This window comes from Zootoca vivipara, chromosome 17 (genome assembly GCF_963506605.1).
Source record: "Zootoca vivipara chromosome 17, rZooViv1.1, whole genome shotgun sequence".
Taxonomy (NCBI): domain Eukaryota; kingdom Metazoa; phylum Chordata; class Lepidosauria; order Squamata; family Lacertidae; genus Zootoca; species Zootoca vivipara.
Genome location: NC_083292.1, coordinates 38905514 through 39188323, shown reverse-complemented (window position 1 = coordinate 39188323; position 282810 = coordinate 38905514). Strand labels below are relative to the sequence as shown.

Genomic DNA, 282810 nt, shown 5'->3' with positions numbered 1-282810 from the left:
AAACAGATGGGAAGAGGGGTCCTAGCACTACAGGGTTCTGTCAACCCACCACACCAAAGGACCCCCATGCATTGCCTAGAATTCTGTGGGCATGCAGCCCCCACCTGAGGCTCTCTGAGAACTGGGGCCACAGGTGGGGGAAGTGATGGGTAGCCACTCCAGGGAAATTCACCCATGACCTACTTCACAGAGAAGGTCGATCCTGGCATCTCCAGGTAGAGCAGCTCCCTGTGTTGCTGTTTAAAACCTGCCCTTTATTCAGAACCATGAGGACTAGAAACCTAGGTCAGCAACAAGCATTCTGCATGCTGAAGGCAACTTGTTCAGTTCCCAGCATCTCCAGGTAGGACAGTCTGGGAGAGTCTCCTGCCTGGAAACCTGGAGTAGTGTTGCTGGTCCGTGTTGAGAATGCTCAGCTAGTGAGGCTGATTCATGGCTGATTCTCTTTGGAACTCCTCGCCTCTTGATACCAAGCAGGTGCCTTCACTGAACTCTTTTCGGCACCTGTTAAAACCTTGTTTCTTTAGGCAAGCCTAACTACATCTGCAGGATGAGGGCACATGTTTTAATCTGAGTTTTTTTAAGCTTATCTTTTATTTTAACTCATTTTGGAATGTATTAAATGGTTGCTTTTAACTGGCCTTTAAAAAACACCAAACCCTGACAATCCCATCGTTTTATTCTTTTCGTAGACCATTTGAGGTTGGGTTGGTTTACTTTGTTTGTTCATTTTCAACAAAGTGGTATTTAAATTATCTGAAATAAATAAAAATTAAACCCAGGGCAGGTAAAAGGAACAGCCTTGTTCCTGAAATGTAATTCATTTGTGGAACTCCCAGCCACAGGATGCCAGCTCAAATTGCTTTCAAAAAGGGAATTAGGCGGTTATTCACCATGGAGGCCATTGGGCTATATGGAACTTCCATGCTCAGGGCAGTCTATCTGAATACGGCAGCACTAATGGAGAGGAATATTGCTGGCCACTGTGAAAACAGGATGCTGGGTTATGATGGGGTTTGGACTGATCCAGCCACAGAGCTCTTCTTACAACATCACTCCAACCAGTTAGGTCTGTCACCTGGATAAAAGGCTATAGGTGTGCTCTTGACAGGTAGATGAACATTTGGGTGCTTGGTTCTTAACCAATGAACCACACAAGCCAGGTTTTTATCAATAAGGAGCAAACCACTCTCCATTTTGAGGGACACGATGCCATGGTGCATGTTGCCTTGCCTTGCCATTTTATGGCAAACTCCCCCTTCCCCTGAAATAAGAATGCTTTTGGAATTTGAAAGCTAGCTAATGTCCGGCTAACCAAAATAGCAAGTCCAACAGGAGCCAGCGCTAGGTTAAAAGAAATGCAAAGCCCAATAGCAGTCTAGACCTACCCAGAGTCAATAAAAGCGACACACAGGCAGAGTTGCTGTTGGTAGCCATTGGACAGGCTGAAATCCAACAGGTACACTCCCTTTTCCTAGGAGCTCCACATCTTGCACAGCTCCTGTTTGTATCAATGGGGCTGCGGTGCAGATCTGTCATTCGGGGTGGCTTCTACCCTCAGCGCTAAGGATTTCACCTGTGGTTCCTTTGTTGCATGGGGTGCGACTAGATGACCCTTGGGGTCACTCCCAACTCTACAATTCTGTTGAGGCCACGATTTGAATCTGGGGCCACTCTGAATCTTAGTGCATGCTCTGCCACTAAGCTGAGGCCTTTCCCCACACATTGACGTTGCCTGACACTGGCACACTTCTTAGCAAAATGCAGGCGATCACCTGCGTATGCAAGTTGTGCCTACCTGCCTACCTGTATTTGTGATTCCTAGAAGCACCTGCATGACCACATCCCCAGACTAACAGGAAACAAAGCTCACCTTTCTCCTCGCAAAATACCTCCAGGCAGAGGAGAAGGAGAAGGGCGAGATGAATGAATCTCTCGGCGTTTCCACTCTGGAAATGCTCATATCTGGTTTAGGGAATAATTAAATTGGATTGTCAAATGAACCCATCAAGAGTATTTGTTTTCATTAGCTGGTCGCAATGGAGTGAGTGGAGGGTGAGGGGGGCTTTGAGGCTGGGGGGGAGGAGAGAAAGAGAGGGGAAATGACAGACAGCAAGCATCATATCTTCTAGCTTTCCTGATGGAAACTATTAATTAGGACAGCTTCTCATTAACATGCTGATGAGCCAGAAATGATGGGAAGGGAAGGTTGTGTGTGTGTGTGTGTGTGTGTGTGTGTGTGTGTGTGTTTGTTTGTGTAGAAAGCAGGGAGCTTCACAGACTGTGGGGTTTGCTGGTGATCTGGATCTATCAAGACAGGTGGGGGTTCATTTCCCCCCACTGCTAACTGCAGTGCTATTGTTTTAAAAATGCATTCCGCTCCAGGGGTGTATAGTAACCATGGAGCTGGGCAGAAGCCACACAGGTTCATCATCTGCCTCCCCAGCCCAAGGCAGGGATTGGTCGACCTGCAGCTCTTCGTATGTTGTTGGACTCCCAGCAGGCAGCATGGGCCAATGGTCAGGGACGATGATAGCGCAGCATATCGTTAAACAGTGGAACTCCCTCCCACAGGAGGCTGGGATGGCCAGTAATTTAGATGGATTTGAAGGAGCATTGGACAAATTCATGGAAGAGGAGAGCGCTATCAGTGGCTACCAGCCACAATGGCTATTCTCTGAGTCCACAGTCAGAGGCAGCCGTGCTTCTGAATATCAGTTGCTGGAAACTGCAGGACCTTGTGCTCGGGTCCTGCTTGTGGTTTTCTCTTTGGGGCATCTGCTTGGCCACTGTGAGAATGGGATGCTGGACTAAATGGCCCATTTGCCTGATCCAGCAGGCTTTTCTTATGCTCTTATCTGGAGGCCTGCACACATCCCCTGTTCCCTGCTTTAAAGCATTAGACCACAAATGAAACACAGTTAAAACATCTACTGAATTCAACATCAGTGGAGCTTAATAGTGGAAGGGTCTCCGAGCATGTGAAAAGCTCCTTTCACTCATCACTGAGTCATTCCACTCAGATTTGCTCCCTTGGCACCCAAATCCACTTTCTGGATTTGTTTCTAGGGTTGATTATAAACCTGCTTCCATTCCTCTTCCCCAGTCTCTCTTTCACAATGGGTCAAGAAGACCATCACCCTATAATATGGCTGGAGGCTGGTTGCATTTTTCCAGCAAGAAAACAATCCCCATTGGCATAGCCACAATTCAAGGGACTTTGCGTACAATATCTGACTGCTTCTCACAACAGCTCTGCAAGGCAGGCCATTCTTTACCTCCCCACTGGACAGGTGTCAGGGCTGACTGGCTCATCGTGGCTGAGCTGAGATTGGAGAACCCTGCAGGTGCTTAAAGAGGGGGTAGTGTCAGTGCTGCAGGACAGGTGCCAACCATGTATCTCACCAAACGAAAAGCAGAGACCTGAATGGGAGGAAATTCCTTCTTCCACACTCCTGGTTGTGTCTGTCTTTTTTCTGGGGCTTTGCAAACCTCTCACACACTGAAGAAAATCCTGGGATTTTCGCAGGATTGGGAAGTGTCCAAAAATCTAATTCGGCACTCATAAATGTTGTGTTTTTTTGGTCCTATTGATTTCCCTTGATGATCCATTTCGACACGATTGTGTGTGTGTTTGATGAAATTTCCCCAGCCAATCAGGGTTCAGATTACACGGTGCCAGTCATAGTGCATTCAAATACAATTAAATTAATTTCCAGGCAGGGTTTTCTTTTTCTTTTCTTTTTGCATTAATAAATCTTCAGAGAGGGAGATCATTGATAGACAAACAGATTGACTTGCAAGAGCAAGGAAAAATCTCTCTGCTATTGAGAACTGAAGCATTGGAGAAAAATTGTCATATTTTATATTCAGCCGTCGATACATTGGGGCTGACCTAATCTGGTTTGAGAGCAGAGTGAAGAATTGAGCATCTCTCCCATCCTTCTGCAACACCAATAAACTCCTTTAAAAATGGTCAATGTGTCTTACAATACAGAACACAGATTGGGCTGGGTCCCCAAGCTGATTGTTCCAGAACTGTATACAAATGAATTCTACCCATAGCAGACCCATGGAAAATGAGTTGTATTCATGAGTCTACTTTGAGTAGGGATCCAACTCTTAAGATAGCATCCCTTTGTTTCATTATCTTATAGGTCTCCTTTAGAGAAAGCGGACAAAGAGAGGGAGATACAATCTCAGTCTTTCGCTCTCACAAACACTTTTCTCCCAGCTCATACCTAATCAACAAGGTGATCTCTTCCAAGGAACCCTACCTGTTTCAAAGCTCATTCTGTTGCTTCTGGCCCCCCCCCATCCCACCCAAACTGGTTTTCTAAAACAAAGCCATATTTTATTAGTATAATGTGCCTCCTCCCTTTCTGCAGAATCTGTGAATTAGCTCATGGAGAATCACTAGTGTTAGGGAACGTTGTGATTTGGCATTTATAATGAGTGTGCAAATGGATGGATGAATAGACAGCCAGGCAGGCTCACCTAATGGCATTTTATGGGTGGAGACAAGGCTAGTAAGCGTTTTACAGTGCTGTGGCTGAATAATACCTTCTGATTGATCTGTAAATAAACAAAGCTGGCATTTTTAAAACATTGGTTTAAAAATGGGGCTTCAGAAATGTGAGGTTTGCGGTTTTTTAATCTGTGCATAACACAGGTCCATATATACACTCCTTTCAAGTGACTCTTGATTTAGAAAGGGAGAATTGTCTCTCTCTCTCAAACACAAACACACACACACACTTACATTGAAAGGAAAAGTGGTGTGTTTGTGGGTGAGAGTTATACAAACTCCCTTTAAATTGCTCCTGATATTGAAAAGGGGGAGGTGTTCATTTCTCTCTGGCATGCAGAAACTTGTGGAAAGGAAAATACTTGGTGTATGTGAGTCAGAAATTATAGACATCATACACACACCCTTCTAAAATTACTTCTGAGGTTGAAGACCCCTTTGCTACTACTCTGGAAATATATCCCAGAGCCTTGTCCAATATGTAACTTCAGCTGCCTTATCAGAAACCTCCTTTCTGTCTTCTAATTGAGAAGATCTCAAACGCTTTTAATCAAATTATCTTTCCCCCCCTCTGCCCTGTGTGTGTGTGTGTGTGTGTGTGTGTGTGTGTTATGCACACACTGCAATCAATAAGAAACGAAGGAGATACATGCAGGAAAACAAAAAGGTACTGAACAGGTTTCTGACCTGCCAATTTGGGGTGAAAAAAGAAAGGTGGATATGGAACTAAGGAACCTGCCCAGGTCCTCTTTTTTCCCCTTAACACCCATATTAAAAGCACACCTGTTTCAATTATTCAGAGCTTTAGATAGAGAATGAGGTGTGATGCTGTGGTTCAGAATTCTGTGCTTTAGGTTGCAACATGACAGGTGCAATCCAATATAGTCTACTCAGAAGTAAGGCTCGCTGATTTTTATGGAGCTTGCTCCCAGGTAAGAAAAGGGGCGATTCTTACAAAAAAAAAACACCTGCAACCGGAATTTTAAATCATAGCAAAGCAGCACAACCTATTGCAGATTTACTCAGAAGAAAACCCTGAGAAAATTCAATTAGAAGCCCAGGAGAAATTCCTCCCCGCTTCCAGTTACAGGCTGCAAGCCTAGCTCTCCTTCCCAAACATAGTCATCTTTTTTTAAAAAAAAGTCCACAGACAAAATTAGAAGCATAAAGTCCTTTAGATGTGAAGGTTTGTGCTTTAATATGTGTTTGTGTGTGAGAGAGAAACACCAGAGAAGCCCATCTTGTGAATTAACCCCTTCCCCTTATACTTAAAGCGACAAAAAACTGATGGGGACGCTCCTTTTTTAAAAGTCAACTTTTAAACTCCCATAAGAATCGTGAATCTCGTGTGGTTTTTGTGTGTGTGGGTGTTGGGGTGTGGAAATACACCAGCAAAAAGAAGGGGAGGGAGAGGAGAGAGCTAGCCTACGGGACTGCCCTGTGGAGTCCCTTGCACTCCTCTTCCTTGTTCATTTCTCCTTCGCTCTTTGCTAAAGGGAGATTGCTAATTTCACCGCTTACTCAGCACCTTGGAGAGCGCCTACGGCGGCTGCGGAGGGACCAAGCAGACTCTCTTCAAAACTCCGTCCCCCTTTGCAAAAGGCGCTCGCGGTTTTTAAATGCAAAATGATTCACAGCCGCTTCTCTCTCTCTCCTTTCCGCCTGTCAGGCGTTGGCAAACCCAGGGATTTTAATTCAATCTCCCTTTCTTCCGTTTCCTTTTCTCTGCGAGGGAAACTTCATTGAGGAGATACTTATGGGAATAGGTTGAATAATGTTGATTAGGTTTAATCAGATTTAGATATTATTATTATTATTTTCTCCCTCCTTAGAAACGCGCGCGCACACACACACACACACCAGCCACATCCGTGGTTCTCCGAAGGTTTGGGAGCTGTGAAATTTTTTCTCCCGGGCTTGGGCATAATTTATTCCCCTATTTGATTAAGGCTTCTTAAAAAGGAAAGTGGGCGTTGCTATTTCCGGACTTCGTAATTCTAGATGGTAAATCACAGCGCCAGGCTGCGATCCTAAGCACGCTAAGTAAGGGAGGAGGGCTCCAAGGCATACAATAGCAACCTGCAAGCAAGTATAGATAGGATCGTGGTGCTGCGCTACGTGGCGATCCTATGCATGCAAACTCAGAATCCCCACCAAATTCTCTCATCCTATTTTTGTACTGTACTGGGAAGCACCTCTTCTGGCATAACTGCCACGATGCCCCACAAATTCCCCATAGATTTAAAGGAGATGGGCGAATTATTCTAGTTATGAGGGGTGTTGGGGAATTTGATCAGTAGCATTAAGATACTTCTATACAATATGAAATTAAATTAAAAATATTTACCAAAAAAGGTAATATTATGATAAATGACAAGCTCAGATCAAGGACCCGAGGCCAGGCTCTGTTTCAGCGTCTTGCTCTGCAATGGAAACGAGTTGTTGTTGTTGTTGTTGTTGTTGTTGTTGATAAAGGGTCTACCCTGCAAGGCTTATGTTTTTACCGTATCTACGGCGTGCTTGGAACCTGAGATGAACAAGGCTAAGATAAAACAGGCTCATCAATTCTTTCGGAGTACATGCAGTGTTTTAAAAACAACCAGCTAGTTGGAATCAGCGCCAAGCAAAGACAGACCAGGTCCAAACGAATCCGGGAGCCTCTCTCCGCGGATGCGCGTTGTTGGCAGGGAAGAGTAAGCAAGCTTCCGGGACGCACAAAGCTTTTTCTCAGGTGGGATTCAGTTCCTAAATTAAGTAACGCAGGCCTATAAAAGCCAGCCAGCCAGTCACCACCCCTACCCACCACCCGAATTGTTTAGGAGTGGGTGTCTCCCCGCCCCCACTCTTTGGTTCAGAAATCTCTCTCTTTCTCAAGGTTTTGGTGATATCAAAAACTCTTTGGGGGACGGGGGAAACGGCCATGTTACTAAATGCCATCTTTTCCTGAGTTATTATTTCATTCTGACCGCGCGGTTTACACAAAAACCTCAGCCATCCCTCTCTCTCTCTCTCTCTCTCTCTCTCTCTCTCTCTCTCTCTCTCTCTCTCTTTTTCTCAAATCAAGTTAACGCTCCATGCGTCCAAGGAAGCCCTGGAAACGTAATAGCCTCATAAAATGCGCCAGCCTTAAGGTTAACACAAGGCTCTTCGTTGCTTCTGCCGCAACCAACGCAGCAACCCCCTCTACCAAGACCTACAATGTAAGTGCACTGGCTTAGGCTGATCGCCTCCCCTCCCCTCCCCATAGTTCTCCCCATAGCTGTCAAGTTCTCCCTTTTTTAAAGGGAAATTCCCTTACTGTATGTTGAATAGGCTTCCTCGCGAGAAAAGGGAAAACATGACAGCTATGGTTCTCCCCCTGCTGTTTCAAACGACTGTAGGCGTTGCGGGGCGAGGACCTTTGCTGAACCATTCACGTAGCTCTGTAAACCGGCGCTGCGTTTGTCAATCAATATATTGAGTTGTAGCCAAGCGAGTTCTTCCCAAGAGAGGACCCTTTGAAATGGCTGGGCCTAAGCGGGTCGTGTCCATTCGTTGCAACGGGTCTCCTCTGAGGAGTGGGGAAGTCACTGGATTTATCTATTTATTGCATTCCTATCCCATTGTTTGCATTCCTCCCCGCTCCTCCTCTGATCTCCACAACAGCCCTGTGAGGTAGGTTAGGCGAAGAGGGAAAGCGACTGAGTCAAGGCTTCACGGCTGGCGCTGCTTTCTTCCAGGTCCAAGCCTGACACCTGCACTACCTATTAATAAAAATATACATGTATTGTGCTTTATCGAATTTGATATTTGCAAAAGGAACCCTAATGGGTTAGTGTAAGAGATTACATTATAGCACAATGTGTCTTAAATATATGTCTCCCGCCCTGCTTTTAAAGCAAACCCAAGAGCAAATTGCCTTATTAATGTGTAAGGCAGCGGGGCGGAGACCGAGGCTTCCATTTTAGGCTGCCTTTCTTGGGAGTAACCCCCACGGATCTCACTTCTGAGTAGATCGACCTTCCTCGGATGGCGCTGAACAGAGTTTCCTGCTGCTCAACTCAAACCCTTGCGCGCTTAAATATGCCCCACGATCCTTGCATTTATTTACTCGGGAGTAAATCCGAATCCGTTTCCGTGGGTCTCCCATAAGCGTGCATAGGGGGGCCCTGGCAGCCCGCGCCGAAGTCCTGAGCACCCTTACTCGGGAGTAAGCCCTTGGACCGTCGTCCAGGGCTTACTCCCGAGTAGACCCCGTTGGACAGGCTTGCCCCTGTGGGGAGAAAGAAAGCCTTTCCTTCGAAAGTTGGCCGTGGTGGATCTGCTACCGGTAAGGGAAAGATGTTGCTACATCGAGGTGGCTGTTTGAAACCCACCTGGCTGGATTTATTTCCAAGTGAAAACATACACGGGTGGATCGGGGGCCTCTCTCCGTAATAAAACCGAGGCGTTATCGATCCCTGGTTTTATTGACTAGTCAGGATTGGAGGGTGTTCAAGTAACTGATGTGTTTAAACTGCCGTATATAATGCAGAGATAACCAAATCTCGATCACGCGTCTTGTAAATAAAGCAGACCCCCCTGGACTCCCCCGGGAGGTACGTTAAGATTGTAAGCGGCTAGAGGCAGAAACCTACTTCGGGTTGTATCTAATACATAGAATGGACTTTGAAATGAATGGACTCGAGCTGGTCACGTCCGCTCATTTTAATGTTTTGGGGTTTGTTTGTTTTTTGTCAACCACGTTCCAGAGTAGTGCTTCCGAAATCAGCCAGTTTACTTAAATCCATTTATTACAGTGGGTTTACGCTGAGTAGGACTAACATACCGTGAAAGTGAACGGGGAGCTATAGTCATGAATGAACCAGAAGAGTTATATCTGTGTCCCTAAAATCGGGACCTCGAAATAAAGTTAAAATATCTTTTAAAAAAACAACCCAAGAACTAGATAGGCTCAAAAGCAGCACGCTTATGAACAAAGTCAATTAACTCTCTTTAAAGGGTGGGGGACTTCTAAAAATTAAAATAAATAGATTTTGGACTCTACAGCTGGGGTCAAAAATAGCCCCGAAAATCTGATTTAGAATGACTGCGTTGTGTCCACTCTGTGCGTCTCACAGCTTGTAACAGGCATAAATTCAACAGGTGAGCATCCCCGCCCCAAAGGGGAATGAGGGCAGCTGCAACCTGTTGGATTTCTGCCTGCTAGGCAGATGGGAAAGGCACAGGAATCCGCTGCCATATAATAAAATAAAATAATAATAATACCTCTAATAGCAAGATGGTGATCTTATTTCCCGTTGCCTCGTGAGTAGGAGCTACCGTCCAGGCGATGGGAATGCGCTTACAAAATAGGGTTCTCCCCTGAATATTACGCCTGGACTGCCTTCAAGGTTGCCAACTGACCAGGGCAAAACGCCCTGGCATGCTCTTGTGTAGCTTTATAACTTGCAGCTCGGTCTGTAGCAAGGAAGCCTCTCCACAGGGAGGAAAGTCCGACACGAACTGCTGCAGATCGAAGCCCTGCGAAAAGGGCATGGGAGCGGAGAGGCTTGTGAGAAGGGAAAAATGGCAACCACGGCTCCAACGCCGTTTCAGGGCCCTCCAGCTGCGAGCCTAAAGCAGGGTTACTCTGAAGTAAACTCCACCGACTCCCCCCCCCGCCCAATGTCTTATGAATCTGTGACTGTTTAGGGACTTATCCAGCAAGGACATTGGGGGGGGGAATTTTCATTCCCATTTAATTTCTAAAATAGGGCATAGTTCCTCGTAAAGTACTGTCATTGGCAGGGGAGAGTCGTGGGTTCAAATCCTCCTTTCGTGGCCTTGATCAACTCTGAAATACAACAACAACAACAACGTGTAAGAATGGTTGTATATGCAGGCATACAAACACTTTAAGCCTGTAGACCTACGCATTCTTACTTCGGAGTAAACACCCATTAAGCCCCTCTGAATAACTGTGTCTGGCTTCTTCCCAGTCTTGGTCGCTTCTATTAATGTAAGAATAGTAATAAGAATAAGAATCATGACACCCAGTTCTGGCCGTGCTCAGAGTAATTAACAGACATGGCTAACCTATGACCATTCACTTCCATGAATAAACTCCCTCGGATACAATCCCATTAGAACAAAGCTATGGCTTTAAATTCAATATCCACCCCCACCCCCCATCTAGGTGTGACAGAATTCTCTGCATGGCACCCTGATTACTCAGAAGTAACCCTACTGAATTCAGTGGAGGAGAGGCAAAGGGGCCTGAGATCTCAGCCCTAAGAGTGCAATCCTCTAGCTCGCCTACTCAGGAGTAAAAGATCCATTGCGGTCCAAAGGGAGGCTTACTCCCAAGGTAAGAGCGTAAATCAGGTCCGCAGCAGCCTTTTTAAAAAGCAGGCTCCTGATCCTGGGCGTGGAGCCACCGAAAGGCGGGGCTTGCTCTCGAGTAAGCCAGTATTGACCGGCTGTTTTTGTGTAAGCTGATGGATCCTATTTGTGCTGAATTTGGAGGGAAGGCATGTTAGTGAAGAGTTGCTTTTTAATCGACCTGGTGCTTATAAACTTGTATCTCTATACCTGGAAAATGTAAACTGTTTCTTTCTTTCTTTCTTTCTTTCTTTTCTTTTTTTGGAGTGGGGGGGTGAGGACGATCTCCATTAAATAGATTTTGCATACATTTAGAGAGCGAGCGAGAGAGACCGCAGTTCTCCTATAAAAAGAGCACTTAGGGATGAAAATTGCCAGCGTGGGCATCTTTTTCTTGGAAGGAAATATCACCGAGGTCCTCCTCTGATGCCTCCTGCATTAATCATCTTTTCTTCTTCTTTTCATCCAAAAGTTCAAACACAGATATAGATATAGATTCGGAGAGACCTGTATTTCTTGATTTGAAAAGGAAAAAGAAAAAGAAAAACCACCAAGATTTTTTTTTTAAAAAAACTCCACCCCAGCTCATTCTGCCCAGATTATTTACAGTGTTTTGTGATTGGAGACCAAATAATTGGTGCAAAAGAATTTCGTGGCAATTTCAAACTATTGTAGAATTAAAAAATAAGTGCATCAGTCTGACACGCACACATTTCTAATGATCTCTTCATTTCTTACAAAAACATTCTGTTAAACAATAGATCCTCCGAAGACGTTTGGGACATCGATATGGTGTGTGTGTTTATATATGAGATATTTTTAATATTGCAATTCGGCCATTAGTCGAAGGCGGGTATATTTTATTTACTTTGAAACCTCTCTCCTCTTTCGATTAGTTTGGGGGGGGAGGGGAGAGAAATCTGGTCTCTGTCTGGAGTCCGAGGGAAAGAGAAATATTAAATAGCAGGAGGTTTTATTGTCCTTAAAAACAATCAGGGTTGCCCCCCCCCCCAAAAAAAAATCTGGTCCAGTGAAATTTAGGGTGGAGAAATAATTCTCCCCCTTTATAAATCACTTGATTTGCACGTCAGGTGGTGGTGTTTTTTCTTTTAAAGCCTCTCAGTAAATTTGACTTGCATTTCATTAAAAACGGGCAAGTGATTTGTCTGAAGCCCTGCTAAGGATGAGAAGGGAGAAAAGACTAAATTGATATAATGCAATTTTCCTGCTGTTAAAAGGGTCTCCTATTGCATTATAGGCGTCTTCATTTCCGCAGAGTGAAAAATGGGGCTGTATATATTTCTTGCTCAGTTTTTCTTGAAACGAGAGGCGGGGATCAAACAGTATATATGCGTGTGTGTGTATATATGTGTATGTATGTGTGTATATATATATATATATATATATATATATATATATATATATATATATATATATATATATATATATGAATCAAGAGTATTTGGTGTCTCCTAATGACTGGGAAATGTATTGAAATCTATGCAGCGAACAGTGTCCCTCTGCCAAATAGCAGATTGATCAATAAAAGACAATTAATCAACCAAATGGTGTTTTAAACTCTATCCAAGGGAGTTTAAAAAAAAATTCAAATTGATGTGACAACTCCATTTAAAGAGTTATGTAGGAGCCGCCTCGGGTTCCCTGGGAGGGCTTTCAGAGTTGCAAAGCGTCTGCTGTTGTTTCATAATTAGGTTAAATTGGAATATGAACTATATGCCCACATTTTCTTCTGTCCTCTTATCCATTGATTGCTGAATTTGCATCCACTTATAATAGGAGAACTGCGTTGCCTTCTCTTAAAACACACACACACAGATCTCTGGAGAGGCTTAGGCATCTAAAATCAAATCTTTAAAATCTATGCCTTTTTAAAGCCATATTTATAACAATAGTTTTCTTTTAGATGCGGGGGGGGGGAGGGAGGGCATGTCAATTTCTTATCATGCGCTCCAGGAAACGCAGTTCTCTCTCTCTCTCTCTCTCTCTCTCTCTCTCTCTCTCTCTCACACACACACACACACACCCACACCCACACACAGAGTCAGGGAAAGAAAAAGAGGCCACTGATATTTTCCTCAATTTTGACCTCTGTTTTACAGTTGGATGCCAAATTATAAGATTTAGGGGGAAAGCATGGAAGTGTATCCGGCAATTTTGTTGTTTGGGGACATTTAAAAACAAAACAAAACAATCGTCCATCCGCCCCCTCACTGAATTCCAGAAGAGGAGATTTTGGTATAAGCTGGGATGGAGCCATCCCCGTGCCTTTTGGTCCTAGCTGAAGTCTTTCTCAATCTTGCTGGAAAAGTATTGTTGCGTGCTATGAAACTGTAACCGCAGTGTATTATTCTGGAATGTGCTGTTACTTACAAGAAAATCTCCTATCCAAACACAATTCGAGTAGAATAAAGGTCTGGGAAGACAGGTAGCTAAAGTTAAAAGAACAAACAAACCACTTATAATAATATTTTGAAGAGAGAGATTCTCACTCAGTATCTCTGCTACGACGATTTCTAAGGACTTTATTACCCGAGCAAATCCGGTTCCTTTCAGCACCGAATGAGTTGGACAGCTCCTTAGAAATGCCTCTTCCTTCCTCCACAAAAAGACACGTAAAACGCTCAAATATCGCACGTATTATGGGAATACCTTTTGTTAGGCAAACCAACACATCCTAGCCTTGCATGCAAGCTTGTGAGTTCCGCAGAACACTTCATCAAGTCAGGTGGTAAACAACACAGGTAGTGCTTGAACTGCATCTGCGTACAAAAGGTCCTGCCATAATAGTTTTCCTTTCACGGTGAGTCCGCAATACTTATGATTGAATTGGCCCTTCCCTAACCCCCTACTTCCATAGGTTTGATTAAAATAAAAATAAATGGTGGGGATCCTACTACTGACACCAGTCACTGCTTGGTGGAGATTGTTATAGATCTCTGCATCCATAGAACTTACAGTTTAAATGTTAGGATATAACACTGGGGCTAGGAGAGGGCATGGGACCCTGGGGGTCATGTCACCAAAATCTGTTTATAAACTGTTAGCAGTGCATAACATTTAGACTTCCAGATTAATAGAATCACAGAACTCTAGAGCTGGAAGGGACCCAAAGGCTTGTCTAGTCCAGCCCCCAGCAATGCACTGACGTGCTGTGTTTTTAACACAAGTGTGCACGGCAACATACTCCATCAGCTGCTAAAGTGCTTAGCTTGAAATAAAAGTAGAGAGTTCAGAGCATCAAGGTCACGGGCATGATCTACTAAGCCCCTCTGAAATCACTGGAAGGGTAGGGTATATATAATAGAGTTGGAAGGGACCCCCGAAGGTCCTCTAGTCCAACTCCTGCAATGCAGAAATCTCAACTAAAGCATCCATGACATAGGCCACCCATCTGTCTTAAAAAGTAAATAACCTGTACAACATACTCATTTGTTAATAAATAAACCACAGGCGCAATGCACACCTACCCATAAAGCAGGTGTAGCGATTTGGGATGAACAATCGTGGCTTGAATAAGTCTACCTGGCTGGTCTGAGGCTAAGGCAGGATTCAAACCACAATTGTTTATTTGGTGCTTGCAGCCTGAGTCATTGATTTACAGTGGGTTGCAACCACGTTTTAAAATGAGGAAAGATGTCACAAGGTTTGGGTACCAATGAGCACGGACGCTCAAGCAAGCAAGACAGTTGTCATTTTATACTGTGCTGCACCTGCTCATGCTGCTAGTCCTCAATTTACTCACCTAGATTATAGGCACCATGATCTCAAGAAAGCTGGAATGAAGAATCAGCATACGTGTTGCATCCATCCATCCATCCAACTATCTATCTTTTATTTTATTTATTCCATAAAGTTATTTCATATTTCATTATTTCATACACCTATGATTGTAGAAAAAAACCCCACCCCTCAGAGCAGTTTACAAAAATATAAAGCAATAGAATTGAGGAAACAAAAATCACAGTTATACTTTGAAACATGCAGAAGTTAAAATACTAAAACAGATTAAAATTACCTCAACTTTCTAAGCATCTGGGTAAGCTTGTCTAAACAGGAATGTTTTTTAGCAGGCACCTGTATGCAGGAGGGAGGAAATCAGATAAATGTCGAGCAGGGGGTGGATATTTCCCCCCAGGATCAAGTTAGCAGAATTTAGTAGGGAAAGTTCCCCCTCCCAACCCAAATAATCAACCCTCTTCATAAAAGTTAGAGAGGGGTTGTTCCTGTTGTGTTTGAAACCTGATGCGATTATTTCTGAAAGCACCTATGTCGACATCATCCCTTAAAAAGAAATCTCATTATTGTTTTGGTGTAATTTGTTTCAGTCTGTTATTGTATTAAGCTGCCATGAGAATATTTATCCTAAAGGGGGCATTGCTTTAATAAAATAAAGGATCTTAGGACAGCTCATTGGTTGAACTCACATGGGCTGCAGCCCTGAAGATACTTACAATTGTGTGTGTAAAGAAATCTCAACTAGATCATACATGGCAGATGTTCCTCCAACCTCTGCTTAAAAACCTCCAAGGAAGGAGAGTCCAACCCCCGCCCCCCCCCCCCCACAATGCTGCTAATATACACTAGGTTTTTTTAGTAATAAATATAGCTAAGAAATCTGAAAACTGGTGGGTTGTATACAATGTCAGGGTACTCGGGCCTGTTGAAATCAGTCAACACAACTAACTTAGACCCAGTCATTTCAGTGGGCTGAAACTGAGTTTGCTACTTGCCTGGCATTGGTGGTCTCCTCACTCGGCAGAGGCGAGGCATCAGCAAAACATTCTGTAAGTGATCAAACTTGCATGTCCTAAACAAGTTGTGTATTTCCCAATTCCCGGAGTAGTCAGAGGGGGCACTGTGAGGATGTCCAACCTGACCCTGATGCAGAGCTAGGCAATCCACATGCCAACCCCTTACAGTTGGAAGCCATGCACCCCCACACTATGGGGTGCCCCATAGCAGAGAGGAAGGGCTCGTGGAGGGGATGTATCACCCTCAGCTATCACAGAGGATAGATCTCCTGTATGCAGGAACAGTCAACCTCCAAGTAGCTACTGCGAAAGAGCTTGCGGCCGTTTCAGAACCAGGTGGACCTTTGGTCTGGTCCAGCAAAGGCGTTCTCAAATCTAGGCCATGACATAGGTGAAATAGTTTGGGAGCCACAACCCTCCTGGGGCTTTAATTTTTTTTTAGTATGCCATTGATCCTGGAAAACAAATGAGCCATACAAAAATTGCAAGACGTTTTGAGCGATGTTAAGACGTTGTTTGTGCAAACTCCTTTTGAATGAAGAGTGATTTCCGCAGTGGGCACTCCCCTCTAACCCACATATTTCAACCCAGAGATTACAAAAGCCTCATGAGCAGACGCTTCTGATCATACCAATCTAGAGTCCTGTGTCATCAGAAAGCTCGCATACTGCATCCTCCCATGAAAAGGTAGTGGTTTTTTTTAAATGGAGGTTTTTTTAATTACTATTCTAATAAAGCTGGTCTCAAATTTTAGCTGTTTTAGCAGATGACATCTTTTGCTTTAAGCAGGAGGTTACCACTAGAGCATGGCTCTAGTGGATCTGTTCATAGAATTGTAGAATTGGAAGGGACCTCAAGGGTCATCTAGTCCAACCCCCTTCAGTGTAGGAATCTCAGCTCAAGCATCCCTGACAGATGGCCATCCAACCTCTGTTTAAAGACCTCCATGGAAGGAGAGTCCACCACCTCTTGCGGGAGTCTTTTCCACTGCTGAACAGCTCTTACTGCCTGAAAGTTCTTCCTAATGTTTAGTCGGAATCTCCTTTCTTGTACCGTAATTTGAATCCATTGGTTCAGGATTCAGCTTGTCGGAATTGCCTCTTGAAAGTGTTGCTGCTCCTCTGGAGTGTGTGTCTTCTAAATCACCCTGAGAACGTTTTTTGGAGGACAGAGGCTTTGAGATCTATGTATTTATACAGGCGGGTGTGTACATTTAAAAGACACCAAGATGAGCCACAGCTTTGCATGTTTCTAAGAGTGCAATGGGCACATCTTCCTGTTTAGTAATTCACCCAACCCATGCTTCCAAAGTGTGGGGATGTGGTCTTCTTCACTGCTACTTTATCATTATATATAGCCTAGGTTTTTAATCTCCTTTTTTAATATATATAAAAAAATCACAATTGCAGAATGAACAGAAGTTTAACTCCCTAAGCCCACCTGCTTTGTGGAGAAGGTAGCACGGATGTTTCAAAAATAGTACCATTTTTAAAAAGGTTTCCTCCCCACTGCCCACACCCAGCCTAGTGTTCTGACTTCCTAGCACTGGATAAAGGCCTGCAGGCTTTAAGCCGGTGGTTGTTGAGGAAACAGCAGGGGTTTTTTTTGTAAACAGATGCAGGCCCACCTATGATTCGGCTTGGTCTAGTGACTCATCTAGGAGGAGCAGAATCCTGCCCTAGGAGAATAGTCCCGTGTGTCTATTGCAGAACTGTTTATTTCTTTAAACGACACCTTAATATGTGTGAACCCGCAATTAAATCTGCATAAAGAAACAGGAAGGTGGAAAAAATATTGAGTAACTCCTAGGATGCTTTGAATATTGCACCGACTGCGTCAATATTACCATTCCTCCTTTAAATATAGGATGCACGGATTAATTGAGCTATTGTTCTCTTTGATGACAGATTTGGATGGAAAGTAAGTTGCATATATGCAATACATCCATTCATTTTAAAAAATGTAAATCACACGTGTACCCAGTTTTAAAATATGGCTATTAACAAAATGAAAGTGAGCGGATTCCATTTGCACTCAGGAACCATGCCTATAAAAGTCATCTGTAAATTTGGGATTAGCTGTAGCCTTTAACTGACATGAGATGTTATCCACAGCCAGGATTTCCCAGACCTTAGGCGGAGGATTTTAATCCCCTGTGCCCCACATTTTGTTACAGTTTGAGCCCTTTATGAAAAGAAGAGTCAACCAGCCCTTTCTAATTAGTAATATTCCTTCCTTGTGCATTAAAACCACCAAGACCATCATGGAATTTAAGACCAATAAATACTCTGCCTCCCACTTAGTCCTACACAGAGTAGACCCACCAGAATTAATTGATGTAAATTAGTTGTGCACATGAATTTCAATGAGTCTGCTCTGGGGACCGCTGCCATTTGGTCATAACCTACTGTAAGTTTCTTAATACAAGCAAACCTCTCCCCCGAATTTCTCTGTATCTTTGGAGAATATCACTAAGCATGAATATCAACATATGATCTTGTTTGGACACATTACTCTGCTTTTTCTTTCTTCAATCCTGAGGTATTTAAAGTCTTTTATCCTATTAGAAATCACACTGATTACACACACATACACACACACACACACACACACACACACACACACACACACTGACTTAACAAAAAAAAGCCTGCCCCTATAAATAGCTACCATCTATAAGCTATCTACAGTATATACGTTATTGGGTGGGCTGTATGAATACAGTCAATAAATTATATAATTGCTCCCAGAATACCCAGCCAATTTAAAACAGCATCTTAAAACACATACACACAATGCCCGGTGTTCGGAATGCCTTCTGCATTTTGTGTTTCTGTCATTTGACTACAGAAAGTCACTTGGTTTGGACATGCTTACATCCAGCCGCTCACTCTTTCTTCATGTCCGATATCCGAATAAACAGATAGGAAGATGGCCTGCGTTTTGTCTGTTTCATGGGTGGAAAAGGGCTATGGAAAGATTTTGCCACACGGAGGGGGGAAAATTGAATTCTTCTGTGCGCTTGTGAAAGGGGAGATCAAGAACACTCAGCCAATGCTGATTTATATTAATAGTGATCTGAATTCCTACATAGCTTGGTATAGCTGAGAAAGTGAAGCTCTATATAATATTCAGAGGAGGGATATATTTAAGGAAAACCTCATTTTTATTTTGTTTACTGATTGTTCCCAAAGATGCCCCAAACACAACATAAAGGAGGTGTTAAAGAGAGGTATTTTCTTTGCTCTCGCAGAAATTGGCAAGCAGTCAATTTCAGGACAGACAGAAAGACAGACAGGGAAATAGATCTATCAACAAATCCACAACTGCTGTGTAGAGTTGCTGCAATATGAGACCATGGTTACAGGGTTAAATAGGGGGATGAACACAAATGCACGGAAGTGGAACATCCAGGCTCAGAGGCAGTCTACCTCCAACGACGAGATCCCAGAAGCAAGCAGACAATGGGGTGGCGGTTTGTTTCCTGGTGGCCTTACCAATAATTATCTGGCTGTCCACCATTGGCAACAGGAAACCAGGCCCTTGCTTCAATCTGGGCAGGCCTCTTCCTGGGTTTCTGGGGGCTGGTTTTATATGGAGGACCCTGGTTGCCAGTTTTAAAAGTCAACAGACCAGGGGAGGGAGCCGAGTCCCTGGAGATGGGCCCTTCCCAAAGTTCACCTCAGTGAAATGGACAGGCGCCAAACTCAGACAAAGATAGGTGTCTGATATCTCTCTCCGCACATCATGCAAATCTATCGGGATGCAATGTTTTTCCTTTTAAATGGCAGAGAATCTTGACCCTAAGCCATCCACAAAACAGCAGTGTCAACACTGGCACTGATGAGCACCAGCAAACATCTACAGTATTTCCTCCCCTTTTGCCTTCCACAGCAGCCTCAGTTTTCAATCTCTCTCTTTTTCTCTCTTTCTCTTTCTCTTTCTTTCTCTCTCTCTTTCTGGGTCCAGGGCTGACTGGGTTAAATCAGGTTGGCTCCTGATTGCGATCTGTCAGTTTTTTAGGTTGGTGACGTGGGGAGAGCAGGCAAGCAGAGGGTTTGGGTTGTGGAATCGATACCAGTGGCTTTGGGCTGAAAAGCAGCAAGCAGGGGCAGAGCTCTCTGGAGGAAGACGGAGGAATCAGAGAGAGAGAGAGAGAGAACAAGACAAAGGAAGAGGTTAGTTGAAGCTGGACCGATTCTAAAACAAACTGAAAATTAAATGGACATCAGCCTTAAAAACAACAACAAACAAACAAAACCAGATTTCCATGCATCTGATGAGCGATTTTCCTGGACATCCTCAGTAATTCCTGCAGCCAGTCAGTTGGACAGATCTGAAGAGAGTGGGACTTTAAAAAAAGGAAAAGGGAGGAAAAAACTAAGAAATGCAGATGGGTTTTTAATTTCTGACCAAAAGAGGGAGTTCGAATCTCTTTGCTCTTTGCATTCAGGAAGTGCCTCCCCCCCTCTTTTTTATTTTTATTTTTTTAAGCACCAGCAAAAGGTGGAGAAGCAGAGGGAGGGGGGAGGCAATCAGCTCTGGGGAGGAGGAAATGCCTTTGAAGAAGCAGAATTGGTCAATATGCTTTTTCTTTCTTTGAAAAATGCTCAGGTTTGAAAATAATTTCTCTTCTTCTTCTTCTTCTTCTCTTTCACTCTTGCTCTGCTTCCCCCCCCCCCGACCTTCTTACAGCCCTGCGTGCTTCCATAATGCTCAGAAAATACAACGCTCGACACTAGGTAAGGCACATAAATTATGACCCCTGTTATTAATTAATTGTTATTATTAATTATAATAATAATTAGGAGGGGAGGGCCTCTTGCACAGGGATGGAGAAGATGGGTGTGTGATTTCTTTGCTATGATTCATAATCTGCCTCTTGATCTCAAAATCTACCTTGAACAGGACGGGGCAGAGTGGGTGGGTGTCCCTCGCTTTGCGTGCAGGAAGGGGGGAATCCCAAAACCAATTTACTTGTGGGGCAAGAAGCTTCTGGGGTCCTCTACATTTGGAAGCCGTGAGCATCACTGAACAGTCCCTCCCTCCCCCATTTCTGATGAGGAGCTACCTGTTTCAAGAGTGCAAAAAGAAGGGACAAATGAGCTTTGAAGTTTGACCAGTGCATCCTTAATTTGGCATCCTTGATGCATGCATTTTCTTTTTAAAAAATCGGCTGCATTTTCCTATGCCTGTGTCCCCCCTCAGCCACTTCCCAGCACATAGCGAAATTGTGGAATTTGTGCCCACAAAATGTAGTGGGGACGGCCACTGGCTTGCATGGCTTTCCAGGAGGACTAGGCAAATTTGTAGAGGAAGAGGCAGCTATACGTGGCTACCATTCGCCCCATGGCTGCATCTTCCCCCTCCCCTGTTGGCGGAAGGATTTCTCTGAATGCCAATTGTTGGGGGTTGCAGGTGGGGGGAGATGCTGTGGCCCTCCTGCAAGTGGACTTCCCATTGGGGAACCTGGTTGACCAAGGTGAGGACGGGATGAGGGACACGGTGGGGAAGACTGCCCTGGGATGAATCAGACCAGCAGTTCACCTGTCTCAGGCTTGCCTCTCAATGCCAGTTGCTTCCTTGGGTCTTGCTTGTGGGCTTCCCATGGGGGCCTCTGCTCAGCCCCAGTGAGACCGAGATGCTGGAGTAGATGATCCAGCCACAGGACTCTACCAATATCCCAATGGAACCCCTAGATCTAAAAGCAGTCTATCCATGTTCCTAGGTTCTTTGGGGGCACTGAGAGGCTGGGCTAGATGGGCTTTGCTTTGGCCCGATTCAGCAGCCAGACTCTTCCAATGTTCTTATGGAACCTCCAGGTCCAGAGGCAGTTTAGCTAGATTCTTTGGGGCTTTTGGCCACTGAAATAACCAGGAGCTGGACCTTGCAGCTTCATTCAACAGGGCTTTTCTTATGCTCTTATGGAACCTCCAGGTCCTTTGGCAGTCTATCTAGATTCCTCAAAGGCCCACCTAGTCTAGACACTGAGCTAGGTGAGCCTTTGAGCCTGATCCAGGAGCCAGGCTCTTTTGTATGTTTTGATGCTTTTCTGTCCCACTGAAGGTTCTCGAGGACGCTAAGAAACACCACCTTGGTCTTCTCCAACCAACCAACCAACCCACCCACCCACCCACCCACCCACCTTCTCCAGAGCCCGCAGCTCCCATCCTCCCGGAGCCCCCGTGAGCTGGAGATTTCAGACCCGATTCGCCCAACGGATGGGAAGATGATGGCCTAGGGCCAGGGGTCTTGCACCATGAACGTCCAGCTGAGCTTGGAGAACGGCGGAGACATGTCCATCCAGGAGCAGGAGCTGATGCACAGCGACAGCCGGGCCCTGCACTCGGCCCTGCAGAGGCCATCCCTGGTGGCCTCCGTCCTGGAGGGCAGTGAGTACCACCGGGCAGAGCACGCCCTGGCCACCAGCTTGCACCCGGGGCTGGGCTTCGGCGGGGAGTCGCCCTCCGCCGGGGCGGGGAACAGCTACACCACCCTGACCCCCTTGCAGCCGCTGCATGAGAAGTTCCACCACCACCATCACCACCACCAGTGCCTCCCCATGGGGAACGTCATTGGCAGCTTCACCCTCATGCGGGAGGACCGGGGCCTGGGCGCCGGGGGGAACTTCTACAGCCCCTACCCCAAGGACATCGGCATGGGGCAGAGCCTGTCCTCCCTGCCCAGCCCGCAGCTGGGACCCATGCACAACTATGCAGGCCACTCCTCCGGCCCCCTGGGCAATGAGAAGATGGTGTTGGGCAACGGCTTCGAGGCACACTCGGCCGCCATGTTTGGCAGGATGGAGCAGCACTTCCCCCGGGAGATGTCCCCCTCCCAGAACTCCACCATGGCCTCGCCCAGCGCCATGGGCCAAACCCCCTACGGACACCCCCGGGCGGAGATGAACGCCCGGCCCAACCCGCCCATTGCCACCCAGACCACCGTCCTCTCCAGCCAGCTGGAGGAGATCAACACCAAGGAGGTGGCTCAGAGGATCATCGCCGAGCTGAAGCGCTACAGCATCCCCCAAGCCATCTTCGCCGAGAGGGTCCTGTGCCGGTCGCAGGGGACCCTCTCCGACCTCCTGAGGAACCCCAAGCCCTGGAGCAAGCTCAAGTCCGGGAGAGAGACCTTCAAGAGGATGTGGAGGTGGCTGCAGGAGCCCGAGTTCCAGAGGATGGCAGCTTTAAGGTTAGAAGGTAAGATAATTTTTGACCCCCCACCCCCAGCTGCAAGCAAGGGAAGTAAGCCAGGCTGGAACAATACAAGGAAGTGAGGAGGGGCTGTTTCCGCCTCCCTCAAGGACCTCGACAGACGTGGCAACCCTATATATCAGGGGTCCACAACCTTTTCGGGGCCACTGCCCCCTCGGTTCCACAAACTCAACCCCTGTGTCTTCTACCCCAATAAAAGCATTATTCAGAACAGCGGTTTGCATGACCCACAAAGGAAGGTGATAGCACAATAAAATCCATTGACTCACAGAATTGTAGAGTTGGGAGCATAGGAGCCAATTCCTAGGGGGCCAAAGTCCCTTCCGCCCCCCGCCCCCAATAAAATATTTGAGGGGGCCAGCCCCCCCTCCAAGTTAATGCACTTTGCCATTCAAATGGCGTGTCATTCATAATCTTGTGATCGACTATGTGGGGTGGGGCTTACCTGCCCCCCCCAAATTTTTAAAATTCAAGTTGGCACCCCTGAGGCACCCCCGAGGGTGATCCAGTCCAACCCCTGCAATGCAAGAATCTCAGCGAAAGCATCCATGATGGAGAGCCATCCAGCCTCTGCTTAAAAACCTCCAAGGAAGGAGAGTCCACCACCTCCCAAGAGAGTTCAAAAGAGGAACCATTAATTGCACATTTATTCGAAACCCAACCAAAACTATTTGGTTTAATTAACTGAGCAGAACGAATGAACTGCATCCAGTGCTATCGGCTTTCCAAAGTCTGTTGGTCGTCGGCATCTCCTGCACCCGCTACCTCCCCCTTGCGCCTTAGCTCCCCACTAGGGAATCCCACCCCCCGCCCCCCGGTGGCACCACCCACTTTGGGAACCGCTCCTATCAGAGCCAGACTGCCCATTAGGTGGGGTGAAGCAGCCGCCTCAGGCTGAGGAAGTGCAAGAGGCAGTACATCGTCCGCTTCTGCCGGCGGCAGAAACCACTCCCTCACTGAGTTTCACCCCTAAGGTGGAGAAGACAAGGGGCATAGCCTTGCTCACTGCTCTCCCTCGCTGAATTTGACGACGGGGTTGCGTTCCTGCGTGCGGTGGAAACCGTGGGGTTCAGTGGTGGCAGTCAGGGGGAAGGCAGGAGACGGCATATTCCCATTTTGCCTCAGGTGACGAAATGGGATGGGCTGCCCCCGACTGCTCTATTGGGAGTCAAGCCTCGCTGAACTGAGGCAGCGGACCTGCCAAGGGTCACGTCAAAGGAGGAACACCTTGTCCAGTCCAGGGCTTGGGGACGAAAGGAAGGACTTCTTCCTCACACAGCACACAGTTATACTGTGGAACTCACCCCCACAGGAGGCAGCTATGGCCACCCACCTTTGAAAGAGGATTAGACAAATTCAGGAAGGAGGATTGGGCAGCTGTGTGCTCCCTCCAACAATGGAGGCAGATTTCAGGGAGCGTGACTGGTTCGTCTTCACTGGGTGCTGAGCCGAGAGGGCACCGCGACAATGACCTTTGAATGGAAGTCGAGAGGTGGGGACGCGCACCGAATTTTGGTGTTGCACAGGGCACCGCTGAAATTTGGATAAGGCCTGTTGCTGCGAATCGCAAGCACTCAGGTCGTGCTTTGGGGCTTCCAGTTGGAACATCAGGATCTTGGGCTAGACGGGACCCCTTTGGCCTCATCCAGCAGCCAGGCTCTCCTGGTGTCTTTATGGAACCTCCAGGCCCAGAGGCAGTCTAGCTAGATTCGTATGTTATCAGTGCCATTGAGGGAAGAAGATTCTGGACCAAAGGGGCCCTCTTGGGCCAGATCCAGCAGCCAGGCTCTCCTGATATTCTTACACTCAGAGAGACAGGACTGGAAGGCTTGGAAGGAGAGCTCCCAGCCTGGGTTACTGGGGGCATTTGGGAATCTTGCATCCAGTCTTCCAGGCCACAAGCTGGGATGGGTTGCCGAGGTGAAAAGATGTAGTCAAAGTCTTTTGGCGCCAGCCTGAATCTTCAAGGCACCAGGTTCATCAGGCCCCTGGGATATCACCAAGCTCCAGACCGGGGGCGACGAAGACCTCTGGCCTTCCAGATGTTGCTGAACTTCAACTCCCATCTGCCCCAGCAAATATGGCCAATGGCTAGGGAGGACAGTGGGACTCTGAGCCCCACTGAGCGCCATTCCCCAGCCACAGGCAAGGATCCGCACACTGCCATGGGCAAACCCAACGGAAGTCCACAACAGTGGCGAGGAGATCGAACCCTGCGCTCCCTCCTCAGCCGGGTCTTTCGAGGCTGACCACAACACCGGGCTTTGTTGGGGCCTGCAAAATGCCTCTGTGTGGGTGTTTGGGTGCTGGTGGGCTGCAGCTCAGCGCTATTTCCACCATCCCTTGCAAACCGTCATTCACTCGCATGATCACAGAGAGGTGGATGGAGATGGAGAGAGCTGGATGTGGAAGTAAACCCTCACAGTTAATTTCAATATATAAAAAAACGAAGAGAGGGGCGTGAGAGAGGAAAGAGCCGAAAGGTCGCCATTATGGCGACTTCTTGAAAACTGTTAAGTCCTGAATATCGGAGCGCTGAATGAATAATCACCCTCTCGGATCCATTATTGTTGGGTAATATGAATCTTGGCTATTGATTAGGCTTTTTGCAAGAGTTGTATCCAATATCTATAGGAGTGGTTTGCTGGGGTTGGGGCGGGTTGGGGTAAGATTGCCAAATAAATAAGGGAATCTGTCCACAGATTCTTTGTGGTTATATTTCTGCCTTCCTTGTATTGTTCCGAGCCTCCCGCGAATATTTCCCCATGGCCTCTTCTGGATGCTACTGCAAGCGTCAAATCGCCCCCTCCAAAAAATTTCCTTGCCACTAAACACATGCTGCTCTGTTCATCCTTCGTGCCTCTAGCTCTCGTGATTCAAGGGCAAACTGGGATGGATAATCTATTTAGAAGAATATCACCCCCTTCCGGCATATCTAAATTATGGGTGTTGTTGGGTTTTGTAGGATGTGTGTGTGTGTGTGTGTGTGTGTGTGTGTGTGTGTGTGTGTATAACAAAGAAAGAAAATTATTAGAGAAAGGTGTTAAAAGGAGATTTCATTTTACAATTCAGTTACAGGGCTTGGGTAGCGATCCTAACCCTGCTTACCTGGGAGTAAGCCCCATTGAATTCAATAGGGCTCACTTCTTAGAAGGTTAAGGTTTTGCAATATTGCTGTGATCCTGCTCACACTTCTTGGCTGGGAATAAGGCCTGTGTAGCATAAGCGGCAGTGGAAGGGGGAGGGGGGCTTACCTCTGAGTAGACTTGCCCAGGGTTGAAAGTAAAGCATTAAAAACTACCCAGGGTGTGTGGGGTGGCGTAATTTCTGCTGAGTAAACACAGCTGGGTGCACATGGTGTTAAATATGATAAAACTGTAGGGGTGGAAGGGGGTTCCCCAACGGCCATCTAGCTGAACCTCTTGCAATGCTGATTGTGTTGATTGTGGAGTCCCCCGCAAGCTGCACTTTCCCAATTTAAAATTTGAAAATTAATGTTGACATGCTGAAACGTCACCAGATACACAAGCATATGCATTTGCACACCCATTGCTTTTGCACTGCAAAATTCAGAAAAGTGTGAATTTTGAAGGGCGGCTGTGTTTCAATTCGCATCTGGATTTGGAAAATTTTAATTAGGTATGATTGCCTACAGTGCAGACTGAATCAGGTTTCTCTCCCCTGTCCCTGTCCCTTATAGGGGAAAGCTAAAGTGGGTGGGTGGGGGCTTTTAAGTTGAGACAAAAAACGATGATGAAGTGCAGGCGGGATAGAAATTTTAAAACTGTATTGTAGTGTAGAAAAGGTAGAAGGCAAGGCAGAGAATTCTAGAGCTCTGGGTCAACCCATGAAACTGATGGTTGGTAGGATTCGGGACAGACAAAAAGATAGCATCCTTCTTCATGCAACTAACAGTGAGGTTGAGGGATTTGGCGCCAGAAAACAGGATGACGGCCACAGGTTTTGCTGCCTTTAATTGGGATTTAAAAAATAAATTAATCATGACAAGATGTGTCAGGTCTGTCCACATCTCAGTTGAACTGCCATGTGCAGGGGCAGTCTACCCTCAAATAACCTCTACCCTCCCACCCCCCAATGGAGGAGGGGTTGTTGCCTTCATGGCCCACTGGTAAGCTTACTGCAAGCATCTGATTGGCCTGTGCTGGGAAGAAAAATGATGGACTTGATGGGCCTCCTGTCTCATTCAGGAGGGTTCTTGCAAGGTTCTTGAGACAGGCTTGGGTCCTCCTTTGTGGTTCAAAAAGCAAGGCAAAACATTTTTACAAGTACAGGCTACTCCCCATTTACGTGGGGGTTACATTCCAAGGCACCGCACATTTGAGTGAAATCATGTATATTGGGAGCACCATTGAAAAAGCCTACAGACATCCTCTAAACCCCTGGAAACTCTGGGAAAAACCTTTAAAAAAAACCAGCAGCACTTACCAGACTCCCTCCAAACCTCCTTTCTCAAACTCCAACTCTCCATAGGCCTCAAAGGTCAGTGCAAAGGCTCATGGGATTGCTAGACACTTTTCACGGCATTTTTGCGTTGGGGTGTGTGTGTGTTTCTGCTTCTTTAAGTGCCACTTCCAGGTTTGCAGCGATGTGCATGTGCCCAGTTGCACGTGACTCAAATGCACGCGAATGGGGAGTTTCCTGTACCTGTAGAAATGTAGCAGGCAAGGGTGCCCATTGGGACTGGTAGGGCAGAAAGCAGGGAGCTGGGCAGTAGGGGGCGCCAGAGCTAATGGCTAGGTGGAATTAGCTTGCCATCCTCCTCCTACCTGCTGAGTTCTCCAAGGGGCAACACAGAGACAAAGGGGGGGGGAGGTGACAAACTGTGGACTGGTTATGAGCAGGAAGATAGCCAGGTGGGGCAGCACCCCACTTGCCCAAATGGACCCCCTCTAATGGTAGCAGGGGTTGCTGTTGTTTAGTCGTTTAGTCGTGTCCGACTCTTCGTGACCCCATAGACCAGAGCACGCTAGGCACTCCTGTCTTCCACTGCCTCCCGCAGTTTGGTCAAACTCATGTTCGTAGCTTCGAGAACACTGTTCAACCATCTCGTCCTCTGTCATCCCCTTCTCCTTGTGCCCTCCATCTTTCCCAACATCAGGGTCTTTTCCAGGGAGTCTTCTCTTCTCGTGGGGTGGCCAAAGTATTGAGGCCTCAGCTTCAGGATCTGTCCTTCCAGGGAGCACTCAGGGCTGATTTCCTTCAGAATGGATAGGTTTGATCTTCTCGCAGTCCATGGGACTCTCAAGAGTCTCCTCCAGCACCATTAATTCAAAAGCATCCATTCTTCGGCGATCAGCCTTCTTTATGGTCCAGCTTTCACTTCCATACATCACTACTGGGAAAACCATAGCTTTAACTATACAGACCTTTGTCAGCAAGGTGACGTCTCTGCTTTTTAAGATGCTGTCTAGGTTTGTCATTTCTTTTCTCCCAATAAGTAGGCATCTTTTAATTTTGTGACTGCTGTCACCATCTGCAGTGATCATGGAACCCAAGAAAGTAAAATCTCTCACTGCCTCCATTTCTTCCCCTTCTATTTGCCAAGAGGTGATGGGACCAGTGGCCATGATTTTAGTTTTTCTGATGTTGAGCTTTATACCATATTTTGCACTCTCCTCTTTCACCCTCATTAAAAGGTTCTTTAATTCCTCCTCACTTTCTGCCATCAAGGTTGTGTCATCAGCATATCTGAGGTTGTTGATATTTCTTCTGGCAATCTTAATTCCGGCTTGGGATTCATCCAGTCCAGCCTTTCGCCGGATGAATTCTGCATATAAGTTAAATAAGCAGGGGTTAATGAATGCCAAAGAGACATTTGCTGACCTGTAACAATGCAGACCACCAATGGATGGGGACTTGAACCTGATATTTCTCAGTTCCCTTCTTGCTTGGTTCCTTATAGCACTGCCTGCCCACTCCTGCCTTCCGCCACACCCCTCGCTGTTTTATCCTCACACGATGACCCTGCGAGGTAGGCTAGGCCGGGAGATAGTGGCTGCCCCCAAGGTCACATGCAGTGAGAGCCGAGTGGGGATTTGAACTCGGGTCTCCCAGGCCCTGGCGCAACACGCAGGCACTCTTGTGCTACCACCGAAAAGACACACATCAGAGCTGTTTCCCCAGACACATTCCTTGTAATAGAATGCTAGGGTGAGAAGGGACCCTCAAGGCTCATCTAGTCCAGCCCCCCACAATGCTAAATCACAGCTAAAGAATCCCTGGCGGATGGCCAACAAACCTCTGCTTGAAAACCTCCGGCGAAGGAGCGTCCACCACCTTCCAAGAGAGTCGGTTCCACAGCCAAAGAGCTCTTACCATCAGAGAGTATAGTCAGAATCTCATTTCTTGTAATTTAAATTCAGGTCCTCACCTCTTTATGGGAATGTTAGGGATGTGGATTAGGATATATTATTAGATAGATCCTATCCAAGCTTGTGTTAGCAAGCTTTCAATATCAGCAGAGTGACATTCCCCTTTTGTGCGCAGCAAAGCATGTGCGTTAGATTCGCTAGAATCTCTATAACAATATTACACTTTATAGTTCAATATTACACTTCCTGGCAAAGGTCCCCTTTGTCCCTCTTAAAAGAAATACACAACACAGTGTTTATAAAATAAGATAGAGTTTACTTACAGTTTCATCCTGAGTTACAGCATAATCTCAGAAAGGCAGGCTTGCTTAGAAAAGTTACAAGTATATATATATCTAGAGACTACTTAGTAAAGTAAGACTCCATTTGGTCTCACTCTTGGCTGCAGGCCTAGAGTGAGAACCATGCTAACTAGAGATTCTCTGGAGATGTGTCCTCATCGAAGGAGGAAGTAGCTAAGAGAGCAAGTGATTGCAGGCTAGGGCTTTTGTCCCACCTAATCTCTTCAGCATATCTGGAGGAACAGGAACTGACCTGTAGTCAGGTGTCCCTCCAGGTGAGTTCCTGTTAGTGGACACTCTAGGAACTGTTGTGACTTGTCTGCCCCAGTGTTCCATCCCACACTCTTGAGCAGGAGAAAACAAGTTTCCTCCATCTTCCATGGGACAGCTCTTTAGATATTTGGAGATGGCTCTCATATCACCTCTCAGGCTCCCCTTTCCCAGGCTAAACAAACCCAGCTCCTTCATTCATTCCTCATCAGGCCTTGGTTTCCAGGCTCTTAGTTCTCTTGGTCTCCCTCCTCTGCACACATTCCAGGCCGTCCTTTTTAAAAAACTGTGGTGCTCAGAACGGGACACAGTATTCCAGGTGGGGTCTGACCTTGGCTATTTGGTGCTCTTTTCCTGCAAATCCAGAACCAGAGCTGGGTCTGCCCAGTGTGCCAGGTGAGCCCAAGGAGAGGGAGGAGAGACATCCCCACCCCACCCCCCCGTGTAAAGGATAGACCAAAGGAATCAATGTCTCTATACTTAGATATGCTGAGGCACTGCTATTCTAATAATATTTCCCGTGTGGCGGCATGCCCTGTCAAAAGATGACCATAAACCCAGGCTTCACTCTGCTGACCATCACAAATGATATATAATGGCCAAGCATTGCCTTGATGGGAAATTAAAAGGCGTCCTTTCCAAGATCACTTAGCTCGCCTTTAACCAATCCTGAATGTTGGCAGATCGAGAACAGATAAGAGGAAAGGCTTCTTTGCACATCACATAGTTGAACTGTGGAACTCTCCCCCACAGGAGGCAGCGATGGCCCCCAACTTGGACGGCTTTAAAAGAGGACTGGACAAATTCACAGAGGAGAATAGGGCTAGGGGCGGCTACTGGCCACAATGGCTGTGCTCTGTTGCCGCAGCCGTGCTTCTGAACTGTTGGGAATTGGGGGAGGCTAGAATGTCCCGCTTACCCACAAAATTCAGAGAAGGGCAAGTGTCGAAGGACAGTCGTGTTGGCGAATTGTTTCGTAAAGTGTGGGTTCGGTAGGTTTTCATCCCTCTGCCAAGGCAGGAAACTCCATGAAGGAGAGCCCACACTGTCCATGTCAAACAGCTTGTAGCATCTATAAGTTCTTCTCATGTATGTTGAAATCATTCTTCCAGGAAGCGGACCCCTTTGGGTCCAGCCCTCTGGGCCCCAAATTCTACCCTTCTTAATGCCGAGCTGAAATCTTTCTCCGCTGGGTCTCACCTTCTGAAACAGCAGTGGGCAGTTTTGTTCCATCATCTCCTTACTTATTTATAAGGCTATTTATAAACCACCAACTCATAAAAAAGGCAAGCATGGCAGTGTACAATAAAACCATTACAGAAACACCGTAAAATGAAGAAAATCATAAACACAAAGAAAACCACTGAATGATTTTAAAAAAATCTCTAGAAACCCCATTAGAATGAGAGATGCTGATGGACCTGTGCTGAGTGTGAGATTAGAATCTGCATTTTCCCAGTTCTAGTCTGGTACTCTAACCATTACACTGCACTGCCGTAAAGATAAGCTAGAGACTTGGGGGCAGTTCTTGTGTGAAATTTCAGGAGCCAGAGCAAAGAGAGTCTGCGGCAAGTGCCAGACTGAGAACTTTATAAAAATTGTTCTTATTAGAAAGATAGTTTTTTAATAGTTTTTAACGGCTTCCTGTTTATTATGACATAAGCTTTTCTGAGGTGCATGAAGTATGTACACACACACACACACACACACACACACACACACATGCATACCATAAAATAAAACCAGTTTAATCTGGGGAAAGCTTTCGTATCTACAGTGACCAGATATTCCAGCAGACGTTGGTGACAGAACAGAATTTTCCTATTTATGTATCTGTGGTTGTTGATTTTTAAATGATTATCCTGCGTTATCTTGCCAAAACAACAACCCTGGGCAGCTAAAAATGCAAAACAAATAAATAATATTGTAAAGCAAAAATTCAAAACAACTAAATGCATCAGGGAAAAAACACATGCGATGAAACTCAGCAAGAATTCCAAACAATAACTAATAGAACTCCAAAAGGTTGCCCAACAGCACCAAGAAGACCACCGGCTACTCTCAAATAAACCCTAGTTTCAAGTCAGGTTGTGCTCCACTAAATCCGCTTCTGTCCTTGGGGTCCCTTCCAGCTCTACAATTCTACGATTCTATAAATCAAAAACATTTTCAGTGGGTGACAAAATGGTCAGCCCCGCAGGTACCTGTCTAATTTAAGTGGGAAGGGTATTCCCAACTACTGGTGCCATTTTGTTAAGAGCTCACCTGGTCTATGCAACAGCCTGACAAATATTTGGCTGTCATGAAACTTTGCTCGGCTAGACATATTGAATTCCCTCCAATACGGATGCTGAAAATAATCAGACAAGGTTCCTATATTATCCTGTTACAGATAGCAATGTGTTATTCCCGGGCACAGACTGCGGTTTCTGGTTCAACCAAGGTATGAAGAGTGTTTGGCTCACACCACATGCCCTTAACCACCAGCCTCTTGTAAACTCCAACTGCTCATTTGAAAGCATGTTAGAAAATCGAACGGCTGATGTTTATCCATTGCTTAATCCTGAATCTCAAAGGCTGGTTAGCACTTCAAAAAAGCCAGGTTTCTAATGGCCATGCAGTGCCCATAGTCCTGGAGACTCCCATATGTGATTTAGACAGGAGATGGCTGTTCAGAGCATGTGCAAAGTGCAGGTCCCTACCACTGGTGCCCAAGCACGGCACAGCCTCCAACTTTGCATAGATTTGGAAAAAAATAAGATGGAGAAGGATAACCCTCCTCACTGTGGATCACTGCTTAAAGTCTCTCTCTCCTCTTCCCAGCACAGATTAGGAATTAACTTTGCACATTTGATGTCCAATGCCTAATGTGGGCAGATTTCAAAGCTGGAAGAGTGTTTGTGCTTTTGATATTACACACAGCGAGAGGCCCAAAAATCTGTTAAAATTGACAGCACAAAAACATACCTTTCCTGCCGCTGGGTGTGCACACAATTTCTGTGTGGCACCCTAGTGCTCATTTGCATCATGCACCCCCCTAACCAAGAAAACAAGCTTCAAAGGACCCAGAAGTGAGGCTGAAACCTGATTGACAAGTCTCGTTGTTCATTAAAGAAAAGACAATAATAAAATCCTCAGAATCCTCAGAAGAGGAGGAGTTTGGATTTGATATCCCACTTTATCACTACCCGAAGGAGTCTCAAAGCGGCTAACATTCTCCTTTCCCTTCCTTCCCCCACAATAAACACTCTGTGAGGTGAGTGGGGCTGAGAGACTTCAGAGAAGTGTGACTAGCCCAAGGTCACCCAGCAGCTGCATGTGGAGGAGCAGAGACACGAACTCGGTTCCCCAGATGACGAGGCTACAGCTCTTAACCACTGCACCACACTGGCTCTCAAAATGAAAGGCAAAATGAGGGCAGCAAATGTCCATGGTAAATCAGAACACATGGTCCAGCTTTATTCCTCACCAACACCCAATTGATCCGGCATATTTTTGGCATTTCTGTCCTCGGGGTAAACATTTATCCTCGTGACAACCCTGCAAGGTTAGACTGAGGCAAAGTGCCTACTAGAAAGGACTCCTGGACTATGGAACTCACTACCACAGGATGGCCAATGACCTAGATGGCTTTTAAAAAAGGATTAGATTAATTTATAAAGGCTATCACTGGCTACCAGCCATGATGGCTGTGCTCTGACCCCACAGTCAGAGGCAGCGATACTTCTGAAGACCAGTTGCTGAAAGCCACAGAAGGGGAGAGTTGCTCTTGTGCTCAAATCCTGCTTGTGGGCACCTGGTTGGCCACTGTGAAAACAGGATGCTGACCTAGATGGGCCACTGGTCTGATCCAGCAAGCTGGGCTCTTCTTCTGCTCATATGAGAGTGACCGACTCAAGGTCACCTAAGGCCAAATGAAAATTTGAACCCTGGTCTCCCCAGACCCAAGCTGACCCTCTAACCCATGGGTAGACAAACTAAGGCCCGGGGGCTGAATCTTCTAAATCCGGCCCACGGACGGTCCAGAAATCAGCGTGTTTTTACATGAGTAGAATGTGTCCTTTTATTTAAAATGCATTTCTGGGTTATTTGTGGGGCATAGGAATTTGTTCAGCTTTCCCCCCCAAAATAGAGTCCGGCCCCCCACAAGGTCTGAGGGGCAGTGGACCGGCCCCCTGCTGAAAATTTTTTGCTGACCCCTGCTAACCGCTACAACCATGGTTCCAGCCAGCCTGTCTCTTTCCAAACACTGGGTGCATTTATACTTTTGAAAGACAACAAACACAGCAGCTTTTCATTCCTACTCGATGCTAGCACATCTCCTTTCAGCAACCAGATTTTTAAACACCAGGCCGCCGTTTCCTCCCCCCCTCTCAATGGCGTCCCTCGGTGACCCTCCCTGGCACTCTGGGTGTCTCCACGCTCCGTTCCCCCTGCGCGAGTGCCATTTCCCTGGCAGAGCACAGGGCCTCATCACCTGTGCCGGCAGAGAGCGACTGCTGGCTTGTTAGGAGCTAATGAAGCTGTCACAGGGTGATGGATCCATCAGAAGGACGGTCACGCGCTGGGATGTCCAAGGGGGCCTTGTGACAGGCGAGCCAGCGAAGGAGGACGCGTTGTGTCTCTTCCCCGAAGCAGCAGGAAGTTCCAAGGCAGCGTTTTGAAATGGGCTTTCCTTGGAGGGAGGGAGAATCAGCAGCGAAGCTGCATGAGGAACGATTCCCTCCCAGTGCCTTCTGTTGATTTGGGGAGGAGATCATTTACCCCTCCTTTAAAAACCAGCACTGACTCTATGCTGTGCAAGGTGCAACTTACAAACGAGTCCCACCACTAGGTCTTACTCTCAAGCAGGGGTGGTGGGGAGAGAGAAATTGCCTTCGCTTCCTGAAACAACACACGAACCAAAACACATCAATTCTTTGAAATTTGCACTTTTCCGAATTTTGCAAGGCAGTTCTCTTACCCCAAAATAGAGCCGTGTGTGTGTGTGTGTGTGTGTGTGTGTGCGTGCCATAAAATGCCATATATTAGTGGCAGGGGGACATAGAAAATTATTTGCTTGCAAAAAGGGAGGGGAAATTGGGAGAAATCTGCACTAAAGCGCTTGACAAAAAAATTAGCAGGATTTCCACACACCCCTAATTTGTTTATTGCAAACTGATGTAGAAATGCTGGAAACTGAAACGAGTTAAGTAAGATTTTTTTTTTTAATTACCCATTTGTCCATTCCCACCCCAGGCAAGGACTGTTTTTTAGGACTGCCTGGATGAAAATGCCAGTGGTATAAAGAGGTAAAAGAACATGCTTTTTAATTTTACAAATGGGAGTTTGTAATGGAAGCACAAGTGTCAAAGGAAGCATTGAGAACATTTGTGTAGAAAAGTGATTTTAAGCATGCACACACACATACTGCAAGCAAAACGCACACTTTTAAATATTTTTGTTTTCGAATGGTCAACGAATTTACTTAAATTTTAGTCCATTGATTGCCCTCCTTTTAACCACAAGACTGACTCAGTTTTTTAAAAAAGTTTAAAACCTGTGCATTTCCCCCAAAAAAACCTCAGGATTGGTCACTTACTTTTTTCTATTTTATTTTTAATCACAGATCTCCCCATGGCTCTCTAAAAGCTAAACACACACAGCTTAATACTTTGGTTGTTAAAAGCAGAGAGTTTGAGCTAAGGAGGCATCTTAAAAGTACAATTTGCTTTTTAAAAAAAAATAAAAAAGAAGAAGAAGCCACCCATTGCTTTTTTTAGAAGAGAAAGGCTCCCTTTAATGATTTTTAAGACGTCCCCCTTTGTAGCGACACCACCGGCCTCAAAATCATTGCCACGATGAAATTAAAAGCAAGTGTGCTCTTAACACTTGGCCCAGCTTTTCACAAAAACCAGCCGAGAACGGTTCTGGGCACGCTTCCTTAGAATTAAACGCCAACAAACTCAGTTGGGGCTTACTCCTGAGTAAACAGACACAAGCACAGCTCTCTTTAAGCTTTAATCAATCCATTTAACCACACCAAGTTCTCAGGATTTCGTCGATAGATTATTAGAGGGGGCAGCGGGGATGTATTTTAAATGGAGTGGCAGCCAGAGTTGGATCAGGCCCCATCCTAATAAGCAATGGTGGGGGGGATAGGACCATTTGGATTCTGCACATCTGGTTCAATTGGGCCAGGCCTGCTGTGACATGATGGAGCTCTTGAACATATTAGCGCAGGCTAGTGTGAATGTCAAGATTCGGGGAGGCTGTCCTGATGGGTCGGCCATGTTGTCGAGACCCCAACTGCACAGCGATTGGCTATTAATATCATGGTGGCCGTTTCCCATTGTCCAGGGTGTGTGCATTTCCCATTGTCCAGGGTGTGTGCAAAAAGCTCGGTTAAAAAGTCTGGGCAATCGCCTGTCCCCCCCCCTCCACACAGAATTGAGCAGCTGTTTGGGGTGAGGCGGTAGGGGAAGGCAAACCATTATATTCTGCCCCCCCCCCTGCCCTCGACCTACTGAGGGACTTCATATAAGGGGAAGTCATTGATTTTATTTTCTGCAGCAGACACAGTCACAAGCTAGCAAGCGGTGTGGTCCCCCAGAATCCCCTCTGCTCTGTTCCCCAGGGTGTTTTGTTCTGCAAAGCAAAACATTGATTCTCTCCCCCCCCCCCCGTTTTGATTGGCCCAAAATTGCCCCTTCTTGGTTTTAACCCTGTGCCCAAAATGTGCGTGTTTTTGTTTGGGGGAAGGGGGGGAGGGAAGAGGGAGAGAGATTAAATTTCTGGATTTTCCCAACTTCAGTTTGACCCAATTGTTGTTGGGATGGCTCTCCTGAAGTTGTTGGACTCTAATTTCCACCCAGGGCAAATGAGTGTTAGGGTTAATGGATGCGGGAGAAATTTGGTTCAGATTTTAAAGCAAATCTCCCTAAATCACACTGACGTGTGTATTGAAACATAGCGGTTCTTTGATGGTCGCACCCCTCTGAATTTTGTGAGGTGGTTCTGCAACCAAATAATGCGTAGGAAAATGCATACGGTGGGGGGGGGAGCGTGTTTCAAAATGCATATATATTTGTGAAAAGAGCATGCAAAAACTGCATCAGCTAGGGGGAAATCGCTTGCAGAAGCATCCGTATTTGGCAAAAATGGCATACAAAAACGGGCTCGTTAGGAGAAATGAAAACACTGGTGAATTTTTGTAAGGACCTTTTTAAATAAATCTGCAAAAAGTTGCAGAAATGGAGAACTGAACTTTAAAAGGGACAAATGACAAATGAATAGAAGCTGAAATGAACAGACCTGGGCTTCGCTGGTTGTAGTCCAACAACAGGGGAGGGGGCAGAGAGTTTTCCATCTCTGTTGTAAATCTCTTGCAAGAATATTTTATAACCCCTGCCGCTGCCAAAAAAAAGTGCATGGTTCTGACATTTAGAGGACTGGACACACTGTTCCATCTGCTTGGAGAAAGTTTAAGTAAGTGATACAAATCAGATTCAATGGGGAAAGTATAAAAATAAAATAAAAAATAGGAAGAATCATCTACCAGAATCAGCATGATGGGGATGGGGAGAGAAATTCAACTCAGTTTTCATTAAAAGCCGATTCTATCAAAGCTGTACTTTTGCAAACAATGTGCAGACCAGAACACAGCCACCTGCCAAAATTCACACTTTTCCAAATTCTCCAGTGCTGCTCTCCAAGCAAAAGAGCATCTATTAGGGCAAAATGGGCATACAAATGAGGGTATTAGTGAAAACAACATGGATATATTCATTATATTGGGGGAAGATGGAAAAATGCGTACGTTAGTCAAAACTTCACGTGAAGATGTGTTCGTTAGAAGAAATTCGCACACAAATGCTGGTGAATTCTCACGAGGATTAAAAATAAAGAAATCCGCAAATTGCTGCAAAATGTGGAGAGCTGAATTTAATATTGGGGGGGGGGGATGAGAAAGTGGGAAAACCGAAACCGACAATCTTCATGTGGCGTCACACAAATTGTCACATGAGCAGATGGGGTCCAAGTGTGTGGCTGCCTTGCTGCAAAATTCAGGCCCCATCTTCACGATCCGTTTAGAGCCACTTTAGCAGTTATGGCTTCCCTCCCTCAAAGAATCCTGGGAGCTGTAGTTTAAGGGTGCCAAGAGTTGTGAGACCACCCTGTCCTCCTCACAGAGCTATAATTCCCAAAGTGGTTTTAAGATCAACCCGTCTTCCCAGAGAACTGTGGGAATTGTCTCTCTGTGTGAGGGGAAATGGGTCTCCGAACAGCTCTCCACACCCTGAGCAAACTACAGTTCCCAGGATTCTTTGGGGGGGAAGCCGTGACTGTTTTAAGTGGGATGCTGCTGCTTTAAGTGCACATTGGTGCAGCTTTTAGATGCGGTGCCAAATGGAGTCTCTCCAACCAGACACAGGCATCACCTCCAAAAAGGCAGAGACCAAATAATCAGAGATCCAAGTCTCCAGTGTGCCTGACCTGTCAGTTTCCGGACAACCCTGCTTGTCCGTTTCCCACCCCGACATCGGGCGCAAGGCCTGCGCTCCAGATTCACCTGGCGCAAGCTTATGTGGAGTTGCCATTGAGAGGTTCCTCCTGCTTCCCCCTAACCCGTGTGCTTGCTTCTGCAACCCTGGATATTTTCCGTCTAGCCCATCTATCGGCAGATGGTTTTAAAAAGGCAAACATTTCACTACTACCCAGGGGAGAAGTTTCCCTCCCTCTCTCGTAACTCTGGGAACCGGGGACAGCCAGGACAGAGGAAAGAAATAACTTGTTCGTGCAATGTGTTAGTTGAACTGTGGAAATCACTTAAAAGAGGATCAGGCACATTCACGGGTGAGTAACGTGGATTATAACTAGCCATGATGGCTCGGCTCTGCCTCCATAGTTGCTTCTGAATGCCAGTTGCTGGAAACCACAGAAGGGGAGAATAGCTCTTGTGCTCGGGGCCCCTTTGGGGCATCTGCTTGGCCACCGTGAGAACAGGATGCTGGACTCGATGGGGCACTGGCTTGATCTATTATGTTCCGTATAAGCCTTTTGTCCCTCAGTGGCTTTGCTAGCTCCCCCCTAAAATAATAGGCACCCACCCCGACTCTGTGTTTCCCAAGGGGTGAGGGGATAGGGTCCCTGTCTCCCTTTTCTGTGCCGCCGTTCCCTCCCAGCAAGGGTTAATGCAAAACTGGCTGGTCTTTGCAGCTGGCGTAGCTTGGATCTGATCAATATTTTCTATCAGTGTGCAGGCAGTGCAGAGGCAGGGGGCGGAGGTGGGGGGGGAGCTGAGCCCACTCAGGGAAGATCTGGAGAGGGAAGGAGGAAGACGGGAGAGTGAAGGCAGCTTGTCACGTTTCACGGCCGCAAGGCTGATATGCCATACAGATTAGGGCTTCTTAAAAAAATGAAATGAAATGAAAAGCCAAAAGACATACTATTATTAATTATTATTATTATTATTATTATATCTAATTTCATTTTTCCCTCCTCTCTGTCTCTCTTTCTGGTACCTCTGATCTGGGACTGTCCCATCTCTGGTGTTTTGGTTTTTTTTAATTGATCTGATTTGAAATATTTGCCTGCTGACTGTAAGGAGAGGGTCTTGTGGGACAGCATACGATTCGGATATAATACAGAGGTGTAAACTTGTGACTGGGTCGTAGCCAATACTCGTTCTCTGCAGAGGAGATCCACTGAAATTCATCAATGTTAACTTAGTTTCATAAATTTCGGTGGGTCTCCTCTAAGCAGAACTTAATTTGATATCTATTAATCATCATTTTATAATCCACCTTTTCCTAATTTCGTCCATCTACCTCCGCCCTGGGACCTGCCACAGCTGCAATTTGATTTGCATTTGTCCCATTTAAAATATTTTTAGGGCACTTTTAAGGAGGTGGGTGATGCAGTGAGGGGGATCCCAGTTGCGTTGTACAGTTAACATACAATAGAATATTTAGAAAGCAGGAAAAAGTAAACCTCGAACATCCCCCACCCCAAAAAAAACCCAGCGCAAGAACACAACAAAGGCCATCAGGCAGACAAGCAAAGCTGTAAATTAATTAAGATTTTTTTTTTTTTAAAAAAAGTTAATTGTATGGTGTGTGTTTTGCTCCCGTTGCTAGTGAGTTTTCTTTTTTAAAAAAAATTGGTTCATTATTTGGAGCACAATTAAAAAATTAAAAATTAAAGACCCAAAGCAGCTTTTTAAAAAAATAAAATGAGAGGAAAAATGTAACATGGTATAAAAAAAATAGACATAATTAAGGACGAAAGCAAAGGAAGATAAAGAGCTGCTATATGCCAGGTCAGATCCTTGGTCCATCTAGCTCAGTATTGTCAACACTGGCAGGCAGCACAAAGTGGCTGCTAGACTGAGCAACAACCCTCTCTTGAAAAGCAAAGCAAGATTCTAGTCCTCAAGTGTTGTCTCAAACAGGAACATAGAAAGCTAGCTGCTTTATGCCTCGTTAGACCCCTGGTCCATCTAGCTCAGTACTGTTGACATAGATGGGCTCTCTGGGGTTTCAGGCGGCCCCTGACACCAAGGAGCAGGTTTTCGTCTATGTTTGGGTACAATTGGATGCCATTTTGAATCAAGATGGCAGACAGAAACTTTCCAAGCTGCCCCGATTCTTACCACCGACTGCAAAACTGCCCTGGTTTTGTTGGTTTCTTGAGATACCCAAGCAATGCCAGGCACTTCCCTTAGTAAAGACATACAGGATACAATTGGATATAGAAAAACAGATTAAAGGTGTGCTAGACACTGTACAAAAATCTAACTTCCGGCCTTTGGGCGAGCCACCAAGTGAAATGGTTTTGCTTTCCTCGCACGGCCCTTTTAGATGTAAACACTGACACTGGGATAAAGTTGGGACAGAAATCTGTACTATCAGACACACACATTTCTACCCACCCAAAAGCCCTCCTGCCGAAACCATCTCCCTCAAGCCATTCTGAAAAGTTCTCCTGCAGATTGTTAATTAAAATAAAAGACTCATTTAGAAATAAGAAAACCTGCAAGGTTTTAATGCAGGGCCATAAAATCTTAGCCCATTAAATGTTAATGGAGACCCTTTGCCAGGTTGCTTAATAATGTCTTAGCTTTGCAAAATTACATCTTGTTTTAATATTATGATGGACCTGGGTGGCTGCTAGCACTGCCGTTTCGTTCTCTTACCTATCCCCTTTTCCTTTTCGTGTGTGTTCATCACCTCCATTTTACGTCCATTTCTGCCAGCTGTCAAGAGATGCCACAGGGGGATGCAGGCAAGGGATTGTCAACTGATCAGGAAAATAAGGATCTGGACGCTCTTGTGCTTTTCACGGAATTTGGCAGGCCAAAACTTTTCACGGCAGCGAGATAAGTTGGCAGTGCTCGGTTGGCAAGGAACCAGGAGGCAGCTTGCCCCCCCTTTACCCCCCCAACAGCTTTTTTTTTTACATAGTTGCATTGCTGGAGAGTATAGTCTGCCACAATCAGGTTAAAGGACTGTTAAAGCAGGACTGGCGGGTGGCGCTGTGTGTTAAACCACTGAGCCTAGGGCTTGCCGATCTGAAGGTCGGTGGTTCAAATCCCTGCGACGAGGTGAGCTCCTGTTGCTCTGTCCCAGCTCCTGCCAACCTAGCAGTTCGAAAGCACATCAAAGTGCAAGTAGATAAATAGGTACCGCTCTGGCGGGAAGGTAAACGCCGTTTCCGTGCACTGCTCTGGTTCACCAGAAGCGGCTTTGTCATGTTGGTCACATGACCCGGAAGCCGTACGCCGGCTCCCTTGGCCAATAATGAGAGATGAGCGCCGCAACCCCAGAGTCGGTCACGACTGGACCTAATGGTCAGGGGTCCCTTTACCTTTACCTTTACAGGTTAAAGGAGGGCCTCATCCCATGGAATCAAGCACAACAAGGGACAGCTTTTTCTTACAAGAAGAACACCATACATCCACCTCTGTTCTTCAACATTGGGACCCCACTCCCGATGTCATTGGACTACAACATCCATGGCCAACATGATGGGTTTTGTAGTCCAACAACGTCTGGGGACCCAAGATTGAAAAACACTGCCAGTGAGGGGTGAGGGGAGATGCTTAGCCTTCCTTCACAAGCTCAAGGGATGGAGCTTAAACCCCTCCTCCATGTACCAACCAGACCCTGCCATTAGGGGGCGTCACTGCTCTTTTGCCCCTCAATGTCCCGCAATTCCCCCTTTCCCCCTCCAAGCTTCCCAGGTTGGCCCCCTTCCTACCTCAGGGTAGAAATGGTGGAGAAATTCAATTCAGGTCACAGCGAAAGGCAGCTCTGCCTCATTCTCGCTCTGCGAAACGGTACCAAAAATCCAAACACAGCCATCCTCCAAAATTATTTCCCAATGATATTGTGCCCTCCTCCAGCTACTGTAAGTGATAGGTTCAGGAATGCACATGCTAGGGTATGTGTGCCCCCCCCCCGAAAGATATTAGGGAAAATGACATCCACAAATGCATTGTGTTGGACAAAATTGCTTCCACAGGTATGTCCATCAGGCAAATTTGCATACAAATATGTGTCTATCAAGAGAAATTTGCACTGATGGAATGAATTTTCATGAGGACTTAACTTTTTTCTTCTTCGCAAACTCATAACTCATATGGAAATGTGGAGATCTGCACTTAAATTGAGAAGCTGAAAAAATTCGCACATCCTTCCAGGGCCTTCAAAAGAGGCTTCAATGATGGCTTTAAAAGAGGGTTCAGGGAGGGAGGAAGATCTTCTAGCCAGGATGAATACCAGAACCATAGGATAAGAGAGAGCTCTTGTGCTTGGATCCTGCTTGCTGGCTTCCCTTTGGGGTATTTGGTTGACAAGTGTGAGAACAGGATGCTGAACTAAACACCCCCCCCCTTTGGCCTGATCCAGCAGCTGGGCTTTTCTGACGTTCTTATGGAACGTCCAGCTCCAGAGGGAGTCTACCCAGATTTCTAGGTTCTTTGGGGCATTTATGGTCACTGTGAGAACAGGATGCTGGACTGGATGGGCCATGGGCCTGATCCAGCTGGGCTCTTCTAATGTTCTTCAGCAATTGCATGGTTGCCCGTTAAGGGTGCCCCGTCAAAACGTCGCCTGCCATACTGGCAGAGACTCGCCACCTGCGAACATCACCTCGCTTTGCACTCAGAATAAACCACCCCAACTGCATAAATGTGTGCACCCTTTGGGTGATTTCTTTTGGGGTGAGGGGCGGGGGTGAAGAGGACGTTTCCCCACCACACTCGACCACTCCAGAAGCTTTTGGCGCAGAAGAAACCCAGGAAGTCCTACATTACCGGGAGGCACACTCAGGACAGAAACTGAGCAAGGTTTTCTTAGGGGGGGGGGAAGCTATACGGAAGGGAGCCGAGGTTTTTTTTAGTGAGGGATGGAGACGGAAGACTTCAGTCACCAGAGCTATTGATTTGGCATTAAATTCCCTCCTCTCTCTCTCTCCCTCCAATCCATGCAATTAAACAGAGGCATTAAAAACAACGGGAGCCACGTTCTTTTGAGGTCATCATCCCCTTTAAAAGCAAAACTTTAACAGCGTTTGCCCCTTTGCTTCAAAGGGGGGGAAAGGCTGGTTTAAAGAGGGACGTAGTAATAAGGTGCCATACAGAGAACCAAATCCATCTAGCTCAGTTTTTAAGGGAACAGCCCGAAAAAGCATCTTTCGGCAGGGTTTGGATACACTTCTGTTTGAAACCCCCGAGAGCCACAGCCAGGCCATGTAAACAAATACAGATCTAAATGACTCAAAGGTCTGACTCAGTATAAGACAGCTTCCTATATCACTATTTCTCAGCATTTTCTTCAGAACCATGAGTACTAGAAACTTGGTTTATTTTTAAGGGGATGGCTGTAGCTCAGGAACAGAGCACCTGCTTTGCATGCAGAAGAGTTTAATCCCTGAAAAGGCATGTCCAGGAAGGGAGTTTGGTGAGACTCCCTGTCTACAATGCTGCCGGTCAGTGTAGACAGTATTGAGCCAGATCAGGGAGGTCCAACTTTTCATACCAATTGGGTGGCAAAAGTACTTTGACCTGGAACCCGCGGGCTGCACACTGCCTAGCTGCACAGGGCAGGAGGGAGGGAGCAAGGCCAAAATTTGACACCCACCCACCCCAGTCCTTGTGCTGCCTTTGGGAATAAGCAAAGAAAGAAGCATGAGGCCAGGGCTGGATTAACCATTAAGCAAAAGAAGTACGTTCTTGGGGCACCACAGAAATTTTCCGTTGCCGAATTTTTAACATTCATGGTCACAAATTGCTCAGCTGAGTGTTCATTTTTTCAGCAGAAGTATATAAAAAACCCCAACAGAAGAGCCACGCAGTAAGTCAGGCCGGATGCCTTTTCTCTGCTAAATATAGACGCAGGTGTGCTACGTAAGATTACAGTAGTTTCGAGGATCTAAGGCTTTGCAATTCGAAAAAGTAGGAGAAACTTTTTTTCAGATGAAAATAAAGTGGAAGTATACAAAACATTATTTTCCATCTCACTGTAGGTTTTGTTTTGTTTCAAAAAATAAAATTTTAGCTTACGGTTCATTATTGTTTCTGTTTTGAATTAGATATATATCGAGCCACCAAAAACTTTTATTTATTTATTTTTGAAATGATTTTTATTTGGTTTTACACATTCATTCACACTCAAAATCACAAATAATAGAGATCACATGAGATTCTTCCGAATCTCTAAACTTCCTTCTGTGGGATCATTGGCTAACCTTTTCAGCTGCATACTATAAATCAGGCACAGGCAAACTCGGCCCTCCAGATGTTTTGGGATTGCAATTCCCATCATCCCTAGCTAACAGGACCAGTGGTCAGGGATTATGGGAGTTGTAGTCCCAAAACATCTGGAGGGCCGAGTTTGCCTATGCCTGCTATAAATCCTCCTAATTTTTCAGTCCTCCATTGTATCCAAAGTTTATGTAACATTACAAGAGTTATTTAAGACCTGCCAAAGAGTTCAAATGTTTACAGTGGTCTGTCAAATATAATATAAATTCCTCCCGCTCTTTGTTGAAGTTTTGATCCTCCTGGTTTCTGATTTCCCAAGTCATTCTTGCCATATCTGCATAATCCAATAGTTTAATCTCTGCTAGGGACCTTGTCGTCTTTACAACACTGGGCAAGCAATATCCTTGCAGCTGTTGTGGCATACATAAACAGTCTTTTCTGTTCCTTTGGTATCTCTGCACCTACAATTCCTAACAAAAAGGCTTATTTTAAACATTTCCCCCCACTTCATTATACTGTATATCATTTCCCAGAATTCCTTTATTCCTTTACAATTCCACCACATGGTAAAAGGTGCCACCAAAAATCTTTTAAGTGCTTAGGGCCTCTGTAGGTCTTGATCTGGCCCTGCACGAGGCTCTAGCAGGGTCCTCGAGCCCCTCCACCTCCTTCCCAAAGCTGGGAAAGCGCTAACTGGGCTTTGGGAAGGAGTTGGGAGGACTCTAGGACCTTGCCAGAGCCATCAGACCATCTTTCCCAAGCCCAGCAGCTCACTTACCTGGTTTTGGGAAGGTCTGTAGGGGTGGGGGAGGCCAAAAAAGGCCTCAAGGGCCACGTTGAGCTAGAGGACCGAATGATCTGGCCCAGCATAAGGCGGCTTCCTCTACCTGTGGTGCATCACAAACGCATTCTCATTTTCTCTTTTCTTCTCTGTTTTGCTGCCTCCCACCAGCCTGCAAAAGGAAAGAGCAAGATCAAGGCAAAGCCGACCGAAACCACGTCCCTAAGCGCCACCGGCTGGTCTTCACGGACATCCAGCGCCGCACGCTCCACGCCATCTTTCATGAGAACCAGCGCCCTTCCAAAGACCTTCAGATCACCATCGCGCAGCAGCTGGGCCTGGAGCTGTCCACCGTCAGCAACTTCTTCATGAACGCCCGGAGGCGCAGTCTGGACAAGTGGATGGAGGAGGGCCGCTCCCCATCCTCAGGGGGCCATGCCACCAACCCCTCCTCGGCCGTCACCTGCACCAAAGCGTAACGGGCCTCGCGCCAGTCCCTTTTGCACCTTCCAGCCCCCGCGTACCCGACCCTCCGTTACACCAAAGATGGAAGGATGGCACTTGGCCAAGAGACAAAACGGCGGAAGGGCGCTTGGCCAATGCGCTAAAGGGGGAAAAAACCAGGATGGGGGTGGTGGTGGGGATATGACTTAGCGGTTTCATTCCTCTCTGGATCTGACCTCGCTGCAAAAACTAGCCGGATCCTAAACGAGAGCAAACCTTTTTGCGACCTAAAAAGAGGGTTAAGGCAAAAACCAGGACGGCGGAGAGCGAGGAAGGTGTCTCCCGGGCAAAGGACGGCATCTATGGTCAAGGCTATTCCAAAGACTTTCTGCGTATGTTCCCCCCCCCCAAGACCTTGTTCTGTGTTGTTCCTATTGAGGAGGCAGCGCCATCTGGTGGCGAGAGGGAAAAGAGAAGTGTGGGGGGGAGGGAAGAGACTTGGTTATTTTCCATCTTTCTCTTTCAGTGGGAAAGCGGCAACGCTTAAAAAGATGGGAGCATCCTTAGTTGCCACCACCGTGGGAAGGCAGGCCAGGAAACTGAACTAATATGTTACACATCTTGGGGGGGGGGGATACCACGTACCAAATCCCAGGCTAACCAAGAGGGGTTGAATTAAAAGCCTCCCTCTCAATACAAGGGGAGAGAACCATGTTTTCGGTCGAGGGCCACATTGCCCCTGGGGTGATCTCTTGGGGGCCGCGTGCTTGCGGTGGGCACAGTTGCTGCCAGGAGTGGGCGGAGCCAGCACCCAAAATGGGCAGGGCACTTCAAGGCACAGAAAATGAGGTGCCCCCCCCCCCAGTTTTGTCAGGCTGGTGATAAAGGCCATCCATTGACCAGGAAAAACCTAGGGTTGCCATATGTCCAGAATTTCCTGGACGTAGCCGGGATGGAATGTCCCGAAGGAAATTGCTGTAATGTCCTCTATTTTGAGATTTTGCAAATCTCAAAAAACAATGTCTGGATTTTCACTTTTTGAAATATGGCAACCCTGCCCTGCCCATACCTGTGCCTTTGAAGAGCAGCTTGATCTGCCAGCAAAATACGTCAAGGTGTGGCAATTAGCATAGCTGCTACTAATGTGGGCAAACTGGGGCAGGAGGGGGTGATAAGAACCGAGAGCCTTACCAATGATCCACTTTGATAGGGCCCCCGCTGAAGCATTTCTGATTCAAAGCATGTTCAAAGTGTTCGTTCCCAGATGGCGTGTTGAGAGAGAAGAACAGCCTTGTAGGCGCCTGACACCCGTAGCATCCCTGGGCGAGTTAGGGGTCTGGCTTTTGCCTCTTTGGACCAGCAGGGGGCAAGCCAATACAGTACCAGCAGTTTGTACAGTGGTTCCTCGGTTTAAGTACACAAATGGTTCCGGAAGTCTGTACCTAACCCGAAGCGTACTTAACCTGAAGCGAACTTTCCCATTGAAAGTAATGGAAAGTGGATTAATCCATTTCAGACGGGTCCGCGGAGTACTGTACTTAAACTGAAAGTACTCAAACTGAAGCGTACTTAAACCGAGGAATGACTGTAACTTACACAGAAAGGGTGTCCCCCCTTCTTCAGGTGATTTCGAAAGTAAATTCTTGGGCCGGCAAGCTGAGGACTGCCAGCGATTCTTCAGCTGCGATTCCTGCATTGCAACTTAGTTGGAATGGATTATTTGTGTTTGTACCATCAGACCCACCTCCCCCCCCCCCCGCAAACCAGAATGTCTGGTTCTTCTCAGTTTTGACTTGGGCCTTGTTTACAACCTGGGGGGCGGGGCGGGGGGGCCTTCCGTCACTAGTCAGGTGGCCAGACCTCCAGGATCCAGGACTGAGCTGAAGTTTCCAGGTGTGCCTGCCCCACTACAGACGAGGGAACTTTTGTTTCATTATTTTATGCACAACAAGAGCTGTTCTCTCTCACAACACGCCTTGGCACAGTTTGAGAGCAGTTTCCCCAGGTTTTTCCAGAAGCTGACACCCAAGACCCACCTGCCTTTATCTGTAAGGTGGGGTGGGAAACCTCAGGCCTGGGTGGGGCAGGTGGGGCCCTCCAGGCCTTTCTGTGTGGCCCTCAGAGGCCTCTCCTGGCCACCTCTGCTCTCTCCAGTACAGAGGGCTGGGAGAGGGTGTGCAGAAACTCGCCAGCTGTACAAAGTCATTTACATCCGTTGTTCCACCCACTTTTGCTTCTGGACACTATTGGCATGCGGCCCCCGGAAGGTCGGCAAGAGTAGAATGCGGCCCCTCAGGTGGAAAAAGGCCTGCCGTCCGTCTTAAGGATTCCTCAAGTAATGTAGGGGATGCATTTTCAACCCTTTTTGTGGGCCACACCAAATGAAACTATTTTAGCTTTGGAAGCCCTCCTAGGTGAAATTGCCATAAGCGGCTTTTGCTTTTCTCCGATTGGCTGCTGATATGACAACATATTCCTGGGGAATAGCTCCTCCCCTTCCTGCCAGAACAGGTCACTGCCTCCTCCTCCTCCCTGTTTCCCTATTGGGTGTTCCCACTGTCCGAAATTTGACAAAATTGCTGGCGAGGGTGGGGGGGCGGGGGGAACAAAAAGAAACTTCTACCTCACTTTGTCTCTTGCACCGAAAATGATACCAAAGATGATTTTTGTTTGTTTGTTTCGTTTTGCAAAGGAAGTCTTTTGTGCGTCCGCGTGGGTGAGCATGTGTTTTGAGGGTGCGTGGGTAAGGTGGGCGCGTGTGTCGTGACATAGATATATTTCTATCTATTTTTTGCATGGCTTCTCAAAAAAAAAAAAAAAGAGGAAAAAAGTTACTCTGTTTTGTGTCAGATACTCTCAGCTTGCGCCGGGCAGAGAGGGAGACAGCCTTCCTGCTGCGAGGGAACGACCACATCCCTGAATTTGCCACGACACAACCCGAACCCCCTTTCCCCGCTACCACGATCCGTGCAGGTGCTGTCGAGAAGAAATAAATGCACTTTAAGTATTTATGCCACAGGGTTAGGAGCTGGAAGGTCCTTCTGAACAGATGCTGAGCCACAAAAGTTTTTCTCTTAAAAAAAAGCAAGCCACAGCGATGTTTTGTCCACCTGTCCCTGTTCCAAAATTTAGCAGCTCTGTGATTTAGGAAGAAACAAAACAGAGCGCAGCCCAGGTCATCCCATCGAAAGATGTTTATGCAATCTGCACACTTTCCACTTTGTGTCAATTTTGGGGTTTTATTGTGTGTGTAAAAATTTACTGGTTTTCCCGGTCCTATCATGGAGCAGAGGTCTCAGTTGGCAATTGCAGTGGGGAAAGAAGCAGCAAGGCAACGGGGGACAGAGTTGTGTGTATCCTCAGGTGCGATGGAGGAGGCCTGAGTCCAGGTGGCTCCTGCACATAGCATAGAGGGAGGGCACCCTCTTGGCCCATCGCCTCAGGCACCAAAAAGGAAGAGTCTTGGGCTGGTCCTGCCTCCAGCTCCCAAGCCAGCTGCTCTGACAAAATCTACCAATTCAAGCAAGGCCACAGTCACACCACATGTTGAAAGCAGTATTGCGGCACTTGAAACAGCCGCTGCTGCGCCCAAAGGATCCTGGGAGCTGTAGTTTTAAGCATACTGGTAGTTGCTAGGGAAACCTCCCCTCCCCTCCCCATCCACCTCAGAGAGCTACAATTCCCTGAGTTCCCTGTGAAGAGGGATTGATCATTCAACCACTCTGAGAATTGCAGCTCTGTGATTTCTCCTAACTGCTCTCCCGCACTCTTAAACGACAGTTCCCAAGATTCTTTGGGGAAGCCATGACACTTTAAAACGGTATCAAGAGTGCTTTAAATGCATGCGAATATAGCCTTTGCTAACAAAGCATTACAGTGGATACACAAATACCATATTGGTTTTAGGTTGTGGGTGAGCCAGTGGAATTTGACGGGCAGACCTGCATGACAGGTGACTGCAATAAAAACTACCTTTACGATGCGGCAGATAAGGGAGCGGATACAGGCAGGAGATTTTCTTTGACGTCTCACTGATGTTGCAAAGCTGCCCCCTTTCCCTCCTACCACACGCCAGCATTATCTTCAAAACACAAAGCACACTGGGTGGCCAGATGGATTCTGGAGACAGGGTGATGCCTGTGGCATTTTAGTAAACTTACAATTGCGCTTCATGCACAACACCTTGAGTGCAGGAGACAGGGGTGTGACGCTGGCCTAGTCAGAGAAACCAAACATTGTCACATCAAGGCAAGAGGTTGGGCCGCCATCCAGCAGGGATTCTTTAGCTGTGATTCCTGCACTTCAGGGGGTTGGGCTAGATGACCCTTGGGACCCCTTCCCAACTCCACAATTCTGATTCCCGTGATTCTAAGAGACACAGCTCTGAGAATCAAGACTTTGAAATGGCAAAAGGACACTTTCTCGGAATCAGTTTGTTCCATTGTTTGACTGCTCCACTAGTTAATCCTCCTCTACATCAAAGTTTCCTATAGCCTGACCCTGGTTCGGAGCTCTGGGACCTCAGAGGGTGCCTTCTGGTTTTGATAATCTCTTTCGATGTTTAAAAGCTCCCTGCTTCCAAAAAGCAGACAGCTGCAAACTAGGAAACCTTAATTACATATATTAAAAAATCCAGACCCTGCACAATAATGTCTTCATTTTAAAGAAGAAGAAAAAGACCCCCAACTTGGCAAAAAGGAAAAGGGAAAAAAAGGAAGCTTTGTTTAAAAAATGGCAACCCTGCAAATAATTTTGCCATCTTTTCAAATTTGGCGATTGCTCCTGTGCAGACAAAGCACCAGAGCAGCTTTTCCAGACAAAGAGAAATTTCACCTGCCTCAATTTCTGAGTTCCAGGCTTTCTTTCAGAAAGGCACAGGAGAAGTTAAGTTTTGTCTGAAGGAAGGAAAAAGATGGCAACCTAACAAACGCCAATACATTTCCCATAAGCCCTTTCTTCTCCCCTCCCCTCCCCGCTCCCTGGCCGGTGTAAGCTGAGTGACGTGGTCATGTTTTTAATCAAAGCAGTGCATTACTATATATTAATAAATTGAATGTTTCTTCTTTGTTTGTCGACCGAGCTAACTTAAAAAGAGAGAAAACCAAAGTCGCTTTTTTAGCCTGTAAACAAGAAAATGAAAAGGAAAAAGAAAGAAAGAAGCTGTACATTTTATACCAAAGGTTTTTCTTTTCTTTTCCTTCTTCTTGGATACCTCATCCTGTACCTGTTTGTGGTGAAATGTTAATTCACAAAAAGTAAACGTCCTGAATTGAAATACAATGCAGTGCTTTACATTTAATGGGGAGAGGGGGAAAGTGTGTATATGTGTGTGTGTGTGTGTGTGTTTTTTTTTTTCTCAATAGAAGCACCTGCATTTTTAAAAATGCATCCTTATAAAATCTCAAAAAGGGAGGAAATTCCTTTCGCAAGGCAGTCAAACTGCTAGGTGGAATTCCCAACAGAAAATTTCCACCGAAAAACTCACCTACCGGTAACTTGCAATCCCCTAGCCTGAGGGGAGATAAAGGCCTACAGTATCTGGGGGTGACACAAGTTCTCAAGTCCCACTGAAAGACAACGACCCAAAGCACAGCCATTTATTTTTTATATATATATAGCCTGTCATTCACCCTGCTGCCCCAAGGTACACTACAATTGCATCATGTCTCACCTTCCATCGTTTCAAAGGAGCAGAAAGGTGAAAATCGTGACCCAACGTCAAAAAGTACAAGAAACGATGGGGCCAGAGGGAAGGGCATTCCACAATCTGGAAAGTCACCACCAGAAAGACCCTCTCATGCCCTGTCACCCCACAAACTTCACAAAATAGTGGAGGCCCTGCTGGCAACTTAACACCTGGGCAGGTGGACCTAGGAGGAGGTGCTCCTTCAGGTATTTGGGGGCCACGTCATTCAGAGCTCTCCACAGCGCCAACCAGTGCTGGTCCTTAAGAACTGGCATAATACATGCCCAGCAAGCAATGCCATTGCACAGAGCAGGGGTAGCCAATGAGGTACCTCCAGGTGATGCTAAACTACAACTCCCATCATCCCAGGTCATTGGGCTAATGGGAATTGGAGTCCAAACCATCCAGATGTAACCACAATGGCTAATCCTGGCATGGAGTGTCCACTGCACCTGTCACAATATACCCAACCAAAACAGCAGCCTAGGCTTGGAACATTAATGGGTTATTTTGGCAACTCACTGGTAATTTCAACTAAAGCTTGCAGCAGCCTTCTTTCTGTGAGGGTTGGCCCTCTCTCTGCACCAGCAGGGTGTGGGTAAGCACAGCTCCATAGCAGAGCACATGCTTGGATTGCAGAAGGCTCCTAGGCATGGCCTATTAAATAGGATCTCTGTTAGCTGGACCAGGAAATAGCTCCTCTGTTCAAGAGCCACATCCCAGGCCATGGAAGATAGAACAATGGTTGGATCGGATTCTCTCTTCAGGCAGCTGCTTTTGGTTCATCCTAAGGAGAGCCTGCAAGATGAGGCCTGTGGCCCACCTAGGCCAGCATCCTGTTCTCACAGCGGGCAGCCAGATGCCCGTGGAGAACCTGCAAGCACAACACCTGAGTGCAAGAGCACACCCTCCTCCTGCGGTTTCCAGCAACTGTGATTCACAAGCATTGTTACCTCCAGCTGTGGAGGAAACTTTCCCCAACTTTGGGGAACAGGTCACAGCTCATTGGGCGCAGGACACACATTGCAGATGAAAGGATCTTGGGAAGGATGCGCCCAAGACCCCGGAGACCTGTGGCAATTCAGAAAGGACTCTGGGAACGGCAGACCAACAGCTTCACCCTGCCTGGAGCAGCTTCGCACACTTTATTCCAACAAGTGGTTCAAGGCTCCTAAACCTGCACTTGTGAGTACAGAACTCTCCCCAGGGAGCTGCTTAACAAGAGGCACACTCACACATCACATCCAAAGATCCTGCATTGCAGGGAGCTGGACTAAAGGACCCTTGGGATCCCTTCCCAACTCTACAGTTCTCTGATTCTCTAAAAGCACTATAGGGTCAGAACAAAGGCCCGTTTAGTCCAATACAATTCTTACAGTACTTGGCCAACATGAGATGCAATATCAGCAACACTGCACGTACCATGCTGTGTTGCCAAATCAGTATGCTCATTTGGCTGGAATGTCTGGTTTCATTTAAAAAACAAAACCAAGCTTCTAGATCTTATAGCCATGAAAACATGATCTATAGCGTATGGGCAACACCTAAAAGTCTCAGAAGCCAGGAAGACAACTGAAGATTTTAAGAGCATAGGTCATGGTTTACCAGCGTGGTGCCGCTCTAGGTGTTTTGAACTACAACTCCCACCAAGCAAAGGCAGCAGAGCCAGGGATTGCGGGAGATCAAAATATCTGAAGGGGGCCTGGCTTTGGGAAGGCTGGTTAAGGGAAGGGGCTCCATTATGCAACAATCAAAAACAGAATAAAATTATATAAAGAAATCATGCAAATCTGCTCAGTTAAAATTTCATTGATTTCAATGCTGCAACTAAGTCTTGATCCAACACTTGGCTTTTCATTAGCCCAGAACACACAGAACATCACCAGTTTATGGGCATCCTCTGCCTACTTTACAAACAAATTGCCACTGAGAAGGAAGTGGAACCCTGAGAATCAAAAGCATGGGGAAAAAATAACACACAAGAGATTGCATAGAGATTTGTGCTGTAATGTTGTTTTTTCCAGCAGAATACAAGGAATAAACAGCACAAGGGAAAAACTGGGTCGAAAAAACGAGACAGGGCAAAACATGGGATTATAAGATTTAACACACAGAGGAAAAAAATGGAACAAAACAAAAATCCCAAATGCACATCGTAATTTGTTCCCTAAAACAGCAGGGGGGGGGGGAGGGAGACAAAAAAGTTTGAAATAAACGAGAGAGGGGGCTCACTCCACTTCTAGCAGACACAGACCTTCATTTTAAACTGGGGGGAGGGGAGAATGGAACGGGTGGGGTGTTTCCAGGGGGAAGGAGAAAACGGCCCACAAACTTCTTTGCTTGTTCTTGCAACCTAACAAGTCCCCGAATCCGAGGAAGAGGAGGTGGTGGTGAAGATATAGGCGTTCCTGTAACAGAATGTCGCCTGCCATGCCCAACATCTGTGGTGGCGGCTATGGGCGCAGCAAGTCACCAATGCCCACCGCTAAGGAGCATGGGAAGATTCCACAGAACGGAAAAGGTTCAGTCCTAAAGAGGAAACTAGGGTCAAACCCACTCAGAACAGCCTTGCCCAACTCGGGAGCCTTTTAGGACTTGTTGAAGGCTGCCAGCACAGCCCAGATCATCTCTGAGCCCCCCGCCTTGGCCGCTTCCGCCTCAGGGTCTCTGTCCATGAGGTCCTTGGACCGGTTCATGGCCACATCGTATTTCTCGTCGACCAGGCTGGTGAAGACGTTCTCCAGCACATCAGAGGCGTGCGCCAGGACCAGCAGGGCTAAGGTCCGCCTGTCCATACGGTGGGGATCATTGACCCACCGGTCCAGGACGCTCTCTTGCAGCTTCTTCACCAAGCGCTGCTTTTCCGTGGTGTTGGTGACCGGGTGGGTGGTCATGTCGAAGAGGAGGAAGTTCTGCTTCTCAGTCGTCAGGATCCCCTTCTCCACAAGGTTCTTGGCGATCCGCTCCCGGACGTTGCGGAGCTGGTACTGCAGCTTGAAGGGGTTCCAGGTCTCACCTGTGGGAGGCGAGGAAGAGTGTCAGCAACAAGGTCAGAACCTTGAGGGCCCATCTAGCTCGCCGTGGTCTACTCTGGCTGGCAGTGGCCTGCTAGGTTCTGAGAGGAAGTGTCTCCCAGCTGCACCAAGAGAAGCCAGAGATTGAGCTGGGCCCTTCTGTGTTCAAAGCAGATGCTCAGTTACTGTGCTACATATTTTACCTTAAAAATAAAACAAAAATTCTAGTCCTCACTGTTTTAGTTCACTCTAGCTACAGATTGTTGTTTTTTAAAACAAACAAATTCATTTATTTAATTTTAGGGATTTACATAGGTATGGGAATGTCTTTCAACCTATGATTTGCTCAGGTTCATATTACAATAATCTACAAAATATGACCTATAATACAAACTTGGTCGAGAGGTGGTTGTACTTTAGCTACAGAATTTTGCACTAACACCTTATGCCCATCAAGTTTTGGCAGCGGGGGTGGTGGTGGTGGAACATGTCTGGGGGCTAACTGTGGCCCCTGAGGCTTCTCTATTCCAGCCCTTGGGACTATCCCCAGACCAAACCAGTCACTGCCCTTGCTTCGCATCCTCCTCAAGTGCTTTTGCTTGGGATGTGTCCTTGAACCGTGACAGGGTCTCTTGCTCACCTGGAGGAAGAGACTAGAATGTAGCCTACAGTGCCATCCACTTTTGCATTTCACTATTTGCACCTGGACCCTGGAAGACAGCCTACAGGGAATGTGGCTCTCAGCCTGCAAAAAAAGGTTACGTCCATGTCCACGTTATTGGAGGGAGGGGGAGAAGGCGATAGGTTGTGAAGCTGGCTTGTTTCAAAAGGCAATACTTAGGGGATTAACCACAGTTTAGGGTTTGAACACAGGTCACTCTGCTATTTTCTTCAGAGCACTGTAGCAGCCCACAGGCATAATTTCAGTGTTCCTAATATTTTGCTTAATGTTTTACTGGATTCCTATTTACCTGAGTATCATGTACTGTACTGACTTTGTTTGTGATTTTACTAATATATACAGTGTCAACAACTTAGAGATTCTGTTATAAGAGGCATGTAAGTTCTTAAAATGAGAAGGAATCTATAGAAGCCCCAAAGGCTTAGTAGTCCTACAGTGCTCAGAAACATTTCCGCCCTCACCCGTCAGCAACTCAATCCACGTCTGCACTGTCTCAGCAGGTTCGGTGGCTTTGAGGTGCCGCAGCGTCTCGTCTAGGAGGACGTCTCCTGTCGGGGCATCTGACTTTAGGAGGACCTAGAAGGCAGAAAGAAAGCGAAAGACAAAGACTTCTGCCAAGCTCCCAAAGGCGCATTAAAACAGGCCCCAACGAACAGCCTTAGGGAGGCCAGGGAACAGGAAAAACCCTTCACCTTCCGGTCCAGCAGTCGTTTTTTCCTCATAGTCTGTGGCTCCAGCTGTATCCTTCCCCTCATTGCCAGCTCAATGAGGATGCCGCCCCGGAGGCCGGAGGAGATGCAGTCGTTCCAGAAGGATGTGTAGCCCTGAGGAGGACATCAGAAATGGACATCAGCAAAGACCCAGGAAGAGGCATGCAAAAAACTGCAAGGTCAGGCCATAAAGAGCTGGTGGTTTGGTGCAAGTCACAGACTTTAGAGGTGACCAAAGACAGGATTATTAGTCAAGGCTGTCATTAATGAATTTGAGTGGAGTTTTTTTTGGAAGGGTGATGTCAGGGGACCTTCCTACAGGGAACCTCCCCCCCTCCTGCTGACCAGCACTTCGCCCAGTGAGAGCAGCAGCTGCGGGGTCAGGTGAGGGGAATCAGGAAGTTAGTGGGATGGAGGTGTCAGGGCTCAGTGATGTTGGAGAGCCTTTGCAACGCCCTGACCAACAGGTGGAGGGGAACACGCAGCCATTTCCGGCGCCCGAATTAAGGCATGCCACCAAACATAAGGTCGGGATGAGGCGTTTCAGGGTGCCCAAGCTTTTATGCTGGTCCCACAGCGGGGAACGTCCACTCCCAGATTCTGTGAGTGACTGAGAGGTCCTGTTTTCTGCTATCTCTGCACTATAAATACCATGCACAATAAAACTCTTAAAGACAGAGCGGACTCGGGCATCTTTACTCAAGAGTAGCCGCAACAGCACCACTACAGGTGGGGATGGTGATGCTTGTTTTATGCTGCTGTTTTGTCTCTTTCACAAAACAGATGGGATAAAAGTTTTGGGCTGTATCCAAAGTTTAACAACTCAGAGCAATGTTTAAAAAGCATCAGATATAGCTAACTTAGGTCTATTTCAAAGAGTATTCCAAGAGCATAAGACGAGTGTGCTGGATCTGGCCAAGGGCCCATCTAGTCCAGCCTCCTGTTCTCACAGTGGCCAACCAGATGCCCCAAAGGGAAACCAGCAAGCAGGACCCGTGTGCAAGAGCACTGTCTCCCCTCCTACGGCTTCCAGCAACTGGTTTTTAGAAGCATCACTGCCTCCAGCAGTGGAGGGAGAGTACAGTCACTGTGGACAGTAGCCACTGATAGCCTTGTTCTCCTCCAGGAATTTATCTAATCCTTTTCTAAACCCATCTAGGTTGGTGGTTGTCACAGCTTCCTGTATAAGTGAGTTCCATAGTTTAACTATGTACTGTGTGAAGAAGTCCTTCTGTTAATCTGCCCTGAATCCTCCAACATATAGCTTCATTGGATGTCCTTTGCTTCTTAGTGTTACAAGAGGGGGTGGGGATTCCACGCATAATTTTATACACTTCTATCATGTCACCTGATCACCCAAGTGTAGACGGGGGGGGGGGGATTTCCAGTGACAGCCAGAGACACCGCCCCCCCCCCCCCCACTGCTCCGATCCAAACTTCTACCAGTTAGGGATTAACTTTTGATGAAGCTGTTCCAAGTTGAAGAACAACTCAGTCTTCCTTTATAGAAAAAGGAGAGGAAGTGCTGAGCCCAAAAGGAGCTGCAGCCTGCCAGATGGAAGGCAGTGCTTCCTATGCAAACACCCAGCCCATTATTTCAACAGCTACATTGCTTGTTTCAGCCTAGGCAAAAAGAAAAAAAGAAAAAAGTGTGGCATTTTAAAAGCCTATTAACAGCTAGAATCAGGCCTTTATTTACCTTTAAAAAAACAACCCTCCACTTCCTCATAGCAGAACATGCCGGATAAGAGTGTAATTGGAAAGACCAAAGAAAGTCTCTTTTCCACCCATGACCTTTCTTGACGTTTCACAAGGATACAGAGAGCAGCCTTAAGTTCAGGAGTTTTATTTCTTATGCAAACAAATTCTGTGACATCAGTGGCTGCGGATTAGGCTCAATTTCAACAGTTCAAGGTATCACAGAGAAACTTCTTGGGAGTGTCTTCTCAAAGAAGGAGGCTGTGTATGTTCAATGTCAGTGCAGAATTTCTGACTGTGACAGGCTCAGCTTCCATTCTGGGGTCAGAGCAAGTTTCTAGTCCTCATTGAAAGGAGTCACACTGGATGTGGTTTTTATGGAACTTGGTGCCTCAATTGAAAAGCTAAAATTCAGATTTCTAGTAACAAAACTAGGAAAATGTCACCCATACATGTCTCTGTACAAATTCAGCTGTCCCCTCAAGACCTATTTACTTTTGCAGCTGTTGGGGGGCATAGTAAAAGTAGCACTATGGATATCATTGTCTCACCCATGTATTTTAGATTATGACTTTTCTTTTTTCAATTTTGCATTTTTAGATGCTGCTGGCTGTCCTACACTCTTTATAAGGGTGGGCTATAAGGAATGATGATGGGCTGCATCCAACTATTCAGAAAAGACCCAGTGAAATCAATGAAGCAATGTCCATTAATTTCCATTAATCATGTCCATTAATTTCAACAGTTCTACTCTGTGGTTGTGCAACACCACAAAAAACTCAATATCATGTTACTTAAGACCTGAAAGGTATGCCTCAATTAAAGATTTATTGTGGAAATCAAAAACCTAAAAAAAAGCTTTGGAATTTGAGATATTAATTCTGACACTGGCATTCTAAATTTCAAGAATGATAGTTCAAATTACAACTTTACAACCTGCATTCTTGCAACAGACCAGTTCAGAATAGGCCTGAAAAGCACAGAAATCAAATTGCACTCCACCCAAATCTATTTCACTTTGGCCATAAAACTTGTTCATTTTATTGGAGTGTACCTACAAGTATGCATGCTAAGGACCCACAGACTCTGACAGCAAACAAAGTGGACCAAGGATAATTCCAAAGTCTTTTTTTTTTAAAAAAAATGGCCCCCAGCCACACTGATACAGGTGCTTCAACTCTTAGATGTAAAGTCAGTAAGTTAAACTCCCGGAATGATGCCTCGCCCCAGCAGAGGAAATAAAGTTGAAGAACCAGTCTGAGTCAAACCACTGAACGGGAAAAACAAACACGGATCAAGAGTTCCGGCAAGACCAGGGCTTTAAATCAAATGCAGAAGTGCCACTCTTCCAAATCACTCCAGCTCTTCTGGGGGTGCCTGAGCCCCACTTCTCTCTCCAGCTGCAGCTGCAAAGTGAATCACATTTAGGCTGTGTAGCCCCCATATGGATCTGCCCCCCCCCAAAAAAGAATTGGGGGAATGGTAGTTTACCCCTGACTGAGCTACAATTCACATCATCATTAACAAACCACAGTTTCCAGGTTTCTTTGGGGGAAGTCATGCACTTTAAATGAATGTGTGTCTGCAGCCCAGTCAAAATGGATCAATGATTGATTAACACGGGGGTAGCCAACAAGGGACCCTCTAGGTGATGCTGGACTACAACTCCCATCATCCCTGGCTGATGCAGCTGAAGGGGGATGTGGCTCAGCAACAACATTGGCAGACCCTGGCATAACACATTTCAATTGTCCCACAGCTCATGCAGGTGCAGTGAATAAGCACATCTTGCCTTAATCGTCAGGCTAAGTCACTATCTTGGTGCCTAGTCTACCTCAAAGGTTTGTTGCAAGTATAAGAAAGGGGTTAAACACTGCTCTGTGACCCTAGAAGGACAATAAAACTTCTACTATGATGTCAACCACACTCAGGGTTCACCTAGCATACAACTTAGTTTATTTATTTATTTCAGATATTTATATACGACTTAAAATTAAGAACCTCTAAGCAGTGTAGATAATAAAAAAGAGAATAAGAACAATTAAAATTCATCCTAAAAGCTACAAAACTTCCTTAAGATGCCTGCTCAAATAAGGAAATTTTTGTTCATGCCTGAAGTTCAGCAAGGAGGGTGCCTGTCAAATCTAGGGAGGCAGCTTTGGAAATCACCCAAAGCCCTTTTGGCTGCAGCCACAAAGCTATCTGTGTTCCTCCTTGAACCTGTTTGAGAGGACAATAAAGAAGTTTACACTCCCTCAAGCATTTGGGATTTAGCTGGGAACATGATTTCAGTTGCTTTGCTTCCTGGTGGCACGGCAGTAACAGGGGTGGGTACAAATTTCTCCTATGCACCCTTGCTAAGCCACAGTTTAGGCCCAGTGCTTTGTGAAAAATGAGACCATTAACACTTAAAACCATGGTTTGTTTCACTAACCATGGTGAAATGTTGTGTCAATATACCTACACTGAGAATTAAGGACTGGCCACAAACCAGCTGGTGAAATGGGCTGGAGCAAACTTGCAAACCAGGTTAGGAATTAATTTGTACTAAACAAGCCACGGTTGTGTCAGCTTCCCTGGCTCCATGTCAGGGAGCTTAACCAAGATTTAAAAACATCCAACTGTGGCTAATGTTAACTATGCTTAAGTGTGATGGGTGCCCTGGGCTACTGTCCCTGCACCATTGCAAAAAAAAAAAGTGGGGGTTTGATGCTGTTAAATGTGCTGTTGTAAGACAACCTGGGCCAGCTCCTAGGAACGGAGGAAGCTGCCTTATTCTGAGTCAGATAGTTGGGTCCATCCAGCTAAATATTTCTATGCTGAGTAGAACAGCCCTCCAGGATTTCTGGCAGGAGTCCCTCCCAGCCCTACCTGGAAATGCCGCCGGGGATTGAACCTGGGACCTTCTGTTTGCAAGGCAGATCCTCTACCATTAAACTATGGCCCTTCCCAACAGCGGAAGTCAACCACCTACAATATACTCATGCAGCATAAGCATGCAAATCAGTTCCTACAGTTCATGCCCTGGGGGAAAGAGAGTCACAAGACAGGTGCAGCTGGAGTCCTGATGCCATGACTCAATTTAAAAGGGTTCCCCAAAGGACAAGGAGTCACTTACAGAACACATCAGGATAATATTGTAATCTAGGCTAGTGATGTCTGTCTGGACTAGCAAGCAAATGCAGCTTTCCCTGACAGAGCTTATTCCCTCCCCCTTCTCCTTGCACTGCTTATACAGGTATTGTACCCTATGTCTGCACGCCAAGACAGGGACTCCAAAGACAGGGGTGCAGCTTTAAAAAACAATCAGAACTTGCCATCCTTCTAAACGGGACAAGGGAAGGGAAGTCAATTCGTGTGCAGCCAAGGCACGAACCAGCAAGGTCCACATGGTGTCACAAGTAGCAGTGATGGTCACCAACTTGGAAAAGAGGATTAAAGAGGGGGAGAAGACAATCAGCAGGCTACTGGCCACGTCGGCTTTTCTCTGCGCTAGGGTTGGAGGCAGCAGGCTTCTGAATACCAGTTGCTGGGAAATAATAATAATAATTTATTATTTCTACCCTGCCCATCTGGCTGGGTTTCCCATCTGGGCGGCTTCCAACAAAAGATTAAAAATAAATTAAATACATTAAAACATCAGTCATTAAAAACCTCCCTAAACAGGGCTGCCTTCAGATGTCTTCTAAATGTCATATAGTTGTTTATTTCTTTGACATCTGATGGGAGGGTGTTCCACAGGGAAACAAGTGAAGAGAGTTGCTGTTGCACTCAGGTCCCGCTTGCTGGATTCTCTATAGTTATTCGGTTGGCTACTGTGAGAACAGGATACTGGACTAGATGGGGGATTGACCAGATTCAGCAGGTCTCTTTCAGTGTGCTTATGGGACCTCCAGGTCCAAGGGCAGTCTATCTAGATTCTTAGGTTCTTTGCTGTATTGGCCGCTGTGAGATTAGGAAGCAGGACTAGATGGGCCCCCTCTGGCCTCATCCAGCTGCAGGGCTCTTCTTAGATTCTGGCAGGCTCTAAAAACCTAACATGTACTCGTTTTTCACCAAACTGGCTTCTATTTATTGTGAACTCAGTCAAGACAAAGGTTCTCTCTCGCTCACTACAAATATCTCAGTACAATATAACATTAGTTTGGCAACTGCATGACAAGAGCTCCAATGGTCTAGCAGTTCTGAAAACTAGTCCTGGGCAGCAGTGATCCTATGATATGCCTCCTAACTTCCACCCTCTTTTGATGTGGGAAGTGTATGTTACTAGACTTGATCAGTGGCAAAAGCTTCGACAAGTGTCTATAGAAAAGCTGTGCAAATGAGCAATTCCAAACTGGTTTACCTCCATAATTACTAACCAAGGACTGCCCAGGTGCAGGACTGACACACCTTTGGACAGAGGATTTTCTGCAAAAAAGGAAGAGCACTGAAAGCAATGTATAAATGGTAAAGATACCAGTTGGGTCAGTCCAGAACTGGTTTTAAAATGCAGTCCTCCTACTCCATCTTGGACACTGCCCACGGACACTAATAAATTTCTTCTAAAGGAAAGAAGGAAAAGAGTCCTGGCAAAGTCAGTTAGAACCTTTGCGAAAAATCACAGTATCATAGAATGGTAGAGCTGGAAGGGATCCCAAGGGTCATTTATTCCAATCCCTTGTAATGCACAAATCACAGCTATGTTGTCAGAACTAGAATCTGCCCACAAGCTTGATTCGATCCGTTTATGGACACTGTCAAAACCAAGCCTCTCTGACTTGGAACGGGTTTTAATTGAGCGTAGCTGGTTGTCTCCTTGGTGTTGTTTGGCAACCTTCTGGAGTTTTATTAGTTACTGTTTTGAATTTCTGCTTTACAATATTATTTATTTCATTGGAATTTTGACAGCTGCCCAGGGTTGTTGTTTTGGCAAGATAACACAGGATATTTATTTTAAAATCAACAACCACAAATACATAAATATGAAGAGAATCTGTTCTATCACCAATAACTACTGGAATCGATGGTCACTGTCCTTACCCTGCAGACATGAAAACTTTTCAGATTGAACGGATCACATTTTATGGCCTTTTCACACACACTGCACATATATTTTGCTAATTTCATGCACCTCACAAAATCTTATGCCATAATAAATGGGGAGCCATCAAGAAACTTTTTTTCTGGTGGGATATAATGGAGGAGGGGACTAAAGGATATCCAACATTCTGGGCCAGAACAAGGGGAGAAAATCTGGCAAAATGTTTGCCAATGTGCATACAGACCCTTCTTATGCCCAGCCTTTTCTGCTCACAATAAGAAACAGGTTCAAATCAACTGAATCCCACCACCGGTAAACCCTGGCAATCTGGCTCTCGCCACACACCTCCACTGTCTTCGCTCTGGCTCCTCAAATTTCATACAAGAACTGCCCACATGTCTCTGGCTTATCTTAACCACTACGGCAGTGCAGTGTAGTGGTCAGAGTATCAGACTAGAACTGGGAAGATGCAGATTCTAACACCACACTCAGCACAGGGCCCATCAGCATCTCTCATCCTAGCCGACCTCATAGGGTGCAGGTGTGGGTAAAAACAGGAGGGAGCTAACTGAAGGAAAAGTTGGATATAAATGTAATAAATAAGAAACTGCCTTATACCAAGTCAGGACGCTGGTCTGTTTAGCCAGGATTGGACCTGGATCCTTCTGTAAGCGAAGCAGATGCTTTGCCATCAAAGCTGATCCTCTACCACTGCCCTGAACTGTAAGGTTCTGGTCTTCATGGTTCTGAAGAAAGGGGCTAATTTTAAAAAGGAAGCTGCCTTATCCAGGGTCAGGCTATTGGTTTGCCTACCTTAGCATTGTCTACACTGACTGGCAGCAGTTCTCCAAGGTTTCGAAAAGTCTCTCCCAGCCCTACCTGAAGATGCCAGGGATGGAAGCAGGGACCTTCTACATGCAAGCAGAAGCTGTACCACTAAACTACAACCCTTCCCCCATAAATAATCTCATGCAGAAGAGAAAGCGGTGCATACTGAAGACACAACTCTCCACCTTGACCTTTGACAGACAAGCTGTCTTGCTTAATTTCTACTGTCCTGTTTTGGATAGTGTGGTTTTATTTGTCTTTATAATTGCATATCATATTGCTGTAAACCACTCTGGGACCTTATGGTGAATGGGTGGGCAAGAAATCCTACAAATAAGATAAAATAGTAATAAAAACCTTCTCAGGACATACATGCTGGCTTGTTTTCCCCAGGGAATCTCAGATTTCTTCTCCTCTAGATCTGCAGCTGACTGTGCAGTTAAGGAAGTCACTGAGGTACCTTCTGCCAGTCAATAGCAGTTAAGTGTGCTTGACTAGGACCTGGGAGATCAGGGTTCCAATTCTGACTCAGCCAGAAGGCTCACTGGGCGACCCTGGGCTGCTTACTGTCTTGTGACCTAGCCTTCCTTGCAGGGTGGTTGCGAGGGTAAAACGGGGTGCACCTGGCATCTTCACGATGCAGCTTTCGACAAATGCTGAAGATGCAGCTCTTAACCCTGGCCTTTGACACCTGAGATGTGCCTGGCCTGTTCCTGCAAATGCAATCTGCTCTGTTTTTAATTCTGAATTTTAAATTGTTGTAACCCTCCTTGGGAGCTCCTGCTGAAGGGCCGTTAATCAATGCAACAACAAGGCTTTTGTACCTCTTTATCCTTCAAGCCGAGGAGCAGCACCTCCTCCATGAGGGTGAGGCGGATGTCTTTGGAGTCTCCGAAGTCTTCCTCGCCCAAAGTCTTGTCTGGTATGGAGTCCTCCTCACCCTCCAGCCGCTTGTCAACGTTTCGCCCGACATCTGCCCGCCGCCCCCGGTGAATTAACGTCGTCATGGTCTCTCTGTCGTGCCTAGGAACAGAGAGAGAAGAGTGGGGAAAGATATAATATATGTATCTCCTGCAAATAGTTCTTTGTGATGCTCCTGGTTTCTAGGGGAAGGGCCACAGTTCAGGGTCAGAGGAACTGCTCTGCAAACAGAAAACCCCAGGTTCAGTCTCCAACATCTCCAGGTAGGGCTGGAAAACACTCTCTCTCTGAAACCCCACGCTGCCAGTCAGTGCAGACAATAATGAGCTGGATGGACTGATTGTCTGACTCGGTATAAGAAAGATTCTTATGTATTTAGGTATTCAGAACAAGGAGGGCTGGGATCTCACTGCATGGTTAGGGGAATGGCTGCAGCTCAAAGCCAGAAGATTTGACTTGTGTGTGGAAGGTCCCAGGCTCAACCAGTGGAAAAGTACAGCTGACAGTGTCCAAAACCTTGGAGAGTTGTGGCCAGTCTGTGCTAAAATGAGCTAAATTTAAAATTCAATATCAAAAGCTACTGAAAGCAAATAACAGACACAGGAATAAACCACCGTCTTGCAAAACATCCTCAGGCAAACCCCTCGTTTTTCAGCATTCCTAACTGTCTGCAGCAAAGATAACATAAGGATATGCAATTATTAAGTCTTTGAGACAGGCAATATAAATAATAATAATCTAAAGCAGCAATTTTACAAACACCGAAGCTGCACTCCTAACCCAGCCAGTGTGGTGCAGTGGTTAGAGTCTTGGACTAGGGCCTGGGAGAGACCAGGGTTCAAATCTCCACTCGGCCATGAAGCTGCGTGTGACCTTGGGGGACAGGTACTGTTTCTCAGCCTAACCTGCCTCAAAGGGTTGTTATGGGGATTCGTGGGGGTGGGGGAGAAGCCTTGAGCTCCTTGGAGGAATATGGTGGGATATAAATGCAATAAATAAATAAAATAAATGAACAACCGTGCCTATTCAGAACATTTATTGAATTGAAGGGGGCTTACTCTCAGGTAAGTTGGGTTAGTGCTGCAAACTTTCTGGGATAAGTATATACTGACGTCTACTGCTGAGTAAACAGAGATAGCATAAGGTTGCACACATGCCCGTTTTTTCTTTCCATTTCACCATAAAACCACTGCTTCTCCTTGGCACAAACTAGAAAGAGGTGGGTAGGTAACACCACATCCTGTGCCTCCCACAGCTAAAGAAATGTAGCCTTTCCTGACCCACAAATTAAACTGAGTGGTGCATGTGTAACTTCACACTTATAACATGTAATTTAGTGCAACAATTTGCATACCACTTAATCACAAAATCAAAATCCAATCAAAAACCCAGCTGGAATAAAAATGCTTTAAAAATTCTTCAGTTTTACTGCATTGAGATGTCACCTTTCCCTTCATGATGCTCAAGCTGGCCTATGCAGCTCTCCCCAGTCTTTGTATTATTGTGGCAACAACCCTGCGAAGTAGGCCACGCTGAGAGGTGGCGACTTTGTCCAAGATTGCCCAGGAAGTTTCATGGCTGAGTGCTGGGGGCCTCCCCTAGGCCCTAGCCTAGGACTCAAACCTCTACTGTTTCAAACTGCAGTTAAACAGGTACAGATTATGTTTAGCTGTCTGATTATATTTCGGTATGCATTTATGAGAACCAATACAATTACTTAACTAAATAAAAATATAAAAGGAACAGAGGCGTGGGGCAGAAGAAGCAAGGAAGGGATTGGAACCATAAGCAGACACCTCTCTCTTGAACACGTTGCAAACAGATCATTCTAAGAAGAAACAGCTATGAGATTACATTTTATACCACCTTTAAAACAGGGTGTTAAGTTAAACTCAATGCGGTTTGTAGCCTAAACAACGAAGGAAACAAGCAGCATAATCAAGATTTATCAGGTGCACCACCACAATCAGGATTACGGTTCCCCCTCTTAATTCCTAGATGTGGGGCAGAAACCCACTGCCTTCCCCCACCTCTGAAAATGTACACATTAAAACGAAGGGGGAGGGTTCCTTTATGCACCCAAGGGTGCCAAGGCTTTGATCGCGCCTAGAAAGTCCTTTCCCAGACTCACCTGTAATAATGCCCTGTTCTCCCCTCCTCCTCCACCTATTACTCAAGTTGCTCGCTTGCTTCTTAATGGGAAAACTGGGGAATCCTAAGCTGAGCAAACTTTACTTCCTGGTTCATCGGCAAAAAGGAAGGGGGAGGAGGAGAAAGGGAAAGGAGGATAAAAAATACACCCCCAGCACATCAGCTTCCTGGTTTCCCTGGGAAACCTACCCTGGTGTGTATGCAAAGGGCAAATGAAAAGACCTGCTGCAAAGGAATTCACCAATAGGCTCCTTGGAAAGGCGGGTTTTACGCCTCTCTTTGTTTCAACAGACAAACTTGCAAAAAAAGAGGGGGGCACGATTAATTAAGTAAAAAAAGGATGGGAGGTGCTTACGGGATCGACAGCAGAGGAAACCAATGGAGAGGGAGAGAGCGCGGCTGGCTTTTCCAAGGCCAAGGAACCAATGGTCTTTTTGCACACACATACACAACATTGGTGTGCACCACGGGAAAAAAGGAGGTGTGCCCAAGCAAAGGTGTTAAGGCGCTTGCGCAGATGTTTGCATGCCGGGTTAAGGATTGCTAGTTTTTGTTTTGTTCTTGCATCTTGGTCCTGCGCAAGATTACTCGGGAGTAAATCCCCCCCCCCTCTCCGAATGCAAGGAGTGACGGCTTCTCCCTCCTTCCCTCTTTTTTCCTCTTCACCAAGTTTGCATGGGATGGAAGGTTTTGCAGGCCGCGTTCGGTGCATGTTGTGTCCACCTTTCTTCTACCCATCCCGTCCCTGTTTTCCTTGTGTATCGTGTCAGACCATTGGCCCGTCTAGCTCCGTATTGTCTACACCAGGCATCCCCAAACTTCGGCCCTCCAGATGTTTTGGACTACAATTCCCATCTTCCCCAACCACTGGTCCTGTTAGCTAGGGATCATGGGAGTTGTAGGCCAAAACATCTGGAGGGCCGCAGTTTGGGGATGCCTGGTCTACACTGACTGGCAGCGGATTTCCAGGGTTTAAGGAAGCGGTTTTCTCCTAGCCCTACACGGAGAAGTGATTGGACCCAGGACCTTCTGACTTTTGGCCCTTCCCTTAAAAAAATAAAGTAAAATTTCACTTCTGATGAAGGGCTGGTTTCGGTGTTTCAAATGTGGGGACATCCCCAGCTCACCTGGGGATGCCAGCGAATCAGCTACTGCTTATACTTCCCTTATAAACCTTCCCTGTTTATATTGACATATATTGAAAACAAAACCCCTAAAGCTGTTAAGGCGGGAGAGGGCAGACTTTCAGACTCAACAGATCTCCTTTTGCTTCCACCTGAACCTCAAGATCCAGCAGCTAAAGCCACCCGTCAGGGATTCTTTTAGCCGGGATTCCTGCATTGCAGGGGGTTGGACTGGATGGCCCTTGGGGTGCCCTTCCAACTTCTAGGATGCAAAATGGGAGAATGGATCTCGCAATCCCAGTTTAACCGCTTCTCTGCTTTATTTAAAGCCACCTCACTGGGGCGAACGTGGGTGTCTCTTATTTTCTTTTTTATTCTATTGATAATAAAATTTATATCCTGCCTCTCGCCGCCACTCACGGTGCCACATGGGGCGGAACAATTTTAAACCCGTTTTAAAAAAGCTTTTGTTGAACCCCTTGGGGGTCACCCAGCGACCCTTGCAGATTGACTTGCGGGCGGCCCTGAGATCTCGCAGTAGATCCTGATCTGCTTTCTGCCGCAGGGATACATTTCCCCAAGATAATCTGCTTGTTCTGGAAAGACTGCTGGGCTGACAGCTGTGTCCCTAGGAAAACATCTTCTCCAGTGCCCACTTTAAAGACTGCAAACAAGGAAAACGCAATTATTTGAGACTTTTAGCCAAGACCCCATCAGGGCATATGTTAAATTTAGATTTCCTGATATATTTGCCTCCTCGTTTGCTATTCTCATGCCCATTCACCCGTCTTGGAGAACCCGGTGGCTCTCTGCCGCTTCAGGGAACCCCCTTTCCCCAGTAATAAAATGGGAGGTCAAGCTCCACCAGTGGATTTCTTAGCTGCAGTGGAGATTTGAACTCGGGTCTCTTTTCTTTTTCTAACGGATTTTGGTATTTTTATATTGCCTGTCAGGCCCAAAGTAGTTCAGAAAGGAAAGTGTAAAAACGTGTTGAAGCATAAAACAGTAGCCATCTAACAAGGCATGGATGAAACAGTGGCATTTAAAATGACAAATTAGCAAGCCTTGTACATACTTGGTTTTTTCTTGCACATACAGGTGTGTGTGTGTCATATTTTTCCGTGTATAAGGCTAGGTTTAAAATTGGGGCTCATCTTATACACGGGTAGTTCTGAGGGGTGGGTTTTTTTATTTGGAGTCCTCAAAAATAGGAGGCGTGTTATACATGGGGGCGTCTTATACAGTACTGTACATGCAAAAAGATGGCCTGTGTGTGTGTACACACACACACACACAAGGCCATAATTTGCTCTTCCATTTCCCTCTCCATTAGAGCCTTTTGAATTTTAAAGCCTTCTGATGAGGCTCTTTCGTTTATACCGACATGAGCTTCTTTGAGAGAATAATCCCATTTTATTATTTCTACGCAGTACTGTATAAAAATTTTTTGTTATAAATTTAAGTCACTTTGAGGTCACCCATAACAGAAAACACTCAATAAGTGGATACAGAAATGTGGCCGAATTTTTCTCCTCAGGAACTTCTGCTGGGCCTGAGAGACTGTGGATTTATATTTTCGTGTCTGAGGAGGAGCAGACATGACAGTCCCTCTGAAACTGCTTTTTGATATGCCAACAGGGCAACTTTTCTTCTCTTTTGACTAGGGCCTGGGAGACCTGGGTTCAAAACCCCCCTTGGCCATGAAGATAGCTGGCTGACCTTGGGATCCAGTCACTGTATCTCAGCCTGTCCTACCTCACAGGGTTGTTGTGGAGGATAAAGAGGGGAGAGAGACAAAATGCATGCCACTTTGAGCTCCTTGGAGGAAAGGCAGGATATAAATATAATAAATATGATATTGTGTGGTGTCTAATGATCCAGAGATCCCCCCCCCCCCCGCTTTATGCTTTGTTCCTCAAACAGTTCATGAACGGCTGAGATTTTGACAAGGACTAGAATCCCCAGGCACTTTTAATACGATTTGATGTTCTTTTATCACTTAATACTGCAGAACCATCATTTTCAAGACAACCATTGTCACAAGCCTGGCAAATCTGGAACTAGACTTGGCAGCCAAATAGTGCAAACCGTCTTTCTTTCTTTCTTTATGCGGAGACCATTATTTTCCTTTCCTTTCACGACCTGGACTTTGTTACTTAATCCATACGTGACTGCACTTCTTCTACATGCCTGTTCTATGGGTTTGGTTTGGTTTACATCTGTTATGATAAATGTTCTCTCCAATTTATATACGTTATAAAATGAAATGAAAAAATCTTTACAGAAGAAGAAGATATCTATTCCTGAAAGGAATGGCCCCTAGTTTCAGGAGCTGCTTGCTCGGGCCAAGAAACAGGGAGCCATTGTCCCTTCTCCATTTTGTTTCTGTGCTTCAGACGCCAGCGCCTCAGCGCAGCCCTTTAGCTTTTACAGTTTTATGGCTTATTAATTTATATACCGCTTAAAACCAAAATAGGCTTCTTGCCACATTATGGGCCAATAAAAGAGAAAGAGGGGAACTGGCCACCTTCCTTCAGCCTGCCTGGGCTGTCACTGTGAGGGGAGGGAACGACTGGTAAGCCTGCTAAGGTTTATTTTTTAAAAGGCGGGAAAAGAGGAAAGGCCTCATTGACAACCCCTTCCTTCACTGTCTTATTGGTTGCTGCTGGAAGCCATCTTTACCAAGGCCTTTGGCACATTTGAGAGGCATGTTTTTCAGGACCCACCCTGTTCCTGTGACCTTAATTTGGCTGAACTGTTTTTAATTTCATAATTTTTAATTGTTGCAACCTGCCCTGGGACTTGCTGGGGAAGGGCGGGTAACAATTATAACAATTTTGTGGCCGCTGAGGAGATGACAGAGATGGCGCTGGCCCTCCAAATTGACCACAACTGTGCCGTACATATAAAGCGCTATTATACAGAAGAAGAAGAAGAAGAAGAAGAAGAAGAAGAAGAAGAAGAAGAAGAAGAAGAAGAAGAAGAAGAAGAATTTATACCCCGCCCATCTGGGCGGCTTCCAACAGAAGATTAAAAATACATTAAAACATCAGTCATAAAAAACTTCCCTAAACAGGGCTGCCTTCAGATGTCTTCTAAACGTCAGATAGTTGCTTATTTCTTTGACATCTGATGGGAGGGTGTTCCTCAGGGCGGACGCCAATATCTTTAAAAGTCATGGCTTTCACCAGCCAAATAATCCTGGGAACTGTAGTTTATTAAGGGTGCTGAGAGTTGTTAGGACCCCCCCCCCCCATTTCCCTCACAGAACTACAATTTACAGAGTGGTTTAACAACCAATCCCTCTTCCCAGGGAACTCTGGAAATTGTAGCTCTGTCAGGGAACGAGGGAGTCTGAGGAAAGGCTGAAGGAACTTTCACCCCAGAGAAGACGCAGAGTCCATGGATAGGTTTGCAATAGGATGCTTCAGATTAACAGACAGAATGTCACAAAGATGAGGACCAAATCTTGTTTTCCGCTGCACAGGTGCACATTCAGGTTGAGGAAAAGCTTTCAAGCTTATGCATGAGGTGTGGGAATAGTGTGTGGCTTGGGGTGAGTCCCGAGGGCCAGATAGAGATACCTTAAGGGCCACCATCACTGGCCTAAAGAAACAATGTGTGGGATAACCAGCCTCATATGTAACCAACATACTTAAGTCGAATTAATGCAAGGAGGGGGAAGACCATAAAGTAAGCTGTCCTGGCAGGCTTAGCTCACCTTGGGAGGGACTAGGTCACGGCAGTCCAGCCTCTCAGACCAAGTGGGCTGCAACTCACTTTGGTTGCAATTAAATCCCCATATCGTAAATTAAAGTGTTCTCAATATAGTTAATCTTCTTTAATATACACACTTAATTGATTATATATATATATATAGCCAAATATAATACACAAACAGATGTATGCACTTTCACTCTCAGTGCAGACTTTGAGGTGCAACAAGAGACACTATTGGGATATGATATTCTGCAGCACATCATAGAGTCCAGGTATAAAGATGTGTAAAATAAGCCATATTTCTTAAAGACCCTAGCCTCCGCTGTGCCTCGATTTTCCCAACAGAAATGCAACAATGGCTGAGTGCCTAGAACCCCCTGAAATTTTGCTACAACTTGCAGAGATTGGACTTTCCCTTGCTGGAGGGAACAGAGGCTGGACAGCTATCTGGATTTTGTGCGTTGAGCAGGAGACTAGCTGCCTAGAAGTCTCCCTTCAGCTTTGATTCATTGACTAAACAATTTGAATCTATCTATTCCAATTTCTCATTTTTCACAATCCTAAATTTAGTTATCCGTATTTCTCCTTCAGCTTGTGTGTGTGTGTGTGTGTGTGTGTGTGTGTGTGTGTGTGTGTGTTTTAAAGGAACCCCTTAAGATATGCCAACATTTTAGTCTGCATTTTCCCCAATTGTTTTGTATGCAGTTTTCCAAAATACCCTTCTTTGGAAGCAATTTTTCCAACTGCACATTTTTGTAGGTTATTTTCACCAATATACACATTTTTGTGCACAGATGCCGAACTACATTGCAAAATTAGGAGGAGTGAGAATTTCAAAAGGTAAGTGAGCCAAAAAGGCAAGTGAGTCAAAAAGCAGCTATTATTTTTTAAAGTGTTAGGTATGTTCGCAGTAAAATGTGAACCAAACTGAATTTCTACCCCATTCCTACTCTACTGTGGCATTCAAAATGGCAGACCATACAAGGCCAGAAGTCTTCTGCCTGCTTACCAGGTAGAGCGAGTCCTGGAAGCTGAAGGGAAGCCTCTCCTCCCCACTTATTTAAGCAAATTCATATCCTGCATTTCCATCCATGTTGGCTAACAATATAAAATCCAAGAAACAATTTCAAAACCCAATAAAAACCAACCAACCAGGACTCCTGGTGTTATTTTTGAGGATGCTGTCTACCATGGTGCCCCCACCCCAATAACCAACGAATCATTTTGTCTGAGGCTTGTGGCATCCAGAGAATAAATTATTGAAAGATGACTGTGGCACTAGATGTCACTGCTTACTACAATCATCTTTGGATGCCATTCATTTTGCTTCCTGTGGATTAAGGTTCCAAAGAGTTATTGCACAAATATCAGTTATTTCTTTACAGTACTATATTCTGAAAAATGGCAATCACAGAAAGATTAGGAGCACCCAGCGATGAGGCAGGAATCAACATTTAAAACAAACATTCTGAAAAGAGGCAGCTTGTTCAAGTTGTAAATATTTTATTGTGGCTATAAAATTGGAAGGTCTAAAACAAAGCACATGCACTGCAGACCTCTATAAACATTTAATCAGAAATCAATATGTTCTCGAGTCATACTTCCATTATGTTTCAAGAATTATATAGCATAATTTTTTTAACATTTTCTCTACATTTTATAACACTTCTAGTAACAGAAAACAAAGTAACAAATGCTTTAAGTTAATTGCTAGCTCCAGAGATAGTAAGATGTGCCTAAGAACTGTTGGAATCCATGGGGCTTAAGTCAATTATGTGACATCTCATTCCACAGGACTTAGATGTGATTAACTTTTTCTGTGGATGAGGCTACTGGTTACAACATCCTTCCCAAAGCTGGTGCCCCCCCCCCATTTTTTGGACTACAACTCCCATCAGCCCTGGGACTGATGGGAGTTACAGTCCCAAAATCTAGGAGGCTGAGTTACAAACCTTTAGCTTTTTCCTTCTTTTAATTCACATGGCAGTAATAATATTGCCTGAAATTTTTCCATTTGGAATCAATTTATCATAGTTTGTTCTTAAGGACATTCCCCTCTGGCCCAATTTAAACTGCTGTTGGGTCTCATTTTCCCTGTGCATGCAACATTAAGCACACTTGAGATTCATTGCCCGGGCACACTGTACAGGTAACAGCTCAGAGCCCCAAATTTAATGTGAGCCTGGCTACATGAAATGCCACATGGGTATATTTTCTTGCATGCCCAATATTACATTTAAATCAGGCCTCAGATAAAGCAGCAGCTCTGTATCCATGCTGACAAGTGAAATTTTACAAGACTAGATTTTACATGTACCTGAATTAAAAGCCTGTACTCTTAACTGCAAATAAAAGCACTGAAAAATGTTGGATGGCTTTAACAGGTTAAAATATACCCCCTCTAAAACATCAAAATACTGGGTATAATGAGAAAAACATTCTAGGGAGGGGAGAAATGGGAAATAATAAACATTTGGAAGCCAATATCTAAATCCGCTCTTTTGGTTCACTAATTTTTCTCCGTTTGGGAACTGAGTCTTCACCAGAAGAGAATTCAAGATGATAAACCTTTTTTAAAAAAGACAATGAAGTATTATTTAGTCAAACTCAGAGTAGAACCATTAAAATCAACATACTGACTTACTCTAATGCACCTAAATATTGTCAGATAGAGCCTAATAATGCTGAGTTACAGAGAACAAATAACTTTGTGTCCTCTCTGCTGGTTTTTCAGTGAAGAGTTTGCTACAATTGCCCTATAAACCATTCATCTGTGATATGTCATTGATCAAATGGGAATTTCAATTCTATCTGATCAAATAGGAACTATGCACTTTAAATGAGCAGAGCTGTAAATCAGCCTTCCCCCCTCCCCATTGCCTGACACCAGCACCAGGCTGTCATGATGACCCTGGTGTCAGATTCCTCATCTGCAGGGGATGAGGACAAGGACTCTGAAGCAGAAGGGGAAAGGGCATGCAGGGCCAGCCCCAGAAGCACTCTCAGATGAACCTGATAGACCAGTGTGCCCCTACCCCAGTCTGAGGATGTGGCACTGCCATTCTGTCTCAGAGGACTCCCCTGCAGAAAACTCAGAAAGGCCTATAGCTCCCCTGCTCATCACAGTAGACCAGTGCCGAAGGCTGGGTCCTTTAAGTAGAGCAGCATCTTGCAGCACAGATGGCTATATCAATTAGACTGTCCCTGCCGCTGCCACTGCTGCTACGGTAATACTACTACTACTATATGACGTCTCCGTTTTAGCTTGTTCCTTGCAAGTGAAACCTCAGAGCTCCATGTTCCCCAGAGCACAGGATGAACCCTGCCTTGCATACACCCAGCCTGAATTTTTCCCCTCTTCTGGATTTTGCAGTGCTGTTCTCCAGCCAAGTATTGTGTACAAAAATGTGTACACTGCGACATAGTGCAAATATTATGCACAGATATTCTCCAGTATACACAAAAATGCGTATACTGGGACAAAGTGCATAAAAGTGCACAAATTAGTGAAAAGAACATACAAAAGAGCATTATGTTAGGAAAAATCGCTTTGCAAAAATGTGTATATTCTGCAAATGTGTATAAAAAGGTAAAGGACCCCTGGCCTGACAGTTAAGTCCAGTCGTGAATGACTCTGGGGTTGTGGTGCTCATCTTGCTTTACTGGCCAAGGGAGCCAAGGTTTGTCCACAGACAGTTTTTCCAGGTCATGTGGCCAGCATGACTAAGCCGCTTCTGGCGAAACCAGAGCAGCACATGGAAACGACGTTTACCTTCCTGCCGGAGCGGTACTTATTTATCTACTTGCACTTTGACGTGCTTTTAAACTGCTAGGGTGGCAGAAGCTGAGACTGAGCAACGGGAGCTCACCCCATCGGGAGCTCACCCCATCGTAGGGATTCAAACCACCGACCTTCCAGTCAGAAAGCCCTAGGCTCAGTGGTTTAGACCACAGCACTACCCAAATGTGTATATTAGAAGAAACTGGCACTGAAATGCAGATAAATTTTCATGAGGACTTTAAAAAAGATTTTCACAATTACCACTCACTCTTCCAAGCAGTGGGCAGGGTTTGCGACTTGGCGTGGGCTTCCTGTGCCAGGGTGACACCCTTTTTGGTTGCTGGCTGTTGCTCCACCCCTTCCCCGGCTATCCAATCGGCTGCCGGCTGGGGGGCAAAGCAAAGACCAGGTAGTGCAGGCTCCAGCCGACCATCTCTCCATTCAGTTTTTGGAGACGTGGAAATGTGGAGAAATCAACTGAAGGCTGGAAAAATTGGGGGGAATTGGGGGAAACTAAAACTGTCAGACTTGCCCATCCCTAACAGCAGGTAATACTCACCATTGACCTAGATCTCAGGGCAAACAGGTTATGAAAAAGCAGGCCATAGAACTCACTACCTGCCAGGTATACCTTGCTCCAACCAAGCTTTAACTAGCAGAGCCAAAAACAGCAAGTCCAGAAAAAGCAAAAACTTGTGTGTAGGAAAAGGATGTCACCATACTGGTTTCTGGAGCTGTCTTGCAACGTAAGTGGTTGAGAGTCCTCATTGCACAAGTTGTATTGAAGAGACATATATTTTAAACTGTCTATCTCTCGGCAATTGTTTGAGCATCCCTGGGTTATTTGCCCCTCTCTCATTTTGGGAACTGCTGTTTCTGCTCTGGTTAGCCTCTCTGCCTGTGAAACAGACGCTTTGAAGATGCAGACTGGGTGACAGCCAGCACTGTCTGCACCTTCAGAGGCTCCAGCTGGCAGGGAGAATCCAGAAGAAAGAAACACATCCCACCTCCACAAACCACATTTTGTTCTGTGCAGCCTCATTTGTTCACTATAATGGCTGCAATTGAAGGCATCATTTTGTCCACTTAAGGCCACAGTCCTAGGCACCATTTGAACCCCAATGAAGCACAGTGGGACTTCACCAAGTAAACATGCCAAGGGCAAGGTTGCACATCAGGTCTCACTCAAATCAACAGGACTGACATGAGTGAAAACACAGTGGATGATGGCCCTAAAAAATCACCTAATTTTCCAATATTGTAATTGCCCCTTAACAAACAGTAGTGACAAACCAAGGCTTCTGGTTTTGCATAGAAACGCTGGATTCATAAAGACTGGAGATGGGGGCACCCACAGTAAGAACTTGTTACTTTCCTCATAATGCATGGAAATAACTTACTGGCTTGCCCGATTCTGAGTTTCTTCTTTTCTGGGTTTCTCTGGGACACTTTGCTGCTAAATGATTTTTGTTGCTGCATCCCTCATCACCCTTGACAGAGACAGAAGAACCGTTAGCTCCAGGAGAGAGGTCTGCAGATGGCTATTAAGAAGCATGCTGTGCATCCGTAGGCTGTTACTCTTCCTCAACGTGTGTTAAAAAATTAATGAAGGACTCTTTAAGAGTGGCGACAGTAAGGGCAAGTCTTAGCTTGGTCATGACAACATTATGATTTACTTTCACCGCTGTATATCTGAAGGGCATTTCCTAAGATGCTGATTCTGGTGGAATCTTCCCCCACAATGTCTATAAGGTGAAAATGTCAGTAAAGCAACTGGCAGGTGCCTACGAAGGTATGTTTCTGTACCGAACAGAGTGAAACTAGAAGAGGAGTGAGGGTAGAAACAACCTTACTCTGATGCACAGAGAGTGGGGATGGTCCCTCATAGTGTCTGTAAAAGAGATGAGCTGAATTCTTTACAAAACTTTTTCAGCTCAAAAGCAGGAGCTTCTGGGTTGTATGGTTTCATGCAACTTTCTTCCTAGGTTTCAGAGTCCAAGGCCTCTTCAGAAGCACAAACTCTCAAAAACTTGTAGTAATCTAGTCCTGCAGCTTGTACAAAACTCAGCTTCTTACACTTTTAACATTACCTCCCTCAAAATATTGCTATGGATAACAATAGCTTTGTCTATCTTTCACAAAGCCTAAGCTCTGGTATTTTATTGTTGAAAATAAACTAATGAATATGCTGCCCCACTGGTGCTACTACTATTTATAATAAATGTTTAGGTTACCTCCAGACTGTTATTATTTTGTGGGGCGGATTCAATGGCATATCAGGAATATAGCTTTGTGCAATTAAAGTTGATTTAAAGCACTCTGGAGCAACAAATCCACTTAAAAAAGACAGCAGACCCTTTGTGGTAAGGAAAGTGAAGGGAAATGCACTAAAAAAGTGTGGGATGAATGATCAATTGATGGGAAGCAGTATATAACCTCCCTGTAAACAAATCAGGATAAATGCTCAATTAATAGGGCATCTGAAGGAGCCCTTGAAGGTAAAGGGACCCCTGACTGTTAGGTCCAGTCGCAGACGACTCTGGGGTTGTGGTGCTCATCTTGCTTTATTGGCCAAGGGAGCCGACGTACAGCTTCCGGGTCATGTGGCCAGCATGACTAAGCCGCTTCTGGCGAACCAGAGCAGCGCACGGAAACGCTGTTTACCTTCCCGCCTGAGTGGTACCTATTTATCTACTTGCACTTTGACATGCTTTTGAACTGCTAGGTTGGCAGGAGCTGGGACTGAACAACAGGAGCTCACCCCATTGTGGGGATTCGAACCTCCAACCTTCCGATCGGCAACCCCAGGCTCAGTGGTTTAGACCACACGCCACCCACGTCCCTTTGAATGAGCCCTTAGTTAGTGCCCAAACATGTTGGACATGAACACGACAATGGCATGGCATTGGTACTGGAGTCTAAATCAAATATTTTCCAAGAGCTCAGTATGAAGCTGTGAGAAGAAATCTGGGCTGTGATGCTGATCACCCAGGTTCAGCTATGCAGCTTATCATGTGGCCTTACAAAAATCACAACCTTGCTGGGCGGATAACTAAGGCAATGCATTTGGAGTACTATCAGGGGGGGGGTGCTATGGAAATAAATGAATACATTTAAAAATAATAGAATTAATAATCATCCTGACTCCAACTTGTGCAACAGTAGCAAAATTGAGGTGACCTGAAAACTGAGCTAAGCCTTAAAGAACAGGGTTTGTATTGTAAAAATCTAAGTTATGCATCCCTTAAATTTTTTTTATCTCATTCAGATCATGCAACAGAATACTTATTTTAAAAATGACATTAACTGTGTTGCCTTTAAACTTCCTTCCACTTCGGGTCTTTCCCTCAGCTACTACAAGTTCTGATGTCTTATTAATTAGATGTTCCACCTAAAAAGAAAGAAAGAAAGAAAGAAAGAAAGAAAGAAAGAAAGAAAGAAAGAGTTTTTGTTTTTTAAAAAAGAACAGCTTTGCTTGGGCTCTTGGAATGAGGACAAACATACCTACACAGTTTTGTATGTGATTTTGCCATATATACACCCATACAAACAATATCTACATACATTTTGCAGGAACTCTTCCACTAATTATCAGATTGTGTTGCACTTGTTAAATCTAGTAAACATTTATCCAGCCACAAAAAAGTAAATCCAGAAAACTAAATGAGAACAAAACATTGGTATAGAATGAAAAGACAGCTTTATACCTGAGAACTATTGATGGAGAGAGTTTGGCTATCTTCTATCCTCATGTCTTCATCTTCTTCACACACTAAATTAAGTTCTGGGAATGGCATTGGAAGAAAATTGTACAAATCCTCAGAACACTGAATAAACAAAACAGTTTATATTTCTGTACATAAGTTCTTAAAAGGGGATTGACAGATACATTGACAAGGCTCTAGTCTTCTCTGAGTGAGAGGCAGGCCTCCTCCAGAAGGTACAGGCAGTTGCTAAGGAGACAAAAACTGCTGAAGATATTAACTGTGAGGGATGTGATCCTTTCTCCCCTGCTGTCATTGCAAGTTCAGGATGTGAAAATAGTCTAAACATGTGGGAAGGTTCATTCATGGGGGAAAGGACATTGCTAAGTGGTAGAGCACACATATTGCATGCAGAAGGTCCCAGGTTCAATCTTTGGCACCTCCAGTTAAGCATGGGAACAACTTCTACCTGAAATCCTGTGGAGCCACTTCCCATTGGTGTGTAGACAGTACTAAGCTAGATGAACCAATTAATGTGACTTAGTCTAAGGCAGCTTCCTAATTTTCTAAAAGCAAGGGTTGTAGCTCAGTGGTAGAGCATCTGATGTCCAGGTTCAATCTCTGGCATCTCCAAGAGCTGGGAATGACCTCTTGCCTGAAACCCTGAAAAGTCATTGGCAGTCAGTGTAGGCAATACTGGGCTAGATGGACCAATGGTCTGACTTGGTATTTAGCAGCTTCCTGTGTTCCTATCTTCTAATCCAAGTCCTGAGCAGAGTGTCATGCACAGTTTCATAAAATTAAAGAGGCGTGCCGAAAAGGTGTTGCCATGGAGAACACATCGCCGTGTACCAATATGAAAGCAAAACACTCCTACAATAGATAACATGCTCTGTGTACCTTTAGTATGTGGAGCCCTGTGTGTGTTTTTCTGCTCCCTCATTCTGTTTTCTGCAATAAAATCTTCCTGTGTAAAGAACACAAAAAAGAACATCTTCAACAAAGCTAAAATGTACCTGTAAAAGCATTTTGTTAAGGATAGGCATTGCAAATGCTGTCAAAATTTCAAATAATAAGAACTCCATACATCATTACAAAACTATAAAAATAATTTTTAAACCCTTACATCCATTTTATCAAGATGCTGTGGCTTTGTGGAAGTCAGTGCCTTCCCTTGCCTGAATAAGTCTGCATCGATGCACTCCATTCGATCTTTTTCTGTCGTCACTTTAACTTTCAATATATGAAAAGGGGTTGGAACCTCACCAACACTTAGGTACATTGGCTCCCCCTCGAATGCCACTGCTTCACAATGACCCTCTTTGAATCCTGGAGGGTGGTAATCAGGAGGTGTAACTAAAAAGGAAAGTTGGTGATATTCCATAATGGGAAACATTTGTTTCATCAGCAATTATTCTGACATATTGATGTTGAACAGAATTAAAATTTGAAATGGTACCTTCATCATAATAGAACAGCTTCATCGTCAGACAGAGATCATCAGGCAGAGGGCCCAGGTTCTGCATCAGGACATAAATCTTTCGTATCATCACGATACTATCTTTCTTAGTACTTGTACACGTGCTGTTGGAATTACTTCCATTGTTTTTACTAGAAAAAAACAAAACCATCCATTATTTGAAAGTAAGGGCAGCTAGCAATATTGGAAATGGAAACAGGAGCCTTCTTACATTCCTAGCCCTACTGTCTCGTTTTAAAAGAAAATTAAATTTAAAAATATCTTTATATGTTATTAAACATAAAATCAACATAAATCAACATACCACCAAATACACCAAAAAAAATCCAAATTATACAAAATTAAACAAACTTATAATACAAAAAGAAAGGAAAAGGAAAAGAAAAAAAATCTAAGAAAACAGGAAAAAACAATGAAAAGAACATAAAACACAGTAAACTTCCCAGCACTTCCATATCAGTTCCCTATTTACAAATAAACTAGAGTGGCTTTACTCTCCTTCTTCCCATTCTCCACTCTCCTGATCTGTCTAAGCAACATGCCCCAGCTCACCATGGTTTAAAGCAGTCAGGACTCTGAGCCTGATCTATCTCTGAGCCTGATCTAAACTAGATAACAATGGCATCATTACACGACTCCCCACATACAAACACATGGTAAAGTATTTAAGAAATTTAAAAATGCATGTTTGGGTTAAAGGTAGGTCATGGGCTGAAAATGCTGAAGACAATTGTTTAAAGTATCTATATTCTGGAAGTCAAATCCATTAGGTACAGGAGAAATTGGGAACTGATAAAATTGCATATTTGCTATTTGACAATATTTCCTGAGCCTTTCTAATAAATGTGACTAGAAACCAATTGAGGGCTGATTGTTATTAAACATTTGTTCTGCAGTAATTAAATGCCTTCTCTTTGGTGAACAAGGGGACGTATTAACATCCAGTTTCTAGAATCAAAGAATACATTTTGGCTTTTCTCAGCTTGCTAGAACAGCCTGGCAGTGAAATGTCTTGTATAAGTGCCTGATGAAAACAGTGGGGTGGGAGAGGAGAGAATACCTTGTGAAATCCATAGATGGTCCTTGATCGCTGTATTTGATCTTAAATTGGTAGCACTCTGTAACAGTCTAAACACAAAACATAGTAGTTACGTATCAAGTGCCTAAAATTGGAAACAGCGAGCAGAATGCAGCACCAAGTCTAACAAATCCTCCGACTTTGAATGTCCTCCAGTAAGCTCAGGGTGGAGGACATGGGTTCTCTTTCCCCTGTTTTATTGTCATAACAACACAGTGAGGTAGGTTAGGCAGAACACGAGTGACAGGTCCTGAAGTGAGTTTCATGGCTGAGTGGGGAGTTGAATCCATGTCTCCACAATCTGAATCTACTACTTTGGCTCTCAGTAGTAATGTATACTGATAGTTAATACTTTTAAACTCATTGTATCTAAACTCATTGTATCTAAAGTGAACAAGCAATATGGATACTTAACTGCAATACTGAAAGTAATGGGTTGTATCTGGTGTTGGTCCGCGGCTAGACCCACTGAAATTAATCAACATGACTAACTTATGTACATCAAATTCAACAGGTTTACTCTAAGTAGAAACTAGCTGGATACCACTCATTGGACTGAAATCTCTTTTAGAGCCTTTGATGATAGAAAGCCTGGGTTTGACTCTTTTAAAGAGACTTCTTCCAGAGTGGATGTTAATGATGGCTTCCAGGCCACCCAAACTGTCAATTCACAAGCCAAACCAGCAATTTGTTTCAAGGCTTCTCTACACCATTCACTTTCATGGAAGAAAGATCCACTTGCTTTAAACAACATCGGTATAAAAAAGGGAATGTCCTTCATCATGGAGTTTTATTTGATGCTGGCCTAAGTACTGCAATCCAGTTTGAATCCCTTTTTCATTACTAGCTTTCCTTTGTGATCATTTGGATATTCTTTTTTAACAAACAATGCACTTTTCTAATGGAATTAGGGTCAGCAGAAGCAAATAATAAGAGAAAAGATTGCCATAAAGTTTGGGCTGCAATATTTCAATATTTCTTCTGCTGCTCCAGAGAAGCGGACACGGAGCAATGGATTCAAACTACGTACAAGAAAGAAGATTCCACCTAAACATTAGAAAGAACTTCCTGACAGTAAGAGCTGTTCGACAGTGGAATTTGCTATCATCAAGGAGTGTGGTGGAGTCTCCTTGTTTGGAGGTATTTAAGCAGAGGCTTGGCAGGCATATGTCAAGAATGCTTTGATGGTGTTTCCTGCTTGGCAGGGGGTTGGACTGGATTGCCCTTGTGGTCTCTTCCAACTCTATGATTCTATGATTTAATACGTAGAATAAATCTTTTTAAATATTATTCTAATTATCACATCAAATAGAGGAAGAGTGACACCTAGTGGCTGGATTTGTTTATCCTTATCTGTGGCAAGGAATATGCCTGGGGAAGAGAACTTGCGGTTCTCCAGATGCTGTTGGACTCCCAACTCCCATCAGCCTCAGCCAGCCTGGAAAATCATCTGTTATGATGGGAGTTGTAGTCCAGCAACACCTGGACTGCCACAGGTTTCCCACCTCAGCAATATACACTTAATACACTCTTCCCTTGTTCCCAAAGAAAGGAAGAGTCAAACTAGACAATTAGTGATTGGCTCTCCTGAAGTTTCCTCCCCACCTAATCCTTTAACCAAGGGGATGAATTAGATGAGGACAGCAGCCGCTGGTTTCCCCCCAAACAATATATTCCCAATCTGAATCCACCACTTTTATAAAACTGGTTGCAGTAGTGTTTGAAAAAGGAAGCGGTGTTGGAATGTAGAGATGATGAGAAAATAGTCCAATTACAGTAAATTTCAGAAACCATTCCCTTCAAATGGCTGTTTAATGATTTCTATTAGAGGTGTCCTTTGATCTTTCATAGTGGTCACTGTCAGATACACTGAATGATCTTACAATCCACATTTGTCGACATGTGTCTCTTTCAGCATGTCTCTTCATCAAAAGTATGTATTGATCCAGGACAAAACATCTGCAATATAAAATGTGCATTTATGAATGCAATATCATAAACTTACCTGAGGATCTTCCTGGTTGGTGTAGACCTGTATTTAAAAGATAAACAACATAATCAGGACTATACCAAATACAATACAGCATATGAAGTATTAATTAATTTTGAAATGTGGACGTGTATAAATATATATGAAACTTACCGCTAAAACGATTGATCTGAGCTATTTACCCAAAACAATAAAGAAAATAAATTAGAAGCATTATAGTGTGTTTACTATAATGAAAATTGCTAAGATGAATCTGTGAATGCACAGTTGCTCATTAAAGATAAAACCATATATAACTTACATATTTTTTCTGCATTGCATCATAGCATCCCAGCATCCTGTAAAAATCATAAAATGCTACTGCTTCACACAAGTATATGCATTTTGGGTTTTTTAATCCCACTCATCTGTATCTATTGTGCAATTTTTCAATCCTGCTTTTATTCATTAAATGCTTACCATTATTTTATGGGCCTGACAAAGACAGCAATTGTGATTCCTATTTACACTGGGTGAAATCCTCAACCACACACACACACACACACACACACAAAAAAAAACCCCTTTAATCTCTAGCCAGCACCCTGAAGCCAAAATCTGCTTTGGCCACATCACTGTCCCTTAAATCTCTGAAATGCCTTCCTCTCCACTTCTGAATCCTGTGTTGTTGTTGTTTAGTCGTTTAGTCGTGTCCGACTCTTCGTGACCCCATGGACCATAGCACACCAGGCACTCCTGTCTTGCACTGCCTCCCGTAGTTTGGTCAAACTCATGTTCGTAGCTTCGAGAACACTGTCCAACCATCTTGTCCTCTGTCGTCCCCTTCTCCTAGTGCCCTCAATCTTTCCCAACATCAGGGTCTTTTCCAAGGATTCTTCTCTTCTCATGAGGTGGCCAAAGTATTGGAGGCTCAGCTTCACGATCTGTCCTTCCAGGGAGCACTCAGGGCTGATTTCCTTAAGAATTGATAGGTTTGATCTTCTAGCAGTCCATGGGACTCTCAAGAGTCTCCTCCAGCACCATAATTCAAAAGCATCAATTCTTTGGCGATCAGCCTTCTTTATGGTCCAGCTCTCACTTCCATACATCACTACTGGGAAAACCATAGCTTTAACTATACGGACCTTTGTCGGCAAGGTGATGTCTCTGCTTTTTAAGATGCTGTCTAGGTTTGACATTGCTTTTCTCCCAAGAAGCAGGCGTCTTTTAATTTCGTGACTGCTGTCACCATCTGCAGTGATCAAGGAGCCCAAGAAAGTAAAATCTCTCACTGCCTCCATTTCTTCCCCTTCTATTTGCCAGGAGGTGATGGGACCAGTGGCCATGATCTTGGTTTTTTTGATGTTCAGCTTCAGACCATATTTTGCGCTCTCCTCTGTCACCCTCATTAAAAGGTTCTTTAATTCCTCCTCACTTTCTGCCATCAAGGTTGTGTCATCTGCATATCTGAGGTTGTTGATATTTCTTCCGGCAATCTTAATTCCTGCTTGGGAATCATCTAGTCCAGCCTTTCGCATGATGAATTCTGCATATAAGTTAAATAAGCAGGGAGACAATATACAACCTTGTCGTACTCCTTTCCCAATTTTGAACCAATCAGTTGTTCCATATCCAGTTCTAACTGTAGCTTCTTGTCCCACATAGAGATTTCTCAGGAGACAGATGAGGTGATCAGGCACTCCCATTTCTTTAAGAACTTGCCATAGTTTGCTGTGGTCGACACAGTCAAAGGCTTTTGCATAGTCAATGAAGCAGAAGTAGACGTTTTTCTGGAACTCTCTAGCTTTCTCCATAATCCAGCGCATGTTTGCTATTTGGTCTCTGGTTCCTCTGCCCTTTCGAAATCCAGCTTGCACTTCTGGGAGTTCTCGGTCCACATACTGCCTAAGCCTGCCTTGTAGAATTTTAAGCATAACCTTGCTAGCGTGTGAAATGAGCGCAATTGTGCGGTAGTTGGAGCATTCTTTGGCACTGCCCTTCTTTGGAATTGGGATGTAGACTGATCTTCTCCAATCCTCTGGCCATTGCTGAGTTTTCCAAACTTGCTGGCATATTGGGTGTAGCACCTTAACAGCATCATCTTTTAAAATTTTAAATAGTTCAGCTGGAATATCATCACTTCCACTGGCTTTGTTATTAGCAGTGCTTTCTAAGGCCCATTTGACTTCACTCTCCAAGATGTCTGGCTCAAGGTCAGCAACCACACTACCTGGGGTGTACGAGACCTCCATATCTTTCTGGTATAATTCCTCCTGTACTAGCCCCTTTATCATTCCACTCTTCTCCCCAGAAAAATCCCCACCTACAGTATGTCCATTTATCCTCCAGCTCTATCACTCTGAAATGTCTGAAGTTCTTCTGCTCTCTTAAATGACATTTTTGTTCTTCTCTTAGTCCTTCTGAAGCCTGGAACTGTTTCCCAGAATGCCACCATCATGCCACCTCTCTTACTTCCTTTAAATCTTAGCCTTCCCATTCCCTCATCTGTACTATACATTTAAAGCAGTATCATACCATTCTGATGAAACAGTCATTGATTCTTTCAAAGAGTCCAGTGAAATGTTCGCCTCTCAGAGCTACAATTTAAGAAGTTCCACTCTGGAACTTCTTAATCTCTGTGAGGGGTATGGTGGGAACTTCTTAATCTCTGTGAGGGGTATGGTAGGACGGGGAGTCTCCTAACAATTCTCAGCACCCTTAGAATCATAGAATCATAGAGTTGGAAGAGGCCACAAGGGCCATCCAGTCCAACCCCCTGCCAAGCAGGAAACACCATCAAAGCATTCTTGACATATGGCTGTCAAGCCTCTGCTTAAAGACCTCCAAAGAAGGAGACTCCACCACACTCCTTGGTAGCAAATTCCACTGTCGAACAGCTCTTACTGTCAGGAAGTTCTTCCTAATGTTTAGGTGGAATCTTCTTTCTTGAAGTTTGAATCCATTGCTCCGTGTCCGCTTCTCTGGAGCAGCAGAAAACAATCTTTCTCCCTCCTCCATGACATCCTTTCATATATTTGAACATGGCTATCATATCACCCCTTAACCTTCTCTTCTCCAGGCTAAACATACCCAGCTCCCTAAGCCGTTCCTCATAAGGCATCGTTTCCAGGCCTTTGACCATTTTGGTTGCCCTCAGTGCTAAGGATATTTTGGGTGAAGCTATGACTGTCTAAAGTGGTATGATACAGTACTGTTTTAAATGTATAGTGCAGTGTTAGAAAGCTAGGAGCTATATGGTACTGTAATAAGCAAAATCGCCGAAGAATTGATGCTTTTGAATTATGGTGCTGGAGGAGACTCTTGAGAGTCCCATGGACTGCAAGAAGATCAAACCTATCAATTCTTAAGGAAATCAGCCCTGAGTGCTCCCTGGAAGGACAGATCGTGAAGCTGAGGCTCCAATACTTTGGCCACCTCATGAGAAGAGAAGAATCCTTGGAAAAGACCCTGATGTTGGGAAAGATTGAGGGCACTAGGAGAAGGGGACGTCAGAGGACAAGATGGTTGGACAGTGTTCTCGAAGCTACGAACATGAGTTTGACCAAACTGCGGGAGGCAGTGCAAGACAGGAGTGCCTGGCGTGCTATGGTCCATGGGGTCACGAAGAGTCGGATACGACTAAACGACTAAACAACAATAAGCAAAAATCTTATCACAGTACCTTAAATCTAGGTTATGGGTGCAACAACTGAAAGTCTAGGTGTGCTTTTTTTTAATAACAATAATACAAAGCTAGAAATTAACTGCAGCTAAAATATTATGTTCATTTTTCATATGGTCTAGTCCTTCCCCTGCCCATACCCCTAATAATCTTAAGAGGGTCTCCTCTCCAGTCTTCAGAGAGTGGCTGGAAGTGGGGAGGAAAAGGTCCTCCTTTCCTTCCACTCTGCCGTTTTAATCTGAAATCTTAGGCGCAGTACTGCACCCAGAGCTCAGAAACTGCTCACGTTAATGAAATTCCCTGTCGCAAAATGCGCCTTTAACAACGGGAGTTTTGAACCCTGGTATTTTACTCTTTCTTGGAAGCCGCCCAGAGTGACTGGGGAAACCCAGCCGGAATGGGCGGGGTACAAATAAATAAATAAATAAATAATAATAATAATTATGCAGATGGGGCAGCACATAGCACCAAACCTAAGTACATATATGTCACCTATTGTTCCTTGTTCAAACCTGCCTCCATTTCCCTTCATCTGTTTTCTCATGTTGAATTACAGACTGTAAGCTCCCTGCAATAAGGACCTATTCTCTAATTATTTGCAAAGTGGAAACCACAAACAACCTACCATTTCACCAGCTGACTGGAGCCAGGGCAGTTTTTATCTTCCCGCAGTATTTTCACACGGAGGTCTTAAAATACAATCAAAATACATTTGATAAATCTTAACTACAACATTGTTAATGCAATTATTGACAACTTTTTTCTGTTCTTTACACAAGCACAGAATGGAAAGGGAGAATCACTCAAGAGCTCAGTTGGCAACAATAACCCTGCACTTTCAAATAATTATTTGATTACGTTTTTGTATATTTTAAGGATGGTCCTATATTGATTGCATGGTTTTATTGTTTTGGGGGATTGCACCCTGCTATGGGATCATATTCTGCTGGAAAGCAGGTCACAAATGTTTATAAGTAAATACATAATAATAGAAAAATTCCTTCCAGTAGCACCTAATTTATTTTCTTTCGACTACGGCAGACCAACACAGCTACCTACCTGTACATAATAATAGCTTAATGCTCAGGTACCGTACTTTTTCTGGGGTATCACTATGTAGCAACTTCTGAAGATCACACGTCTGGTGTGTTTATCAGCTACACTACAGAGAAAGTTTGTTCTTTGTGGAAAAGCCATTACCATCAATATATCTTGTTCCATATGCACTTTCTGGAAATATCCCTCTTAGGTAGGTAATGCAGGATACAGCTATTGCCAACATTCTTTTCACTAATACTAGAGATTGCTGCTCAGTTGATATTTTGTTGGGAAATATTATTTCACTCTAAAATGTAAAGAAGAAAGAATTAAGAAGAGCATGGATTCAGATTACAGTAGTTCTACACATTCTTATGTCAATAAATATGCAACCTCACTGCTACCTTCTGTGCATCAGTTGACCTAAACAAAATGGTTACCATAAACATATAATTACTGTAATAAAAAAAACTTATTAAAGGAAATTAAATTTTTAAAATTGAACTATACCAGAGAGGTTCTTTGCTTCTGGGCAGTTGCCATATTTCCTGTTCTTTCTGAACTATTCTCTCAAGTCACCTGTCGATGAAAAATGTTGTGTTAGTATATACAGTGTTTTGGTGAGAAATTCCAGTTTCTGAATTTAACATATGACTGATCGTGTAAAAACATTTGTTGCTCCTGGGAGTAGACTCTTTTTGTAAAATGCCCCACTTGGTTTAAAATGAACACTTTATTTATTTAATATGTATTTATTTATTATTAAAATGCTTTACGTTCCCTCTAATATCACAGATGAAGTTTTAATAATTTTAGACTATATTTTATTGATTGTAATTTTTTTCTGCTGGGACCATACCTCTTCTCCCCTGCCCTACGCGCTCCTTGAGGGTAGAAACCAGCTCTCTACTCAGAGTAGAGTCATTTGAAATTAATGACCATGACTAGCTTCAATGTATTCATTTCAGTCTACTCTGAGTAGAACTGAGTTGGATACAACCCAGAGTGTTCTTGGCCTGGCTGAAATGTGTTTTTGACCTGTGACTGTGCGCATGCCTATATATATATATATATATATATATATATATATATATGGAATAAATAAATAGAGAAGCATGGAAGGGACCCCGAGGGTCATCTGGTCCAACCCCCAGCAATGCAGGAATCTCAGCTAAAGCCTCCATGACAGACGGCCACCCAACCTCTGCTTAAAAATGTGTGGGTCTGCGCAGGAGAAATGTGTGGGTGTGCGCAGGAACACTATTGTCTTCACCCGGGTCTAAAGACCCAGGTGAACACTCTTGTCTTGCGCAGGAACACTCTTGTCTTCACCCAGGTCAAAGACCCAGTTTGGCAATGGCACACACAACCCACACATTTACATACACATGCACACAGGCTGCGGGCCTCATTGGTGCCCTTCTGGAAACTTCACCCAGGACAATTTTTTAAAAAAACCAGCTAAACCCCCCCCCCGCCGCCCCCCCCCCCCCGTGGCTAGCTGGAGGAACATGGCTCCTCTTTTCCGTGTGGGCATTCTTATTATCTCTTACACCAGGGGCATAGCCAAGATTTATGTTGGGTGGGGAGAGAACAACGCTATCTGTGCTGCAATTGTTCAGTTAGTTAAGGTGTGGGAAGCAGCTGCCCCCTCCCCCACGCTCCCGGCCCCAGATGTTGATGAACTACAACTCCCATCATCCCTAGCAAGCGTGGCCAAACGAGGGGTGATGGGAGTTGGAGTCCAGCAAATATCGAGCGATCCAAAGTTTTCCCACGCCTAACTTTCAGTTTTCCCGATCGAAATTGTTCCCTCACCACCACCACCCCCAAAAGCTATTTACTCCACTGAGGGAGGAAAAACAACACTGAAGCTTGAGGAACGAGGGGAGCAAAGTATAGGCTCGCCTCCCCCCGCATATTATCTACCAACCTCTGGGCATTAAGAGCCCAGCTGCAAATGTCAACTGGAAAGTTGACATTTGCAGCCCTTAGGTTTACGATAGAGATGGAGAGTAATATATAATAGAATGGGGGAAAGTTCAGGTGGAGAAGCACTCCCGAGAGACCACGTCTGACTTGAGGCGATTAAAAACAGCCAGGCCATGTAGCGCACGATGGGGCTTTTTTTTTTTTTTGCCGTGGGGGTGGGGGCGCTATTTAGGACGGCCGTGCTTCTTGTAAGCAGACAACCACTCATTACATTAAATCAAAATCATTCAGGGATATTATTTAAAACAGACGCCCTTACATCATATATACAGAGTGTAGGGTGTGTTTTTTTAAACTATTTCATGGAGATTCCCACACGCTTTTCAAAAACCCCTTTTCTCTCAGCAAAAAGGAGGTTTTTAAGGCTCCTCGCGCCCCCCTCTCCCCGCTTTCCCGCCTTTTTTCGCTCCTCCGACGTCGGCGGTTTAACGGACGGTCGCCCTTCACGCTCCTCCGCCTGAACTTTCCCGCCTTTTTTTTACACCTCAGGCGACCCAACTCAGTCGCTCAGTGCGAATCCTATTCAGACTGAATTGTTCAACAACAATTATTTCCTTCCCTAGTTGACATTTTATTCACCCTCCCCAGAGTTACTTAATAAAGCCACACTTTTGTTTTTTCCACCAAGAGGTCCCCATCTTACGGTAACTTTTAACGCTATCAGAAGCAAATTGCCACCAATCACTATTGTAATCTGGTGGTTTTTTACCTTAATAGACCTTACTTGCTTCCATGAATTTCAATGGCTCTACTCGAGTAGAACTTTAGCTGGCTACAACCCATTATTGTTTTAAAATAGTTTAAATAGCTAAAATAGTTAATAAGTGGGGTGTAAGTATAAAATGGCATTGTTCTTTGAAACCATGTCCCACTTAAAAGAAGTATCACCTTTTTCTCCCCACTCCCAGCTCTGTACCTTTCTATAATTGTCTGACAGGCAGAAATTCCTCTGGGTGAAGCTTCCCCCAACCAGTTAACATCTTCATGACAGGAAAAGCGGAGCCTGTTTTAATTTCACGCCAGGCATGGTTTTAAAAGCACACAGAATATTTATTTCGGTGGAGAGGTGCTGCAGCCCCCTCTTATACAAGGAAAAATACACTTTTAAGGACATATATATGTACACTTTTACTATTGATTTCAATGAAGGAATGTATCTCAGAGGGGCTGCCCTCAACCTCCTTCATGGCTAATAAGTTTGCAAACTGGCCAGAAAAAAATAATACATAGCAGCACCTCCACCTTTAACAGAAATCAGAATGTGACATTTTTCATGGCACGGAATTCAAATGATTTTCACCCTAGCTAGAGATCAGATTGCTGTTCAAGACAACCCTATAGAAAGCAATTATTTCTAAAGTCAACTGTAGTTGAATAGGAGATGGGCTGTGCTGGTTGAGTACCCTATAAGGCAGGGGTCAGCAAACTTTTTCAGCAGGGGGCCGGTCCACTGTCCCTCAGACTATATTTTGGGGGGGGAAATGAACGAATTCCTATGCCCCACAAATAATCCAGAGATACATTTTAAATAAAAGGACACATTCTACTCATGTAAAAACACCAGGCAGGCCCCACAAATAATCTAGAGATGCATTTTAAATAAAATGACACATTCTACTCATGTAAAAACATGCTGATTCCCGGACCATCAGTGGGCCGGATTTAGAAGGCAATTGGGCCGCATCCGGCCCCCGGGCCTTAGTTTGGGGACCCTGCTATAAGGCCTTCCTTGTATCTGTGTGTCCAAGTTGGCCAGTTTCCCACTGGTGAATGGAAAAAGCACTCTGCACATCCTCAGAGAACATTTCCTCAATTGCCTTCTTTCCTCCTCTGCTAAACTGACATTGAAAACAGGGCAAAGTCAAGTACGGCTCTTTCATGCCATGCCCTCCACAAAGAATGTCTTTTCACACGTATTTTTGAAGGAACAGGGTTAATGTCTAAACCAGGGGAGTATAAAAGGGAGTTAGGGTATTTTTGTGTGTAGAGAGATATATGGCAAATGTGAGGAGGAAATTTTTTTCCAATAACTGTTCCTCAGAGATACTGAATGAAGAGGAGAGTTTACGGTGAGGCACGAGAGGTCAAAGTTGTTTAAAACTTAGTTTAACCTGGAATTCCATATATCTAGAGTGGTTGTGATTATTCAGTGGTGTTCAAATGTACTTTATTATTCCTTAACACTGTGCAATGGCCAACTCTGGGAATTTAACATATGTCCTGGCAAATGTGTCGTATGTTCAGAATGAAGTGAAGGCATTAGCTGGCACTAGCTATATACATCCTTGGGAAACATAGCTTGACCTTTGCAATGCACACACATTCCTTAAAAATTCCAGGCAGTAACAGCCCATGATATTTTGCAGCCTGACGTGGAATGGCCAGTGGCACCTTCCATACCAAGTCAAGGTGCATGATACCAAAGGTCGGCCAAGATATTCTGGCACCTGAGGCAGAAAATCCCACAAGAATAATAGAGTTGTAGAGTTGGGAGGGACCACAAGGGTCATCTAGTCCAATCCCCTGCAATGCAGGATAATAAACAACAATTTGTTGTGCTTTCATAACACTTTGAGTCACTTTACCCAATGGTAGAGCCGTCCCTGATTCCAGGTTGCAAAAATTTTCTTTCATGAACTTTTGCTAGGGGTGTGGCCCTTCCAGTCTCTTTATCTGGCCCTCAAAACTTTCCCCAGGCCACATAAACTCACTGTTTTTGCACCTTGGGTGTTTTTGCTTCTGGAAATATGTCTTTGAACAGCAATAATGCCTCTTCCTCACCAGGATGGAGGATAGATAGGTGTTAGGTAAAGGTACCCCTGACCATTAGGTCCAGTCATGGACGACTCTGGGGTTGTGGCGCTCATCTTGCTCTATAGGCCGAGGGAGTCGGCATACAGCTTCCAGGTCATGTGTCCAGCATGACAAAGCCGCTTCTGGTGAACCAGAGCAGTGCATGGAAACGCAGTTTACCTTCCTGCTGGAGCGGTACCTATTTATCTGTCAGACATGACTAAACGACTAAACAACAACACCACCACTTTGATGTGCTTTTGAACTGCTACCGTAGGTGGGCAGGAGCTGGGACAGAACAGGAGTTCACCCCATCGCGGGGATTCGAACCACCGACCTTCTGATCAGCAAGCACTAGGCTCTGTGGCTTAGACCACAGCACCACCATCCCTAGGTGTTAAGTGTAGTCTATTGTGCAAAAGTAATATTGACATGTGTTGTCCCACCCACCTTTGCCTCTGGTCATGTTCACTACTTGGAGTTCCAGATGCTCAGACTCCCTTCCTCTGCCTAATCTTCCCTGTCTTTTTTCTCCACTCACTGTAAATTCCAACCAGGTTGAAAGGTTGTTTGCATGCAACTAAAATCATCATCATCGCCGCCGCCACCCTTTCCTGCTGAGCTGACATTTTATTCACCCACTCCAGAATTATGTAATAAATCCACATTTCTGCCTTTTCCACCAAGATGGTTCCAACTAAAGTGGCTTTAACCCACATCAAAAACAAATAATCACCAATTATTAGTTTTATTGTATTGTATTCCATAACCCTTTCTCTGGGCCTCAGAACTTTCCTCAGGCCACACTCAAGCACTGGCCCTGTTTTTGCACCTCAGGTGTTTTTGCCTTGCCGCAAATGTGTCTTTGAACAGCAATAATGCCTCTTGATTATCTGGATGGAGGATCATGGAGAAATGTAAGTGTAGAAACTGTAGCCTACTGTGCAAAGGTAACATTTGCATGTGTTGCCCTGCCCACTTTTGCCTCTTGCCAATGCTCACTACTGGTATGCGGCCTTTAATGGTTATGCAGAAGGAAATGTGACCCTCGGGCTGACAAAGGATTCCCCATCCATCATTGTAAAGTGGCTTGCTTGCCATTTCTGGAGTCACAGAAGGTTTTTGTTTGTTTCTGTATTTACCTGACACAGCTTTTATTCCAACATACCTTGAGGTTGTAACAGTGATAGGTACTACCCGGCAATTACATAAAGCTTGGGTTGTTCAGAACAGGACTACAGACATTACATTATTAACTGATTAAGCCCCACAGCGCCCAGGGAGTGCTTAGCAAATACCAAGATAAACCAGGATTGCTTAGCAAATACCAAGATAAACCAGGATAAATCATCATTTTGGCTCCTTGTCTCAGATCTACCCGGTGGAGCTGACAGGAAGACCTTGCCTTTGGAGACCAATCACTCTTCTTAAAACAGAGCAGTTTGATTTTTTAAAAAACTCTAAAGATTAGTTGCCTAATGGGCTGTTCTTTCAGTGATGAACAATCCATTGTGAGCTGGAAATCCTCTCTAGATTAGTGGATAGGAGCACTGGCTGGCAATGCCACAGCGATTCCCATGATTCCTTGCAATTTTAATGAATCCTTCATCGCCAAAACTTGGACCCCAACTGTTGAAATAACAGAGAATGAGACATTAGGAGAATAATTAACACTTTCATTGTGAACAAGGGGCTTTTCAAGGGTCTTACGATGCTCAGTAAGGAACTAAAAATAATTATCATGAAGCCTTTTTTTAAAAAAAAGTGTTTTGCACTGTTAATTCTGCATCTTTTATTTACATCTCACAAATTACCGTACTTCCAGCCATTTTGAACTGAAATTGAACAAGAATTGTTAAAGTTACAGCCAAAAATGAGGCCAGATATGAGATATATATATGGCATGATTTTATTTCTTATCTGAATTTTTTAAAAACTATTTTATTAGTTGAATATAAGAACAACATATACCATGTAGCCTTAATATTTCATGTTACGGATGCTTCCAGTGCTGTGTCGGGACACCAGTCACACCACCCTCGTTACACTACTGGGCGATTCCACATAAAAACACAAGAGTCTCCTGGATCAGACCAGTGGCCCATCTAGTCCAGCATCCTATTCTCGCAATGGCCACCCAAGTGCTTCTGGGAAACCCACAAGCAGGACCTGAGTACGAGCCCTCTCCCCTCCTGTGGTTTCCAGGAGGCAAACGGCATTCAGAATCATTCTGCCTCCAACTGTGGCCGCGGTGCATATCCATTGTGGTGAGAAACCACTGATCGCCTTATCCTCCATGAATTTATCTAATCCTCTTTTATTTTTTTATTTATTTCATAAAATTTACATACCTCCTAACTGTTAAAAAAAAGCCTCCAAACCCACATAATGGTTTACAAAATAGAATAAAACAATAACATTTTCTCAGAACACAACCCCCTTTCATTTCCCAATTACAGTAGATGCTTTAGAATAGTGTTCTTCAAACTTGGACCCCAAAATGTTGCTGGACTAAAACTCCCATTAGCTAAACACAGAGTCCCGACAATAACTGAGCACCCAAGGTTGAAGAACAATACTTAGACGAAAATGTCTCAAAATGGATGGGCAGTGGACTCATTGATATTACAATGCTGGCTTAGCAGCTGCTTCCTTAAAGGGTATCCTTACCTATTCTTCACAAGCCAATATTCTTTGCCTTCTTCTGTTCCATATCCAATTACGACAACTCCATGATTTATATGCTGAGAACACTTTGGATCATCATATACACCTACATAAAAAGGATATAGAATCACTTTCAGGTGTGTATGAGCATATGGTACATTTTTAAAACTGAAGCAAATGAAAGTTGCTCTTGAAAAATAGTCCTCCTAGTTTAGGGTCAACAAAATGTGCTATAGTCCACCAAGAGGATACAGGAAGCTGCCTTCAGGGCTGCCAAATGAGAAGGAAGAGATGGCACCCATTGATCCCATGTACAGAATCTGATCAGGTTGGTAGTTGAATCTTACTTCAGCAGTGGTTATCTGTTAACATATTCCACTATAGTGCCAGGCTAGCTTTGTGGGCACAGAGCAGGCTTAAGTTAGGAAACCTAGGGGAAATAGTTGGGGTTGCTGTTGCCCTTGGCCTTTGCTGCCTCATAACAATTCAGACCATTGTTCCATCCAGCTTATTATTATCTAGACTGACTGGCAGCAGCTCTCCAGGCCTTCAAGCAGGGGTTTGTCCCAGTCCTACCTGCAGATGCCAGAGATTGCACCTGGAACCTTTTGCATACAGCCCTTCTGCAAACAACATTGGGGGAAGCCGGTATCAAAGATGCAAAGGTAAAATCATAATGTGATATTAATTGGAGGAGGGGAGGAAGTAATAACACTAGAGTAGTAACCTAACTTCATACCAAGTTTGGCATTGGTGTTTTGGTAAGGGAGAGTTTTGAGAAAAAGTTAGCTGTCCTGGGAAGTTATGTAGCCTGTTGGTATTCAGTTGGTGGGGTTCAGGACCAACTAAATGTAGGTCACATCAGCACTGGAGAGAAAAGGAGATTGGTACACAAAAGCAAGAGAGGGAAGAATAGTTACATGGCATAATTTATTTGTTCTTAGTGGGTCCTGCATTGCTGTTTGGGATTAAAAAATGGGTCAAGGTTGTGGAAAGCTTGAAAAGTGTCTATGAAAAGAACAGCAAGGAATTGCCAAGGATCACACCCAATTGAATAATTTCTTGAAGGAAAGGTAAAATTGCGGCTTTCAGAAGACCATTACTCTGTGTGCATGCATGCAGACACATACAACCAGCCCTGTCTGAACAACTTGCCTGCACAAAATGGCTGACCTCACTGGGGTAGCAAAAGAGTCTCTGCTTCTTTGCATGCCAAATAAACTTAGAGGGTTGCATCCAACTAAGTCATACTCAGAGTAGACCCATTGAAATTAGTGGACTTAAGCTAGTTTTGATGGGCACAAAAGAGAGCACTGATTTTGGTGCCCACCCATTTTCATCTTACACAGTGCTGTTTCAGTTCCACTGCAGTTCATCTTCCAACAAAAGCGACTTTACTTGTAAATGTGAAGACCATTCATTTCAATGCAAACAAAATATAATGAAAATGGGGATGGGGGGAGAAGAGAGAATAATCAGTTACTGTATACTGTATATCATTCACAAACTGAAAACAACAACAGCTAATACTGTTTGTATTTACTGGATGGATTTCCGCTCCAGACATGAAAGGAATAAGTTGGCAGGGGGTTGGACTGGATGGCCCTTGTGGTCTCTTCCAACTCTATGATTCTATGAACAGCTGGCTATTTCAGCTCCTATTCCATCAGAATTCTCTGTGTCCCTTGATTTCCAATGAGTCTATTCAGAGTATATTTGCAGGGAAGCACGGTAGAACTCACCTCGCTTAAACAGGAAGAATGACATTAGACTTGCATTTATACCAACTGATACAGGGCCAACATTGGCTACGGCATCCTTCAGGGCAGCTTCATCTCCAGATGGGAGAGTAACGTATTTAGAGCAGGTAGCAGCTCGTGCAGAAGGGTCATAGTGACACATTCCATTCTGAAAGAAAAAGAAGATAAAAGTTGCTTCTTTGGCCTCCATGAGTTTCTCTAACAGTATAAGATCTTAAGAAGAGCTCTGAAGCTGGATCAGATCAAAGGGGCCCACCTTGTGGGTAGCAAGTTTTTAAAAGGTGTGCAGAGGTGACGAATGCTGACACCAGGGCTGGATCTACGCTGACCTGTTTAATGTTGTTAGAACGATACAGTAATAGATATATTTAATCTACGTATATCTTAGTTAAATAAGTCAAATAATTTTAGCTGATTTGACAACTAAGCCACTGATTTTAATTTACACAAATATTCAGGTGAATGCAACCATGTTCCTGAAGAAGAAAAAAGAACAACTTTGTTTCAGATGATACACGCATACAATAAGCAAAGGTCATCTTAGAAGAGGTACATCTTTGTAAGTAAGTACAATAAATGTAATTTATTTGCAACAGTCTCTAATGCATTGCTAGCAATCATGACAGGATATATTCTGAAATAAATCTGCAGATGCACTCTGTAGTGTTTTATGTTTACATCTAAATTAAATAATACAAACCTTGGCTTCATATGGGTAGGAAGCTTCCGAATCAATGCCTTTGTTGTCTATGATATACTGGAAGGCAGCGTCCATGTAGCCTCCATTGCACCCATGGTTTCCATACTTGCTGGAACAGTCAACAAGGTTTTGTGCACTGAGAGACACCAGTTTCCCTGTTTTGAGTTTTAGCTGGCCTTCCAGGGCCCCAACAGCGCTAAAGGCCCAGCATGCACCACATGCACCCTAAAATGGAGAGGAAGCTATCAGAATCAGTTGCAAAGGAAGAAATTGCTAAATTCCAGACGACCCGTTCATTGAGCCTTCGTTCTCATTTGTTTGTGGCGAGATTAGACAACATTGTAGCAGGCATTTCCCCGAACTTTCCAGTGCACTTGCAAATCATTTTCCTTATCGCAAAAAGTCTGATCTTTTTTGGAAGCAGGTTGTTTGCAAGTCCTCCCAATCACCTTTGATTGCACAATTTGAATTTGCTGAGGTGTGATTCAATCCCACCCAAAGACAGTGATGGTCTGGAAATGCCGAAAGTCGCTCTCTTACCTGGTTCTTAACATCTGTGACACACCCTTTCTCCCTCCAGTCTACAGTGTCGGGGAGGACTCCCAGACTTGACACATAATATGTTGAATTGTGCATGCGCGAGTCAGGAACTTTCAACCCAGTCAACATAGCAGTCACCTCCTCACTGGTCTACATGAAGGAACATATTCCAGAGATGTTGCTGTGTTAGGTGATAGCTTCATACAGCAAAAGCAACCAAGAGTCTTGTGCAAACTTAAAGACTACCAATTTTATTACGGCATAGAAACTTTCATGGATTTCAATAAGATGCATAAAGGGACATAGATGCACTTAATAAAAAAGCAAGAATCGGGCACATTTTTTCTGTCAAGGGCTTCATTCCCTCAGGTGCGTAAGGGCTAGGGGTGGAAGGACGTGTCAATTTTGGTTCTCTCAGTTTCTCATTTTTCCAATATTAAATTCAGTTCACATTTTGCAAGCAATTTGTGATTTTAAAAAAAAAATCCTCATAAAAATTCATTAGCATTTTAGATCGAATTCCTCCTAATAAACACATTTTTATATGCATTGTTTACTACAGTACTGTACATATTTTTGCAAACAATTTCTTTGGTGTTATTTTCATTCACATCTTCCTTTCTCAGTACATTTTACCCCTGACATATGCATTTTTGTAAACGTTGTTTGGTTGGAGAATTATATGACAACATTCGGATAAGTGCAGATTTCGGAGGATACCTGTTTTGGTTAGCATATTGTTTCAGAAGGTGTGAATTTCATAGATTCGCCTTTAAATGCATACTGAATTGCATTTCTCCTCCATCCCTAGTAATATGCAGAATTTTGCTGTCATACTATATTTTACAGTTGGGAGGGATTTTGAAGGTCATTAAATCTAACTACTACTCGGTGCCAGCTCTGTAACACAGCTAAAGCACCCTCATTCAGTAAGATGAAAATGTTAATACTGAAATCTATGTATGAATTGGATTCCCCTCCCCTATTTTCACATTAAAAATGTTTAGGAATGAAATGAAATTAAATTTTTCCACCTGTCTCAAAATTTTATTGCTGTAGTTTTCCTCAATCCCAGCAGGAAGTTGATTCAACCAGTTCCAGTTATTTGGTTTCAATCAGTGGCATATTTGTTCTAATATGACAGAATTACCAACATGCCCATCAATCATGTTAAACATTTGTTTACTAACCATATCCCCCAGATGATTCATGCCAAGTTCATAGGAATGTAACCCCAGCGAATGTTCGAGGTTATGCAACATGATAAACTGCAGATTCCTTTCCCAAGTCATACGTCGACCTCCTTCCTCTTTCTTAAAAAAGAAAAGAAAAGTGCAGAAGCTCACATTGTTTATGAAGGGAAATTTATCTATTATTATTACCATTGCTATTTTATAAATGTACTGTATATGCAACTTTTTCATATAGATGTGCTGGAAGTGGCTCACATGACAGAAAAACAAAAATGCTGATGGATACATCATTCCAATAAGAACCAAATGCTACATCATTTCAAAACATAACATAGCAATCACACAAATCACTTAGTTTGATTATGTGAAGATGATAACATTTTAAGGTTGTCATAAGGCAAACTATCAATAATTAAAACATACCAAAATGTATTTATTATTTAAACTAACAGGACTGTTTTCACCCTACAATTTGATGTTTGGGTCAATATTGCCATATGATTCAGCATTAAAGATGAGGTTTTCCTGGGGAAAGCAGTGGCGGGTGAGGGAAAATGCTCAGACACAGACTAGGAAAGTGTGGACCTGTGCCTCAAAAGCACAGGGCAAAAGGTGAGTATGGATGAGCCTTAAGTATCCCGCTACATCAGAGTTGTTGATTACTATCTGTACAAACAGAACCAGTCCTTTGGGCCTTTTGGTTTCTGCCCACAGCCAGCCCATAGTGGATGATGTTGCAGAAGTTTATACAGTACTTATTATTGTGATATGTGCCCGTTTATTGTACTCTGCTTCAGTTTTCTAACTGATCAAACAACTGTTATATCTACTTAATGTCTGCTCGTATTCTCTAGGACAGGAATGGGGAACTCAAGTGCCTCCCCCCTCCCCAGATCTTAGCAGCTGGGGCTGGTGAGAACTGGGGTGTAGCAACATCTCAAGGGCCCCAAGTCTGCCTCCCCTACTCCATTATCAGACCGGGCCGCCTTTGCATTAGGACTATCTCGGCTCTCACGCCAGCTGCCTTGACTACTTGGCCTTGCTGCAGACCTGGCCTGATACTCCTGGAATCACAGGGTGTTCTTTTCCCCTTGAACCTCTACATTTGCCCTTTCATCACTCTTCTACTCACCTGGCACTCTTTGCAACCATTTCCACATTTTACTCTGTCTCAAGGCTTTCAAAGCCTTCTGTGTGGGCTCAGTCATATGACCCAGACTTGGTTATGCTAAGCACATTTTCCTGTCTATGGGGACAGACAGACAGACAAGATGGTGCCCTCACTACATCCCATGTACAGAGGCCACCTGGACTTGCATAGTCTTTATCACACTGACAGCAGCAGTCTATCTTAGGTGGGTTGTGTGGCACACACAGCTACAGGTATGTCCTCCCACCACCTTGCAGGAGCTTCTCACCATCACCACCTCTATGTCTGCTACTGGGGGTAACTGCCTCACTCTACCCAACTGTGGGGCCACAACTGCTGAAGCATCTTCCTCAGACTCAGTCCTCAAAAGGCTCTGGATAGCAGTTCTAAATTAGCCCTTGATGGCGTCCATCTCTGTGTTGTATCCAGTGCTAGTCCTACTCAGACTCATTACCGTTAATGGACATGAGAAACTTAGGTTAATTGCTTTCGGTGGGTCTGCCCTGAGTAGAACTGGCATTGGAGACAACCCTCTGGCACCTCTTTATTTCCTGCTGCTTGCTTGCTCCTAGAACTGGTGGGGCTTACAACTACAGTGGTACCTCAGAAGTCAAACAGAGTCCATTCCAGAAGTCTGTTAGACTTACAAAACGTTCGAGAACCAAGGCGCATCTTCCGATTGGCTGCAGGAAGGTCCTGCAGTCAATTGGAAGCCGTGATGGACGTTCGGGTTCCAAAGAATTTTCACAAACAGGAACAATCACTTCCAGGTTTGCAACGTTCAGGAGCCAAAACGTTCAACTGGCAAGGCGTTAGACTTCCAAGGTATGACAGTACTGGAATTTCTACACCCCAAGCTCCAATGCCAACAGCTTGTGCCCATACCTCATTTTTGTATGTTTTGTCATACTTTTTCTTCCAAAGCTCCCAGTGCCTGTTGAGTGTGGGATCCTTCTCCCAGTATGCAGACGAAGCAGCAGCAGCAAATGCCAGGAAAACACAGGCCCACAGTTCCATCCTGCTGAGGCAGAAAACAGAAAGCTGGTAAGAACAGGGTTGATGGTGTCATGGCAATAAGACAGGTGGCTTCCAGGGTGAGGTGAACCTGGGGTAAGCACCTGGAACCCCTGGAATCTCTCACCTCTTGGAGATTGGGATGTCGTTCTTATGTTCTTAATCTGGTATTTCAGCACCTGGGAGAAACATAGCCTGCAGTCTTCATTGTAAGCTCAGTCTATATCCAGCCTTTGTGGCTATGTGTATATTTTCAGACCCACTCTATTCCTCAAATATTAATTTGCTATAAATTGTTGTATTTTAAATTGCTGTGAGCAACCCTAGGACCTTAGGGTGAAGGGCAGGTACTAAATAAAATTAACAACAACCTCTAACCTCCTTTTCCAACTTTCCTTTTGTTGCCTACCTCACCTGACTAGTCCTCCCCTTTCCATAACATGTTGCCCAATAAAGAGTTCTGCAGTGCCTAAAAGCTGGCCACAGTTTAGTGCATGGAGGTGTTTTTGTTGTTGTTGTTTTTCCTAATAAAAGTTACTCCTATTTTACTTCTTTAAAAGCATTTCTAAACCACTTCTTAAATATCAGCCTTTTGGAGGGCCCCCTCCCCTCTTATGGACCTACACCCTTTTCTAAAAGAAAAAATAAAGTTACTTCCTCAATTGCTCTGAAAGAGATCGGTAAGGGGGAGGAAAAAAATCTCTTTCCAAGTCTCTCCTTATAAATACCTACCTGAATGTCTTTCAGCAGGCTGAGGCTGGGTGTTCTCTCTTGACCTCGTCTTCAGGGTGTAAGAAACCTTCCCGTTCCAGGAGCCCCTTTCTTATGTTGGTTCTCTGTCTGAACCTTTCAACAACACTGCTCCTCTTCACCCGCATGCTGGTGATAAAAAGGCTACTTTCGATTTCTTATGCTCAATGTCACATGAGCCTCCCCACCCCAATAAAGGAAATGCCTTGCTTTCATTACAATGGTGAGCAATCTGAGCATGCAAGATGACTGTGAATTGATTTGTTACATCTTCAGGCTTGCTAGGAGATTATGAAACAAGGAAAGTTTAGCTTGGTTCCCCACTTCACAGGATGCCCTGCGTTTCTTTTCTGCACCTGCATCTCTCTCTTCACAGATTGTGCTCACACAACCAGTAACTGGGCTGCTTTTCCCTGCTGGATGTATGTCTATATTATTAAGATTTAAACCTGTTGCGAAACACATTGAAGGATATATGATCTGGATCAAGGCAGATTAGAAATGGATGAATCTGTCAATTTTAGTTCCTCTCAGTGTCTCTCCTTTTTCCTGTATTGAATTTAATTTACAATTATTTGTGCACCAATTACAATGCAAGTTTTTAAAGTCCTCACTAATATCTGTCAGCATTTTTCTTAATACATACATTTTTAAAATACAATTTTCCATAATACAATGCATTGTTAGTAATTTCCCAATAATATTTGAATTTGTAGGCAGATACGTTTCCCTAATACACACAGTTTTGATTGGAGAACTGCACAGCAAAATTTGGAGATGGGCAGATTTTGAAGGACAGGTGCATCTCAGTTTGTGTATTAAGTTTGGGAAGTGTGACCTGGGGAGTTCACCGAAAAATGTGACCCAATCCAAATTCTTCCCCCTTCCCTAATCTGAGTAAAGCAAGTAAAGTTACTAGTACTGTATAAGTAACCAGTAACAGATCTGAAGAAGTGTGCATGCACACGAAAGCTCATACTAAAATATAAACTTAGTTGGTCTTTAAGGTGCTACTGAAGGAATTTTTTTATTTTGCAGTAACAGATCTGTCTTCCCTGAGTCAAACTGTTAGGAGCAGAGGAAGCTGCCTTATACTGAATAAGACCCTTGGCACATCTAGCTCAGTGCTGTCAACACTGACTGGCAGCAGCTCCCCAGGGTTTCAGATGAGGCGTTTTCCCAGCCCTTTCTGGAGGCATCAAGGATTGAACCCAAAATCTTTGCTTGCAAACCATGTGCTCTTCCACTGAGCCATGACTCTTCCTTGGCCTTCCTTCTTCCAGTTTGATATGATGTAAACAGATGGCACAAATTTAGGATGCAGACATCTCTCGGAAGCTGTGAGTCATGATGGCTATGTGAAGCCTCCAGGTCCAGAGGCAGCCTACCACTGAATGTCAGTTGTTGGGGAGAGACAGTGAGAGAAGGTTATTGGCATTCAGCCACACTGGTAAGGTTTCTGGGGGCATCTGACTGGCCTCTGTGAGAAGCAGGATTCTGAGTAACCTATACCCACTTTGACCTGATTCAGCCAGGCTTCCCAAGCCTATAATCACAGAATGGTAGAGTTGGAAGGTACCCCTAATGGTCATCTAGTCCAATCCCCTGCAGTGCAGGAATCACAGCTAAAGAAACCAACCAGGAGGTCAGGCAAAGAGTCAATTGGCTTTCCTGGAATGTGGAGAAGCCTTTCTAAAAGATCTCTAGCCCCCCTCAAAACCTGAAGCAGGAAGGAGTCCCTCAAATTGGGTGGGCCATGAAAATATAAACTGGTTTAATTTTAGTGTGGCTTGGAGAGAGCTGGCTCACGTCGAACCCAGAGACTGTACGAATTTGGCTTTGCTGTACATACCAGAAGCAGCTGGGCTGAGGGAACAAGTGGTTTTTGGTACTTGCCACAGCGAACGGTCCTCTTTCGCCCACATGTATGCACTGGGGCCTGACTCTTGAGTTGAGAGCGGCCTAAGTCACTGCACTCAACAAAATTCAGCTGATGCCCTTCCTGTAATCACCAGAAAGGAGAACCAAAACTGGCCCCAGCTGCTGCCAGTTTTCTCTTCCTGGGCTCACTGATGCTTTCTGCACCCATGCAGAAGGTTCAAAGACCTTGTTTTAACTTGCAAAGGCCTGAACAATTCAGGTCCAGGAAACCTCAGGGACCACCCGAATCCTTATATATCCCAGCTCAATCACTGAGATCATCTGCAGGAGTGTTGTTGGTCATTTCCCAAGTTGGCAAGGCTCATTTGACAAAAAGAAACCAAGATGTCTTCTGTGCCAACTTTTAAACACCTGCTGAAAACTTTTCTATTCTGCCAGGCCTATGCAGGAAATTAAGAATATGCCATTGCACAATGGTTAATAGATGCCTCTTTTTTAAAACAAAACAAAACAAAATTATTTTATGGTTTTATGTTTCATTGCTGTGAACCACTTTGGTTTCTTTTTAAATGACATAGTGATATAGTTTTTATTTTATTTTTTAAAATAAATAAATAAATAATAAACATTGCAAAAAGCCAGGCCAAGTTGGACCGAGTCTAGAAGTTTTACTCCCTGCAGTGAAGGACAGGATGGCATGCTTGTTTCCCACTCATGTTCAGGACTGGTACTTGAATCTCACTTAGGAGTGCAGCCCTAAGGATTTGAATATGGAACCTTCAGCATGAAAAGCTGGTGTTCTACCACTGAGCTACAGCCCTTCCTTTAAAAACAACAAGATTCTGGTCCTCATGGTTTTGAAGAAACGGCCAGTTTGAAGAGGAACTGAGAAAGTTGCCTTATGCTTGAGTCAGGCGGTTTGTCCAACAAGCTCAGCATTGTCTTCAGTGACTGGCAGTAGCTTTCTGGGGTTTCAGGTGGGACATTTCCCCAGCCCCACCTAGAGATGCCAGGGATTGAACGTTGGACCTTTTGCATGCAAAGCAGAAGCTCTGCTTCTGAGCTAATTGCTAGTAAATTCAGAACAAAAGAAAGCTCTTTGACACACGGCAAGGCATTGCTAGTTTTGGGAAACTAGCCCCACCCCACCCTGGTTGGTGGCCACTGGTTCACATGGCTCTTTTCAAAAATCCAAAATGTTGAGCAAATTCATGGAAATCCATGGCCGATTGCCAAGACTGAAATCAAACCTCCAAGTCCAGATGCACTATACCCTTGAATACCAGGCAGATGGCAGGTGACAGCTGGTGCCTTTGTGCCCTGCTTTGGGGGCTTCCCAGGGGCATCTGGCTGACTTGAGTTGGAAATAGGATGCTAGATGGACCGGACCCCAATTCCTCTTTGTCATCATGATCCCAACTTGTAGCTGTAGCAGTGATCCAGATATAGTATGTACATAGAAAGCCAGTGGCAGTGACTGAGTCAACCTGAGACCACGCCCCCCTCCCTGCCCCAGAGACTGCTGCCCCCAAACAAGATTTCATTGAAGGACCTCCTCTTCACCTCCAGGCCTCACACTCCCCTAGCCCTGCTGGCCAAAGCAGATAATGCACACAAAAAGGACTCTGTTGAGACTTGCTTGGAGCAAGTTGCCTGCTCCTAGGGCTTTCTCTGGGTCCCATAAAGTTCTGTCCTTGACCACCTTTGTTTACTTGATTGCTGGACCTTGCTGGGCTGCTTCGTACCCAAAATATGACCTAGCACACCTGCTGGATCTTGCATCCTCCTGACTGTGGGATCCACCTCACCATTCATGGAGGATGTTGCCTTTCTCACTTGCTTGAGCGATCTACTCTGTGTGTTTCTTCCTGCTTTCTCTGCTTGAGGATGTTCTGAGGCCCTGATTTGCATACACCAGACATGTGGAACCTCAGGCTCCGATGCAGTGAGCAAACACAGCCCTTCAGCCCTCTCTATCTGGCCCTCGGGACCAAGTCACACGCCCCTCATCAGCCCCTGCTTTGCATCCTCCCCTTGTAGGTTGTTGCCCTGCTGGGATGTGTCCTTACACACTGAAAATGCTTCTCACTTGCCTGGATAAGAGGAATACCCAAGTGTGGAGACCCTGGCTCTTTCGTGTTGGGAAATTTTTCATTCTGGGAGCCAAGAATCAGCTCAATAAAAAGATCGGCATTAATCTATGCTGGATTTTGTATTGGCATTGAAGTTGAGGGAGAGAGAGAATGTGTTCCTAATATTAGCAAGCTTCCCATTTTTATTGCAGAGGAAAAACCAAGAGACATTTTGTGTAAAAGAAAAAGGAAAAAAAAGCCATTTAATATGCTGTCACAGACAACTGCCTACATCATTGCAGCAAAACAGCTTTCACAGAAGTCCCTTGTTATTGCTCTGTAATGTCAGCTCAGGAAGCCAGCCATTTGCTGACATGAGGGCCACTTCTGGTGTGGCAGTGCATGTGTGGACTGGTCACATCTTTGGGAAGCTGGCTAGGTTGGCAATCCCGCAGGCGTTGTCCATATTCCGGGCCATCAGGATGTAGCCCTTGTTGCCCCAGTCTTCCCCCCAGCTATGGGGATGAGAGAGAGAGAGAAAGAAAAAGAGTAAGAACATGTATGAACATTCTCTGTCAGCCAACACATTAGAAAATTCAGCTAACCAGGCAGGTGAGATGTCACTTCTGTTTTGTTTCATCTGCTCTGGGTATCTGTTCATTTCCTGCCAGTGGTGGTGATTGCTTTCAAAAGCCAAAGTCGCCTGGAACTAGGAATGTCAGGAGTGTAGAGATGCAATTTTGATGTGCAGGAGTTGCCCATAAGTACGAAAGAGCCGGCTGCTGGATCAGGCATATCAGGGGCCCATCTAGTCCAGCAAGCTGTGCTCACAGTGACTGAAGGCCCCCAAGAACCTTGGAATCTAGACTGACTGCCTCTGGACCTGGCAAGCTGGAACATATTCAGAGGAGGGCTGATCAATGGTCTGGAAACCAAGTCTTATGAGGAACGGCTGAGGGAGTTGGTTATGTTTAGCCTGGTTGAGAGGTGACTGAAAGGAGACGTGATAGCCACCTTTAGATTTCTAAAGGGCTTCCACATGGAGCGCGGACTAAACATCAGGAATAACTTTCTGACAGTTAAGAGCTGTTTGACAGTGGAACAGACTCCCATGAAAGGTGGTGGTGGTTTTTAAAAAGAGGTTGGAAGATCATCTGTCATGTATGATCTAGCTGTGATTCCTGTACTGCAGGGGGTTGGACTAAATGACTCTTGGGGTACCCCAACTCCATTTTTTAAAATTCTATGACATGGTCTAGCATCCTGTTCTCACAGCAGCCATCCAGATCCCTGTTGGAAATCCACAAGCAGGACCTGAGTACAAAAGCCCTCCTGTGATTTGCAGCAATTGGTATTCAGAAGCATCCCTGCCTCTGACTGTGGAAGAAACATAGGAATCTGCCTTATACTGAGGCTCTGTACACGCTGTATCTTTAAAGCACATTTGAAGCACATTCTTTCTCTCAAAGGATTCTGGGTACTGTATTTTACCCCCCTCAGAGTTACAATTCCCAGCAAGTCCTTAACAAACCACAAGTCTAAATATAGAAAGGGCAAGGGGATATTCAGGCTACTGGCTGATAAATGGTGGATGTTCGTCCTCCTTCCAGCCTCACAGTTAAAGTCTCTTAGCCACCCATTAGAGCTGCTCAGACCCACCATTCTTGGACATACTTTTAGAAAACTCCAGATACATACCTGTTTTTTACAATCCAGTGCTTAGTACCTTTCTGAGTCCCGTAGCCCACGGCCAGGACAGCATGGTTGATGTTGCCAGCATCGCATTGCTCATCATAATACACACCTAAGGAAACCAGAAGGGGCAGGGTGTGACTCAGTTTAGCCTATCGCAAACTCTTCTCAAAATGGGATGGACAAATTAGTCAGTTTTAGTGCCTCCTTTTTCCAATCTTAAATTCAGCTACTGCAGATCTTTCCTGCATAGTGTGTATGTGTTTTAAAATAAAAAGTCCACCTTGCAAAAAAATTGCCGAAATTGTACTGTGCATTTCTCCAGTGCAGTGTAGTGGTTGAACTGTTGGACTAGGACCTGGAAGAGACCAGGGTTCAAATCCTTCCACTTGGCCACATGGTGCTCCTTGGGTGTGACCTTGGGCCTCTCAGCCTAACCTACCTCACAGGGTTGTTGTGAAGCTTTGAGTGTCATACTACTAGGACATGGAATTCCAGGGTTAAGCATCCCCCTCAGCAACAGAGTTGTTGTGGGGGTTAAATGAGGAGAGGAAGAAGCATGTAGATGCCGCCTTGAGCTCCTTATAAATGCAGTTAATTATTTAAAACAATTGTGTAATATTTTGCCTTATACAGTTTGGTATGCCATTTCCCCAAATATGCCTTTCTCCATGTTATTGCCATGAATCTATCAACGTTTCTGCTGACTTTTCCCCAATCTATGCATTTTTGTTTGCCATCTTGCTGCAGAAGTCCATTCCTCTCTTACCTCGGCTGTAGAACTGGAAGGAGGCCAGGCTGGCATCAATGCCCACAGCGATGGGGCCTATCCGGGCAACAGCTCTTTTCAGGGCCTTCTCGTTCCCCTCGGGGATCTCCCTGTAACCACGGCACTTGGCAGCTTTACCAGTTGGGTTATACATACAGGTTTCATCCTGCAAGGTGGATGAACAGGAGAGGTTGAATACATAGCACGGCAGATTGTGCAGAGGAGCAGCAGAGTTTTGGTTTGGAGCTCAGGTTTCCCATTACCTGGCCGATGTACGGGTAGGAATCGTCCGAATCAATGCCTCGGTTCTCCTTCACGTACTCGAAGGCGTGGGTCATGTAGCCGCCCCCGCAGCCGTCATTGTCGGTGACGCAGTCCACCAGGTTCTGCGGGCTGAGGTTCTGCAGCTTGCCAGTCTTCCTCTTGAGCTGCCCCTCCAAGGCCCCCACAGAGCTGAAAGCCCAGCAGGACCCACACTGGCCCTGCCAAGAAAGAAGGGGGAATAAAATCAAAACGAGAAGCAGTCTTGATCAAAACAGCCTTTCCCCAAAACGGTGTGCTATTTGGGCTTGCTTGTGCTCCAGGGTGAATAAGCCTTCTGCATCTCTGATTGGATTAGTCCATGGCTCCCAAAAACAGAATTAGCATCTATTATCATTACCACAGCTCTCAAAACAAATTCTTCTTTATTATCATTAGTATTGCTCCCCAAACAGAATTACTCTTTGTTGTCATTACCATGGCTCCCGAAAAACAATTCTTCTTAGCTTTATCATTTGGGAGTCATTATCATGGCTCCCCAAACAGAATAACAACTATTATTATTTGTGCTTATTATTTGTGTCTTTCCTCCCAAAGGAGCCAGGCATGGTTCTGAAAGAGCATAATAAAGACACAACCACCCACACACAACAGCTAAAAAAATCCTCTGTGAGTTTCTCTAATCCTCCTTTTAAAGCCATCCAAGTTGGTGCTATCACTACCTCTTGTGTGAACAAATTCCAGAGTTTGACTATGCTGTGCAGTATGTGTGTGTGTGTTTTGTGTGAAGAAGGCCCTCCTTTTTTCTAAAGTGAGATCCTTGGACCAAAGGGAAGAAGCAGACAGCATCACAAGCCATGCAGGTATGACTTAAGGCCCACCCAGCAAGGAGCTGTAAACAAAAAAAAGGAGATGATGATTTTCACCTGATTCTTGACGGGAGTAACATAGCCTTTCTTTCTGTAGTCCATTTCATCAGGAACCCTCTTTTCCCAGTCTGGGATGTAAAGGGTGTCGTTGGTGGGCTTGCGTGAGGGTGGGACTTTGAGCCCCGTCATCTTCTGAACAACTTCTTCACTGGTCTGGAGAAGGAAAAACAGTGAGCGAGCGAAAGGTGGATGGATGCATTTGTATTCTGTGAGTTTCATTCTTCATTTTTTACAACTATTCATATTCTGCTTAACTCTGTAGACTTTAAGCAGTACGCAACAGGATTACCCCCAAATGCTGTTGTTGCCCAGACAGGCTAATAGCGCAACAAAGGGTATGGGAACAAAATAACCAGAACATTAGTGGTATGAAAAGTTACAGGATTTCAGCAAGAAGTTACAGGGATACACACTGATTGGAAATGAAGCAGTGTGACCACCTCAAACGTTTGCAGGTACAAATAGTATTGAAATTAGGATCACATGTCACAGCCTGGATATTCATCATAAGCATGAATCGTCATACCTGTGCTGTAAAAAGAACTTCTAGAGGTGTCCCAGGTTACTAGGCTTTCCCAAATCAAGGCCAGGGAGACATTTATAAGGCGGTGGTGGAAGGGTAACAGAAGTGAAGCTGGATTAGCAGTGGAGGCAGGTGGATGTAAAAATAAGTCAGCCTTTTGCATGGGGGCTGGTCAGCTAAAATATTGGCAGTTACCACTATCCCCCACCCAAGTTAAAAGGTGACCAATCTTCACTTTTGGATTATTTCACTGCAGAGATGTCCCCAGCAAATTTCCACCACTACGGTAGCACAACCTACCATATCTCCCAGGTGGTTCATAGCCAATTCAAAAGTGTGCCTTCCCAGAGAAAATTCCAGATTATGGGTGTTGATGTATTTAAGGTTCTTCTCCCATACAAGCCTCCGGGAGACCTCATCCATCTGTAGGTTACAAAAAGACAAAAGGTTAGTCCAATATCTTAATGTACAGGACAACCCCTGGTGGCCCTTGGTCCAGAAGCGGCCCCCAGCCAGGTTTCACCTGGACCCCTCCTGACCACCTGCTGTTCTGCAGGGAGCAGAAAGGGTTTCTATTGTGTGCAAAGGGCACAATTTCAGGTATTCCATCTCTGTGAACAAATTGTTGCTAGCAGATCCAAGCAGTGGGGTAATGTCTCAGCAGAGAGGTAGATCTTTGTTCCTTGCAATGCTGCCAAAAAAAAAAAAAGAGCAGCCCATCTTGCAACCACTAGAGTTGTTCCGCAAAGATTTGAGGAGACTTTCCAGGATTTCAAATCAGGAATCTCTTCCAGCTCTACGTGGGGATGCCAGGGACTGAACTAGGGAGCTTCTGCATGCAAAGCAGGTGTTCTGCCACTGAGCTGGCGCCCTTCCTCAAGACAGGCCAGCAGCTCTTGCCTTGGAAGAGAACCAGCTAGGGCCAGCGCCCCTTCCCGCCTTGCTGCCCAGTCCCCCTACCTTGCCATTATATTCCTTCCTGTGGGTTTTCTTCCAGAGTTCCCACTGAGAGTCCAGCATTCCGTCAGGAGAGCCATCAGTAGCCTTGGCTATTGGCAACAGGGCAGCTAATATGAAGGTGGTCCACAACATCCTGGAGCAGGAGAAAGGAGAGCAAGGACGAGGAAGAGGGGAAATTATCGGTTCACATACACACCATCTATTTAACGCACATGCCTTCCCCCAAATAATCCTGGGGACTGTAGCATAGCCCTCACAGAGCTGCAATCCCCAGCACCTGGAACAAACACCTGTTCCCAGGATCCTTTGCAGGAAGCCACACACTTTTAATGGATGCTGGATCTGATTTGGGAGTAAGGATGTGGATGCACAGGATCAAACCCAGACAGCCACCCAGGAAGCTTAAAATGGGACCTCTGGCTAGTCCTCATCTGCCAGTCTGACCTCACTGGGTCGTTGTAAGGTATAACACGGGGAGGGGTGTTGACTGGGTAAAACTACGTTTGCTTGTCCTGAGCTCCATGGAGGAAAGGCCGGCTCTTTAGATTGGTAAAGTTTGCTGAGTTCAAAAAGAAGTGAGCTGGTCTTGGTAAGTTTGGTGTCCCCCCTCATTCTGCCGGGTGGGGCCCTGGACTGCTGCCTCCCAAAACCTACCTGGATGGCACTTCTGCTGAAAACAAGTTATTTTTCTGTCTTCCACAGCCCCTTCCCCTCTCTCTCTCCCCAAAACCCGTCTTTTGAAAGGACTAGGAAGATAAAAGAGTCACGTGCAGCGCCACAGCTGGTTCCCATTAATACTCTAAAAAGCGCCATACGTCATCGCTTTCAGCCAAACCAAGATCTGGTTACCTTTGTTCAACTCCGTAGGATGTAAAAAAAATAAACCGAAAAACTGGGGCAAGCTAAATCTCAGTGGAACCCTGTAGGTTCAGGGCTTCAGACAGGAGCCTTTCACAGCCCTTCCTAGAGACAAGATGGGGCCTCTAAAGGGGATTTTTCAGAGAATTTTTATTTCTCCCACCCCCCAAAATAAAGTAAGATTCTGGTCCTCGTGGTTCTGTAGAAAGGGTTGATTTAAAGAGGAACATAAGAAGCAGCTGCCTTATCCTGAGTCGGGCCACTTGGTCTATCTAGCTCAGTGCTGTTGACTCTTGACTGGCAGCAGATCTCCAGGTTGCCAGAGAGGGAGTCTCTCAGCAACATCTGCAGAGGACCAAAGCTCCCCCCATTATATGCCTGATTTAGATGACTGACAAACCACCGCAAGGCTGTAGCAGTGATGGCCAATGTGCTGCCCTCCAGATGATGTGAGTCTAGATTACCATCGCTGACCATCGGCCACAAATGGTTAGGGTGGATGGGAGCTGTCATCTGGAAGCATCTGGAGGACCCCACATAGGCTACCCCTGCCCTATAGGAAGGTTTGAGCCTTAATAAGGGATGAAGGGATCATAGATCATAGAATCATAGAGTTTTTCCCACCCACTTCCCAGCCTAGAAGGGGTATCTAGTTGATGGAGGAGACATCTTTGATTTGACCCATGTTTCAAAGCAAACCCACATCAGTGGTGCTTCTCTCAAAACAACACGCAAACTGAAACACAGCCATCCTTCAAAATTCACTGATCTCCACATTTTGCAATGCAGTTTTCTGATGCCGGATAGCTCAGTCGGTTAGAGCATGGTGTGGATAATGCCCAGTTTGCAGGTTCAGTCTCCGAAAGGGACAGCTGCATATTCCTTCACTGCAGCAGGTTGGACTAGATAATCCTCACAGTCCTTTACAATTCTGTGATATGCAACCCCAGTCTCAAAAATGAGTATAAGAATGCATATGAATAAAAATGCAGCTTAGTGAAAACGGCAACTAAATGTATTATGTCAAATTCCCTGCAAACAATGTGCATATTAGGCAAAATTTGCATGCAAAAAGATGTTTATCAGTTGAAATGATAAATGCTAAAATGCAACACACACACACACACACACACACACACACACACACACACACACACACACACACACACACATATATATATATATATATATATATATATATATATATATATATATATATATATGAAATGATGCAGAAGACTGAAAAAGGCAGAAAAGGCAGAAACCAAAATTGGTAGACCGGTCACCCCCTCCCTTCTACAGCTGTCCTTACCTGAGTTTAAATTCAGCCACTGAAGTTCTCTTGCAAGGGCAGGTCTGCAGGGCAGAAGCTGCTTTTTAAAATACCCAAAGATTGCAACTGAGTGGACGAATGCCCGCAGGCTGCTTGGCTTTATGCTGAGCTGGTTTTGAGGAAGTCTAGCCAGGCGGTGGAAAATCTGGGCTGTTTGTCTCAGGAAAAGTTTACTCAGGTTTGCAGACTGACCCGTGGTAAGAGGATGAGGGGGGCTGGGAGTGGGGAGGCCTGGTTGCGGGAAGAGGATCAACTTCCTCACATGATCCTTTGGCAAAGATCACATCACTTTTCCAGCTGGCTCTGGCTGAACTTCAGCTCTGACGGGAAGTGGGTGGGAAAAACAGTTTTAAACAGGAGAGGTTATGTGGCCTGGTGACAGTTTTTGAAGGCTAGAAGCGGACTCTGTCCAATCCAGTGCTACTCCTGCTCAGAGTAGATGGATATGGATCTACTCTGAGTAGAGCTTAGCTGTAACCTAATAAAGAATAAGTATCAAATTTGCTAGTTACTTTCAAAATATTAAACTAGCTTTGCAAATAACACAAACCATATTTTGCAAAAGGAACAGTAGGAAGTCCTTCATGCAGGACATACCGGTAGTTAAACTGAAACTTAGGAGGCAATGATGGCCACCAACCTAGATTGCTTTTAAAGAAGATTAGACAAATAAATTATTATTATATATTTATTATTGTTGTTTAATTAATTTGTATGCCACCCTTCATCTGAAGATCACAGGGCAGTTCACAAAAAAACAAAACAAAATGAGAATACAAAATACATAATAAAACAAAAACAGACTTATAACCCCCCCTCCCAGAAATACATTTAAAAAGCTATAGAATGTTTAATCAGCCAAGTGCCTGGTTGAAGTGAAATGGTGCCTAAAGATATGTAATGAGGGTGCCAGGTGAGCCTCCTTGGGAAGAGCATTTCATAAAAGGGGACCCACTGTAGAAAAGGCCTGTTCTCGTGTTTCTACCTTCCAGATCTCTCATGGAGGAGGGAGGAACACAAAGGGCCTCTGATGATGATCACAGGGTCTGGGTAGGTTCATATGGGGAGAGGTAGTCTACCTAGAGTTATTGCGGTCCCAAGCCCTTTAAGACTTTATCGGTCAACACCAGCATCTTGAGTTGGGCCTGGAAACTGATTGCCTACCAGTGTAGTCAGGCTAGGATTGGTGCAATATACTCAAACTATGTTGCTATGGTGAACAACCTGGCCACTGAATTCTGTACCAGCCGATGTTTTTGAACCATCTTCAGAGGCAGCCCCACGTATAACACATTTAGTAGGTTACTGGAGTAGATAGGGGCGCAGCTGGGCCATCAACCCAAGCTGATGGAAGGAACTCGGTGCCACCGAGGCCACCTGAACCTCAGGTGACAGCAATGGATCCAGAAGTACCCCCAAGCTGCATCCCATTCCCTACTCCTTCAGAGGGAGTGTGACCCCATCAAGAGCAGGCCACCTCCCATCCATCCAGTCTAGGGAACCACCCGCCAACAGTGCCTCTGTCTTATCTGGATTGAACTCCAGTTTGTTGGCTCTCATCTGGTCCAACACCAAGGCAAGACACTGGTCCAGCAAATCCACAGCCTCGCCTGCAGATGTAAATGACAAGCAGAGCTGTGTGTCATCAGCATATTGCTGGCAATGTGCTCCAAAACTCTGGATAACCCCACTCAGTGGTTTCATGTAGGTGTTATATAGCATTAGAAGATAAAATTAATGGAGGAGAAGACTTCTGATGGCTGCCAGTCTTGATGGCTATGCTCTGCCTCCATAGTTGGAGGCAGGAATACTTCTGAATACCAGTTGCTGGAAACACAGGAGGGGAGAGGATGCTTGTGCTCAGGTCCTGCTTGCAGGTTTCCAACAGGCTTCTGGTTGACCGTTGTGGGAACAGGATGCTGAACTAGATGGGGCATTGGCCTGATCCAGCAGGCTAGTCTTATGTTCTTAGGTTCTTAATAAGATATAGCAAGGCGTCAAAGCAACATCATTTCCCAGGATTGTGTTCATTTTTCATGGAATTGGGGGGGGGGATGTTTTGAGAACATACCATTTGGAAAAAAATATGCTCAGGCAGCTGGGGTGAGTGGGCAGGGCGAAATGGTAAAACATCTGCCTGGGCTTGTTTTGACCCAATGCAAATCTTTGATATGCGGTCCCTCAGAGCCAGTGTGGTGCCGTGGTTAGAGTGTTAGGCTGGGGGGACCTGATAAATCCAGGGTTCAACTCCCCACTCGGCCACAAAGCTCTTACTGGGTGACCATGGGCCAGTCTCACAGTCTAGCCTACTTTGCAGGGTTGTTGTGAGGATGAAATGGGGAGAGGGAGAAAGAGCCACAGCCACTGCCTGCATCTCCTTGGAGGAAAGACAGTATATAAACATAAGAATAAAGAAATGAATTAAGGCTTGCCTGCCCCAGAGCATCATGGCCTTGTACGACACAACCCATACACCTTTATTTGAGTTTCTGCTATTTAGCATAGCAGCATTGTGCGTTTTCCTTCTCGAATATTTCTGCAAGCTGCCTTCAATTTTTCAGAGTGTTCAGAGCTGCAGAGATAAAAGAGTAGAATCTCAATGAAGGCTGTTTCTCCTGCTCGCTTTGAAAAGGAGATTTTGGGATTGATTTGGAGCTGGTTTTGTCATTTCCCAGCCCCACCCTGTCCAAATTCTGGGTGGGGCAGGCACAGGGCACCAAAACCTACAGCAGCAGGAATGTGATGAGCAGTTGACCTTGAGCTCACATTGATTTGTTAAAAATTGTCATAAGTCAATGCTTGTGCATGTGTGTATATGTATGAATAACACGGAATTTCCAACTGGAGATTCGTAAGGCCCCACATGACACAGAGAAGGCAAGAGTCACATCTAGCAACACAAAATGTTCTTGCTCCCAAGCAAATGAAGTGGAAGCCAGGAATGCTACTTTCCTCTCCAGGCTAATGATAATTTGATTTCAGACTGCTTTTCCTGATCACAATGGCTGCTTGGGGTTTATATTGTGTTGGCACCATGGATGTTTTGGGAGAGGGCAGCACACAATACACAAAAATTAGAAAATGAATGAATGAATACCCCATAGGGGTGGGATCCTTGGGCTTAGGGGCCACATGTGGTCTCAGGACTCTTCTGAGGCCACACCCCTCACCCCAGACCACACCCCACCCTTGATCTCCTGGAGACCCTGCATTGGAGGGGGCTCTAGATGACCCTTGGGGGTTCCTTTCCAACTCTACAATTCCATGAGTATATGATCCTATGAGTGTTTTCCCTTGGCTGGAAGGCATCCTTGAATGGTTAGAATGTTTCTTGCATACCTGGACGGAAGATGAAGAGAGCGGTGATGGTGTAGAAATCTCTGAGTTTTGCATGATTTGAATATAGCCTTGTATGGTAAGAGTCAGTTCCATGACTCCACCTACTTATGTTCCCATCCGTGCCCACCCCTGCACCTGGTTCTGCCCTCCACTGCAAGTGACCCCAGAATGGTTCTCTATGAGGGGATCTGGCCCCTGTGGGCTGAAAAGAATGTCTCCTGCCCCTGAAATCAAGCTTAAGTATGCAAAACTGGATTAAATTCTTTTTAAAAAGTTTAGGTGGGAAGAAAGGAAAACCAGGAGGTGGGGGATCTTAAATGAAAAGATGTGTCTTGAGTCACCAGCTTCACATCAGGAATGTGCTTTTTTTGCAGAAAACCACAATTCTGGCAGCACAGCAAACCAGAGAGGTTTTGATTTGCAAAGGAGAGCCTAACTGCAAACAGCTTACATCCAGCCTTTGCCAATGTGGTGCCCTCCAGATGTTTGAGGACTATAACTCCCATAACCCCTGGCCAACATGGCTGTAGAGCACAACTGGGAGCACCAGCTTGGTTGGCCCAAATCTCTTTGGGGGATGCATTTCAGAAGCAGGATTAAGTTCAGAAGCAGAAAATAACACCTGCGTTCATTTACAATGAAACCATGTGGAAAGTTAAGATGTCAGTCATCCCCACCTGCAGATGCAGGTGCAAAATAGGTTCCGTTTCACATGATGCATGACTCTTGCTAACATCTGGAAGCTGCCCAGGGGTTGCTTGTTTTTGCAGATCAGGCCAGAGGCAGCAGCATATTCCGTCCAGGTATGCAGCAGTTGATTTTTCAGAGCAGACAGAATTACACAAGGCATAATTATTAATTAACAGGCGGGATTCGATGTGCCAAGGTCCAGCAATGGTTGCTGCCTTAGATTAAGGCTTCCTAGCTGGCAGTGACCATATAAAGCCACTTCCAGACAACCTCTTTATCAAGTCATGGAACTGACTTACCATACAAGGCTATATTCAAATCATGCAAAACTCAGAGATTTCTACACCACCACCCCTCTCTTCATATTCCGTCCAGGTATGCAGCAGTTGATTTTTCAGAGCAGACAGAATTACACAAGGCATAATTATTAATTAACAGGCAGGATTTGATGTGCCAAGGTCTAGCAATGGTTGCTGCCTTAGATTAAGGCTTCTTAGCTGGCAGTGACCATATAAAGCCACTTCCAGACAACCTCTTTGTCAAACATTCATCCTGATCTGTCTGCAGGGATGTCAGACGATGTTAACTATTTCAGGAGCCTTCGTTCCAATTTGTTTGCAGGGAGGTTAGATGACATTGTGTCAAACAGCACCAGTCCCAACTTCCTGGGGTGGAGCACACAGGAAAAACCCGCTATAAGTAAGTCAGAAATTAAATTGCTATAACAAAAGAAAAAAAAAACCTATGTAAAAACTGCATAGAAAATTTGTTTGCTTTCTGGGCCATCTGGTGTTGCATGCTCATAACACATTCAAAGTGTTTTTTTGACTAATGTGGCTGAGTCCCTAGTAAGTTCTGCCATTGCTTTCCTTTATCACAAGAAGTTTGATCTTCCAGGGAAGCAAGTTTTGTCACGCAAGACCTCCCAAACTGCTATGGCCTCTTTGAGGCTGCCTCTGTTGGTGCCAGAAGAGTACTGTAGCTGTCTAGTCCGGCCCCCTGTTCTCACCGTGGGCACCCAGGTGCCCCATTAGGGACCCCAGAAGCAGGACCTGAGCACCAGCACTGATAGGAGCTGGAGTCTAACAATCTTCTCTCAACCCCATCAACATAAGAAGCATGACAGAAGAGAGAGCCTTTTCTGTGGTTGCTTCCATATTGTGGAATTCCCTCCCAAGAGAGGCCAGGCTGAGGCTGGCTCCCTCCTCGCTCACTCTTTCCGCCAGCAGGCTGAGCGAAATCTTCCTGTTCAAACAGACCTTTGGAAACAGAGGTCTCAGCTACATTGGCAAAGAAAAAACACTTTATATTCATTGCTTATGCATTCTAACACTGCAACGCCAGATGGTGCTGTGGAGTTCCATTTTTGCCAACCCGATTTCTCATACAAAGTTTGCAACGCATTTAATTGAAACGCTTATTTGATGTGTCTAGATTGAGCCTGAGGTGCAGGCGATGCTGATCACTGGGCTGCTGTCAAGTCAGGCTGTACTTTAATTCCTAGTTCTAAACGTGTTCTGATGCATTATAATCACTGCTTTTAACTAGCTTGTTTTTATTGCTTTGTATTTTTGTCCGCAAATGTTGTAAGCTGCCTTGAATCCCAACCTGAGAAGAATAAGATCTTACAGCCCTCCGTAAAATGTAAACCACAGCCCAGTAGCCTCCTGCTGTTGTGGAATTACAGCTCCCGTCAGCCCCAGCCAGTGGGAATTGTAGTTCCCAAAGATGTGCAGGGGTTGGTGCTGGCTGATGCGCACGTACAGAGCAATAATAATAATAATAATAATAATAATAATAATAATAATAATAATAATTTATTTATACCCAGTCCATCTGGCTGGGTTTCCCCAGCCACTCTGGGCAGCTTCCAACAGGAAAATAAAACACAGTAATCTATTAAACATTAAAAGCCTCCCTAAACAGGGCTGCCTTCAGATGCCCTACTCTTTCAGAGCTTAGTTAGTGCAAATGCAGGACCCATTTCCCCTTCCCTCTAGCATACAGTACTTCCCTCTGCAGGAAGATCATTCAACCCGGGCTGCTGCTCTGCTGCGCAAAAGCTCCACCTGTTGGCTCCACCACAACTATAAAAAGCCCTTTCAGCTGAAGTAGGGGGTGGGAAAGAGGAAGTGGGAAACTTATGACTATATTGCTGCTGGTGGTGGGTTCCCTCCCCCCTAAAAGAAATGGGAAATGGGTCATAGGAGGAACTGACTGCTTTGCTGCAAGCCATGAAGCGGTTTTATTCGGGGACAAAATCACACGCCAGTTTGCGAAACTATCTCACATGTATACACACACACACACACACACACACACACACACCAGTTTGCGAAACTATATCACATGTATCCCTCCTTTCCTCCAAATAGCTTGAGGGGGCACTGTATCCTCCCAGCAACCCTCTGAGGTAGCTTAGGATGGGAGGCAGTGATGGATGAGCCAAAGTTGCCCCTGTGAGAGCTTCATGGCTGAATTTGGTGGTGGAGGAAAGGGGGGGGGGATTTGGTCTATTGGTCCAAAATGCCGCAGCGAGACTACTGGCTGGGATTTCGTTTAGATCTCACATAACCCATCTTAAAAGCAGCTGCACTGGTTGCCAGTTTGTTTCTGGGCCCCATTCAAGGTGCCATGATGGCAGGGGTTGGACTAGATTACCCCTTTTGGTCTCTTAGAACCCTGTGTAAATAAGAACACACCTGAATGTGAAAGTGAAGCAAGAGCACTCCCTGTTGGGACAGGCCAAAGTAAATCAATATATACTGTTCTGCACACCAGTAGATTGTGGGGGAAAAATAAATTGTCCTCATTATTATTCTGGTCCCTGGGCCTCTTCAGAGCCACCCTGCAGCATCACAGACGCAGAAACTTTAAAAGGGGTGAGAGAAGCAGAGCTTAACTTCTGATACAGGCTTTGCGGAGGCCAGTGGTGTAAAAAGAAAAGAAAAAAGGCAGAGGTTTAACTCCTGGCCAGAAGCATCGTTTGCAGGCATGGTCTGCATTTCATCTCAACTCTTCAACTGGCGGAAGCAGGAGGCTGAGAGATGGCAGGGGGGAGGCTGGGGGACACTCTGGGGCAGTGTGGGGTAGTGGTTAAGACACTGAGCTAGGGACCAGGAGCAGAATTGGGAGGCCTTTTGCTGTAGCTGCTCTGTCGTCATGGCATTGCATGTTTACCTGAGCCAGGTGAGCATTAAGGCTGTAACCACGTCAGAGATCTGAGGGAGGGCACCAGCTGAGTGTGTGGAACAGCTCCAAATTGAATTGCTGGCAGTTCCAGTTTTAGAAATAATCCCCAGAGAACCTCAGCCAGCCAGCCAAAGTAGGCATCCCTAAGTTCCTGCATTGCAGGGGGTGGGCTACATGGCCACAGGGTCCCTTCCAATTCCGTGTAAGGCAGCTGCTACGTGGTTTGTGTCCATGTAGGAGAAAGGTTGTGGCTGCCCTACACCCCATACATTTAAGGCTCCCCCCAAAAAAAAAATCCTGGGAACTGTAGCTGCATTTCCCAGTACCCCTAACAAATGAGTTCCCAGGATTCTTTGGAGGTTAAATGTAGTGTGGTCAAACCGCTTTTTTTCTCTGTCGAGAGAGAGAAGTAATGGTTCTTATTTAAAAAGGATTAAATGAGTTTACATAGATCTTCTGATAGCTATTTATGCACAATAGAGCCTCCAGATATAGAAGCAATATACCCTGGGAGTACCAGTAAACAGGGCAAGCTGCTCCTCGTTTCTGGCTGTTGTGGGGAAAGCACCCAGTGTAATGAACCATGGATTATTATGTAAATGAGCCATAGAATCATAGAGTTGGAAGAGACCACAAGGGCCATCCAGTCCAACCCCCTGCCAAGCAGGAAACACCATCAAAGCATTCCTGACAGATGGCTGTCAAGCCTCCGCTTAAAGACCTCCAAAGGAGGAGACTCCACCACACTCCTTGGCAGCAAATCCCACTGTCGAACAGTTCTTACTGTCAGGAAGTTCTTCCTAATGTTTAGGTGGAATCTTCTTTCTTGCAGCTTGAATCCATTGCTACGTGTCTGCTTCTCTGGCTCTGCGGTAGTATCCCTGCCAGTTCACAGGTCAGCTAGAAAAAGAAGAAACCTTTGTCCTCTCTCATTAAGAACCATGAGGACTGGGATCTTACTCTGTTTTTTGCAAGTAGCTCAGTGATGAGGTTGGTGGGGTGGTGGTCTGCAGCGCAGTGCACTATGGGTAAAGTGGCATTGGGGTGGGCAATGTTCAGGCTCTTGGGCAGGAGAGATGGATGCTGCCTTCTGTGCCAAGGTCTCTTTCTTACTGCCAGCCTGTGCCCCATTGCATGCATGCTCAGGGTGCCTTGTGGGTCATGGAGCATCATGGGAACAGGGAAGGGTTGCAGCTCAGCAGCAGAACACCTGCCTTGCATGCAGAAGCCCCCAATTTCAATCCCCAATGGCATTTCCAGGACAGCTGGGGGAGATCTCAATCCTCGAGGTGTCGGGTACACACCGCTTTTGAGGTACTGGTCTGTTGACACCCCCCACAATGCCCCGCCTCTGGAAACAGACCCCCAAAGCACAGCCTGATGAGATTCTGAATCCCAATGTCTTCTTGAAGAAAGAAGTCTACAGCCTGAGCTGGCACAGTGGTCCAAGTTAATCTGTCCCTGGGGGAAACACCATATACCCGTATTCTTAAAACCCACCACCTGAAATTCAGGAAAAAAGAAACTCTTTTCTCATCAAAGCTGAGCACAACATCATGAATAAAACATATGGCATATCGTTTATTTTGCATAATTGCTCTGTTAAGCCAGGGCAAGGGACAAAAGGCCGACACAAAAAACAGTAAAATGCTTCTGAGACATGGGCCCACAGACATCAAGCTGGTCCTCTTCATCATGAGGGCTAGGAACTTGATTTTTTTTTTTTAAAAAAAAAAAGTACAAAAAAGAAAAAAAGAAGTAGAAATTATCCAGATGCTGAATTCTGCAGTCATTACTAAAAAGTTATTGTTGCTTTTAAATCGCAAAGTGGTTGGTGCCATATTTTTGGGACACCGGGAGATCAATCCTTGCGGTTTGGCAAACAATGGCTGAGTTTTGCAAGATAGAAATGAGAATCACCATGGGTTTTTAAAAGAATTTATCCTGATCTTTCATTTTTCCTTTTCAGAAAAGACAGCACTGCATTGTTACACTATTCGATATCGTATAAATAACATCTGGAACACGAGAGGAACAGTCTTCCTCTCTATCCAAAGCCTGGAGTGCACCCCACTTTCAACTGCAATTTCTGAAAGAAGACAGTGGTAGATTCCAAGAATTCAGGCTTCATGACAAATGTAAGTACATTTCAATGACGATCACACATCTCCAGAACAAGGTTCCCATCATCTCATCTCAATTCTTACTCCCCACCCCCTAGAACAGGTGAGCAGGATGATGCCTGGATTGGGGTAGAGAGACAGGTGTGTGTGTTCTCCCCCCCCCCTGCCACTGAAGGAGGGCAGGGGGGAGACATCACCAGGAACAACAGGTGGACAGGAAACCTGCTCAGATTAAATCCGCTTGTTTCCAGAATTGTGTGAGCGCCAAGGGAAGATCGCAGCCCTGTCCCATTTCACATTAAGAGAGGGATGGACACAAAGGAGACCCACGTGAACCCCAAAATCCTCAACAATGCAACAACAACAAAAAGCTTTTGTGCTACCGATGATTTTTATGGCTTGGAAGTGTTGCCCATCCTGAAGCATTACAAGAAAAAAGAAAACCAAGAGGGTTCCGCTAATGAGCAAGGCCCACTTTTAATTGCACACGTTATGGGAAGAACGGGGCCAGCTTCATTGGTGGATACCTTGAGTCTCATCATCCCAGAAGGCAAACACCACACTTGCTTGTCTGGGTTTCCAGAGAACAGAGGAACCTGAAGGCTTCCTTCAGGACACGCCATGCCTACTTTTTCCTTGACTAGCCAACTGCAGCCAGCTTCGATGCCCCCCAACTCCCCACCCCCAACTTCCCTGTTGTTCCTAGTGCCGGCTGGCATCCCAGTTCCCCTATACATTATGGGGAGAGCATAATGCCCTAAAGACATACACAGCATCCAAGTCCTGGTGGGGGAGAAAGTTGCTAGCCCAGCACTGTGAACCGTTGGGGTGGGGGCAGGCAGACCCCTCCATTTCTCCATTTCATTAACACTGCTCAAGGGAGATAACGTGCAAGACCTGAACACACGAGTGCGGACGCTAGTGAAACGAGTGTGCGGCAACGAGTTCCTCTATATGCCTCGGGTGTTCACAGGTGACGGAATTACACAGCGCTTTAAGCATCATTTCGGGGTGCAAATTCTGCCCCCATTCCCTGACATCGTATAAACAAGAATACAATTTTGATATATTTATATATATGTATATATGTATAAAAGGTTATGGCGTAGGGTGTTTTTTTTTAAAAAAAAAACCTAAACACCCATTGAGCTTTTAAAAATCCCTGATGATCGCACACTGAGTATCGTCCCCTCATTGGGCTCCCCAAGTCCTTGTGACTGCTTTTTGACTGCACACGCAGCTTTCTCCAAAACGCAACCGGTTTGCGGCAGGTCTGCTGGGAAGGAGGGAAACAGTGGCCTCGTTGGAGGCTCCACCCAAGCTGGGAATGAGCCGGACTCCCTCTGTGACGCCTCGCCTGCAGCGCTTCTGCTTCCCAGAAGTAGGAAGGCTTTGGCAGTCTTTGACAGAAGTTAGAAAGGATGGGTGGGGAGTCACAAATGCTCTTCCCTTCCTGCGTCGCTACATGGAGGGCCGGGGGAAACTACGCCATCTGCATGGATTGTTTTCCCATCCTTATTCCGAAAAGGGAGGGAACATGTTCAGCTCGGGAAACTCTTCATTGTTGTAGCTGGCTCCCTGTTCCCCCAGCATGGATAACATGTCCTGTAAATGAAAGGGAATTCAAAAATGAGGATGAATTATTGTTGCTTGGGTGCACTGTATCTTCTAGGACAGGCAGAAAGTGGTTCCTGAATGCAGGAGAAGGGTTTCCTACTTGCAAACATTTAACAGCGCCCCCTAAAGTGAACCCCAACCTCAATTGTGCTATGTAAAACCTTTTATCTATATTAACTCAGATCGCTTCTGCATCATACATTTAAAGCACCCTTATACCACTTTAATAGTTATGGCTTCCCAGAAAGAATCGCAGGGACTGTCATTGGTTAAGGGTGCTGTGAGAGGATCTAAAGCTGCTGCCGATCAGTGTAGACAATACTGAGTTAGGTGGACCAACGGTATCGCTCAGTATAGTGCAACATCTTGGGTTATTAGCGCTTTTAAATAAATCAAAGATGGGGAAATAGAGTTGGCTGCCGGAGGTTTAAATCCTGGTTTGGATCCCTAGCAAAAGGAGCCTTGGCATCTTGGCCTCCATTTATAAAATGGGGGGGGGGGGAGGAAACGTTACTGGAATTGTGGCAGAGGGGAGGTCGACTGACCGGGAAGACTTCCGACTGGTTTGGCGGCTGCTGCTGGGTGTGCGACTCGCTTGGACTCTGTCCGTGGTGCTGACCCTGCCACTGCGACCACACGGCGACCCCCTCCGCTGTCCTGGGCTGGAACGGGGCTGGGGCCTGTCCACTCTCTCCAGCAGCTTTGAAAGGAACAAAATGCAGTAAGCACCGAGTGTAGGAGACAGACTGTTCTTTCCCCATGCCCTTGATAACACACTTTGGTCTACATTTACTGGTTTGGCTTAGAAGGAGATGGTGGGCGGAAACGCCCTGCTTTGGACTGCAGAAAGAGGTCTAACAATCAGAAGTGGGGCAGAAGGTAGATCCCAGGTGGATTCACAGGAGATGCCCTCCCTTGTGAGGTGCGACTGTCTCCCTTGTTATTGATATTCAAGAGGCATTTGAAAGTATTCCTGTTGGAAGACTGAAAGATACTGTTCCGGGCAACCAGTAAATGATTGTGCGATTGATGGCATGCTTTGAATAACTCTTGCAATGTTATATAGACTTTGGACATATTGGAGAACTGAAATTTGGATGAACTCTAATATGCAGTTGATTAAGATACTTAAAGCACCCACGGAGGGGAGGAGGGCAGTCCTAAGATTTGGGAGAATCTTGTTTTATTTTAAACCTTTCTTTTATTGAAAAATGTTAATCGTGATTTATTTTGTAAAACCAATAAAAATTATTTCAAAAAAGAAGAAGAATTGATTGTGTGATTGTTTCCATGACAAACACATTTAAAAGGATGTAGAATATTAATCAGCCAAAGGCTTGGTTGAAGGGAAATGCTTTTGCCTGGCACCTAAAGGTATGTAAGGAAGGTGCCAGGTAAGCCTCTCTGGGGAGAGCATTCCACAACTGGGGAGCCAGTACAGAAAAGGCCCTCTTCTCATGTTGCCAGCCTCTGGACCTCTCTTAGAGGAGGCATATGAAAAAGGGACTCAGATGATGATCTCAGGGTCCAGGTAGGTTCATATGGAGAGAGGCAGTCCTTGCGGGCTCTTGTTATGTTCAGGCATGGTCTCCACAGCCCTAGCAGAAGATGCCTGAAATTGAACCTGGGACTTTCTGCAAGCAAAGCAGGTATTCTTCTGTTGAGCTCCGGCCCTTCCCGCTGTGCTCAACATACACGCCCAGCATTTCACAGCGTTGCTTATGCAGACTGAGGAACTGCATGGCGACAGAGTCCTGCCTCTTGAGCAGAAGGATCCCCGCTTGCAACTTCCAAACCCGGTGGGGAACACTCACCGAAGCTGGCGTTGCGGCTGGCAAGGCTTGGGTAGGCAGACCCGCCTGGCGAAGCTGTGGAGCCTTGTGTCGACATGGGGCTGAAGGAGGACGGGGTGCCTTGGAAGGTGCCCATGGCAAAGGAAGGCGGCCGAGTCTTAACAGCCTGGGAAGCCACCTGCTAGAAGAGCACAACAAAGAAATTTAAACAGTGAGCAGATAAATAAAAAGCAACTGGTAGGTTATGGGAAGCTGGAGTTTATGTCCTTGCAGGAACAAAATGTCCTTCCTTGGAGATTTTTAAGCCGAGGCTGGATGGCCATCTGTTATGTACAATCTCGTTGAGATTCCTGCATCGCAAGGGGTTGGACTAGATGACCACCAGGGGTACCTTCCAACTCTACAGTTCTATGATTCTATGAGGCAGAAGCTTCCTATACTGTACTCCTAAACCAGGCCCAGCTCCAGCTCCTCCAGCAAACACGGCAGCTTGTGACTATTCGACACAAAACTGTGGCTAAGCCCACTTCGTACTATGGATGCCCATATATATGGTTTGTAGGAAAAAGACAAAAGCTACCTGGGCTGTGAAAGACGTCCGTGTTGTCCCTGAAGCCCACGTGGTCCCGGAGACCTGATCGGGATTGGAGTGGCGAGAGATCTGGGCCAGGATCTGCCCCGCTGAGGCTGAATGCGGTGCTGTGGGCAGCTGCTGCTGAATGACGTTCACGGGGGGCACCATCGTGCTGCTCCTACAGAGGTGAGGAAGAGGGCAGAGTTAAGGGAGGAAAGGCCAGTGTGGCTGCAGAGGCACTAGAGAGCTGGCATGCCATTCATTCTTCCATTTGTTCGCTCAGTTTCTATCTCGCCTTTCTTCTGAGGAGCTCAAGGTGGCATATATGGTCCCCCCGCCCCACTTTGAGGTAGGTTCGGCTGGAAGACTGTGAGCTTGATGGCTGAGTGAGGATTTGAACCCTTACTCACTCTAACCGCTGCACTGCGGAGGCTGGGCTAAACTGGAAAAGAACCTCAGCCAATCACAGGAGTCTTGAGATTGTATCTTGGACCTCACCTGAAGTTCTCGGTGGGACGTGGAGCTATGAAACTGCTTCCCTGGGAGAAGAGGGACTGGCTGGCAGGCAGAGCGCCAGAAGAGACGGCCTTCGTCTGGTCTGATTGAGAGAGAGAGAGAAGCATGGTTAGCCCCGACCTGGCGACCCAAGAACGGGATACTGGGCGGTATCCAACGAAGACTTACTGGTACTAATGGGCCTTATTCAGAGAGACTGGCTCCCTCCTTGCCCTTCCTAATGGCAGATGGAGATAAATTTATTCTGACAGGCTTTTGGGAATGACTGTTTTTAAGGAAAGGGCTTTTGGCACTGCCGTGCTGCTTTTTTATAATCTATATTTCAATCTGTCTTTGTACTATTTTGATTCTATTATAGTTTAAACAAACTATTTTAAAATATGGTTTTAGCTTCTTGTACTTTCTCTGTGCCGCTTTAACTTGTGTAAGTCGCCTTGAGTCCCGGCCTGGGGAGAAGGCAGGATTTATAAATGAAAACAGCTAAATAAGGAACAAATCCACCACCTTTGTTAATTTCAAGGGGTCCTGCTCTAAGCAGGACTAATGCTGGATCCAACTAATAGGAAGCTACCATCTAGCAAAAAGGCTGCTTGGGCCCATCTTGCCCAGAACTGTTGACGCAGATGGCAGCGCCTCTCCAAGGTTTCAGGTGAGGTGGGACGTCCCCAGCCCTACCTGGATATGCCCCTGGGGATTGAACTTGGGACCTTTGGCTTCCCCCAAGATTTCTCCTTATTTTCTCCCAGGGGATGGACCGACATGGTAACCAATTACTGGCTCTGATTACCCCCAACCCCCCAACCCCCTCACCTGTGCTGATGCTGCTGTAAATTTCACTGAAGCGATGGTCCCGCTCCTGACTGAAGAGGGTCTCTGCTTTCTCCAGAGGTTTGCCATGGTCCGGGCCTGTGGTGGCCACCGGTTGAACGGCAGCCTGGAAGAAGATTAGCAAACACAGGGTTGCACAGTCAGCTCAATCCTACTCCTGAGTAGATCCTCTGAAATCAACGTGCCTAAGGTCAGTCAAACCCATTAACTGCAGAGAGTCTACTCTTGAGTATGACTAATGCTGGATACAATCTGCAGGCATCAACATGCACACTCACAACTAAGTAAGTGATTAGCCCAGGGATTTATTTCCATTTCCATCCCCCACCCTGTCCCGAGAGTTCAGGGCACCACAAGCCACTCCCCCCTCCAATTGTATCCTCACAGCTACCCCCTGGGAGGTGGGTTAGGCTGAGAGATGGCATCTGGGCCCCTGGACACCTCAATAAGCTTCATGGCTCAGCAAGGATTGGAACCTAGGTGTGTACTAACATAAATCTTGCAACGTGCCACTTAAATGAGAATGGACGGGGTGGGAGAATCCTGTTTGGATTGCCTCTCCACAAAATCTATGTTTTCAGTTGTGTGCATGCAAAGGGGGCAGGCTGAAGGATGGCTGAAGAGGGGAGTTATGGGAAAAAAGTCATTTCTTCCTCTCGTGCCACTGCAGTCCTGTATTGAACGACTCCTCTAGTCGCCAATGGCGACTGGCAACTCCACAGAGGTGAGTGCCCGGAGTTCCTTCCAGTGGAGTGTGTGGTCTGCCAAAGGAGGGACACAGTGATCCGTGTCGGTGGGTGTGTTTGTGTGTGCCCTCTGCCTGGTCTCAATTTGGGGCAGGGATCTGGGACGAGTCCCCATGGAAACTCTTGAAACCTTTGCCGATTTACCTGGGTGTGGTCGTAACTGGCTAAGCTTTCCCTGACAGGGACCACGTCAACGTCTGTTGGCTGCGTCGCCTGCTGCCTGAAATGCAAGCCATTGTTAAGAGGTTAGGAGCCAGTCGTGGGTCTGAGGAAAGTACCACAGAGCCAGGAGAGGAGCTGAGAAGGGCTTACAAAGTGTCCAGAAACCTATGTGTCCCAGGGGGCCTTGGGATACATCCCTCCCAGAGCAAAGGGTCACAGGGTGACTCCAGCCAGCCCCCCGCTTACCTCGCCGCTAGCTGGGCAGGACTCATCTCCAAAGGCAGGCTGGTGTTCGGGCCCAGTTGGGGCCGCTGCATCTGATTGGCCAAGGCAGGCCGGGACTCCTGGCTGGCGTTCCTGGGGGGGGTCATCGAGGAAGGGAAGGTCAGGGATTGGAGGGATCAAATCGCAACCCTCAGAGCGTTCCAGTAAGCCAGAGGGTCTTTATGCCCCTCCCTCCTCTCAAGGCTGTTTTCGGTGCCTGCTAAAGTCTTTTTCGCTACCCCAGACACACAATTCTGTTTACACGTATCTGTTGGTTTTAAATCTGCATTTTGATAAAGTTCAGGCGCGTTTGTTTTTAAAGCTTCATTGTAATCAGTTTTAAAACAAAACAAAACACATTACACTGTTCTACGTAAGCGACTCCATAATAAATGCAAAACCTGGCTTTGATTTCTCTGAAGCTCCCCGTCTGAAGCTGGTATATGGAAATGGGATGGATGAGTGTATGGGTGTGTGGGGTTCTCCCCACCCCCAAGTGAAGGGGCAGAGATAAGATTGTGCATAAGCTTACTCAAGCCGACTGCCACAACCCTCTCTCAGAGGCCACCCACCCCTCCACAACACCACAAAATTATTTTTAAAATAGACTGAAAGCTGGGCAGTGGGCAGAAAAATGAGAGCAGTCTCCAATGTTGGCACTACTCAAAGCAGAGCTACTGAAATCAATCAACATAACTTAGTTCCATTCATTTCAATGGGTCTACTCTCAGTAAAACTTAGCTGAAGATTATTCTTAGTCTTTAGCTCAGCCTGCAAATGTGTCCCAGTTTCAGATTTGGGGATGGCGAATGTATGGATTCACTCAAGAAAATGACACCACATGACAATATGGGGCAGACCAAGAGGAGAGTTGGTGCCCTGATGGCTGAGGGGGGCGGCATTATTGGTCGCATCCCATGCCAGTCCTACTCAGCAGCAGACCCACTGAAACTAATGAATCTCCTGCTGTGGATCTGGTCCTATGGCTGGCCACTGCGAGAACAGGATGCTGAATGGGCCATTGGCCTGGTCCAGCAGGCTTTTCTTATGTTCTTCAAGGCAGTCATGTTCTGTAGGTCTGTTCCAATTAAGGCTAGTGTATTCCCTGACATCACAGCAGCCTGTCCAATCAAGAGCAAAAGAGGGGGATACGCAGAGCAGACAGACCACATAACACTGGTCCTAAGAGACCTACATTGGCTCCCGGTACGTTTCTGAGCACAATTCAAAGTGTTGGTGCTGACCTTTAAAGCCCTAAATGGCCTCAGTCCTATATACCTGAAGGAGCGTCTCCACCCCCATCGTTCAGCCCGGACACTGAGATCCAGCGCCAAGGGCCTTCTGGCGGTTCCCTCACTGTGAGAAGCAAAGCTACAGGGAACCAGGCAGAGGGCCTTCTCGGTAGTGGCGCCCGCCCTGTGGAACGCCCTCCCGTTGGAGGTCAAGGAGATAAACAACTACCTGACATTTAGAAAACACCTAAAGGCAGCCCTGTTTAGGGAAGTTTTAAATCTGTGATATTTTAATGTATTTTGGTATTTGTTGAAAGCCGCCCAGAGTGGCGGGGGAAACCCAGCCAGATGGGCGGGGTACAAATAATAAATAAATAATAATAATAATATAGACCAAAGGAAGGGCAGAAGGTAGATTGAGATCTGCGGGGAGATCTCGGGGCAATTTTGCAGTAGATCAACAAGGGTTTCTGACCTCAGAGCAAGAAAAAGCAAGTTTTTCCACCTAGGTTAGGCAGCTAAAATGAAGAAATCTGAATTCATAGTTAGCAGATTTTTGTGTGTGTGCAAAAGAGCTGTGACCTCTAGCACTGGAAACAAATCCCTACACTCAGAAATGGGATTGGAGGCTCCTTGCTCCTTAATACTAAGGGCAGCAGCTAACGTAAGTTCCAGTCAGGGCAGACATATGGAAATCTAGGGACCTAAGTTAGCCTGTCCACTGATTTTAGTGAGTCCACTCTGCTAGGACTAGCATCGGGTACCCAAAGGCCACATTCACACCACAAATATAAAGCACAGTGATGCGACTTTAAAGAGCCTTCCCCCGAAAGAATCCTGGGAGCTGTAGCCAGAGAGGCTTACCCCTCTTTCCCATGAAACTCTGGGAATTGTAGTTCTGGGAGGGGAATAGAGGGGCGTCCTAGCAACTCCCAGCACCCTTAACAAATGACATTTCCCCCAATTCTTTGAGGGAAGCTGTGACTTTTCAAAGTTATATTTAAAAGTGAATGTGCCCTGCCTAATTTTGCATCTGGCTGGTAGGTCTTGGGGTTCAACTGAACAGCAGCAGCAGCAGCAACAAAAAAGGCTAGGGAGATTTGACATCCCGGAAGCAGAAACTTATTATAATGCATTAAAAAGAGGCTGGAATGACGCTAAGGAGGGGTTTTTTTTGGGGGGGGGGGAGACTGCAAAGCCCTCTCCACCCTGCAAGTCTTTTGAGGACACATCCGAAAGAGCAGGCCCTGCTGCCAGTGGGGTGTGGGGTGGGGTGGCACAAGGGGTCCCCGTGTACATACTTCACGTTGGTGTTGGTACAGATGATGTACTCTATCTCATCTGAGTAGGGGTTCTGGAAGGTGAAGGAGCTAGTTCTCATCCAGAGCCATTCTTGGTTCTTGGACCGGAAACGGAACATGACGGACAGAACTTGGCCTTTTAACTTCACCACCTGGAAAAACGGGGGTGGGGTGGGGGTTTGTTTTGGTTTTACGCCGGCAAGAGCAGCAGCCACAGCAGAGGGGCGGAAAGGAAGCCCCCCCGCAAGAAATCCAGTTCCTGAAAGGGCAGTGCTTATCCTAAGACCCAGGATCAGAAGAACCCCCCCAAAAGCTCCGCCACTTTGGAACCTCCCAATCTTAGCCCCCACTTCAGCTTTCTAAAAAATGTCAGCAAAGGGGGCTAGTGCAAGAGATGCCTGCCCTCTTGTAATACCACCACTGGCTACAATTCCTCCTTGCCTGGGATTTTGGAAGATGCTTTCCCTGGGGCAGGGATTCCCCCTATGCCTCTCATCACCCCTGCTTTGCATCCCAAAGGTGGTTTTGCCTGGCTGGAGATGTTTCCTCGAACTCTGATCCTGCCTTTCGCTCACGTGGACAGAAGACAGAGAGGCATCTGTGTGGGTGTGTAGGAAAAAAATCTATTCTACAGATCTCAAATTTATGTCCTTGGCCCCACCCACTTTTGACACTGGCCCCACCCACCAGCAGCATGTGGCCCCCGGAAGGTTGCCAAGAACGGACTGCGGCCCTTGAGCTGAAAAGGCATTTCTGCAGCTGGCAGGTATTTATTTCCATTTTACGCAGATGTTGATGGTTATGGGGTGGAATGCAGGATTGTGAAGGTCGTGAAAAGCCAGCTTCCCCTCCCTCCCGGGGCTTTGGAAAGATGGCCTGAAGTTTGGCTCCAGACCGGGGAACGGATTGGTCTATAAGGCAGGCATGTGTGCAACCTCTGGATCTTGCTGAACTACGACTCCCACCAGCCCTGACAGCAAGCGTGGCCAAGCGAGCAGGGTGGGAGTTGTAGTTCAGCAACCTCAGGAGGGCCCGAGGCTCCCCCTGCCTGCTCCGACGGCGTTCAAAATGTGTTTTCCAAGAGGTGTGTGCTGGGTTGTTGAGCACATGCCAGCCTGAATCAGTCATGGACTCGTGGCCGGTTTACCTGCTGGAAGCTGTCCCTCAAAAGCTGGTGGTCTTCCGGGTGGCAGAAGTCAACAATATCCTTTCCCAAGAGTTCCTAATTTGGGGGGGGGGAGAGAGAGAGGGAGTCAGAATGCCACTGTTGAAGGCAGGTTATCTCTGAATAATACCAGTTGCTGAGAATAGCAAGTGGGGAGTTTTGTTGCTGTTGCATGTGGGCCTGCTTGTGGGCTCCCCTATGGGGCATCTGAGTGACCACTGTGAGAACAGGATGCTAGGCCAGGAGGCCCCCCCCCCCCTGTGGCCCAACCCAGCAGTCAAACACATCTTAAGTTCTTATGAGTAATAGTGAGGCAGGGCTCTTGCATTCCCTCCCTACCTTCCTGGAGGCATATGACTGGCTCCTGCAAAAACCAGATTTTTTTCAATGAATCCAGGGACACTTTTCAAATTCAGTAGGAATGATAGGATTTTGTCAGAGGATTGACTTGTAAATCCGGGGACTGTCCCCAGAACATTTTATGCTATACACAGCTTTCATTGATTTGAAAGCTGCGTTCGACTCAATTTCGCGAGTAAGACTCTGGGGATAAGCTGAACTCCTCAAGTATAGACAAAAGACTGCTGTACTTGATTAAATGCTTATACAAAGATACTGTGATGAAAGGTGCGCGCTCTACAAATGGACAACTTACAGGATCTGTACAAGCCACAAAGGGAGTTAAGGAAGGGTGTATTCTAGCCCCAGCACTTATATATAAATGATATTGTCCAGGATGCTGGACTAAGTGGGCTTTTGCACCCAGCTCTCACTGGGAAGCCCCTCCTCCAGTTCCCCACACCTGCGGCTGGTAGCCAACGGTGGCCACGCAGCGGTGGTCGACGAAGGTGAAGAGGCAGTCGGTGTTGTGCCGCGAGATGAACTCGGTGGGCTGGCACACAGTGTTCATGTCCACACAGCTGGGCGAGCTCGTGACCTGCAAGGGAAGGGAGACGCCACGGTGTTAGGGGCCGGTTACAGAGAGGGGGCTAGGCAGGAGGGATTGGGCTTCCCGCTTGGAGGAGAGACAGCCCTTTCCCCTGTAAGACGGTGAGTCAGCAAGGGAGGGGAGGCAGGAAACTCTGCAGAAGGCCCCTGATTATTTCTCTTATTGCTCTCCTTCGGCAGTGGATTCTCCCTAAGAGCTGGGAGAGGCGAGGGACTGGGGAAAATGGCCCTAATCTCTGCCATGCGCTCACCAAACTGGCCATCTCATGGGAATTCTTTAGCCATGATTCCCGCATTGCAGGGGGTTGGACTAGATGGCCCTTAGGGTGCCCTTCCAACTCTCCTACGATTCTATGAAAGTGGCCTCAGGCAAGCCCTGGAGCAACACCGGAGAGAGTAATTGTGGTCCGGCTTTTGAGGCTCTCAGATAAGGACACCTGCTGCGATAAGGTACGAAGAAGGCTCAGCAATCGATGACAACCTGGTGCCCGCGTCCTTTTGGGACTTGAGGGAAAGGCTAACTCACCTGCAGCCTGCCGATGGCCACCAGGCAGAACTTGCTCCCCTGCCCAGCATCTGGGTCATCATCTGGGAGGGAGACCCCTGTGGGTGGCAAGAAGGAGGAGTTGAGCTCGGAGCCAGGACAGGCTTTTCCCAAAGGTGGGTTCTGGTCTTATTGGGTTAAATATATATATATGTTATTGACCCCATGAGGCTGGTAGAGTGGGAGAAATTTGGTGGAGGTGGAGAGGGACCAGCATTGTGTGAAACACTTCTGAACCAATGGGTAATTGGAAGCCTTTGAAAATGGGGGTCTCCGTGCGGAAACGCTTGCGGGGTAAAATTAGTGGGTATCTTGCTATGGGAAAGGAGGGAGAAAACAAGTGACAGATGGGAAGAGGAAGGGAGGCAGTAAAAATTGCTAGTGAATAAAAAGCAAAAGATGAGGGTAAGAGGGAAGTGAAGGAAACCCAGAAAGGAAAATTGACAGTTATGTAGAAGAAAAATTAAAACAAGGGAAAGAAAATCTGAGTAAATTATGATGAATGGTTTTATTTATGCATAGATGCAACCTGAGCATAGGATGGAGGGGCTCACAGCATTAAAACTCCAGCAGATATTGCCTCCTCATTAAGTTCCCAGCAAGATTATCAAATCGTAGCTTTGGATCCAGCACAGAGCAGGACAATCCTCTGGGTCTCCAGCTTCCACCATCAGCCAAAACACCCCCAACCAAGCCCACTCTTTGGACATGTGAATGGCAGTACTTCAGTGGCCAGCTGAAACTGGAATCTTGAGAAGAAACTTGTCTAAGCAGTTCAGTGGCCTCTTCTACTAGACTCTAAACCCACTGGATACAAGATCATAGGCCTGGAAGGGGCCCATGAACATCGTCTAGACTTCCCACCCCCACCCCCTGAAAAAAAACCTATAACACTTGGTTTTTAGAAGAACAGGACTTCAAAGTAGCAGGAAATAAATGAATTAGCAGAAACATTAAAAAGGGGGGTCTTCCAGAATGAGACATTCAGGTGAGGTTACCTGCTGGTGGCCAGGCTTTGATGTAGCCTGTGCAGTGGACCACGACAAAATGAGGCTCGCCATCCTTCACAGCACCCAACCCATTCCTGGAAGGAGGGAACAGATAGAAATATGTTGCCAGGGTTGCATTTGCTGATCTTACTGGGGCGGGGTGGGGTGGGGTGGGGATGAGAGTCCACCAGAACACTCAGCAAAGCAACCTGCCAACAAAAACCTCAGCTCTACCCCCTGGCACTGATTAAACAAATGTGAGAGGCAGCGGTTGTATAGTGGTTAGAGTATCAGACTAGGACGTGGAAGATCAGAGTTTGAATACTCCGCTTTGCCACATGAAGCTAACATTGGGCTGCTCGCTACCCCTTCTCAGCCAACCAAACCCTGGCTCCCTGAACAACCAGTTTTACCGGGTCCTGTTTCTCATAAAGCTGAGGCGGTTCATGGAGACTGGATCCACCGTGGCGTTGCCGCATCTGTGGAGCGAAGAACAGAAACAAACTCACATTACCTCCATTTTCACCCAAAGATTCTGGTTCCTCCCGCCCCGTGCAAGGCGTTTGTATCTTCACTTAGGGACCAAGCTGGCCCACAGCCCTTCGCCTGCTTCCTTGCAGCAGATCTACACAGATTTGTTTCCATGCAACCTGGCCAGGGAGCACTCCCAAAAGCCATGCTGTGGCTGCTTTTGCTCATGAACCTAAGAGTCTGCTGGATCAGGCCAGGGACCCATCTAGTCCAGCATCCTGTTCTCACAGTGGCTGACCGGATGCCTCTGGGAAGCCCACAAGCAGGAACTGAGGACAAGAGCCCTCTCCGCTCCTGTGGTTTCCAGAAACTTTTATTCAAAAACAATGCAGCTGCCTATGAATGTGACAGCTAGCCATTTCTGGGGACTTTTAAGGCCGAAGGGGAGAAAGCTGGAGCAGGAACCCCCCACCCCACCCCTGCCCAGAACTTAACACCCCTGTATGTTTTTAAATTTGCTGTAAGCCACCTGGAGACTGCTACATATCAGGCAACTGACAAACTGAATACAGTATTAATAATAATACTCTCTCCTTCCTCCTCACCCACAGAGCAGCAACGAGTGTGTGAATTAACACTCATTTCAAAGTCTCCCCAATCCATTTATATTTTACAGCAGGAGGCTTTAAAATAATAATAATAATACTATTGATATACAGATTTGGGAGTTCGCTGAACAAGTGGTTAGTGGGGCTGTCCTTCTGCGCAACAGATTTTCTACATAAACCGGGGCCCGATTGGAAGCTTTGCTTGGATTTTCTCAGGGTTGCATTTTTATTTCAAGGTTTGTTCCCTGACCTGGGTATGAACCAGTGGTGTAGAAGTAAATTTTTAATATACTACGTTGCTTTGCACATTTCTTAACAGAAACATGGCCTTGAACAATCTCTTCTTTTCTGAAAGTTCAGCAATGAATTTATTACCGTATTTACTTGAATCTAATGCTCACCTTTTTTGGCCAAATTACGTTGTGAAAATTAAGGTGCACGTTAGATTCGGCTAGCACATATACATTTGCCGGCAAATACTTCTTTTGGGGTTTCACGGTTCTGAAAATTGAGGTATTAGATTTGATGGTGCATTAGACTCGAGTAAATACGGTAGCTATAATACACTTCCAAAGCACCATAGTGTACTATTGCATCGCACCAAGGCCTCTTAGCCTGCCCCTCTCACTTTCCCCTAAACTAAAAAGCTATAGATTCTGCTAGAGGAGCTACTGCAGCCCTGCAGCATTCTGGATCCTTTCATTTGCCCTTCCCTAACCCTCTCCCCAGCTCTAGAATACCCATTAACATGGTCAGATAACCAGAACCATACTCAGTGCCAGCTTCAATCCTCTACGTAGGGCTGGGAATGTCCCCTTCCTGAAACCCTGGAGAGCCTCTGCCCGTCAGTGTAGACAGCACTGGTCTAGATGGACCAAAGGTCTGACTCAGTATAATATAGTTTCCAGTGATCCTGGGCTCTGGGGCCTGCTCATGTTTTGCCAAATCACGCTCTGGCACTGCATCCCAAGCAGGCCGTGACATTTCTCCTTGTTTGCGGTCCTTATTTACGTCCAGCTCATGCAGAAATGACATGTGGGTTTTGTACTCGGAACCGAGGACCCCCATCCTACCTCATCCGACAAATGAAAGACCGCCGGGATCCCATGCACATCCGCATGGATTGCTGGCCTTCCTTCTTGACGGTCCCCGTCTTCAGGTCCAGGATGCGACCTGGGAAACAGGAAATCGCCATTGTCACAGTCAAAAATGTGAGGGGAGTTCTGCTCAGGAGAAACCTAATTTTCAAGGTGGTTGTTGGGGTTTTTTTTGCACCCCCCAGCAAAAGGCATGCACACATGGCAGGCCGTTAAGAATTGACTGTCAAAAGTGGACACACTGTAGCTTCTAAGGCTCCCAATAACCATGCACTAGCATTCTCTGGTTTACGCTCTATGGAGCAGTTGCAGCAACAGGGAATCACTTCCTCTCCAGTTTATGTACCTGCTCCCAATGGGCTGTGCGCACACAGCCAGAGATTATGCCTGCGTGGAAACTTCCCCTGCTCCTCCCTTTTCAATTCCCTCCTGGTTCTGGAGACAGTGGTTCTTCACTTGCCTGACCTGCCTCTTCCTCCTCTTCTTCCAACCCATCCTGTGCTCTACCCTCCATCTCTGGAGATTCCCCTGCCTCTGACTCCTGCCTCCTGGCTGACACAGGTCCCCACAGATCATTGACCGCCTCTCCCAAGCCAGACTCCAGCCCTCTCCCCGCCAATGCACCCTCAGCAGCACACTGCCAGTCCCCAACAGCAGGTGTATTCTGCAACGTAAAAACCTCAGAAGAGCCCTGCTGGATCAGGACATGGAGGTTCGATAGGAAGATCTGAAGAGCTGGATCAGGCCAACGGCCCATTCAGTCCAGCATCCTGTTCTCACAGTGGCAAACCAGGTGCCTGTGGGAAACTTGCAAGCAGGATTTGAGTTCAAGAGCAACTCTGCCCTCTTGCGGTTTCCAGCAAGTGGTATTGGGTTCTGCTTCCCCAAGGTGACTGCACTGTTGCCATTCTGAGTGGAACGGAGGGCACTCCTGCGCTAAAAAGCAGGACAAAGAATAAACCCTGAGACATCCACGGTTATGAAATGCTAACAGGATTTCAGCAGGAAGTTACAGGACATGCGCTGACTGGGATGGTGGTGGCAGGATGGCCGAGCTCACCCGTGAGGGCGTTCTCTGACGTGGAGAGCTGTTCCCGCAGCTTGTCCACGTCGTCGGGGTGCACCTGGTCATAGAGGGTGCTGCCGAACCACTGGGACTGGGGCTGATTCAGGACGGGTGTCACGGAGTCGGAGACGTAGACCACCCGGCCCGTCTCGCAGGACACGATGAAGAGGAACCCGTCGGCCGCCTCCAGAATCAAGTGTTTGAGCTCCTGCAGAGAGAGGGGGAGAGATGGCAGAGCATTAAGCTCAGTAGTGTCCACACTGACTGGCAGCAGGCATTCCCATCCCTACCTGGAGAGGCCAGCAATTGGACCTGGGACCTTTTGCATGCAAAGTCTGTGCTCTACCCCCGAGGAATGGCTCCCGGAAAATAAACTCAAGATTCTAGTCCTCATGACTCTGAATAGGAACACTGGAAGCTACTTTGCCCCAAGCCAAACCCATGATTTCCCCACTTAGACCAGCGCTGTCTATACTGACAGCCAGAGGGGTCTCTGGGGATTGAGAGAGCGAGTCTCTCCCAACCTTACGTGGAAAATCATTTATTACATTTGTACTCCACCTTTCTTCCAAGGACCTCAAGGTGGCGAACACAGTTTCCCTCTTCCTCCACTTTATCATCGCAGCAACCCTGCGAGGGAAGTGAGGCTGAGAGAGGTCCCCCACAGTGAGCTTCCTGGCTGATTCAAACCCTGCTCTCCCAGGTCCTGGTCTGACACCTTCACTGGTTTTTCTCAAACTTGGGTCCCCAGCCGTTGTTGGATTGCAGCTCCCATCATCCCTAGGTAGCAGGACCAGCGGTCCGGGATGATTGACTCTCATGTGACCAAATATATACTGGGGGGGAATCCAATTCAATTCAAACCCGGAAATAGTGAGAGAAAGCCGGAGAGTCCTAGTGGCACACGAGGAGAGCTCAAAGAGGATGTCAGGGAGGGTGGAGGAAGCCCCAAAGGTACCAGAGGCACAGCAGGGATTTGTTTAGGCTGCTCAGCATCCCCGCCTAACAGCTGATGCGGCAGCAGCAGCAGCTGCCACTATTTTTTTACACATCCTCCAGCCTCCTAGAGCTTCGATTTTATTTATGGATATTTTTGGATCAAGTATTTTTGCTCTGGGTTGGAGATATCGCGGCAGAGAGGGCATTTAGAGGGAGTTCCCCACTTATGCACACAAAGGCCCTGCACGTGTAACCCCTGCGTTAAGTGGGGGGGGGGGTGCGCCTGTACCTGGTCGGTGAGGAAGGAGGGCTTGTAGGTGCCGTCGGTGGAGGTGTTCCCGGTGCCCCGCAGGGACTTCATGTGCGAGACGGCCATGCGCAGGATGGTGAGCTTGTCCGGCTTGCGGGCCAGGGCGCTGCAGGTGGGCACCATATCCGACAGCTCCGTGATGTAGGCCGTCATCTTGTTCCTCCGGCGGCGCTCGATCTCGCTGTGGTTCTCCCTGCAGGATGGCGGAAGGGCGAAAGGAGGCAGGCCGGTTAGTTCACAAGGCTCCAGTGGCCAACCCTGCGCACAGCCGCACAAGAGGAGGAGGGGGAAAGTAATGGATGCGGGGCCAAGAATCGTGGTTAGAGGCTGCAAAACTCTCATGCTGGACATGCAACAGGGGAAGGAAAGGTGCAAGAGAAACTTCCGTCCGCTTCAAAACAGGAACAACCATAGAAGCAGCTTGACTGCACTTGGAGCCAAAAGGACGATTGGGCGCAGGGTTCTGCTTCTGGCAATGGGCAGCCAGTTAGGTGCCTTTGGGATGCTCACAGCACACAGAGTTTGAGAGCATGAGAAGAGCCCTGTAGCCAGATCAGGCCACTGGGGGCCCATGGGGTCTGGCACCCTGTTCTCACGGTGGCCAGAGGCCCCTAAGCATCGAGACAGGCTGCCTCTGGATCTCAGTAGCTGAGAAACAAGCTGAGCTTTGGAGAAGCAAACCACAGTTTGTTGGGGCAACGCATAGTCAACCTGTGATTAAGCAAACCACAGTTTAGTGTTACGTGTGAACCAGGCCCTCAGGCATGGCAATGAGGTAACAGGCCACTTTAAAGGAAATGTTCACAGGTTGGACTGTGAAAGCCACCCTCCCTTCCAACACTCCTCCCCTCGAAAAAAAGAGATTACACTGGGCTTCCTACAAGGAAAAAAGAAACCAGGTTAGATTAGAGGCAACGGAATGAGTCTGATGTGTGGCAAGCATGGAATGGGAGATGGAACTGGATGGATGGTGGAGTGAAGACGGAAAAAGTATTTTTCTTCTTTAATGAAAAAAGTAGGCTTGGAATTGTCCATCTTGACAACTAATTTTTGGGAAGCTTTGGCTGAGATCTCATGCTTCCTAGGACAAATACACAAAGCTACTGAGTGAAGCTGAAAAAGGAACAGGTAGGTAGCCGTGTTGGTCTGAGTCGAAGCAAAATAAAAAAATTCCTTCAGTAGCACCTTAAAGACCAACTAAGTTTATATTTTGGTATGAGCTTTCGTGTGCATGCACACTTCTTCAGATACCAGATATCTGAAGAAGTGTGCATGCACACGAAAGCTCATACCAAAATATAAACTTAGTTGGTCTTTAAGGTGCTACTGAAGGAATTTTTTTATTTTGCTGAAAAAGGAAGTTACTTTTCCACAGAGGGGACTTATGGGCTTCTCTGCAGAACTCCTTGCCAGTGCTCCCCCCTACATCCCTTCTCTGCACAAGACTTTGGGGGGCCTGGCATGAGTGCGACTCGCAGAGTAACCATGGGAGATCTTGGCTTTGGTTGAATTGGGCGCACACAAAAAGCTGAGAATCTTGACACCTGACAAGAAATCCTTCAGATCCTCAAGAGCCTTCTCCTCCCCCCAAACCAGGCGTGGCGAAACCTTTGGCCCTCTAGCTGTTAATTTACTGCTGATTTATTGATTGCACTTAGATCCCACCTCCTTTACCCCAAGGAGCTCACAGTGCATGGCTCTCCTCCCTCCCCACTTTATCCTCACAACAACCCTGTGAGGTAGGCGAGGCTGAGAGAGGCAGCGGTTGGCCTACGTGCTTACTTCGTGGCTAAGTGGGGATCCAAACTCTGGTCTCTACAAGGTCTTAGTCCAACAAGGACCATTGCACCACAACGGCTCCCAGTCTGTTGCCAAACTACAGCTCCCATCAGCAAGCATGGCCAATGGCCAGGCATGATGATGGGAGCTGTAGTCCATCTAAAGGGCCAGAGGTTCCCCCACACCTGACGTAAGGGGGAGGGAGACGGCTGCAGCCCTAGGAGGCTTCTTCCGCCTAGGGAATGGGGTGGCTCTCCAAGGTAACTGTTGAACTACAGCTCCCATCCATGTCATCGTCAACCCTGACCGCTGGGTCAGCCTGGCAGGGGCTGATGTGCGTTGAGAGTTCAAGAACACCTGGAGGACACAGGTGCTTTTCTCTAGACCTTCTTTGTTGTCCTGAAATGCTGTAACACACACACACACACGCTACAGAAAAACAACCTTGCAGAAACTGTTGCTGTTCTCTCTCTCTACCTGCCTTAGGTTCTATACTCCCATTATCCCAACTCGCTTTCCACTACAGTTTGGACATGACAAATTTTTAGCTCTCAGTTATGTTCAGGATTACGATCCTGCTTGGACCAATCCTCTGTGCTTGCTATCTGCTGGATCTATTGTGGATTGTGGCCTTTCCCCCTGAACCACCCCAGAGGGAAATTTCACCTTGCCAGCTCCATCTCTATGACTACCCCACAGCAAAAAAAACCATGTAGACTGCATGCCATCTGAAAGCCTTCCCCCCACTCCTAAAGAAAGACTTCAACACAATCCATCGGGTGGGACTTTGCTCTTCTAGGATGTGAGCGGTTTGGAAGTAAAAGAAAAAAAGAGTCCAGCTGTAGATTCACGCCAAAGTGGGGGCCTGTCTTGTCCAGCATCCTATCTGCACAGCCACCAAATGCCCCTAGGAAGCGAGATAGACTGACTCTGGACCTGGAGGTTCCAGAAGAGCCTAGCTGCTGGATCAGGCCAAAGGGGGCCCACCTAGTCCAGCATCTGATTCTCACAGTGGCCAACCAGAGATGCCCCAACAGAAATCCCACAAGTTCTACTGAAAGGGCGCGATACCAATAAATAAATTTCAAGGTTTCCAGGTAGGTGCAGGGAGAGAGAGTCAACACGCTCAGACTCAGGTGCCACCTCAAGCACGGAAGTCAAGTTTAAGCTGCAAAAATAAAAAGGATTCTAAAAGCGCTTGCCACTGCTACCTGTGGCACTGTTGTTAACGTAGGTTAAATGACTCTCTCACCCACCCACCCCAAGCATTGCAATCCAGGGGCCAGGGGCTTTGGACTGGCGATAAGAGGAGCCTGAGAGGAGATATGCTAGGCATCTTCAAATATCTCAAGGGCTGTCACATGGAAGAGAGAACAAGCTTGTTTTCTCCTGCTCTGGAGGGCAATGGCTTCAAGTTACAAGAAAGGAGATTCCGACTAAACATCAGGAAGAACTTTCTGACAGAAAGAGCTGTTTGACAGTGCAACAGACTCCCTTTGGAGTTTGTGGACTCTCCTTCCTTGGAGGTGTTTAAGCAAAGGTTGGATGGCTATCTGCCATGGAGGCTTTAGCTGCGATTCCTGCATTGCAAGGGGCTGGACTGGATGACCCTCGGGGTCCCTTCCAACTCAATTCTATAACTGCCTCCCAGTTTTGACAGAGGATCACCTCGGCTAAGGAGTGGCAGCCAAGGTCCTTTTGGTCGCCCCATTAAAAAACCAGCCTGCCATCAAGTGCCCCTGTTGATCGGGCAGCCAGATGAGGCATAAGCGATCCCAGCTGCCAACCCCCTCACAAAGGCCGGCTTCGTCATAAGCCAGTAGAGCAGGAACAAAGAAAGCTGCCTTATACAGAGTCAGGCCGCTGGTCCATCCAGCTCAGTATCATCGGCACTGACTTGGCAACAGCGTTCCAAGATTTAAGACTTAAGAGGGCATTCCTGGTCCTACCTGGAGATACCGGGGACCTTCTGCATGCAAAGCAAATGATCTGAAACTCAGCTATAGCCCTTACCCTAAAATAAAGTAAGAATCCAGTCCTCATGGCTCTGAATGAAGGGTTTCTACCAAGCCAGACCCTTGTTCCGCCCAGCTCTGCCTTGTCTACACTAACCTGCTGACGTTCCTCAGGGTTTCAGGCATGAAACATTCGCAGCTCCACCTGGAACTGTGAAATGAACCCGGGTTCATTTGAATGCAGCTGCTGAACCCATTGCCCTTATTTTGCCACCCACACTGCTTCTGCAAGAGAGCCAAACATGCCGCTCATCAAACCAAACCGGGAAAGGTGCTGATTTTTCAGGTAAGTCTCGTGTTTGGGTTCAAGACCTCGATTTAAGGAAGGAAGCGGGTGAGGGCAGGGAGACTATTAACAGGAGGCGGACGGGGAGGGGTGTCACAGAGGAGGAAGAGGAGGAGGAGGAGGAGAAGGAGCTCTGCTTTGCCATGCTTAAATAAAAAACACACACAACCAAATCTCCATTCTCCTACCTGGCCAGTCTTTCCTTATCCGCTGAGCTCTGCTCATCATCAGACCTGGAAATAAAAGGGGTGAGCTAAGCTAAAACTGGGGAGGGAAAAAAATGTATTTTAAAGTAACGGGGAATAAAAGAAAGGAAATATGGGGGGGGGTGTAACAGGAGACCCAATTTATCTGCACTAAGAAGCAGAAAGTGGTTTTCATGACTTTGCTGGCATTTTGGAACCAGCTGCAGGCTGGGTGCTGTATACCCTGCGTGAGAGGAAAAGGTCTCCGCCCAGAGGGGCTTACAAACCGCGTTAGAGAAACGGATGAGGGTGGAGAGAGAAAAAACAAGAGGTGAGGGAAGAGGAGAAAGTCTGGCCAGAGTATAGTGTGGAGCAAGTGAAGGACGAGTCAGGCGGTACAGCAGGACCCCACAAAGGACACTGTATGTATGCATATATTTATTTTTATTTCACTAGAGAGAGAGAGAGAGCATTATTGTAAAACAAACAGTACTAAACCTCAATCTCAAAGCATGTTACAAAAAGAATAAAACAATGAAAGCATCAGGGGGAAAATAACGGTATATTTAGCGCTAAGCTAAAACCTGGAGTAAAACACACAGAAGTCTATGTACTTGGAGAGGCTTTGCCTAAACAAAAATGTTTCTACCAGGCATCAAGAACAGTACAGTAAAGGCGCCTGATGTGTCAATAAGCAGGGAGTTCCAATGTGTGGGGGCTGCCATACCAAAAGAGTGGAACAAATATTTACCTGGAACAGTGCCAGTTCCACAGGCTGGAGCAGCTCACCAGAATGTAAGCCCCAGGACCTGGTTCTAATACTAGGGGAGCTGTTAGTCCCTTGCAACATGCAAAGGCATGAGAGGCAGAGAGCCTCTGAAAGTGTGCAGAGCGCCTTGCTGGTGACCAAAACACAGCCATGTGGGTTGAGAAGTGCAAAGGCAAGCTTTCATGAACGCCATTCCCAAATCCCAAAAAGAAAAGGTGGGATACTTATATGATTAATAATAATAATATGGAATGGAAAGTTCTCAGCGGGGAAACTGATTGGCTATTAGTTACGGTTTTGCAGCACTGCGTGAAGGCTTAAAAAGGGAAAAAAATCCTGAGGCTTTTAATTCTTAACCTGTGGTGGAACTGGTTCAACCACTGCCTCCTGTTAGTTTTTAAAATAATGACTGTCTCTTTCCAAAGAAGTCCTGAAGCAACTTGTGAATGTCACAAAATACAAAATATAGTTGGACAATAAAGGACGTGTTAAAAACAAGTAGCCTAAAAGTGTTCATCCAAGAAAGGCCACCAAGCCACAGTGGCTTTCCAGGGTTTTAGGCAGCGAATCTTTCCCAAGCCCTATCCTGGAGATACCCCAGTGGGGACTGAACCTGGGACCTTCTGAATGCAAAGCTTCCATAAGCATAAGCTAAGATTCTAGCCCTCGTAGTTCTGAAGGAAGGACCAGCTAAAAACACAGGAACATAGGAAGCTGCCTTATACAGAGTCAGGCCAACTAACTCAGCACTGTCCACCCTGACTCTCCAGGTCTCAGATCAGGATCTTTTCCTCTCCCTACCTTCGAAGGCCTTCTGCAAGCAAAGCAGGTGTTCTGCCACTGAAGCTGCAGACCTTCCCCAAATAATTATCCAATTAAAACAGCAGTGGTAGCATCCAGACTGCCTTTTAAGCCCTGCCACTTCCCACTTTCAAATCTTAAAAAAAACTGGGTTTGAAGCTAGATTTGGTGGGGGAAGGAAACCTGGTTTGCAGCTTTAAAAGGAACGCCCCACTGCCACCCCTGAACGACTGGTGCAAATCCAGCAAAGCGGTTTGGGAAGTCAGAAGGAGGAGGAAACAGAGAAATCTCCACCAGAACTGAGAAGCAGAAACCTTGTGAGGAGCCTTCCCCAGCAGGCAAACAGCTATGAGGGGAGGCAGGGATATTGCATTGGGTGCCAGCAACGTCTTTTGGTTCCCACTGCATCTCAGCTAGTAATCAACTTGCAATGAAGAACCTGAACCCAAGCCTGTCTTTTTCCTCCTCCCTCCCACTCAGTTTTTCCTTTTGTGTCTTTTTTAAAAAAAGGATATTTTTTTTATAAAAAAAGTTATACTTTTTACAGTACAAAATTAAAAAATATAACAGAAACGATAAAGAGAGATGAAATTGAAGAGGTGTTAAAAAGCGATGTGTAAGCCACTCTGGGAGCAAGATCAAAAAAATTACCGAAATGAATTAGAAGAACATAGGGAGATCAGAAGAGCCTGGCTGCTGGATCAGGCCTAATGATCCCTTTGGTCGAGCATCATGGCCAACCAGATGCCCGAGTGGGAAGGCTGCCAGCAGGACTTGGGTGCCAGAGCAGCTCCTCCCCCCCCCCCCCCCGTGTATACAGTAACGTGTATACTCAAACCCATGGAGCCATCCCTACGCCAGCTGCCCAGGGCTTTTGGAGCTGGTGTGTTGTGAAGGGCTGGCCCGACAAGCAAGGCAGAGCGTTTATAGGCTCTTTCCACATCAGGAAAACCTGGCACAAAAAGAGCTTTTACAGTCTCTCGCCTTGCTTACCAGGGAAGGCCTGCTCGGCACACTGGCTCTGGGTTGCTCTCGCGAAATCTTGTGGGGCTATCCTGAGTTTTCGTGAAATCTCGCGCTTCTACAGCTGGCGCAGTGAGAGGGCCTTGCACAGTAAGCAAGTCAGGGAGCTTATTAGCTCTGTTTATGCAGGAAGAACCTTGCATGCTTTTGATTTGCGTGATTTCACCCGGCCGGCCTTCAACCACACAAGGTTAAAACCGCACAGGTTTAATGTGTGCAAGTTGCCACCGTTCTGGACTTCCGTTTTCATCCTTCCTGGACCAGGCCAGATGCAGGAGGTGGGGCTATGCCCTGGTGTTACTGGGCAAACCACAAAGGACTTCTTTGCCGTGCTGAAAACTGGTGAAGCAAGCCAGACTCATCAGTGAAAGCATTTTGAGGTTAGGTTTGGATCTGGGAAAAGAGCCCAGGCTGACCGGCCCCTCCTGCTGACTCAACAGAGCTCAGCCCCTTACAGAGATTTCCTGCATCTGACAGGCACAAAAGATAACAGCAGGCAGATGGTGGGGGCGAGCTCCCCAGCTTTAAAAAAAAGGAAGAAGGAAGAAGATCGGCTTTTGACCTTTAAACAGCAATATGGCCTCACTTCGAACCAGGGTTGCGCAAGGCAGGCGAGTGTTAAAAGCCATTGTGGGCAACAGTTTCTCTTGCCAGCGAGGCAGAGATGCCTATCTTAGAAGAAGAAGAGGAGGAGGAGGAGGAGGAGGAGGAGGAGGAGGAGGAGGAGGAGAAAAATCCCCCCTCCAATTTAAGACGTTTACGCAATCCGTTCCGAAGCAGGCTAGGGATTAAAAAGAAGTCGCTGGATGGGTGCAGGTATGAGGCAATTCAATTGAAAGAACAGCCTGACCTCAGGCAACCGGATATGAGCAAACTCCTTGACCTGCCTGTTGACACAGTGTGGCAGGTCCAAACAAACCACAGGATTTAATTTTTAAAAAAAATTATGTCTCACTTTCCCATCAGGGCCCTCTCTCCCTCTGGGAAGCTTTCGCCAGCTTCCTATCCCACCCCTGCCTCAGTTTACCACCTGGTGTTTGCCTTCTCTTTCTCCCCAGCCACTTATTCCCCACCCAGTGCCTGCCTTCTGTCTCTTTCCCCCCAGGAGCAAGTTGCTCCGAGAGCTTTGCCGTTTAAAAATCAACAAGTAATAATAACTTTAAAAACCCTGACTTTGCAGTCCGCCATCCACCCCTGAAAGAACACCTGCATTCTTCTAATTAGCCATGCTTAAAAACAAACTGAAAATTACTCCAGCCAACCCCCCCATCCCAAATTTCGAGAAAGAGGCTATTTGCTTTGCTGTTTCAAAGGCAGAGTTTTCGGAGGGATTGGGAGGCGGGAGAAGGCGCAGAGGGAGGGAGGGAAGGAGGGCTGGGTCATATGGGATGCTTTGAGCCGGGGCAGAGATGGATGAAAGGCCACCTGGAGTTCAGGTGAATGCCACATGTCGATGGTACAGCGCCTGGGCCTCAATGGCTCCTGCACGGCAGAGGCGCTGGAGGAAGCCTTACCTAGCAAACCGCTCCTTGTCGTTCGGGAGCTGGTCATCATCACACCTAGGAGAAGAGTCGGGAGAAGGAAGAGATAAGAAAAGGGCAACTTCAAACAGCACGGAACGGACTGGGCCTCTTTGGACAATGGCCCGGCCACAACTGCTGAGACTTGGGAGACTGTTTCATCCCGATCATTAGAGTTCCAATTTCTTAGAAGAATATTATTTTTTATTTGCAATATAAATGTTTTATGTGCAATATTTTATTTGCAAATACAGCAGCTCAGGTCTATGTGGGCACTTTCTACAGTCCTTTTCTTTTAGTCGCCTTCTTTTGAAACAGAAAGTATGGTGGTGAATTTTTATTCATCCGTCTTTTTGTAAACTGCTTTGAGGTTTTTACGGCCCAGCGGTATATAAATTTTATGGAACCAATTAACTGACCATCGAATACATGCTCAGAAGGCCTGCCAGTCTGGATCTCCTACAGACAATGACACTGTGGCTTGAAGAGATTAAGCTTTTGAACAGTGACTGTTTCAGAGCTGTAGCTCATCAGGAATCCCATATGGGATGAGACGGTGTTGCAGGACTACGTGGCCTAGTTCATCAGGGTTCCCAGGCTAGATCATGGAATCATAGATGTGTGGGGTTGGAAGGGACCCCAAGAGTCATCTAGTTCAAACACCTGTACTGTAGGAATCACAGCTAAAGGAGGCCACCCAACTTGTTTAAAAACCTGCAATGGATGATAGCTCACCACCTTCTGAAGGAGTCCGTTCTACTGTCAGATAGCCCTTACCCTCAGAAAGTTCTTCCAGATGTTTTGCTGGAATCTCCTATCTTGTAACTTGAACCCACACCTTTGGGTCCCACCCTCTGGAGCAGTGGCAAATAAGTTTACTCCATCTTACATTTGACAGACCTTCAGATATGTGAAGATGGCTATCTTATCACCCCTCAGTTTTCTTTTCTGCAGGCTAAACATACCCAACTCCCTCAACCGTTCCTCATAAGGCTTGGTTTCCAGACCCTTGATTATCTCGGTCGCCAGACTCCACACACATTCCAGCCTGAACATATCATTCTTAAGATATTATAATGTTGCAGCTCTACGTAGCCACGTTCATCAGGGATCTTCCTCTAGACACAACAATATTGCTGCACTACGTAGCCTATCAAGTTTGGCCATGCAGTGGCATCACTAAGGCAAAGCATAGCCTTCTGTAAATGAAGGAGATGCTTCCTGCACTGGACACGAGTCATCCCAGACAATCAGGGATACCAGAGAGAATGGAATTCGACCTCAGCTCTTGCACAGCCCCCAAAAGATGGTCCAAGTCCCACTCCCTTCTATTTTCTGATGAGCGTTCTCACAAGACGGATCCGTCTCTCGCTTTGGCTCAGCACAAGTCCCCAAGTCCCTTGCCACTGGAAGTCCGTCTCACCTGAGAAATTTGCTGTTCCCTTCTCCGTCGTCATCAAAATCGAGCCTGGAGAACAAGAGCAACAACAACTGTTACCTCAGCTGCAACAAATCTCCCCCTCAGACTCCCAAGTCAAACAGCAGGTGAAGAAAACGAAAGCCGAGCAGAATCTTGAAACTCAAGAGGGCTCCAAGGATGTTGAAATTTAGGTACAGGGTTTACTGTACCTCCTCCCACCTGGCCTGGTCTCAGCTCATCCCAAAACTCTTCACAGAGGCAGCAAAAGAGGGGCCCTGTACCTGTTCTTGGACTCCGGTTCCCATCAGTCCCAACGCCAGCAAGGTTAACAATAAAGGATGATGGGAATTGTAGTCCAACAATATCGGGGGCAAGGCACCAAGCTGGTTTTGCCACAGTGGAAGAGATGGGAAGAAAGAGGCTCATTCCAACAGCTTTCCCCAGCTCATTCAGGCACCTGCTCCTACCCTACCCCTGAATTGTGCCAGCACTTGGTCATTATAAGAGCAGATATTTAAGAATTGGTGCCCAAGTTTGATTCCCACCCCTTTCCCCTTGTGTGTCATGCTTTTTTGTAAGGCTGTGGCAGAGACTGCCTTGTTTTAATGGATAGTATGTAAGCCACTCCGAGAACCTTTTCGGCTGAAGAGCAAGGTACAAATGCTCCCAATAAATAACAATAAATTCTAAAAACAGGCGGGAAGCCTAAATGCAGCCCTCCCGGCCTCACTGTCTGGATTCTGAGACCCTCCTGCAGGCCACGCCCTCTCCCAATAGGCCACACCCCTCATAGTCCTGCTTTGTGCCTTCAATTGTTTCTTCCTGGCTGGGATGGGTCTGCTGAACTGTGATGTCATCTTCTGTTTGCATGGAAGGAGGGAGGTGTGTGTGCATGTATGAGAAATGTCTGAAGCTGCTGTCCGTACCAATTTTTGTACAGTAAGTCTGCAACTTGCACAGGAGTTACATTCCAGAGATTGCGCCTGAAGCCAAAAATTACTTAAAGTCAAAGCACATTGGGTTCAATGGTGGGTGGCATTGTCCAAGTCTTTTTTCTCAGATGCCCGTTACACTTTTTATTTTTATTTTTGCAAAATGTGCAAAACTGAATGCACACAAGTTAAATGTGTGTAGGTTGTGGGCTTGCTGTACCAGCAAACATATTTGCAGGTGTTAATGTACTTTTGAACTACATTCCTATAGCACGGAGAATAAAGGCAGGACCGCAAAAGTGGAATTTGTGAGCCTTCATGGTAGCTAAGAAGCTTAAAACTTCAAACTTAGAAGGATGAACATCCACCATCTATTACGAAATGGCCTTGAGAATCTCACCAGCCCTGGCTACATTTGAACACACTTCCTACAGACACATCAATCCCGTGGGGATACTTATTTTGGCTGGCTTAGAGCAACTTATATATATATTTATTTAAGATGGATGTACTGATGTTTATTGTATTAACATAAAGCTGATGATTGTTTTTGCTATTTTAAAGCTCCTCTTCATTTTTTGTCTCTTTCTTCTTTGTTAAATCTGCTATTTAAGAATCAGCTTTCTTAAAAAGAGAAACTTCTGGCTTCTGGGATGCATCCGATAGCGCAAAGGGAGAGTTGTATCCATGATAACAACTTGCTTTTGCCTCTGGCCCTGCCCAACACAGGTGCATGGCCCCCAGCAGGTTACATGCAGCCCTTGGGTTGGAAGGGGGGAGCCCCCACCCTGCAGTGACCACTGGAGCCACCCTTACCCTGTCCTCCGCTTGTTTGCTCTCTGGACGATGCTCCCTCCAGAACACGCGTCGGGGCCAGGCGTCCCTGAAGCAGAGCCCAGCAAGGGGACATCCGATGCCATTTCTGGAAGGAGAGGGGGGAAGACAAGAGGGGAAGTGAGGCATCGTCCCAAGAGGGCAGCAGACATCTGCTCTGGGTTGCTCTGCTGACTGGCTGGCTGGCCAGGCAAACACCACATCGCCAGAGCTGAGCCTTCTACACACACAGCAGGATGGAAGTACCAGACTTTCTGGCACATTGCTCTGAAGAAAGCACACTGGAGGCCAGAGAGAAAACACACACAACTCAAAGGGAAAATGTGTCTGGCTTTTAAGAAGGCGATGTCAGGATCAAAGTCACTCACCATCCCCACTTAGTCACAGTCTGGGGTTGTGTGAATACTGAAAGATTTGGGACAGACAAAAGGAAAGACTTCTTCACACAGTGCAGAATTATGGATTTTGCTCCCACAAAAAGACAACAATGGGTGTCACCTTGGAGGGTCTTTATTTATTTAGGGGAAGGGATGTTTTTATGACACCGTCTGGACCAGGCATCCCCAAACTGCGGCCCTCCAGATGTTTTGGCCTACAACTCCCATGATTCCTAGCTAACAAGACCAGTGGTCAGGGAAGATGGGAATTGTAGTCCAAAACATCTGGAGGGCCGAAGTTTGGGGATGCCTGGTCTGGACCCTGCAAAACAACAAAACAACCCCAGTTTGCATGCATGGTGAGCACTCGTCCCACAAGAAACACCCATCTGGAAGCCCCCAAAGTCTCCTGGCCCCAGACGCCCAACAGAGGGAAGAGGGAAGCAGAAAAGCAGAAAAGCAAGTACTTTTTAATGCAGCGCAGTGTTAAACTATGGAATTCTCTCCCATTGGAGACAAATTCATTAAGGAGAAGGCTAGGCTCTGTCTCCACAGTTAGAGGCAGCAACACTACTGAAAACCAGTTGCTAGAAACCACAAGCAGAAGAGAGTAGTTCTTGTGCTCAGGTCCTGCCTTTTGAGCTTCCCATCAGGGCATCTGGTTGACCTCTTCTGATGCTCCTATGAAACCTCCATGTCCAGAGGCAGTCTACCTCAATTCCTAATTTCTTTGGGGCATTTGGCCACTGTGAGAACAGGACCCAGGACTAGATGGGCCACTGGCCTGATCCAGCAGGCTCTTCTCATATTCTTATTTGCCCCTCAAATAACAAACCATTGACTCAATTGGGCTGCCACAGATGGAAGAACTCTTGGAGCAATAAAAGCACAGCACGGGCATGGCATGTTTTATGCCGCGGCAATCACGGAAAAGAATGAAACAATACCCACAAAGATAATTTAAAATCCTGCTGCAGGCTTCTCTCAGGACTCCGTTCCCTCTGAGGCAGGCCAGATCTAATTAATACCACAAGGCTGTAAAACTCAGAGAACAAGCCATAAACCATCTGAAGTGCTCTTAGGGGCTTCAATCTCCCTGCCTTTCCTCTCTGGGTTTTGTGTGGGTTTTTTTTGCGAAGAGCTAATAAGATCATATTCATGTACAAAGCCTTTAGAGACTGTCCAGAACAGAAAGGCAGTCAGGAAAAGAGCAGCAATGACGCAATACCAGTCTAAGCTCTGCTCCTTACAACCCTTTTACGAATTGAAAAAACAAAATAAAATCAATTTTCTGCCTGCAGCTGACAGTGGAGAAGGAGTCTGCTGAAAACGAAAGGTTTCCTGGCAGGGGGGAAAAAAAAGCAGAAGACCAAAAGCCGTCTGAAGGAGGGGAACTCTTAAGAGCACCGAGAGTGGTCAGGCGACATCCCTGCCCACCATTCCTCCCTGTGATGAGGGACTGAGTGCTAAACCACTCTAGGAATTGGAGTTAAGAGTCCAAAATATCTGAAAGGTGATGTCCTCTCCTTTTGTTTCTGCACTGGTGACTCCCCATCTTCCATCCTCTGCAACGGTGGGAGGACCACCATTTCCCAGCAGGCCTATGTCCTTCATCCTACACATCTATTCTCAGAGAAGACACACCATCGAAACAGGGAAGACCACCGTCTCCAGCTCTTGAGGAGGAGGCTGGTCCATCTGGGCCAATGGGGCAGTGCCTCACCAACCTCTGCCAGCTGCCTGCCTTCTTGGTTGCTGCCAGTGCTTCCTCCTTTGTCTGAGTTGCCCCTTGTGTAGAACTCAACAGGGAGGAGGCAAAACTAGAATTCACTCCAGCACCACCTACTGCTGGTCTCCCTGCCTTACGTCCTACCAATCTCAACAGGCAACACCAGGGGCAGTCCCTGCCTTCAAGCGCTACCTGCCAGCTGAAATGAAACGGCCTGGAGTAATGTAAACTGCCTGATGAACTTTATGCAGATGCCCTTATGGTTCAACAAAAGGTTAGCAGGCAACCAGGGCAAGTGGCAAACAAACAGCTCTCTATGGTAGGTCTGAGGACCAGTTCCTGCAGACACCTGACATCCCCTTTAAAGTTGCTGTTGCAAAAATCCAACGCTGAACCAAAGGCTCCAGCAGACATTTATTTATTACATGTACATCCTTCTTCGAGGTGGCCTACTGAGTTCTCCCCATCTTATCCTCACAACAATCCTGTGAGGTAGGTGAGGCTGGCATAAGGTCACCCAAGGAGCTTAAGAAGAGATTGCATCGAGCCCAGCATCCTGTTCTCACTGCAGCCACCCAGTCGCCTCTTTTGGGAAACCCGCTTTCAGAAATTGGTTTTCAAAAGCAGAGGCTCAGCATGGCAAGCCATCATGGCTAGTAGCCATTGACAATTTTCTCCTCCTCACCATACTATTAAACATTCAGCACACTGCAGAACACTGCTGGGTATTTTCTGCCCCCTCTTAGGACCCAAATATTTCAGATTAATTCATGCCTCCCAAAGCTTATAAGTCCCATGTGTTTAAATGTATCAGAGACGATGAAATATACTAGAAACACTCGAGGAAAATCTGTAGTTTTATATGCACATTGTGAGATTTTTGTGCCAATTATCTCCAACTTCCTCCCCTCACTTCTACTGGCCCTACTCCACTTTGCACCCCTAACAGGAGAAAACGGACCATCATTCATGGTTAAACCAAGCCATTTTTTGGCTTGCAGACACCCCCCCCACTGTGCATGAATCTATAGGTCGCCTTCCTGTGTCTCCCTAAATGTCCATGCTCTTGCATTCCAGAAATTGCACTGTGGCCCAGTCACCCTTGTCATCCACCCACATCCCCAAATCATGCAGCCAAGGGTGTGTTTTTCTATTTGTTTGATCCTGATGTAATCTTTAATTTCATCACATTTTCTTATGTTGTGTATTTAATCAGTCAATACACAGTATCTTTCTTTCCATTTTTAGAGAAAGGCCATATATTAATCCTTAAATAAAGAAAAGGATACAGGTAGGTAGCCGTGTTGGTCTGGATCGAAGTAAAATAAAAAAATTCCTTCAGTAGAAAAGGATAGTTTCCCTTTGGCAGTGCCCCCTCCCCAAGCCAAGACTCTTTATCCCCTACCCCCCCAAATCCTAACTCCAACTAAACCTTTTCCAAAGGGGTACCCAGGTAAAGTCTGCAGCAGCAAAAAAAAAAAAGGGTTGTCATCCCCAAAAGCTGATTTCACGATAAATGTGTTATTTCCGGGGAACCCTATTAACCAACTCATTTATGTCATTCCAAGCCCTGGGCCACCCCATACCCCTCTCACCCCACAACTGCCACAGCATCCTCAAGTCACTCTTACCTGTATTTTTCCCATCACCCCAAGCCCCTGCCCCACTTCTAACCATATGCTCCCCCATGCTTTGGCCACACCCCCAGTCAAGACACACTCTCCACCCTCCCAAAGAAACTCCACTCTGCAGGGGTGGCCCCCAGATTCGCTTCAGGCTGCTTCAGCTCCCCCAAACCTCTAAGTCTGAGCCTCCCCCCATATCTCATGATTCCATGCAGCCCCCCCATTCCCCACAATTCACCTACAGTCGTCCTAAATCTATAACCCCTAGCTGCTCACAGACACCCTCATCCTGTAACTCCCCATTATCCCAAAGTGCAAGTCAAAGCCCCCAAATCTGTACCTCTGAGCCCCACAGGTTCCCCTTACCCTGTGCTTCCCCTTTCCCCCCACACCCCGTCTCCCCTTCCCCTCCCCCAAATCCCCCCCAACCCTCTCCCACTAAGCCCCCTAACTCACCCCCCATTCCTCCTCCTCCCCAAAGGAAGAGACCCCCAAAAACCCTCTCCCCCTGAGCCCCTCATTAACCCCTTCCATCCCTCTGCCCCCTCCCCTCCTGTCACTCCAAGCCCTCCCCCCACCTTCCTCATGCTGCCCCCTCCCCACAGCTCACCCCCTTCACCCTCCAGTCAGACCTCCCCAAAGGCCACTCCAGCCCCCCAACCTCTAACCGTGAGTCCCCTCCCCCTCCCCCCCACCCTGACGCCCAGGCCTCTGCCTACCCCCAACTCACCCTGGTTAGCAGCAGCTGTTGCCATGGCGACAGGAGGAGAGGGAGTCCGCTCCACTCCCCCCCCCCCGCCCCTGCCTCAGTTCTCCCCTCTCGCGAAGCGTCAATTCCAAGATGGCGGCCGCTCCAGCTCCGGGCGAACCCCGCGAGGGGGCGTGGCCGAGGAGGCGGGGAGAAAGAGCTCTTCCATTGGTGCGCGGCCTTCCTAGGGGGCGTGGCCTCGCCTCACCTCCCTCTCCTGCGAAGGCAGATGACGGGGCGGGGCCAGAGAAGGGCGGAGCTTATATATAGGGGCGGGGCTTGGGGGAAAATAAAAGGCTGGTTCGGAGGGGCTCCCCGCGCGGCGCATTGTCGGGAAGGGGGATGCGGTGACGTCAAAGTGACGTTATTTAAAGGGACAGGGCGGGGGAAGGAATCTCGGGTGACCTCATAGAGTGACGTGACTTCAGCGGGAAAGGTTATTTTTGGTATGACACTATCGGCAGGGCTGGTTTTAATTTAAAAATTAAAAGGAGGGCTGGGGACGATGCCTTTACCTTGGCTTTTAATTTTATTTTGTAAAAAGGTCAGGGTTCAAGGTGTGACGTCATGGGCGTGTTTCATTCATTCATTCCGATGATAAAAGTATTATTTTAAAGCTGTTACTATTAAATAGTAGTATTTAACACAGAGAAACTTGCCTGTTTTTCTCTCTTAGCTGCTGTACATAGGGGGGGAGCTCTGTTTCCTGGATACTTGCAATCTTAGCACAGTACAAAAGGAAAACAGACTGGGGTGGGAAGAGGAAGAGGAAAGTGAGCACTGGTCAGCAGTAGACACCAGAGCGTGGCTCCCTTCAGCTCTCCAGTTCTACAGCTGGGCTGATGATACAAGTGCTGCTTGGTGTCCTAACTGCTGGAGGACCCACATTTAAAGCACAGGAGTTCCCCCAAAGAACCCTGAGAGCAGTAGTTTCTTAAGGGTACTGGGAACTGTAGCGCTGTGGGGTAAACTACGGTATGGTTCTCAGGATTGTGGGGTGTGTGCTTTAAATGCATGGTGTGTGCAAACTATTTTCGGAGCCTCGTTGAAGTCTAACCTGTAGGCACTAGCTTGGATGAAATGTAGGTGAAATCACACAGAGGTTTCATTCTTTGATCTGTCCAGCTCCTACTGCCAGTCCTTTTCATTGCAGCGAGTTCTGGTACACAGGAACAAGCATGACATCTGAGCCAACCTCAAAGGAGTGGTTATCTCAAGGCAGCGTGCTTAGGATAACAACCTCTGAGTCTTGGTTGCATCAGCAAGTCCTCAGTGCTGCTCCGAATGCACTCTGCACATGTTTAGAGGCAATGCCATTTTAATCAGGGAAGTGCAACTTCAAGACTGGGCTTTCTCCACTCTGAGACTCTTTCCAGGCCATACCCATTTTTGGCTCTGCTCTGCACCCTCCTAGAGCACTTTTGGCCTGTCCTGAATGTGTGCTTGAAGTGTGGCAATGCTTCTTCCTCACTTGAACGGAGAAAAACCTGTGACTTTCATGTGGCACTAACGTAGCCTTCTGTACAAAGACTCACACCTTTCGCTCCACCCACCATCGGCACGTGGCCCCCAGAAAGTTGCTGGTCATAGGGTGCTACTGCCCTCGGCCTGCAAAAAAAGATTCCCCACCCTTGATCTTAATGACACCTTCACCACCTTCCAAGGTTGTGCCTGGCTCCTCATGATACTGACAGAATCATAGACTTGTAGAGTTGTAAGGGAACCCAAGGGTCATCTAGCCCAACCCCCTGCGATGCAGGACCCTTGAGCAGGGTGGTGGGGCAGGAACTTGGCCTGTTTCTCAGCTGTCCCCTCCACCCATACAGTGGTCCCTTGGTTCTCAAACGCCTTGGTACTCAAACAACTTCAAACCCAAACACTGCAAACCTGGAAGTAAGTGTTCTGGTTTGCGAACTTTTTTTGGAAGCTGAACATGCTCTAATTTGAGTGCCACACTTCCGTTTCGAGTGTTACGCTGAGGTCTGACTGTTTTTGCTATTTTTGCATTTTTGTTTTTGCGGCTCTTTTTGTTTTGTTTTTGTGACGGTGTGGAACCCAGTTCAGCTACTGATTTTGTGATTGCAGTGCATGGTTTATTGCTTTCTTTTTATGGGTCAATGGTCTCGTTATTCATGTTAAATTGCTGTTTTGAAGGGTTGTTTTTAAAAAGTCTGGAACGGATTAATCCATTCTGCATTACTTTCTTTGGATAAGCATGCCTTGGTTTTGGAACGGACTTCCGGAACAGATTAAGTTTGAGAACCAAGGTAGCAGTACAGGAAAAGGAACCCCACATGGAAAGATATGCTGGCTGAGTGACTGAGGGTACAATTTAATGGGTGAGGGATCACGTCACTCTCATTACTGGGAGCGTTTGAAACGTGATACCACCCCAACTTGATGAAGTATTCATGATACCTTTGGGTTACAGCAGAGGGGAGCTGGAGCTGACCAGCTGTGGAGGATAACCAGCAGATCTTTTGCCAACTTACAAGGGACGTCTCCGTGTCGTCAGAATCCAAACGCACGGTAGGAGCCAAATCCGGTTGACTTCGTACGACTTCTCTGTCTCCCCTGCATCTGCGGTGTCTTTTGTTCGATAAACGAACTTACTTTCAGTACGCCATCCTCGGTGCATAGTTGAACTATGGAACTGCCTTCTGCAGGAGGCAGTGATGGAATCCATACAAGGGGAGAGAGGGCTCTTGCGCTAGAATCCTGCTTGCTGGTTTCCTGCTCAGCCACTCTGAGAACAGGATGCTGGACTAGATGGGCCCCTGGCCTGATCCAGCAGGCTCTTCTTAGCGTCTTATGACCTAAGGCCCTACCTCTACAAATTTCCTTCTTGCTTCCCTCTAATTTTTCTCCAGTCTGACCAGTCTGCAGCCTGCAGGTAGCTCCACTGTTCAGTTCCACAGGGATGGCTTTGTTTCCTTTCACTTCAGTGGCGGTGAACCTCAGCCTCATGTGGCCCCCTGGCCTCTCAATCTGGCCCTTGGGACTCTCCATAGGCCACACCCCTCTGCAAGCCATGCCCCTTGACAGCCCAGCTTAGCAGCCTTCTTAGGTGTTTTGGACTGTATCCCTGAACTACAATAATACTTGTAGCTCCACTGTTCAGTTCCACAGGGATGGCTTTGTTTCCTTTCACTTCAGTGGCGGTGAACCTCAGCCTCATGTGGCCCCCTGGCCTCTCAATCTGGCCCTTGGGACTCTCCATAGGCCACACCCCTCTGCAAGCCATGCCCCTTGACAGCCCAGCTTAGCAGCCTTCTTAGGTGTTTTGGACTGTATCCCTGAACTACAATAATACTTGGAGGACAGAGAGGTTTGAGTACAGAGGTGAAATTTACATGTGTTGCTCCGCCCCTTTTGGCCTCTGGCCCCACCCACCACTGTCATAGGGCTCCGCAAGTACAATAGTCTAGAAGTAAATGGTTCTGACCTGCATCAAATCAGAAGGTGGTGGACTCTCCTTCCTTGGGAGATTTTTAAACAGAGCTTGGGTGGCCATCTGTCAGGAATTTTTTAGCAGCTCCTACACTTTGGAACTTCCTGCCTCTTGACATCAGGCGGGTGCTGTCACTGTACTTTTTTTGGCACCTGCTAAAAACATTATTGTTTAGGCAGGCTTACCCAGATGTTGAGAAAGTTGATCTGAGCTTTAATCTTCTTATAATCTATTGTTAACTTTTTGAAGGTCTTAAATAATGGTTGTTAATACTTCTTAGCAATATTTTTATTGTTTTGTCTCTTTTCTAAGCAACTTTGGGGTTTGTTTCATTTCTACCATCAAGCGGTGTACAATTTTTAATGAAATAGATTAAAGTGTATTTCCTGCATTACAGGGCAGTTGGATTAAATGGCCCCTGGTGTTCTTTCTATGATTCTAATGATAACAAGTGTAGGGGTTGGGGGTGTGTCATTTGGCGTTTCAGATGTTGCTGAACTACATATCCCATCCTCCCTGTCTTCTGGCTTGCTGATGGGAGTTGTAGTTCAGCACCATTTGGATGGCTGCATGTCCCACATGCCTGAAATATGATAGGTCGGTGGGTAAAGGTAAAGGCACCCCTGACCATTAGGTCCAGTCACGAACGACTCTGGGGTTGCGGCGCTCATCTCGCTCTATAGGCCGAGGGAGCCGATGTTTGTCCGCAGACAGCTTCCAGGTCATGTGGCCAGCATGACTAAGCCACTTCTGGCATACCAGAGCAGTGCACGGAAACGCCGTTTACCTTCCGCCGGAGCGGACCCTATTTATCTACTTGCACTTTGATGTGCTTTCGAACTGCTAGGTGGGCAGGAGCAGGGACTGAGTAACGGAAGCTCATCCCGTTGCAGGGATTTGAACCACCAACCTTCTGATCAGCAAGCCCTAGACTCCGTGGTTTAGACCACCGTGCCACCTGCATCCCAACTCTGTGGGTAGAGACTCTTACTTTCAGGGTCATGGCAAAATAAAAAAATTCCTTCAGTAGCACCTTAAAGACCAACTAAGATTTTTATTTTGGTATGAGCTTTCGTGTGCATGCACACTTCATGGGTTTGAGGCCCACACTTAGCAAAAGATTCCTGCATTGCAAGGGGTTGGAATTCTAAAATTCATTGATTCCCCCCCCCCACACAAAAATGTACGGCCAGGGGTCTGAACCCAGATTGCCTCACACCATCCTGCCTCTCTCTCCCCATAGGTGAGCAGACATGCTTTCGCCCGGCTGGTGAGAAGCAGGCTGCCACATCGGACCCATGGAAAATCCCACGCCAGAGACATTTGTGGATGTGGACAAGGGGATCTGCATCGGCTTCCTCTCGCTCATGTGCTTCTTCCTGATGCTCATGATGGTGCGCTGTGCAAAGCTCATCATTGACCCCTACACTGCCATCCCCACCTCGACTTGGGAGGAGGAGCAGCTTGATTGACAGCATCCATCAGCACGCAGCAGCACCCCTGATGGGGACAGAAAAGGTGGAGGTGGAAAATGTGGGTGGAAGGAAAGCAGATGCTTAACAGTATTAATCCTTACTCTTGGTTCCTCCACTGCTGGACTAGACCATTTGGATTCTTTCCAACTCTAGGATCCTTTGATCCTATGATTCTCAGAGTAGTTCTCCCCTGTTCCATGAAGCAGTGGAAAAGCTCAGGACAAAATGCATTGTCTGATGTCAGATCCACGCCAGACATTTAAAGCACGACTTTCCCAAAGAATTATAGGAAACTGCCATTCCTCCTCCTCGCAGAGCTACAGTTTCCAGCCCCCTAGACAAACTACAGTTCCCAGTATCCTTTGAGGGAATTAGTGGTTGTTGTTTTTTAAAAAAAATGTGTGTTGAGTGTACTTTAAATGCACAGCGTGCATCTGCCCTCTGACTGATTTGGTTCCCAGATTCCCAGCGTGGGTTGCAATCAAATACAGTATACAATTGTAAAACAGTATACAGTGGTACCTCAGGTTACAAACGCTTCGGGTTACAAACACTTCGGGTTACAGACTCCGCTAACCCGGAAGTAGTACCTCGGGTTAAGAACTTTGCACTAGGATGAGAACAGAAATTGCGTGCTGGCGGTGCAGCGGCAGCAGGAGGCCCCATTAGCTAAACTGGTACCTCAGGTTAAGAACGGTTTCGGGTTAAGAACGGACCTCCGGAATGAATTAAGTTTGTAACCCAAGGTACCACTGTACAATCGTAAAACCTACTTGCAAGAGAGGAAGAGCCTCCAGGAATAAAACAGCCTGCAGGGAATAAAACAGTTCCACTTTCCTGGTTTCATTGATATGAAAACAATTAAAATCCGTTGTGTGTGTAGAACTATTACAAACTATTCTAAAAGTATAAACAGTTGAAAAATAGTTCTGATACGCATGCAGCCTAGGAGAAAGATTTCCACTTTAAAGTTTTGTTGAAATGTTTGGAAAGGGTTTCGGTCCTTTTGAGGATGGTGGTGAGAGCATATGGCAGCCTTTGCCAACCTGGTGAGATTGTCAACCTGGTGAGACTGGGCAAATTCATGAATGATAAGGTTATCAATGGCTACGAGCCACAAATCCCAGTTGCTAGAAATCACAGAGGGAGATGGTGCTGTTATGCTCAGGTTTCCCATAGCCATCTGGTTGGCCTCTATGAGAACATCTTCTGATGTTCTTTGGGGGAACCTCCAGGTCCAGAGGCAGCCTATCTAGATTCCTAGATTCTTTGGGACCGTATGCTTGTCAAGCAAGTGCTCTACCTGGAGCGACGGTTTCCTAGAATCATAGAATCACAGAGTTGGAAGAGACCACAAGGGCCAGGCCTCATGATTCTGAATAAAGGGCAGATTTAATGGGAACACGGAATGGTGCCTTATAGCAAGCCAGACATCCATTAGCACAGCCCTATTTTCTGGGAGTTGTGGTTCAAAACAGCAATGCTATCTGGGTGGGCTGATGGGAGTTGTAGTACAAAACACCTCGAGGGCACCAGATTGAAGGCTGGGGTACAAATTCATGCCAAGCGCAGAGTTCAAGACCTCCGACACTGTGCTGTAAAAGTGCCCTGATGTTATCCTCACTGCAGTTCCCCCGCCCCTTGGAAAGTGAAACGATGCTTATTTCCTTTGGAGTAAACTTGCTTCGCCTTGTGCTGTAAGAAAACCTGCTCAGGAGGAGGGGAGGAGGTTAGGCTATACCGGTTGGGGTTTCTTCCTTTCATGTCAAAAGGGGAGCGAGGGGGGGGAAAGAGAAAAACCCTCACTTATGTGCAAAATGTACTCTCATGCTGCGAAAAGTGCAGCAGAGTGAATGGAGAGCTTCACAATGGGTTCTCTTGGAAGAGAATTATTATTTTGACTGCTGGTCATGAAGGGTTTTCATTCATTCATTCATCCATCCATTCATTCATTTTTTATACTGCCCCTCATCCGCAGATTTACAGCTTCCCTCTTTGTGTGAAACTGCTCGCATGTATATTTATATCTACCTCACGCACCCACCGATAACAAACCTTATTATGTTAAAATAAAATAAAATTCCTACCTAAAAGTCCCACTTCTGGAGTGATTTATGTTTTCCTGTTTATTTTTTGCATATTGAGATACCTGGAGAAAAGGAGGGTGGGGCCGCTTAAATCATCATCATCATAACGGAATTGTGTGGATGGGTTTTATTTTTTCAATAAAAGTTGCAGAAATCCCAGTTAAGGCTTGAAATAGGAAAAATAGGCTACTAGCCCTTTAAAAGAAAAAATATATACCCTATGGCGCATGCGCATTTCCGTCTCCTGCTTTCCAATTGAGCATCCGTAGCCGTCTTCCTCCCTATGCAGCTTCCACAAGTGCCGTTGTTGCGCCGCGCATGCGCGCTGAGCCCAAACCGCGGAGGGGGCCTCTTTCCTGAGGCACATGCGTAGTCGTAAGAAGCTTCGCGATCTCCTCCTGGCAACCGCCTTCCAACAACGCATGCGCACAGCTACTGGAAAGCCGTTCAGTGGGTGTGGCCTAAAAGAAATAGCCTCGGGATTGCAAAGTGGCCCCGTCCCCGGAAGCACGTGGACAGGGCTTCCGGTTCTTCCTGAAGTGCCCTCTCCTCAAGGCTGAATTGGTTCCAAGTAAAATAATTCCCCCCTTTTCTTTGGCCCCCTCAAGGGGGGAGGGGGAGAGGTAGGTATGGAGGAGGGCTGGAGCTTTGGGAAGCGGGGCTACAAAGGTGAGGGGCCTGTCTGTCAGGCAAGGGGAGGGACTTTATTATTTGGGAGGGGAAGTGAGTAGGAAGGGGCTGAATTGGGGGGAGCAGAATTGGGGGGCCTGAATGTTAAGACTGGTGCAGGGGGCTGGATTTGGGATGGGTGCTGCAGATTGGGGGTGAATTTGGGGGTGGGGTCTTGAATGGTGAGACTGGGGCATGCCTTCAAATGTGAGGGGGACGGACCGAACTTTGGGGTGGGGGGCTACAAATTGTGGAGAGGGCTTGACATGGGGGGCCCCTTCTGTTAGAGGTGCAGGTTGTTGGGGAAAGACGTTGGCATGCTCCCAAAAGCAAAAGGGGTTTAGGGGGAGGCCAGATTTGAGAAGGGATGGTCGACAACTGCGTGGGAGTGGGTGTCTTTTTGGGAGGCATGGGTGGGGTGTTTGTGTGTGAAAGAGGGGAGCTGAATGAGAGAGGGGCTGAATAGGGGTGCATCTGTCTTAGAGGGGTTTTTGCTGGGCAAGGCAGTTGCATCTGGGAGGGGGTAAGAGTAGGTGGAATTGGGGGTGAGGGAGGAAAGGGCTGGCCCAGGGGACCATTGCTCTTAGAGCAGAGGAACTTCCCAGGTAGGAAAGCTTCCTGCAGCAGAATATGAATAGCTTGAATGTGGAGAATACCTGGATCCCTTAGTGGGGGGACAAGAGTGGGAGCTGTTCCAAAGGGATGTGATCCCATAAAGAGAACAGGGAGCTCTATTTGAGGGATACATGGGTCTATGAATGTTGTTAATATTTTCCGGGATAAGCGTTTTATGTAGTTCATTGTTTTAAATATTTTCTGGTTTTTAACTTCAGTTATTTAAGAACATAAGAAGGCCTTTGACCCATCTAGTCTAGCATCCTGTTCTCTCAGTGGCCAACCAGATGCCTGTGGGAAACCAGCAAGCACATTTCCTCCTCAGTGGTTTCCAGCAAATCGTATTCAGAATCATTGCTGCCTCCAACTGTGGTGGTAGACCACAGCCGTCATGGCTAGTAGCCACCGATAGACCTCTCTTCCTCCATGAATTTGTCCAGTCCTTTTAAAAAAAAAATCCATCCAGGTTGGTGGGAATTATTATCTCCTGTGAAAAGAAAGGACTTTTTCACAAAGAGAATCTATGGAATTTGCTTCCACAAGAGGTAGTGAATGCCAGCTTGGATGGCTTGAAAAGTGAATTGGACAACTTCATGGCAAATAAGGTTATCCGTAGCTACTAGCTACAGCAGCTGTGGTCTCACTCCATTGTTAGAAGCAGTATGCTTCTGAATACCAGGGGTTGGGAACTGCAAGTGGGGAGAGTGTTCTTGTCCTTAGGCTCTGCTTGCTGGGTTCCAGAGGCATTAAGTTGGCTACTGTGAGAATAGGATGCTGGACTTGATGGGTTTTGGGCTTGATCCAGCAGCCTGGCTCTTCTGACATTCTCATTGCCTGATTGGGTTAGGAGAGCAGATATAACATACACACACAGAAGCTGCACATAGCCTGATGCCAGCAGGTTGAGTTATAGTTGTTTGGTTTGTGATGGCTTTACATACCATTTGAAATAAGTCGATGTGATTCCATTTGGCTTGGTTTCATTGTGTATGGCTGGTTTATAGTTCATAAACGCCTTCAGGAGGCACCATTTGCCTGGGAAGCAACCTATATGAGTTTATTAGATATAAACATACATGCTTTCCTCTTCAGGTGGTTGGCAGTGTTTTAAATTGAATGCTTCTGGGAACAATGTAGGGAAGGCACGCATAACACCTAAAGAGAAGGGGAAGGGCTGAACAATGTTTTGGGTGCCCATGTTTGAAAGCTTCCTTCTTTTGAACAACCTCAGCTTCTGCCATGATGGCAGAGTCCCCAGAGATGGAGCTGCAGCAAGAAGTATTGGAGGAGCTAGGGATCTCCTTGGATGATCTCAAGCAGCTGATTGACGAGGAGCTGGCGAAGTCGGAGCGCATCACGCAGCGGAAGAAGCAACTGGAGGAAGTGGCAGAGAGAGTGAGGCAGAAGGAGGAGGAAGTGGCCCGTGTGGACGATCTCCTTGACAATGCTGTAAAGTAAGTTGCAAGCCGGGGTGTGGAGGCATGAAAGCGTTCCCCCATTTTAGGTTTGTTTTGATTGCTATGAAATGCATGCATTTCCTGTGTAAAGCTTCTGCCGGTGAATACTGGCCATGCTAAGGGGAGCTGGAGACTCATTTTCTCCCCCCATTTTATGCTCAACGTTTTATTGAGTTTTTGTTTCCTATTGTATTTTGCTGTTGCCAACGTATTCTTAACTTAGTTTTAAGGTAAGGGTGTTGTTTTGTTAGATGCTCATTAGCTCAGTTGGCTAGAGCACGGTGCTGATAATGCCAAGGTTGCAAGTTTGATTTCCGTAATGGACAGCTGCATATTTCTGCATTGCAGGGTTTTGGATCAGACGAACCCCAGGTCACTTCCACCTCTATGATTCTGTGTTGCCTTTTTGATCATAGTTAGAGTATTAGTTTTAAGTGTGTGGCAGGCTGCCTTGAGGGCATCTTGGTTTGGAGTAAAGTGGGGGGTCAGAAAACCTCCGCAAACCTAAAACATTTGTGAGAGAAGCTTCTGTGTTTCCTTGACAAGCTGGTTCTCCCGTAATAGCTTATTTGTTTGTTTATTGAATTTATGTCTCACCTTGAGGTGGTGTACATAGTTTCCCCCCATCTCATTGAAACCCCTCAACAACCCTGTAAGGTAGGTTAGGCTGAGAGGCAGTGACTCACCCCAGATTACACCCAGTGAGCTTCATGGCTGAGTGAGGATTCAAACCCTAGTCTTCCGGACTATAGTCTACAAAAATTCCTTCCAGTAGAACCTTAGAGACCAACTACCGGTAAGTTTGTCATTGGTATGAGCTTTTGTGTGCAGGCACACTTCAGCTCATACCAATGACAAACTTAGTTGGTCCCTAAGGTGCTACTGGAAGGAATTTTTTTTATTTTGTTTTGGCTACGTCAGACCAACACGGCTACCTACCTGTAACTCTAGACTCTAGTCTGACACCCTACCACACCGATTTCTCTCTCTTTCTCTCTCTCTCTCTCTCTCTCTCTTTCTGCTTGCTATCTCAATAGGGCTGTGGATGAATGTGAAGTTCTAGTCAAGGACATATATGCGAACATGGGCCTGGAATACCTGGAGACTGACTCGGAGGAAGAGGATGCTGCATCCAAGCCCATGGAAGTGATCGAGATCCCTGATGAGGATGATGACGACGTCATGAGCATCGGTTCAGGTTAGGCGCCTGATGGAGTCAAGCAAGAAAGACCAGGTGTGGGGAATCTTTGGTCCTCCAACTGTGGCTGAACTACTGACTCTCAGTAGCCCTAGCTAGGCTTGGAAGGCTAAGGATGATGGGAGTTGTAGTTCGGCAGCATCTGGAGGGCCCAAGGTTCCTGAGGCCGTGAGATGCTTCATATGCATAGAGGGAAGTGAGGGGCAGGTGGAGCTCGCCGACCTGGGAAGGTAGCCCATCTAGGAGAAGGAAAACTCTGATCCTAAACCTCCGCTGTCTTGCGGGGTATCTTTGGGGGACGAAAAGACTAAGGAGTAGACCCTACACAAATCCAGAGACGGTAGGATAGCGCCTTATACACCTCCTTCTGGCAACTCCTGCAGCCAAGCTGGTGCCAAACGCATTGCTTTGCTTTCCTTTGGACCACAGCGAGGCTGAGAAGTAGGGGGCTTGTCATCTGAGCAGCCCAGGACCTCCAGAGACATTGCCCAGGCTTGCGGCCCGGGGCTTAAGTGCTGCTAATGCAGTGGTTTGACTTCACCCACAGAGGCACACTCCACTGTCTCTTGAGACAGATGGAAGCCGACAATATTCATGGATAAACAAAGCATTTTTAGTTCACTATTCAGCCAAAAAAGGCTCCCAGAACAGCTTACAATAATTGGTAAAAAGACACCCCCTGTCCCAAGGCTTACAATGTAAATAACATAGCACTAAAGGAAAACGGAACGGGGAGGGCGGAGGATGTATACAGAAAAATTGGGTGCGTATTCCCCCTCACACACAATAATTGATTATAACTCATCTGAAATGGGTGGCAGGCTTATAGATACTTCCTAGAAGTAAGGTTGTTGTTTTTTTTACATCTAAACTTTTTATAATTACAGCAGATGGAAGTAACAAAATGGCAAAGGATCAGAGATTGGTGAGTTTTTTGGGAGGCGGGAAATCACTTGAGTATCAAGATCTTATAGATAAATGTTTTTCTGCATCCTGCCCTGCTTCAGCAGGTGCCCTCAGGGCCTGGGGCCCAAGTCCTGGGAACTGAAGGTTTCAGCACCCCTTTGTTCAAGGGAGAGGCATGTGCGTTCACAAAAGGGGAGGTGTCGGGGTTTGATCACTGGTTGAACCTTACTGTGCTGATTTCCACCAACTTTCACTCCTTGCCACTGAGTGCTTTTCTGTTTGCTGTTTTAGAGCGGAGAGAATTAGCTGGCTGGGTGGGGAAATTGCCAGGGGAAGGGGGTCACCTTGAACATGAGCAGCAAGCTAGGATTGAGAATCGGTTGTTTGTTTCAAGGGCATTGCTGGCTCATTAGAGAAGGATGCTGATAATGCCAAGGTTGCAGGTTTGGTCCTTGTAGGAGATAGCTGTGTATTCCTGCATTGCAGGGGGTTGGACTAGATCAGAGCTTTCCAAACTTTTCAAGTTGGTGGCACACTTTTTGGACATGCGTCATTTCACGACACAGTGATTCAGTTTTGCATCATTTCGCGACACAGTGATTCAGTTTCACTAGCAAACTGGAGGTTAAACCAAGCCTTTTCAGCCCCAGGAGAAGTGCAGGGAGCGTTTGTGCGACACGCATACACACTGCAGCCAACACACTTAACGTGTCGCGACACACAGTTTGGAAAGCTCTGGACTAGATGAACCTCTACAATTCTGTTTCTGTGACTCCCAAGAGCATCATCCGCTTCAGCTCTGCTAGTCCAAAAAGGGCCCTCCTGTTCTCCCTCTATGGCCAACCATCCAGATGGCATGGCGGGCCGAGAGAAGCTCACCTCTTGGTGTTCTGGGTTTGAGTCCTGTGCTCGTTTTGTTTTCCTGGGGAAAATTTAAAAAGGAGGTACTTAAGAGATGCTTGTCCCTTCTGTCTGCAGCTTCGGGAAGCCATGGCTGCCATGAGGAAGTCTGCGCAGGACGTTCAGAAATTCATGGACGCTGTGAACAAAAAGGATGGCCTGGATTCTTATAGGGGTAGTTGTGCACGAGAAATATCAGTGGTCCAATATGTGAGCTGGCTTCAGCCTTGCAGCCCGCCTGCTAACATTTTTCAAGGCTACATTTTTATCTGTGTACACTGGGGTCAGTCCTCTGGAGTCCACTTGCCAGTGTGTGTGGCTAAAGGGAACCTTGCGATTGGTTTGCATCCATGGCATATACTGGCCAGAAGATTTCATTCAGATCCTGATTTGGCTTTTTTTGGGGGGGGGGGAGGCCTCCTCAGTCTGGGGCACTTTGTAGGCTGCAGGGTTATTATTATTATTTATTGAATTTATATACCGCCCTATACCCAGGGGGTCTCAGGGCGGTTCACCGAATAAAATCAATATATAAAACCACATAATATAATACAGCTCTGGTTACGATTGGTGACATGAATCCAAATTCATGAGGAATGTTGCATAGAAGAACTGCCAATCTGGGTATAAAACAGCAGCATTTTTTTTTAGTAAACAATAATGGGGTACAACCAGAAATGCTCAAGCAGTTTATTGTCAAGTTCCTGGCAGTAACTTCTCTCTCTCTCAATCTGTCTTCAACTTTCTTATCTTTGACCAGAATTGGAGCAAGGTCATCCCTCCAGAGAGCGTTGAACCCTGCCAAATTTCAGAAGGATAGCTGCAGAGACAAGGGTAGACATGATAGTTTTGGGATGAATGAAGAAGCAATCCTTTAATCTTCCCTAGTGTTCTGTTGGCAGTTCTGTGGGCATGACAGAGGTACTCTTGGGGGAGGACCTACAAAATTGCAAATACAGTCATACCTTGGATCCCAAACGCCTTGCGAGTCGAACGTTTTGGCTCCTGAACGCCACAAACCCGGAAGTGAGTATTCCTGTTTGCGAACGTTCTTTGGAACCTGAATGTCCGACGCAGCTTCCGATGGGCTGCAGTAGCTTCCTGCCGCCCATCGGAAGCCATGCCTTGGTTTCCAAACGTTTTGGAAGTCGAATGGACTTCCGGAACAGATTCCGCTGAACGTCCGAGGTACCACTGTAGATCCAGAGGCTTTTTGACCCTGATCTGCACTGGAGCATGAGGGTCTATAGGAAATGGTTCTCAAGTATCCTTCCCCCCTCCGCCTGTTGCAGGATCCCAGCAGGTGAGTCCCGGCTGCGAGCTCACCCACGAGGGAGACTTGTCCGTCGGAGACCGCGTCCTGGGGAAGAAGAGGACAAAGACCTGGCACAAGGGCACCCTGATCGCCATCCAGACTGTGGGTGAGTGTGGCAGCCCGCTGGCCAAAAGATCGCACTGTTTTATTTACTTAGAAAATTTGCTCAAGTGCACTTGCCACTAAGTGATGTGCAAGGAGTGCTGCGGAAACAGAAATTGGTAACACCAGAATTGAGTTAAAATGTTTCCTGGGATATATTAGGAAGGTCTTCAGTAGGCAAGTGGGCCCGTCTAATCTCAGCTGGAATATATAACTATAGGTGAGGGGGGCAGGTGTTGGTGAGGCTTGCCTGAGACGGTGTTTGGGGGCAGTGCCGATCCGCCGACTGTCGGATCTGCAGAAGCTCCTCTCTCTTCAAAACGCAGGGCGAAGCAACCTTTGGAGTGGGGGTTCTGAAAACCATTGAGGTGGGCAAAAAAGGGCCAGATGATTGACAGGTGGGTGGCTCTGCCCAGGATTGGCAGAGCAGGTGCTGTTACAGATAGCACATAATGCCCGTTCTGCATTTGTAAGAGCTTGATCTTTTAGGGCGGCAGCAATGACACTTTGGAACTCCCAGCCTTTTGATGCTTTCACTCTACTCTCTTCAGCAAGCATCCTTGTTTAGACAAGCCTACCCAGAAGTTTAGAAATCTGATGCACGTTTTAATCTGTTTTTAGTCTATTTGAAAGTCTTAAATTATCGCTGTTAACTTTTCTTATTGCTAATCCCATACCATCTTTTTTTGTAAACGGTTTTGAGGTTGCATTTTAAAAAAGCTGAGCGCTGTGTGTATTTTTTGAAATAAGGAAAGAAGTGAGGGGTTTGGGGGGAATATAGCCATCTGGGGGTCTGTCTACTTGAATAGCAAAGTCCATCACCTCTTTAATCTTCTACCCTCAGGCAGGAGATATAGAAGTATAATCAGCCGTACCAAAAGGCTAAAAAACAGCTTCTATCCGTGGGTTGTTAGGCTGTTGAACAAAAAATAACGAAATTGTCTTGCGAGGTGGTGTGTTGTTTGATAAGAGATTGAGTGTTTTTTTGGGAGGGGGGGAAGGCTCATTTAATTTCATTGTACACAGGTTGTACAATGTCAATAAAGGTATTATTATTATTATTATCCTGTACCCGCTGATAACAGCCACTTCACTTTTAATAGACTAAGGACTTTAGCACCTGTCTCGGTGTAACACACCATAATCACACTCTTCCCCCCAAAAAAGCTTAGGTTAGAAAGGGACACCTATTTGTAATGACCTGCTGGAATGGAAAAAAGTTGTGAGCGAGGATCACCCCATTTTTCAGCCACCCCCCCCCCTTTCGCCCTCTCCCAGGCCCTGGGAAGAAATACAAGGTGAAGTTTGACAACAAAGGGAAGAGCCTTCTCTCGGGGAACCACATTGCCTACGACTACCATCCTTCGGCCGACAAGCTCCATGTTGGGAGTCGGGTGGTGGCTAAGTACAAGGACGGCAACCAGATGTGGCTCTACGCCGGGATCGTGGCCGAGACGCCCAACGTCAAGAACAAGATGAGGTGTGAGGGGTGGGCGGGTCAGAGCGGGTTACCTTTTCCTTTTTATTGTAAAGAAACCATTGCAGTTCTTTCCCGGCCAGTTAACACGTGAATGTGCATCGTTGCCTCTGATATATTTAGAGAAGCAGGACCAAAGCGGGAGACAGGCTAGCAACAGTGGAGAACTATTTCCTTCTGGGAAGTTTTGTGGGGGGCCGTATGCCAGGGGGTTGGGAGGGGCCAGAGGCGACTGCAGAAAACATCTTTGTTCGGGCCAGCCTCTCCAGACACAGAAAAGTTCTGGTTGTTGTTTTTTTTAAAAAAAGTTTGCCACTGAATGTTTCAATGACCTGCTTTTAAGTGAATTTTTATCGTTGATTTTTAATCCCCTATTTTGCCTTATTTTTTCGTAAAAAACAGCACTGAGGTTTCATTACAGTCAAGTGGAATGTAGAATGTAAATAAGTGGGCGTAGCAATGTATGTCCAATTTTACCTTTTTTGCATGGTAGACTACCTGCCACACTTTGGAACTCCCCACCTATTGACAGCAGGCAGGCGCTTTCCTTGTGCTCCTTTTCGGCGCCTGCTAAAAAACATGTTTGTTCAGACAAGCCTGCTCTGATGTTTAGAAAGTTTGATGCAAGTTTTAACCCGTTTTTCAGTCTTGAATGATTGCTGTTAATTTTCTTACTGAAATTTTTTATTGTTTTTATCTCTTTTGTAAACCACTTTGAGATTTGTTTGATTTTTACAGTCAAGCAGTGTCACAGTGGCCGGAGTGGACTACTTCAGAGTAACGACGCTACGCAGCTCTGCATTTTATTCTTTTATTGGTGCTGCGTATTTACAGTGCTAAAGTCATTGCTATTTACACGGAGTGATGTGATCAGTCGGTTTCAGAACCTCCTAATGGCTTTTGGCGCGTCTTTCTCCAACACAAAAGCTTTGGCAGACCCATCCTCTTTCCCCTCCTCTTTCTGCGTAGTTCTGGCGTTGGGGGGATGGGTCTCCCTCCCTTATTCGCCCCTTCCTGTCCCACCTGGGACCCTGGCTCCTCTACCTTGCCTGAGCCTCGGACACGACTTCCTGCTTCCCCACTGGAATCGGAACTCTCTCTGCTTTCCCCTGTGCTCGGTGATTGGCTTGAACTCAGGAGGGGAGGGACTTCGCGATATCCCCTGTCCCTCACAAGCAGTCTAAAAAATATATGAAATAAATAGGTAGATAATACAATCGTACCTTGGTTCTCGAATGGAATTGGTTCGAAAACCAAGGCACAGCTTTCGATCGGAAGATTCCTGCAGCTGATCGGAAGCCGTGTCAGACGTTTGGGTTCCAAAGAACATTTGCAAACCGAAACACTTACTTGTGGGTTTGCGGCATTCGGGAGCCAAAACGCCCACGTCACAAGGCGTTCAAAAACCAAGGTATGACTACACACCCTCTAGCCTGCATCCAGAGAAGCTAAGCTACGGTTAGGCTAGGTGCAATTAGGAACCCCTGTCACTCACCCTAACCTTGTGAAGTGGGCAGAAGTTCACTCTGGCTTGCCAGAGATAGATCTCCCAGGTGGTTTGTCTTAATTTGCATAGCAATATGGGTTGGGGTTTTTTTTTGTATGGAAGGATTTGCAAGCACCCTGTTCCCCTAACACTTACTGTATTTCTTTCCAAAAATGCATTTATCACTTGACTGTAAAAAAAAAACCAGCAACAGCAAAATACCTGGAAGTGGTTTGCAAAAAAGAATAAAACAATGAAATGACCAGTAAGAGAAAAATGGTTAAAGACAACTATTTAAAGCATTAAAGGAAAGAAATTGAACTAGAAGGCTTGGGAATGAGTCCTGCCTTTTAAGTGTGTGCTGCCTCTCTCTCTCTCTCTCCCTCCCTCCCTCTCTCCCTCCCAGGTTCCTCATCTTCTTCGATGATGGTTACGCCTCCTACGTCGTCCAGCCAGAGCTTTACCTGATCTGCAGGCCTCGTGAGTTCGTCTGTTTCAGTCCGATTGTTCATTTATCTAAACGGTGTCTTTTCTGCCTTCTGAGGGTGCGAGGCTTTCCTCTTCTTTTTGCAAAAACTGTGTGTGTAGAGGGAGATGGCATTTAACTGAAGTAGCAGCATTACAATAAGGGAAAGACAGTAGCAGCTTTGCATCCCTCAGGTTTGCTAGGCAACTCGAAGTGGCTTACAACTGTTTAAGCAAAAAAAACAAGCACATACGCTAAAACCAGCATTATTTTATACATCCACCCCCCTACACCCATCCACCCCATACAGTGTTTTTTTCCTGGAGGGACGCAGAGGGGCGCATACCCCTAAACATTTTGTGAATCTTTAAGTTTGGCCTCATTGAGGGGCAGTATTTCAATATGAATAGGAAAATGAGAGTACAGTGGTACCTCGCAAGACAAATGCCCTGCAAGACGAATCTGATGGTGACTCTCAAGCCAAATTCATTTTGCGAAAAATTCATCTTGCAAATCGCGGTTTCCCATAGGAATGCATTGAAATTTAATTAAAATTAAATTTCAATGCATTCCTATGGGAAACCGCGATTCGCAAGACAAATGTTTCGCAAAACAAATTGACTCACGGAACGAATTAAATTTGTCTTGCCAGGCACCACTGTACCCCTAAAGATTTTTTTATAGAAAAAAAGCACTGCACCCATATATATCCACAGTGATACCTCGGTTGTCGAACGTAATCCGTTCCAGAAGACCATTGACTTCCGAAACATTTGACAACCAAGGCGCAAGGGGCGGTCGGCAATTTCAATTGAGAAAAATTGGAAAACATGCAGCGGAAGCATTTACTTTTGGGTTTTCAGCGTTCGAAAACCGAAACATTCGGCTTCCGAGATGCTCGAAAACCAAAGTACCACTGTGTGTGTATATATATGGCATTAAAACATCCAAACTACAAAACAAGGCCTGGGTATCCGGCTCTTTTTGAAGTAGAACTCCCATCATTCCCAGCAGGACCACTGGTCAGGGATAATAGGAATTGTAGTCCAAAAGGATCTGGGGAACCAAGTTTGGGAAACCTTGCCATATAGATAATTAAAAGCCAAAGGCCTGATGAAAAAAGAGTTTTTTTGCCTGGCACCTAAAGACATGCAATGATGGTGTCAGGTGAGAGCCTCCCTTTATGTTGCTTTGTGTGGATGATAAAGCTGGAAAGGCAAGAGAAGTATTTTGAAAAGTGTTCCATGCAGGAAAAATTCCTTTTTTAAATTCCTTCCTTAAAACAAAAAAAAGTGATCTGTGTGTTTTCCTTCCATCAGTCAAGAAGCCGTGGGAGGACATAGAAGACATCTCATGCCGGGATTTCATCGAGGAGTATGTCACGGCGTACCCAAACCGGCCGATGGTCTTGCTCAAGAGTGGCCAGCTGATCAAAACTGAGTGGGAGGGGACCTGGTGGAAGTCCCGCGTGGAGGAAGTGGATGGGAGCCTGGTCAAAATCCTCTTCCTGGTAGGATCTGCTAAGGTATCGCTCACCCTTCCTTGCCTGCTTTGGATTATCTCTCTGTTGGAATACAATCGGGGTCCGCTGCCCCTTCTGCGTCTTTCCCAGGACGCGAGATTCGTTGTGCCTGCTTCCCCTACACGACGGGGGTGAACAGCAGTAGGAGCCCAGCGATTGCAAGAGGCAAGTGCTGATCTGCTGGGCCTCTGGTGTGTGTGTGTGTGTGTGTGTGTGTGTGTGCGCGTACAAACTCCCCCTTCAGGGCAGTAGCATGTAGCGCACCAGAAGCCCAGTGTGACCAAGAGATGGGTGCTGGGGTGGGTGTTTGTGTACATACTTCCCCCTACAGGTCAGGAGGGTACATATCACAGGAAGTCCAGTGGGACCAAAAGATTAGTGCTGTACCACTGGACTTCTGGGGTGTGGGTGTGTTGACACACTGCTCCTGCAGGACAGGAGGGTGTATGGCACCAGAAGCCCACCGTGACCGAGGGGGTGCTAAAGTAATATGTGTGCATTAACCCCCTGACCCTCCCTAACGGAACTGAGCCACGATGCCTTCTCTCTCTCCCTGCACGGCCAGGACGACAAGCGCTGTGAATGGATCTACCGGGGATCCACCCGCCTGGAGCCAATGTTCAGCATGAAGACCTCCACCGCTTCCACCCTGGAGAAAAAGCTAGGAGGGCAAATGAGGACCCGCCCGAATGTCGGTAAAGGCAGCAGCATCCTGTCTTTCTGAGCACCATTCTGAGAATTGCCTGTGACCCCCGTTGTTGGGAATGAGGAGGGGAAGGGTGTCCTTTAAGTTTGTAAAATTTGTGCATCCCTTCCCCGAAGCAATTTCCAACCAAGCAAGAAAAATAATATCACAAAGACGTAGCCACATTTTGGTACACAGCTGTGTGAAATCGACTAGCCCTCCTCTGTCGCCAAGCTCGTCTCCCATCCTAAACTTTTCCTTCTCTCTCTCTCTCGCTCCAGGGGCCGTCCGGAGCAAAGGGCCAGTCGTCCAGTACACGCACGACTTAACAGGGACCAGCTCACAGTTCAAGCCTGTGGAACCTCCTCCGCCAGTCACTGTTGTGATGCCCCAGTCGGTTTCGCCCCTGTTCATTGACGTGGAGTAAGTTGCTGAGGATTGCTCCCCAATGGCGAGCCCAGGAGGGTTATCGCTTGCTCCGTTCGCTGGTGGGCAAAGTGGCATCGCTCCAAGGTCTGCAGGCCGGCAGTCTTGGGTTCGGTGCGTCCAGCTAAAAAGCTAAAGTCACGAATGATGAGGGAAGTCTTTCTACTTTAGACCCTGGGGAGCTACCACTCCTTGGAACGGATGGCGCTGGGCTTCCCCCGCAGCCCTGGACTCCAAATCCCATCATCCACAACAACTGCTCGCACTTGCTGGGAATGGTGGGAGTTGGAGTCCTAGGACAGAAGCAATTGCCCGGCGTACTCCAGCAGCCATTTCTCCCTCCTTCCTTACCTTGGGAGTTTTGTACTGAATCTCTCACTCTCCTTTCGGTGCAGAAGCCTCGAGAGCCAGCTCGCTCAGGCCAAGAAGCAGCAGGTGGCGAAGAAGAGCACTTCGTTCTTGCGTCCCGGTTCGGTGGGGTCAGGGCCACCCTCCCCGACCTCCCCCATCCTGAGCGAAACGCCTCCCGTGGGCAAGACGGGTGTGACCCAGCAGTTCCGGTGAGTGTCAAGAGTTCTGAAAGCACGCCCAGCAGGGAACGTAAATAGCCACATCGCCATCCCTTGCTGGTCCTGCCTACTCCATGGCAACTCTGCCAGTCTCTGTGCACTGGGCGGACAGGGCAGGAGGAACAGGAGGGTCTGAACCTGGAAGCCTACTCTTTATTAATCGCTCGCCAACCTACGTGTGCCCTGTCTCTTGCCCGTTCTGCTGGCCTGCTCACTGGTGCCACTGGAATGCTTGCTTTGCTTCCTCTGCTCAGCTGTATAGGTCCTGCAAACTGCAATGATTTCCCCCCTTATTGTGTGTGTGTGTGTATCACACTAGAAAGGTTCTGCTCCCCCGCACTTCTATCAGGTGTTTAGTGCTTGGCCGGGGGGGAGTGAGGTGCACCTGCAGTCTGACTCCAAACCAGCCATTCCCAAACATGGCTGCCCATCCCACTTTGGGCTCCAATAATAATAATAATAATAATAATAATAATAATAATAATAATAATTTATTTGTACCCCACCCATCTGGCTGAGTCTCCCCAGCCACTCTGGGCTGCTCCCAATCGAATATTAAAGCAATACAGCATTAAATATTAAAAACTTCCCTAAACAGGGCTGCCTTCGGATGTCTCTTAAAAATAGGATAGCTGCTTATTTCCTTGACATCTGATGGAAGGGCATTCCACAGGGCGGGTGCCACTACCGAGAAGGCCCTCTGTCTGGTTCCCTGCAACCTCACTTCTCGCAATGAGGGAACCGCCAGAAGGCCCTCGGTGCTGGACCTTGGTGTCCGGGCAGAACAATGGGGGTGGAGATGCTCCTTCAGGTATACAGGGCCGAGGCCGTTTAGGGCTTTAAAAGTCAACACCAACACTTTGAATTGTGCTCGGAAACATACTGGGAGTCAATGTAGATGTCTCAGGACCAGTGTTATGTGGATTCCATTCGACTTCCGTGGTACGACTGTATTCAGATTAGAGGTTTGCAGAATAGAGGTTTGCAACACCCACTAGGAAGATAATAATAATAATAATGTTCAAAATGGCAACAATTAATTGCACATTTATTCAGAATCCAGTTAAACCTATTTAGTTTGATTAATCCAAGGAAACAGATTAACTTGATCAGGTGATACCTGCTTTTCATTATCTGCCCCCTGCCTCCCCTTGCCCCCTAATGCCCCCCTGGTAATCTCACGCCCCCCCCAAGGGGCGGCACTACCCACTGGGAATCCCTGACCTATACAAGGCAGGTTGTTTATTCTGTGCTCCTTGAAAGGAAGAGCCTGGAACCTCGGGTTGCCATACATCTGGGATTTTCTGGACATAGCTGGAATACAGCCGTCAGAAACAGTGTCTGGGTGGAAATCGTCCGGGAAAATCCGGATGCATGGCAACCCATGTCAGAAGTATAGAACTTGTCAATTTTGCAATAAAGCTCAACAACTTTGGGCCAACACTACTGGAACCTCAACTTGCATAATAAGAAATACACCGTGAGAACAGAATGCTGGACTAGATGGGCCTTTGACCTGATCCAGAGGGGCTTTTAGTACAAACAAGGGATGCGGGTGGCGCTGTGGTCTAAACCACTGAGCCTCTTGGGCTTGCCGATCAGAAGGGCATCGGTTCAAATCCCTGCGATGGGGCGAGCTTCCGTTGCTCTGTCCCAGCCAACCTAGCAGTTTGAAAGCACACCGCTGCAAGTAGATAGATAGGTACTGCTGCGGCAGGAAGGTAAACGGCATTTCTGTGCGCTCTGGTTTCTGTCATGGTGTTCCATTGCGCCAGAAGCGGTTTAGTCCTGCTGGCCACATGACCCGGAAAAGCTGTCTGTGGACAAACGCCGGTTCCCTCGGCCTGAAAGTGAAATGAGCGCCGCAACCCCATAGTCTCCTTTGACTGGACTTAACTGTCCACGGGTCCTTTACCTTTACCCTTTTTGTACAAACAGCAGGATAAAAGGACAGCAAAAAATTAGTAACTCTGCTTTGTGCAGGCCAATGGCAGCTGAAAAGTGGGGGGCATCAGTGGTATCTTGCAAGGGAGGGCGGGTGGGCGGATCCTGCCTCAGCTGCACCTGTTGTGCTCACTGCCAGCCCCCCTCTCCCCAACCCCACCCCTATTCTCGCCTCGGAAGGTTCTCGGGCGCCCAGCCCTCCAGCAGCCCCACCCCGCAGTTCTACGGCATGATGGACCGGGTGCCCAACGACCCCACCTACCGGGCGCCCGTGGAGAAGCTCTTCTATCTGCCCCACGTCTGCAACTACACCTGCCTCTCCCGGATGCGCCCCTTCCAGACCGACCAGCACCGCAGCCGGAACCCCCTCCTCGTCCCACTGCTGTACGACTTCCGCCGCATGACAGCCCGCCGGCGGATCAACCGCAAGACGGGCTTCCACGTCATCTACAAGACGCCGTGCGGGCTGTGCCTGCGCAGCATGGCGGAGGTGGAGCGCTACCTCTTCGAGACGAACTGCGACTTCCTCTTCCTGGAGATGTTCTGCCTGGACCCCTACGTCCTGGTGGACCGCAAGTTCCAGCCCTACAAGCCCTTCTACTACATCGCCGACATCACCAAGGGCAAGGAGGACGTCCCCCTCTCCTGCGTCAACGAGATTGACAACACCGCCCCGCCCCAGGTGGCCTACAGCAAGGAGCGCATCCCTGGGAAGGGGGTCTACATCAACACTGGCGCCGACTTCCTGGTGGGCTGCGACTGTGAGGACGGGTGCCGGGATAAGTGAGCGGCTTCCTCTTCTCCCCAAAACCTGCTGGTGGGTGGGAAGGACCCTGTTTCAGCTGGAGGGCCCTACAGTTATTTGCAGCAACGACTTGTTTTGCATGGGGGTTGTGTTCCTGACCCCCACGTTTGTAATCCCGTTCCCCCCTCTTCCAGCCACCTCCGGGGACGGCGCTATATGTGCGTGTCAGTTGGATGCACCTAGAGCCATTGTTGCCTGCACAGTAGAACCTTGGTTTCCGAACAGAATGCATTCTGGGACTCCATTCCACTCCCGGAACCATTTAAAAACACAAGCGTGGCTTCCGATTGGCTGCAGGAGCGTCCTGCAGCCAACCGGAAGTTGCGCCTGATGTTCGGCTTCCGAAAATCGTTTGGAAACCGGAACACTCACTTTCGGGTTTCGATCGTCCGGGAGCCAAATTGTTTAGGAGCGAAGGCATTCGGCTTCCAAGGTACAGCTGTGTTTGTTTATATATATGCTGCTCAATGGTGTGTGTGTTTTTAAGACCAACAACCCCTAAGCAGTTTACGAAGAGAATAGAATAATGAAATTGTTAGTGAAAAACAAGTCTTTCAAATATTCAAAAGATAAAAATCAACAATAAACCAAGAACAGATCAAAACGTACATCAGCCTGGCATTGCTCAGTCGGTAGGGCATGCAACTCTTAGTCTCAGGGTCATGTGTTCGAGGCCCGCCTATATTCCTGCATTACAGGGGGTTGGAGTAGATGACCCTCGGGGTCCCTTCCAACTCTACGATTCTACGGTTCTAAGAACGGAAGGCAAGTGAATGGCTGCTGTAGGTGCTGCCAGCTGCTGAGAATCACAGATGAGGAGAGTCCTGTTCTGTGTGGTTGAATGGGCTCTGTCTAAACAGAAATTTTTTTTAGCTGTCATGGCAAAGGTTAGAGCACAGGCACCTGACTGATATCAATAGTCGGGGAGTTCCGGAGGGCAGGTGCTGCTAAAAGATTGGTTTCTAACAAACACGGAGCGGGTGTTATGTAGCACCTGTGGCAGTGGAGGTATAATTATGATTGGGCTCGTTTGTTGCTTGCAACTCGGAAGGTCTCTCAAGTGACTCACGACACCTTTTAAATCCATAAATGCGACTGCACTATAACTATTTATTTATTTCAATTAATTTGGAGAGTTTCTGCCCTGCTCTTCAGCTGCAAAGGCTCCCAGGGCGACTTATGTGCCATCAGTTAAAAAGATGGCAATCTCTGCCCACGGGCTTACAGTCTAAATTAAATACCCAACACACAACGGAAAAGGGATGGAAGGATGGGGGCCGGGGGACAGAATTGAACTCGGGCGCCAATTCTCAAAGAGCTGTTCTGGCCGTGTTCTCCAGCTGAACGGGAGGCGGGATTCCAAACTGCTCTGGGGCTGCTGTGCAAAGACCCCTGGGGCGCTCCCTGGCCTTACAGCCAGGGGTTTGGTTTCCTGACTTGAGCACCACGCTTCTCCCCCCCCCCCCTCCTGACAGGTCCAAATGCGCTTGCCACCAGCTCACGATCCAAGCGACTGCCTGCACCCCGGGGGGCCAGACCAACCCAAACGCCGGCTTCCAGTACAAGAGACTAGAAGAGTGTCTCCCCACAGGGTAAGCTTTTTTTTTTTTTAACTTCGCTTTATTTACAGTAATTACCACCCAACTCTGCAAGCTTGGCCAGAGGAGGGCAGCGAGGATGGGAAGTGGTTTTGAAAAGCCCTAGTTGCATGAGAAATGGGCGAAGGAGCCTGTATTAATCTGGAGAGGAGTAGCATAAGAGGAGAGGGTGGGTGGCCGTCACCAGTGGTCTGAAAGGCTGCCGAGAAGATGGAAGGGACTTGTCTTTTGTTGTTCCAGACCAGAGGGAGGAACCAGGAACCACAAGGGGAGGGAATTCCTGGGGAGCAAATTTTGGCCGGACATTACATGCTGTTTGTATGCTCCCATGATGGTTCCTGATTCCCCCACCTTGCCTGATGAGCACAGGTCATGGTTCAGCATCCCTGACTGATGGTAGCTTAATGTCTGCTTAAATACCTCTGGCGAAAGAGGACTAGATCAGGAGGACCGACCTACATGGACCCAGTGGCCTGACTCGAGTACGAGGCGGCTTCCTGACTCTGGGAACATTGCCATAAGGTGAAGCAGGCACACTCTCTGGGCCTGACGAGGAAGTCCATTCAGTGCTGGACTCCAAACCAGCTTTCACTCAGAAGCATGAGGACTAGAATCTTTCTTTCTTTTTAGAGGAAGGCTGGTTCTCTGCACTGTAGCTCAGTGCAAAGAACCAGCCTTGCATGCAGAAGGTCCCAGACCCCGTCCCTAGTGTTTATAGGTAGGGCCAGGAATGTCCCCTGCCTGAATCCCTGCAGAGCTGGGTCGACAACACTGGCACTAGAGCAGGGGGTAGGCAAGCTAAGGCCCGGGGGCTGGATCCGACCCAATCGCCTTCTAAATCCGGTCCGCAGACGGTTCGGGAATCAGCATGTTTTTACATGAGTAGAATGTGCGCTTTTATTTAAAATGCATCTCTGGGTTATTTGTGGGGCACAGGAATTCGTTATTTCCCCCCCTCCCTCACCAAAGATATATATAGTCTGGCCCCCCACAAGGTCTGAGGGACAGTGGACCAGCCTCCTGCTGAAAAAGTTTGCTGACCCCTGCACTAGAGGGACCTTAGTGGCTTGACTCGAGATCGGCAGCTTCCTGACTCTGGGAACGTTGCCATCTCTTGTTGTAAGATAGGTGAGGCAGGCGCACTCTCTGGGCCCAGCGAGCAACCCTTTCCAATGCTTGACCCTCCCTCCATCTTCTCCCCTCTTCTCCCTGGGCCTCTGCCAGCGTCTACGAGTGCAACAAGCGCTGCAAGTGCAATCGGAACATGTGCACGAACCGCCTGGTGCAACACGGCCTGCAAGTCCGGCTGCAGCTCTTCAAGACACAGAACAAGGGCTGGGGCATCCGCTGCCTGGACGACATCGCCAGGGGCTCCTTCGTCTGCATCTACGCAGGTATAGGGCGCTGGGCCTGGGGCCTCTGCCTCTCTTTCTGTGGGGCAGCCGCCTGGAAGAGCAGTGTTCACGTGCCAAAAGAACTCGGATTAAGGAAGGCCACTGCGTTGGACATAGCGCCAAACTATGGTTGAAATAAGCTGTGGCTCACAAGCTAGCAGCACCTTGTGGCTTCACATTGTGGCTCCCTGGCAGAAAACAAACCATGGTTCAAATGAGCCACACTTGGGCTAAACAAACCATGGTTCAAATAAACCTCACCTGGGCTAAGCAAACCACGGTTCAGTGTTAACGTGCAAACCACATCGTTGGTGGCCATTGCTGCCTCCTGTGGGAGGGAGTTCCATAGTTTAACTTTACACTACTTGAAAAGAATTCCTTTCTTTTATTTGTCCCGAATCTTCCAACACTCAGCTTCATTGGATGTCCAGAAGTTTTAGTGTTCCCCATCCTTCATATTTTACTGATTTTCAGATATAGCAGGCCTGAAGAAACAATAAACATAATGCCAGCCCCCTCCCTGAAGTACAGAGTTAGTGTTAAAGAATAGTACAATGGAATGCAGACATAGGTTGATGCCGTACATGAGAATTAATCAAGCAGATACCTCGTTCCAGTGTCCCATGAGAAGCAGGCATGTGAAATAGATTCAGCATATTCAGTAAAATTAAACCACCTTGTATAAAAAGCTGTGTATCTTCTTCCAGTCTGGAGATTTTGTTAGTTTATCCATAAGAATGATGCCCCGTGTCTGTAACAACAATGCTTCAAAGAGGTCCGTATTAAGAGCTCCAGTGTCTGGCTATAACAAGTTCAGGAGCAGCTAACAGCCGAACAGTAAGATATTAGAAAGATCTGGAGCTCTTGGAAAGTAAACCAATTTTTGGATCAGGCGAGACAGATGGTTTGGTGATCTGGTGTCGTAAGCGAGGCAGGAAAAAGCTTCCCCCATTCTGTGCGTACTTTTATAAACTTCCTGTTTCCAGCTTTATAAACTTCGTACTGTATCTTGAACTCGCAAGCTCACAATTAACGGGAGTGGCACGAATTTGCAAAGGTTTGGGTTCCGAACTGAAAACTAAGGGTCTCTCCCTCCCTCCTCCCCCTCCCCACCGCTGTTTCTCTCCTTGCTGTCCCGCAGGGAAAATCCTCACGGATGACTTTGCTGACAAGGAGGGCTTGGAGATGGGCGACGAGTACTTTGCTAACCTGGACCACATCGAGAGCGTGGAGAACTCCAAGGAGGGCTACGAGAGTGAGGCCAAGTGCTCCTCGGACAGCAGTGGCGTCAACCTGAAGGACGATGACGACGACAACTCGGGCTCTGAGGAGCAGGAGGAGTCCAACGAGGAGAGCTCGGACGACAACTTCTGCAAGGATGAGGACTTCAACACCAGCTCGGTCTGGCGCAGCTACGCCACCCGGCGGCAGACGCGGGGCCAGCGGGAGAACGGCCTTTCCGAGACGGCCTCCAAGGACTCAGGCCTGGTGCGGCAGGCCAGCCGGCAGGCCAGCCACGACGAGGCCTCCCAGTGCAAGCCCCCCCTCTCAGAGGAGACCTCAAAAAACAAGGTGGCCTCGTGGCTCAGCTCCAACACCATGGCCGATGGCTTCCAGGACAACGACAGCCGCTCCTCGTTTCGTGTGCATGAGGCGGGCGAGGCGAAGCCCACAAAGGCCGAGCCCCCAGACAGCGAGAAGGTGGCGCCCGGAGGCCGGGAGAATTTTGGGCTGGAGGTGAAGAAGAAAGAGGTACGGCCCCTCGCGAGGAAACAGCCCCTGCGGTGTTCCGTGGATAGATTTTTGGTGGCCCGCACTGTCACGTTAGAAAACATGTTGCCTAAACCCATGATTCCTGCATCGCTAGATCAGGGGTCAGCAAACTTTTTCAGCAGGGTGCCGGTCCACTGTCCCTCAGACCTTGTGGGGGGCCAGACTATATTTTGAAAACATAAATGGACGAATTTCTATGCCCCACAAATAACCCAGAGATGCATTTTAAATAAAAGGACACATTCTACTCATGTAAAAACATGCTGATTCCCGGACCGTCCGCGGGCTGGATTGAGTAGGCGATGGGGCCGGATCCGGCCCCCTGGCCTTAGTTTACCTACCCGTGGGCTAGGTGATGGCTGGGGGGACCCTTCCAGCCCTATGGTTCTATGAGCAAAGTAAACGCACAGAATCTTAAACCTTGAGGGAGATCGCATGACCTTATCTTTAGTTGAGCATCCTGCGCTGGGAATTGGGCTTGCATTAAAACATCACAAACATTTCCAGACCTATCCCTACAGCTGAGGGGAGGAACCACAGCTAAAGATCATTGAATTGTAGAGTTGGGAGTCATCTCATCCACCCCACCCCACCCCACCCCCGCAATGCAGGCCAACTCTTATTAAGTATTTTCGCCTAAGTGTTTGCGACAGTTTGCAGTACAGCCTCTAGTGCGCTGTGTCCTCTACCCAGGAGCTACCTCAAAAGAGCTGATCTCTTGGGATTTTTCTTAAATCTCCCTTCTATAAAATTAGACTTCATGGCCTGAAACCTCAGAGCTGTAAATGCTTTGTGGAGAAAAGGGGGATTTTGCTCAGATACGCATGTCTCCTTCCAGTGGTGTAATTTTAAAGTAGGGAAGAGTACTGGGCATAAAGTAAACAGGACCTGTCTCCTGTTCTGCAGAGTCTTACGTGACTCAGGATCGTAATACCTTAAGGACTTCTTCTTCCCATGTGAACCCACCCAGACCCTGTGGTCTTAATCGTTCTTTGTGTGCCCCCTCTTGTGTGCCCCCTCCATGGGAGGTCCAGAGGGTGACAACACGAGAACGGGGCCTTTTCTGCAATGGTTCACGGTTTGTGGAATGCTCTCCCCAGGGAGGCTCGCCTGGCGCCATCATTACATATCTTTAGGGGCCAGGAAGAAACTTTCTTTTTCCATAAGGCTTTTTTGGCTTTTAATTATCTATAGCCTTTTTGTGTGGCTGGGATGTTTTAATTTGGAGATACACACACACACACACACACACACAGAGAGAGAGAGAGAGAGAGAGATTTTTTTAATTAAATGTTTAGGGATACTCTCATTTCCCTACTCATATTGAAATACTGCACCTCAATGAGGCCAAACTTAGATTCACAAAAGGTTTAAAGGTATGTGTACCCCTGGGTCGTCGTCCCCCGAAAAAGCACTGTGCACACACACACACACACACACATACACGCACAGGGTCTTTTGAATTGATACATATAGTAAAATCAGCATTAAAAATTATATAAGTCACTTTGACTTGCCTTGGCAATAAAAATGTTTTGTTTTGTTTTTTACAATCAAGCAGCATATAAATTCTATAAAAACAAATCAAGTCAGTTCCCAGGGTGGGTTGCAACAATTAAAACACCAGAATTATATTAAAACACTGTTTTACACAATATTAAAAACAGTTTAAAGCAAGTTACCATTCCTGCCCCCCCCCCGCCATATCCTCAAGGAGGAGGAACTACCAAGAACGGCTCCCTGTGCAGATATTTGGGGCTTTTACGTGTGACAGTAGCAGCAGGAAGAGGAACTGGGGGAGGGGGGGGAAGAATGATAACAGAGACTTGTAAATCCTTTTTTTCCGCCCTTCTTTCCCACAGGAACCCGAAGACCACAGCAAACCTCTGTTGTAAGTTCTCTTTTCCCCTTTCTGCTCTGCTATTCCTTCGGGTAACTTGGGCCAGCTCTGGCTGCTCCTGGATTTCTGTCTTTCTTGGCCCTGGGAAAAGTCGGGCGTGTTTCTGAACATTCTGCCGCTGAAGAACTCCCCGCAAGCAGAAAGCTAGCATGTCAAGGGCAGGGGCAAAAGGACATAGCTCAGATGTTTCCCAAACTCTTGTTCACCACAGACCAACGGAATATCACTGAGGGACTTTTCTGCCCCTTGTAGCAAGTGCTAGATGCGAGGCTGTGTTTAATTGTATTTCTACTGCTGCTTTGATTTCCTGTACTGTATTACCATTTGCATTCTGCAGAATTCTAATTGCAATACAGTGGTACCTCGGTTTACGAACTTAATCCGTTCCTGAAGTCCATTCTTAAACCGAAACCGTTCTTAAGCCGAGGCGCGCTTTCCCTAATGAGGCCTCCCGACGCTGATGCCCTTCCACCTTTCGTCCTCCTTTCGTAGACCAAGGTAACGTTCGCAAACCGGGACACTACTTCCAGTTTTGCGGAGTTCATAAACCGAATAGTTCGTAAACAGGACTGTTCGTAAACCAAGGTACCACTGTACAATAAAATACAGTCTTAAGAATTACGGCAGGCAGTGCAAACACAGTTAAAAATCAGTGTGAGTGCTTAATGCAGTATGCCACAGACCGCCGGAGCTAAGCTTTTGAGGCCACTGTGTGGTCCAGGGACCATAGTTTGGGAACCTCTTTTCCCTGACATGCTAGCCTTCTAGGGGCGGGGAGGGTTGTTTTTCATTCTCATCTGACGAACATTCAGACATGATCCAGTCACTTCGTCCAAGTTCACCTCATTTAATCCCTACAACAGCCTTGCGAGGTAGGTTAAGCTGAGAAAGTCACAGTCTGGAAGCATCATGGCTGAGAGGGGATTCGAACCCAGGTCTCTCCCTGGTCCTAGTCCAGCACTCTAACCACTACCCCACACTGGGTCTTTTCTTTCTCATTTATTGCTCCCACTCCACCCTTCCTCCTCCTGACCCAGAGCCCAGGGTGGCTAAAAGTCCTCTGAAATGGCAGAAATACAACACTGCTATCATAAAACAAACAATTAAGCTTACAGAAAGTTAATCCCGACTTTAAAACGGCAACAGCCAAGTGTTTTCTCCTCTCCACAACTGCATGCAGTTTAAACGACCAAATGCCCAAGCAAAAGGGAAATGTTTTAAGATAGGGGTCTGCAACGTTTTTTGAGGCCGGTCCGGTCCACTCCCCGGCAGACATTTCAGTGGGCTGGAGCGTGTGCGCCCACACTCAAGCTATTTCCAGCGCTCTTCCAACCCAGAAGTCTGTCCCCGCGGTGAGGAAAAAAATGGCGCCACAAAAAACAAAAAAACACAGAATCCCCACGCCGATCCACGGAACAGCTGTGGGCCGGATCCGGGAAGCTCATGGGTCGGAACCGGCGCATGGGCCTTAGGTTGCCGACCTCTGTTTTAAGGTGACACCTTCACTTCTTACACTTGAGAAAAAGAAACAATTAATGGAGTCATTTGTTTTTGTTCTGAATTACAAAAAAATTGAAACAATGCTGCAAAGGCGGGGGGACTAGTATAATGCATTACAGCACATTGAAAATTGTGTTAAATAGAATATTCTGTATCTTATACATAACCTATATTGTGCATTCAAGAAATGCTATGCGAATCCTGAAATGCTGTTCAAGGAAAGGAGGGAGGACTGATTTCTATTTGCACTGGATATTACTTTTGCATCACAGTAAATAAAATAAAATTGAAAAAAAATTAGTGCTGGAAACACGGCCATATATTGGCTGTCCGTTTATATCGCGGTTTCGGCTTGCTGGCATCTTGCAGTGAAGCCTTGTGTGAGCAGCTAACCCTGCTTCTGTCATCCCCCAGGGCACCCAGTGCGGGCAGGTTGTATGGTTACAATCCAAACCCGCCGTTACCCGAAGGAGTCCGGAGGCCGGTCAGCAAGACGGCCTTGCTTCAGAGCCGGAGGCACACCGAGACCAGTCAGGTACCCGCAGGTGTAATTATCTTAAAGCTTTTAAGACTGTGGGCATGCTGTTATCCTTCCACAAAGCTTTGTGTCAGAATCATAGAATCGGAATTGTCAAGTTGGAAGGGGTCCTAAGGCTCATCTAGTCCAGCCCTCTGCAATTGGGGGACATAGGAAGAACATAAGGAGAGCCTTCTGGATCAGGCCAGTGTGCCATCTGGTCCAGCTTCCTGTTCTCACAGATGCCTGCAGAAAACTTGCAAGCAGGATCCGAGCACAAGGGACCTGAAAGCAGCCCTGTTTAGGGAAGTTTTTAATGCTTGATGTTTTATCGTGTTTTTAATATTCTGTTGGGAGCTGCCTAGAGTAGCTGAGGAAGCCTGGCCAGATGGGCATGGTATAAATAATAAAATTATTATTATTATTATTATTATTATTATTATTATTAGCTGTGCAGGCAGAGCATAGCCATCCCAGCTAGTAGCCCTTGGCACCCTTCCCCACCATGAATATATGTCTGATCCTCTTAAAGCCAGCTAAGCTGGTGGCCCTCACTGCCTTCCTGCAGCAGTGAGTTCCACAGTTTAACGATTCACCCCCTGAAGAAGTCATTTTTTTCTGTCCTGAACCCTCTGATGTTCAGCTTCTTGGGTTGGGATGCCCACGACTTCTAGTGTTAAGAGGGAGGGGGAACAGCAACTTTGCTCTGCCCATTTTCTCCACGCCAGCATCCTTTTATAAACCTGTCTCATCACTTTGTCCTTGCCCTTTCTCTAAAAAGTTTCGGGTGCTGCAAGCTTCCTTTGTAGGGGAGTTGCTCTTAATTCATTTTGTGCATTTACTGGTAATTTTTTATTTATTTATTTTGACAAAGTTATAATCATCAGTAAATGAGAATAAAAATGTGCACCCCGCCACCGAGACCATTCCATTGTAAATATCCAGCCTCCCAAAATTTCAACACCTCTTGCGATGGTTTGACCCCTTTCCGTTTTAACAGTACAAATTCCGCAAATTCCCTTTTAGCAGCGTTTTAGCACTTACCCTCCAGAGCAGCAGAAAACAATCTTGCTCCATCCTCCACGTGGCAGCCCTTAAGATATTTGAAGATGGCTCTCGTATCTCCTCTCTTGCAGGCTAAACATCCCCACCTACCCCCTAAGGCTTGCTTTCCAGACCCTTTTATCACACCGGTCACCCTCCAGCTTGTCGATACCCTCTTTAAACTGAGCTGCCCAGAACAGAATTCCTTGCTGGCCAAGGAGAGGGGCAGCTGCAGGCGTTCCCTCCCTCCCACCCACCCACATTTTTCTCTCTCTCCCGCCGCCAGGATGTGCTGATGCTCTCCAGCAGCACGGACAGCGAGGGGGACAACGGGCGCGGCACCTCAAGGCAAGCGCAGGGCAACGACAGCGACGACATCCAGACCATCTCCTCTGGGTCGGAAGAGGAGCCGGGGCAAGACGGCAAGAAGAGGCTGGGTGAGCGCAGCCGCGTTTCGGGAGAGGGGAGGCGACTGGGGCCACATAAGAACAGAACAGGGAGCCTTCTGGGATGAGGCTGGTGCGGAGCCCACTGGGGCCAGCATACCGTTCTCACGGTGGCTCAATGGGAAGCTGCAAGCAGGACCCGGGCACAAAAACCATTTCTCCCCTCCTCTGGCTTCCAGCAACTGAGATTCAGAAGCGCCACTGCTTCCAACCATTAAGGCAGCCGACTTAGCTTCTTAAAATTTATTTGTCGCTTCGTTAACTGTTTTATACATCGTACAGTCATACCTCATGTTGCGTCTGCTGCGGGTTGCGTTTTTCCAGGTTGCGAATGCAGCGGACCCGGAAGTGTTTACTTCCGGGTTTCGCCGCACGCGCAGAAGCGTTCTGCGCGCTTCGCGCATGCGCAAAAGCGCCACTTGGGTTGCGGACTTTTCGGGGTGCAAATGGCACCCCGGAGCGGATTGGGTCCGCAACCCGAGGTACCACTGTAATGGTTTTGCTGATTTGTTAATTACTGCAATGGCCAGAATATAAGCCGCATCCGAATATAAGTCACACCTTTAAAACTGGAGAGGAAAGAAAGAAAAAAAAACCCAAATATAAGCCCCTCCCTATGACCTTTCCCCTTCCTTGCTCTCTCTCCCTTCCCGGCCTTGGGGGAGAGGCTGGGGGACCATGTGCAGGGCAGGCACCGCTTTGCCACGCTCCGGCCGCTGTTTGCCCCGCGCTCCTGGCTACATACTGTAAGGTCGCGAATATAAGCCACGCTTTAACTTTTCATGGTTGGAATTTGGGGGGGAAGCGAGGCTTATATTCAGGCCAATACGGTATTTTGCATGATTGATGCTGAAATTGTGATGTTCTATCATGTTCTTGTTTTTTGTTTGGTGTGGGGGGGCATTAGGGGAGGGGGAGGGCCTCGGGTGGGGGGGGCACGCCATGCTCCTTCTGGGGTAGTTTGTCCACCTTTGGCCCCCACCCTGCACTCAGCTCTCACCTGTGGCTCCTGGAAGTTGTCGGCACGAGACAGCAGCCACACCCCAGGAAACGGCTTCCCCAGGGCTGACAAACTGGGTGAGGGTAGCTGATAGGTCTCAAGCCCTCCATGAGTTAGGGACTTCCCCTGCACACGAAAATAGGCTCTGGCGGATTTGAGACCAAGAGTGGGTCCAAGGGTCAAGAAGGCGGTTTCTGCACCTGCTGTAGAGGGAAGTGGGGGGCAGGTGGGGTTCATCCACCTGGGAAGGGAGCCCATCTAGGAGAAGGAAAACTCTGATCCTAAACCTCCACATTAATCGCTCCACCACCATTGGCTTCCTCCGCCACATCTGAGAAGGGAATGAATATTGCTAAGGGGTGCCAGCATGAATAAGGCCCTGCCATTTACCTGCTATAGGAGGGAGAAACGTGAAAAGGCAAGTGGCCGTCAAGTCAACCCGCGGCTTCGCCCTGAAGTCAACCCATGGCATTGCCATCAAGTCGACCAACCTGGCATCTGGGGAGAACGTGCCCATCCGGAGGAACACGCGGCAGTTCTATGACGGAGAGGAGTCCTGTTACATCATCGACGCCAAACTTGAAGGCAACTTGGGCCGCTATCTCAATGTGAGATTCTCCCTGCTTTACCCAACAGCCAAATTAAATTTCCCCCTTCTCGCACAACTCTGGAGTTTTTCCTCCGTCCAAGCTGGCCTCTTGCTAACCCTGTAGAGTCTGCTGTTGGTGGATATTCCGTGACAGGCAATTCTTGCTCAGCAGTTCATTTTCACTGACCTCCTGTGATATCACCGCAGCTCTGCCAATGGCTAAGGGAGGCACACCAGCAACAACTTTTAGGTTTCCTCCCCCCCCCTCCCATAAAATACTGCTTCATATAAGCATTTCTGTTCTCAAACAATGGATTGTAAAAGAGAGCTGTGCTAAAATAAACTCCCTTGATTTGTTCCCAGCTCCCAACGCTAAATAACAACAGATTTCCTGCATGCGTCATAAGAGACCTTGAAAACCTAAAGCTTGAGGTGTGGGAGATAAATATGGTAGATAGCAGATTTGCAACTGGTAGTTGGATTTTTGGCTTGGTCGCTTTGGAACTTCCTCCCATTGGCTGAGCAGCTGTGATGTCACAGAATGTCCTCAAGGGTTCATTTTGGAATGTCGACATGCTACTGCTACTGCAGCGGGTAACAGAAGATGGGGTGGCAGAAATATCAGAGATTCTCAAATGCATCATTCTGACCCCTCCCCTGTGTGCTTACCAAGTGTCCCCATCCCTTTATTTTTAAAAACAGATGTTGGTTTTGGGGGGGGGGGCTTGTTGCTTGCTTAATTTTATCTGTGTTTTACTTGGCTTTTGACAGGCCTACCCATACATTTAGAAAATTGACACGGGGTTTTTCTTGCCTGCTACTTTAACTTTTCAAAAGTTAAATTGAAAAGTTAAATCTTAAATTGCTGCTGTTAAGTTTTCTTATTTATTTATATGCTTATATTTTTTATTTTATTTTTTATTTTACATATATATAGTGGTAGCTTCTAGCCGTTTTTATGTTATGTTGGTGGTGGCATATAAACATCTTCATCCAGTTGTGTGTTTTAACATTTGTTAAAAGAAAAAGAGAAACCTTTTTAAAAAAGGGGGGGGGCGTATCGTGGTCTGCTAAGGAAATCCAGCATTTTACGTCCATTTCTGAGTTAACTTCTGTTGATGATACTTTCACACTTTTAAATATCATTTTGGCTAGATACAAGCAGCTCTAAAATATCTTGACGCCTTTCTGATTTCGGCTAACACTCATTTCTGTTTCCAGCATAGCTGCAGTCCTAACCTCTTTGTCCAGAACGTCTTTGTGGACACGCACGACCTCCGTTTCCCATGGGTGGCCTTCTTCGCCAGCAAGTAAGCACTGTCCAAAAAAGACCGGCTTCTCTCTCTTCAGTCGAGCTTCCCTTGGGCCGCATCCGCACCAGGCATTTAAAGCCCCCTTCCACCCCTGCTCTGGGAGGGAGTTAAACTGCTCTGGGAGAGAGGACTAGTGGGGGGTGCCTCTTGACAACTTGGCACCCACACCAAACTGCAGTTCCCAGGATTCCATTTGTCAATGGTTGGTAGCAAGGAACATTACTGCCTCTGGCTGCAAGGGCAGAGCATAGCCATGATGGCTAGCAGCCATCAACATCCCTCTTTTAAAGTTGGCCATCCCTGCCTCCTGTGGGAGGGAGTTCCACAGTTCAACTAAAGAGGTGCTTTCTTTTGTCTGCCTTTACTCTTCCAGTCTTCAGCTTCTAGTGTCATGAGAGAGGGATGGAAACTTTAATGTGCCCACTCTGTCCATGCCACGTGTACTAGCAAGTCACCTCTTTCCCCCCCTCTATACCATGGGTTGGCAAACTAAGGCCCGTGAGCCGGATCCGGCCCAATTGCCTTCTAAATCCGGCTCGTGGACGGTCCGGGAATCAGTGTGTTCTTACATGAGTAGAATGTGTGCTTTTATTTAAAATGCATCTCTGTGTTATTTGTGGGGCATAGGAATTTGTTCAACCCCACCCCCACCCCCAAATAGTCCAGCCTCCCACAAGGTCTGAGGGACAGTGGCCCACAGCTGAAAACGTTTGCTGACCCGATACCAAAAAAGAGAGCCTCAAATGTATTCTTTCTTTAATGGGGCAATTGCTTCTTCCCCTTCATCATTTGGTAGCCCTTTTCTGAACCTTTATGCTCCTCTACAGAATCATCTCTTTTTTTGAGGTGCGGATAATAATAATAATAATAATAATAATAATAATAATAATAATAATATTTATACCCCGTCCATCTGGCTGGGTTTCCCCAGCCACTCTGAGTGGCCAAGTGCAGCTGAACTCTAGATAACGACATGGTCTCACGAGTCCCATTATGCCCATTTTACAGGTGAGAGAGCAGAGGCTGAGGGTCAGTGCTGTTCACCCACAGTGTCTCCCCGATTCTAAGCTGCTGTTTCAAAACTTTTTTCCCCTTCTTGCAGGAGGATCAGAGCTGGCACCGAACTTACCTGGGACTATAACTACGAAGTTGGCAGCGTGGAGGGCAAGGAACTTCTGTGCTGTTGTGGTGCAATTGAATGCCGTGGACGTTTGTTGTAAGATTTTTTCTCCCGCTGCCCACCCACCCACCCATTTTTAGGCAGGGGGGCATATTTCATTTATTTTTTTTAATGAATTTTTTAAAAGTGCTTTTCGGTCAGTGGACCCACCCTTACCCACTTCTCACACGTCTCGTTCTCTGTTTGGGGGCTCAATCATTTTTGGCCCCGCGTTGTCGGATGCTGTTGAGGGCATTGTTTTGTGTATGGTGTTTTGCAGAGGACCCCCTCCTCCCCTCGTCGTCGTAAAGCAATAAAACCATGTTTACTCTTGATTTTGAAAGACTGGTCTGCTTCTGAACCTTTTTTAAAAAAAGAAAAAGAAAGAAAATATAACGTGGGGCAGGACCATGGAGGTTTTTATGGGGAACGATCTTTTTTGCTGATCCAGGATCAGGGCCCAAATACGGCTCCCGTGGGGCTTTCCATCTGACCCTTGGAAGGACGGGGAGAGCTCTCTGGGTTTATCAAAAGAAAAGCTGGCTTTTCCCAGAGCGCGGTTTAAATGACAGAAAGGTGGAGTGCCGTGCGTCTGGCGCAGTGGGCGTGTGTGCTTCGAGGCTAGTGGTTTAAGCAGCTGTGGTCCAGATTCCTGCACTGCAGGGGGTTGGACTAGTCAATCATCGGGATCCTTTCCAACTCTGCAATCACCTGGACATGCCAGGGATCGATGCAGCGATGGCACCCTGAACGTGGAGGGCTTTCAACCATTAAGACAAATTCATGGACAATACTGTCTCCTTCGCTGCTGTCGGGAGGCAGTAAATGCCTCTGAATACTCCCAGTTTTAGGAGAAGAAAAGGCAAAGGACTAAACCATGGGTCGGCAAACAAAGGCCCATGGGCCGGATCAGGCCCAGTTGCCTTCTGGATCTGGCCCGTGGATGGTCTGGGAATCGCCAGCGCACGCGTTCTTTCCCTATCCCTCACTTTCCCTCCCTCCCCCTGGCTTCTCCCCGCCCAGCCTAGAGAAAGGGGCTGGGCTAAACCCTACACAAATGTGGAGTCTCTAAGGCTGCTTGTGGTCCTCCTTCCAGCAACCAAGCTGGTGTCAAATGTCTTGCTCTGCTTTCCTTTGGACAACATCAGTGAGGCCGAGGAGGAGGGGGTGTATTGTCGTCTGGGGGCCCAGGACCGCCATGCGCACTGCCCAGGTTTGCATCCCAGAGAGGTCACTGGTGCTGCTAGCGTGGCGGTTTGGCTTCATCCCCGGAGGCGCACTCCATTGTCTCTTTGAGACAGGCAGGCGCCAGTGGCAGCAATACCAGTTGCTGGGAATCGCATGTGAGTGTAGTTTTGCTGCTGTGTTCAGGTCCAGATCGCGAGCTTCCCATCGGGGCATCTGGCTGGCCACAGGGCTCGTCTGGTGTTCTTACGGAGCCTCCTGGTCCAGAGGAAGTCTATCTTGATTTCTAAGTTCTCTTGGGAGAACAGCCCCGCTTTAGCCTGTCCTACTGTGGCTTCTTATTGAAGCCGAGACCGGGGTGGGCGGGCAAAAGCTGGATGTATCCCACTGAATTTGGTTCACTCCCAACAGGAGTAATAATAATAATAATATCTTTATTACGGTCATAGTGCATGTTCTCCATCGTAGGAGGTGGCCATGGTTGGAGTTGCTCTTCCAAAATATCTAACGAATGTAGAGGAGTGTTGGCTTCCCCATACAGGTTGTGGAAATGTTCCTGCCAGGTTGATACTGTTATGCAGGATGATAAATGTGTTATCTCCTGTGTTGGGTAGCCTGTGACTAGCCTCCAGAATAATGACGGGTTTTTGTGCTTGGTAGCCTCTATTAGTTGTTGCCAGTGCCGCATCAGGTCGGACCGTTTTTTCTTTGCCAATAGTTTTTTGTAGCTTTTTTTTATTTTCATCATAAGATACTTTTTATGCTCAGAGGGATCTTCCCTGTGGTCAGTGAAAGCTTGAATCAGTAACTTTTTTTTTCTCAATGCATTCTTTATCGAACCATCTCTTAGAGCGGATCTTTTGTTGAGGCACATATATGTAAGGTTTTACAAATAAGTCTTGAAGTCTTGTTATAAAGTGTTAGCATATTAGATGTGTTTGTCGCCGTATCTGAACAGCTCCTCAGAATTATTTCTGCCCAATTTTCACTCTCTTTGGAGTTAAACCAATTAGCTGCAAAGGCGTTCCTTTGGCCATTCCACTTGACTTTTTTGTAACCAGCATCGGTCGTTAAACTCGCCCGGTGTCTGGGTTGTAATGGTGGATGGCTTGGGGGTAGAGTACAATGAAGGGTTATTGGTAAATGATCACTTTCCGATCTTGGGATTACTCTAAACTCATTGATCAGGGTAATCAGCTCTTGAGAGATAACACAGTAGTCTATAACAGAGAGCTTTTGCCCTGACCAGAAAGTAAATTGTCCTGGGTAATCACCTTGTGCTGAGCCGTTTAAAATATGTAGATTTTGTCTAATTGCCGTTTGTATGAGATGTAAACCTCCCAGATTAGAGGTCTTATCCAAAGACCTGAGAGGGAGTGGTGAGATAATTTCCGAATCCAGTGGAAAGAGATGGAAGTGCGTAAAGAGGTCTGCATCACACTGACCTACCCTGGCATTAAGGTCCCCTGCTATTACTATCATTGCTGACGGGTAAAGGTTTCGACACAATTCAATATAGGCTTCTACTTCTTTCCATTGTTGTTCAACTTGTGCATGTAATCGGTTGGGAGGTAGATAAAGATTTATACACATCAGCCTAAAGCTGTGGATGTCCAAGTAGACCGCCACCACCCAATCTGCGTGGTACGGAAGCTGTGTAATATTTGCCTGTATATGCATTGAAATTAATGAGGCACTACCCCCTTTTGGTCTTCCTCCTCTTTGGCTTGGTGACGCATGTGTTACATAGGATTGGTAGTTTTCAAGTTGTAACTCTCCTAGTGACCAGGATTCTTGGATAAAAATGATGTCATAAGTAATTAGAAAGTCCATGAGGAGGGGGTCTTTACTCTTTGATCCCCATCCTGCAATGTTCCAGGAGATAAGGGTCAAGTTATGGTTTGGAATAGTGGGTGTCGTGGTGGCTGGAGTATCTCCAACCATGTCCATCGCATGGTCGTATGATGAGACCACGAATGGGCATATCATTCTGGGAGGTACTGTAAGTGTGCTATACGTTGTATCTGTTTTTGGCGTATCAACTGATCTTGGCGAGTTGGTTTCCGCTGCAATTGTGGAATGATTACTCAGTCCACTGTTTTGTTGACTATGCTTCAGTGTGTGTCATTCTCTCGTGTGGATAGAATCCAGTAGACCATGTTTATCTGTAAAAATTGAACCATTCCTCGTGCTTGGGGTCACTAATTCAACTTGATGCTTTTTGGTTTGGAGACTTGGTGTGGGGGTGGGGGTACCCAGTTCGTGAGGCGACAGATATAAGCATTTTAACCATTCTTCATTGGTCAGAGGTTTTGAGGAGTTACTTGGATAATTAAATTCTAACAGTGCTGTAGAGGCGATGCTAGTTATAAAGATTTTAATGGACAGCAGCCTTTTTAGAAGTGCATTCTGCGATTTTTGGATTTGTTCCAGAGTATCTTCCAAGGTAAGTACGTTCTCATTAGGCATAGTCAACAGGAGTAAATCTTTCGCTTCTCCCGTCTCACCCCAACTGTTTTCCAAAGCAATCCCAAAACAAATGGCCACATGCCCCCCCTGCAGGATTGGCACTAGGAATTGCTCCACTAATTTATGCTGGAAGTGTTTGCAAACACCGTTGTGCCATTTAAAAGCACCCTTTGTTGTGTGAACTTTCCCAAAGGCAATCCAATCACCAGAATTATTTTTTTAACAGAAATTTATTAGTCTTATTTAGGTTTTAATATATTTTAACTTTTTTTTCTTTAAAAAAACTGCACATTTTGGTCTGAAGATAGGTTAATGGTCCTTTCTGTAAATCTCCCCCCCCCCCAAAAAATGCCCTAAGGCTAGGCTAGGGAAAGAATAATTGCAATTTGATCCTACAGGTAGAGCAGCTATTCTTCAAAACTTTCTCTGGAGTTTTTATTCCAGCTGAAGCCAAAAGATTTTTCTCATTTTGGTGCTTGAAAAACCGTATCTAATAAATTAAAACAAAAATGAGCGTCTCCCCCTCTGGGAGTGTGAAAGGCAAGTAGACTACAGAAAAGTGGGTGTACCTCTGTGGGTGGTGCGTTTTTTTTTTATAGGATAAGAAAAGGATCGTGGAATTGGGGGCAAAAGGAAAGTATTACATTCCTAAGAGAAGGAATGCAGGGGAATAAAGTGAAGTAGTGTGCCTTGAATTAAATTCTCTGCAGGAGGAAGGTGGTGCAGTTTAGAGAAAGCTTTTTTTAAAAAAGACCATCACTGAGTTTTCAGCCTGCTGGCATCCTTGACCTATCTGAATTTGCTTGCCGAAACATCTCCCCCACCCCCAAACAAACTAAAGTACCCAGGAGAAAAGGTGAGTAACTGCTCCCTCCGTGATCTCACCTGAACATTATCTCCAAAAAATAAAACCCTCTACCTGTGATTCCCTCCCCTGTGGAGTCACCATAATCCAATCACTTCTTTAATACTTCTTTTTTTGGCCATTAAAAAACCTCTTCCTATCGGGCTGGGGGGTGGTAAAGGCAGTGGTCAAAACTCCAGGGCCTTACAAGTGAGGGGGGCCCCACTGGGCATACCTTGAGGATTAGAAGATGCATATATCGATCTCCCTCTCACCGTTTGTTTCATTGCAGCTAAGAAAACAGAGCCAGTCTTTGCAAAGGAGTAATATGGCTTCTACGATAACCAAAAATGGATATCGAAAGGCTTTGGAGTTAAGGCAGGACCGGTGGTGGACTCCTGGCCTGGTTTTTAAGAAGGTATCAAGACACAGTGGGTAGATGTGCTCAAAGGAGATGGGAACCATAGCACCGCACTGACGGCGCCTGCTTGACTCCGTTTCCCAACTCTGGCAGAGCGAAGGCGCAGGGATTGTCCTCGTAAGCGGCGAAGGGGGACTGGAGCGGAACCCGCAATCTTACCCTCTGCTATACCCCACCTGCTTGTACCCAAAATATTTCACACACACACACACAAAAAGGATTACTTGTGGAAAGAAAACATTTGGGCCCATGGTGTAAGATATAGCAGATCTGGGGGGTCGGGGAAAGGAGGCTTGAGAGCAGAGCCCAGCTTTCCTGACATGTTTGCAGGTAGGAGGGCCTTTGGCATGGGGAAAGGGGAAGAGGCCTCGATGAGGACTAGAAACTTGACAAGTGGAGTACTTTCCCCGCAAGTGTTGGTTCCTTTCGAATGTGCTTGGAAGAAAAAAACGTTTCTGGGGTGGAAAGATGGTTGGGAGAATAAGTTGCTCTTTGCTTGCCCGCCTTCTTGGGTGCCTAATTGGTGGGGTGGGGTGGGGTGGGGTTGGCAACATGTGAGGGGTCTCAGGGCTGCTTTCCAAGATGGATTTCGGGCAGGGGCTCAAAGAGTCAAGGGCAACCACGCTCCCCCACTCTGCCGTTCTTCCCCTAAAGGATGATGGGAGAGAAAAATGAGCACAGTTCTCAGCTCCTGCCTGGAGAGATGGGCCGCTCAACTTTGCCCCAAGGAAAAGTGGCGAGTGTCTCGGGGTCCCCTCTTGAAATGAATCCAGGGCTTCTTCAGGTACTTGGAGGGGCCAAGGATGGAGAGAGGAGCTGGTGGGGAGGCAGGGGGCTGTGCTTCCGGCTGCAGCTCCCTGGAGGAAGGGTTGTTGTTGTTTTTTGGCTTCAAAAATGAAAATAAAGATCTGGGCTCTGGCGGCAGACGGGGGTCCCCCCTGCAAGCTGGAAGCGGAGGAGGCATGGGTACCGAAAATGGACATCGAGCGATCAGTCGGCTTTCACCCGGTGGTTATTGTTCAAGACCGGGTGCCCGTTGCATAGGGGGCCGTTCTTTGTGGGTGCTGCCGAGGGGGCAACTGAGGCAGCACTCTCCTCTTCCAACTCCTCCTCCCCGGTGTTGTCCGTCTCGTCACGATCGCTTCGCTCGTCCTCCACCACCTGGAGGGGAGAGAAACAAAGATCAGGAAATGAGAGCGACTTGGGCACTTCCCTGCGGCACTAGGTAGAGCTTTTAAGGCGATCAGGAAGTTACAGTGGGGGGGGGGGAGTATTTGATCCCCTGCTAAATTTGCCCGTTTGCCCTCTGACGAATAAATGGCCAGTCCATAATTTTAATGGTAGGTTTATTGTAGCTGTGAGAGACAGAATAACAACAGGAAAAAACCCAGAAGACAAAAGTCAGAGATTGATGTGCATTATAATGAGTGAAATAAGTATTTGATCCTCTATCAGCCAGCCAGATATCAGGCTATCTGGTATCTTCACTGTAACGAGCTGAGATTAGAAGCACCTGCTGTAAGGCAGAGGTCTTACCTGTCATCCCAGCTCGTTACAGTACCTGTACAAAAGGCACCTGTCGTCAGATGCAATCAATCCAGCAGATTCCAAAGTAGCCACCAGGACCAAGACCAAAGAGCTGCCCAAGGATGTCAGGGACAAGATTGTAGACCTGCACAAGGCTGGACTGGGCTACAAGACTATTGCCAAGCAGCTTGGGGAGAAGGCGACAACAGTTGGTGCAATAATTTGCAAATGGAAGAAACACAAAATAACTGTCAACCTCCCTTGGTCTGGGGCTCCATGCAAGATCTCATCTCGTGGAGTTGCAATGATCATGAGAATGGTGATGAAGCAGCCCAGAACTACATGGGGGGAACTTGTCAATGATCTCAGGGCAGCCGGGACCATAGTCACCATGAAAACAGTTGGTAACACACTACGCCATGAGGGACTGAGATCTTGCAGAGCCTGCAAGCTTCCCTTGCTCAAGACAGCACATGTACAGGCCCGTCTGCAGTTTGCCAATGCACGTCTGAATGACCCAGAGGAGAACTGGGTGAAAGTGTTGTGGTCAGATGAGACCAAAATCAAGCTCTTTGGCATCAACTCAACTCGCCGCGTTTGGAGGAGGAGGAATGCTGCCTACGACCCCAAGAACACCATCCCCACCGTCAAACATGGAGGGGGACATAGTATGCTTTGGGGGGTGTTTTTCTGCTAAGGGGACAGGACACCTTCACCGCATCGAAGGGACGATGGACGGGACCATGTATCGGCAAATCTCCTTCCCTCAGCCAGAGCATTGAAAATGGGTCGAGGATGGGTATTCCAACACGACAATGACCCAAAACACATGGCCAAGGCAACAAAGGAGTGGTTCAAGAAGAAGCACATTAAGGTCCTGGAGTGGCCTAGCCAGTCTCCAGGCCTTAATCCCATTGAAAATCTGTGGAGGGAGCTGAAGGGTTGAGTAGCTACACATCAGCCTGGAAATCTTACTGACTTGGAGAGGATCTGTAAAGACAAAATACCTCCTGAGATGTGTGCAAACCTGGTGGCCACCTACCAGAAACATCTGACCTCTGTAATTGCCAACAAGGGTTTTGCCACCAAGTACTAAGTCATCTTTTGCAAAGGGATCAAATACTTATTTCACTCGTTATAATGCACATCAATCTCTGACTTTTGTCTTCTGGGTTTCTGGGGGTTTCCCTGTTGTTATTCTGTCTCTCACAGCTACAATAAACCTACCATTAAAATTATGGACTGGGCATTTCTTCGTCAGAGGGCGAATGGGCAAATTTAGCAGGGGATCAAATACTTTCCCCCCCTCACTGTAAGTGTGACCAAGAGACAATGGCAGCGGAGCAGGAAATTAAGTGTGACCGAGAGATGAGAGTTTTGACCCTGGTAGCACTCCTGCTTTTGGAAATCCTTTCCTCTGACGCAGTTGTTAAAATATTTTAGGTACCAGGCTCGTTCCAACCCACCCACCAGAGGTTTTAACAACCATTCATCTGCTTTTAGCTGCTGTCTGTTCCCCGCGAGGTTATTATTATTATTTTCTGATGCTTGCAAGCTACCTTAAGGGCCAATTGGTGGAAGAGCCTTTTCTTGAAAATAACTTCTTAAATACATAATTCTGGAGATTAACCCCCCCCCCTTTGCATTCCCGCTTTGAAAGGTGGAACTAGAAATATTCAACCAATATTCAGAATCCGATTTACCTTTCCAAAGGGTGCTGTTCTTTTTTTCAAGTTACTTTTATTCACCGTAATTTATTCATGTCCTGCCTTTCCTGAATGCAGCCTGAGATGGGCTTGCAATGAAACTTAAAAGTGCAGCAGAACAAAATAAAACCTACAAGCAGCTTTTAAAATCAATTTGATGGGAGATCAGGCAGCCTGCAGCAATTAAAAGCCACTCTTGGCCTAAAACGGCTTCCCTCATAACAGAAGTGTCGAGGATAAGCCATCCAGCAGATCTTTTCCACATAAAATCCCAAGTTCTAACCCACAGTAATTGCTTCTGGGTGCGACAGAATCTAGCATCCTGCACAACTCAGCTTCCATTACCAGGAAGAGGAAAATATGAAAATAAGTTGCTAGCCCTCATGACTACAAGAATAGGGTCACAGGGAGACAGATTCAGTTCCTTCTTAGTGCAAAATGCAGATCCCAGTGTAGCAAAGCGGCTAGAGGAGGGGAACCCTTTTTTGGCTCCACAGGACAGGTCCTTATCAGGGTTGGCCTCGTGACCAAATATTGACAGGTGGGTAGGCCCGTCCACCTAATGTCGTAATGGCGTCAGGTGATTCAGAATCCCATTGCTCAAAATTGGGACTTCAAACTGCCACTACGGGATGACCAAAAGGGAGTTTCAGCCCTTAGTATTAGTGCTTGAGTTTTGATTTTTCCTCATCCCTCCTTGTACCTTTGCCCTTGTATGTTGTTGTGGGGTTTTTTTAAGACTATAGGCCTTCAGGTAGGGACTGTCTTGATTTTACATAAGCTGCACCCCACTGCGGGAGCCTTCTTGACTGAAGAGTTGGATGCAATTGCTCCAAGCAAATAATAAATCATGGGTGGGAAAACTAAGGCCCGGGGGCCGGATCTGGCCCAATCGCCTTCTAAATCCGGCCCGCGGATGGTCCAGGAATCAGCGTGTTTTTACATGAGTAGAATGTATCCTTTTATTTAAAATGCATCTCTGGGTTATTTGTGGGGCACAGGAATTCGTTCATTTTTTTTCCTTCAAAATATAGTCCGACCCCCACAAGGTCTGAGGGACAGTGGACCGGCCCCCTGTTGAAAAAGTTTGCTGAACCCTGTAATAAATTAATAAGGAAGGGCTTTTGTTCTGAATCTTGCCGAATTGGCAGGGTTTAATCCCCCTGCTCCCGGCTCATTCACAGCCAACCCCACTCACCAGTGTGGCATCAGCTGCTGGGCCAGTATGGAGAAAAAGACCTCATTGGCCCAACTGGAATCATGGCGGGCCAGAAGTGGCCTACAGGCCGCAGGTTGCCGACCCTGGGGTTAGGGAAACCAGGGTTCAAAATCCCCATTTGGCCATCAAGCTCACTGGATATGACCTGGGGGCAGTCCCTGTCTCTTAGCTTGGCCTACCTTGCAGGGTTGTTGTGGAGAATATGGAAAGTCGCAGAACCACGTAAGTAAGCTACCTTGAGTCCCTTTGAGGAAAAGTGGGACAGCAATAAATAGATATATTTTAAACAGAGTTACCATCTTGGTTGGTTGGTTGTTTTTTTATTAAAAAACAACAACAATTCTCTCAAACACCAAGTAAAGAGTCGGTTTTCTCTTATACCTCCTACTGGACAAAACACGAACTGGGGAAGGGTACAAAGAAAACAAGAGCCCAACTTGCCTTTCCAGTTATGAATTTCTGGGCCATCCGGATAATGAGGTACGCCCAAAATATGTGCAGGGACTGCAAAATCACCATCATGAGGTTGAAGAAATAGTAGCCGAAGAAAGCTGGGTACATTTCCAAGGGGTACACCATGGTGCAATGCAGAATCCTATAAAATTCAACATATGGAATCAGATTGAAGAAACCACACTGGTAGTTTATCCCCTCACAGAGCTACAATTCCCAGTGCCCTTAAACTACAATTCCCAGGGTTCTTTGGGGTAAGCTGGGGGTTTTAAATGCCCTTTCAAGGAACAGCATGGGTGTGGCCTAATAGCAACTGGCAAACTATATTCCCCTATGAACTGGCCCACATTTATTCATTAGCCGCGACTCCTGTATTGCAGGGGGTTGGTCTGGTTGACCCTTGGGGTCCCTTCCCACTCTATACACTTTTGTGCTTCTGTTCCCCCCCCCGGGCGCCCATTCTCTCTCTCCCAACAGCTTCTCGGCAGGCAGACGTTCAACAGGTAAACCTCACACGCTGCGCACGTAACTCTCACCAGAACGGGAGGATGATGAGTCGCGTGACGATGAAGATGGTGGCGAAGACGATGAAGATGTTGTTGGACATGTTCTTCCAGCCTGCGTAGTTGAACATTTTCGCTGACTGCAGAGACACAGAAAGAGAGGAGGGGAGGCAACATTTACAGGCAGCCCTGAGCTCAGGGACAGGCCTGGCAGCGAGAGACGGAAGATGCTCTGGCTACGAAGAGCACAGTGGAGCATCTCCTCATGGGGCAGGATGCGGTCCGTGGGGGTCCCTCTACCTGTCCCCCGGGGGTCTCTCCCAGGGCCGGATTTAAGTTTGATGAGGCCCTAAGCAACTGACGGTAATGGGGCCCTTTTTATGTCCAGCTGTCCTTTTGTCAACAACAAATTGTCGCTTTTTTGTGTGTGTTGAATCATGGACGTAATAGGTATCTAAAGCCATTTGCACATAACAAAATATGTATTTTATCAAAGTAATTGTTGAAAAGTCCATGCAGAATGTAGGCACCCTATATATAGAAATGAGCAAAGCAATGACATTTTAGGGTGGGGCCCTTGGCTTACATCATAGGAGCCTGCACAACACAAAACACTCTTGCTGTATGTAGGTTTTATTTTATTAGGTTTTTATCTTATATTTTGTAAATGTACGTCCAGGTATTTTTCCCCCTTTAAATTGTTTTGGGGCCCCCAAGAGAGTGGGGCCCTAAGCTATAGCTTGTGTAGCTTACACGTAAATCTGACATTAGTCTCTCCCCACACCACATGCTTCCCTGGACCTATTCTACCCCCTAAGTGTTTCCCCGCCTTGACTGCCTGGAAGGACAGACAGGGAGTAGAAACCAGCCGACAAACTCAAAGCAAACTGCTCTTGCAGCGGCTCTGTTAAGGGTTTCAGGCGGAGAATATTCCCAGTCCTATCTGGAAATGCTGCTGGGACCTTTGGCCTGCAAAGCAGGTGCTCTAACCACTGAGCCCCAAGGCCCTTCCCGGACATGCCACCATTTAATTATGTGTTTTTAAGAAGCGACCGCACTGCAGCACAAGGCGTCCAGAACGGGGAGAGTCCCCGAGTCGAGTCGGACCTCTGGGCTTGAGCTCCGGGTTACACCCCTGTGAGGGAGGAAGGGGTCCCGATCCCTCACCTCCAGCAAGTAGTCCGAGGAGTCGTGCAAGGCCATGATGAGAGTCCCGGCCCGGATGTAGTTGGTGTACCAGGAGAAGCTAATCAGGACGATGGTCGCTACGTGGTGGATGACCTGTTCCTTGAAGTCCTGCCCAAAAGCAAAAATCAGCCAAAGCGTAACGGGAAATACCCATCTCCCCAGAAATCTTTTAAGGCTGTTTCAACTATTTTTTTTTACAAGAAGTTAACTTAAATCACTGTTACTACAGACCAGTTTTTTTTCAATTCTGAATTGAGACGAGTTTGGATTTAATTGTGGTGTTGTTGTTGTTGTCATTTTATTGCTCTGTTTATATGTTACTGAGCTTTTAACACTACACTGAATGCAATGCTTGTTAATGTTTAACACCTGTGTTCTCCTGAGCTTCTCTGAGCTCAAAATTCATGGTCAGAGAAGCAGTATACAGTGGTACCTCGGAAGTCGAATGGAATCCGTTCCGGAAGTCCGTTCGACTTCCAAAATGTTCGGAAACCTAGGTGAGGCTTGTGATTGGCTGCAGGAAGCTCCTGCAGCCAACTGGAATTCCATCGGATGTCCGGCTTCCAAAAGAAAGTTCAAAAACCAGAACAGTCACTTCCAGGTTTGCAGCATTCGGGAGCCAAAACGTTCAAGATCTAGGCTGTTTGAAAACCAAGGTACGACTGTACGAATATTTTATATCTGTCTGCATTGAAACCCTAGGTGGAGTTGATGCCTCTATGCTGTTAACCTGAAATTTGTGGGGTTTTGTGTGTGTGTGTGTGTGTGTGTGTGTGTGTGTGTGTTTAGACTGTTCTTTTTCTGAATGCGCCAGTTGCTTTCAACTGCTTTTTCATCTTGTGTCTCGATTTCAAAGGGTTTAAGCAGAACTCTCGAGTACCACGTTGCAGGGGGTTGGATTGGATGACCCTCAGGCCCCCTTCCAACTCTAAAATCCGATGGTTCTTTCATATATTCCCCCCCCCCATTTTATTTTAGCTATCATGGAAGTTTAATGATAACGCTCCACCTTATGCTGCCATCAACCTCCAGTGATAATATGTGCATCTCTTTATGGATATGTATTTGTTGTTAAAAAGAAGATCAGCTTCCACTGATCGGCTGCAAATGCAGCAGCAAAAGTCAGACGGCGCCTGCGCTCCCCCTGAGCCAAGCCTTCGACTCACCTTCCGCTTCACGTCCGAGGCGATGCTGAACAACAGGGACCAGTAAAACGAAAGCTCAATCATGTAATACCAGTACTGGGACGGCAGCAGGTTCTGGAGGAGGAAGGGGGGGAAAAAACCTCAAATATAGCCAGGCCGTTCCGCGTTCTCAGCCAACATTAAAAAAAACCAGTTGTGTCCTCCCCATCCCAGGTAAGCGTAAGAACACAAGGAATGTCCTACTGAATCAGGCCAAAGGACACCACCTCTCCTGTTCTTCTGGAGCGCTTTCTTTTCCTCTGCCCTCCACATTCCTCCCTTCCTTTTGTGCCTTCATTTATTTAAAAGCATTTGCCACCCGATGTTTCACAATATCTCTAAGCAGTTGACTACACTGGTGCAGATTTCGGTCATCTCGATCTCGCTACCAGCCCCCCACCCCCCATTTATAGTTATGTGCTCCTTGTTTCATGGTGTATTGTATATATTTTCTTCGCCACCCCCCCCCCTTGTCTCCACCCCCATCATTCACTCCGGACACTGAGATCCAGCACCGAGGGCCTTTTGGCGGTTCCCTCATTGTGAGAAGTGAGGTTACAGGGAAGCAGACAGAGGGCCTTCTTGGTAGTGGCACCCGCCCCGTGGAACGCCCTCCCAGCAGATGTCAAGGCAATAAGCAACTATTTTACTTTTAGAAGACAACTGAAGGCGGCCCTGTTTAGGGAAGTTTTTAATGTTTGATGCTGTACTGTTTTTAATATTCGGTTGGAAGCTGCCCAGAGTGGCTGGGGAAACCCAGCCAGATGGGCAGGGTATAAATAATAAATTTATTATTATTATTATTATTATTGCTTGTGGATTTGTCTTTTTTTTTTAAAAAAAAAAGATAAATCCAAAGGTTGGGTATATATAATTTCTAATGCACACACCACATGAACACACAGGGCTGTTGTCCCTGCTTAAGTTGCTTGCGAAGCCTGCCTACCCCCCCAATCTCACCCCGTTCTTTTACACCTCACCAAGCTGTTCCCTCGCAGCTGCATCAGGCCCACGTTCTCACAGCTCTCTCAAGCTCTCTGCACACCCCCAGAGACACTCTGTGTCCCCCCACCCAGCTTTATTCAAACCTCTGCTGTTATTTGAAACTGCCATTTCTCTTTTAAATCCTCCCCTCGTCCTGATTTCATGCAACTCCAGGATGGTGATGCCGCACTACAACACACACACCCCAACAAAGGCTGTGTGACGACAGCCTTAGGTTTCTATATGTATATGAAGATATATATAAAAAGCAAATGTTGCAGCGTAAAAACTTAGCTCACCTGCGTAGGGTATCCTTCCCAAACTAGCCTGAGGTTGTAGAACCAAGGTTTCTGCAAGTTCAGGAGATAAAGGATAAAAAGACAGGAGCTGGTTAAGCGTCAAGAGGACGGGCAGAAAGGGCAACTACGTTTCCCGCGTTAAGTTGAGGAGGAAATGTACTCACGTCAGCTATGACGGCCGTGCCAGCAATGAAAGCAAGAAGGTAAAAGGTGAATCTCCAACTGGAAAAGGAAGCACAAAGTCTGTTTCTCGTCCCCTGAGCAAATGAAGCACACGTTTTCAGGCATGTCAAGAGTGCCACTGGGGGTGTGCAGAGTGCCTCTGACGTCTGCCAGGAGTGTTGGGGCCAGAGGCAATAGGACAAACAGTAGGGGGAGCCAGAGAGCCAATGGCAGGCAGAGCCACCCCCTGGATTGGTTGTAAGGAAGACTCCGGCTACTAAATCTCGCAAAGGCACCCCGTCTGCCTGAATTTGTCACCCTCTAGCTGTTGCTGGGCACCCAGCTGTCATCGGACAGCATGCCCAATGGTCAGGAGCATTGGGAATTGGACTTCCAATGGATCTGGAGTGTTTTGGCGGGCACAGAGCGTTGAGGAAGCCTGGCCTGGGGCAGCCAGCTGCCGACCCCATATCCAGCGATGCTTTTACAGATGGGAAAGGGTGCATGGGGGTGGGGCAAGCTATTCACCCAAGCTGCACCATGTTGCTGCAGGCCTACCTGGCCTCCCGAAATTTCTTGAGCAAGCTGGGCCGGTCCTGATTGCGCCGCCGGCGGAACCAGCGCTCGACCTGCCGGGGGCTGCAGCCGCTTTTCTTTGAGAGGCCCTCGATGTCTGCCTGCGGGGGTAGAAGAAGGAAAAAGAGGGGGCCATTCAGAAGCTTAGGGAAGAAAGCCATTGAAATGCAGACGGCAGCAACATTTGCTTTGCTTTGCCATTTCTACCTTGACACACTAGGTTTCTAAGTGCGTGGAACTCTTGCCTTCTTCCCAGGGAAAGCCACTGGTTTTGTTGAAAGCTTCCAACTGGAGGGTTTCCTGCTTTGGGAAATGACTTATCTAGTTGCAACATCAGCCTGGCAAAGACTTCCTGATCTGAAGTTGGCTCAGAAGTTTTTTTATGCTGAAGAACTCAATTGACCCAACGCAGTTTCCAAGCTGCTTTCATGCCGGAGTTTTGGAGCCCTTCGATTCCCCCAAAATTTTGATGCTGTTTTTATATTTTATATGGTTGGCTTCGGGTCACTGTGTCCCAGAGCTCTGGGAATCTCAAGAAGGGAACATTTCCAGGCCAAGAATACCGGGGGGATTGAACCAGAGATCTTCTGCAGCCGAATTTTGCTGCTGGGATGATGCATTTAGGGAACTTGCAGGGTGAGCACCCCCCAAGTGCAATGGATGAGCCTCACTCTGGGAAAACAGTCTTCCAATAAACAGGGGGGAAGAATCCCGTCCTTCTGCTTCTGAAAAAACAGGTTTCTCCCGGCCCTGCCTGGAGATGCCATTGCGACTTGGGACTTTCTGTGCTCTACCAATGGGCTACGGCCTGTCCCCACCTCCATCCAGACGGAAGCAGCAGTGATGCAAGAAGGTGCAGATTTGGCCTGGGGGCTGCCAGCTGGCAAAGCCCTGCAGAAGATGGAAAGCTTTTTGCTCTCATTTATAGGCTTAATTGCCTAACTGCACCAATTGGGAGCTCAGAGCGTATGTCCACAATACATATTGGCACAGAGCCAGTGTGGTGTAGTGGTTAGGAGCAGTAAACTCGTAATCTGGGGAACCGGGTTCGCGTCTCCGCTCCTCCACATGCAGCTGCTGGGTGACCTTGGGCTAGTCATACTTCTCTGAAGTCTCTCAGCCTCACTCACCTCACAGAGTGTTTGTTGTGGGGGAGGAAGGGAAAGGAGAATGTTAGCCCCTTTGAGACTCCTTAGGGTAGTGATAAAGTGGGATATCACAGGCCGCACGGTGCCAGCAACAAGCCAATTAATTTTTCAAGAGGCACATGCTAGGTTTAATCTGGATGCCTTGGTGGGAGAGATGGGAAGCCAGAGGCTCGGACCATCAGCTCTGGCAGAAGACCAACTCCATTAGGGGCCTCCTGACCCAGGACTGTTTCTGTGCCAGCTGGTCACTGCAAGAGCTACTATTAAAAAATTGGCTCCTGAGCGCGTTTTTCCCTCTGCCCTCCCTGTCCCTTCTTCCTCGTGTGCCGTGTCTTTTTTCTTTTCTAAGATTGTAAGCTTGTGGACAGGGACTGTTTAGTTTTAATTGACTGGACGCTGGAAGCCTTTCTGGCTGAAGAAAACTGGGTACAAATGCTCTAAATGAGGGAGCTGAGAGAAACATTTTCCAGTCTCCGGGTAGAGGGCGACCTTCCAAGTCTCCTCTGTGAAAACCTCCTCTCACGTATTGCGAAAAATCCTGACCGCTACCACTGTCATACTGTCCATTTAAAGTACAGTACAATACACACACACACACACCGGGAATCCTGGGAGCTGTAGTTTGTCATGGGTGCTGTGAGCTATGAGGAGGAAACCTTTGTTCCCTTCACAGAGCTAAAATTCCCAGAGTTCTCTATGTTTTTAGTGGTTCTTGTTTTATCTGTAAGCTGCCTTGAGTCCCATCAGGGGAAAAGGAAGGATATAAATTATTCTTATTAGGGATGGATCATTAAAGCGCTCTGGGAATTGTAGCTCTGTAACGGTATGTGAATCTTCTAACAACTCTCAGCACCCATCACAAACTACAGTTCCCAGGATTCTTTGAGAGGAAGGCATGGCTGTTTAAAGCAGTATCACAGTATTTAAATGTATGATACAACGGGAGTCCCCACTTCCTTCCTCTCTCAAACATGACTTCCCCGGCAAAGTTACCTGTTTGGGGTGTTTACAGGACGTCGTATAAAATTTCTCTAGGACGGGATTCGGAGTCGCTTTTAACCGCACTTTCTCCTTGACGTTCAAAAGACCTGCTAGCGGAGTTGCCACGTATCTAGGGGGGAGAAAAGAGCAAGAGAAAGGGGAGAGAGGGGATGAAAGAAAAGACACACAACGTTAGGATTCTGCAGCAGTTTCCGTGCCAAAACAGAAACAGCTGTTAAATTTTACGGACTTCTGCAGCAAATCAGGGCTTCCTTTGAGGAAGGTCTGAGCTCCACAACCATCAGATGAGGCAGGAGCAATGGAGGAAGCTGGCTTCATAAGAGTCTGACCACTGGAATGCATCCAGCTCAGGACTGTATACACTGACTGGCAGCAGCTCTCCAGTGGTTCAGACAAGGGGATCAAGCCTGAACTGTTCTGTATCCAAAGCAGAGGCTCTACCCCTGAGCTACGGATCTTCTTTGAAAACAATACAGTACTAAGATTCCAGTCCTCATGATCCTGAATGTAGGACTGATTTAACATTTAACTTGTTGGCAGGCTTTGGGCATGGAGTCTTTTCCCAGCCCAATCATGGGACATTGCCACCGAGCTACAGCCCTCTTTCTAGGAAGAAAGCAAGATTCTAGTCCTCATTCTGCATAAAGGGCTGAATTAAATGCAAACGCAGGAGGCAGCCTTATACTGAGCTCCATCTAGCTCAGTGTTTCCTACACTGATTGGCAGTTTCTCTTTGGGGTTTCAGGCAGGGAGGGGTGGTATTCACAGTCCCACCTAAAGATGCCAGAAATTGAACCTGGGACAGTCTGCCTGCAAGGCAGGGAATTGGGGATCCCAGTAGATGCTGGGCCTTGCATCAATTCATAGACTTGTACGCAGGAATCTCTGCTAAAGCATCCAGGACAGATGGCCACCCGACCTCTTTACCCCACATAAACCCACCCGGCCACTCCAACCTGCAGAACTGTTTCAAGTCCCACCTAATACTCGCTCTGCATTTGTAGGAAATCCCGTTACACTTTGGAACTCCCTGCCTGTTGACATCAGGCAGGCTCATTTGCTGAATTCTTTTCGGCACCTGAACATCTTTGTGCAGGCAGGCCTTACCCAGGCGTGTGGAACGCCTGCAGGTGTTTTAATTCGGGTTTTCGGCTTTGATTATTACGTGAAGGTTCCCAACTGTCTCCCTCCTCCACCCAAGAGAATCTCAGGGTCTCGTTCCCTGCTTCCCCGCTTTACAATCAAGTGGCAATTTTACGAGAGGAATCAAGGAAGGCAGTCGTAAACTGAGCCTTTGGAGATCTGCAGGGATTTGTTGCAGGGGGTACACAGCCCCCAATATCCCCCCCATCAGCCTGCCCTCCCCCCACCACCCCCATCCTTGTTGAGCCTATCCTAGAGCTAGGGGGCAACTCTTCTCATGCTCTCTCCACCATTGCCACACCGTAAAAAAAACATACACACAGAGGCCACCCTCTCAAACAATGCTCTGATTGTCTCCATCCTCTGTGTGTGTGGGGGGGGGGGGGGGAATTGTCAACCGTGATAAATAATTGCTCTTTAATTCTCCGGCCTGGCTGTCTCAGGCCAGTCCGCAGGCCCTGCTGACTTCATCGGGATTGCCGCCCCCTCCGCAGACAACCGCTGGCAGGTGACACAATGCCACAATTATGCCAAGGGCCCATGGCTGGGTTGAGGCTGATGCCAGAGCCTTGCTGCCCTCTCTCTCTATCTCCCCCCCCCCCCGCTTTGCTTCCAATTGTTTTCTTGGGACTTGGCGCGGGATACGGGCACAGGGAGAAAAGCGTCTCGCCTTTGCCCCCAAACCCTTGAGGAATCCACAGCGCCCACACGCGATGCCGACCGAAGCACGCTGCCCTCCTTCCCAGGGCGAGCGGTCAAGTGTTTGCAAGGGTTGCGGCTTTTCACAGAAAAGGTGCATTGGGTCTGGCCAAATGCCCCTAAGAACAGAGGAATCCAGATAGACTGCCCCTGGACCTGGAGGTTCCACAAGTGTCTCTTTCTTTTTTTGTTCCAGCCAATCAGAAATTCACTGGGTGTTGACTCTGCGGGGCCAGTCCCCGCCCCTCAGCCTAGCCTACTTCACGGGGACCTTGCTCCCTGTCTCTCACCCCACCCCGGGTTTACCCCAAACAGACCATCCTCCTCCTCTGGGATGGAGGATACTCACATTTCAAAGAGGTGCCTGATGATGAGGAAGACAAACGCTAGAGGGATGGTGATATACAAGTCGCTGGACTTTGGGGCCACGCGGCCATCGCTGACTTCGACGTCTGCCCAGGTGATGTTGGACGGCAACCAGAGCCGGTCCCACCAAAAGTAATTGCATAATGTCTGGAACATCCTGCAGAAATAAAGAAAATAGAAACAGTGTGAGGAAAGGCAGTTTACGACTGGAAGAGACGGAATTTAAAGCCCTCCGTTACCGATTTAAATGCCCGTGGCTCCCCTCCTGCAAAGAATCCTGGGAACTGAAGTTTGGCTAAGGGTGCCGAGTGTTGTGAGGAGAGGATCCACAACGCTTCTCTGCTGCAGCTACAATTCCCAGAGTGGTTTAACAATCAATCTCTCTTCACAGGGAGTTCTGGGAATTGTGGTTCTGCGAGAGGGAATTGGGGGGGTGTTCCTCTCTCCTGACAGCTCTCAGCATCCTCAACAAACTACAACTCCCAGAATTCCTGGGGAGGGGAAGCCATGCCTGTTCCAAGTGTCATTGCAGAGCTTTGAATGCATGGTGCCAAAGAAACTAAAGTCAAAGTAGTTTCCCCTTCTACAGACTTTATTTAGAGCAGGCATCCCCAACCTGCGGCCCTCCAGATGTTTTGGCCTACAAATCCCATGATCCCTAGCTAACAGGACCAGTGGTCAGGGATGATGGGAATTGTAGTCCAAATCATCTGGAGGGCTGAAGGTTGGGGGTGCCTGATTTAGAGTGATGTGTATCTATCTACACCATTTCCCCCACAGCTCGAGGGCCACATTGACTTGCAGGGATCCCCCGCAGGGGCCGGCAGTGGGCGGAGCCAGAGGCAAAACTGGGCGGAGCCAGACATGCAGGGGTTTCCTTTGTCCAGGGAGGGTTGCAACCAATGAGAGTAGCCTCACCGGAAACAGCGAAACATTCAACACAACTAACTTTGGTCCATTGATTTCAACTTAGTTGGACACCAAACAGGGGTCTCTGGGCACAAACACCTCTATCCGAGCAAGCAAGGGGACTTAGGATACAGGCTTCCCAGTTAAAGTCCTCAAGGGGTGTGCGGTGTTCAATGTGGCCTCCAGTCCTCCTTACCCGGCCCCCAGGACCCTCCCTCTCTGGGCTGCCTTTCAAGTGCTTCTGATTATCTGGAAATGTATTCTGATTATCCGGAAATGTGATTTCTGGGGGCTATTGCCTTTAGCCCCGCCTACCACCACACGTGGCCCCCGCGGAACGTCATCCCAATGAATCTGCGCTCCCTGGCTGAAAAAGGTTTCTCCTACTCGTGCCTTCCATGCCCCAAGTACCTTGTGCCCTCAGGAATAACCAGAGTACCTCTAAGCATATGCAGAGTGCCATGAGTCTCCAAGAAACAAGCCACACACACACACACACACAGCACTTGGGAATTTGATTTCCCTCTGCCAATCTCGTTAGAATAAATAAAACAATTCTTGGCAGCCAGTGTGGGAAATCAGCCAGGCACATTTTGCAGCTGGCGCGGGGCCACTTGCGCCCACGTGGAGATATCTGGGTGCCAAGTTGGTGAGTGGCATCTCCACCCGGCTGGCTCCTCCAGCCTTCCTCAGCAGGTAAGCAGAACATCTTATTTATTGCGTTCACATCCCACCTTTTTCTCCAAGGAGTACATGGGTCAGCCCTGCTCCTCGGTGAATCCCTACAACGACCCTGTGAGGTAGGTCTTGCCAGAATGGCGCATGCTCTGGTTATCTCCCACAATACGCTCTACCTTTGAAGGTGACCCAGACACTACAACTAACCCAGAATCCGGCAGCTAGACTGGTGACTGGGAGTGGCCACCGAGACCACATAACACCGGTCTTGAAAGACCACATAACACCGGTCTTGGCTCCCAGTACATTTCTGAGCACAATTCAAAGTGTTGGTGCTGACCTTGAAAGCCCTAAATGGCCTCGGTCCAGTATACCTAAAGGAGCATCTCCACCCCCATCGTTTTGCCCGGACACTGAGGTCCAGCGCCGAGGGCCTTCTGGCAGTTCCCTCCCTGCGAGAAGTGAGATTACAGGGAACCAGGCAGAGGTAGTGGCGCCCACCCTGTGGAATGCCTTCCCATCAGATGTCAAGGAAATAAACAACTATCTGACTTTTAGAAGACATCTGAAGGCAGCCCTGTTTAGGAAAGTTTTTAATGTTTGATGTTTTATCGTGTTTTTAATATTCCATTGGGAGCTGCCCAGAGTGGCTGGGGAGGCCCAGCCAAATGGCCGGTGTATAAGTAATTAAGTTGTTGTTGTTGTTGTTGTTGTTGTTGTTGGTAAAGAGGCTGAGACTGACTCTAAGGTCACCCAGTGAACTTCATGGCGGAGTGGGGATTCGAACCCGGACCAGGTTCTGGTCCGATGCTCTAACTGCTGCACCACCCTGGCTTCCTAGAGTACTTCTGCTCAGGAGCAGCTCTATAAATTAAGGAGGCAAATAAAAATGGGGAAAGCAAAATGTCACTTAGACAAGGAGGTGGAAATGTTTTTTCCTGGAAGCTTGAATTTATTTTGGTTCTGGATTGATTTATTTGATGTTTTGATGTCTTGTAAACTGCTTTGATATCTTGTAAACTGCTTTGATATTTGTTCTTCAAAATGTAAGTGGGATAGAAGTCATCATCATCATCACCCCACCGGGGGAGGAGGGGAACCCAGTGCTTAGACATTCCAATGCGGCAAACAAAACCCGGGTTCAAGATGCCATTTGGTGATAGGATTATATATCTGAGTTTCAAACATGGGTGGCAACACCTTAAGAAGCCTGTTGCAAGTCCCTTCCCTTGCCGAGGAGTAAATGAAGGCAAGGCCAGACAAGATAAGAGAATGAGAAAATAAGAACATAGAGAACTTATGATTAAGAGGAAAGCCTGGTGCCAAGATTACAATGGAGAGGGACACACCACCTCTCCGCAGGCAGATCAATGGCGCTGCCAGCCTACATAGGACCGGTCTGGAGCAGTTCAGGCAGAATTTGACCCCGTTCAACCATCCAAGAAAACCCAGACTTTTCGCCAACTGGGTCAAGATGCAGTTTTGTCCCAGTCGCTGAACTTCGCAGAGTTTGGCAAGGGCAAAACCGAGAATGGTACCAGGAGACTCTTAGGGTTGTGGGTTCAAGACCCCCACGTTGGGCAAAAGATCCCTGCGCTGCAGGGGGTTGGACTAGATGACCCTGGGGTCCCTTCCAACTCTACGGTTCTCTGACATGAAATGCACCGTTGAGAGCGCAGGGGAAAGAGAGACAAGAGAAAGCTGGTGGCCAGGGGAACATCTGCAGACGTGACTTTGCGCCAAAACAATAAAACATTGAATATGAAGCCCTGGACATGATAAGATTTGCCGCCAGGGCAAGACTCGAAAGAGGTTTGCGGCGATTCCAAGTTCGGAAAGGCAAAGTTCTGCCTGGACACGGTGCTGGTCCCAATTGCTCCCATCCAAAGAAAGGGGGCAGAGTTTGGGACCTTTTTGTTTGGAGAGCAGACAAAGAAGAGGCAGAGAGGAGATATTCCTCCCTCTCTCACAACACTGGGACTCAGGGACATCCAAGGAAACAGAACCTTGGAAGGTTTGGGACTGATAAAAGGAAGGACTTATTCACACAGAACAGAGCTGAACTGCAGAACTCCCTCCCACGGGAAGGTAGGCATGGCCACCAAGCTAGATGGCTTTAAAAGAGGACTGGGCAAATGAATGGCTATGGACGGCACCAATGAGAACAGGATCCTGGCCTGATCCAGCTGAGCTGTTCTCACGTTCTGATGGAACCTCCAGGCCCAGAAGCAGTCTACTTTGATTCCTAGGTTCTTTGGGGCATTTGGCCACGGAGAGAACAGGAGGCTGGGGCAGGAGGGCAACTGACCCGCTCCAGCTAAAAGGGCTCTTTGTACTCTATATCTTTTTTTAAAAGCAGCCCGTTCCAAGCAGGAAAGCAGAGGATATAAACCGGAGTTAACTGCAGACCGAGATTGCAGGAAGACAGATGGGAGTTTGCCCAATCTCTCTTCTCACATGACAGGCAAAGGTCACAGTCAGTGGACTCTGCTCATCATTGGGCTGCAACATAAGCAGAATGGGAATTTATTAACACTGAGCGTTTATTAACATCCGCCCAGAGATTTACAGGCATTGCGTGTCCTTAAGGCATCTATACAAGGCGTATTACGAGCCAGGCTGCAGCCAGGGTGGGTAGGGCAAAGGTGGGGCTTAGGCTCTCCTTTCTTGAGGACTAGCCACTTGCAGCCGCTCTCTTAACATGGGAGCCCCGCCAGGAATGGCAGACCTCGTGCACATGTCAAACAGACATGTCAAACAGACGGGCCAAGCCGGTTGCCTGGTGGATTGATCTGAAGACAGAGGGTGCTAGAGAAATCCATGAAGTTGGGCTTCAGGATTAAGGATGGTGAACTCTGCTCTGGTCAACAGAAGGAGGGAAGGTTACGGAAAAAACTAGCCTTATGAGGAACAGTTGAGCGAGTTGGGTAAGCTAGGCCTGGAAAAGAGGAGACTGAGACAAGGCAGAAGTTTAGAATCATAGACTTGGAAGGGACCCAAGGGTCATCTAGTCCAACCTCCTGAAATGCAGGGATCTCAACTAAAGCATCCATGAAATCCAACTTCTGCTTAAAAACCTCCTGTCAGGCTCTGTCGCCACCTTCAAATATCTCCAGGGCTGTCACACCGAAGATGGAGCGAGCTTGTTTTCTCCTGCTCTGGGAGGGTAGGACTTGAACCCAAGTTACAAGGAAGGAGATTCCGACTAAACATCAGAAAGAACTTTCTGTTGGTAAGAGCCGCTCCGACAGTGGAAAGGCTCCCTTGAAACCTGGTGGACTCTATATTAGGTTTTCAAGCAGAGGTTGGGTGGCCATTTTTCAGGGATTCTTTAGCCACGATTCCTGCCTTGCGGGGGTTGGGCTAGATGATCCTTGGGAGTCCCTTCCAACTCTATATAGTATTCTCCCAGGGCCAGATTCAGGCCTTTGGAGCAGCATTCTTCCGACGTTTCAGACCCAACACCCACCTTTAACCCAAATATGCACGTGGGGGACCAATTTTTCTAAACATTTAAACATATATTTGCATAGTGGTGGCACTCCACTTTGCATAAGGCCTTGGGCCCAGAAAGTGGACCCCAACACACTTGTCTAGAGGCCCTGAAAAGAGCACGTCATAGTCTTTGTCCGCCCCCCCCCCAATTTTGTAATTCAAATTAAAAGCACTGGGGAGGTCCTTTTGGCTGTGCTAACGCAGCAGTTTGACTTCACCCCTGGAGACGCACTCCATTGTCTCTAGAGACAGACAGAGGACAGCACCCCCAGTCTGGCAAGAATATCAGAAAATCCGTGAAGCTGGGCCAGGTCAATGGCCCATCTTGCCCAGCATCCTGTTCTCACAGCAGCCAAACGCTCCAAAGAACGTAGGAATCAAGGTAGACTGCCTCTGTGGCTGGAAGTTCCATAAGAATATTAGAAGAGGGCGGGGCTAGGGGAGAGTGGCGCCGGCTCAACTGGACGCTTGGGGTTTTGTTGCTCATAACAGCAGCTACAACCAGACTAAGAGACTGGAAATGCAAGCCTGCTTATTTGTAGGCGGCTGCGTCTTGTTTTCACAAACGTGCAACCGAGCATCGTTCAGAAGGAATTAAGATTGCTTTGGCATCAAGGGAGGATTAAGGAGCAGCTCAAACAATTTTCCGCCCAGGGCTAGATGACACTTTGCACATCTTTGCGCTGCTGGGTGAGAAATTCCGCCACAGGATCTCTTTCCAGGAGCCAGGAAGGAACCTCAGAAAGCTCTTGGGGTGGGGGAGTTCACAGCTGGTCTGGCCTCTGGCTGGCAGCCAGCCCTTCCCAACCGAGATATGCAAACGACTCTCATAAATGCTGCTTTCTAGCCTCTGAGCCACATCTCCAACCTGTTTGATGTCCAGGCAACACCTTGTCATAGGAACAAGGGTGAAGCTGCTGCCTTATGCCACGCCCGGCCTCTGCTCCATCTAGCTTAGTATTGTCTGCACTGACCGGCAGAGGCTCTCTGGGCTTTCTGGCAAGGGACATCCCCTAAACGATGTATTTATTATTACTATTATTCATTAAATTTGTATACCACCCTATAGCCACAGATCTCGAGGGCAGTTCAAAACATAAAATGATATAGCTTCTCCGCTACAAATTAAGTAAGGTACTAGTCCTCGTGGTTTTGAGCAAGGGGCTGATTCAAATAGGATGCTCTCTAGTCTCAGACCATTGGTCCTTCAAGGCTCAGGACTGTCCAAACGGACTGGCAGCAGCTCTCCAGGATTTCAAGCTTTCGGGGATTGAATTTGGGACCCACTGAATGCAATTCAGCTCATCCCCAATAGATAATGTAAGATTCTAGTCCTCAAGGTTTTGCACACAAGGTCCATTTAAAGACAGAAGTAGAAAGCAGCAAATGAACAAATAAAGTAAGGTGTTAGTCCTCATGGCTCGGAATAAAAGGCCAGTTCAAAGAGGAATATTGGAAGCTGCCTGCCTGGCAAATGGCTCCAGGGTTTCAGGAGGAAAAGCACTCTTCCAGCCCTTCCTGGTTTGATCCTTTCGCATGCTCTACCCCTAAGCAACAGCCCTACTCCTCAAATTATTATTATTATTATTATTATTTCTATCCCAGCCTTTTCTCAGAGGAGCTGGGGGGGCATACACGGCTCTCCCCCTCCTCATTTAATCTCCCCAACAACTCTGTGAGGTAGGTTAGACTGGGAGGCAGTGAGTGGCCCAAGGTCACCCGGCTAGCTTCCTGGCAGAGTGGGGATTCGAACCCTGGCCTCCGAGTCCCAGGTCCTAGTCTAATTGCCACACCACACCGACTTCTGTTTGCTGACATCGCTGCATTGCTAAAGCAAGGGCTCCACGATTGCTAGGTGACTCTTTCCAAACAGTATCACAGGAAGCTGCCCGGAAGCCAGTCAGACCGTCGGTTCATCTACCTTGGTATTATCCACACTGACTGGCAGCAGCTATCAAGGGTTTCGGGTGTATGGAGTCTCTCCCAGCCCTAACTGGACATGTCAGGGAATGAACCTGGGACGTTATGTGTGCAAAACAGATGCCCTACCGCTGAGCTAAATCCCTCCCCCCCCAATAAACCAAGATTCTAGTCCTCATAGAGGACTAGGGTAATCTAGTCTAACCTCCTGCAATGCAGGCATCTCAACTAAAGCATCCAGGTCAGATGGCCATCCAACCTCTGCTTTAAAACCTCCAAGGAAGGAGAGGCCACCACCTCCCAAGGGAGACCATTCCACGGCTGAACAGGTCTTACTGCCATAAAGTTCTTCCTGAAGTTTAGTCGGAATCTCCTTTCTTGTAACTTGAAGCCATGGGTTCGAGTCCTCCCCTCTGGAGCAGGAGTAAACAAGCTTGTTCCCGCCTCCCTGTGACAGCCCTTGAGATATTTGAAGATGGCTCTCAGTCTCCTCTTTTCCAGGCTAAACATACCCAGCTCCTTCAACCGTTCCTCATAAGGCTTGGTTTCCAGACCCTTGATCATCTTGGTCGCCCTCCTCTGCACACCTTCCAGCTTGTCAATATCCTCCTAAAATTGTGGTGCCCAGAACTGGACACAGGATTCCAGGTGTGGTTTGACCAAGGTTGAATAGAACAGGACTATGACTTCCCTTGATCTTGACACTAGACTTCTGTTGATGCAGCCTAGAACAGCATTAAATGTTTTTCCTGATGGATCACATGGTCGACTCATGTTCAGCTTGTGGGTCCACCAAGACTCCTAGATCCTTTTCACATGTAACTGCTAGTAAGCCAGGTGTCCCCCATCTTATATTGGCACAGCTGGTTCTTCCTGCCTAAGGACAGAACCTGACATTTGCCCCTGTTGAAATTCATTTTGTTAGCTTGCGCCCAGTTCTCCAATGTGTTAAGGTTGTGATTCTGAAAACTTTCTCTTGACTTATGGGCATGGCCATGCAGGTGCCAAGTGATTGAAACTTGAGATCTTCTGCATGCAAAGCAGACATCCTACCCATTGAGCTACAAGCCCTTCCCAAACAGAACTCATTTATGCCACTGCAAAAACCCCGAACAGCACCCCAATTCCAGGGCATGACCGATCAGAGGCTTTTTCCCGTGCAGCCGCACTGCTACGAATTGCTGCAGCCCGAGAAGCTGTTGTGCCACGCTTCCTTCAGATGTTGCCCAACCCACAAGGCCGGAAGCAAAGAGGAAGCAGCAACGACGTTGCAACACTCGAGTCGCACCCTCGGGAAAGGCACCAGAGTAAAGTCCAGCCTTCTCCTAACTGGCGCCCGTCGGACAGTTCAAACTACAACTCCCATCAGCAAGCACCAGCGCTTCGACTACAACTCCCGCCAATGGCCACGTCATCCAGAAGGCGCCAAGCTGCTTTAGTCAAGTCGCCAATCGATATAGCTTTTTCAACCGGCGGCAAAATTATGCCCCTCGGAAAATGCGGGTGTGATTGTTAACTAACGGGCTGGTGTTTTGCTGTATTGTTAATCGGCTAATTGGCTAGAGAGAAAAAATGGATAAATGGGTAAAAAATGCAGCTGGCAATGCCTTTCTGGGTGTGTGTTGTATTCCATCATCTGTAACTAGCGCGATAATGGGGCATCAATGGTGGATTTAGAGTGGAAGGTCTGGACATCCTTCCGCTTTTATCAGCTGTGACAATTCCCCAAAGTTAAACTGCGGAACTCCCTCCTGCAAGAGGCAGTGGTGCCCACCAACTTGAGTGGGATAAAGTGATCAATGGCTCCTAGCGCCATGGCTGTGCTCTGCCTTCACGGTGGGAGGCAGTAATGCCTCTGAACAGTTGCTGGAGACTATTGTTCTTATGGAACCTCCAGGCCCAGAGGCAGTCTACCTTGATTCCCAGGTCCTTGGGGGAATCTCACCTGCTTCAAGTACCGGGCTGCTCTCATCTTTTAAAAATGGCCCATCCCTGTGGCCTAATCCAGCAGCCACACTCTTCTGATGTTAGCTTAAATTGTTGCCGTATTATTCCTGTCTGGAGGGGGTGTTATTAAAGTGTACCAAGGGTGAATTTATGTATTTTTAAAAACCAAGGGCACAACATTTGGGGTATGCAAACTTACAGGATTTCAGCGATGAGCTATGCACGGACAAAGGAGCATGTCCCAGGCGTAACCACCCCAATGCTATCCAGAGTACAAATAATATGCTGCTTTTTGTTTTCTGTTTTAAGAAAATCTCTGGCTTCTGACAAGGGTCCAGTTTAGCACATTTCAATATTTGCAAGGGGGGGAAAACCCAACAACACTAAAATGCAGTTTTTCAAATGCAGGAAGCCACGGCAAGAGAGAGCGCCTCAGGCCGAGAGAGGCGGAATAATAATAATAATTTTTTATTCCAGCAAAACAAAATCCTAATGGCAGACAAAGCCAGGCTAACATACAATTCAACACAGTGTCCCGGTTTAAACAATGCCACTGTTTACAAAGAAGGGCCACTTGTTTCCTAGAACTAAGCTCTTCACAAATTAATTGTCCCCATTTGCCCTCTGGAGAGAGGGATATATATTTTACTGTAATCTGTTATTTCATTTTATAATGTTTAAACAGACCTGTGTTCCCCAGGGCCTCTGGGAGCCAAATCGCCAAACCGAGGGCGATAAAACTTCCTTTTTTTGCGCATGCCCAACGGTCACAAAGAACGCTGGCTAATTTGATACCCGCATCCAGCCTGTCTAGATAGGAAAAGGTTCCTGCGCGCAGTGGAACATTCCGCAAAATGACCCAGGCATGAAAGGAAAGCAGGGAGGGGAGGGGAGAGGAAAGAAAAAGACGATCCGTTTTATCAGACATTCCCCTACTTCAGAAACTAGGGCAGGATTGTCTATTGTTGGGGAAATAAATAGAGGAAGATTAAAGGCACAGATAGTTTTGCTGACCGACTTAGTACAAAAAAGCAGGCTGTTTCTCCCCAACCGATTTGGCGCTAAGTTGCCAGAAAAACAAAAGCAGGTCATTTTTATGATAGGCACCTTAATGCGAGCGGAGCCAGCCTTTTTAAAAGGTGCACTAATTGGATATTGCAAGACACGGAAAGGAAGAGAGAGAGCACAAACCAGGGTGAATAAAAATTAATGATTTTATAAAAAATATATTTAAAAAATAAGTATTTAAAAATTTAAAATTGGATTTTTAAAAGAAAATGCTTCTGGAGGATAGTTTTCTATTTAAATTACATGATAGTCCAAAGGCTATTGATCAGGAAATAAGGATTTGTTTTAAGTTTTTCATGCATGCTAAAACTCAGTTTTTTTAAATTGTTTAACCACATCAGTTAACAAACATGGATACATATGCTATAATGTTATTGTTTTAGTCAAATAAATTGTTCAAGTTGTTATTAAGGAAATGATTATATTTTTCTCCTTCCAATAAAGATATAGCAGAAAAGTTGCCGAAATATAAACGGTTAACTTATTAAACCTCACAATAATTTCATAGTTATCGGTCTATATTTTTCTAAGAGTATAACCAAATCAGTGATTTTTGATATAACTGTAAAAACTACTCTGAAAATGTATTATTCCAAAAACGAAATCTTCCTCTGGTTGTGTAAATATTAAGATTATACCAGCAAGAATGAGTCTTTCTGTAAAAGAAATTTGATTTACCGTATTTTCCCGTGTATAAGATGCCCCCATGTATAAGATGCCCCCTATATTGGGGGACTCCAAATTAAGAAAACACCCCTCAGCACTACCCGTGTATAAGACGAGCCCCAATTTTAAAACTAATTTTTTGGTAAAAAACAACAACAACCCTGGTATTATACATGGAAAAATATGGTAAATCAAATCTTACTGACTAGTGATTTAAATTGTGATTTAAATCAAACCCACCCTGTCCACACATTTTATTTATTTCTGCACTTACTTGATTTCCAGCCCCTCTCGTCTTCCTCCGAGGAGCTCAAGGTGGCAGATATAGTTTTCCCTCTCCCCATTTTCATCTACACAACCACCCTGCGAGGTAGGTAAGGCTGAGAACAAGGAGCTGGCCCAAGTTCACTCAGGGAGCTTCTTGGCTCCCTGGGCATTTGAACCTTGACCTCCCAGGTCCTGGTCTGGCACTCTAACCACTGTGCCACACTGCCATGTCCCTCTTCAGCAAAGCACGGTATTTACACCACGAATCTATTCTCCACGCAAAACCTCTGCGCCAGGGGCACTGAAGCTCTCTCGCCAGGCCATTGCCATCCTAGTTTTGCACCCGGGGCGGTTTCTGCCAGGCTGGCATCCATCCTCAAACTCACCCCAGATGGAGGCCAGGGAGGTTCATCTGAGCACTGACCTAGCGTACCCAAGGTAATATTGACATATTTTTTGCCACCTGCCAAAAGCACATGTTTACCCAGATGCTTAGAAAGCCCATGCACGTTTTGACTAATTTTTAGTCTATTTTAACTCCTCAAAGGTCTTGATTTATTGCCGTTAAATTTTCCTATTTGTGCTTCTACTGCTTTGGGTTCTTTTCTTTCTTTCTTTTTACAATCAAAGGCGTTTCCATCATCTTTTTGGCATCCGCCTGTCCCGGGCCAGGGCCGGATTTAGGTTTGACGAGGCTCTAAGCTACTGAAGGTAACGGGGCCCTTTATATGCCCAGCTGTCCTTTGCCAACAACAAATTGTCACTGGTTTTTTGTGTTGAATATATGCTCTATGGTAATTTATGGACCTAATAGGTATCTCAAGCCATTTGCACATGCAGAATGTAGGCACCCTCTATATAGAAAGGAGCAAAGCAGTGATATTTTAGGGAGCAGATGGGGCCCATGACTTACATCCTAGGAGCCTACACAACACAAAACACAGTTGCTGTACAAAGGTTTTATTTTATTTGCTTTTTATCTTATATTTTGGAAATACACATCGTGGTTTTTTCCTTTACATTTTTTGGGGGGCCCCCAAGAGAGTGGGGCCCTAAGCTAGAACTTGTTTAGCTTATACGTAAATCTGGCAGACAACGGAGGCGAGTGCCTTTGCAGTGTTCGAAATTCACCAGGCCCCAGGTGAATTTTGCACCTGGCTATCGGCCCCTTGCAACCAAGCGAAAATCTCCGCCATCTGGGAGAGCGTTGGATCTGGATTGTTTTCACACACTAATACCCCGCCCTGTAGAATTCTGTCCATTTACCTGCGCAATCGGAATGAATTTCGGGAACCAAAATGCTTTTTCTGTGCAGCCTTGAGCAGGAGCAGAGAACAGCCTCCTAGTCAATTGCTGTCGCTTGTCTTCACTCACCCCATTGCCCTGCTCACAGTTGCGATGAATATTCTTAAATTATGAGTGGTCTGTGTCACCATTAAGAAAAACAGGTCGGAATAGGCCAATATATATGGACTTTCCCGGGATCAAGTGACTTCTCTTCTTTAAGTTCATAATCAAACTCAAGGTTGTCATCTGAACTAGCCGGATGTTTAACTGAGAACCAATTGCAGTCAGTGCATCATTTGAAAAATGACTTTAGAGCAGTCTTGCCCAAAAATGGCAACTAGACATTCTGTTTTGCCGACTATAACCCTGGTTTAAGGAGGCATTTGATGCCTGGGCTTATATATCTGTGAGTTTCTAGCAGTTTCGCCTTTGGGGATAAAGTCAAACCATTAGAGAGTGACAGCTGGGGCTGTAGAGAGCGATATGAAAAAGCTTTTAAAAATAAATAACCATTTGCCCCGCCCACTTTCGCCGCTGGCCACGCCCACCATCAGCATGCCATTGGGGGGGGGCAAGGTGGCCCAGAAGGGACTTTGGCCAATCAGAAGCAGCCATTTCAGTCTTGGCAGCTCTGCATCTTCCAGAGGTACACGCCGCTGATCCTTGTGGGTTTAAGAAAGTGTCTGAAGGTTCCCGTGTCTTGTGCCAGCTGGCTGGGCACAGCAACTTTGGAAGGGAGACCATTCCTGACAGCAGCCTCTACCCGTACCGCCCCCAAGCTATCTCCCCCACCCCCACGCCGATGGAGCAATCCCCAAAAGGGTTTCAATTGCCAGGACAAATATTGGCCAACCTGCTTGGGAAAAAGTTTCAAGGAGTTTGAGTGGGGTGGGGAGAGAAACAGAGGACGGCAAGCGGAGGTTGGGTGCTCCTCGCAGGGTAGCTGACTTTTGTTTTATCTTTTAAGCCTTCGGTTCAGGGGGCCGGAGTCCGCCCTCGATGGTCATGTCACAATTCAGGAAGGCGGGGAAATTATGTCCTTGCCACTGCTCTTTCCAAAAGATGACTGCTTCAACGGATCCGGCAGATATATTGCCACATTTCCCCATGTATAAGACGCCCCTGTATATAAGACGCTTTCTATTTTGGGGGACTCAAAATTAAGAAAATGGGGGGAGATTGTCCAGCGTTGTTGTGCTTTTTTCGGGGGGGGGGGTTGCCGAGAATCACTCACCCGTCTGAACAACGCTTCCTATCACGCGCAATGAAAAGACCACCAAATGTCTGACCCGCTCGCAGCCAGCGGCCGCCCATCGCCTGCCCCACAGCAAATCAAAACAGGCCATTGCCATAGCCACCAATCACCCTCACTTCCACCGCTGACAATCTCCAGCTCGCAGCACCAACCAATCACCCGTCCCCCCCCCGCAACACTACCCGTGTATAAGACGACCCCAATTTTTAAGCATTACTTTCACGTAAATAATCCTAGTCTTATACATGGAAAAGTACGGTCATTTCTTTCCTGAACAGCAAGCCCTGCTTTTTAAACAGCAAGCCCCGCATTCGAGACCCGGGAGCAAGACAGGAGCACGTCTATCATGAGTTGGCCTGGTCGCCGCAGCAGCCAACTCAGGTGTTTTGAAAGGGGGCACTCAAAAGCAGGATACGAAGGTGCTTTTCCCACAGCGACAGGCCTTCTAAGGGCAACTGCTCTTGGGCATGGAGGCTCCACTATCCAGACAGGAGAGGAGCCCTTCTGAAGGGCCATCGAGTTCAGCAGGCTATCCCGATATGGGTTCCAAAGAGGTCAAACCTATTAAGATCTGGAGGCTGCCAGTCAGAGTTGGTAGCACAGGGATGGGTGGAGCCTTAGAAACACAGAACTGGGGAGACAGGAGGATGGGGAGCTGCCTCCCACTGAGTCAGACCATTGCTCCATCTAATTCAGTTTTGTCAACACTGGCTGGCAGCGGCTCTGTGGGGTTTCGGATGGGGGAAACTCTGGCTTACCTGCAAATGCCAGGGTTTTTACCCGAGACGTCTGTCATGCAGAGCTGATGCTTTGAACTACAGCCCTCCCCCTTAAAAGAAAAAACACGGTTCTGAATCAAGGGCCGAATTAAAATGCTAACAGAGGAGAAGGGCTTTGGGCGAGTCAGACCCAGATACTGTCTAGCTCAGCACTGACTGGCAGCAGCTTTGCAGGAATGCAGACAAGGGGCCTGAAGATGCCAGGGGTTGAAGCTGGGGCCATCTGCAGGCAAAGCGGGTGTCCTAACCACTGAGCTACAGCACTTCTCTTCCAAATAGAGCAAGATTCTAGTCCTCATGAGTCTGAAAACATGGCTCTCTCCCTGCCCTGCCTGGAGATTTCAGGGACTGATCCTGGGACTGTCTGCGTGCGAAGAGAATGCCCTGTGACTAAGCTGCAGGCGCTCCTACAGCTAATAATAATAATAGCAATAATATTAATAAATATTATAATAATATGTATTAAATTTATTATTATTGGCAGAGAGCTGCAAGAACACATCAATCTTGCCTAGAGGCTGCCAACTGGCAAAGACCAGCACAAAAAATGTAAAGCTTTTTTCCCTCAACGGATGCTAGACTTAATTACCTGTACACAACAAAAAGAGACTCAGCCGACTTCCATAATATTTATTTGCATTTGCTCAGTGGTGCCAACAGAAAGCTAATTTGTTTTTCATTAGGCAATACATATTTGAAGCTGGCAAGGGCCCTGAGAATGCAAGGGCATAGAAAGAGGCTGCTGGATCGGGCCAATGGGGGCCCATCTAGCCCAGGATCCTGCTCCCACAGGGGCCAAACACATGCTTCAACTGGAACCCCAAAAGGAGGACCCAAAGCGCAGAAGCAGCACTCTCCCGAATGAGATCTATTGTCTCCAATGGGGAATTTTGCAAAGAGCCACTGACTGGTAGCTGGCGACCAAGAGTGGCTGAGGGCTCTTGGCTTTAGCGCCAGGTGCAGTCAAGGTAGGACTGGGGGGAGGCAAAGGTAAGGAGCCCCATTCTGCAGAGCCCTCCCCCCCAATCAACGCAGTGCTAGCCGACCACATTTTGAAGTAATGCACACCCGTCTCTTAAAACAGATTGAGTAAACAGATCACTGGGCTCAACAGGGCCCTCATCCTGATGCAAAGGGCACTCATGCTGCGCCGAGGAGGCTCTCCAAAGCACCTGAGCCGATTACGCAAGCGCCTCTCCATCGAGAGGCAGTGTGGTGTAGTGCTTAGAGTACTGGACCACCATTTGGGAGGAACCAGGGTTCAAGCTCGGCCACTAAGCTCGTTGCGTGAGCGCTTGGGGGCCCAGCGACTCTCCCTCTCAGCCTCACCTCCTTTGCAGGGTCGTTGTGGGGATTAACCATGCTCTTTGAAGGAAAAAGTAGGCTATCGAGGCAAGCCATCAGTGAAATCCCAATAATAGGCATTTGCAGTTGCCTTACCTGGGGGGGGGGGATCCTGCTAATGGCCTTTTTCAGAGATGGGAGGTTTAGGAGTGTGGAAAAATCCATATACAAAAAGCTCTGAAACTTGCCCTTAGGGTATTTTCCTCTCTCCCCCAACCAAGATCAGATGCAAGCAGGTAACTGCAGTCGAATCCATTAAGAGCATTAAAGCGCAGCGCGTATGCTCAAGAAAACTATACTGTCATTTATTCCCCATGTCCAATACTGTAGATCTGCCACGAACTCCTTAAAAAAACACCTGCTTCTCTAAAGGCACCTCTTTTTATTTTGCAGGGAACTCTCCAAACACTCACCCACACCTAAGACATAAGAAGAGGCTGCTGGATAAGGCCAATGGCCCACCTAGGCCAGCCTATGGTTCTTACAGTGGCCAAATCTCCCTCGGAACCGTGACATCGAGATAGACTGCCCCTGGATGTGGAGGTTCCATGAGAACGTCAGAAGAGCCCAACAGCCTTCTTTTCCTACTAGCCAATGATAACCCTCTGCTCCTCTGGGGATTTGTCTAATCCTGCTATAAAGCCACCCCAGTTGGTGGCCACCAATGCCTCCTGTGGGAGGGAGTTCCGCAGTCCAAATCTGCGCTGCATGAGGAAGTCCTTCCTTTTATCTGCCCCAAATCTCCCAACGTTCAGCTTCATTTGCTCACCTTTGCCCTGAAGCAAAAAAAAGACCCAGGTTCTGCAAGGTTTCCTCATACGGTAGTTGCCCCATCCTAAGATCACTTCCACACCAGGGGCGCTGGGAATCACAGCTCTGTGAGGGGAAAACTACAGTTCCCTGGATTATTTGGGATGCTTTAACCATATGAGGCCTTGGCAGGGCCGGCTTACCCATAGGCGCTAGAGGTGCGGGGCACCCAGGCGCCAGGCTCTCTGGGACGCCAGGCTGAGATTGAAGAGGGGATTGAAGAGCCAGGCAGAGTGCCACAGGCTTTTCTGCTGCAGGCGCTGAGGCAGCCAGCCGGCTCCGTCCTCCTGCGCACCTGGGATTGGCGGGTCGTCGCATGCTGCTCACACGAGGCACGCAGCTTCCCTCCCTCCACCCACAGCGGCATGGGAGAGAGCTGCGTGCCCCCCAAAAGCTGAACAACTCTGAGCTGCCCCCCTAAATAAAGTATGACAACTTTGGCCTCTCCTCCCCCCCCAAAAAATTGGGGGCGCTGGGCAGTTTTTTGCACCCTGGCGCTGCATATGCTAAAGACGGCCCTGGGCCTTGGGGAGAGTCATTGCTGAGGATCCCCTGGAGCTCAGCTCGGACGCACCAGTTCCGTGTTGTGGGCCGTTTTGTGGAAGTCCCTCTTGAGGTCAAACAGGAGGACCCTCTCTCTCCCTGCTGAACTTCTGAAATACAATGTATACTTATTATTATTACTAGTGGAATTCAGCCCGTTTAAAAACAGGCGCTAGAACGCTGCTCTGTGCAGCGCCGGCATGGGACGGAGCTTCAGAGGTCTCCGAAGCCCCGTCTCATGCCGGCGCTGCGTGGTGAGGCGGCGGGGGGGGGAGGAGCGCTTCTCCCCCCCGCCTCCTTGCCGCGCACCTCCCGCATGAGACGGGGCTTCGGAGAAGGTCTCCGAAGCCCCGTCCCATGTCAGCGCTGCGTGGTGAGGCGGCGGGGGGGGGAGGAGCACTTCTCCTCCCCCCCCCGCCGCCTCGCCGCGCACGCCAAGCCAGTCCCCGAGCCGAAGTGCGGCGCGGCGGGTGCTTTTCGCCGTTTGCCTCCCCCTTCGCTCCGGGAAGGCAAACGGCGAAAAGCCCCCGCCGCGCCGCACTTCGGCTCGGGGACTGGCTTAGTGGCGGCGGGAAAAAGGGGAGGAATTCCTTCCCTTCTTCCCGCCGCCGCCAAGCCAAAGCCGGCTTCCCTCGGCGCCCGCTGCCGCTTCGGCTTCCTCGGGGAAGGCAAGCAGGCGGGCTGTCTGCCTGCTTGTGTTCGCCGAGGAAGCACAGTCCCATGCCGGCGGTGCGCGGCAAGGCTGCCGGGGGGGCGCTTCTTTCCCCCGCCGCCTCACCGCGCACCTCCAGCATGAGACTGGGCTTCGGAGCGGCGGTTGGCGGAGCGGCGGTTGGCCGTTGTCCCTCCGTCCAATCCCTGTGTCTCTGGGGGACATGCGCAGTGACCCAGGGACACACGGGACAGCTTGGACGCAGGGACAACTTGGACTTTATTATATAGGATTATGGCAGGCTTTTATACTAGACAAAGTGTAACCACCTATTGGTGGCTAGGGGAATTGCAGCATGATGACAGCCTTACCTTTTTTTGTATATAGGCAGAAAATATTTTTGTATATCCTTCTTCTGAATATGGATGGCCCATACTTGGTTGTCTTTGCTGACAGCCTCTCAAAGACCATACACCACACACAGAGAGATATACAGTGTGGCCAAGCAATGGCTGGTTTTCGGAGAGCTGACAGGCTGAATGTTTCCAACTGCCTGTCACAGAGAATTGATTGTCTGCTAGCTGCCAATAATTCAGCCAGCCTACAGTCTGGACTAAACACAGACACCTAAGAATATGGCCAGGTATTCACTTAAAATATGGAGGCTATGCCTGGCTGTTTGACTCAAGCGAAAAAGGTTTTCGGATTTATTGAGAGTGCAGAATACATGTAAGAGTAGAAAGATAATCTCGCAATTTCCACTAAATAAGGATTAATTGTGTAATATGGATTTGTAATTGTTACGGGATTGCTCTCTAAAATAAGGACAGATGCATATTAAAATATTGTTATGATGGTAAAGACTATTCATTATGGGTGGTACCTAACTAAATTCTACTTAGACTCATTAATGGACAGTAATTAGGCACATTTATTAGTTTCTGAGTAGGACTAACGCTGGATCCAACCCAATGATAACGAGGATTAATCAGACTGATATGGATATGGAATGTGGATAAAAATGGTATATTGAGGACTTAATTCCTTAAGATGAGGGTTTCTTGTGTAAAGGATAATTGATGCTTAATCATATAATAAGGATTTGCCATTATGATAACTAGGGTAACCACACCAAATCAGTTTGGAAACATTTAAGAATACAATGTTGCATTGTAGGAAATCCAAAGGAAATTTACACAGTGTAAAATCCAATATAAGAAGATGAGTTCATGCTAGCATAAAAAATAAACAAACAAGTTGTCCCTGCAATTAGAAAACTGGGTTACTCGCCCTTGCTGCTTGCTCTAGAAACCTTCTACTGTATTTCCATGCTAAATTCTGCCAGGATCTGGGGTGGCAAAGCCCAGTCTTATCAAGGTAAATTAGGAATCCATGTAGTCCAAACTTTGAAATCAGCAACAGGTCACAAGAGAAACTTTTGTGCACAGCTCGGGCTTGCCAATAATAAGGGCAAGTAATGGCAAGTAACTACGGTAATGGCAAGTGATGGTAAACCCCAAAATCACTTACCCTAGAAGGCAATGGATAAATCTTTCAAGGAAACCAGGTGTGGGGGAACTTTGGCCCTTCTGAAGCTCCCAAACTACAACTCCCACCAGCGCCAGCAAGCATACCAAGCATGAGGATGGGAACTGTAGTTCAGCGACACCTTGGAGGGCCAAAGGATCCCTTCACCAAAGTAAATAAATGCACAAAACAAAAAGTATTCCCAAGGCCCCTGCACAGAGTAGACCTAATGAAGTTAATAAATGTGGTTAATTTCAATCTACTCTGAATGGGAGTCCGCTGATTGCAGCCCCACACCATAAAAAAATGAGGTTATGGCCTCAGCCTGTGCAGGCCTGAAAGCTAGCAGTTTTTAAATCATGCAGCAGAAACATTTTTTTTAATGCTAGTCCCTATGATTTAATCCTACGCGGCAACTGGGCAAAGGCCGTTGCACACCAATATTTCTGTTTTTTCACCTCACCACAGCGACAGCCTTTCGCAAAGTTAGAAAAGCAAACAGAGGCTGGGTTCAGTTGTGCCACATTCAAAAGCATGCACAGCTCTCCTTTCTGAAAACCCCGAAGGGCAGGCCTTAGAAAACAACAACACAAGTATCGGTTTAGTTTGGACAGACCCGAGGTGCCGCAATTGTGCTTTCGCAAACAGAAAGGAAGGAGGGGGGGGGGGAACTGGCCTGCCATGCCCACATTCAAGAGGGGACATTTTTTCCACCCAGATCAAGGATCATTAACCGGTTCCAGGGTGCCCTCGATTTACACACACACACATATCAGGGTGGCAAAGATTTGGTGTAGGCCTCAAAAAAGGAGTCTGGCACTTCCTGGATCGAAGGGAAAGAGCAGAAGAGAGAAGGAAGGGAGACTCTGGAGGAAGATAAACTTATATCCTACAGTGATGAAACACACTTCGGGGAGGCAGGCCAGGAACCTCTCCCAAACTCTGCATGGTTATGTGTAAACATGGCTCTAAGGCACGGGATTCTTGGAGAACGCTGTCAGAGAAAGGGGCATTATGGCTGGGACAATGGGCCCCATAAATCAGGAGAGAAGAGAGAGATGGGGGAACCTAGCAAAGATATAAAGGGTGGAAATTTAAGGGTGGGGGCACCAAACTCTTCCTGTCCTGCCCCCCTCTTCCGCCCCCCACTTTTGCTGAACATTTACTTGAAGGGAGTTCTCCCCGGAACCCCCAAAAGCCTCGAAACAAAGCCTGTTCCCCCCTCACAGCCCAGAGAGGGGAGGAAAAACCTTCCCCAAGTGGGAATAAGTGAGTCAGACAAACCTTTTTTTCTGGAAATAAACACGTTTCTCTCCCTGCACCTCCAAAACACACTTGCCTCGAAAATAAAAAAGGTTCAGCTCTACAAAGTACCTTTCAAACTTTTTCCTATAGATGCAAAAAGGCTTTTTGGGGGGAGAAATAAGGTGGGGATTCCTATAGATGGGGGAGAGAGGAGGAAAGACCTGGAAACTCCCCAATATACAGTAATAGGATTCTGGAGGAAACAGGGTTTTTTTTAAAATAAAAAAGGAGAAGAACAATTCTTAATTTTCCGAGAGAGAGAAAAGAGAATTACCTCCGGGGTTAGTCCTCCCGCAGTGAATCCGACCCGTGTGCAATGTGGGGTGGATGTAAGTGTGGGTCGATCCTGCCGGTCCCGTCCCCGTCCCCCCGAAAAAAATCCCTGGATATGTAGTCATTGGGAAGCGGGGGAGGGAGCGAGGGAGGGGCGCTCCGAGCAAAGGATCCGCCCCATGTCCAAATAACAGTGTAGCCATTCAAAGCCCCGTGCGCGGAGCTCCGAGGCCCCGATCCCGCGCGACTTTACTTGCGAGTAAGCGCCGTCAAGCCTCGCGGGGCTTCCTTCCGAGCAGACTCGTCCTCCCGCCGGATCCTGGAGCTCCCGCCCGGCCTTCCTGGTGCAGGGCCGCTGAGCCCCGGAGCCCGCTTACTCCCGAGTAAGCGCTCTCCTGGAGTCCCGGGTCAAACCGGCCGGGCCCGCAGGCTTCGTCGGGAGTTGAGTCCCCTTTCCAAACCGCAGAACAAGCCGGGGTTACTCTAGAGTAAAGGCCGCACCCGACCCGATGCAAAAACACTCTCTTAAAAGCCCGAATTCACGGTAAGATGAGCAGATGCGCTATACCGAAGGGCGGTACAGACGCCCCGCGATTAATGCGTGAGCCCTTAATGGCGGTGGGTCAACTGCAAGTATATCTGGATAGCAAGCAGAGCTTTTGCAGCGGCCTTGACCATGCCTACTCGGAAGTCCATTGAGGCTTACTCCCGAGTAAGTGGCGTGAGGATCGCAGCCTCGGCCACGATCCGAAACCAGACCCCCCCCCAAAAAAAACACTCCATGAAATCAATGGAGCCGAGTCTCCTAGGAGGGCGAGTAATACCGTACATACTAGAAAGTGCCCACGAGTATTTTTCCTTTAAACCGGGAGTGGCGGCGGCGTGGAAAAGCTATCGATCCGGTTTATAGTCTGTTTACATGACTGAACAGAGAAAGCGGGAGAAGAGCTGGGGCAAAAAAGGAAGGGGGGATAAATAATGGTGCCGCCCCCCCCAAATCACCCCACCAAACAAAAAAACCACACAAACCCCCCAAAAAGAGTTAGGAATAAACTCGCCTTAGGCGCAGCGCAGCTGAAATGGAAACGCGCAAAGAGGAGCCTCGCTCTTCTCCCCGGGAGCCACAAAGTTACTCATGACACAAACCTCCTTCCGCTCACAGTTTCCTGAACCCGGAGCAAGGGAGGGTGGGGGGAAGGATTGGAAAGAGAGAGGAGGGTGGGTGTTTTTTTTGAGTGGGGTGTGAAGAGAAGCTCATGGAAGGAAAGCGGGGGGGGGGAGGAGGAGAGGAAAACCCAACTTGTTGCAAAGCATCGGGGCGCCGAGATCCAGCACACTCACGTTTTGCACGAGGAAGTCTCACAGATCTCTGCGGAATCTCCCCTTCTCTTTTTAGGGGGGGTGGTGCTGGGAGGTGAGGGGGGAGCAGCTCTCTTTCGCTCCTGCTTCTGCTCCTCCCCTTTGATCCAATTTTTTGTTGGGGGGGCTGATGGAAATGGGCAGAAAATAAATAAATGAAAAGTAAAAGCAGCCTTCTTCTTTTTTTGGGGGGGGGAAATGACGTCGCCCTGGGACGGATCAGGTTAGCAGTCCCGCGCGCTGCTGGGCTGAGCCATTGGCAACATTAATTCGATATCGCCCCCCCCTTTTTTTTGGTAGCCAAGCCTTAGCAATCGAGGGCAGAGCCTGGCACGGCGCGTCCCCACGCTGCCCCTCCCCCTCCATCCATCTCTCTGGCCATCCACTGACTCACCCACTTTGCTTGCGGGGGAGGGTGCGGGAGGGGTTGTCCCACTTTGGGGGAGGGGGAGGGAGGGGCCTGCCCGTCACTCGGAGGGTTGGTCTCTCTCTCTCTTTCCGAATTCCGGATAGAGCCCCTCCTACCCAAGGGAGGGCTCTACTCTTTCTTTCTTTCTTTCTTTCTTTCTTTCTTTCTTTCTTTCTTTCTTTCTTTCTTTCTTTCTTTCTTTCTTTCTTTCTTTCTTTCTTTCTTTCTTTCTTTCTTTCTTTCTTTCTTTCTTTCTTTCCGGAAAGAAATTGGAGGGAGGGAGAGGAAAATGGGGAGGGGGGACCCCAATTTTTCCCCTCCCCCACGTGGCTAAGGGACCCCTGGTTGGACTGCCGCTCCAGAGGACTAGCAGCTTGACGCTCGAGTCAGAGCGTTGAGCCATGTAGATCAGCGTTGTCGGCACTGGCTGGCAGCAGCTCAAGGAGGAGGGGAAGAAGTTGGGGGGGGGGTATCAAAGCTCACCCCACCCGGTGTCTAAGCTGCGCCAGGTTGATTGCCGCTTCAGTCTGGAGTGGCGGAGGAAGCGGACTTCTGCTTTGTGAGTGCTTTGGTCCATGGAGCGCAGTGGTGCTTGCACGGGCTGGCAGCATCCCTCCGGAAGGTGGAGCAGAAAAAGAAGGGGGCAACGCCCGATTCCCCCTCCCCTCACTACAAGGAAGATGAGTCAGAGCACTGCTGCACCTAGTTCAGCGAGGTCGCCACTAGCTGCCAGCTGCTCTCCAAAGTTTCAGACAAGAGGGACTTTCAACCAGCTGCACCAAAGCACGAAGCTAGTCCTCCTTGTGCACCCAGCGAGTTGTGTTACGCGACTGACAGCAGCAAAAACAAACGGGCTGATGAAACAGTGTAAATATCGCCGGTCCAGGATCTCATATGCAGGCATGGCCAAACTTGGCTCTCCAGCTGTTTTGGGACTACAATTCCCATAATCCCTGGCCACTGGTTCTGTTAGCTAGGGATGATGGGAGTTGTAGTCCCAAAACATCTGGAGGGCTGAGTTTGGCCATCTCTACCATATGGAGACCCCGTTGAGGATAATGCTGTGAAACTCACAGGCTCGTTTTGTTTTCAGAAGTGTTTACAGAAAGCCAGCAGGCTCTGGATCTTTTACAACAGGCACGTCCAACAGGTAGATCGTGATCTACCAGTAGATCACTGGACATCTGTGGTAGATCACTGGCTCCCCCAAAGAAGCTCAACAACTTTGGCTCCCCTAAAAATGCTCAATTTTTTTTGTCCTGCACCCCCCCCAAAAAAACCCACAGGGCTTTCCCCCTCCCTATAAAAGCTCTACAACTTTGACCTGTACCGCAAGAAAGGGGGTAGATCACTGGTAGTTTTTAATTCTGTAAGTAGATCGCAGTCTTGTGTTATTGATATGAGATGTTTGTAAAGATAGAAAAGAAAATCAATAAAACTTATTAAAAAATATAAAAGTATTGCAAATACAGAAAAAATAATTGACACAAAAAATAAAAAAAATTCCTTCCAGTAGCACCTTAGGGACTAACTAAGGTGCTACTGGAAGGATTTTTTTTATTTTTTGTTTTGACTACGTCAGACCAACACGGCTACCTACCTGTAACTACGTAGAGAAAATAATAGTTAATAGATAATAGATAAATAAATAAATAATAGATAAATTCGACGTAGTCGTAACAAAATAAAAAAATTCCTCCCAGAAGCACCTTAAAGACCAACTAAGTTTTTATTTTGGTATGTGCTTTCGTGTGCATGCACACTTCTTCAGATACACAGATAGAGAAAATAATATAAATAAAGAACTAGTCTAAAGGTGTTGCTTCCAGGGTCTATTTATTTCCTGCTGTCCCACAGCGCCACCTGGTGGCACATGCTGCTTGGCTCTCTTTATCAGCAGGGAATTGTAGTGCTCTGAGCAGAAATCTCTCTCAGCACTCCCTAAAACTACAGTTCCCAGGAGCTCTCAGCAATATAAACTGCACCCTGTTTCTTCTGTTTGCTGCAGTGTCAGACCAGGAGCTTGCAGACCAGGGTTCAAAACCCTGCACAGACATGAAGCCTGCTGGGTGTGTGACCTTCGGCCAGTCACAGTCTCTCAGCTGTAACCTACCTTGCAGGGTTGTTGTAAAGATAAAATGAGGAATAGAGGGAGAGGAAAGAGAACCACCTATGTCACCCTGAGCTCCCGGAAGGGAAAGTGGGGTATCGATGTAATCGCTGTCTTTTCCTTTTAGCAGAATAATTAGCGTCGTTTCCTCCAAAGCACGATGGGTGTCTCATTCCAAAACACAGAAAGAATTCTTTTATTTCTGCCGATAAATTTTATTAAAGTTGACAAGAAAATATATAAAGATAAAAAGAGATACAAATATAAATAACTTTTAAAAGATACAAAGATAAAAAACTAAAAACACAAACCAAAAGGAGGAAGAGAAGAATTTCTGATTCTATAAATATAGCTCTCTCTACAGCTATATGCAAAGAAGTATTCAAAACATCCACTCTGAGAGAACACCCAACAATTCTGCTTTATATAAACCAATATTTTCTTCAGTCCACAAACCCAGATATCCTAACTGCATTTTCTTTTTCATGCAATAAGGAGATCCCAGTCTGAAGAAAATATTCACAAGGATTTTTTTTCTGATTAAAAAGGTCAACTACGTCCAATGATTTTAGCAACTATTACTGCACGGTGGGTAATGGTGGATCTTTCCATCTTTGTGCATATAAAAATCACGCTGCTGTGATCATTTATTGAAATAATGTTCTTTTTCTAATTGTATTCCGTTATTCCTAGCAGGAAAAGCTCTGCCCTCAACTGAATGTTACCATTTATTTTTTTATTTTGCATCAATGTATGTATTTGTATCTAATATTTCCTGGCTTTTTTTTTTTTTGCAAGTCCACCAAGCATGAGAAAATGTCCCACCATATTTTTCAGCGAACCTTTAGAACACCTTTACACATCCTAAATCATTTATCTGGATAACATCAATCCATCATTTTATTTAAAAATTATTTAAGGTCATAACACAATGTAAATGTTAGCATTTTAATCCACATATGTCCCCACTGTATATTATAACCGTAATACAGAGAGGTTTCTAGCCTTCAGGAGACTTTTCCTGACCAGTATCCCCGCTGATGAAACGATTGATGGCCTGTTATCGAGGAGACACTTTCATGGATCCCTCTCTCTTTGCCTTTATCACTGCAGCCTAACAGGTTGAAGTTCAACAGGTGGTGCTCTTCCAAGTGCTAAGGCAAACTTTGCCTGCTGTTTTTCTGCCTTGCACGATCCGTAATTAACTAGTAGAGCTCCTCCATTCGGTCAAAAGCACCCCAGGAGAAGGTGGAGCAGGACAGGTGAGGGCTGTGGTCTAGGGAGAGTCCTGGGGGGCAGAGAGAGAGAGGGAGGAACCCCAGAGGGCCTAAAGTCAATACTGACCTGGATGGAGATGTCGGGCGATTGAACCCGGGACCTTCTGCATGCAAAGCAGATGCTCTGCCCCTGAGCCACGGCGTTTCCTTTAAAAAGAATAGTTAAGGTTCTAGTCCTCATGGTTCTGGAGAACGGCCTGTCGCAGGCAGGAAAATGGGAAGCTGTCTTCTACTGGGTCGGGCCATTAGAATTGCCCACACTCTGGAAAGCGAGCGAGGTCCTAACCAAAGAAGAATGGCAACTGAAGCTGACAGAAGTTAAGTTCCAGACTTAACTTCTAGTGAACAAGGAGAACATACATTTAGAGAAGATTGGGGAAAGTTTATTGAATACATTTGGGGGGGGGCGGAATTGTGTACACTTGACAAACGTTGGCAGCATTAAGATAAATTCAACGGTGTAAATAAGTTATGATGGGTGTAATAATGGAATACTGAATGGTTTAGTTTTTGTAAAATATGCAGGGATTTATGATATGCAAAATGAAACAGGGAAAGAGAAGGAGGGAAGTCATTTAAATTTTAAGAATATTAAAATGAGTGTAGAATTGCCCACAGGGACCCAGGTGGCGCTGTGGTTAAACCACTGAGCCTAGGGCTTGCTGATCAGAAGGCCGGCGGTTCGAATCCCTGTGACGGGGTGAGCTCCCGTTGCTCGGTCCCAGCTCCTGCCCACCTAGCAGTTCGAAAGCACATCAAAATGCAAGTAGATAAATAGGAACTGCTACAGCGGGAAGGTAAACAGCGTTTCCATGTGCTGCTCTGGTTTGCCAGAAGCGGCTTTGTCATGCTGGCCACATGACCTGGAAGCTATACGCCGGCTCCCTCGGCCAATAATGCGAGATGAGCGCGCAACCCCAGAGTCGGTCACGACTGGACCTAATGGTCAGGGGTCCCTTTACCTTTACCTAGAATTGCCCACACTGACTGGCAGCAGCTCTGCAAGGTTTCGGGCCGTGTGTACATTTGCAGGAATTGGCAAAAATATCTGGGGTTCAGGAGTCATTATTGTCATTTAAAATATTTTTACCTTCTGCTTCCCGCCCCACGAAGGAGTCGCCCGGTTATATCTACAAGCACAAAAGCAAAACAACAACAACCCTGCAATGCAGGAATATGCAGCTCTCCTGCGTCCTTAAGCATTTGTGCAGCGCAGGATGACAAGGTCTCTGCCCCGAGAGGCTCCCAGTCTAGAGAACGCCTTGAGACCTTGCACTCCGCCGAGTGGCTCCCTCGGATCAATGATTAAGCAGGGCTTCTTCCAAGGGAGGCCAGCGCAGGAATTTCCACCTCGCCTCTTCCAGAGATGTGGGAGGGCTGGCTCTTGTTCTCGAAAGGAATTCACCGCAGGAATGCAACCAGGCAACTCTAGCAATGTTTACTTGTGTGTCTCCAGAGACTCCTTTTCTGGGAGGGACTTTTGAATTTCGCCAGGTGGAAGGAAGAGAAGAGACGACGGTCAGCCTGGACCATCTTTGTTGCATGAAGATAATAAGCATGGAAGGTGTAATAAAGTAAAACCGGCTCACTTACGGATCACAGCAAAGCTTAGCCAAGCCCAGCACCCTGTCTCCAACAGGGGACAGCTAGAAGTAGCTGGGAAACTGACAAGTTGGGCAGGGAAACACCAGCTCTCCTGCTTCATTTGGAAGCTTGCAACTGGACACAGGGGCTCTGTTTAATAATCCAGGCTAACAGGTGTTCCTTCCCAAATTTGCTTGATTCTGTTTTGCTTAAGAACCCAAGAAAATAGCTTATGGATCAGACCAAAGGTCCATCCAGAAACCACTGTCCTCTCTCCGAGAAAAACGCTCCTTTTTGGAATCCCATAAACAGACCAGGGAGGCAGTACTTAAACCGAGATCTCCTTTGGGGAGACCCAAGTCAAGTCAAGTCGTTTTATTATGGCCAATGACAAGTATCAAAACAAAACACCAATTACAAAATTTTAAAGCTCAAGGCAAAATAAAATTATATAAAAACACACATACATGAAAGAACAGTTCTGGGTGGACATTTATCAGTCAGAAAGGAAACCCTTCTGGCCTAGGAGTGTCTATTGGTCAATTGTTGTATGTTGTTTAGTTGTTTAGTCGTGTCCGACTCTTCGTGACCCCATGGACCAGAGCATGCCAGGCACTCCTGTCTTCCACTGCCTCCCGCAGTTTGGTCAAACTCATGTTAGTAGCTTCGAGAACACTGTCCAACCATCTTGTCCTCTGTCGTCCCCTTCTCCTTGTGCCCTCCATCTTTCCCAACATCAGGGTCTTTTCCAGGGAGTCTTTTCTTCTCATGAGGTGGCCAAAGTCTTGGAGCCTCAGCTTCAGGATCTGTCCTTCCAGTGAGCACTCAGGGCTGATTTCCTTCAGAATGGATAGGTTTGATCTTCTTGCAGTCCATGGGACTCTCAAGAGTCTCCTCCAGCACCAGAATTCAAAAGCATCAATTCTTCGGCGATCAGCCTTCTTTATGGTCCAGCTCTCACTTCCATACATCACTACTGGGAAAAACATAGTTTTAACTATACAGACCGTTGTTATACTAATTCTGACTGCTCACCATTGCATGTCGTATTTTAATGGCTGCTACACAAAATCTGCCCACTTTGTGTGTTATACTGGGATTGTTATCTAGGAGCAACAGAGTGGCAATAAATTTCCAGTATATTTTTGGAGTATTGGCAGAATAAGATCAGAGCGCAAATCTCTATAAAACGGGCACTGGAGATTCAAGTGTCCTACAGTTTCAGTTTGGCCAGAGTCACAGGGGGACAGCATCTCTCCAAATGGGGAGATCCTAGAATCATAGAGGTGGAAGAGACCACAAGGGCCATCCAGTCCAACCCCCTGCCAAGCAGGAAACACCATCAAAGCATTCCTGACAAATGGCTGTCAAGCCTCCGCTTAAAGACCTCCAAAGAAGGAGACTCCACCACACTCCTTGGCAGCAAATTCCACTGTCGAACAACTCTTACTGTCAGGAAGTTCTTCCTAATGCTGTAATGGCTGTAGCTCAGAATCAGAGCGTCTTGAGGTCCGGATTCAATCCTTGGCGTCTCCAGACTGCGAACACCCCCTGCTTGAAACCCCGAAGGGTTGCTGCCGGTCATGGTTGACAGTTCTGAACTCGATGGTCCAGACAGAGCTTGAGACTGCTTGGGAAACATCCATACGATCAAGACCTGCCGAGAAGTGTGCTGAGACCACTAGGCCGAGTTGTACGTCCGTTTCCTTGAATAAATGTTTAGCTTTACTGACAACAGAGATGTGCTTCTTTCCTCGCCGGCCTGCATCAAACTCCGGCCCTGGCGCCCCTGTCTGAAACCGTGGGGAGCTGCTGCCAGTCAGTGCAGCCACTATGGCACTCAATGGACCAAGGATTCGGCTCAGGGTCAGTCAGCTTTTCTGTTCGTGGGAAAGGGAAAATGTTCCTTGCACACTTCAAAACTGATGAAATGGCTCAAGGGTGTCTAAAGGGGATGCCCTCTGGTCATGCCAAAGAAGCATAAAGTTGGAAGGGACCCAAGGCTAGAATCCTAGCTAAAGGGTTGCTGACAGATGGCCATCCAACCTCTGCTTAAATTTACCCGTCTGTAACTCCTGTCTGGCACCCAAGCGATTGTTTCCTAGGTTCCAGGTGACGATCTTCTCTTCTTCCAATGCAGCCCACGGGCTAAAAATAATAATAATAGAAGGTTCTCCACCCCTGGGTTTAGTTACAATAAACCTTTTCTCTTGATCTCTCTGTGTGGAAACACAACACAATGATTAGGCAAGTTTTGACCTGTACGTTTTGCTCCCCATCCCTTCCAGAGGGCATTGAATTGTGTGTGTGTTTGTGTGTGTGTGTATTACAGCGGCTTACAAAGCAGAAATTGATCTGATCACAGCAACTGACGATGGCAGAAGCCGAAACTTTGTGCTATAAGCATTTAATGTATTTTTAATCTTTTGTTGGAAGCCGCCCAGAGCGGCTGGGGAAACCCAGTCAGATGGGCAGGGTAGAAATATATTATTATTATTATTATTATTATTATTATTATTATTATTATTATTTCTATTTTGTCGCTGAAATAGGTATATATGTGGTTTTAGTGACTAACTGCATCCTACCAGCTTATCTGATGTGCTTTGATGCTTTTTAAAAATCTCTATCTATCTATCCCAGTGCAAGAGTTAGAGATGGTTAGAGTGTGGGACTAGGACCTTGGAGAGACCAGGGTTCAAATCCTGAACCTGTCCATCAAGCTCATTGTGTGCCACTTTTGGCCACCTGCTCGCTCTCGGCCTAAACTACCTCACAGGGTTGTTGTGGGGATTGAATAAGGAGGTGGGGAGAACCATGAACACAAAATGTGAGGTGTAAATGCAAAAATGAAAATGCTATTTATCTTTTAAACAGAGGTTCGAGGGCTCTTTGGGGAGACCCAGCCTGTCCTCAGTTTCCCCTTCGATGATCCTTGCTCAAGTTGAGTGGCTGCTGGCTAGTGTTGACCTAATTCCCTTTGCCATGCAACACTTTGCAACATCGCGTTGAGGTGAAGCAAACCATCGCTCCTGAAATTTCTGAGGACACTGCAGGATGTTTATTGTTCTGGGTTTTGATCCTTGCGGCCGTCTCAGCGCGCTGCTAACTCGTGTCCTCAGTCTTCTGCCTGCAGTATGGGAACAATCTTCCCAGCCCACATAAGGAGGTCGTTGCAACATTTCTCCGATTGAAATAGGGCCTCCCATTCCATAATGATATTTTTTTCTATTTATACCTCCACACATCTTACTGGGTTGCCCCAGCCACTCTGGGCAGCTTCCAGCATATATAAAAACATAATAAAACATTTAAAACCTTCCCTAGTATACAGGGAGGCCCCATTAGCTAAAGCGGTACCACAGGTTAAGAACAGTTTCAGGTTAAGAACGGACCTCCGGAACAAATTAAGTTCTTAACCTGAGGTACCACTGTATTTTCCCTTCTACTTTTGCCGAGCTGCCCGCAAAAGTGCTCCGCTCCAGACGGCAGTCACGGGGTTACATTACAGAAGCACTGCAGAGCAAATATGAAAGAGGACTGCTGTGTGGATGGCCCAGTATCGACCCACCGCTAATGTGCTATTATTTGTGTCAATGGTGTGTTGAAGAACACGCCTGGAGGGACCCCTAATGTAGGAAGCGAGAGAACTGTGCTTCTCGTTCTGGCATCTGTCTATCTCGCGAGACAATGGAGGAGTGCACCTTCAGACGTGAAGTCAAACCGTTGGAGAGTTTACAGCGCCTGCTGTGTCTGTAGAGACCGATACAGGAGAGACATGCTTTGTTGCAGCTGGGGCAGATGAAGGTGCCCGGTTGTGCTGCTGGAGCTGTTTCTTCTCTCTACGCTTCTCCCAGTGGCCATTCCTCCTCTGGTCACTGCGGACTGTCTCCAGGCACTACGGTCATCTGCAAGGGATTCCCACATGGCAAGGCTGATGTTGCCAGCCTTCATGTCTCACCTGGCGCAGCGCATTCTGAAGACATTGCTTCTGACCGTTGTAAGTTGCCCATGACTCACTTCCATGTCGTTTTTAGGGGGGGAAGAAGGAATTGACAAATATTGCATACTCTCTTTGGCAACATTTTTGTGTAGAGAAGCCTGCCCAGAGACGTAAAATGTTAGTGTGCATTTTTCAGTTTACGACTGATTTTAACTTTTTAAAGAAAAGGTTTTAAATAGTTGTTCTTAACCGTTTCTCACGGATCATTTTAATAGGGCAGTCGTATGTCAAAAAGGGAAAACCCGAACCTACTTATTCCAAACCCACCCAATCTGGATCCCCCCCAACCCAACTTCGCAGGCAGCAGAGAAAACTACACTTTTATCTTCTCACATAAAAAACCAAGAATAAGCACCAAATACCTGCACCTCCCCACCTCACAAGGAGGATGGGGAATCTCTAACATAGTAACCTATTATAAAGGTAAAAGGTAAAGAGACCCCTGACCATTAGGTCCAGTCGTGACCAACTCTGGGGTTGCGCGCTCATCTCGCATTATTGGCCAAGGGAGCCGGCGTATAGCTTCCAGGTCATGTGGCCAGCATGACAAAGCCGCTTCTGGCAAACCAGAGCAGCACATGGAAACGCCGTTTACCTTCCCGCTGTAGCGGTTCCTATTTATCTACTTGCATTTTGACGTGCTTTCGAACTGCTAGGTGGGCAGGAGCTGGGACCGAGCAACGGGAGCTCACCCCGTCACAGGGATTCGAACTGCCGACCTTCTGATCAGCAAGCCCTAGGCTCAGTGGTTTAACCACAGCGCCACCTGGGTCCCAATTGAAACCTATTATAGAGCCAACCAAATATGACATATAATCCCATATATACTGGAAGACGAGACAAAACAATGGATACACTTAGAGAGGGACACAATCGAAAGTATCTGCACCACAGCATACCCATTCCTCCCAAACAAACTAAGGAAGATTCCCACAACACTAAATAGGTACACACAAACCATGTTCAAAGCATGGAAAACAGAAACAGACAAACTATCCCCAACCCCATCCCCACTAATCCCCCTGATTTACCACCCATTATTCCACCATGCAGCACAAAACCTCCAGATAAAAACCTGGCAGACCAAAGGCTTATATCGCCTAACAGACTTTTATTAAAATGACAAACCTCTGTCAACACAAGAAATACAGGATAAACTAGAAGACACCCAAATATCCTGGTTAGCACAACACCAATTACATGCCCTCTTAAACAATCCAGCAGTAAAATCAGCAGCAACTAGGCCTCTAACAACCTTGGAAAACCTCCTCCTAACGACAAAGGGACACGGCGAAGGGATGGTATCTGCAATATATAAAATACTGCTCCAAAATTCCACAAACCCCCTAGACACAATCAAAAGACAATGGGAAGATGACATAAACTTTGAGATTAACCCCACCCAATGGACCAGAATGTGGTCTAAACCCCCCTTTAAATCCATATCAGCAAAAAGGAAAGAACTCACTCTGAAAATCACCTACAGGTGGTACCTAACACCGCAGAAACTAGCGATAATATGCCCAGGAACCACATCAAAATGCTGGAGAGGATGCGCCTCAACAGGCACATATTTCCACATGTGGTGGGAGTGCCCCAAAATCCAACGATTCTGGACAACAACCATAAGAGAAATAGGTAAAATAACCCAACAAACATTAGAATTTACCCCAGAATTGGCCTTGCTAAACATCTTCCAGGACAATAACGCCCACCTGCATTACAAAGAACTCATAACCCACTTACTCTCAGCAACCAGAAGCACCATAACCAGACACTGGAAAGACCTGTCAGGAGTAAGCATGGACCAATGGTACCAAATAGTATGGGAAACAGCCCTACCAGAAAAATTAACCAATAAGTTGAAACTGACACGGGGACAAATAGAAGAAGACGGCTTCACCCCGGTATGGTTTCCCTTCATCACATACACAGCCCAACAAGATAATGACAAAAATCCACCAACAGCATATGAATCAATATGGTTAACTTGACCCAAAACACCCACCCACCCCACTCACATACAAAACAAAGACCACCACAGCCAAACACAAAGGAACAACCATATCCTAGGCAGGGGCGTACCCAGGATCAAAACTAGGGGGGGGGGGCAAGCCATGGTCGTTCAGGGGCGGGGCCAAGGCACGGGAGGGGAGGGGCCACAAAGTGGGAATGTGGGCGGGGCTACAGGGCCAGCGGGCCCGATGACTCGGCGGCGGCGGCTACAGCCTCTAAATGAACCCCCTAAACTCTCGCCCTCCCCAGGCGCGCCTCTCAGCTGTTCAGCGGCTTCAGGCTGCTTTCCGGAGAGGCGCGGGCCTGGGGCCGCCTCCGCCGCACGCAGGGGCGTCACAACAATGGGCGGGCAGCACCCCCTAGCCCAGGGCCGGCCCTACGCCCAGGCTGGGTTGCGCAGGGTTCCGGCCCTCCAAGCGGCAGCCACGCAGTGAGCTGCGCCCGCCGCGCCGGGAAACGGGGAGGGTGGGGGCACCAGAGGGATCCGTACCACCACCGTGCCAGGTATGCTTAAGATGGCCCTGCTCTGAAAACACCGCTCCCATCCATTTACGGCTAGCCACCCCCCTGAAAAAACCCTTTGGGCCCCGCTTTCCCTCCTCCAGGTCCCCCCGAAGCCTTGCCAGTTCCCACCCTATATATCTGGGATGGGGAAGGAGCTCAGAGGTCTGCTAGTCCTGGGGGGCCACCCCCATGGCCTGGGAGGATACTGGGGACCCCCCGCCAAGCTGAGACCCTCAAAGAAGAAGAAGAAGCTGCCACCGCCGCCTCCCCATCGCAAGGGAGCAAAAGATGGGAAAGGTGAGGTGGCACAGCGCAGGCAAGCGAGCGAGTCCCCCCCCAGCTGCGACCCTACGGCGGCGGCTCCCCCGCCCTCAACGCCCCTCTCTCGGCAGGGGCAGCAAGGGAGAGCGGCTGGGGGGGGGGCGCATTGCAAAGAAGGAAACAGCAGCCAATGCCCGGAGAGGGCAATGGACGCAGGGGGAGCGGAGAGCTGTGCCGCCCCCCAAGGCAGCTCCTTTCCTATTGCCGGCGGTGGGGGGCGGTGAGGAAGGGTCACTGCCGCTGGGCTACTCCTGCCGCCGGCAATCCGGTGCAAACGCCCATACGCAGCTTCCTTGCAGCAGCCACGACCAACACCTTCGGGCGCCGCCCCCCACTCCTCCTTTGCAGGCTTCTGCCCACCGAGGCTGAACTGGCTCCTGTCGGTGCACTTCCTCTCCCGGCCCAGGAGGAGTCTCAGTAGCAACTCCTAACTCAGGGGGGGGTAGGGGGTGCGGAGGGGGGAAGGGGGCGATTCCCAGCCCGCGGCGCCGACGATCGCAGTGCAGCCTACTGGGAGGCAGAGCGCGGCAGCAGCTGCAACCAATGCAGGGAGCCGCGTCTCCTTCGCTTGCCAGCCCAGCAGAACTCTTAGGCAGGAGAGGTTGCCGCCCGGCAGGGCTTTCCATTGGGAGGCACGAAGGCTTTAGTGGGCGGGGATTGGTGCAAATGTAGGCAGGGCGGGCTGAGAGGAGGAGCCGCCGCCGAGGAGCCGCGGCACCAGCAGCGTTTCCTCCCCCCTCCCCTCCCATGTCAACAAGCGGGGCGCCTGCGCAGGGTATTTGCTTCCCTAGTCGGGCCCGCGGTTTGGCCTTCTGGGGGGGGGGCAGCTGCACCCCCCTGCCCCATGCTGGGTACACCTATGATCTTAGGCCAACCCCAACATCTCTCACCACCAAAGGAAAACAAGGGAACAACAGAGAACCTACACAAGTGATGCTGACAAAAACCCCACACACTTATCAAGCACAACAGAAACATTGTCACCCCATCCTCCCCCCATCTACTTTCCTTCCCCTCTCCTCACCAATGTCTCAACAAATGAAACTGATTTGTAAAAATATTATTAATAATAATAATAATAATAATAATAATAATGGAAAACCCGGACATCAAAAAGTTGTTGAGCTTTTTCCAGTTTTGCCCAAAGTTGTTGTTGAGCTTTCTGAGGAAACTTGCCAAAACCTTCACTTCCGCCCTAGGTTGCCATACGTCCGGATTTTCCCAGTCAATACGTGATTTCCGCCTGGACACTGTTTCCGACAGCCAAATCCTGGTTATGTCCGGATGTATGGCAACCCTAATTTTAATTCTTTCCATAAGCAGCTTTTAGGCTGGTTGGTGGGTTTTCCCAGTCAAGCAGTGGCTGCATTTCATGAAATAAGTAAATAAAGACATCTTCTCCAGAGGCTGATCTCTTCCACTTTAGACACCCATCCTGCCAATCACCTGTGTCTCTCTCACCTGTCAGGTTTGGGCTCACGTCTCTGAAGGTGACGGCACGTCGTTTGTTATTCCTGATGAACCATCCCACCAGCCCGTCGAAAGTTCCTGGTTGCAGCCCCGCCAGGGATAGAAAGGAATTACGATACTTGGCAGCTTGCCTTGCGAAAGGCACAGACTTCTTGGCTTGAGAGCTACAGACCGGACTGGTTTTTCCTTCATCCACTTATCGCGGGCTGGTCGGCTGAGGCCCTCCCTCGGGGTGCTGGGTGGAGGTGACTGTCACTGCCAGCCGCTCACGTAGGACAACGCACTCGCTGCTGTCCGGGAGAGAGACACAAAAAACAGCCAGGTATGTTCCTCAGATGTGGTTTTTTTTTAAGGGATTCGCATTTGGGAGTTGCCAACTTTTAAAGACCGATCCTGCTCCTCTGCCTTTGTGAGCTGCTTGATGCATAGAAGACTGGGAGGGTGAAGCTTTCACCCACCGCCTCCACTCTGGGAAAAGGTCTCACCTGCTTAATTCCTGCTGTTTAACATCATAGGAGCCAGGCGACTTTAGAAAGCTGGGAAGAAGTTGGCAACCCACCTAAGACCTGGGATTCAGTTTAAGGCAGGCAGGTGGAATGATGGACTATTTCTCAAACTGATCAAACTATTTTTCAAACTGATCCTGAAGACAAAAATGAGGGGGGGGGAGAGTAAATTTTCAAAAGTGGATTAGTCTCAAACCATATTCCGCCTCAGTGAGACCTTAGGCAGGTGTCCCAAGGGATCTCTTGAGGGGTAGCAAGATGTCATTTTTAAAAATCTGTATTGCGGCTAGTATTCTCCAGGAATTTCCCCCCCAGTCCTCTTTTAAAGCCATCCAACTTGGTGGCCATTATCACCTCCAGTGCCAGGGAGTTCCGCAGTTTAACTCTGCACTGCGTGAAGAATGTCTTTCTTCCACCTGTCCTGAATCTTCCAGCGTTCATCTTCGCTAGTTTTACGACAGACCTTTCTCATGCTCAAACGTTAGTAAGTGTTAAGATTCCTCCATCTCAGACACGGAGATCAAGTGGGATCTCTCTGTGCTGTCTAGCTTGCGATAACAGGCCCCCCCCCGTCTGTTGTTTTTGAAAGCTCAGATTTGGCAGCTGCGGGTGCAAGATGTCGCTGGTGAACGGAATCGAGAGACGATCCTTGGTCAACGAAATCCTCAGGCACTTGCCCCTTGCGGATAAGGTGAGTGGTTGGCTTGGCACTCGCTGAATCATGGAGATTTCAGAGTTTCCAGTGACCATTCCATCTCTTGTCTTATTTTGCTCTAGACAGCTGTTTGGGGCACTCTGGGGACTATCAGACCCCACCTGAACTTTGAGGTGGAAAAAGATGTCCAAGCTCTCCTTGACGCCGTCAGTGGGAAAGGTAATCACAAATCACAGCTGTGGCATTCGTGTGTTGTGTTCTTGCTGTTTTTTCCAATGTGTGTGTGTGTCTGTATATATGTAATTTGCGAATCCACAGAACAGCCCTGTGAGATGGGTTAACCTCAGAAGTAGCGATTTGACTGAAGGTCACTCAATGAACTTTATCTCTTAATGAGAAAGGAACTGAATGCGAGCCGCTGCCCTCTATACCACTCGACAGCGTCACATTCAGCTGAGTTTTAATTGATGCACGTCAGGACTCGAACCCGTAACCCTGGCACCTTACGAATGGCACCACGTAGGAGACTCGGGCCGAAAAAGTGGGATGCAAACCAACAGATCCCTTTTGTATAAAGTGTGCAGTTATGTATACATGTTTGATTCATAAATGTGACTTCTCCTGTTACAGAATTGCAAGGGGGGCGATTTATATATGTGAAGAACACATACAGAGAACCACGGTTTAGTGGTTAGCCTCTAAATTTGCTATCCATTGTGACAGGTGTCAAATATGTAACCGTCATTGACCTACTGACTAACAGGAGCAATGAACAGAGGCAGCAAATTGCTGAAGAGTTCCTGAATTTCACTAAACAGGTGAGGATGGGAAGGAGCAAACTCCTCTTAGATCTGGAGTTTTATTGGGGGAAGGGAATCCTATATTAGGGGGTTTCAATATGACCCTTCAAATGTCCATCTGAGTGTCTGCTTTCTATAAACTGGCTAGTTTGCCAGCTTTGGCCCATCTTGACTTTACCAGCCATAGTTGTTGTAGTAGTAGTAGTAATAATAATAATAATAATAATAATAATAATAATAATAATATATTATTTATACCCCACCCATCTGGCTGGGTTTCCCCAGTCACTCTGAGCGGCTCCCAACAGAATATTAAAAACACAATAAAAGATCAGACATTAAAAACGTCCCTAAACAGGGCTGCCTTCAGTTCTCTTCTAAAAGTCAGCTAGTTATCTCCTTGACATCTGATGGGAGGGCATTCCACAGGGCGGGTGCCACCACCGAGAAGGCCCTCTGCCTGGTTCCCTGTAACTTCGCTTCTCGCAGTGAGGGAACCACCAGAAGGCCCTTGGCGCTGGACCTCAGTGTCCGGGCAGTACAATGGGGGTGGAGACGCTCCTTCAGGTATACTGGGCCGAGGCCGTTTAGGGCTTTAAAGGTCAGCACCAACACTTTGAACTGTGCTCGGAAATGTACTGACCATAGTAGTTCATGCTTTTGTAACAGTCAGCTTAGACCACTGCAATGCACTTTGCATGGGGTAGCCTTTGAAGACTGTTCAGAAACGGTTTTAATCCTCCTCCTAAAGCATTTCTATTTCCCCTCCTCAGGACCTTATGAAAACTCTTGAAGCAGCTTTTTCTGGGCACCTAGAGGGCGTCATCGTGGGTCTGCTGAAGCCGGCAGCTCAGTTTGATGCTCATGAAATCAACCTGGCCCTGAAGGTACGGCCATCGGTCCCTGTCTTGCTCAGTCAGGCCATTTGTGCTTTCTAATTATAAGACAACTTGCCCATCTAGCTCAGTATTGTCTACACTGACTGGCAGCAGCTCTCTAGCAGGGAGATGCCGGAGATTGAACCCGGGATCCTCTGCATGCAAGAAAGCAGGCGCTTCATGCATTGGACTATGGCTTTGCCGGGTCTTTGGCTGTTTCATCCGCCTGGTCCTACATGGGGACCAGGAACTGAGTCAAGATGTGGTTGCTAGGCAACCACAACCTCCTCCATCCCGCACCATCCTAAAGCAAGGGGAGAGGGTAGCTTGCTTAGCCTACCCAGAATTTCAATCTGGTTTTAGTCTCTTGCTGTTTAAAGTTTTAATCTTAAATAACTGTTGCGAATTTTTCTTAGGACTGACTTTATTCATTAACTTTTTTTGCAAACTGCTTTGAGGGTGTGTACATTTTATTTGATTAAAACAAATCAATATATGCATTTTATGAAATAATAAAAGAATACTTAGCAGCTTGGAAGCTGACCGCAGCGGCTCTTCCTCTCCGCCCTCGTGCAGCCCTTGAGCTCCCTCGCCTTTTCAAGTGTTGCCACACTTCAGCTGCTGAGGAGGAGGTTACTCAACAAACGCCCTTCCTCTTTCCAGGGCCTGGAGGCAGATACGCTTTTCGAAATCCTCTCCACCCGAACCAGACAGCAACTCCGAGAGATCTTGGGTTGCTACAAGCATGGTAAAGAAGGAATGAAATTAAAAATGGTATACTTTCTAAACCCTGCCTTTTAAAGGACAGCTAACGGTGGAGGGTTGTGGATATACCTGGTTTGGAGAAATTGTAGAATTATTCATGCTTTCTGAGAATCCCCAGATCATTTTAAGCCATGGGTAGGCAAACTAAGGCCTGGAGGCTGGGTCCGGCCCAATCGCCTTCTAAATCTGACCTGTGGACAGTCCGGGAATCAGTGTGTTTTTACATGAGTAGAATGAGTGCTTTTATTTAAAATGCATCTGTAGGGCATAGGAATTCGTTCATTTTTTTCTTCAAAATATACTCCGTCCCCCCACAAGGTCTGAGGGACAATGGACCGGCCCCCTGCTGAAAAAGTTTGCTGACCCCTGCATTAAGCCGATAGGCTGCAGATTTCGGGACAGGGGGAAAGCAAGTTATCCTCTGCGCAATGCACCGTTAACCTGGAGAACTTGCCGCCACAAGATGGTATCATGGACTTCCCCCCCCCCCGTAAAGCTGATTATTTAAAGAAGCACTTCATATTATTTTTATTTGATGTAAGCTGCCTTGTATGTGCTTGTGTTTAAAGGTGGGGTGTTTGTTTATTTGTTTGCTTGTTTGTCCGAGCCTTCTTTTAGACACCAGCCTGCTAACATAAACAAGCCACTCAAGTCAGCATATAAAAATGAGGTCATTAAAAAAAAACCCAGCAGAAAACAGAAAAGAGAGAGATAGGTCCCACAGTTTTTGTTCTTGCTTAAAATCCTAATTGTTGTTTAGTTGTTTAGTCGTGTCCGACTCTTCGTGACCCCATGGACCAGAGCACGCCAGGCACAGGCACTCCTGTCTTCCACTGCCTCCCGCAGTTTGGTCAAACTCATGTTCGTAGCTTCGAGAACACTGTCCAACCATCTCGTCCTCTGTCGTCCCCTTCTCCTAGTGCCCTCCATCTTTCCCAACATCAGGGTCTTTTCCAGAAAGTCTTCCCTTCTCATGAGGTGGCCAAAGCATTGGAGCCTCAGCTTCAGGATCTGTCTTTCCAGTGAGCACTCAGGGCTGATTTCCTTCAGAATGGATAGGTTTGATCTTCTTGCAGTCCATGGGACTCTCAAGAGTCTCCTCCAGCACCATAATTCAAAAGCATCAATTCTTCGGCGATCAGCCTTCTTTATGGTCCAGCTCTCACTTCCATACATCATCACTGGGAAAACCATAGCTTTAACTATATGGACCTTTCTAATAGCATTGCTTAACTCCTAAAATCATAGAATCATAGAGTTGGAAGAGACCACAAGGGCTATCCAGTCCAACCCCCTGCCAAGCAGGAAACACCATCAAAGCATTCCTGACATATGGCTGTCAAGCCTCTGCTTAAAGACCTCCAAAGAAGGAGACTCCACCACACTCCTTGGCAGCAAGTTCCACTGTCGAACAGCTCTTACTATCAGATCTGGGTAAAACCATTTCTCTTTAATCCAAAATTGTTTCCTCCACTGTGCCTAGATTTCAGTTTGGACCTCGAGAAGGACATCGCTTCGAGAACCAGCGGCTTCCTTCAGGGCCTCCTGGATGCCTTGATCAAGGTAAAAGGGGGGGGAGGACCATTCAGAGACCCAGGACTCTGGACTAGGGGTGTCTTTAGATCAGGGGTGGGGAATCTCCTGCCCAGGGTCAAATGAGGTCACCTGGCCCTCTCTACCTGGCTCTAGGGACTCACCCCAGTCCATGCCCCTGGTCAGCCTTGCTTTGCACCCTCCTCAATTGGTTTTGCCCAGCTGGGAACTCTAGTTTGCTAAGGGCTCTTAGAGAACTGTAGCTCTGTGCAGGGGAAAACTACAGTTCTCAGGATTTGAGGGGGGGCTTTAAACGTGTGCTGAGTTTGCTTTGGTACAGATGGTCCTATGGTTGTTAAAAAAGAAGAGGAAGACTGTGATTAATTGCAGGAGTGCGTCTTTGGGGGTGAAGTCAAAGGGACGTTGTAAAGTGCTTAAATTTGGCCCAGGGTGACACAGGCAGTGCATACCTAAAATTCACACGTGCTGGTTTCTGTTATAGATGCAAATTTAGACTGCTTTTCAGAGGGAAAGCCATTCTGTGTGCAATATTTTTTCTCAAAATCACCTTTAAAAAGAAGAAATTTTAAAATGGAGGAGGAAGGGTTAAGGACCTTTGTTTTACTTCAGAAATATTTGGGGTTTCACATTTCCCCCAACAAAGCCTTTAATTAACCAGGAAGCATATTAAGGTTTTCTTTTATTATTTTAAAAATATTTTAATGTATTAAAGCATCAACCTGGTGCCCTCCAGACGTTTTGGCCTATTATTATTATTATTATTACTACTACTACTACTACTACTACTACTACTGCCCTTCACTGTAAGGTCCCAGGGTGGGTTCCAATATTAAAACACAATATTAAAAACCGTTTAAGACAACTTACCTCATGGGGCTGAGTCTGAAACATCCAGAGAGGCCCCAGGATGGTGAGACGGCCTTATAAGCAAGATTTATGTACCACTTAATAATAATAATAAAACTAAGCAGTGACATAAATAGTATAAAGTATTCATTGAAAAATCAGCAACTGAGCAGTCATTTAAAAACAACAACAGTGGACATAATCAAATTATCAAAATGCAATTACAGCAATCGGCGTTGGGAAGGGCTGTTTTAGGAGAGGATCTTGCCTTCCAAGCAGAGGAGCAAATATATTCTCTAAAAGCAACATCATGCCACCATCACCTCTGTTTTCGATTCAGGTTTCTGAGTTGCTGTTTTCACCCCAGGCTAATTAAACCAGCCAGCTCATCTGCATGCAATTAAAATGGCACATTGAAAAGAGCAAAAAATCTGGTGAGAGTCCTATTGCAAATATTTTTAAGTGGGGCGCACGGTAAATTTCACGCTTCTCATGTGCCTAACCTGTAAAAACATTCTCGGAAAACAGTGGCTCTGAAAATAAAAGCGGGTAAGTGGCTAGTCCTCATCGCCTTGTCCCCCAAATACTCTCTGCTTCTGTTGAAGATGTGGGTCTTGATGAGGTCATTACCTGCGTCTTAGCAAGAGTGTGAGATTGGACACTAGGGGTCCGAGCAGTTTCGCCTTTGCCCTGCTGTTTAAGCCCTAAATTGGAGCAAACATCAGTTGGAAGAAAACCCAATTGACATTTGCTCCGATTCAGCGGTTAAGGATCGGGTTTTCCCGGGTGAAAAGCGGAAGTGTGGTTTGAGACTTAAACTGGCCGTTCTCTAGGCCCATTGAAATCGGCAGAGTGGCTTAGAAACAGCTAGTTTAAGTTGTTTTGGCTGTGATGGGAGGAGTAAAGCGTAGTTATTCCAGATCTACGGTAACTCAAGGACTACCAGCCCATGGCCAATGTCATTGACACCTGGTTTTCTGCTTTCTCCCAGGGCAAACGGGAAAGGTACTCTGGTGTCATTGACTATGTCTTGATACGGCAAGATACACAGGTGAGACGTCCAAGGTTGGAAATGGGTCGTATTCAGACCCCCTGATCTCTCTGATCCATGAAAGCCCTGTTGTGATCATCTTCTGTCCCGTTGAAAATGAACCCCATGGTTCATAAAGGCCAAATGCATCAGAATACCCAACAAGGTTTTTTTGGCCTGATCCTGCCACAGAACTCTCCTCGAGCTTCCAAAGGATGTGTTCTGCCCATGCTCCCGCCGTATTTAATTTCTCATAAATTTCCCAGCAAGCTGACCGAATGGCTTTAAGGAATTTTAGCTGCTCCTGCAGATTCGAGGTGCATTTGTGCATGCTATGATAGATGGTGAAACAGCGATAAGGAACGCTTTTGCATAACCAAATGCTCTGTTCTGTATGTATGAGGGAAACTGTATGACATGATTTTAAAAATGGCAGCTCCACAACCGCCCCGATAAAAAGCTCTTCCTTGTCTCGCATTCCAGCTGTGTGAGGTTAAATGAATAATGATGGAGTTGGGGGAAAACCGGCTGCACGGGATCAGAGATAATTACGACCTAATAGGTTTGGGGGCTAAGGCCTCAGGCCTCCCCAGTTTCTATTAAGACTGGGTGCACTCCTTAAATGAGGCTCTGTTCTTACTCGTGTTTAATACTGAGACAGAGGGAAAGGTACTGGGCCTCACATGTTCTATTCCTAATTTGAAGGTAGCGCTAAACACAGGGACCCCTGCTATAAATAAGTCAGAAATTAGATCGTTTTAACAAAAGGGGGGGGAACCACCTCTATGGAAAAATCGCTTTTTAAAATTCCCTGCTCTCTGGCGCCATCTGTTGCATGTTTATAGCGCATTCAAATTGCAGTTTCTTTACTAATGTAGCTGAGTCCTCAGATATGTGAGGAGCAGACTCAGGTTACTCTGTGACTGGATGGTGCCAATTTCACTCTGCGCATGTTCTGGGGATTTCATGCATTGCTTCTACACCCCATGTCTTGTAGGCTCATAGCCTGGTGCTTTAAATAGGTCACGCAGCACTGGGCTGAGTACTGAGCCCTGAATTAAGTTGTTACGACAGATATATCAACCCAAAGAAGCTGTTGTTACTTCAACTGTGCAATTGTTTTGTTCAACGGTGTGTGTCTGTGGGTTCTTCCAGGCCCTCGTGGGTCCCGGAGGCGGCGACCCAGGCAGGTTGGATGGGAGCGAGTGGATCAGGATCCTAACCGAGCGGAGCCCCCGACATCTAAACAGAGGCAAGACCTAGTTTGCAATGCTTGCAGTTGCTGCTTCTGGGAAGGGGAGCTGTGTTCAGCCATGTTGGCATTCTATGCAATGTACTAAAACGGCGTTCTAATGGGCCCCTGAGTCAAGGGCCAATAGGCTATTCAGGGGGTCTTCCCTTCAGTGATTTTGCTTTCGAAGTGACCCCTTCGGAGTGTAAGGAATTCTCCCTCAATCCTCATCATGTGTTGAGCAGTGAATTGAAAATTCAAAAGATCCCTGTCGGTCTGTGTTGGCACTACTAAGCCAGGCAGACCAATGGCCTGGCTCTGTATAATGCTTAGAAACAGTCTGGCTGAATCCTTTCTTACTCCCACAGTGTTCGTCTGGTACCACAAGATGACTGGGCTCCAGGTGGAGGAAGCCATGAAGAAGCACTTAGAGGGGAAGGCCCTCGAGGCTGGCTTGACTCTGGGTAGGTAAGGGGGCTTGGGCTGGATGTGGCTCCCCAGAGCCTTTCTATCTGTCCTGCTGTGTGTGTGTGTGTGTGTGTGTGTGTGTGTGTGTGTGTGTGTGTGAATGCCAGGATATCTTGGTCAGACCCCACCTGAAATACTGTGTCCAATTCTGGGCACCACAATTTAAGAAGGATGTTGACAAGCTGGAAGGTGTGCAGAGGAGGGCGACCGAGATGAGCAAGGGTCTGGAAACCAAGCCTGATGAGGAACGGTTGAAGGAGCTGGGTATGTTTAGCCTGGAAAAGAGGAGACTGAGAGGAGATATGATAGGCATCTTCAAATATCTTATGGAAGAAGGAACAAACTTGTTTTCTCCAGCTCTGGAAGGTAGGACTTGAACCAATGGCTTCAAGTTACAGGAAAGGAGATTCCGACTAAACATCAGGAATAACTTTCTGACAGGGGAACGGTCTCCCTCTGGAGGTTGTGGACTCTCCTTCCTTGTAGATATTTAAGCAGAAGTTAGATGGCCATCTGTCATGGATGCTTTAGTTGAGATCCCTGCATTGCAGGGGGTTGGACTAGATGACCCTTGGGTCCCTTCCGACTCTACAATTCTGATCCTATGTATGCGAATGATATCTATTTGTGAGCAGGGCGTGTAAGTCTCTCTGCTTTTGACTCTGGCCTCATCTGCCGTAAAGGAGCGCGGAAATAATGCACCAAACATGCTCAGGGACACTCTCGTCCTTGACAATTTCATGTTTTCTGTAGCGAGGTCTGGCCCGGAACAAGCAGAAACTGAGATTATAGGTAGCGGCTCAGAAACCTGAGTTCGGAGCAACCCTGACAGAAATGCTCACGGGATGGGCAAGCCTCTCTTGGCTGGCCTAGCCTACCTTACAAGGTGGGTTGTGAGAATACACGGGGGGGGGGATTTCTTCCCCATAACCAACTGGGCATGACCCAGAGCTGTTTGGCTGAGGAGGAGGAGGAAGTCAACAGGTCAAGCTGCTCCAGCACAAAGGTGTAATGTTGGGGAGGGCCTCACCTGGTGAATTTCTACCTGTGATACAGTGGTTAAAGACACACGGAAAGGTGGGGATTTTAGAAAAGAAAGATTGGCTTGTTATGAGTATGCTTCAAATAACTGAAGATGGTTTTCAGAGACGATATGAGAACATGTTGGTCATCCGATTGGTTTATTATCATTACTGTATTATTATTATTATTATTATTATTATTATTATTATTATTATTCTAAATCCATGTCCTTTTGCAGTCTCCATCCTCAGAAACACCCCTCTCTATTTTGCCACAAAGCTCTACCAAGCGGTTAAGGTGAGGAGGATTAATCCACCCTTCTTTCTATCTTTCGCTCTGTCGCACAAGTGTATCCTTCCCTTTTTCCAGGAATTTGGATAAAGTGTTTTGGGCACCAAAATGGCCGCAGTCAGGGCACGGCTGGCTGCAAAACGGCTCCTCTGCTGTTGCTTTAGGATTGCAAATGAGACATGATTTATTGCACATACGAAAACCTTTAGATTCACACTGTGTTTCCTTTTGTGCCCTAAATTGGCGCGGTGGCATAACGGAATGACAATGTCATTTGTGTAATTAATTGCGAAAGTTGTAATTTTGTCACAGCGGATGGCGAGATGAAGAACGGAATTTTTTTTTGGGGGGGGTAATGCCTCTTTACACCCCTCCCGTAAGGGTGCCATTTGCCCTCCGCCAAAGCCTTGCAAATAATCCCACCAAATTAACACACACACACCCGCTTTCTTAAATTGTGAGATTGCTATGACACCTACAATATAAAGATATCCTAACCCTCACCTGTCTGCTCTTTAAAGGGTCCAGGAACCTGCCCAAGAACTCTGGCTCGCATCCTGATTTCCCGTAGCGAAACCGACCTGCTGAGTATCCGTGCTGAGTTCAGGAAGCATTATGGGATTTCTCTCTACTCCTTCATCCAGGTAAGAGCTCCAGGCTTTATCTACTGCGGGTGGGGAGTGGACAGAGATGGAGGAAGAGTAGGGGTCCAGGGTTGCTCCATCAGCATCACAACTTTGGGCCCCTCCCCTCCTTGAACTTTACCATCCCAGCCGGTCCCTGAAACAGCGTGCAAACTCGGAACTTGAGCCCGAGTTTGCTGATTTCCTCCTCCCTCCTGATTCGTTTTCTTTTTGTGCTGCGTCTTTTTTCCTTAAGTGAGGTGTAAGAGGAGGGAGCCCTTTTTGGCTGAAAAGTGGGGATGTCTTTAAATGAAATTAATCTGGTTGGCCATTATGGGATGTTTATTTAGCTAGACCTTTCGTCTGATCCTGCCGGATCCTGATAAGCGTATGGTCAGGTCAGCAGAGGGGAATAGAATATCTCCCCTTTTGAATATAAGTGCGTAATTCTGGGTGGGCTGTGCCTTCTAAAATCCTTTTTTATCTTCCACCAGGCTGAAATGAACGGCAGTTACCAGACCGCCTTGCTTGGTCTGTGCAGAGCAGAAGATCTGTAAGTTATCCCCTCTGCCGACGAGCCTCTGTGTGTAAAAGCAGTCTACCTCTGAATACTAAGCATACGCTTACACCAGCCAACCTCCTCTTCATCCCGAAGGCCCTGCAGTCCCACCCAGAAGTCGCCCTCAGAGGATCTCGATTCTCCATTTGCGTTAATTTCTTCTAGCTTCTCGATTGGTTCTGGAACTATTCGGGGGAGGGGGGGCTGGGAATGATTTAAGAAGAAAGAGCGAGGTGCTGTACGTTTTTCTTGCTGAGCCAATAAACTGTTTAATTTGGTTGCGAACATCCAGCCATTTCTGTGCTGGGGGTGGGTGTGTGCAAAATGGAATTAACGGCTCATGAGTCGCAGAGACCGTTCCTCCACGGGACACGGCTGGCTGCCTTTTTCTCCTTCACTGGGCGATACCAACCAATCAGGGATCCTGTGCTGAATTCACATTTACGGAATCTGGAACATCTGTGGCCCTGCAGATGTGGTTGGACTCTATCACCTATAGTCAGTGTTTGTGGAAGCTGTAGTCCCTCAATATCTGGGGAGGGGGCACAGGTGCCCCCACCCCACCCCGCATCCATCCCAGCAGCAAAGGATAACCTATCAGCCTTTCTGCAACAAAACCTGCAACATCCCCTTTCCTGGAACGGTGGAATTTAATATATATTGCAGGTCTTTCTGTCTTGGTAAGCTCAGCTTTTCTCCACCACCTGACCTACGAATTTAGCACCACCCTTTGTTTAAAAATGAAGTAGGTGATAATAAAGTAAAGTACCTCTGAGCGTATAACTTGAGTGTGTTTTTTTTCTTCCTGAGGCAGATGTAAAAGGATTTGGCACCCCATCCCACCTCCCCGTTTTAAAAACTGAGTTGGGCTGCACTCTCTCATATCGTTTGAAAACAGGCTGGGAAATTGCCTTGGTTAAAGCAGGCAGCAGATTGGGCGTTAAGAACAAGAATGGGGAAACTTTCAAAAAACTGTGAGGGGCAGGAACTTAGAAAGAGGCGTTCCTTATTTTCCACCAGGCATGATGAGACAATACAGCAGTCTTAGAACAGGAAGACTCCTTGCTTTGTGCACTAAAAGGGAGCGTGTTTTCTTGTCTACCCTACGAGGCAGAGGCTGGCCCTCAAGGACACACCCAGGGAGCTTCATGGCCGAGTGGGGATTTGAACCCTGGTTCTCCCAAGTCCTAGACCAATTCTCTAACCGCTGTACCATACTGGATCTCTACCCCGCACTGGAGTTCCTGCTCCTCCATCCCTCAAAATGTTTGGGGCACATCACGGCTGCCCCAAATATTTTTGCTGTTTTTCTTGGCTCTAGTTTAGCGAATTCAATTCCCCCCTGGTGTTTTTACCATCCACCAACAAGGGTGCTCTAGAACAGGCATCCCCAAACTTCGGCCCTCCAGATGTTTTTGGACTACAATTCCCATCATCCCTGACCACTGGTCCTGTTAGCTAGGGATCATGGGAGTTGTAGGCCAAAACATCTGGAGGGCCGCAGTTTGGGGGTGCCTTCTCTAGAAGGAAAGTCCGGCTTGCTTCTCTGCCTGAGGTGGCAGGATCATCTCCCATCAACTGCACCCGCAACTTAACTGCTCTCTTATCAGTTCCCATTGGGCCCCCCACTTGTGGGGAGAGGAGAAGATAAAGACTCTGGAGAAGACGAGTTTGTTGGGGTTTTCGCCCCCCCAAAGGTTAGTTTCTCTTTTTTCCCTTTTAATTTTGGTTTCAGCCCCAGAATGGGGAGACTTTTTAAAAACAGCAGTCTTTTTTTAAAAAAAACGTAAAGGGAGCAAGAGGCGAATAGAAGAGGGCGGTCCTTGTCCACGGCAGACTTCTGTCAGCTGGGAAACGGGTGCTCTGAGCCACCCGCAGATTTGCGTTACAGGACGACGCAGTCCGAATCCTGCTTCTGGCGCGGCCTGCGCTCTCCGGAGGAGCGGGAGGGCGGTGGAGTCCTCCCCTAAAAGGAAGGGTAGGGGAGAAAGTGGGGCGTGTTAAGGAATAGAGATTTGATTTCCTCCCTCTCTCGTGATACTGGATATCAATAGGGACACAAGCAAGGGAGGCTGGGAGACTCAGGGAAGACAAAGTCCTTGTTCCTGCGGTTAAACTGTGGAACTCAGCCAATCTGGATGGTTTTTAAAAGAGAATTGGACATGGAGAAGGAGAAGGCTATAGATGGCTGTTTTATACGGTACCTGTCTTATACCAGTATACTTGAAGGAGCGTCTCCACCCCCATCGTTCAGCCTGAGGTCCAGCGCCAAGGGCCTTCTGGCGGTTCCCTCACTGCGAGAATTGAGGTTACAGGGAACCAGGCAGAGGGCCTTCTCGGTAGTGGCGCCTACCCTGTGGAATGCCCTCCCATCAGATGTCAAGGAAATAAACAAATATCTGACTTTTAGAAGACACCTGAAGGTGGTTTTTAATGCCTGATGTTTTATTGTGCTTTTAATTCTGTTGGGAGTTGCCCAGAGTGGCTGGGGAAACCCAGGCTGATGGGCAGGGTGTAATAATAAATAATAATAATATAATATTATAATTATAGGGACCCAGGTGGCGCTGTCGGTTAAACCACAGAGTGTAGGGCTTGCTGATCAGAAGGTCGCCGGTTTGAATCCCTGCAATGGGGTGAGCTCCTGTTGTTCGGTCCCAGCTCCTGCCCACCTAGCAGTTCAAAAGCACATCAAAATGCAAGTAGATAAATAGGGACCGCTCCGACGGGAAGGTAAACGGCGTTTCCATGCGCTGCTCTGGTTCGCCAGAAGCAGCTTTGTCATGCTGGCCACATGACCTGGAAGCTGTCTGCGGACAAACGCCGGCTCCCTCGGCCTATAGAGCGAGATGAGCGCCGCAACCCCAGAGTCGGACACGACTGGACCTGATGGTCGGGGCCCCTTTACCTTTATTATAATTATATATATTTGATGATGATGATGATGATGATGATGATGTTTATTATGATACCTCTGCTGATGGAAGGCAGGATGCTCTGAATAATATGGAACCTCCAGGTCCAGAGGCAGTCTACCTGGCTTCTTAGGGGCATTTAGAAACAGCCACAGAAGGCGCCAGACACACACCCCACAGGAGGGAATTCCCATGGGGATGGTGCCACTGCCTTAAAGGCCGTGTTGGATGACTTCAATGGCAGGCCTCTGCACAGGGCATCTCTGGCTAATCTTAAGAGAAGCTGGGCAGGTTCGTATACTGTTTAGCATATTAATGCAGGCCAGTGATGGCTGGGGCTGGTAGGGCAGAAAACAGAGAGGTTTGTGTACAAGCAATTCGCACAAGACAGTCTGTGCAAGCAGGACGACACAAAAGGAAAAAGTGATAGGGAGGGAGAAGGGGAGGGAACACCCCATCCCCCGGAAACCCAGGCACCTGTTCTTAAACAGCAGCTCTTATCATGAGCAGCTGGTGGTCTGTAATAGAACGGTTTATGGCAGGTCTATGGCCCTGCAGATGATGCTGGGGTCTAACTCACTCTACCCCTGACCGTTGGCTATGCTGCTTACACAGGGGTTGGTGGGAGTTGGGGGTGCAGAGGGAGTTGGGGGAGATGTTACCTGTGCAGGGGGGGCCGCGGCAGGCGGTTGCTGCTGCTGCTGCTGCTGCTGCTGATATTCCTCCTGCTGCAGCTGCTGGGCGAGCTCTAAGTCGCTGAGAGCAGGGCCCCCTTGCTGCTGTTGCAGAGACAAGGCAATCATGTAGTCCTATGTAAGAAGGAAGGAAGGAGAGAGAAAGAGTTGGTGGATGTGAACTGAGAGCATGGCACACACACCTCCTTCGAATTCCTATGCTCTGGTTTCAGAGGGCGGCAGGAGAAGCTGACATGGTCCCTGGACAGCAGCTAGACCCCCACCCCTTCTGTAGGGGTCCCTTGTGCAGAGAGCCGAGCAGAGAGCATTCAGGGCCTCAGACAAGGAGGGCAGGAACGTGGTGGCAGATTCAGAAGGGCAGGATGCCTTCATGATATTCACAGCCACGCCCCCTGCTAAGATTATGTGATTAATAATAATAATAATAATAAGTGATGCATTGTGACGATCGCTGCAGATCTCCAGGTTCTGCCTTTCAGTGGCTCCCAAACGTTCTGGGAGGCCCTTAATTCCATAAGCTCATCTCCAGCTCACCCTACGCTATAAAAAAGCATCATTTAGAATAGCCATTTGCACGACCCACTGAGGAAGATAGTGACACGATAAAATTCGAAATAGCAACAACTAATCACACACTTGTTCAAGATCCAATTGCAGCTATTTAGTTCAATTAATTTGACGAAACTTGGTCCAGTGATACCAGCTTATTAAAGCCTGATATTTATTTACACCTCCCGTGTCCCTACTGCCCCCTGTGCCTCTTAGTGCCCCCTATGTGATCCTCCCTGCCTAGGAGGGCCACCATACACTTTAGAATCCACCAGGTTAAATCTACACTTTCCAGGGCACACAAATGATTCAGAGTGCTCCATTATCTCTGCAAATGATTAACAGGATGTGCAATATTGATGATTAGGGATGCATTGCAATGGTTGACGCAGATCTCAGTGTGTTTCCTTTCTGCTAAATATACTATTTCCTTTGTACATATGTAGGAAAATGATGTGGAGTGTTTCAAGGTCTTCTTATATACAATTCCTATTATTATTATTATTATTATTATTAAATTTGCATGCAGAACCCGGCCACCATTCTCTCTAAACAGAAGCACCTTGCATTTTCAGCGCTCCTAGATGCTCAGCTTGGGAACACGTAGAACAACTCCTCTTTCTCCCAGTTCACCAGAGGGACCCTCAGAGCCCATCCTCAGTGGCCGGCTCAGCTCCAATCAGCATGGAGGGTGAGAAGGTTGCTTTCCATTGGCTAAAATGCCTCCCCTTTCACGTGGTTTGGGTGAACCTGGGCAGCCCTTACGCCCCACCCTGCATGGTCTTGCCTCGACTGCCCCTGCTCTCACCTGGTCCACTTGTCTCTGGCTGAGCTGCTGATCCTGCGGGGAACCGCCGGCTGCCTCCTTGCCCAGGGCGTGGCTGAGGTGGAACTCTGCGTCGCAGAAGCAGCTGTCCCCATCCACGTTGTGCAGGCTCTCCCAGGCAACCTGCTCCTCGTGAAGGAAGCCCTGGTCCGTCACAAGGAGGTATAAGTGGCTCTGGAGAGGGAGCGGGGAGAGAAAACAAACAGGCTCTGATGAATTTGGAAGCAGGGTGGTGGTAAATCGGCATATGACCTGCTTAAAAATGTCAGTTTGTTTTGCTCCAAGCTGGTGTGTGTGTGTGTGTGTGTGTGTGTGTGTGTGTGTAAAAGAATACTTGGGCCTCTTAAGTTTCTCTCTTTCTGACCCATGGGACTCTGAGCCACTGCACATCTATGGCAGGAGCAAGCCAGCAATAAATCACACGGACCAAGTGAAGTTAACTCTTTATGAGAAGAAACAAGGTCTGCTCAGGATCGCCAGGCCTAAGGAGCACAGCAACTCTTCCTCAGAAGGCCTTGCCCCCATGAGGCAGTTGCAGAAGCTGAAGGTATCTGCCTTCCCACAGCTCCCTAACTCGCCTCCTCTCCAGGTTTTCCCCAAGCAATCTGAGACTACGCCACCAGCATGCCTGCCTTTGCTCCTGCCGCTTCATGCCTCTCTTGGACCTGGGAGACTAGGAGGGAGGGGAGATTGTTGCAGCAGGAAAGGGAGACCTTCTGGCTTCTTCACCAGCCTGACTCATCTCTGCTTCTTGGCCTCCTTCCTCTCCTGACTCTGATTCTGGTCTTCTCTCTGCCACTGACTCTCTGTGCTCACTTAACCCTGTTACCCCTTCTGCTTCTCACACCTCCTCCTCCTAGTCTTCTCCCTCTTCTCTCTTTCACCACCCATCACCGTCCCACCACCAATCCCCGGGCTCTGAGCCTTCTTCCCCGGGGGGGGGGGAGCTGGTTCCTCCCACCATTCCTCTGCATCCAACTAGTCCATGACACGCTATGAGACCTGCAAAGTTGGCTCCTCGGAGGGCTGGAAGGATCGGGAAGCAGAGATAGAGGGAGAGAGAGAGAAATGTCCTGCTGCTGTGGACATCCCATCCCAGCTATGCAATAAGCAACAGGTGAGTTCAGAGTCACACCTGCTCCTCTGAATACTGGTGCCCCTGGCCCCACCCACCACTGGCACCTGAGAGGGGATGTGGCCCTGTGAGGACAACCTGTCCACCTGTCAGGATGCTGTCAGCGGCTCCCGGCTAGTTGCCCAGGAAAGTATAAAGACAAGGGAAAGTTTCTTATGGTCCTTTTTTATTTCAATCTTTACAGAGAGAGGCTATTGAACCCAGCCTCTTGGATAACGGCGTTGTCCCAAGTGAATCTCCACCCACCACTTCCTCATCCATCACTTCTACGGGTGCTGACAAGTGCCCTCTGTCTTTGAGCTCTTTGCTCTCCTACTTTTAAGGCTCGCCGGGTTCTGGGAGATGGTGGGTCTGGAATGCTTTCTAATGACATCGTGTCAGCCGGGTGTTGCTCTGGCCCTCTCATGATTTCCCAACTTTTCCCCACATCTGCCTCTGCACTGCCACCTCCCTCAACGCCCTAAAATCTATACTGTGCTATACTATACAGTAAATATACTATACAGTAAATCTATACAGTCTTTCTCTTCCTCCTCCCTGGAAGGGTCAAGATGGGGAGGCGGTCTCTGCCATTCCTCCTCCTCTGCCCAGCCCCAGACATTGGCCACCTTTCTTAAAAACAACAGCCCTGCGGGGCGGGTACCTTGTGCTTGATCATGGTGCTGAAGTGGTTGTTCCTGAAGAAGACGCTCAGCTCGCCTTCCTTGACTGTGGACGTCAGCTCGCAGAGGCCGTGGTAGGTCAGCTGAGAGGCCGTGGACTCCAAGAACTGCTCTGCTATCAGGCCTGCGAGGTGGGGTGGCGATGGAGCAGGGAGGAGAAGAAGCAAAGATGAGGCGGAATGCAGGCAAAGCGTGATGGCGATTGACTCTGATGATGAATTGGATCCACAGCTGTTTCAACTCCTTACTCCAAAGCACAGTTTGGGCATCCAGCACAGAGCGAGACAAGCCTCTGTATCTCCCACCAAACCTACACACTCACAGCCCTGCCTTTATCCTGGCTGTTCTCCATCCCAGAATAATGTGGCCTTTAGCCAGGTGAAGTGGGGAAAGGCCCACCCACTGGTCTCTATGGCAACAGAGCTTGCTTTTTCAAAATGTGAATGGTAAGGACTTAGGGGAGTGGCTACAGCCATTGACCTTGACTGAGGAACTGACCTAACCAACTCAGCAAGCTTCCTCCTATAGATTCTAGGGTCCTATCTGCAAGACCACAGGTTTTGAAGCGAACCACAGGGGTCACCCAGACTGACACCCAGAGCCATAACAATGCATGTATCTCAAGTTTCAAAGAGGTGAGTCTTCAGCGTGGGACAACAACCGTATAATGCAACTGGGCCATAGGTACGGTTAAAAAGAATTCAAAATTTCAATTGTTGTAAATGATACAAGAAATACATAGTGGAACCTCAGTTGCTGAACGCTTCAGAAGTCAAACGTCTCGGCTTTCGAACGCCGATGACCCGGAAGTGAACGCTTCCATTTTCAAACGTGCCTTGGAAGTCGGACGGCTTCCGCAGTGTGTTTCTCCATTTTTTCAATGGATTTTGCCGACTGGCAATTGGGCCTCGGTTGTCAAACGTTTTGGAAGTCAAACCATCTTCCAGAATGGATTACGTTCGACAACTGAGGTTCCACTGTATCTACGTATAACAGTTGTTCAAAATAGGTGTCTAATAGCTCAAAGATGGTTAAAAGGCCTTTGCTGAAGCACGGAGGTCTCCTGAGGTAAAAACCATGAGAGACGAGGCTTGGAAAGCAAGTTTCTGGAAGCGTGAAACTACCACCAAGCAGGCCCTGCTGCTGGTCTCCGTAAATCAGATCTTATTTTATTTTTTTCTTGCGCAGGGGGCCATGCTAATCTTCTCTGTATCGTTCCAATTTTAGTATATGTGCTGCCGAAGCGAGCACAAATCAGATCTTATTTAATGGCCTCCACCCGTAGGCTGATGACAACCCCACCTCCAGGTAACAACCCCTGGACCTTGACTGTGTGAATGAGCCCAGGCAGACGGGCCTCACCTTCCGTCACCTGATTAGGGTCGCTCGAGTGTTTGCAGGTGATGATCTTCTCCACCAACTGGTTGTAGGTCAGTTTGCTGACGGCCTGAGCCACCTCTGGTATCTGGAGTGGGCAGAAACAGGTTTTGAACTGGAGTCTGGGAGTCGATGGCGCAAGGGGTGTCAACAGCCAAGAGGCAGGTTCAAATCCCAGTTCGGCCACTAAACTCCCAGGGTGACCTTAGGTCAATTTTCCCACGCCCATCCCTCAGCCTAACTTTGCAGGCTTGTTGTCAGAACAGAGGACGTTTATGTGCAACAACCCACAATATTTTGGTGTGGTTTTTTGTAGGGACAGGAAGAATGTGATACATAAACGGAATGAATAAATCTATTAGCCCCATTGGGCTCCAGTAGAACAGATCGTGGTGGTGGTTCTTATTATCTTAGACTTAGATCAGGAATGGGGGCCTGAGGGTAGTACTGGACTCCATTTCCCATCAGCCCCAGCTAGCTTGGCCAATGGTTGGAGTTGATGGGAGTTGTAGTCCAACAAAACATCTGGGTGGGTGGGTGTCACAGGGCATCCCAATTTAGATTTAAAATTTAAGATTTAAATTTAAAATTTAAGATTTAAATTTTAAAAATTAAATTTAAAATTTTAAAATTTTAAATTTTAAAAATTTAAATTTTAAAAATTAAAATTTAAAAAATTAAAATTTAGAAATTTAAATTTAAAAATTAAGATCCCACTCCTCCCCACCATCTGAAATGCTCTGATGCTTCAGGAGGGCACAGTACCATGTCAATCAGCTGATAAACCACTAGGTAAAAAGTGCCTTCCCTGGTACCAATCACCTCAGACCCTTCTATGGGCAGTTGGGACCTGGGTGGTGGTGGCACCTTTGGGGGCTGCCTGCTTGGCATTGACCCAGGACAGGGCCAATTGGTGCTGGTTCCCTTGATGTGGAATTGCCCTCGCTTGTCTGCATCCTCATGACCTTTCAGGATGGGTCTGAAAACACTCCTGTTTACCCAGACATTTGGCAGTGGAAGAACACTGATTCTGGCAACCCCTAGATCACTGGCTGGATGTTTTTAACTCTACCTTAATAATAATAATAATAATAATTTATTATTTATACCCCGCCCATCTGGCCGGGTTCCCCCAGCCACTCTGGGCGGCTTCCAAAAAAACAGAAATTCTAAAATACAGAAATCCATCAAACATTAAAAGCTTCCCTAAACAGGGCTGCCTTGAGATGCCTTCTAAAGGTCTGGTAATTGTTCTCTTTGACCTCTAGTGGGAGGGCATTCCACAGGGTGGGTGCCACTACCGAGAAGGCCCTCTGCCTGGTTCCCTGTAACTTGGCTTCTCGTAATGAGGGAACCGCCAGAAGGCCCTCGGAGCTGGACCTCAGTGTCCGGGCAGAACGATGGGGGTGGAGACGCTCCTTCAGGTATACCGGACCGAGGCCGTTTAGGGCTTTAAAGGTCAACACCAACACTTTGAATTGTGCTCGGAAACGTACTGGGAGCCAATGTAGGTCTTTTAGGACCGGTGTTATGTGATCTCGGCGGCCGCTCCCAGTCACCAGTCTAGCTGCCGCATTCTGGATTAGTTGTAGTTTCCGGGTCACCTTCAAAGGTAGCCCCACGTAGAGCGCATTGCAGTAGTCCAAGCGAGAGATAACTAGAGATAGCTATTTGTTTTTAGGTTTTTAGGTTTTTGTCTTAACTGTAACATATAACAACAGTTACAGCATTCTAAAACAAGATCAAAACTTTTAAAAAACAAAAAAATTCCTTCAGTAGCACCTTAAAGACCAACTAAGTTTATATTTTGGTATGAGCTTTCGTGTGCATGCACACTTCTTCAGATACCTGTTGATGGACTTCCATTTCATGCGGCTCAATGTGGTGCCTTCCATAGTTCTAGTTACAGGTAGGTAGCCGTGTTGGTCTGAGTCGAAGCAAAATAAAAAAATTCCTTCAGTAGCACCTTAAAGACCAACTAAGTTTATATTTTGGTATGAGCTTTCGTGTGCATGCACACTTCTTCAGATACCATGCACACGAAAGCTCATACCAAAATATAAACTTAGTTGGTCTTTAAGGTGCTACTGAAGGAATTTTTTTATTTTGCTTCGACTCAGACCAACACGGCTACCTACCTGTAACTTTTAAAAAACAGCTACAGTTAAAAATATCACTGCTAAAAATATACAATTTTTTAAAAAAACTGTAACTGTTTTTAAAGTTTTGAGCATTTTTAGAACACCTTTGCTTTGTTTTGTTTTTTAAATTGTATATCTTCTCGCCTCTCTGGGCTCTTTGGGGAGGGAGGACGGGATACAAATCCAAAGAATCATAAAATAGCAGAGCTGAAAGGGATCCCACAGGGGTCATCTAGCCCAACCCCCTGCAGGGCAGGAGTCACGGCTAAAGAATCCCCAACAGCTGCCCAAAAGAAAATGATTAAATAACTGCCTAGAAGTTGCAATTACATATGTCCCTTCTAAGCGGACTGGGTTTCACATCCATCCCTGAGGGCTAGGAGCTTGGTTTCCCCACCGACTCACTTTCATTTTGGTTAAAGGGGAAAGGGGTGATTTTCGCAGTCAGCAGATTGTGATTCAGTTTCCCAACAGCTGGGGACTGCTGAACACAGGGCCGGATTTTGGTTTGATGAGGCCCTCAGCTACTGAAGGTAATGGGGCCCTTTCTATGTCCAGCTGTCCTTTGCCAGCAACAAACTGTCGCTGTTTTTTGTGTTGAATTTATGCTATATGGTAATTGATGGACCTAATAGGTATCTAAAGCCATTTGCACATAACGAAATAGGAGCCTACACAGCACAAAACACTGTTGCTGTATTATTTTATTTGTTTTATATCTTGTATTTTAGAAATGTACATCCAGGTGTTTTTTTCCCTTTCAATTTTTTTGGGGCCCCCAAGAGAGTGGGGCCCTAAGCTATAGCTTGTTTAGCTTATACGCAAATCTGACACTGGCTGTTTACGCTTCTCAAACTGGAGAGATTCGGCTCGCAAACTCTCAAAGACGCCATCTGAGACGCTGGCGACTTGCAAGCTCAGCTCCTAGGAAGCGGTGGCATGTGGAAAGAAGAAAGAGGGGAGAAGGAATCTCACCTGAGGGTCCACCAACCAGCCGTGATAGAGAGGCATGTCGAGAAGGTCAAAGACGATGCACTCGGGGGTATACTCGAAATCGGAGACTCCCGTGAACCTCACGTTGACATCCAGCCCCGTGGAGAGTTTGGGCAGAACCGTCATGGCGTCGTTGACGTTCTGCCCGCAGCAGGAGAGGAAGAGAAGAAGGGCATGCTGGGTATTTTTGAAATTTGGGGACGGAACAATGCCTAGCTGGGAAAGCCTGCATTTGTGGGGAGGGATGAGGAAGCTCAGCTCTGGGAGGCCATGGGTTCGAATCCACCCACACGGCTGCATGACGCTGTCTCTCTCAGAACTAACCCTGCCTCGCAGGGTCGTTGTGGGGATTAAATGAGGGGGAGAACCACGTATACCGCTCTTTTTTGGGGGGGGGAGCCAGGGCCGAAACACCACCAATAAACAAACGAGTTAATCAGAGAAGGCGATTATGCCCTCGCTGGATCAGGCCGCAAGGAACTCAGCATTCCCCTTTTCAGCAACAACCTGCGGGACAGCCGTCCGCAGCGAGGGCGGACATACTGCAGTTTGCGTATCCTCTGAATGCAGTTTTCAGAGGTAGGCTGCTCCTTCCCGTGGAGGTTCCACTCCTTACCACCAAAGGGGAGCCCTGCTGGGTCTGACCAAGCACTCAGCTCCCTTGGTATCCCAGCCGCTGGCTGCTGGGGCAAATTGGCGGCTCCCCTCGCCTGCAGTTTTTACGACAGCACATGGTTAAGTGCAAGACGCTTCTTGGTGTGCCATTATTTGGTTTTAATGTGCATGTATTCTCTGCAGCGGGAGCTTTGGGCACAGGGCAGATTGCAAAAGTTCTCAGCAGGTTATTACAATAAACTGCCGAGTGCCTTGGGGGGGCCTGAAGGGAGGGAAGGCAGAGAGAGAAAGAAAGGGAGAGAGGGAATGAGAGAAGCGGGGTGGGAAAGAAAGGAACTCACTTGCTGAAAGTTGAGCTGGAGTGCTTCCGACTGTTTTTGGGGCTTGATGGACAGGAGACAGTCACCTGACATGAAGAGAAAATAGACCTTTTCCATTAAGAAAGTAAGAAGGGCGCCGTTGCTGGATCAGGCCAAAGGGGGCCCACCCAGTCCAGCCTCCTGTTCTCACAGTGCTCAAAAACACCTCCGGTAACCTAGGAATCTAGAGAGACTGCCTCTGGCACTGGAGGCTCCATAAGAACATAACACAAGCCTGCTGGATCAGGCCAAGAGCCTCCTGTTCTCACATCCAGGTGCCCTTTATGGGAAGCCCACAAGGCTGACACGAGTGTGACACTCTCCCCTCCTGTGGTTTCCAGCAGCTGGTATTCAGAAGCACAATGGCCCTTAAACATGGGGGCAGGGCATGGCCATCACAGCTAGCGGCTGTCAATAGCCCCCTCCTCCTCCACGAATGCGCCGGATCCTCTTTTAAAGGCATCCAAGTTGGTGGCCGTCACTGCCTCCGGTGGCAGGGAGTTCCACTGTTTAGCTACACGCTTTGGGAAGAAATACTTCCTTTCGTCTGCCCTGGATCTGCCAACATTCAGGGTTGCGTCCAATGCTAGTCCGACCTGGATCAGGCCCGCTGTGATTAAAAGACAGGGCTAACTTAAGCCCATCCCTTCTGGCAGATCTGTAACTCGCTTGAATACAAGCCTGCATAGAGAAGAAAGCTGGCCACGCAAAGGTAAGCAGCCCCCTTTGATGCTCCGCCCACTTTGGCCTCTGGTCCCGCCCACCAGCGGCACGCGGCCCCTGAACCTTGCCTAGAAATGGCATGTGGCCCTTGAGCAAAAAAGAAAAACAAAAAAAAAGTTTCCCCACCCCTGTACCAAATGATCTCATTCTGTACAAAGGCAGCTTCACACAGGCAGGGGGAATTAGGTGGCCCCTTACCTAGTACCCAGAACCCCCCCCCCAAAAAAAGAAACAGACAAGCCCAGCCCTCAGGAAATGTGAAAACAATGGCGGCCACATCCTGCCACTTACCGAGGTGAGCCATCAGCTCGTCGGAAGTGATCACTTCCTTCTGGGGAGGCAGTTTCACCTGAAAGGGAGAAAAAGAGAAGCTATTCAGGAGAATAAAGGACATTTTGCCAAGAGGACCACCCCGCCTTGTCCCGTGCACCCCCTCCTCCCTCCAAACGCCTGCATTCGGAGGTAGACTGCCCCTGACCCCGGAAGCTCTACGCACCTTCCACTGCAAGAAAAGGATGTTCATGATGGCCAGCAGCGGGCAGGGCCCGTTCTCGCTCTGCGTGATGACCGGAGTCCTCTCCCCTTTCCAGCTGATCCACTTGACGCAGTAGAAGTCGGGCGGCTGGGGGTGGCTGGCAGGAGAAGACCGGGGCTCGGGAGCCGCCTCCCCAGGTGGCTCGGTGGCGGCAGGCGCATCGGCTGGGTTGGAGACAGGGATGCTTGGCAGAGAGGCAGCGCCCGCCAGCGGTTCCTCCTCTCCCGGACCCTCTTTGGAATCCGGCTTTTCGGCCTCCGCAGACTCCGGGGATTCGGGTTCCTGCCCTTTGTCTCCCTTCCCGGCACCCGTGGGGGTTTCCTCACAGGCCGGGGCCCTCGATACCTCCTCCCGGTCTTGCCCGTTTGCCGCCGGCACCTTCCCGCACATGGCGCCAATGTCCTCTACTCCTTGCTCCTCCTGAGAGGCCTCGGTGGTTTGGGGTTCGGCCGGCTCATTCTCCCCCTTCGCTGACGGTTCTGCAGATACTCCGGGCTCCATTCGGGGCTGCCCCTCCTGCGGCCTTCCTTATAAAACCCCAAGCATCCACCACGGACAAGCCAACTGGCTGGCTGTCGGCTCGAGTCCCAAATGATAGGCTTCCTTTCCGCTTTCTGCTGAAGTTGGAATGTGCCTCTCAAGAGGAAAACTGATTCTGGCGTTTGGCAGGGGAAACTCCGCTCTCTCTCTCTGTCTCCGGATCAATAAGCAATTCCCAAATTTCTAGTCGCCTCGACAAAATGCAATTTTTGCTAGGTACAAGTCCTCTGCCCGCCCTGCCCTGTCTTCTCCCAAATGGTAGAAAATGTTAACACTTTTTTAAAAAAGCGGGTGGGAGAGATTCCTATTTTAATTTATCCTGTTTCCCAACCGGATCTTGCTTGACGTTGCCTTTCCCGTTTTCAAAAGCTACCGTAAAAGACCTTAAAAGTGTGTGTGGGGGGAGGGACAACAATTTGGGGTCTGCTGTTTTCGGGGGCTGTCAGGCACTACTGAAAAAACGTGAGGCGGAAATAAAAATGAGAATAGAAACCAATGTTTTTTTCAGGCTGGTTTTTCTCTCGCCACCCTCACCCCCTTCTCATGAGGGCCACGAAGAAATCAATTCCGCCACCTCCTCTCCAGCTCGGCTTTAAAAAATTAATTATTTAACACCCAGGAAACCCAATCGCCGACCGCCTCTCAATCTCTCCGCTTCTAGATCCACAAAGGATTATTATCTTTCAATATCCTTTTTTTTAAAGAAAAAAGAGAGAAAAGAGAGGGCTCTCCCCTTTTTTGTACAAAAAAATCTTTTTTAAAAAGCAAGGAAACCCACGCCTTTATTTATATATATATATGAAATTAAAATAAGTAAATTTCCATAAACTGGTTAAAAATAGGATAAAAATGCAAAGATTTTGCTGCACGGACGGTTTTACTTTTTCTTTTTTTAAAAAAGTTATTTTTTAAAAAAGCAAAGACAGATGTAGAAGACAAAGGTTATTTGGGCGTGTTATTATTCCCTTTCCTAAAGTGTCGGACGGGCTCTGTCCCACTGGCTTCAAACCTTCGCCCTCCTTTTGTTGTCCTTGAGGTTGGGCAACCGCAAACAGAGGCAGCCAGTCCCCTATCTTATTTTCATCTGATCAGAGTTTCTCCTTCCGCTCTGAGGCATCCCAGCATATTGACTTTCTCTCCCCACCGCCAAACACAACTCATGCGCTGCTCAGTCTCTAGAGCGAGTTTGGCGGGTTGTAGACAGCTTCCCTTTGCAGAGAGAGCGGCTCAGCCAGAGGGAATTTAAATCAGCCGGGCGGTAGGATCCTGGCAATAAAAAAGATGGGGGGGGAAGAGGGTGGTAAGAGAAACACCTGGATTTTTCCACCTGGACACACGGAAGAATTTCATTTAAAAGCCATGTATGTTTTTACCTCCAAGGTCTGAAATTGGGGTGGCTTTCAGGGGCCACATGCTGGGGTGGGCAAGGTCACAGGTAAAAGTGGGTGGAGCCATGAGTACCTTTGCACAGTAGGCTGGCTTCCATACATAATTTCTCCCTCCCTCCCTCCCTCCCTCCCTTTCCTCCATCCAAACATGTAAAAGGCATGATCAGGGTGGAAGGACATATTTATGGCAGGAGAAGACACTCTGGGAGGGTGCAAAGCGAGGCAGGTGAGGGGTGTGCCCCCAGAGGCCATAGGGAGAGGTCTTGAGGGCCATATTGAAATTGAAATACTTTATTGTCACTTGTACAACTTTTATACAGTGAGATTACACAAGCACCCCAAATCAGCTCTCTTCATCTTAATTTCCCTCGTTTACTGACGCACACCCACCAAACCCGAAAGTCAGTTGCCCGGTTGTTATCTTTTCATTCAGCAGCCTAACAGCCTATGGATAGAAGCTGTTCTTTACAATGCTGGTGCGAATCATGCTTCTATATCTTCTGCCCGAGGGCCCACCATCCTCAGCTGAAAGCGTTCTTTCCTCTTCCTATCGGACAGAACAATATTTCCTTTCTGCCCCATAAATGGAAAGCACAGAGTGGCTTCCCCCAAAGAATCCTGGGAACTGGAGCTTGGTGAGGTTGGAAACTACACTTCCCAGGATTCCTCAGGGGAAGTCACATGCTTCAGATGTGAGTTGAATGTACAGTGGAACCTCGGTTTACAAACACCTCGGTTTACGAATTTTCGGTTTACGAACGCCGCGGACCCATCTGGAACTGAAGGGCCAGTACTTTTATTTAAGACACACATAATTGATATGAAAATACTTGTATTCAAATACACAGCACATTGTATAGAGGGGCATGAAGTGAGACACAGGCAGGGGGCCCCATGGGCGTGTAGCTTGCAAACTGTTATCAAATGCCTGCCTTTCTCTACACGCCCAGTAAAGAAGGAGGGGAGTACAAGCTGGGTTCACAGGACCAGATAAGGGAGAAGGGCGTATGGCAGTTTGGCATTTTGGAAAACATGTGTTTTTGTAGTTAAGGAAATAAGGTGTTGGCCTGTTTTTGACTGTATAAAAGTATTGAAAATCCACAATTCTGTGTGCAGGTTGCGAGCTGAGTGCACTGCACCATTTACTTAGCATATGCTGAGCAAATAAATCTTCTTGTATCCTGCCTGGCATGTTGCCTCTTTGTGTGGTTCCATTGCTCCTAATACCCGGGTGGGACTTAGGTCCTACATTTCGGATTAATTCACTTTCCATTACTTTCAATGGGAAAGTTCGCTTCAGTTTATGAACGCTTCAGTTTATGAACAGACTTCCGGAACCAATTGTGTTCATAAACCGAGGTACCACTGTACTTTAAATGCACAGATCTGCTATAGCTCTCTCTTTTCAAATGAAAGCCGGAGATCTGGGTTAATTGGGGAGGGCAGGGGCAGCTGCTCCCCTCTCCCCACACAATCCGATCAGGGAAGTGAATGGCCAACCGTCAGTCGGCTGAACGCTCAGTTGCTGCGGTTGTTGCATAGCTTTGGGGTGGTGGTTGTGGGTGTTTTTGCAAGAGGGAAGCTGTCAAGCCGGTCCTAGGGGTGGGGAAACAGCTTAGCTCTGCAGCCTGGTTGGATCCAGGCAACAACTGGGACCTGGGTTTCAAACGCCCAGGAGGGAGGTGAAGGGGAGAGCAAGATCGGTGCAAATCCACCTTCAGCTGGAGGTGCAACAGATAACTCTTCACCCACCCCCAGTTCCCTCAAAGTCTATTCATATTAACCCCACCCTTTAGCTGAGTGGCTTACTGTACAAAGATTGGTAGTAAGACACGGCACACAAGGAAAAAGGGAGGAGGAGAGAGGAGGAAAGAAGCACCAGCAAGCGAACATTGGTTACCTATGGGCTGCGCACTCTCCTCACTACTTCAACATTTCTATTCTGAATATTATTATTGTTATTTCTACTTTAGCCACTTTACGTTTTGTAGCGCTTTAATTATATACTATTTCATTAATTATGCTTTGCAGGCTGCCCCGGGGCACCTTTGGGAGGAAACACAGGATAGAAATCAAATAAACAGATAAATACATTTCTAGGGCTAAATGGCAGTGCAGTGAAATGGTTAGTGTTAGGTTGCCCCAGGTTTGAATCCAATGGGGACTGGACCTTGGACCTTCTGCGTGCAAAGCAGATGCTCTCACCACTGAGCGACAGCCTTTCCCTTAAAAATAAAGCAGGACTCCAGTCCTCATGATTCTGAAAACACAATTCTGTTGCAGGGGCCTCTCCCAACCCCACCTGGGGATGCCACTGGGGGGCTGGACTTCCTGCATCTATCTCTGACGTAAGGCTCCCTAAGAATAACCTTAAGATTCTAGTCCTCATGATTCCGAATAAAGAGCCGACTGAATAGGAGCACAGAAAAGCTTCCTTATTACCAAGCCAGCAATTGCTCCATTTAGTTCAGTGTTGTCTACGCTGACTGGTCGCATCTCTCCGGAGTTTGAGAGCGCGGGACTCTCTAAGGCCCACCAGGAATTGAACCCAGGACTTTCTGAATGCAAAGCAGATGCTCTGCCCACCACCGAGCCAGTCAGACAGCTTAACAAATTAAATAAATGGAAATAATATTAAGGCCCAGGAGTGTGTGCTTAACAGCCCGTTAAAGAGTCTGGGGTGGGGTGGGGGTCAGTTCCCCAGAGCTGTGTAAGCCAGACCTGCCAGTCTGAACCCACACATCTTTCAAAGGAACTCGCACCCAGGACCGGACGGGTGGTGGGTCTTTGTGGGTCGAGTCCTGTCTGCCTTGTTCTGCTTACCCAACCAGGACAGCCAGCCAGGGTCCAAGGCAACGGGGAAAAGGACAGGGGTTTTGTGAAGGCTGGTGAATTGTTATTAGGGAAAGCTTTGCGAGAAAAAGTGAAGGGTGCAGAAGGCGAAAAAGTGGGGCTGTGGGGCAAGGGGGCTGGCTGCTTCTCCGCTCCTGGATCCTAATGTAAACACCCCCTGATCTGAATCAAGCAAGCAGATCCAAATGTGGAGCGACAAGGGAATCTGCTCACCTTTCCTTTGGCTTTCATCCCAAGGCCTGCCTCTCTCTCTGTCTCTCTCTCCTTTTGCAAATCTTCCTTCGTTTAGGATCCTTACGAAGTTTCTCCCTCTCCTCCTCTCCCTTCCCTTCTTTTTTCTCTCCCCAATTCGGCTGACGAGAGGACCTGGCGGAGAGAAAAGAGAGGCACTTTGCATCGGCTTGTTTACCTTCTCGCCTCCCCACAGGGACATCTATTGGGGCGGAGGTTTTACAACACTGGAGGGGTGTTGTGCAATGGGTCCAGAAAGGGGAGACGAATTAGGGTCAGATGACAGCAGAGCAGTGTTTTGCAAAGCTGCTGGCAGCTAATGGGTTTTTTTAAAAAAAGGTCTGATAGCGCTTATTTTCCAAATTAAAATAGGAGGCGTTACTTTGCTCTCATGAAAGGGGGAGTGCAGGGGGAGAGACAGGTTTGCTTTGGGGGGCGTGAATCTGGTCGCAAGGAGGCAGTGACTCATTCAGAAGGGCGACAGGGAAATTCCTCCTGCGATCCTACAGCAATTGAATCGAGCTTGATGCTGTACAGACCACGAGGACTCATTCCCCAGTGGGAGGCTGGATGGAAAGAAGTAAAGAAACAGAGACACACAGAGAGAGGGGCAACAGGCACCCTCCCTGAAGACTTGTATGCTCTGCAGGAATTACTGGGCAAATTTCGCCCCATAGAGGGGTATGGCCACAATTACTCGCTTCCAGAGCAGACTGCTTGGGCAAACATCATGCAGAGGCACAACGGATGAACTCCCCATCTGCATATTTGCTTAAGATCCCTCGCCCAAGGAATTTCTTTCCATCTTTCTCACACCTCACATGGGTCAAAAGGTTGCTGAGATAGGGGAAAGCTCTACCCCATTTTATAAGTTTATTTCCAAATTGTGTCACATCTGAAATATATGTTTTGGAAAAAAACATTTTTTGAAAGGATAAGATACCAGAAATATTTAATTCAGTACAGTACCTGCTGCCTTCCCCGTCGTCCTTCCTTTTTCTTGTTACAAAATGTTACCCACTCTCTTGGCAAAGAGATGCTACTGTTTGTGGAAATTTGAAAGCCCTTCTGTTCTAGAATCCAAAAGGCCAGCTCTAAAGGAGGGTGTTTAGAGTCTTAAAGGGGCAGAGCTGGAAGTTTGGGGCAGACCAGACTTATTTATGTTTATTCAGAGGCTAGTCTAGTACCATTGCCTTCCATAAGGCTTCCTTCTGAATATATGTTCCTGAATTTGCGGCCGCACATAGACACTGAAATATCTTCTTCTTCTTCTTTGGCGATCACTCGTAGCAGAGTAATATTGTCTTCCATAAACATGGTTTTAACAATGAGAGACACAATAAGAGACTGTGGAAGCCAATTCTGGATCCACATGTCCTTCCACAGTGGGGACATTGGTTTCCAGGCGGGAGTTGATCACGGTGTGGATTTGCCAAGCGTGCCTTTCTCTTAGCACGTTTCTCCCTTGCGTCCTGAGTTCGAGTGTCTTCAAAGCCAATGACACCTTTGGTAAAGGCTGTTCTCCAACTGGAGCACTCACAGGCCAGTGTTTCCCAGTTGTCAGTGTTTATACTTTAGGCAGTCTTTAAACCTCTCTTGTTGACCACCAGCATTACACTTTCCATTTTTAAGTTCGGAATAGAGTAGTTGCTTTGGAAGATGATAATCAGGCATCCGCACAACACGACCAGTCCAACAAAGTTGATGTTGAAGAATCATTGCTTCAACACTGGTGATCTTTGCTTCTTCCAGTACACTGATATTAGTTCGCCTGTCTTCCCAAGTGATGTGCAAAAATTTGGAGATGGCATTTATAAGTGGTCCATGTTTCACAAACATATAGTAAGGTTGGTAGTACAATAATAATAATAATAATAATAATAATAATAATTTATTATTTATACCCCGCCCATCTGGCCGGGTTCCCCCAGCCACTCTGGGCGGCTTCCAACAAAACAGAAATTCTAAAATACAGAAATCCATCAAACATTAAAATACAGAAATCCATTAAACATTAAAAGCTTCCCTAAACAGAGCTGCCTTGAGATGCCTTCTAAAGGTCTGGTAATTGTTGTTCTCTTTGACCTCTAGTGGGAGGGCATTCCACAGGGTGGGTGCCACTACCGAGAAGGCCCTCTGCCTGGTTCCCTGTAACTTGGCTTCTCGTAGTGAGGGAACCGCCAGAAGGCCCTCGGAGCTGGACCTCAGTGTCCGGGCAGAACGATGGAGGTGGAGACGCTCCTTCAGGTATATAGCTTTGTAAACAAGCATTTTGGTTTCCCTGCGAATGTCCCGGTCCTCAAACACTCTGCATTTCAATCGGGAGAAAGCCGCGCTCGCAGAGCTCAGGCGATGCTGGATTTCAGCATCAATGTTGGCCCTTGTGGAAAGATAACTGCCTAGGTAGGAGAAGTGATCGACGTTTTCCAATGTTACATCACTGAGTTGGATTTGTGGTGATGCAGAGGGGTTATTTTGTACTTGTTGGTACAGCACTTTGGTTTTTTGGATGTTGAGTGATAGGTCAAGTTTTTCGTAAGCTTCTGCAAAGATATTTAGGGTGGTTTGGAGGTCATCCTCAGACTGTCATCAACATACTGAAGCTCTATGATGGAAGTTACGGTAAACGTACTTTGCTTTCAGCCTGCTCAGATTGAGGAGTTTTCCATTGTTCGATATAGGATTTATACTCTGGTGGGGAGTTTCCCTTCGACAAAGTATAGGATCATGGCAATGAAAATAATGAATAGAGCTGGGGCAATAAAACAACCCTGTTTAACACCTGATCCCACTATGAATAGTTCACTTTGAGAGCCATTGTTATCTGCGATTGTTGCTGTCATATTATCATGGAGGAGCCGAATGATGTTTACAAATTTATCTGGGCAGCCAATACAGGCAAATCCCACTGAGTTCAATGGGATTTTTTCCTCCAGTAAACCACATTTCAGATTGCTGACTCCCAGGTACTTCTCAGTGGACTTTACTTCGGGGTAAAAGCACAGATGAGTGTACTGGAAGGACTTTTTGCATTTATCAACATTTATTCCCTGCCTGTCCTCCAAACATGGCTCTCCATTTTATCCTAACAACAACCCAGGGAGGTAGGTCAGGCTGACAGGCCCAATAACTGGCCCAAGGTCACATGGCGTCAGCTTCAAGCCTAAGGGAGGACTTGAAGCCTGCCTGGTCTGCCACCCCTGGTCTGGTCTGCCACCCCTGACACCCCCAAGTGAGCCGATAGCTCTTTCCTATTTTTGTTTACTCTGAATTAAGTCCCACCATGTTCACTGTGTGTTGGGGTGTGTGTGTGCTGCATTGCAGCCCTGCAGAGCAACCAGAAGTAGGTTTACTCTCAGGTAAAGTGTGCTAGAACCAGATTCCTACAACGCATTGCTATGCCCGCTTCCTCAGAAGTAAGGGTATGCATGGGGTGCTCTGTAACATCACCTGAGTGCTACTCAAGAGCAGACCCATTGAAAACAAGGGGCATGCCATCAATTTAAGTGGGTCTAGGCTGAGCAGGGCGTTGTCAGCTACAACTGGCTTGAGCTGACACAGCCCAGCCCCGAACACAGTATTCACGTTTACTCAGACGTTTCAAGACCCATTGAAATCACAGAATCACAGAGTTGTAAGAGACCACAAGGGCCTTCCAGTCCACCCCCCTGCCAAGCACCTAAGCGAGCTCTATTAAGCAGAATGAACCTCAATTCATTAATTAGACCAATTTCAACGGGTCTAAACTTTAGAAGAGTTTTACGTATTACACAACGCCATAGTGGTTCAGAAATGTGGGCTGTGGGACTCGAACCCGCGACTGCCGGGATGGGCGGCTGCCCCCCTCTCGGTTTCGTCACTTCCGCCGACGGCGCGGCCACTACGCCACGCTGGCCCTGCCGCCTGCGGAGTAGTAAGCTCGAGCAACTGTCGGCACAGAGGCG

The 282810-nt window shown here is 47.1% G+C and overlaps 10 protein-coding genes and 2 pseudogenes across 20 annotated transcripts; 4 read left to right on the top strand and 8 right to left on the bottom strand.

The window, feature by feature from the left end:
* Window positions 1–21901: 21901 nt before the first annotated feature.
* LOC118075582 (hepatocyte nuclear factor 6-like) lies at window positions 21902–45978 on the top strand (annotated as a pseudogene).
* Window positions 45979–51058: 5080 nt separating this feature from the next.
* GOLPH3L (golgi phosphoprotein 3 like) lies at window positions 51059–66671 on the bottom strand. Its single transcript, XM_035098978.2, has 5 exons — window positions 66467–66671; window positions 64239–64437; window positions 55848–55979; window positions 55617–55731; window positions 51059–54475 (listed from the first exon to the last, which is right to left on the bottom strand). Exons 2-5 carry the CDS (start codon window positions 64419–64421, stop codon window positions 54048–54050), a joined length of 858 nt encoding a protein of 285 aa, XP_034954869.2. The 5' UTR covers window positions 64422–64437; window positions 66467–66671; the 3' UTR covers window positions 51059–54047.
* A 7146-nt stretch (window positions 66672–73817) lies between these two features.
* On the bottom strand, window positions 73818–88620 carry HORMAD1 (HORMA domain containing 1). Its single transcript, XM_035097632.2, has 13 exons — window positions 88573–88620; window positions 88225–88369; window positions 87650–87713; window positions 83665–83701; window positions 83517–83537; window positions 83379–83405; window positions 81356–81423; window positions 80275–80426; window positions 79942–80171; window positions 79716–79782; window positions 78819–78895; window positions 78419–78502; window positions 73818–73898 (listed from the first exon to the last, which is right to left on the bottom strand). Exons 1-13 carry the CDS (start codon window positions 88603–88605, stop codon window positions 73818–73820), a joined length of 1086 nt encoding a protein of 361 aa, XP_034953523.1. The 5' UTR covers window positions 88606–88620.
* A 4842-nt stretch (window positions 88621–93462) lies between these two features.
* On the bottom strand, window positions 93463–102767 carry CTSS (cathepsin S). Of its 2 annotated transcripts, none has more exons than XM_035099081.2 (8): window positions 102604–102767; window positions 101743–101878; window positions 99705–99827; window positions 98515–98664; window positions 97975–98199; window positions 97257–97422; window positions 95518–95620; window positions 93463–94476 (listed from the first exon to the last, which is right to left on the bottom strand). In XM_035099081.2, exons 2-8 carry the CDS (start codon window positions 101872–101874, stop codon window positions 94377–94379), a joined length of 999 nt encoding a protein of 332 aa, XP_034954972.2. In that variant the 5' UTR covers window positions 101875–101878; window positions 102604–102767; the 3' UTR covers window positions 93463–94376. The 2 variants fall into 2 exon arrangements, with proteins under 2 accessions (XP_034954972.2, XP_034954971.2); XM_035099080.2 differs by having other exon boundaries at window positions 93464–94476; window positions 101743–101875.
* Window positions 102768–106748: 3981 nt separating this feature from the next.
* On the bottom strand, window positions 106749–114127 carry CTSK (cathepsin K). The gene is made up of 8 exons (XM_035099004.2): window positions 113879–114127; window positions 111709–111841; window positions 111049–111171; window positions 110223–110378; window positions 109299–109517; window positions 109036–109201; window positions 108273–108378; window positions 106749–107089 (listed from the first exon to the last, which is right to left on the bottom strand). The coding sequence occupies exons 2-8, from the start codon at window positions 111838–111840 to the stop codon at window positions 106990–106992; spliced, it is 1002 nt and encodes a 333-aa protein (XP_034954895.2). The 5' UTR covers window position 111841; window positions 113879–114127; the 3' UTR covers window positions 106749–106989.
* Window positions 114128–122681: 8554 nt separating this feature from the next.
* On the bottom strand, window positions 122682–156565 carry ARNT (aryl hydrocarbon receptor nuclear translocator). Of its 4 annotated transcripts, none has more exons than XM_035098051.2 (22): window positions 156439–156565; window positions 151960–152065; window positions 150215–150259; window positions 148786–148830; window positions 144682–144726; window positions 140393–140606; window positions 139159–139372; window positions 138075–138174; window positions 136336–136401; window positions 135932–136017; window positions 134916–134992; window positions 134244–134378; window positions 133424–133498; window positions 132277–132428; window positions 129726–129836; window positions 129462–129537; window positions 128554–128677; window positions 127726–127825; window positions 127234–127405; window positions 126675–126834; window positions 125406–125560; window positions 122682–124848 (listed from the first exon to the last, which is right to left on the bottom strand). In XM_035098051.2, the coding sequence occupies exons 1-22, from the start codon at window positions 156461–156463 to the stop codon at window positions 124759–124761; spliced, it is 2373 nt and encodes a 790-aa protein (XP_034953942.2). In that variant the 5' UTR covers window positions 156464–156565; the 3' UTR covers window positions 122682–124758. The 4 variants fall into 4 exon arrangements, with proteins under 4 accessions (XP_034953942.2, XP_034953943.2, XP_034953944.2 ...); XM_035098052.2 differs by having other exon boundaries at window positions 126675–126831; XM_035098053.2 differs by lacking the exon at window positions 144682–144726.
* A 4640-nt stretch (window positions 156566–161205) lies between these two features.
* On the top strand, window positions 161206–161379 carry CTXND2 (cortexin domain containing 2). Its single transcript, XM_035097767.2, has one exon. It carries the CDS (start codon window positions 161206–161208, stop codon window positions 161377–161379), a length of 174 nt encoding a protein of 57 aa, XP_034953658.1.
* Window positions 161380–163949: 2570 nt separating this feature from the next.
* On the top strand, window positions 163950–198651 carry SETDB1 (SET domain bifurcated histone lysine methyltransferase 1). 4 transcript variants are annotated; one of them, XM_035097717.2, is made up of 22 exons: window positions 163950–164092; window positions 165985–166207; window positions 167248–167408; window positions 168299–168333; window positions 169293–169389; window positions 170507–170635; window positions 171910–172111; window positions 174001–174074; window positions 175380–175585; window positions 176148–176277; window positions 176549–176690; window positions 177089–177253; window positions 179387–179989; window positions 181487–181603; window positions 182834–183003; window positions 184145–184755; window positions 186639–186667; window positions 188591–188723; window positions 190024–190174; window positions 191583–191791; window positions 192994–193082; window positions 194188–198651. In XM_035097717.2, exons 2-22 carry the CDS (start codon window positions 165993–165995, stop codon window positions 194303–194305), a joined length of 3786 nt encoding a protein of 1261 aa, XP_034953608.2. In that variant the 5' UTR covers window positions 163950–164092; window positions 165985–165992; the 3' UTR covers window positions 194306–198651. The 4 variants fall into 4 exon arrangements, with proteins under 4 accessions (XP_034953608.2, XP_034953610.2, XP_034953609.2 ...); XM_035097719.2 differs by having other exon boundaries at window positions 168296–168333; window positions 175380–175570; XM_035097718.2 differs by having other exon boundaries at window positions 168296–168333; window positions 188591–188711.
* CERS2 (ceramide synthase 2) lies at window positions 196491–235783 on the bottom strand. 3 transcript variants are annotated; one of them, XM_035097720.2, is made up of 11 exons: window positions 235389–235783; window positions 213306–213479; window positions 211106–211223; window positions 208947–209065; window positions 208391–208448; window positions 208227–208277; window positions 206926–207018; window positions 205739–205867; window positions 204605–204711; window positions 204057–204210; window positions 196491–200324 (listed from the first exon to the last, which is right to left on the bottom strand). In XM_035097720.2, exons 2-11 carry the CDS (start codon window positions 213476–213478, stop codon window positions 200154–200156), a joined length of 1173 nt encoding a protein of 390 aa, XP_034953611.1. In that variant the 5' UTR covers window position 213479; window positions 235389–235783; the 3' UTR covers window positions 196491–200153. The 3 variants fall into 3 exon arrangements, with proteins under 3 accessions (XP_034953611.1, XP_034953613.1, XP_034953612.1); XM_035097722.2 differs by lacking the exon at window positions 235389–235783 and adding an exon at window positions 235106–235253; XM_035097721.2 differs by lacking the exon at window positions 235389–235783 and adding an exon at window positions 234049–234256.
* A 13474-nt stretch (window positions 235784–249257) lies between these two features.
* ANXA9 (annexin A9) lies at window positions 249258–261456 on the top strand. 2 transcript variants are annotated; one of them, XM_035099019.2, is made up of 13 exons: window positions 249258–249422; window positions 250201–250297; window positions 250384–250480; window positions 250985–251079; window positions 251835–251948; window positions 252603–252687; window positions 254188–254267; window positions 256096–256155; window positions 257290–257386; window positions 257734–257829; window positions 259095–259153; window positions 259669–259791; window positions 260265–261456. In XM_035099019.2, exons 2-13 carry the CDS (start codon window positions 250223–250225, stop codon window positions 260325–260327), a joined length of 1044 nt encoding a protein of 347 aa, XP_034954910.1. In that variant the 5' UTR covers window positions 249258–249422; window positions 250201–250222; the 3' UTR covers window positions 260328–261456. The 2 variants fall into 2 exon arrangements, with proteins under 2 accessions (XP_034954910.1, XP_034954908.1); XM_035099017.2 differs by having other exon boundaries at window positions 250196–250297.
* A 543-nt stretch (window positions 261457–261999) lies between these two features.
* MINDY1 (MINDY lysine 48 deubiquitinase 1) lies at window positions 262000–279019 on the bottom strand. Its single transcript, XM_035099016.2, has 10 exons — window positions 278849–279019; window positions 273816–275660; window positions 273611–273668; window positions 272579–272643; window positions 271605–271763; window positions 268474–268576; window positions 267093–267235; window positions 265297–265488; window positions 263907–264053; window positions 262000–262295 (listed from the first exon to the last, which is right to left on the bottom strand). The coding sequence occupies exons 2-10, from the start codon at window positions 274353–274355 to the stop codon at window positions 262215–262217; spliced, it is 1488 nt and encodes a 495-aa protein (XP_034954907.2). The 5' UTR covers window positions 274356–275660; window positions 278849–279019; the 3' UTR covers window positions 262000–262214.
* On the bottom strand, window positions 268265–268362 carry LOC118076625 (U6 spliceosomal RNA; annotated as a pseudogene).
* Window positions 279020–282810: the final 3791 nt, after the last annotated feature.

Bases quoted from the DNA above. Each gene is read 5' to 3' on its own strand.
- GOLPH3L (XM_035098978.2), bottom strand. From the start codon at position 64,421: ATGACGACGTTAATTCACCGGGGGCGGCGGGCAGATGTCGGGCGAAAC. The intron at 55,980-64,238 runs GTACAAAAGCCT...TGTCCTCCTCAG, and splicing joins TCGGCTTGAAGGATAAAGAG to GGCTACACATCCTTCTGGAA. The intron at 54,476-55,616 runs GTGAGGGCGGAA...CGCCTCCCACAG, and splicing joins GTGGATTGAGTTGCTGACGG to GTGAGACCTGGAACCCCTTC.
- HORMAD1 (XM_035097632.2), bottom strand. From the start codon at position 88,605: ATGGCAACTGCCCAGAAGCAAAGAACCTCTCTG. The intron at 83,702-87,649 runs GTAGGTTGTTTG...TGATTTTTACAG, and splicing joins TCCAGTCAGCTGGTGAAATG to GATGCTGGGATGCTATGATG. The intron at 78,503-78,818 runs GTATAAAGCTGT...CTTTCTTTTTAG, and splicing joins TCTCCATCAATAGTTCTCAG to GTGGAACATCTAATTAATAA.
- CTSS (XM_035099081.2), bottom strand. From the start codon at position 101,874: ATGGAACTGTGGGCCTGTGTTTTCCTGGCATTTGCTGCTGCTGCTTCG. The intron at 95,621-97,256 runs GTGAGTTCTACC...CTTTTTATGTAG, and splicing joins ATTCTTCCTGTTTAAGCGAG to GTGTATATGATGATCCAAAG. The intron at 94,477-95,517 runs GTAAGGATACCC...TTATTTCAACAG, and splicing joins TATTGGCTTGTGAAGAATAG to TTGGGGTCCAAGTTTTGGCG.
- CTSK (XM_035099004.2), bottom strand. From the start codon at position 111,840: ATGTTGTGGACCACCTTCATATTAGCTGCCCTGTTGCCAATAGCCAAG. The intron at 111,172-111,708 runs GTAGGGGGACTG...TGTAACCTACAG, and splicing joins GGAAGGAATATAATGGCAAG to ATGGATGAGGTCTCCCGGAG. The intron at 107,090-108,272 runs GTATGTATCTGG...TCATCCCCATAG, and splicing joins CACTGGATTGTAAAAAACAG to CTGGGGGGAAGACTGGGGCA.
- ARNT (XM_035098051.2), bottom strand. From the start codon at position 156,463: ATGGCAACAGCTGCTGCTAACCAGG. The intron at 140,607-144,681 runs GTAGGAGAATGG...GCCATCCTGCAG, and splicing joins GATAAGGAAAGACTGGCCAG to GGAGAACCACAGCGAGATCG. The intron at 127,826-128,553 runs GTGAGGGGGTTG...TCTCTCAATCAG, and splicing joins TTACAGCAGCATCAGCACAG to ACCAGACGAAGGCCGTCTCT.
- CTXND2 (XM_035097767.2), top strand. From the start codon at position 161,206: ATGGAAAATCCCACGCCAGAGACATTTGTGGATGTGGACAAGGGGATC.
- SETDB1 (XM_035097716.2), top strand. From the start codon at position 165,993: ATGATGGCAGAGTCCCCAGAGATGGAGCTGCAGCAAGAAGTATTGGAG. The intron at 170,636-171,909 runs GTGAGTGTGGCA...GCCCTCTCCCAG, and splicing joins GATCGCCATCCAGACTGTGG to GCCCTGGGAAGAAATACAAG. The intron at 177,254-179,386 runs GTGAGTGTCAAG...TCGCCTCGGAAG, and splicing joins GGTGTGACCCAGCAGTTCCG to GTTCTCGGGCGCCCAGCCCT.
- CERS2 (XM_035097720.2), bottom strand. From the start codon at position 213,478: ATGTTCCAGACATTATGCAATTACTTTTGGTGGGACCGGCTCTGGTTG. The intron at 207,019-208,226 runs GTGAGCTAAGTT...TTCCTCCTCCAG, and splicing joins GGGAAGGATACCCTACGCAG to AACCTGCTGCCGTCCCAGTA. The intron at 204,712-205,738 runs GTGAGGGATCGG...GTGTCTCTGCAG, and splicing joins CCTCGGACTACTTGCTGGAG to TCAGCGAAAATGTTCAACTA.
- ANXA9 (XM_035099019.2), top strand. From the start codon at position 250,223: ATGTCGCTGGTGAACGGAATCGAGAGACGATCCTTGGTCAACGAAATC. The intron at 256,156-257,289 runs GTGAGACGTCCA...GGGTTCTTCCAG, and splicing joins TGATACGGCAAGATACACAG to GCCCTCGTGGGTCCCGGAGG. The intron at 257,387-257,733 runs GCAAGACCTAGT...TTACTCCCACAG, and splicing joins CCCCCGACATCTAAACAGAG to TGTTCGTCTGGTACCACAAG.
- MINDY1 (XM_035099016.2), bottom strand. From the start codon at position 274,355: ATGGAGCCCGGAGTATCTGCAGAACCGTCAGCGAAGGGGGAGAATGAG. The intron at 268,577-271,604 runs GTGAGATTCCTT...TGCCCACTCCAG, and splicing joins GCTGGTTGGTGGACCCTCAG to ATACCAGAGGTGGCTCAGGC. The intron at 264,054-265,296 runs GTGAGAGCAGGG...CTTCTTACATAG, and splicing joins GCCAGAGACAAGTGGACCAG to GACTACATGATTGCCTTGTC.